At 39.7% G+C, this 247357-nt stretch overlaps 3 protein-coding genes and 281 non-coding genes across 287 annotated transcripts in view; 282 read left to right on the top strand and 2 right to left on the bottom strand.

The window, feature by feature from the left end:
* Positions 1–34721, top strand: part of med24 (mediator complex subunit 24) — a 44634-nt gene extending 9913 nt beyond the window's left edge. For both annotated transcript variants that reach the window (XM_049464841.1, XM_022669169.2), the window contains exons 12-26: positions 594–680; positions 2259–2370; positions 3605–3747; positions 11097–11134; positions 11226–11308; positions 14020–14198; positions 18667–18766; positions 20108–20283; positions 22081–22345; positions 23738–23919; positions 26184–26277; positions 28170–28269; positions 30672–30752; positions 31700–31848; positions 34099–34721. In XM_049464841.1, coding sequence (XP_049320798.1) covers positions 594–680; positions 2259–2370; positions 3605–3747; positions 11097–11134; positions 11226–11308; positions 14020–14198; positions 18667–18766; positions 20108–20283; positions 22081–22345; positions 23738–23919; positions 26184–26277; positions 28170–28269; positions 30672–30752; positions 31700–31848; positions 34099–34215 — 1906 coding nt within the window. In that variant the 3' untranslated portion in view covers positions 34216–34721. The remainder of the gene's footprint in view (positions 1–593; positions 681–2258; positions 2371–3604; positions 3748–11096; positions 11135–11225; positions 11309–14019; positions 14199–18666; positions 18767–20107; positions 20284–22080; positions 22346–23737; positions 23920–26183; positions 26278–28169; positions 28270–30671; positions 30753–31699; positions 31849–34098) is intronic.
* Positions 34722–39242: 4521 nt separating this feature from the next.
* csf3a (colony stimulating factor 3 (granulocyte) a) lies at positions 39243–42855 on the bottom strand. The gene is made up of 5 exons (XM_007255159.4): positions 42642–42855; positions 42085–42257; positions 41784–41891; positions 41355–41498; positions 39243–40385 (listed from the first exon to the last, which is right to left on the bottom strand). The coding sequence occupies exons 1-5, from the start codon at positions 42655–42657 to the stop codon at positions 40152–40154; spliced, it is 675 nt and encodes a 224-aa protein (XP_007255221.3). The 5' UTR covers positions 42658–42855; the 3' UTR covers positions 39243–40151.
* A 44126-nt stretch (positions 42856–86981) lies between these two features.
* On the bottom strand, positions 86982–110118 carry lrrc3ca (leucine rich repeat containing 3Ca). 3 transcript variants are annotated; one of them, XM_049465134.1, is made up of 3 exons: positions 109896–110118; positions 89428–89688; positions 86982–89033 (listed from the first exon to the last, which is right to left on the bottom strand). In XM_049465134.1, the coding sequence occupies exon 3, from the start codon at positions 88945–88947 to the stop codon at positions 88147–88149; it is 801 nt and encodes a 266-aa protein (XP_049321091.1). In that variant the 5' UTR covers positions 88948–89033; positions 89428–89688; positions 109896–110118; the 3' UTR covers positions 86982–88146. The 3 variants fall into 3 exon arrangements, with proteins under 3 accessions (XP_049321091.1, XP_007255222.2, XP_007255223.2); XM_007255160.4 differs by lacking the exon at positions 89428–89688; XM_007255161.4 differs by lacking the exons at positions 89428–89688; positions 109896–110118 and adding an exon at positions 109649–109874.
* Positions 110119–121639: 11521 nt separating this feature from the next.
* trnal-caa (transfer RNA leucine (anticodon CAA)) lies at positions 121640–121752 on the top strand. The gene is made up of 2 exons: positions 121640–121677; positions 121707–121752. It is a non-coding gene; the product is annotated as a tRNA-Leu (tRNA).
* An 88-nt stretch (positions 121753–121840) lies between these two features.
* On the top strand, positions 121841–121953 carry trnal-caa (transfer RNA leucine (anticodon CAA)). The gene is made up of 2 exons: positions 121841–121878; positions 121908–121953. It is a non-coding gene; the product is annotated as a tRNA-Leu (tRNA).
* A 494-nt stretch (positions 121954–122447) lies between these two features.
* trnal-caa (transfer RNA leucine (anticodon CAA)) lies at positions 122448–122560 on the top strand. The gene is made up of 2 exons: positions 122448–122485; positions 122515–122560. It is a non-coding gene; the product is annotated as a tRNA-Leu (tRNA).
* An 88-nt stretch (positions 122561–122648) lies between these two features.
* On the top strand, positions 122649–122761 carry trnal-caa (transfer RNA leucine (anticodon CAA)). Its single transcript has 2 exons — positions 122649–122686; positions 122716–122761. It is a non-coding gene; the product is annotated as a tRNA-Leu (tRNA).
* A 701-nt stretch (positions 122762–123462) lies between these two features.
* Positions 123463–123575, top strand: trnal-caa (transfer RNA leucine (anticodon CAA)). Its single transcript has 2 exons — positions 123463–123500; positions 123530–123575. It is a non-coding gene; the product is annotated as a tRNA-Leu (tRNA).
* Positions 123576–124477: 902 nt separating this feature from the next.
* Positions 124478–124590, top strand: trnal-caa (transfer RNA leucine (anticodon CAA)). Its single transcript has 2 exons — positions 124478–124515; positions 124545–124590. It is a non-coding gene; the product is annotated as a tRNA-Leu (tRNA).
* Positions 124591–125287: 697 nt separating this feature from the next.
* Positions 125288–125400, top strand: trnal-caa (transfer RNA leucine (anticodon CAA)). The gene is made up of 2 exons: positions 125288–125325; positions 125355–125400. It is a non-coding gene; the product is annotated as a tRNA-Leu (tRNA).
* Positions 125401–125491: 91 nt separating this feature from the next.
* trnal-caa (transfer RNA leucine (anticodon CAA)) lies at positions 125492–125604 on the top strand. Its single transcript has 2 exons — positions 125492–125529; positions 125559–125604. It is a non-coding gene; the product is annotated as a tRNA-Leu (tRNA).
* An 898-nt stretch (positions 125605–126502) lies between these two features.
* trnal-caa (transfer RNA leucine (anticodon CAA)) lies at positions 126503–126615 on the top strand. Its single transcript has 2 exons — positions 126503–126540; positions 126570–126615. It is a non-coding gene; the product is annotated as a tRNA-Leu (tRNA).
* A 1100-nt stretch (positions 126616–127715) lies between these two features.
* trnal-caa (transfer RNA leucine (anticodon CAA)) lies at positions 127716–127828 on the top strand. The gene is made up of 2 exons: positions 127716–127753; positions 127783–127828. It is a non-coding gene; the product is annotated as a tRNA-Leu (tRNA).
* An 88-nt stretch (positions 127829–127916) lies between these two features.
* Positions 127917–128029, top strand: trnal-caa (transfer RNA leucine (anticodon CAA)). The gene is made up of 2 exons: positions 127917–127954; positions 127984–128029. It is a non-coding gene; the product is annotated as a tRNA-Leu (tRNA).
* Positions 128030–128730: 701 nt separating this feature from the next.
* On the top strand, positions 128731–128843 carry trnal-caa (transfer RNA leucine (anticodon CAA)). The gene is made up of 2 exons: positions 128731–128768; positions 128798–128843. It is a non-coding gene; the product is annotated as a tRNA-Leu (tRNA).
* A 697-nt stretch (positions 128844–129540) lies between these two features.
* On the top strand, positions 129541–129653 carry trnal-caa (transfer RNA leucine (anticodon CAA)). The gene is made up of 2 exons: positions 129541–129578; positions 129608–129653. It is a non-coding gene; the product is annotated as a tRNA-Leu (tRNA).
* A 91-nt stretch (positions 129654–129744) lies between these two features.
* Positions 129745–129857, top strand: trnal-caa (transfer RNA leucine (anticodon CAA)). The gene is made up of 2 exons: positions 129745–129782; positions 129812–129857. It is a non-coding gene; the product is annotated as a tRNA-Leu (tRNA).
* Positions 129858–131374: 1517 nt separating this feature from the next.
* trnal-caa (transfer RNA leucine (anticodon CAA)) lies at positions 131375–131487 on the top strand. The gene is made up of 2 exons: positions 131375–131412; positions 131442–131487. It is a non-coding gene; the product is annotated as a tRNA-Leu (tRNA).
* Positions 131488–132388: 901 nt separating this feature from the next.
* Positions 132389–132501, top strand: trnal-caa (transfer RNA leucine (anticodon CAA)). Its single transcript has 2 exons — positions 132389–132426; positions 132456–132501. It is a non-coding gene; the product is annotated as a tRNA-Leu (tRNA).
* A 91-nt stretch (positions 132502–132592) lies between these two features.
* Positions 132593–132705, top strand: trnal-caa (transfer RNA leucine (anticodon CAA)). Its single transcript has 2 exons — positions 132593–132630; positions 132660–132705. It is a non-coding gene; the product is annotated as a tRNA-Leu (tRNA).
* A 292-nt stretch (positions 132706–132997) lies between these two features.
* trnal-caa (transfer RNA leucine (anticodon CAA)) lies at positions 132998–133110 on the top strand. The gene is made up of 2 exons: positions 132998–133035; positions 133065–133110. It is a non-coding gene; the product is annotated as a tRNA-Leu (tRNA).
* Positions 133111–133201: 91 nt separating this feature from the next.
* Positions 133202–133314, top strand: trnal-caa (transfer RNA leucine (anticodon CAA)). Its single transcript has 2 exons — positions 133202–133239; positions 133269–133314. It is a non-coding gene; the product is annotated as a tRNA-Leu (tRNA).
* A 91-nt stretch (positions 133315–133405) lies between these two features.
* Positions 133406–133518, top strand: trnal-uaa (transfer RNA leucine (anticodon UAA)). The gene is made up of 2 exons: positions 133406–133443; positions 133473–133518. It is a non-coding gene; the product is annotated as a tRNA-Leu (tRNA).
* Positions 133519–133609: 91 nt separating this feature from the next.
* Positions 133610–133722, top strand: trnal-caa (transfer RNA leucine (anticodon CAA)). Its single transcript has 2 exons — positions 133610–133647; positions 133677–133722. It is a non-coding gene; the product is annotated as a tRNA-Leu (tRNA).
* Positions 133723–133883: 161 nt separating this feature from the next.
* On the top strand, positions 133884–133996 carry trnal-caa (transfer RNA leucine (anticodon CAA)). Its single transcript has 2 exons — positions 133884–133921; positions 133951–133996. It is a non-coding gene; the product is annotated as a tRNA-Leu (tRNA).
* Positions 133997–134087: 91 nt separating this feature from the next.
* Positions 134088–134200, top strand: trnal-caa (transfer RNA leucine (anticodon CAA)). Its single transcript has 2 exons — positions 134088–134125; positions 134155–134200. It is a non-coding gene; the product is annotated as a tRNA-Leu (tRNA).
* Positions 134201–134291: 91 nt separating this feature from the next.
* trnal-caa (transfer RNA leucine (anticodon CAA)) lies at positions 134292–134404 on the top strand. Its single transcript has 2 exons — positions 134292–134329; positions 134359–134404. It is a non-coding gene; the product is annotated as a tRNA-Leu (tRNA).
* A 91-nt stretch (positions 134405–134495) lies between these two features.
* On the top strand, positions 134496–134608 carry trnal-caa (transfer RNA leucine (anticodon CAA)). The gene is made up of 2 exons: positions 134496–134533; positions 134563–134608. It is a non-coding gene; the product is annotated as a tRNA-Leu (tRNA).
* A 1105-nt stretch (positions 134609–135713) lies between these two features.
* On the top strand, positions 135714–135826 carry trnal-caa (transfer RNA leucine (anticodon CAA)). The gene is made up of 2 exons: positions 135714–135751; positions 135781–135826. It is a non-coding gene; the product is annotated as a tRNA-Leu (tRNA).
* A 292-nt stretch (positions 135827–136118) lies between these two features.
* Positions 136119–136231, top strand: trnal-caa (transfer RNA leucine (anticodon CAA)). The gene is made up of 2 exons: positions 136119–136156; positions 136186–136231. It is a non-coding gene; the product is annotated as a tRNA-Leu (tRNA).
* Positions 136232–136727: 496 nt separating this feature from the next.
* On the top strand, positions 136728–136840 carry trnal-caa (transfer RNA leucine (anticodon CAA)). The gene is made up of 2 exons: positions 136728–136765; positions 136795–136840. It is a non-coding gene; the product is annotated as a tRNA-Leu (tRNA).
* Positions 136841–137135: 295 nt separating this feature from the next.
* trnas-cga (transfer RNA serine (anticodon CGA)) lies at positions 137136–137248 on the top strand. The gene is made up of 2 exons: positions 137136–137173; positions 137203–137248. It is a non-coding gene; the product is annotated as a tRNA-Ser (tRNA).
* A 91-nt stretch (positions 137249–137339) lies between these two features.
* trnal-caa (transfer RNA leucine (anticodon CAA)) lies at positions 137340–137452 on the top strand. Its single transcript has 2 exons — positions 137340–137377; positions 137407–137452. It is a non-coding gene; the product is annotated as a tRNA-Leu (tRNA).
* A 1102-nt stretch (positions 137453–138554) lies between these two features.
* trnal-caa (transfer RNA leucine (anticodon CAA)) lies at positions 138555–138667 on the top strand. The gene is made up of 2 exons: positions 138555–138592; positions 138622–138667. It is a non-coding gene; the product is annotated as a tRNA-Leu (tRNA).
* Positions 138668–138758: 91 nt separating this feature from the next.
* trnal-caa (transfer RNA leucine (anticodon CAA)) lies at positions 138759–138871 on the top strand. Its single transcript has 2 exons — positions 138759–138796; positions 138826–138871. It is a non-coding gene; the product is annotated as a tRNA-Leu (tRNA).
* A 292-nt stretch (positions 138872–139163) lies between these two features.
* Positions 139164–139276, top strand: trnal-caa (transfer RNA leucine (anticodon CAA)). Its single transcript has 2 exons — positions 139164–139201; positions 139231–139276. It is a non-coding gene; the product is annotated as a tRNA-Leu (tRNA).
* Positions 139277–139367: 91 nt separating this feature from the next.
* On the top strand, positions 139368–139480 carry trnal-caa (transfer RNA leucine (anticodon CAA)). Its single transcript has 2 exons — positions 139368–139405; positions 139435–139480. It is a non-coding gene; the product is annotated as a tRNA-Leu (tRNA).
* Positions 139481–139976: 496 nt separating this feature from the next.
* trnal-caa (transfer RNA leucine (anticodon CAA)) lies at positions 139977–140089 on the top strand. Its single transcript has 2 exons — positions 139977–140014; positions 140044–140089. It is a non-coding gene; the product is annotated as a tRNA-Leu (tRNA).
* Positions 140090–140384: 295 nt separating this feature from the next.
* trnal-caa (transfer RNA leucine (anticodon CAA)) lies at positions 140385–140497 on the top strand. The gene is made up of 2 exons: positions 140385–140422; positions 140452–140497. It is a non-coding gene; the product is annotated as a tRNA-Leu (tRNA).
* Positions 140498–140588: 91 nt separating this feature from the next.
* Positions 140589–140701, top strand: trnal-caa (transfer RNA leucine (anticodon CAA)). The gene is made up of 2 exons: positions 140589–140626; positions 140656–140701. It is a non-coding gene; the product is annotated as a tRNA-Leu (tRNA).
* Positions 140702–141197: 496 nt separating this feature from the next.
* Positions 141198–141310, top strand: trnal-caa (transfer RNA leucine (anticodon CAA)). Its single transcript has 2 exons — positions 141198–141235; positions 141265–141310. It is a non-coding gene; the product is annotated as a tRNA-Leu (tRNA).
* A 496-nt stretch (positions 141311–141806) lies between these two features.
* trnal-caa (transfer RNA leucine (anticodon CAA)) lies at positions 141807–141919 on the top strand. The gene is made up of 2 exons: positions 141807–141844; positions 141874–141919. It is a non-coding gene; the product is annotated as a tRNA-Leu (tRNA).
* A 295-nt stretch (positions 141920–142214) lies between these two features.
* trnas-cga (transfer RNA serine (anticodon CGA)) lies at positions 142215–142327 on the top strand. Its single transcript has 2 exons — positions 142215–142252; positions 142282–142327. It is a non-coding gene; the product is annotated as a tRNA-Ser (tRNA).
* Positions 142328–142418: 91 nt separating this feature from the next.
* trnal-caa (transfer RNA leucine (anticodon CAA)) lies at positions 142419–142531 on the top strand. Its single transcript has 2 exons — positions 142419–142456; positions 142486–142531. It is a non-coding gene; the product is annotated as a tRNA-Leu (tRNA).
* A 292-nt stretch (positions 142532–142823) lies between these two features.
* Positions 142824–142936, top strand: trnal-caa (transfer RNA leucine (anticodon CAA)). Its single transcript has 2 exons — positions 142824–142861; positions 142891–142936. It is a non-coding gene; the product is annotated as a tRNA-Leu (tRNA).
* A 91-nt stretch (positions 142937–143027) lies between these two features.
* Positions 143028–143140, top strand: trnal-caa (transfer RNA leucine (anticodon CAA)). Its single transcript has 2 exons — positions 143028–143065; positions 143095–143140. It is a non-coding gene; the product is annotated as a tRNA-Leu (tRNA).
* Positions 143141–143435: 295 nt separating this feature from the next.
* On the top strand, positions 143436–143548 carry trnal-caa (transfer RNA leucine (anticodon CAA)). The gene is made up of 2 exons: positions 143436–143473; positions 143503–143548. It is a non-coding gene; the product is annotated as a tRNA-Leu (tRNA).
* Positions 143549–143639: 91 nt separating this feature from the next.
* Positions 143640–143752, top strand: trnal-caa (transfer RNA leucine (anticodon CAA)). Its single transcript has 2 exons — positions 143640–143677; positions 143707–143752. It is a non-coding gene; the product is annotated as a tRNA-Leu (tRNA).
* Positions 143753–143843: 91 nt separating this feature from the next.
* Positions 143844–143956, top strand: trnal-caa (transfer RNA leucine (anticodon CAA)). The gene is made up of 2 exons: positions 143844–143881; positions 143911–143956. It is a non-coding gene; the product is annotated as a tRNA-Leu (tRNA).
* A 499-nt stretch (positions 143957–144455) lies between these two features.
* Positions 144456–144568, top strand: trnal-caa (transfer RNA leucine (anticodon CAA)). Its single transcript has 2 exons — positions 144456–144493; positions 144523–144568. It is a non-coding gene; the product is annotated as a tRNA-Leu (tRNA).
* A 499-nt stretch (positions 144569–145067) lies between these two features.
* Positions 145068–145180, top strand: trnal-caa (transfer RNA leucine (anticodon CAA)). Its single transcript has 2 exons — positions 145068–145105; positions 145135–145180. It is a non-coding gene; the product is annotated as a tRNA-Leu (tRNA).
* Positions 145181–145475: 295 nt separating this feature from the next.
* Positions 145476–145588, top strand: trnal-caa (transfer RNA leucine (anticodon CAA)). Its single transcript has 2 exons — positions 145476–145513; positions 145543–145588. It is a non-coding gene; the product is annotated as a tRNA-Leu (tRNA).
* Positions 145589–145880: 292 nt separating this feature from the next.
* trnal-caa (transfer RNA leucine (anticodon CAA)) lies at positions 145881–145993 on the top strand. The gene is made up of 2 exons: positions 145881–145918; positions 145948–145993. It is a non-coding gene; the product is annotated as a tRNA-Leu (tRNA).
* Positions 145994–146288: 295 nt separating this feature from the next.
* Positions 146289–146401, top strand: trnal-caa (transfer RNA leucine (anticodon CAA)). The gene is made up of 2 exons: positions 146289–146326; positions 146356–146401. It is a non-coding gene; the product is annotated as a tRNA-Leu (tRNA).
* A 281-nt stretch (positions 146402–146682) lies between these two features.
* trnal-caa (transfer RNA leucine (anticodon CAA)) lies at positions 146683–146795 on the top strand. The gene is made up of 2 exons: positions 146683–146720; positions 146750–146795. It is a non-coding gene; the product is annotated as a tRNA-Leu (tRNA).
* A 91-nt stretch (positions 146796–146886) lies between these two features.
* On the top strand, positions 146887–146999 carry trnal-caa (transfer RNA leucine (anticodon CAA)). Its single transcript has 2 exons — positions 146887–146924; positions 146954–146999. It is a non-coding gene; the product is annotated as a tRNA-Leu (tRNA).
* A 91-nt stretch (positions 147000–147090) lies between these two features.
* Positions 147091–147203, top strand: trnal-caa (transfer RNA leucine (anticodon CAA)). The gene is made up of 2 exons: positions 147091–147128; positions 147158–147203. It is a non-coding gene; the product is annotated as a tRNA-Leu (tRNA).
* Positions 147204–147495: 292 nt separating this feature from the next.
* On the top strand, positions 147496–147608 carry trnal-caa (transfer RNA leucine (anticodon CAA)). The gene is made up of 2 exons: positions 147496–147533; positions 147563–147608. It is a non-coding gene; the product is annotated as a tRNA-Leu (tRNA).
* A 295-nt stretch (positions 147609–147903) lies between these two features.
* trnal-caa (transfer RNA leucine (anticodon CAA)) lies at positions 147904–148016 on the top strand. Its single transcript has 2 exons — positions 147904–147941; positions 147971–148016. It is a non-coding gene; the product is annotated as a tRNA-Leu (tRNA).
* A 499-nt stretch (positions 148017–148515) lies between these two features.
* Positions 148516–148628, top strand: trnal-caa (transfer RNA leucine (anticodon CAA)). The gene is made up of 2 exons: positions 148516–148553; positions 148583–148628. It is a non-coding gene; the product is annotated as a tRNA-Leu (tRNA).
* Positions 148629–149328: 700 nt separating this feature from the next.
* Positions 149329–149441, top strand: trnal-caa (transfer RNA leucine (anticodon CAA)). The gene is made up of 2 exons: positions 149329–149366; positions 149396–149441. It is a non-coding gene; the product is annotated as a tRNA-Leu (tRNA).
* Positions 149442–149736: 295 nt separating this feature from the next.
* Positions 149737–149849, top strand: trnal-caa (transfer RNA leucine (anticodon CAA)). Its single transcript has 2 exons — positions 149737–149774; positions 149804–149849. It is a non-coding gene; the product is annotated as a tRNA-Leu (tRNA).
* Positions 149850–149940: 91 nt separating this feature from the next.
* Positions 149941–150053, top strand: trnal-caa (transfer RNA leucine (anticodon CAA)). Its single transcript has 2 exons — positions 149941–149978; positions 150008–150053. It is a non-coding gene; the product is annotated as a tRNA-Leu (tRNA).
* Positions 150054–150144: 91 nt separating this feature from the next.
* trnal-caa (transfer RNA leucine (anticodon CAA)) lies at positions 150145–150257 on the top strand. Its single transcript has 2 exons — positions 150145–150182; positions 150212–150257. It is a non-coding gene; the product is annotated as a tRNA-Leu (tRNA).
* A 499-nt stretch (positions 150258–150756) lies between these two features.
* On the top strand, positions 150757–150869 carry trnal-caa (transfer RNA leucine (anticodon CAA)). Its single transcript has 2 exons — positions 150757–150794; positions 150824–150869. It is a non-coding gene; the product is annotated as a tRNA-Leu (tRNA).
* A 91-nt stretch (positions 150870–150960) lies between these two features.
* trnal-caa (transfer RNA leucine (anticodon CAA)) lies at positions 150961–151073 on the top strand. Its single transcript has 2 exons — positions 150961–150998; positions 151028–151073. It is a non-coding gene; the product is annotated as a tRNA-Leu (tRNA).
* Positions 151074–151164: 91 nt separating this feature from the next.
* On the top strand, positions 151165–151277 carry trnal-caa (transfer RNA leucine (anticodon CAA)). The gene is made up of 2 exons: positions 151165–151202; positions 151232–151277. It is a non-coding gene; the product is annotated as a tRNA-Leu (tRNA).
* A 479-nt stretch (positions 151278–151756) lies between these two features.
* On the top strand, positions 151757–151869 carry trnal-caa (transfer RNA leucine (anticodon CAA)). The gene is made up of 2 exons: positions 151757–151794; positions 151824–151869. It is a non-coding gene; the product is annotated as a tRNA-Leu (tRNA).
* A 91-nt stretch (positions 151870–151960) lies between these two features.
* Positions 151961–152073, top strand: trnal-caa (transfer RNA leucine (anticodon CAA)). Its single transcript has 2 exons — positions 151961–151998; positions 152028–152073. It is a non-coding gene; the product is annotated as a tRNA-Leu (tRNA).
* A 295-nt stretch (positions 152074–152368) lies between these two features.
* Positions 152369–152481, top strand: trnal-caa (transfer RNA leucine (anticodon CAA)). Its single transcript has 2 exons — positions 152369–152406; positions 152436–152481. It is a non-coding gene; the product is annotated as a tRNA-Leu (tRNA).
* Positions 152482–152572: 91 nt separating this feature from the next.
* On the top strand, positions 152573–152685 carry trnal-caa (transfer RNA leucine (anticodon CAA)). Its single transcript has 2 exons — positions 152573–152610; positions 152640–152685. It is a non-coding gene; the product is annotated as a tRNA-Leu (tRNA).
* A 91-nt stretch (positions 152686–152776) lies between these two features.
* On the top strand, positions 152777–152889 carry trnal-caa (transfer RNA leucine (anticodon CAA)). Its single transcript has 2 exons — positions 152777–152814; positions 152844–152889. It is a non-coding gene; the product is annotated as a tRNA-Leu (tRNA).
* A 496-nt stretch (positions 152890–153385) lies between these two features.
* On the top strand, positions 153386–153498 carry trnal-caa (transfer RNA leucine (anticodon CAA)). The gene is made up of 2 exons: positions 153386–153423; positions 153453–153498. It is a non-coding gene; the product is annotated as a tRNA-Leu (tRNA).
* Positions 153499–153589: 91 nt separating this feature from the next.
* trnal-caa (transfer RNA leucine (anticodon CAA)) lies at positions 153590–153702 on the top strand. The gene is made up of 2 exons: positions 153590–153627; positions 153657–153702. It is a non-coding gene; the product is annotated as a tRNA-Leu (tRNA).
* Positions 153703–153793: 91 nt separating this feature from the next.
* On the top strand, positions 153794–153906 carry trnal-caa (transfer RNA leucine (anticodon CAA)). Its single transcript has 2 exons — positions 153794–153831; positions 153861–153906. It is a non-coding gene; the product is annotated as a tRNA-Leu (tRNA).
* Positions 153907–154402: 496 nt separating this feature from the next.
* trnal-caa (transfer RNA leucine (anticodon CAA)) lies at positions 154403–154515 on the top strand. The gene is made up of 2 exons: positions 154403–154440; positions 154470–154515. It is a non-coding gene; the product is annotated as a tRNA-Leu (tRNA).
* A 91-nt stretch (positions 154516–154606) lies between these two features.
* trnal-caa (transfer RNA leucine (anticodon CAA)) lies at positions 154607–154719 on the top strand. The gene is made up of 2 exons: positions 154607–154644; positions 154674–154719. It is a non-coding gene; the product is annotated as a tRNA-Leu (tRNA).
* Positions 154720–154810: 91 nt separating this feature from the next.
* trnal-caa (transfer RNA leucine (anticodon CAA)) lies at positions 154811–154923 on the top strand. Its single transcript has 2 exons — positions 154811–154848; positions 154878–154923. It is a non-coding gene; the product is annotated as a tRNA-Leu (tRNA).
* A 295-nt stretch (positions 154924–155218) lies between these two features.
* trnal-caa (transfer RNA leucine (anticodon CAA)) lies at positions 155219–155331 on the top strand. Its single transcript has 2 exons — positions 155219–155256; positions 155286–155331. It is a non-coding gene; the product is annotated as a tRNA-Leu (tRNA).
* A 91-nt stretch (positions 155332–155422) lies between these two features.
* On the top strand, positions 155423–155535 carry trnal-caa (transfer RNA leucine (anticodon CAA)). Its single transcript has 2 exons — positions 155423–155460; positions 155490–155535. It is a non-coding gene; the product is annotated as a tRNA-Leu (tRNA).
* Positions 155536–156034: 499 nt separating this feature from the next.
* Positions 156035–156147, top strand: trnal-caa (transfer RNA leucine (anticodon CAA)). The gene is made up of 2 exons: positions 156035–156072; positions 156102–156147. It is a non-coding gene; the product is annotated as a tRNA-Leu (tRNA).
* A 91-nt stretch (positions 156148–156238) lies between these two features.
* Positions 156239–156351, top strand: trnal-caa (transfer RNA leucine (anticodon CAA)). The gene is made up of 2 exons: positions 156239–156276; positions 156306–156351. It is a non-coding gene; the product is annotated as a tRNA-Leu (tRNA).
* Positions 156352–156646: 295 nt separating this feature from the next.
* On the top strand, positions 156647–156759 carry trnal-caa (transfer RNA leucine (anticodon CAA)). The gene is made up of 2 exons: positions 156647–156684; positions 156714–156759. It is a non-coding gene; the product is annotated as a tRNA-Leu (tRNA).
* A 91-nt stretch (positions 156760–156850) lies between these two features.
* trnal-caa (transfer RNA leucine (anticodon CAA)) lies at positions 156851–156963 on the top strand. Its single transcript has 2 exons — positions 156851–156888; positions 156918–156963. It is a non-coding gene; the product is annotated as a tRNA-Leu (tRNA).
* A 480-nt stretch (positions 156964–157443) lies between these two features.
* trnal-caa (transfer RNA leucine (anticodon CAA)) lies at positions 157444–157556 on the top strand. The gene is made up of 2 exons: positions 157444–157481; positions 157511–157556. It is a non-coding gene; the product is annotated as a tRNA-Leu (tRNA).
* A 91-nt stretch (positions 157557–157647) lies between these two features.
* On the top strand, positions 157648–157760 carry trnal-caa (transfer RNA leucine (anticodon CAA)). The gene is made up of 2 exons: positions 157648–157685; positions 157715–157760. It is a non-coding gene; the product is annotated as a tRNA-Leu (tRNA).
* A 295-nt stretch (positions 157761–158055) lies between these two features.
* trnal-caa (transfer RNA leucine (anticodon CAA)) lies at positions 158056–158168 on the top strand. The gene is made up of 2 exons: positions 158056–158093; positions 158123–158168. It is a non-coding gene; the product is annotated as a tRNA-Leu (tRNA).
* Positions 158169–158259: 91 nt separating this feature from the next.
* trnal-caa (transfer RNA leucine (anticodon CAA)) lies at positions 158260–158372 on the top strand. Its single transcript has 2 exons — positions 158260–158297; positions 158327–158372. It is a non-coding gene; the product is annotated as a tRNA-Leu (tRNA).
* A 480-nt stretch (positions 158373–158852) lies between these two features.
* Positions 158853–158965, top strand: trnal-caa (transfer RNA leucine (anticodon CAA)). Its single transcript has 2 exons — positions 158853–158890; positions 158920–158965. It is a non-coding gene; the product is annotated as a tRNA-Leu (tRNA).
* Positions 158966–159260: 295 nt separating this feature from the next.
* On the top strand, positions 159261–159373 carry trnal-caa (transfer RNA leucine (anticodon CAA)). The gene is made up of 2 exons: positions 159261–159298; positions 159328–159373. It is a non-coding gene; the product is annotated as a tRNA-Leu (tRNA).
* Positions 159374–159464: 91 nt separating this feature from the next.
* Positions 159465–159577, top strand: trnal-caa (transfer RNA leucine (anticodon CAA)). The gene is made up of 2 exons: positions 159465–159502; positions 159532–159577. It is a non-coding gene; the product is annotated as a tRNA-Leu (tRNA).
* Positions 159578–159872: 295 nt separating this feature from the next.
* trnal-caa (transfer RNA leucine (anticodon CAA)) lies at positions 159873–159985 on the top strand. The gene is made up of 2 exons: positions 159873–159910; positions 159940–159985. It is a non-coding gene; the product is annotated as a tRNA-Leu (tRNA).
* A 91-nt stretch (positions 159986–160076) lies between these two features.
* On the top strand, positions 160077–160189 carry trnal-caa (transfer RNA leucine (anticodon CAA)). Its single transcript has 2 exons — positions 160077–160114; positions 160144–160189. It is a non-coding gene; the product is annotated as a tRNA-Leu (tRNA).
* A 480-nt stretch (positions 160190–160669) lies between these two features.
* Positions 160670–160782, top strand: trnal-caa (transfer RNA leucine (anticodon CAA)). Its single transcript has 2 exons — positions 160670–160707; positions 160737–160782. It is a non-coding gene; the product is annotated as a tRNA-Leu (tRNA).
* A 91-nt stretch (positions 160783–160873) lies between these two features.
* trnal-caa (transfer RNA leucine (anticodon CAA)) lies at positions 160874–160986 on the top strand. Its single transcript has 2 exons — positions 160874–160911; positions 160941–160986. It is a non-coding gene; the product is annotated as a tRNA-Leu (tRNA).
* A 295-nt stretch (positions 160987–161281) lies between these two features.
* On the top strand, positions 161282–161394 carry trnal-caa (transfer RNA leucine (anticodon CAA)). Its single transcript has 2 exons — positions 161282–161319; positions 161349–161394. It is a non-coding gene; the product is annotated as a tRNA-Leu (tRNA).
* A 91-nt stretch (positions 161395–161485) lies between these two features.
* trnal-caa (transfer RNA leucine (anticodon CAA)) lies at positions 161486–161598 on the top strand. Its single transcript has 2 exons — positions 161486–161523; positions 161553–161598. It is a non-coding gene; the product is annotated as a tRNA-Leu (tRNA).
* Positions 161599–162078: 480 nt separating this feature from the next.
* On the top strand, positions 162079–162191 carry trnal-caa (transfer RNA leucine (anticodon CAA)). The gene is made up of 2 exons: positions 162079–162116; positions 162146–162191. It is a non-coding gene; the product is annotated as a tRNA-Leu (tRNA).
* Positions 162192–162282: 91 nt separating this feature from the next.
* trnal-caa (transfer RNA leucine (anticodon CAA)) lies at positions 162283–162395 on the top strand. Its single transcript has 2 exons — positions 162283–162320; positions 162350–162395. It is a non-coding gene; the product is annotated as a tRNA-Leu (tRNA).
* A 684-nt stretch (positions 162396–163079) lies between these two features.
* Positions 163080–163192, top strand: trnal-caa (transfer RNA leucine (anticodon CAA)). The gene is made up of 2 exons: positions 163080–163117; positions 163147–163192. It is a non-coding gene; the product is annotated as a tRNA-Leu (tRNA).
* Positions 163193–163284: 92 nt separating this feature from the next.
* Positions 163285–163397, top strand: trnal-caa (transfer RNA leucine (anticodon CAA)). Its single transcript has 2 exons — positions 163285–163322; positions 163352–163397. It is a non-coding gene; the product is annotated as a tRNA-Leu (tRNA).
* Positions 163398–163488: 91 nt separating this feature from the next.
* On the top strand, positions 163489–163601 carry trnal-caa (transfer RNA leucine (anticodon CAA)). Its single transcript has 2 exons — positions 163489–163526; positions 163556–163601. It is a non-coding gene; the product is annotated as a tRNA-Leu (tRNA).
* A 295-nt stretch (positions 163602–163896) lies between these two features.
* On the top strand, positions 163897–164009 carry trnal-caa (transfer RNA leucine (anticodon CAA)). The gene is made up of 2 exons: positions 163897–163934; positions 163964–164009. It is a non-coding gene; the product is annotated as a tRNA-Leu (tRNA).
* Positions 164010–164100: 91 nt separating this feature from the next.
* trnal-caa (transfer RNA leucine (anticodon CAA)) lies at positions 164101–164213 on the top strand. Its single transcript has 2 exons — positions 164101–164138; positions 164168–164213. It is a non-coding gene; the product is annotated as a tRNA-Leu (tRNA).
* Positions 164214–164693: 480 nt separating this feature from the next.
* trnal-caa (transfer RNA leucine (anticodon CAA)) lies at positions 164694–164806 on the top strand. Its single transcript has 2 exons — positions 164694–164731; positions 164761–164806. It is a non-coding gene; the product is annotated as a tRNA-Leu (tRNA).
* A 91-nt stretch (positions 164807–164897) lies between these two features.
* trnal-caa (transfer RNA leucine (anticodon CAA)) lies at positions 164898–165010 on the top strand. The gene is made up of 2 exons: positions 164898–164935; positions 164965–165010. It is a non-coding gene; the product is annotated as a tRNA-Leu (tRNA).
* A 295-nt stretch (positions 165011–165305) lies between these two features.
* On the top strand, positions 165306–165418 carry trnal-caa (transfer RNA leucine (anticodon CAA)). Its single transcript has 2 exons — positions 165306–165343; positions 165373–165418. It is a non-coding gene; the product is annotated as a tRNA-Leu (tRNA).
* A 91-nt stretch (positions 165419–165509) lies between these two features.
* Positions 165510–165622, top strand: trnal-caa (transfer RNA leucine (anticodon CAA)). The gene is made up of 2 exons: positions 165510–165547; positions 165577–165622. It is a non-coding gene; the product is annotated as a tRNA-Leu (tRNA).
* Positions 165623–166102: 480 nt separating this feature from the next.
* On the top strand, positions 166103–166215 carry trnal-caa (transfer RNA leucine (anticodon CAA)). The gene is made up of 2 exons: positions 166103–166140; positions 166170–166215. It is a non-coding gene; the product is annotated as a tRNA-Leu (tRNA).
* A 91-nt stretch (positions 166216–166306) lies between these two features.
* On the top strand, positions 166307–166419 carry trnal-caa (transfer RNA leucine (anticodon CAA)). Its single transcript has 2 exons — positions 166307–166344; positions 166374–166419. It is a non-coding gene; the product is annotated as a tRNA-Leu (tRNA).
* A 684-nt stretch (positions 166420–167103) lies between these two features.
* Positions 167104–167216, top strand: trnal-caa (transfer RNA leucine (anticodon CAA)). The gene is made up of 2 exons: positions 167104–167141; positions 167171–167216. It is a non-coding gene; the product is annotated as a tRNA-Leu (tRNA).
* A 91-nt stretch (positions 167217–167307) lies between these two features.
* trnal-caa (transfer RNA leucine (anticodon CAA)) lies at positions 167308–167420 on the top strand. Its single transcript has 2 exons — positions 167308–167345; positions 167375–167420. It is a non-coding gene; the product is annotated as a tRNA-Leu (tRNA).
* A 295-nt stretch (positions 167421–167715) lies between these two features.
* trnal-caa (transfer RNA leucine (anticodon CAA)) lies at positions 167716–167828 on the top strand. Its single transcript has 2 exons — positions 167716–167753; positions 167783–167828. It is a non-coding gene; the product is annotated as a tRNA-Leu (tRNA).
* A 91-nt stretch (positions 167829–167919) lies between these two features.
* trnal-caa (transfer RNA leucine (anticodon CAA)) lies at positions 167920–168032 on the top strand. Its single transcript has 2 exons — positions 167920–167957; positions 167987–168032. It is a non-coding gene; the product is annotated as a tRNA-Leu (tRNA).
* A 480-nt stretch (positions 168033–168512) lies between these two features.
* On the top strand, positions 168513–168625 carry trnal-caa (transfer RNA leucine (anticodon CAA)). Its single transcript has 2 exons — positions 168513–168550; positions 168580–168625. It is a non-coding gene; the product is annotated as a tRNA-Leu (tRNA).
* A 90-nt stretch (positions 168626–168715) lies between these two features.
* Positions 168716–168828, top strand: trnal-caa (transfer RNA leucine (anticodon CAA)). The gene is made up of 2 exons: positions 168716–168753; positions 168783–168828. It is a non-coding gene; the product is annotated as a tRNA-Leu (tRNA).
* A 295-nt stretch (positions 168829–169123) lies between these two features.
* On the top strand, positions 169124–169236 carry trnal-caa (transfer RNA leucine (anticodon CAA)). Its single transcript has 2 exons — positions 169124–169161; positions 169191–169236. It is a non-coding gene; the product is annotated as a tRNA-Leu (tRNA).
* A 91-nt stretch (positions 169237–169327) lies between these two features.
* trnal-caa (transfer RNA leucine (anticodon CAA)) lies at positions 169328–169440 on the top strand. Its single transcript has 2 exons — positions 169328–169365; positions 169395–169440. It is a non-coding gene; the product is annotated as a tRNA-Leu (tRNA).
* A 499-nt stretch (positions 169441–169939) lies between these two features.
* Positions 169940–170052, top strand: trnal-caa (transfer RNA leucine (anticodon CAA)). The gene is made up of 2 exons: positions 169940–169977; positions 170007–170052. It is a non-coding gene; the product is annotated as a tRNA-Leu (tRNA).
* Positions 170053–170143: 91 nt separating this feature from the next.
* Positions 170144–170256, top strand: trnal-caa (transfer RNA leucine (anticodon CAA)). Its single transcript has 2 exons — positions 170144–170181; positions 170211–170256. It is a non-coding gene; the product is annotated as a tRNA-Leu (tRNA).
* A 480-nt stretch (positions 170257–170736) lies between these two features.
* On the top strand, positions 170737–170849 carry trnal-caa (transfer RNA leucine (anticodon CAA)). Its single transcript has 2 exons — positions 170737–170774; positions 170804–170849. It is a non-coding gene; the product is annotated as a tRNA-Leu (tRNA).
* A 91-nt stretch (positions 170850–170940) lies between these two features.
* On the top strand, positions 170941–171053 carry trnal-caa (transfer RNA leucine (anticodon CAA)). Its single transcript has 2 exons — positions 170941–170978; positions 171008–171053. It is a non-coding gene; the product is annotated as a tRNA-Leu (tRNA).
* Positions 171054–171348: 295 nt separating this feature from the next.
* Positions 171349–171461, top strand: trnal-caa (transfer RNA leucine (anticodon CAA)). The gene is made up of 2 exons: positions 171349–171386; positions 171416–171461. It is a non-coding gene; the product is annotated as a tRNA-Leu (tRNA).
* A 91-nt stretch (positions 171462–171552) lies between these two features.
* Positions 171553–171665, top strand: trnal-caa (transfer RNA leucine (anticodon CAA)). Its single transcript has 2 exons — positions 171553–171590; positions 171620–171665. It is a non-coding gene; the product is annotated as a tRNA-Leu (tRNA).
* Positions 171666–172164: 499 nt separating this feature from the next.
* On the top strand, positions 172165–172277 carry trnal-caa (transfer RNA leucine (anticodon CAA)). The gene is made up of 2 exons: positions 172165–172202; positions 172232–172277. It is a non-coding gene; the product is annotated as a tRNA-Leu (tRNA).
* Positions 172278–172368: 91 nt separating this feature from the next.
* On the top strand, positions 172369–172481 carry trnal-caa (transfer RNA leucine (anticodon CAA)). Its single transcript has 2 exons — positions 172369–172406; positions 172436–172481. It is a non-coding gene; the product is annotated as a tRNA-Leu (tRNA).
* A 295-nt stretch (positions 172482–172776) lies between these two features.
* On the top strand, positions 172777–172889 carry trnal-caa (transfer RNA leucine (anticodon CAA)). The gene is made up of 2 exons: positions 172777–172814; positions 172844–172889. It is a non-coding gene; the product is annotated as a tRNA-Leu (tRNA).
* Positions 172890–172980: 91 nt separating this feature from the next.
* trnal-caa (transfer RNA leucine (anticodon CAA)) lies at positions 172981–173093 on the top strand. Its single transcript has 2 exons — positions 172981–173018; positions 173048–173093. It is a non-coding gene; the product is annotated as a tRNA-Leu (tRNA).
* Positions 173094–173573: 480 nt separating this feature from the next.
* On the top strand, positions 173574–173686 carry trnal-caa (transfer RNA leucine (anticodon CAA)). The gene is made up of 2 exons: positions 173574–173611; positions 173641–173686. It is a non-coding gene; the product is annotated as a tRNA-Leu (tRNA).
* Positions 173687–173777: 91 nt separating this feature from the next.
* On the top strand, positions 173778–173890 carry trnal-caa (transfer RNA leucine (anticodon CAA)). The gene is made up of 2 exons: positions 173778–173815; positions 173845–173890. It is a non-coding gene; the product is annotated as a tRNA-Leu (tRNA).
* Positions 173891–174185: 295 nt separating this feature from the next.
* Positions 174186–174298, top strand: trnal-caa (transfer RNA leucine (anticodon CAA)). Its single transcript has 2 exons — positions 174186–174223; positions 174253–174298. It is a non-coding gene; the product is annotated as a tRNA-Leu (tRNA).
* A 91-nt stretch (positions 174299–174389) lies between these two features.
* Positions 174390–174502, top strand: trnal-caa (transfer RNA leucine (anticodon CAA)). The gene is made up of 2 exons: positions 174390–174427; positions 174457–174502. It is a non-coding gene; the product is annotated as a tRNA-Leu (tRNA).
* A 500-nt stretch (positions 174503–175002) lies between these two features.
* Positions 175003–175115, top strand: trnal-caa (transfer RNA leucine (anticodon CAA)). The gene is made up of 2 exons: positions 175003–175040; positions 175070–175115. It is a non-coding gene; the product is annotated as a tRNA-Leu (tRNA).
* Positions 175116–175206: 91 nt separating this feature from the next.
* On the top strand, positions 175207–175319 carry trnal-caa (transfer RNA leucine (anticodon CAA)). The gene is made up of 2 exons: positions 175207–175244; positions 175274–175319. It is a non-coding gene; the product is annotated as a tRNA-Leu (tRNA).
* Positions 175320–175614: 295 nt separating this feature from the next.
* On the top strand, positions 175615–175727 carry trnal-caa (transfer RNA leucine (anticodon CAA)). The gene is made up of 2 exons: positions 175615–175652; positions 175682–175727. It is a non-coding gene; the product is annotated as a tRNA-Leu (tRNA).
* Positions 175728–175818: 91 nt separating this feature from the next.
* On the top strand, positions 175819–175931 carry trnal-caa (transfer RNA leucine (anticodon CAA)). The gene is made up of 2 exons: positions 175819–175856; positions 175886–175931. It is a non-coding gene; the product is annotated as a tRNA-Leu (tRNA).
* Positions 175932–176411: 480 nt separating this feature from the next.
* Positions 176412–176524, top strand: trnal-caa (transfer RNA leucine (anticodon CAA)). The gene is made up of 2 exons: positions 176412–176449; positions 176479–176524. It is a non-coding gene; the product is annotated as a tRNA-Leu (tRNA).
* A 91-nt stretch (positions 176525–176615) lies between these two features.
* On the top strand, positions 176616–176728 carry trnal-caa (transfer RNA leucine (anticodon CAA)). Its single transcript has 2 exons — positions 176616–176653; positions 176683–176728. It is a non-coding gene; the product is annotated as a tRNA-Leu (tRNA).
* Positions 176729–177023: 295 nt separating this feature from the next.
* trnal-caa (transfer RNA leucine (anticodon CAA)) lies at positions 177024–177136 on the top strand. Its single transcript has 2 exons — positions 177024–177061; positions 177091–177136. It is a non-coding gene; the product is annotated as a tRNA-Leu (tRNA).
* A 91-nt stretch (positions 177137–177227) lies between these two features.
* Positions 177228–177340, top strand: trnal-caa (transfer RNA leucine (anticodon CAA)). The gene is made up of 2 exons: positions 177228–177265; positions 177295–177340. It is a non-coding gene; the product is annotated as a tRNA-Leu (tRNA).
* Positions 177341–177820: 480 nt separating this feature from the next.
* On the top strand, positions 177821–177933 carry trnal-caa (transfer RNA leucine (anticodon CAA)). The gene is made up of 2 exons: positions 177821–177858; positions 177888–177933. It is a non-coding gene; the product is annotated as a tRNA-Leu (tRNA).
* Positions 177934–178413: 480 nt separating this feature from the next.
* Positions 178414–178526, top strand: trnal-caa (transfer RNA leucine (anticodon CAA)). The gene is made up of 2 exons: positions 178414–178451; positions 178481–178526. It is a non-coding gene; the product is annotated as a tRNA-Leu (tRNA).
* A 91-nt stretch (positions 178527–178617) lies between these two features.
* On the top strand, positions 178618–178730 carry trnal-caa (transfer RNA leucine (anticodon CAA)). Its single transcript has 2 exons — positions 178618–178655; positions 178685–178730. It is a non-coding gene; the product is annotated as a tRNA-Leu (tRNA).
* A 295-nt stretch (positions 178731–179025) lies between these two features.
* On the top strand, positions 179026–179138 carry trnal-caa (transfer RNA leucine (anticodon CAA)). Its single transcript has 2 exons — positions 179026–179063; positions 179093–179138. It is a non-coding gene; the product is annotated as a tRNA-Leu (tRNA).
* A 91-nt stretch (positions 179139–179229) lies between these two features.
* Positions 179230–179342, top strand: trnal-caa (transfer RNA leucine (anticodon CAA)). Its single transcript has 2 exons — positions 179230–179267; positions 179297–179342. It is a non-coding gene; the product is annotated as a tRNA-Leu (tRNA).
* A 499-nt stretch (positions 179343–179841) lies between these two features.
* On the top strand, positions 179842–179954 carry trnal-caa (transfer RNA leucine (anticodon CAA)). Its single transcript has 2 exons — positions 179842–179879; positions 179909–179954. It is a non-coding gene; the product is annotated as a tRNA-Leu (tRNA).
* A 91-nt stretch (positions 179955–180045) lies between these two features.
* Positions 180046–180158, top strand: trnal-caa (transfer RNA leucine (anticodon CAA)). The gene is made up of 2 exons: positions 180046–180083; positions 180113–180158. It is a non-coding gene; the product is annotated as a tRNA-Leu (tRNA).
* A 295-nt stretch (positions 180159–180453) lies between these two features.
* On the top strand, positions 180454–180566 carry trnal-caa (transfer RNA leucine (anticodon CAA)). Its single transcript has 2 exons — positions 180454–180491; positions 180521–180566. It is a non-coding gene; the product is annotated as a tRNA-Leu (tRNA).
* Positions 180567–181046: 480 nt separating this feature from the next.
* On the top strand, positions 181047–181159 carry trnal-caa (transfer RNA leucine (anticodon CAA)). Its single transcript has 2 exons — positions 181047–181084; positions 181114–181159. It is a non-coding gene; the product is annotated as a tRNA-Leu (tRNA).
* Positions 181160–181250: 91 nt separating this feature from the next.
* On the top strand, positions 181251–181363 carry trnal-caa (transfer RNA leucine (anticodon CAA)). The gene is made up of 2 exons: positions 181251–181288; positions 181318–181363. It is a non-coding gene; the product is annotated as a tRNA-Leu (tRNA).
* Positions 181364–181658: 295 nt separating this feature from the next.
* On the top strand, positions 181659–181771 carry trnal-caa (transfer RNA leucine (anticodon CAA)). Its single transcript has 2 exons — positions 181659–181696; positions 181726–181771. It is a non-coding gene; the product is annotated as a tRNA-Leu (tRNA).
* Positions 181772–181862: 91 nt separating this feature from the next.
* On the top strand, positions 181863–181975 carry trnal-caa (transfer RNA leucine (anticodon CAA)). The gene is made up of 2 exons: positions 181863–181900; positions 181930–181975. It is a non-coding gene; the product is annotated as a tRNA-Leu (tRNA).
* Positions 181976–182474: 499 nt separating this feature from the next.
* trnal-caa (transfer RNA leucine (anticodon CAA)) lies at positions 182475–182587 on the top strand. The gene is made up of 2 exons: positions 182475–182512; positions 182542–182587. It is a non-coding gene; the product is annotated as a tRNA-Leu (tRNA).
* A 91-nt stretch (positions 182588–182678) lies between these two features.
* trnal-caa (transfer RNA leucine (anticodon CAA)) lies at positions 182679–182791 on the top strand. Its single transcript has 2 exons — positions 182679–182716; positions 182746–182791. It is a non-coding gene; the product is annotated as a tRNA-Leu (tRNA).
* A 295-nt stretch (positions 182792–183086) lies between these two features.
* On the top strand, positions 183087–183199 carry trnal-caa (transfer RNA leucine (anticodon CAA)). Its single transcript has 2 exons — positions 183087–183124; positions 183154–183199. It is a non-coding gene; the product is annotated as a tRNA-Leu (tRNA).
* Positions 183200–183290: 91 nt separating this feature from the next.
* On the top strand, positions 183291–183403 carry trnal-caa (transfer RNA leucine (anticodon CAA)). Its single transcript has 2 exons — positions 183291–183328; positions 183358–183403. It is a non-coding gene; the product is annotated as a tRNA-Leu (tRNA).
* Positions 183404–183883: 480 nt separating this feature from the next.
* On the top strand, positions 183884–183996 carry trnal-caa (transfer RNA leucine (anticodon CAA)). The gene is made up of 2 exons: positions 183884–183921; positions 183951–183996. It is a non-coding gene; the product is annotated as a tRNA-Leu (tRNA).
* Positions 183997–184087: 91 nt separating this feature from the next.
* trnal-caa (transfer RNA leucine (anticodon CAA)) lies at positions 184088–184200 on the top strand. The gene is made up of 2 exons: positions 184088–184125; positions 184155–184200. It is a non-coding gene; the product is annotated as a tRNA-Leu (tRNA).
* A 295-nt stretch (positions 184201–184495) lies between these two features.
* On the top strand, positions 184496–184608 carry trnal-caa (transfer RNA leucine (anticodon CAA)). The gene is made up of 2 exons: positions 184496–184533; positions 184563–184608. It is a non-coding gene; the product is annotated as a tRNA-Leu (tRNA).
* Positions 184609–184699: 91 nt separating this feature from the next.
* Positions 184700–184812, top strand: trnal-caa (transfer RNA leucine (anticodon CAA)). Its single transcript has 2 exons — positions 184700–184737; positions 184767–184812. It is a non-coding gene; the product is annotated as a tRNA-Leu (tRNA).
* A 500-nt stretch (positions 184813–185312) lies between these two features.
* trnal-caa (transfer RNA leucine (anticodon CAA)) lies at positions 185313–185425 on the top strand. The gene is made up of 2 exons: positions 185313–185350; positions 185380–185425. It is a non-coding gene; the product is annotated as a tRNA-Leu (tRNA).
* A 91-nt stretch (positions 185426–185516) lies between these two features.
* On the top strand, positions 185517–185629 carry trnal-caa (transfer RNA leucine (anticodon CAA)). Its single transcript has 2 exons — positions 185517–185554; positions 185584–185629. It is a non-coding gene; the product is annotated as a tRNA-Leu (tRNA).
* Positions 185630–185924: 295 nt separating this feature from the next.
* trnal-caa (transfer RNA leucine (anticodon CAA)) lies at positions 185925–186037 on the top strand. Its single transcript has 2 exons — positions 185925–185962; positions 185992–186037. It is a non-coding gene; the product is annotated as a tRNA-Leu (tRNA).
* Positions 186038–186128: 91 nt separating this feature from the next.
* On the top strand, positions 186129–186241 carry trnal-caa (transfer RNA leucine (anticodon CAA)). Its single transcript has 2 exons — positions 186129–186166; positions 186196–186241. It is a non-coding gene; the product is annotated as a tRNA-Leu (tRNA).
* A 480-nt stretch (positions 186242–186721) lies between these two features.
* Positions 186722–186834, top strand: trnal-caa (transfer RNA leucine (anticodon CAA)). The gene is made up of 2 exons: positions 186722–186759; positions 186789–186834. It is a non-coding gene; the product is annotated as a tRNA-Leu (tRNA).
* A 91-nt stretch (positions 186835–186925) lies between these two features.
* trnal-caa (transfer RNA leucine (anticodon CAA)) lies at positions 186926–187038 on the top strand. The gene is made up of 2 exons: positions 186926–186963; positions 186993–187038. It is a non-coding gene; the product is annotated as a tRNA-Leu (tRNA).
* A 295-nt stretch (positions 187039–187333) lies between these two features.
* trnal-caa (transfer RNA leucine (anticodon CAA)) lies at positions 187334–187446 on the top strand. The gene is made up of 2 exons: positions 187334–187371; positions 187401–187446. It is a non-coding gene; the product is annotated as a tRNA-Leu (tRNA).
* A 91-nt stretch (positions 187447–187537) lies between these two features.
* trnal-caa (transfer RNA leucine (anticodon CAA)) lies at positions 187538–187650 on the top strand. Its single transcript has 2 exons — positions 187538–187575; positions 187605–187650. It is a non-coding gene; the product is annotated as a tRNA-Leu (tRNA).
* A 480-nt stretch (positions 187651–188130) lies between these two features.
* trnal-caa (transfer RNA leucine (anticodon CAA)) lies at positions 188131–188243 on the top strand. The gene is made up of 2 exons: positions 188131–188168; positions 188198–188243. It is a non-coding gene; the product is annotated as a tRNA-Leu (tRNA).
* Positions 188244–188723: 480 nt separating this feature from the next.
* Positions 188724–188836, top strand: trnal-caa (transfer RNA leucine (anticodon CAA)). The gene is made up of 2 exons: positions 188724–188761; positions 188791–188836. It is a non-coding gene; the product is annotated as a tRNA-Leu (tRNA).
* Positions 188837–188927: 91 nt separating this feature from the next.
* Positions 188928–189040, top strand: trnal-caa (transfer RNA leucine (anticodon CAA)). The gene is made up of 2 exons: positions 188928–188965; positions 188995–189040. It is a non-coding gene; the product is annotated as a tRNA-Leu (tRNA).
* A 295-nt stretch (positions 189041–189335) lies between these two features.
* trnal-caa (transfer RNA leucine (anticodon CAA)) lies at positions 189336–189448 on the top strand. The gene is made up of 2 exons: positions 189336–189373; positions 189403–189448. It is a non-coding gene; the product is annotated as a tRNA-Leu (tRNA).
* Positions 189449–189539: 91 nt separating this feature from the next.
* On the top strand, positions 189540–189652 carry trnal-caa (transfer RNA leucine (anticodon CAA)). The gene is made up of 2 exons: positions 189540–189577; positions 189607–189652. It is a non-coding gene; the product is annotated as a tRNA-Leu (tRNA).
* Positions 189653–190151: 499 nt separating this feature from the next.
* Positions 190152–190264, top strand: trnal-caa (transfer RNA leucine (anticodon CAA)). The gene is made up of 2 exons: positions 190152–190189; positions 190219–190264. It is a non-coding gene; the product is annotated as a tRNA-Leu (tRNA).
* A 91-nt stretch (positions 190265–190355) lies between these two features.
* Positions 190356–190468, top strand: trnal-caa (transfer RNA leucine (anticodon CAA)). The gene is made up of 2 exons: positions 190356–190393; positions 190423–190468. It is a non-coding gene; the product is annotated as a tRNA-Leu (tRNA).
* A 295-nt stretch (positions 190469–190763) lies between these two features.
* Positions 190764–190876, top strand: trnal-caa (transfer RNA leucine (anticodon CAA)). The gene is made up of 2 exons: positions 190764–190801; positions 190831–190876. It is a non-coding gene; the product is annotated as a tRNA-Leu (tRNA).
* Positions 190877–191171: 295 nt separating this feature from the next.
* On the top strand, positions 191172–191284 carry trnal-caa (transfer RNA leucine (anticodon CAA)). Its single transcript has 2 exons — positions 191172–191209; positions 191239–191284. It is a non-coding gene; the product is annotated as a tRNA-Leu (tRNA).
* A 91-nt stretch (positions 191285–191375) lies between these two features.
* trnal-caa (transfer RNA leucine (anticodon CAA)) lies at positions 191376–191488 on the top strand. Its single transcript has 2 exons — positions 191376–191413; positions 191443–191488. It is a non-coding gene; the product is annotated as a tRNA-Leu (tRNA).
* Positions 191489–191968: 480 nt separating this feature from the next.
* Positions 191969–192081, top strand: trnal-caa (transfer RNA leucine (anticodon CAA)). The gene is made up of 2 exons: positions 191969–192006; positions 192036–192081. It is a non-coding gene; the product is annotated as a tRNA-Leu (tRNA).
* Positions 192082–192172: 91 nt separating this feature from the next.
* On the top strand, positions 192173–192285 carry trnal-caa (transfer RNA leucine (anticodon CAA)). Its single transcript has 2 exons — positions 192173–192210; positions 192240–192285. It is a non-coding gene; the product is annotated as a tRNA-Leu (tRNA).
* Positions 192286–192580: 295 nt separating this feature from the next.
* Positions 192581–192693, top strand: trnal-caa (transfer RNA leucine (anticodon CAA)). The gene is made up of 2 exons: positions 192581–192618; positions 192648–192693. It is a non-coding gene; the product is annotated as a tRNA-Leu (tRNA).
* Positions 192694–192784: 91 nt separating this feature from the next.
* trnal-caa (transfer RNA leucine (anticodon CAA)) lies at positions 192785–192897 on the top strand. Its single transcript has 2 exons — positions 192785–192822; positions 192852–192897. It is a non-coding gene; the product is annotated as a tRNA-Leu (tRNA).
* Positions 192898–193397: 500 nt separating this feature from the next.
* trnal-caa (transfer RNA leucine (anticodon CAA)) lies at positions 193398–193510 on the top strand. Its single transcript has 2 exons — positions 193398–193435; positions 193465–193510. It is a non-coding gene; the product is annotated as a tRNA-Leu (tRNA).
* Positions 193511–193601: 91 nt separating this feature from the next.
* On the top strand, positions 193602–193714 carry trnal-caa (transfer RNA leucine (anticodon CAA)). Its single transcript has 2 exons — positions 193602–193639; positions 193669–193714. It is a non-coding gene; the product is annotated as a tRNA-Leu (tRNA).
* A 295-nt stretch (positions 193715–194009) lies between these two features.
* Positions 194010–194122, top strand: trnal-caa (transfer RNA leucine (anticodon CAA)). The gene is made up of 2 exons: positions 194010–194047; positions 194077–194122. It is a non-coding gene; the product is annotated as a tRNA-Leu (tRNA).
* A 91-nt stretch (positions 194123–194213) lies between these two features.
* trnal-caa (transfer RNA leucine (anticodon CAA)) lies at positions 194214–194326 on the top strand. Its single transcript has 2 exons — positions 194214–194251; positions 194281–194326. It is a non-coding gene; the product is annotated as a tRNA-Leu (tRNA).
* A 480-nt stretch (positions 194327–194806) lies between these two features.
* trnal-caa (transfer RNA leucine (anticodon CAA)) lies at positions 194807–194919 on the top strand. Its single transcript has 2 exons — positions 194807–194844; positions 194874–194919. It is a non-coding gene; the product is annotated as a tRNA-Leu (tRNA).
* A 91-nt stretch (positions 194920–195010) lies between these two features.
* Positions 195011–195123, top strand: trnal-caa (transfer RNA leucine (anticodon CAA)). The gene is made up of 2 exons: positions 195011–195048; positions 195078–195123. It is a non-coding gene; the product is annotated as a tRNA-Leu (tRNA).
* Positions 195124–195418: 295 nt separating this feature from the next.
* trnal-caa (transfer RNA leucine (anticodon CAA)) lies at positions 195419–195531 on the top strand. The gene is made up of 2 exons: positions 195419–195456; positions 195486–195531. It is a non-coding gene; the product is annotated as a tRNA-Leu (tRNA).
* A 91-nt stretch (positions 195532–195622) lies between these two features.
* trnal-caa (transfer RNA leucine (anticodon CAA)) lies at positions 195623–195735 on the top strand. Its single transcript has 2 exons — positions 195623–195660; positions 195690–195735. It is a non-coding gene; the product is annotated as a tRNA-Leu (tRNA).
* Positions 195736–196215: 480 nt separating this feature from the next.
* trnal-caa (transfer RNA leucine (anticodon CAA)) lies at positions 196216–196328 on the top strand. The gene is made up of 2 exons: positions 196216–196253; positions 196283–196328. It is a non-coding gene; the product is annotated as a tRNA-Leu (tRNA).
* A 480-nt stretch (positions 196329–196808) lies between these two features.
* Positions 196809–196921, top strand: trnal-caa (transfer RNA leucine (anticodon CAA)). Its single transcript has 2 exons — positions 196809–196846; positions 196876–196921. It is a non-coding gene; the product is annotated as a tRNA-Leu (tRNA).
* A 91-nt stretch (positions 196922–197012) lies between these two features.
* Positions 197013–197125, top strand: trnal-caa (transfer RNA leucine (anticodon CAA)). The gene is made up of 2 exons: positions 197013–197050; positions 197080–197125. It is a non-coding gene; the product is annotated as a tRNA-Leu (tRNA).
* Positions 197126–197420: 295 nt separating this feature from the next.
* On the top strand, positions 197421–197533 carry trnal-caa (transfer RNA leucine (anticodon CAA)). The gene is made up of 2 exons: positions 197421–197458; positions 197488–197533. It is a non-coding gene; the product is annotated as a tRNA-Leu (tRNA).
* A 91-nt stretch (positions 197534–197624) lies between these two features.
* On the top strand, positions 197625–197737 carry trnal-caa (transfer RNA leucine (anticodon CAA)). Its single transcript has 2 exons — positions 197625–197662; positions 197692–197737. It is a non-coding gene; the product is annotated as a tRNA-Leu (tRNA).
* A 499-nt stretch (positions 197738–198236) lies between these two features.
* On the top strand, positions 198237–198349 carry trnal-caa (transfer RNA leucine (anticodon CAA)). The gene is made up of 2 exons: positions 198237–198274; positions 198304–198349. It is a non-coding gene; the product is annotated as a tRNA-Leu (tRNA).
* Positions 198350–198440: 91 nt separating this feature from the next.
* On the top strand, positions 198441–198553 carry trnal-caa (transfer RNA leucine (anticodon CAA)). The gene is made up of 2 exons: positions 198441–198478; positions 198508–198553. It is a non-coding gene; the product is annotated as a tRNA-Leu (tRNA).
* Positions 198554–198848: 295 nt separating this feature from the next.
* On the top strand, positions 198849–198961 carry trnal-caa (transfer RNA leucine (anticodon CAA)). The gene is made up of 2 exons: positions 198849–198886; positions 198916–198961. It is a non-coding gene; the product is annotated as a tRNA-Leu (tRNA).
* A 480-nt stretch (positions 198962–199441) lies between these two features.
* Positions 199442–199554, top strand: trnal-caa (transfer RNA leucine (anticodon CAA)). Its single transcript has 2 exons — positions 199442–199479; positions 199509–199554. It is a non-coding gene; the product is annotated as a tRNA-Leu (tRNA).
* A 91-nt stretch (positions 199555–199645) lies between these two features.
* On the top strand, positions 199646–199758 carry trnal-caa (transfer RNA leucine (anticodon CAA)). Its single transcript has 2 exons — positions 199646–199683; positions 199713–199758. It is a non-coding gene; the product is annotated as a tRNA-Leu (tRNA).
* A 295-nt stretch (positions 199759–200053) lies between these two features.
* On the top strand, positions 200054–200166 carry trnal-caa (transfer RNA leucine (anticodon CAA)). Its single transcript has 2 exons — positions 200054–200091; positions 200121–200166. It is a non-coding gene; the product is annotated as a tRNA-Leu (tRNA).
* A 91-nt stretch (positions 200167–200257) lies between these two features.
* trnal-caa (transfer RNA leucine (anticodon CAA)) lies at positions 200258–200370 on the top strand. Its single transcript has 2 exons — positions 200258–200295; positions 200325–200370. It is a non-coding gene; the product is annotated as a tRNA-Leu (tRNA).
* A 499-nt stretch (positions 200371–200869) lies between these two features.
* On the top strand, positions 200870–200982 carry trnal-caa (transfer RNA leucine (anticodon CAA)). The gene is made up of 2 exons: positions 200870–200907; positions 200937–200982. It is a non-coding gene; the product is annotated as a tRNA-Leu (tRNA).
* A 91-nt stretch (positions 200983–201073) lies between these two features.
* Positions 201074–201186, top strand: trnal-caa (transfer RNA leucine (anticodon CAA)). The gene is made up of 2 exons: positions 201074–201111; positions 201141–201186. It is a non-coding gene; the product is annotated as a tRNA-Leu (tRNA).
* Positions 201187–201481: 295 nt separating this feature from the next.
* On the top strand, positions 201482–201594 carry trnal-caa (transfer RNA leucine (anticodon CAA)). Its single transcript has 2 exons — positions 201482–201519; positions 201549–201594. It is a non-coding gene; the product is annotated as a tRNA-Leu (tRNA).
* Positions 201595–201685: 91 nt separating this feature from the next.
* Positions 201686–201798, top strand: trnal-caa (transfer RNA leucine (anticodon CAA)). Its single transcript has 2 exons — positions 201686–201723; positions 201753–201798. It is a non-coding gene; the product is annotated as a tRNA-Leu (tRNA).
* A 480-nt stretch (positions 201799–202278) lies between these two features.
* On the top strand, positions 202279–202391 carry trnal-caa (transfer RNA leucine (anticodon CAA)). Its single transcript has 2 exons — positions 202279–202316; positions 202346–202391. It is a non-coding gene; the product is annotated as a tRNA-Leu (tRNA).
* A 91-nt stretch (positions 202392–202482) lies between these two features.
* On the top strand, positions 202483–202595 carry trnal-caa (transfer RNA leucine (anticodon CAA)). The gene is made up of 2 exons: positions 202483–202520; positions 202550–202595. It is a non-coding gene; the product is annotated as a tRNA-Leu (tRNA).
* Positions 202596–202890: 295 nt separating this feature from the next.
* Positions 202891–203003, top strand: trnal-caa (transfer RNA leucine (anticodon CAA)). Its single transcript has 2 exons — positions 202891–202928; positions 202958–203003. It is a non-coding gene; the product is annotated as a tRNA-Leu (tRNA).
* A 91-nt stretch (positions 203004–203094) lies between these two features.
* trnal-caa (transfer RNA leucine (anticodon CAA)) lies at positions 203095–203207 on the top strand. The gene is made up of 2 exons: positions 203095–203132; positions 203162–203207. It is a non-coding gene; the product is annotated as a tRNA-Leu (tRNA).
* A 500-nt stretch (positions 203208–203707) lies between these two features.
* trnal-caa (transfer RNA leucine (anticodon CAA)) lies at positions 203708–203820 on the top strand. The gene is made up of 2 exons: positions 203708–203745; positions 203775–203820. It is a non-coding gene; the product is annotated as a tRNA-Leu (tRNA).
* A 91-nt stretch (positions 203821–203911) lies between these two features.
* trnal-caa (transfer RNA leucine (anticodon CAA)) lies at positions 203912–204024 on the top strand. The gene is made up of 2 exons: positions 203912–203949; positions 203979–204024. It is a non-coding gene; the product is annotated as a tRNA-Leu (tRNA).
* Positions 204025–204319: 295 nt separating this feature from the next.
* On the top strand, positions 204320–204432 carry trnal-caa (transfer RNA leucine (anticodon CAA)). The gene is made up of 2 exons: positions 204320–204357; positions 204387–204432. It is a non-coding gene; the product is annotated as a tRNA-Leu (tRNA).
* A 91-nt stretch (positions 204433–204523) lies between these two features.
* Positions 204524–204636, top strand: trnal-caa (transfer RNA leucine (anticodon CAA)). The gene is made up of 2 exons: positions 204524–204561; positions 204591–204636. It is a non-coding gene; the product is annotated as a tRNA-Leu (tRNA).
* A 480-nt stretch (positions 204637–205116) lies between these two features.
* On the top strand, positions 205117–205229 carry trnal-caa (transfer RNA leucine (anticodon CAA)). Its single transcript has 2 exons — positions 205117–205154; positions 205184–205229. It is a non-coding gene; the product is annotated as a tRNA-Leu (tRNA).
* A 91-nt stretch (positions 205230–205320) lies between these two features.
* On the top strand, positions 205321–205433 carry trnal-caa (transfer RNA leucine (anticodon CAA)). The gene is made up of 2 exons: positions 205321–205358; positions 205388–205433. It is a non-coding gene; the product is annotated as a tRNA-Leu (tRNA).
* Positions 205434–205728: 295 nt separating this feature from the next.
* Positions 205729–205841, top strand: trnal-caa (transfer RNA leucine (anticodon CAA)). The gene is made up of 2 exons: positions 205729–205766; positions 205796–205841. It is a non-coding gene; the product is annotated as a tRNA-Leu (tRNA).
* A 91-nt stretch (positions 205842–205932) lies between these two features.
* Positions 205933–206045, top strand: trnal-caa (transfer RNA leucine (anticodon CAA)). The gene is made up of 2 exons: positions 205933–205970; positions 206000–206045. It is a non-coding gene; the product is annotated as a tRNA-Leu (tRNA).
* A 480-nt stretch (positions 206046–206525) lies between these two features.
* On the top strand, positions 206526–206638 carry trnal-caa (transfer RNA leucine (anticodon CAA)). Its single transcript has 2 exons — positions 206526–206563; positions 206593–206638. It is a non-coding gene; the product is annotated as a tRNA-Leu (tRNA).
* A 91-nt stretch (positions 206639–206729) lies between these two features.
* On the top strand, positions 206730–206842 carry trnal-caa (transfer RNA leucine (anticodon CAA)). Its single transcript has 2 exons — positions 206730–206767; positions 206797–206842. It is a non-coding gene; the product is annotated as a tRNA-Leu (tRNA).
* Positions 206843–207137: 295 nt separating this feature from the next.
* trnal-caa (transfer RNA leucine (anticodon CAA)) lies at positions 207138–207250 on the top strand. Its single transcript has 2 exons — positions 207138–207175; positions 207205–207250. It is a non-coding gene; the product is annotated as a tRNA-Leu (tRNA).
* Positions 207251–207341: 91 nt separating this feature from the next.
* On the top strand, positions 207342–207454 carry trnal-caa (transfer RNA leucine (anticodon CAA)). Its single transcript has 2 exons — positions 207342–207379; positions 207409–207454. It is a non-coding gene; the product is annotated as a tRNA-Leu (tRNA).
* A 480-nt stretch (positions 207455–207934) lies between these two features.
* On the top strand, positions 207935–208047 carry trnal-caa (transfer RNA leucine (anticodon CAA)). The gene is made up of 2 exons: positions 207935–207972; positions 208002–208047. It is a non-coding gene; the product is annotated as a tRNA-Leu (tRNA).
* Positions 208048–208527: 480 nt separating this feature from the next.
* Positions 208528–208640, top strand: trnal-caa (transfer RNA leucine (anticodon CAA)). The gene is made up of 2 exons: positions 208528–208565; positions 208595–208640. It is a non-coding gene; the product is annotated as a tRNA-Leu (tRNA).
* A 91-nt stretch (positions 208641–208731) lies between these two features.
* Positions 208732–208844, top strand: trnal-caa (transfer RNA leucine (anticodon CAA)). The gene is made up of 2 exons: positions 208732–208769; positions 208799–208844. It is a non-coding gene; the product is annotated as a tRNA-Leu (tRNA).
* Positions 208845–209139: 295 nt separating this feature from the next.
* trnal-caa (transfer RNA leucine (anticodon CAA)) lies at positions 209140–209252 on the top strand. The gene is made up of 2 exons: positions 209140–209177; positions 209207–209252. It is a non-coding gene; the product is annotated as a tRNA-Leu (tRNA).
* A 91-nt stretch (positions 209253–209343) lies between these two features.
* trnal-caa (transfer RNA leucine (anticodon CAA)) lies at positions 209344–209456 on the top strand. Its single transcript has 2 exons — positions 209344–209381; positions 209411–209456. It is a non-coding gene; the product is annotated as a tRNA-Leu (tRNA).
* Positions 209457–209955: 499 nt separating this feature from the next.
* Positions 209956–210068, top strand: trnal-caa (transfer RNA leucine (anticodon CAA)). Its single transcript has 2 exons — positions 209956–209993; positions 210023–210068. It is a non-coding gene; the product is annotated as a tRNA-Leu (tRNA).
* Positions 210069–210159: 91 nt separating this feature from the next.
* trnal-caa (transfer RNA leucine (anticodon CAA)) lies at positions 210160–210272 on the top strand. Its single transcript has 2 exons — positions 210160–210197; positions 210227–210272. It is a non-coding gene; the product is annotated as a tRNA-Leu (tRNA).
* A 295-nt stretch (positions 210273–210567) lies between these two features.
* Positions 210568–210680, top strand: trnal-caa (transfer RNA leucine (anticodon CAA)). Its single transcript has 2 exons — positions 210568–210605; positions 210635–210680. It is a non-coding gene; the product is annotated as a tRNA-Leu (tRNA).
* A 480-nt stretch (positions 210681–211160) lies between these two features.
* On the top strand, positions 211161–211273 carry trnal-caa (transfer RNA leucine (anticodon CAA)). Its single transcript has 2 exons — positions 211161–211198; positions 211228–211273. It is a non-coding gene; the product is annotated as a tRNA-Leu (tRNA).
* Positions 211274–211364: 91 nt separating this feature from the next.
* trnal-caa (transfer RNA leucine (anticodon CAA)) lies at positions 211365–211477 on the top strand. Its single transcript has 2 exons — positions 211365–211402; positions 211432–211477. It is a non-coding gene; the product is annotated as a tRNA-Leu (tRNA).
* A 295-nt stretch (positions 211478–211772) lies between these two features.
* On the top strand, positions 211773–211885 carry trnal-caa (transfer RNA leucine (anticodon CAA)). Its single transcript has 2 exons — positions 211773–211810; positions 211840–211885. It is a non-coding gene; the product is annotated as a tRNA-Leu (tRNA).
* A 91-nt stretch (positions 211886–211976) lies between these two features.
* On the top strand, positions 211977–212089 carry trnal-caa (transfer RNA leucine (anticodon CAA)). The gene is made up of 2 exons: positions 211977–212014; positions 212044–212089. It is a non-coding gene; the product is annotated as a tRNA-Leu (tRNA).
* Positions 212090–212588: 499 nt separating this feature from the next.
* Positions 212589–212701, top strand: trnal-caa (transfer RNA leucine (anticodon CAA)). The gene is made up of 2 exons: positions 212589–212626; positions 212656–212701. It is a non-coding gene; the product is annotated as a tRNA-Leu (tRNA).
* A 278-nt stretch (positions 212702–212979) lies between these two features.
* Positions 212980–213092, top strand: trnal-caa (transfer RNA leucine (anticodon CAA)). The gene is made up of 2 exons: positions 212980–213017; positions 213047–213092. It is a non-coding gene; the product is annotated as a tRNA-Leu (tRNA).
* A 91-nt stretch (positions 213093–213183) lies between these two features.
* Positions 213184–213296, top strand: trnal-caa (transfer RNA leucine (anticodon CAA)). Its single transcript has 2 exons — positions 213184–213221; positions 213251–213296. It is a non-coding gene; the product is annotated as a tRNA-Leu (tRNA).
* Positions 213297–213387: 91 nt separating this feature from the next.
* trnal-caa (transfer RNA leucine (anticodon CAA)) lies at positions 213388–213500 on the top strand. Its single transcript has 2 exons — positions 213388–213425; positions 213455–213500. It is a non-coding gene; the product is annotated as a tRNA-Leu (tRNA).
* Positions 213501–213795: 295 nt separating this feature from the next.
* Positions 213796–213908, top strand: trnal-caa (transfer RNA leucine (anticodon CAA)). The gene is made up of 2 exons: positions 213796–213833; positions 213863–213908. It is a non-coding gene; the product is annotated as a tRNA-Leu (tRNA).
* A 480-nt stretch (positions 213909–214388) lies between these two features.
* On the top strand, positions 214389–214501 carry trnal-caa (transfer RNA leucine (anticodon CAA)). The gene is made up of 2 exons: positions 214389–214426; positions 214456–214501. It is a non-coding gene; the product is annotated as a tRNA-Leu (tRNA).
* A 91-nt stretch (positions 214502–214592) lies between these two features.
* On the top strand, positions 214593–214705 carry trnal-caa (transfer RNA leucine (anticodon CAA)). The gene is made up of 2 exons: positions 214593–214630; positions 214660–214705. It is a non-coding gene; the product is annotated as a tRNA-Leu (tRNA).
* Positions 214706–215000: 295 nt separating this feature from the next.
* Positions 215001–215113, top strand: trnal-caa (transfer RNA leucine (anticodon CAA)). Its single transcript has 2 exons — positions 215001–215038; positions 215068–215113. It is a non-coding gene; the product is annotated as a tRNA-Leu (tRNA).
* Positions 215114–215204: 91 nt separating this feature from the next.
* trnal-caa (transfer RNA leucine (anticodon CAA)) lies at positions 215205–215317 on the top strand. The gene is made up of 2 exons: positions 215205–215242; positions 215272–215317. It is a non-coding gene; the product is annotated as a tRNA-Leu (tRNA).
* Positions 215318–215408: 91 nt separating this feature from the next.
* On the top strand, positions 215409–215521 carry trnal-caa (transfer RNA leucine (anticodon CAA)). Its single transcript has 2 exons — positions 215409–215446; positions 215476–215521. It is a non-coding gene; the product is annotated as a tRNA-Leu (tRNA).
* A 295-nt stretch (positions 215522–215816) lies between these two features.
* On the top strand, positions 215817–215929 carry trnal-caa (transfer RNA leucine (anticodon CAA)). Its single transcript has 2 exons — positions 215817–215854; positions 215884–215929. It is a non-coding gene; the product is annotated as a tRNA-Leu (tRNA).
* Positions 215930–216207: 278 nt separating this feature from the next.
* On the top strand, positions 216208–216320 carry trnal-caa (transfer RNA leucine (anticodon CAA)). The gene is made up of 2 exons: positions 216208–216245; positions 216275–216320. It is a non-coding gene; the product is annotated as a tRNA-Leu (tRNA).
* Positions 216321–216411: 91 nt separating this feature from the next.
* Positions 216412–216524, top strand: trnal-caa (transfer RNA leucine (anticodon CAA)). Its single transcript has 2 exons — positions 216412–216449; positions 216479–216524. It is a non-coding gene; the product is annotated as a tRNA-Leu (tRNA).
* A 295-nt stretch (positions 216525–216819) lies between these two features.
* trnal-caa (transfer RNA leucine (anticodon CAA)) lies at positions 216820–216932 on the top strand. The gene is made up of 2 exons: positions 216820–216857; positions 216887–216932. It is a non-coding gene; the product is annotated as a tRNA-Leu (tRNA).
* A 499-nt stretch (positions 216933–217431) lies between these two features.
* On the top strand, positions 217432–217544 carry trnal-caa (transfer RNA leucine (anticodon CAA)). Its single transcript has 2 exons — positions 217432–217469; positions 217499–217544. It is a non-coding gene; the product is annotated as a tRNA-Leu (tRNA).
* A 295-nt stretch (positions 217545–217839) lies between these two features.
* trnal-caa (transfer RNA leucine (anticodon CAA)) lies at positions 217840–217952 on the top strand. Its single transcript has 2 exons — positions 217840–217877; positions 217907–217952. It is a non-coding gene; the product is annotated as a tRNA-Leu (tRNA).
* Positions 217953–218043: 91 nt separating this feature from the next.
* Positions 218044–218156, top strand: trnal-caa (transfer RNA leucine (anticodon CAA)). Its single transcript has 2 exons — positions 218044–218081; positions 218111–218156. It is a non-coding gene; the product is annotated as a tRNA-Leu (tRNA).
* A 480-nt stretch (positions 218157–218636) lies between these two features.
* Positions 218637–218749, top strand: trnal-caa (transfer RNA leucine (anticodon CAA)). The gene is made up of 2 exons: positions 218637–218674; positions 218704–218749. It is a non-coding gene; the product is annotated as a tRNA-Leu (tRNA).
* Positions 218750–218840: 91 nt separating this feature from the next.
* Positions 218841–218953, top strand: trnal-caa (transfer RNA leucine (anticodon CAA)). Its single transcript has 2 exons — positions 218841–218878; positions 218908–218953. It is a non-coding gene; the product is annotated as a tRNA-Leu (tRNA).
* A 295-nt stretch (positions 218954–219248) lies between these two features.
* Positions 219249–219361, top strand: trnal-caa (transfer RNA leucine (anticodon CAA)). Its single transcript has 2 exons — positions 219249–219286; positions 219316–219361. It is a non-coding gene; the product is annotated as a tRNA-Leu (tRNA).
* A 91-nt stretch (positions 219362–219452) lies between these two features.
* Positions 219453–219565, top strand: trnal-caa (transfer RNA leucine (anticodon CAA)). The gene is made up of 2 exons: positions 219453–219490; positions 219520–219565. It is a non-coding gene; the product is annotated as a tRNA-Leu (tRNA).
* A 480-nt stretch (positions 219566–220045) lies between these two features.
* trnal-caa (transfer RNA leucine (anticodon CAA)) lies at positions 220046–220158 on the top strand. Its single transcript has 2 exons — positions 220046–220083; positions 220113–220158. It is a non-coding gene; the product is annotated as a tRNA-Leu (tRNA).
* Positions 220159–220249: 91 nt separating this feature from the next.
* Positions 220250–220362, top strand: trnal-caa (transfer RNA leucine (anticodon CAA)). The gene is made up of 2 exons: positions 220250–220287; positions 220317–220362. It is a non-coding gene; the product is annotated as a tRNA-Leu (tRNA).
* Positions 220363–220657: 295 nt separating this feature from the next.
* trnal-caa (transfer RNA leucine (anticodon CAA)) lies at positions 220658–220770 on the top strand. Its single transcript has 2 exons — positions 220658–220695; positions 220725–220770. It is a non-coding gene; the product is annotated as a tRNA-Leu (tRNA).
* Positions 220771–221065: 295 nt separating this feature from the next.
* On the top strand, positions 221066–221178 carry trnal-caa (transfer RNA leucine (anticodon CAA)). The gene is made up of 2 exons: positions 221066–221103; positions 221133–221178. It is a non-coding gene; the product is annotated as a tRNA-Leu (tRNA).
* A 498-nt stretch (positions 221179–221676) lies between these two features.
* On the top strand, positions 221677–221789 carry trnal-caa (transfer RNA leucine (anticodon CAA)). Its single transcript has 2 exons — positions 221677–221714; positions 221744–221789. It is a non-coding gene; the product is annotated as a tRNA-Leu (tRNA).
* Positions 221790–221880: 91 nt separating this feature from the next.
* On the top strand, positions 221881–221993 carry trnal-caa (transfer RNA leucine (anticodon CAA)). Its single transcript has 2 exons — positions 221881–221918; positions 221948–221993. It is a non-coding gene; the product is annotated as a tRNA-Leu (tRNA).
* Positions 221994–222878: 885 nt separating this feature from the next.
* Positions 222879–222991, top strand: trnal-caa (transfer RNA leucine (anticodon CAA)). Its single transcript has 2 exons — positions 222879–222916; positions 222946–222991. It is a non-coding gene; the product is annotated as a tRNA-Leu (tRNA).
* A 91-nt stretch (positions 222992–223082) lies between these two features.
* On the top strand, positions 223083–223195 carry trnal-caa (transfer RNA leucine (anticodon CAA)). The gene is made up of 2 exons: positions 223083–223120; positions 223150–223195. It is a non-coding gene; the product is annotated as a tRNA-Leu (tRNA).
* A 295-nt stretch (positions 223196–223490) lies between these two features.
* Positions 223491–223603, top strand: trnal-caa (transfer RNA leucine (anticodon CAA)). Its single transcript has 2 exons — positions 223491–223528; positions 223558–223603. It is a non-coding gene; the product is annotated as a tRNA-Leu (tRNA).
* A 91-nt stretch (positions 223604–223694) lies between these two features.
* Positions 223695–223807, top strand: trnal-caa (transfer RNA leucine (anticodon CAA)). Its single transcript has 2 exons — positions 223695–223732; positions 223762–223807. It is a non-coding gene; the product is annotated as a tRNA-Leu (tRNA).
* A 499-nt stretch (positions 223808–224306) lies between these two features.
* Positions 224307–224419, top strand: trnal-caa (transfer RNA leucine (anticodon CAA)). Its single transcript has 2 exons — positions 224307–224344; positions 224374–224419. It is a non-coding gene; the product is annotated as a tRNA-Leu (tRNA).
* A 278-nt stretch (positions 224420–224697) lies between these two features.
* trnal-caa (transfer RNA leucine (anticodon CAA)) lies at positions 224698–224810 on the top strand. The gene is made up of 2 exons: positions 224698–224735; positions 224765–224810. It is a non-coding gene; the product is annotated as a tRNA-Leu (tRNA).
* Positions 224811–224901: 91 nt separating this feature from the next.
* On the top strand, positions 224902–225014 carry trnal-caa (transfer RNA leucine (anticodon CAA)). The gene is made up of 2 exons: positions 224902–224939; positions 224969–225014. It is a non-coding gene; the product is annotated as a tRNA-Leu (tRNA).
* Positions 225015–225309: 295 nt separating this feature from the next.
* trnal-caa (transfer RNA leucine (anticodon CAA)) lies at positions 225310–225422 on the top strand. The gene is made up of 2 exons: positions 225310–225347; positions 225377–225422. It is a non-coding gene; the product is annotated as a tRNA-Leu (tRNA).
* A 499-nt stretch (positions 225423–225921) lies between these two features.
* Positions 225922–226034, top strand: trnal-caa (transfer RNA leucine (anticodon CAA)). Its single transcript has 2 exons — positions 225922–225959; positions 225989–226034. It is a non-coding gene; the product is annotated as a tRNA-Leu (tRNA).
* Positions 226035–226329: 295 nt separating this feature from the next.
* Positions 226330–226442, top strand: trnal-caa (transfer RNA leucine (anticodon CAA)). Its single transcript has 2 exons — positions 226330–226367; positions 226397–226442. It is a non-coding gene; the product is annotated as a tRNA-Leu (tRNA).
* Positions 226443–226533: 91 nt separating this feature from the next.
* Positions 226534–226646, top strand: trnal-caa (transfer RNA leucine (anticodon CAA)). Its single transcript has 2 exons — positions 226534–226571; positions 226601–226646. It is a non-coding gene; the product is annotated as a tRNA-Leu (tRNA).
* A 480-nt stretch (positions 226647–227126) lies between these two features.
* Positions 227127–227239, top strand: trnal-caa (transfer RNA leucine (anticodon CAA)). Its single transcript has 2 exons — positions 227127–227164; positions 227194–227239. It is a non-coding gene; the product is annotated as a tRNA-Leu (tRNA).
* Positions 227240–227330: 91 nt separating this feature from the next.
* Positions 227331–227443, top strand: trnal-caa (transfer RNA leucine (anticodon CAA)). The gene is made up of 2 exons: positions 227331–227368; positions 227398–227443. It is a non-coding gene; the product is annotated as a tRNA-Leu (tRNA).
* A 295-nt stretch (positions 227444–227738) lies between these two features.
* Positions 227739–227851, top strand: trnal-caa (transfer RNA leucine (anticodon CAA)). Its single transcript has 2 exons — positions 227739–227776; positions 227806–227851. It is a non-coding gene; the product is annotated as a tRNA-Leu (tRNA).
* A 91-nt stretch (positions 227852–227942) lies between these two features.
* On the top strand, positions 227943–228055 carry trnal-caa (transfer RNA leucine (anticodon CAA)). The gene is made up of 2 exons: positions 227943–227980; positions 228010–228055. It is a non-coding gene; the product is annotated as a tRNA-Leu (tRNA).
* Positions 228056–228535: 480 nt separating this feature from the next.
* trnal-caa (transfer RNA leucine (anticodon CAA)) lies at positions 228536–228648 on the top strand. Its single transcript has 2 exons — positions 228536–228573; positions 228603–228648. It is a non-coding gene; the product is annotated as a tRNA-Leu (tRNA).
* A 91-nt stretch (positions 228649–228739) lies between these two features.
* trnal-caa (transfer RNA leucine (anticodon CAA)) lies at positions 228740–228852 on the top strand. The gene is made up of 2 exons: positions 228740–228777; positions 228807–228852. It is a non-coding gene; the product is annotated as a tRNA-Leu (tRNA).
* A 295-nt stretch (positions 228853–229147) lies between these two features.
* trnal-caa (transfer RNA leucine (anticodon CAA)) lies at positions 229148–229260 on the top strand. The gene is made up of 2 exons: positions 229148–229185; positions 229215–229260. It is a non-coding gene; the product is annotated as a tRNA-Leu (tRNA).
* A 295-nt stretch (positions 229261–229555) lies between these two features.
* On the top strand, positions 229556–229668 carry trnal-caa (transfer RNA leucine (anticodon CAA)). Its single transcript has 2 exons — positions 229556–229593; positions 229623–229668. It is a non-coding gene; the product is annotated as a tRNA-Leu (tRNA).
* Positions 229669–230166: 498 nt separating this feature from the next.
* Positions 230167–230279, top strand: trnal-caa (transfer RNA leucine (anticodon CAA)). Its single transcript has 2 exons — positions 230167–230204; positions 230234–230279. It is a non-coding gene; the product is annotated as a tRNA-Leu (tRNA).
* Positions 230280–230370: 91 nt separating this feature from the next.
* trnal-caa (transfer RNA leucine (anticodon CAA)) lies at positions 230371–230483 on the top strand. Its single transcript has 2 exons — positions 230371–230408; positions 230438–230483. It is a non-coding gene; the product is annotated as a tRNA-Leu (tRNA).
* Positions 230484–231183: 700 nt separating this feature from the next.
* Positions 231184–231296, top strand: trnal-caa (transfer RNA leucine (anticodon CAA)). The gene is made up of 2 exons: positions 231184–231221; positions 231251–231296. It is a non-coding gene; the product is annotated as a tRNA-Leu (tRNA).
* Positions 231297–231387: 91 nt separating this feature from the next.
* On the top strand, positions 231388–231500 carry trnal-caa (transfer RNA leucine (anticodon CAA)). The gene is made up of 2 exons: positions 231388–231425; positions 231455–231500. It is a non-coding gene; the product is annotated as a tRNA-Leu (tRNA).
* Positions 231501–247357: the final 15857 nt, after the last annotated feature.

Genomic DNA, 247357 nt, shown 5'->3' with positions numbered 1-247357 from the left:
TTTTCAGTTAGTGAGTAACATTAAGACTGGGTTGATCTGCCACATGGTGTCACCCCCTGTTCTATACTATTGTCACTTAAAATGTGCCTTATAATCCGGTTACAAAAAAAAAAAAAAAAAAAAAAAAAATATATATATATATATATATATATATATATATATATATATATATATATATATATATATATATATATATATACCAGAAAATAGACTTTCATTGATAGTGGCCCTTATCATGTGATGCACCTTATGGTCTGTAAAATATGGTAACCTTTGTGTATTTATTTATTCATTTTTTAATTACTGAGTAACATTACAACTGAGCTGATCTGCCTTTCCTGCTTTGGCATCTTTTTTGTAACATATTTTTTGGGAAAAAAATAAAAAATAAAATATATATATATATATATATATATATATATATATATATATATATATATATATATATATATATAGTTACTTATTTGTCATTCCTAATTCAAAACCATACTGTGGCTTAGTTTATCTTAATTGTGCTCTCAGTGTTCTATATTTTAAAATGGTCTGTTGCGTTCTTATGCATTTATCTTCTTTTTCTGTGTGTATTTGTGCAGCTGTGACTGCCTGAGTCTGCTGCTTCAGGAGTGTAATAAACTGGGCCTGCTGTCCGAGTCCAACACAGCTAACCTTACTGCCAAAAGGTACAGCCTTTTTATTCATTCAACCAAACATTTGCCAAACATATACATTTCAACTGTTCTTTTACTGCTAATTCTTGTTGTTCTTCTGTTTACTCTCATTTTCTCTCTTTGTATGTAAAATTGTGACACATAAGTAGGCCTGGACAATAATTCGATATCGGTATTTATCGCGATAAGAAATGTTTCAATAACGGTGATATCACTTTTGTGGTATATCGATATGTATTATGTACAGAATCTGTCACGGACAGGCGTTTTTTACTGGCGTCAGCTCGCCGCAGAGCCAAACACATTCAGCCCCCATAGCTGTGCTACCTCAGTGCGTGATGACGCAATCACACAGGCACGTAGCCAGATAGGCTAGGCTAGGCTAGGTTAAAATGGCTAGGCTAGGCTAGGCTAGGTTCAGGTCCGCTCCGCTACGCATCTAAAATGTCTCGAAACGGAGCCGGGACGAGCGGATCCAAGGCTAGGGTAGACTCGGTTCGGTCAGCCGCTGTTTCGCTCGCCCATTCGCGCGTCCGCTCGCTCATCCGCGGCTCCGCTGGCCCAGCCGCGGGTCCGCTCGCTCATCCGCGGCTCCGCTCGCCCAGCCGCGGGTCCGCTCGCTCATCCGCGCCTCCGCTCGCTCATCCGCGGCTCCGCTCGCCCAGCCGCGGGTCCGCTCGCCCAGCCGCGGGTCCGCTCGCTTGCCGCTTTGCTGCAAATTGTGCCGGTGAGTGGAGCCGACAAGCAGCGTAACGTTAATACATCTAATCTGTTCTACCACCTCAAGCATCTTCACTACATACAATATTTTCCTTATACTGACTGAAGCACTTTTTAGTGACTGAAGCACAGATTATGTTGAAACTAAGTTATTTAAAGTTTATGAATCCTTTAGGTTTGTTTATTTGCCGTTGATATCATGTTGAATACCTCTTGTATTCTGGCTGAAGCACTTTAGTAGATTATGTTGTCACTAAGTTATTTATAGTTGAAAAATCCTATAGGTTTGTTTATTTGACGGGAAAATCTTGTTGCTTTTATGTATATAAAGGCTTCTTGTATTATATATCCTAGTTAAAACACTTTTGTTTTAATCTGTTAAATTTGTTTACAATGAATAAGAAGCTCTGCCTCTGTTGTCATTTAAAGTTATTTTTATTTGTAATAGTTATATAGGCTTATGTTTGACAGGGATGTCATGTTATTATTTTGCTATATGCAAATAAAATTGAGCATTGATTTATTTTGACTACTTTTATTTCTAAAGTATTAAAGTTTTTGTGAAAGGAGGTTTCAAAGACTTAAAAAACATTTTCATACAGTAGTAGGTACAGATTTCCATTAGATAGATTGATACAAAAAGTGCAAATACACAGTTAAATAATAATTTAAATTTGCAGTGCAAGCTGCAGAGATTGCAGGGATTCTTTTTCTGAGGCCTTCAAAGTATTTATCGATATCGAAATTATATCGTATCGACCGAAATTTAAGGAATATATCGTGATATAAATTTTGGCCATATCGTCCAGCACTACACATAAGCATACCTTTGTATACCTTTTTTCCGTCTCTGTGTCTGTTTCTCTGCAGGTCCGAGGACAGGGAGTATGCCCCGAAGCTGAAGACAGCAGAGAATGCAAACATCCAGCCCAACCCAGGCCTCATACTGCGGGCAGAGCCCACCGTCACTAACATACTAAAGGTGTTCAGCCCTGGATTACTTTACCATAACATTGCATCACTGACTAATTACATTAACAAAACACTGTGGACTTTACATTCCTTTGCTTCCTAACCCCTGTTCTAAGATCTGAAGCCAAAATATCTATATCTCTGGTCATGACTAAAGTTATTAGTTCGATAAACTCACTGTTAATTTTTAAACAAAATTTTTACTCTTATATTGTAGGTCATATCAAGTTACAGTTATGAATGTTGCTCTTAATGCAATATGAATTATTACATTACATAGTTAAATATACACTTAAACACTTAAATATATTAATAGTACACGGTAAAGTACGTACAAATGTATATTAAAATTAAAATACATTTGTACATATTTAATTTAAATTATTATCAGCTTTTATTAAATGATATTAGACAATGCATTAATATGAAAGATCTTTTAAGATTTTTAATAATACTTTAACATATAAAGAATTGAACTGTGAAGAAATTACTATTCAAAATAACTCTACGTAATGGATTACTAATATTATACACCATATGATGTAACAATTATTAATGTTGCTTTTAATGCAATATTAAGCATTACATTACATAATAATTCAAATATATTATTAATATATGGTAAAATATGTACAAATGTGTATTAAAATAAAATAATTTTTTACATATTTATGTTAAATTATCAGCTTTCACTTAATGAAATTTAATACATTAATATGAATTTACTTTTTTTAATAATACTTGAACATATAAAGAATTGAAAGAAAAGAAAGTAATGTAAATGTAATTTTGTTTTACATAAAATACATTAAATAAAACAAAGCGATTTAGCCAGATTAGCACTAATTTTGCTAAAATCTAGAAATGTTTTAATTATTTATTTTTTTTTTTTTACCTTTTTTTTTGGCTTGTTGTATTTTATTCAGGCATTGAGTAATAAAGCCTGCAGGGTATTTATTTATGCTCCAGCGTATCTCATTCACAGTCAATTGCTTCTTGCCCAGAGAACAGCTGAAATAATGAAATTACTGAATCAGAGCCAGACTTGAGGAAGAGCGTTCTGAAACACTGGAATGTACTGATAGGATGAATAAGACTTATGAAGGATTGTGTCATTGAGTTATCTAAGGGCCTGAGGTGATGTTGCACCTCTGGACCTGCAGATATAATTATATTCTAGTTTTAGGTGATTTTGATGACTTCTGTCTCACATGTTTTTTCTGTTTTATGCTTTCTATCTATAGACCGTGGATGCGGATCACTCAAAGAGCCCAGAGGGGTTGCTGGGAGTGTTGGGGCACATGCTGTCGGGGAAGAGTCTGGACCTTCTCCTGGCGGCTGCTGCGGCCACGGGAAAGCTCAAGTCTTTTGCTCGCAAGTTTATTAAGTAAGTTTAACTTTAAGTAAATTCAGTGCTGAAAACAAATACTGTATTTTTCGCACTGCAAGGTGCACTATTAATGAACGTCTATTTTCTAGTCTATTTTAATACATAAGGCACATTTTAAGACTCACCATAAGGAACTTTTAATTCAGCAGGTGGGTGGTGGGGGCAGGGGGTGGGGGGTAGCTAACTAAGTTAAGTAAAGCTTAGCTAATTAAACAAAACTATAATAAAAAAGACAAGCAGTTGTCAAACAAGCGTTGAAGTTAATCTACAAAGATTTCTCTCCTGAAACCCGTTTATTTGGGTGAGTAAAGCGCTTCAATTTATTTACAGTAAGCTTAGATTCCAAAATGTCTCCAGCACTAAAGGCTAACCGCTTTAGCAGTGCTAGCCAGGGTTAGGAGTAGGGGTGTGCCATATTGCATCGTGCGCGATAATATCGCCAGCATTTTTAAATATCGTGAACGATATCATACCCTGAAATATCGTACCATATCACCCACCCCCCAATTATCACATCAGGGTACTATTTGCTGTTTTTAGCAAAAGAAAAATTCACATTGTTCTCTTTTCCCATTATATATCTACTAGAAACTATTATATCGATTATATCTGTCCAGTATCATTTGTTTTACTTCAATCCTGGATATATTAAGATATTTAGAGTGCATTATTAGTATCATGACATTCTGAATAATTGATTCTGGTACAAATCTAATAAAATTCTTGTATTTTTTTTTTAATATCTCAGTAAGAGGTGTGCAATATTATATTGTATACAATAATAAAATGTAAGTTTCATTTTTGTTTCAATATTGTATTTTTTTTTTTAACTTATTATTTTTTTTTTTTTTTACATAGTACAATATAATATAATACAAATACAATTCTATACATTCCTTTCTCCAGTATTTTGCATTATTCACATCAATTTTAGGCAGTATATAAAAAGTACAAGATGAATTGCAATAAAAAGAAAGATAAATAAATAAATAAAAATCCACTCCTGAATAGTTCACAGCCACATACACACTGAGCATTCAAAAAGAAATGTACAAATAAGAGATGGACCGCAAAGATCAATGGTACCGCTAATACACATAGTAAAATTCCTTATTGTATAATTAGATGCTCAACAGGGCCCCACCGCTTGGTAAAGATCCGTTTTTGAAGCCTTAGTGTATATGTTATTTGTTCCATCTGATAGACATCCCATAGTTTTTGTATCCATAGATTGTATGTTGGGGGGTCTGGGTTCATCCATTTAATTGTAATGCATTTCAAAGCTACTGTAAATAATATTCCAAGTAAATATTTTTTGGACCTCCTCGATCACACCATCGGGAATAACTCCCAGTAATGCCACTGTAGGATCTTGTGGGATATCCTGTTGGAACACTTCTTTAAGAGCATCATACACATCCTTCCAAAAAATCTGTAGTTTAGGGCAGAGCCAGAATATGTGAGTGTGATTTCCAGTTTGTGTTCCACAGTGTCTCCAGCACACACTACTATGTGTTGGGCCCATCTTTGATAAAATTGCAGGTGTTCGAAAATATCTAGTGATTACTTTCCACTTGAATTCCCTCCACGTATTTGAATTTGTCACTAAATTTGCCTCTGTACATATTTCCTTCCATGTGTCCTGTGTTATATCTATGTTTATTTCTAATTCCCATCTCTGTTTAATATTTGAAGAGCTATCTAGATTCATTGACAAGAATAACTGATATAATTTACTTATTATTCGCCCCTCCCTTCCCTTTTGTGACTCAATTAAATATTTTTCTATTAGGCTAAGTTTTAAGAGTTTTTCCCATTCTTTATGTGTAGTTAAGAAATGTCTCAATTGCAGGTATCTAAAAAAGTCTGTTTTTAAGAGATCAAATTCCATTTTTAACTGTTCAAATGTCTTAAGGTTTCCATCACTAAATATTTGTATCACTAAATATAAGTGTTTCACTTAATCCATGCTCCGACCACTTTTTAAACCCTGCATCCAGACAATTTGGTGTAAACGTCTTCATATGTCCAATATTTGTTAAAGATGATATTGTCTTGGGTAGGCCAAATAGCGTTTGTATTTTTTTCCATATCTTTAGGGTTACTGCTGTCCATTCTCCCATCTCTTTTACAGAAGTATCCATAAATGGCAGATTTTTTAGGGGTTCTGGGCACAAGCTTTTTTCAATATTAAGCCATCGTGTCCATGTGCTATTCTTAATCCACATTATTAAAGGTTTTATCTGTGCAGCCCAGAAATAATATCTCAAGTTAGGAAGTTTTAGACCACCATCTGACTTAGACAGTTGTAACATTTTAAGGCTAATTCTTGTGCGCTTTCTCTGCCATATGAATTGGGAGATCAGTTTATCCCAATAATCAAATGAGGACTTTGGAATTTCAATAGGCAGCATCTGAAATAAATAAAGTAGTCTGGGCAATATGTTCATACGTATACTTTCAATACGACCTAGCAAAGAGAGAGGAAGTATAGACCATCGATTCAGGTCATTTTTAATTCTCCGCGTTATTTTCTTATAATTGGCATCATATAAATTTTGCGTGGACATAGGGATATATATACCTAGATACTTAATACCCTCTGTAGGCCATTTAAATCCACTTTGGAGTTTTACACTTTGTGGTATTCTACCATTAATGTCCATTGCTTCTGTTTTTTCCACGTTAATTTTGTATCCTGAATAATATCCATACTGCAGAATAAGACTTTTTAAATTTGGTATTGTTGTAGTTGGTTCTGTCAAATAAAGTAGTACGTCATCCGCATATAGAAATTATTTATATAATCATATAGAGAGAGTTTATGCTCTTCTGTATTTATTGTTATTCCCTTAATATTATTGCTATCTCTGACAAGCTGTGCCAGTGGCTCAATACTAATAGCGAACAGAAGGGGCGAGAGAGGACAGCCTTGTCTGCATCCACGCTCCAGTGTAAATTTATCTGACCTGTATCCGTTAACTTTGACAGCAGCCTGTGGATCCGAGTAGAGTGTTTGTATCCAATTTGTAAAGTTAGTGCCGAAATTAAAACGCTTTAAAGTTTGGAATAGATATTGCCACGATACTCTATCAAAAGCCTTTTGGGCATCTAATGATAAAATTATTGCTTCTTCTCCTAGATTTTTTTGATGGGACATTATATTGAGTAGTCGTCTAATACTATCTCCATAGTATCTTCCAGTAATAAAACCAGTCTGATCTGGGTGGATAATTTTGGGAATTATTTTACTGACCCGTCTGGCCAAGATTCCTGTCAAGATGCGCAAATCTGCATTTAATAACGATATTGGCCTATAGGACTGGCATTCAGTAGGATCTTTGCCCTCTTCATGTATAACCACTATTGTTGCTTCCTTCCAGGAAGGGGCCATTGTCTTTAACTCTAGCGACTGATGATATGCCTTTAATAATAAGGGGGATAAGATATCTTTAAAAGTTTTATAAAACTCATTAATAAATCCATCAGGCCCAGGGCTTTTGTTATTTTTTAGAGTAGAAATTGCTTCCTTGATTTCCCATTCCTCTATTGGTTCATCCAATTCCTCAGCCATTGAGTCTGTTAATTCTGTCAGTTCTATGTCTTTTAAAAATGTTTCGATTTGCATATCATCAGAGCAAGTTTCCAAATTTTTGTAAAGAGATTCATAAAACTCTGCAAAGCACTCTGCAATCTTATCCGGCTTTGTGTGGAATCCAGAGTTACTAGATTTTATTTTTTGTACTATATTAGATGATTGCTGTTTTTTTTTATGTAAATGCCAATAATTTACTTGCTCTGTTACCATATTCATAGTATCGCTGATTAGTAAATCTTAAATTTCCCTCAATCCTCTCTGATAATAGACTATTAAGTTCTCTGCGTGCATCTTTAAGAGTTTTAATGAGATCAGGATAAGCATTTCGTTTATGATGTTTCTCCAATTCCCTTATTTTTTCCTCTAAGTCCTGCTGCTTGGCACTCATATTTCGTTTCTTAGCAGAAGTATATGAAATAATACGGCCCCTTATGTATGCCTTAGCACAGTCCCACAGTATAAGAGGTGATGTTCCTGGTGTGTTATTAGTATTTAGGTAGAAATTAAGCTCTGCAGTAATGAAAGTGGTAAACTCCTTATCATTGAGCAGAGAAGCATTAAGTCTCCACTGTTTAGAGGTTGGTCTTTGGCCTAGATCCCACTTAAGTGCCATGGGTGAATGATCAGAAATAGTAATAGGTAATATTTCTATGTCCACTACTCTATGCAATTCTACTTTTGGGGTGAAGAAATAATCAATTCTGGAATAGGATGAATGTCTACAAGAGTAGTATGTAAAGTCTCTATTTCGTGGATATTTACTTCTCCACACATCCACAAGACCTAATTCAAGAGATTGATGTCTAAGCATTTTACTCATTTTTTGAAGATGACCTTCCGATTTGGGTTGTTTATGTGACATAACACAATTTAGATCCCCTCCCATCATTAAAAGCCCAGAGCTATACTTTATCACATTGCTGAAAGTTACCTTAATAAATTCAGGATCATCCTCATTTGGTGCATATACATTCATAAGAGATATTTCGGTGCCATCAATCCATCCATTTATCAAAATATATCGCCCCTCTGTATCTTTATGTATGGATGATAGTGTAAAATTAACTTGCCTATGAATTAGAATAGATACACCCCTTTTTCTTCCTGTCTTATGTGATGAATAATATACTTTGTCTGCCCAGGATTTTTTAAGCTTATCATGTTCACTATCAGATAGGTGAGTTTCCTGTAAAAATGCTATTTGGCAGTTTGCTTGTTTTAACTGATTTAGAATTTTCTTCCTTTTTATAGGACTATGAAGACCTTTAACATTATAGGTTATAATTTTAATTGAGTTTATTAACTATTGTTTACAGTCTGTACTTGATGGGAATATATAACTGTTAGTATGGTTTTGTAGCTGAACTTATGCATGGGAGGATAAAATAAAAAGAAAGAAAAGAAAAAAGGGGAGTGAATCATACAAAATCTGCTCAACATGAATATACTGTATACTCTTGGCTTCAACTTAAGTACTTGGATAAAGGAATTATATGTTAACCTTATTGCCCTTATTATTAACGCATGATCCTGGGGGAACATTAGGATCAGCAAAACTATAACAAGAAAACAGTGTAAGCCTGAGCTCACGGTCACACTGAACAAGAGGTTGGGACCTAGTCCCGGGCCGCAAAAGTAACACGCGGCAAAGAATACAGTCTAGATATTATTTGACTGTATTGGTGTGTGCTAAGATACAAAGATTCAGCACTATTCAGGTCTCCACAGAACCTTCACATTTTTAAACAAATAGACACAATGGCATATAGCAGTAAACACTGCTCAGAAAATATATCCAGTTGTTAATGTATAAGGCTTTATGCGTCCAATTACAAGGTTAGGAAAATAATATAAGTACGATAAAATGAAAGGATGGCGCATAGTATTAAGCTTACCCACAGTTGAAAATAGCGTCCATAAATATAAACGTACGTGCACAAGATTTAAAAGTCATGCCCACAGCTGGAATACAACTGCCTTCCAGGTGGAATAATTATACGTCAGGGTTTCTGTGCATGTATGTTTATTCCTACCGAAACCGGCAAAAATAGTAAAATGTTACTTTTCCGTCTCAGGGATGATGTTCTTCTGCACATATTCCAAGGCTTCTGTAGCATCCAGGAATTCCTTTTCCTCATTTCTGTATGTAATGCGGAGTCTGGCGGGAAAGAGGAGACCGTAGCGGATCCCCTGCTTTCCCCGCAGCATCTTCCTCACGCTGGTAAATGAAGCCCTGGCTTTGGCGACGGTGGCAGTGTAGTCGGGGTATATCGCTATACGTTTCCCGTTGTAACTGAGTGGGGCTTGGTCCCTCACTCTCCTCAGGATCTCTGCAGCGTCTCCATCATAGTGTAGTTTGGCGATGATAACCCGCGGTCGGTCCCCTGGTTTCCACTGGGTTAAACTGCGATGTGACCGGTCCACTTTTACGTCTCGGTCCATCCGCAGCGCTTCTTTAAGAAGTTTGGAGACGGCCGCGGGAGAGCTTGACTCCGGTTGTTCGTCGACGCCGACTATCCGAATATTGCCCCTTCTCATCCTGCCCTCCAAATCTTCATTCTTTTCTTAGAGCTTTTCAACTTGACTCTGAAGGCAGGTTACCGCAGTTTGTAGCGAGGCTACCTCGTCCGACCATGTGGATAGCCCTCCCGCCATATCCGTAAAGTCCATTTTCATGCGATCCACTTCAGAACGGATTGCGGCCGCGCTACTGCTGATTTCCAATCTCACAGCTTGTAGCTCACTTTTCAGAGAGTTAAAATCCTCAGCAAATGCTCGCTTTAGTTCATCATTTATTATCTTAGAGATATCTTCTCTCAAAGAGGACAGGATATCAGACTTGATCGCTTCGGCCATCATACCTGTGGCTTCAGTTTCAGTCTGTGAGGGCGAGGCTGGGCTTGAACTACCTTGAGTGCTGCGCGTCGCAGGAGGTGTAGGCCTCAACGGAGTGTAGCTGTATTTCCGAAGTTTTGCCGCCATTCATGTGAATTTTTCACCCTAAATCAGGTCTTGGACGCCTTAATGTTGTTTTAACTGGATATTAGGTCAGTTTTAATGTTGGTAAAGCCATTAAAATTCAAAGTTCTGCAGGAGCACCAAAACATGCGTCTCACTCCATATCCTGCTCACTAGCACCCCCCCCCCCCCCGCCCCAATATTGTATTTTTTTTTTTTTTTTTTAATTAGTTTTTCGTATCGCCAAGAGTATCGTTATCGTGAAAATACCATGAAATATCGTGATATTATTTTAGAGCCATATCGCCCACCCCTAGTTAGGAGTATGCTACAGGCTGATAATACTCCTCTCTGAACTAGGAAATGGTGAGCGCAGATCGCAGGAAATGCTATTGCTGCTCCAGCAGTGCTAGCCAGAGTTAGGAGCAAGCTACAGGCTGATAATACTCACCTCTAAACGAGGAAATAGCGGTTAGCGGCTAATGCTAATGCTGCTATTCGCAATTTGGTAAATAGGGCGAAAAATATGGTAGGTTAGAATTCTGTGCTTTGCTCTGTTTATTATTGAGGAATGTTGACTGAAAATGGATCTATCAATATTTTTGTGGTGGATACCATGTCTAGATTAAAGGCAGGCCTGTATGCCACATTAACCATTCCAGGCAAACTTGTTAAGCATCATCGTGCCGGGCTTCTGTAATGTTAAGAAATATACTTAACTTTTTGTAGTCAAACATATATTTTTCCCCATTTAAGTGTGTTAATGTTTTTTTTATTTTTTTTTTAACAGGTTGAATGAGTTCCCCAAACAGATCCCTGGTGAAGGATGTAAGTCTCTGTCCATTCTAGCAGTTTACATTAGAAAGTACAGCATCAGACAGAAGTCTAATCTGCTCTGTGTGCTTCTGTAATGTTTTAGCCAAAGCTGCATCTGTGAGGGCGCTTCTGTTCGACATCTCCTTCCTCATGCTCTGCCATGTCGTCCAGACATACGGATCAGAGGTCAGTATATCCTCACACGCGCCCTAATGCCTTCCAGGTTGTGGGTGAAACGTAGGCACCATTTGACGTTCGACATCAGTCCAAGTTCTTTCACTTCAGTTTTTCTTGACTTTAAAAGAAAATGCTGAGTTGAGTTTTTTTTCCAGAAACGGGGCCCATTTTAATGTTTTTGTAGGAGTGAAGATGAGTTGGTAGTAGCATCATGCTTTGGGCTGTATTATTCCCAGTGGAATTGCTACATTACAGAAAGTTAATAGAATAATAAAGAAAGAGGACGACCTCAAAATTCTTTAGCGTGACTTTAAACTTGATAGTTGGTTAAAACCTGATTGCAGCTGGATCTCCCAACAGGACAATGACCCAAATCACACATCAGAGGTGATTGAGGACTGAATAAAGCAGATTAACCATGAGATTTTGGAATGGTCTTTCCAAAGTCCTGATCTCAACCTTATTACAAATGTGTGCACTGTTTATGAACATTGCAATCTAGGTACCAAATATATATAAATTGCCTACAAAATATCCACACAGTTCTGCCATAAGCTTGGTGAAGACTACCAACAGTATCTGGTTAAAGTCCTACTTGCTAACAGACTATTAACCAAATATTAGTTTTGTTATTAGTATGTATTGTTTTGACCTAGTATAAAATATCTCCACATATGCTCTCACTCCCTTCAGTGTATATGTTGCATGCATAGGTCAGTATATTACTAAAATGCCAAGAGTTCACTTGCAGTATGTTGGGGAAAAAAGTAAGTACCATTCACCTCTGACATTAGTCCAATAGCTTTCACTTCAGTTTTCCTTAACTTCATATGACAATGCAGAGTCATCAGGTTTTCATTTTAGCTTGTCGTTCAAGGAACAAGTCAAGGTCAAGTTCCATATAAAATATTTAAATTAAAATAAGCATGCACATGCTTTTGTACGCAGACAAGTCACAATATTATGACCACCACCTTGTTTCTTTACCCACTGTCCATTTTATCTATAATTTCAGATTGTAGTTCATTTGTTTCTCTGCGTGCGATAGTATCCGCCATTCATTCTGTTCTTCAACGGTCAGCAATTTAGCCTGCACTGAGAATTTTATCTCTCTGACTGGAAGCTGGGGCCCACAAGCAGAGAGCGTGTGCAGAAACGCAGGTTATTCAGACTGTCCACACATCACTGCCCGACGCCTGTCGCTTTCCAGTGTGAATGCAGGGCTCATACTATTTCTCTCTCTTTCTCTCGCTCTCTTTCTTTCACTCGCGCCGTGTGTCTGTGTCGCTCACACTCTCTCTCCTTTTCGCTCACGCCATCCGTCTGTCTCTCTTTTTCAGAACAAAATTTAGGGTCAAAACATTTAAGACCGGTTACAAGAATGAGTGAAGTCTTTTTTTAGTCGTTAGTCAGATCTGATCAACGTGATGTAAACAGGAATGCTGAATAACAGTCGTAGGAGTAGCTTAAGACCAGTAAACCAGCGGATGTCCAATCAGAGAGTGGATTTACCACAGAGTCAGCAGATTTAAAGCGTAGATCAGAGCAGCCCACGTAGAAAGGAAACAAACTCTTGCTTTCACTTTGGCCCACCATGTCAGGCAGATCAAAAGCTCATACGTTTATGCACAATTTTTTTTACAGGGTGTAAAATAACATGAGTTTATTGCTTAATTTGAAAAGGCATCAGTTTGGAAAGAACTCTTTATTTTGCTTGATTTGATTTGATGTACCCTCGCCTACTTTTAGTGCAAAGTAAAAAACCTGCCAAAAACAGCTCTGACCTGCCAGAGCATGTATTCCAAAAGAGCTCTAAATAATTTTACATAATTTTACAGAACATTTTTTAATGCAGGTGCTTCACTGTAAACAAAGTACTTTTTATTATAACCTGTGAACACTTTAGGATTAAAGTGGTGTTACCAAAATGATCTAAGTTGAAAAAAATAGATTTGCTGCAGTCAAGACAATTAAAATTTCAAATTGCAATTTTATTTATAATTATAAAATATGTCCCCCTAAATTTTTTGTACCTTTCAGTGTAATTGCAGTTCAATACATACAGTTTTTATTTGCTATTTTAGTTGTATGCTATTCATATTCTTTAAAAAACTGTAAAAAAAAATATCTGAAGTGTGATGAAAAAAAGAACAAACAAAAACGTATTTCCTCCTAAAAACAAACAAAAAGATCTGATATCATAGTACCCTTGGCTTTTAATTAGTTCCAAGCTAATTCTGATGCACAAGTACTGATACAGATATGCTAAATTTACACTTAATTTAAATGCATTCCAAAACAATTATTTAATTATTTCATTTATGATAGATTATAACTGTTCTAAAAATTCTTCAACAGCCTGCAAAATCCCATATTTTGCACTAAACATAGTGACTGGTCATCCAGTATAATCCAAATGAGCTAGCTACTTCACTTTATCCTTTGATCCATTTTCTTCTACAGTAGGTTTCTTCTAAAGCAGGGTTAAGAGTCTGCTGTCTGGTGATCTCTTGATGTTTTTTATTGGCTAGCATGAGCTCTCGCTACCCTCTTGCATTAATCCTCTGCGATGATTGATTTTTTTTTTTTGAGTGAGTTAGTGGGAATTTAACTGAAGTGCCCATGTTTTCTACAGGCATGAGATGCGTCACCGTAGGCAGCAAAATGCAACAGTATAGTAATTTTGTGTGAAAAGATTTATATATGCATCTCTCTGGCAGGTCATCCTTTCGGAACCCAGTCCATCAGGGGAGACGCCATTTTTTGAGACGTGGCTGCAGATGTGCATGCCGGAAGAAGGGAAAACTCTGAACCCGGATCACCCCTGCTTCCGGCCTGAATCGGGCAAAGTGGAGAGCCTCGTGGCCCTTCTGAACACTTCCTCTGAGATGAAGTTGGTGTAAGTGATCGTTTTTCTTTTCAGTTTAGTCATTTTCTGTGTTTGCCTAGTGTCTAGGATTCCCCAATATCATATGTATCCGCTTTGTGTAGCTGTGTGTACCCAGTGTCATAGCCTTCTTCAAAGCCTGACTCATGCATCCCCAGAAATGTGTCTTAATGGGAGAGGGAGGGCCACCCTATCAAAGCAGTGAGATTGAGACCGAGACCAGCTGGTCTCTTAGATATCACCCTTAACTTCTTTGCCAATATCAACCAGATACTAGGGGAGTATGATACAGTCAAATTAGTGACGTGCCAAGTAATTTAATATCGATATTTAGCTAAATAAAAAATATTTTAGTAATGGCGATTTGAATTTTCAAACATATTTTCTGAATTTTGACCTTAGTAATGTAAAGACGTGATATACATATATTAAAGAGCAGAACATACCCTATCTAAGTAAAGCCACACAATTTTACTATCAAAAAAAAAAAAAAAAAAAAAAAGTTCTGCTGTGTGTGAGAGAGACACACACACACATGCCTCTCACACACAGAACAGCTGCCTTTCAACCGTGGAGGAGAAGCTGAAAACAGATTTATAGAACTATAGATCACAGTGAGGTTGATTAAAAATCTTAAACTTATGATTGACTCCACCTGTTGTTTCATTTGAATAAAAAAAACGTCACATATACGCCCACACGGCGAGCCGAGTCATCAGGTGTTCTGTCAAGTTGTGCTACCCTGTCAAACCGTGCTACTCTTATGTGTATATTTAAAGATAAAAAGACAAAAGAAGCACAATATTAGAGCATGTTTCCAGTAAGAAGTTCATGTACTATATTTGTAAAGCCTAAATCAGTTTCAGGGTAAAGTTATGTTAGCAAGAGTTTATTATACTCTGTGTTTCTATATTTTTTATATATTTTTATATACATATATAAAATTATTATTATTTTTTTTTTATTTAGCTTGAAAAATAGCCTACTGCTGAATTCAGGTGTTATCTAGCATTTTGCTGCTATCTGAGCACAAAAACTAAGGACTTGAGTGAACTACATCCATAATCCATATATCATATCAAATCACAAAAACTTACTAATTTGAACAGTGATTAATTCAGCTCGAAATTCAGTTAGCATTGCCGGTTAGCAGTAAGCCAGCTTTCTTGTGACTATTCCAGTGACGGGTCCTCAGGCCAGATAGTATTAATAATAACATATATATATAAAAGCAATCAAAGAACATTTAGTTGTGTTATTTTATTTGGACTATTTAATTTATCTGGACTGTAATTTTGTTATACTTTTGATGAAAATATGTGTGCTTAAAATATGTCTTAAGTTAGTTATAGTTAGTACTCCTTAAGACATTTTCGAGTAGTCTAGGGGCAAGTGAAATTAAAATCTGGCATTCTTTGTCATTTTTATGCAAATAAATGTAAAGCAAACTATATAAAATTGGTCCAGGTTTCTAGGAGATACAGTTACAGTATTTAAAGAGCATTATCACTTTACAGGCCAACACAATAGGCTTTCATTGCCTGGCATCATCAGTGTGCATATGGATTTTGGAATTATACTGTATCGACAGAAATTAAAATATATATTGTGTTATAAATTTTGAGCATATCAACCATTACATTACATTACATCACATTACATTACATTACATTACATTTGGCAGACGCTTTTATCCAAAGCGACTTACAATAGTGAAGTACAAAAGTAATAGAAGTTAAAGGTAAAAGGTGCCTAAAAGGGGCCTAAAGGCGGTCAAAGGAAAAATAATGGCATAGAGGAGTGAAGGAGGGGAAGAAGGAAAAGAGGTTAGAAGTAGTTAGTGTGTTAGAGGTGTTAGGAGAGTAAGTGCTCTTTGAAGAGCTCTGTCTTTAGGAGTTTCTTAAAGATAGCCATAAGCTCATTAGTTTTTTGTGTGCATTTACTGTGGACCTCTACCTCTACCACTCCTTCTCTGTCTAACCCTTTTATGCTTATGTGTTAGTTCTGCTTTGTCTTCTGACTGGAAGCGTCTCTGTTTCTTTGAAAGGATTCTGAGGTCACATGAATCAGCAGAACTGCAGTTTGCAGATGTGACTTTAGTCTGACACCTCCTCTGAGGAGTGGCACATCCTACCATTCTCTGGATGTGTCTGGGTGGGCTGGTGGTTTACACTTATGCTATGATGTTAACCACAAAATGGAAAGCTGGGGGCTGTTTTTTTTTTGTTATTCCACCAATGCATGACCGTAAAGATCCAAAACACACATACAGTAAAATATGCCACAGAGCAGCGTATAACGGACGAATACAGGTTTCAGATTGATTGTAGAAAGCTGCTAACTTGGATTTCTGCCAGGCACAGCACAACAGTAATGCATGACATTATTTACTCAACATACAGATACAGTTTTTGACTTTCTTGGAATAGTTAGATCTAAGATAACATTAACAATATGTAAGAAAAAATCGTGTTTTGTGTCTGTCTATTTTTTCCTAACAGACTTTTTTTTCGAACAGTACAGTGTACAGTATTTTACGCACTATAAAGCACACAATCCTTTAATTTTCCCAAAAATTGTCAGCCTTATAATCCGGTGTATGTATGAATTTTTACCAGTCAGGATATAAGGGGCAGTAAAGCCACTGCACTGGAGTACGGAATTAAACAGGAGTTTTAGTTTAGTTTTCCAGCACTAGGGCTGAAGCGTTATTAGCATTACCCGCTAACCACACTGAGTGCTTGAGTGCTAGCTTGTTTGCCGTTCAGAGGTGAGTATATCGGCCTTTAGCCTGCTGCTAACCCCGGCTAGCACTGCTGAAGAAGTATTAGCATTATCCGCGTTAAATGCTAGCTCTTTCACCATTCAGAGATATTATCATGTTTACCTTGTTAAAACAATCTACATGGGCAGCATTAGCTGCTAACCATTGCTAGCCTTAGTGGAAATCTGTAAATCTAAGTTTACTGTAAATAAATGAAAGATTTAAGATTTAAAGTTTTGTTTACTTAACCTAGCTTATGCTGAATAAAAAGGAAAACATTACCACACCCGCTTTCTTTGTGTCGCATAATATAGCTTATAATTCATTGCGCCTTATGTATGAAAATAGGCCAGAACATAGACATTCATTAATAGTGTGCTTTATAATCCGGTGCGCCTTATAGTACGAAAAATACAGTATATCATTCTGTAATAAATCTTTTTATCTTTAACAGTAGGGGGGAAGTGCCAGTTTGTATTAAAAATCACTGTCTGCATGCATAACAACTAATATTTATAATAAATAAATAATAAACCTTACTAACTATAGCTAGGTGTACCCAAAGCCTCTTTACAAAAGGTTTAAAACAAAATAAAAGGCAAGAATCGCATGTATCACCTCTACCAGTTAAGATATCACTACACTAAGCAGCTGTTGGGAACTAGGTCAGTTTCAGTTATAATCACTCAGAGCTTAATGTAATTGCTTGTCAACTCTTTATTTTTAAATTTTAATAAAAATGTATAGTTTGTGGTTGGAAATTAATCTTGTTTATTAACTCTACTGCATTTTAAAGACAAAAAAATAGTTAGATGAACAGTCAGCAAGAACAATTGGAGTGTGATTAAAATGTAATTTATTACAAATTTATGAGTATAAATCAAATAAATCAGTGTATTTTTTTTTTATTTCTGTTAGAGCTTAATGTAAATATTAAGTGTGATTATTGCATTTACATGCAGCTGAATCATAATATATGTCAGACTATCTTTATTCGGATTCTGCTGTGGAAATACACTTAGTCAGACCTGTATTGTTGCATGATGGAAACATTGATGATAATGTACAGGAACCATAAACAGTCTAATGACTTAAAGAGCTGTGAATGATCCTCACAGTGTCTCTCAGTAAATCACTTTCTAAGGAGTGATTGCATATCCCACTATTATTAGAAACTCAGCCCTTAGGCTTTCACTCACTGGCCACTTTATTAGAAACATCAACCTTGTGTTTCCAATCACTGGCCGCTTTATTAGATACACCTTACCTTGTACTTCCACTAACTGGCCACTTTCTTAAAACCACCCCCCCCCCCCCCCTTGTACTTCCACATACTGGCCACTTTATTAGAAACCCCTCACTTTTAATTCCTTTTATTTATAATTTAATTATAAATACATACCTTGTACTTCCTCTATTTGGCCACTTTTTAGAAACACCACTCATTCTTCCACTCGCTTTCCACTTTATTGGAAACACCTACCCTTTGGCTTCCACTCACTGCCCACTTCATTAGAACCGCCTGTGATGTTACTTACTGGATATTTTATTATACCCATTTTTATTAGAGCCCTTTTTAGCAACTTTGCTAACTTTGCTTGACAAATCCTTAGCTGTTTTGTGATTAACAACCAGTGTGTTGAGCTGCTGTAGTAGAGAAAGGTGATTGATTAATAGAATATGACAGAAGTGTTTACTTGTGTCTTTTTCTGACAGTCAGATGAAATGGCATGAGATCTGCCTCACCACACCAGCCGCCATCCTGGAGGTTCTGAATGCGTGGGAGAACGGAGTTCTGTCTGTAGAGGCTGTGCAGGTACACTCATTTATTCACATGTTTTTTGAGTCCCAATCTCGTTTCTCATTTGTACCCTTACCCCTTGTTTTCAGGTGTCACTGTTCCTATTGGAACTGAGTAAGAAAGAAAAAGAATCTAAACATTAATCAGAATAATTAAATAAAAATAACAAAACTGTATTACCAGTAGTGCTAAGCGGTATGACCAAAAATGCATATCACAGCATTTTGCAAGATTCTTAAAGTTTCACGCTATATCACAGTGTTTTTTTTATTATTATTATTTATTTATTTATCATTTTTGCACGACTGGGCTTAAATATAGGTTTGAGATTTGCTGTACTGTTAGGAGTATATATACAATCAAATGTTAAGGCTTTAAACTAAGGCTGGGTTTACTTTGTCCCTCAAAATTACACAATATATGAAGAAATCAAACTTAATTTGCAGAAAAACAGCTTTAACAAACTTTAACATGGCTTCCTATACAAAACTAAATATTAGAAATAGTTCCATAAACACTATAAACAGACATAAATTATTCAAAAATAAGTATTCAAAATAGGGGTGGGCAATATTATATTGTATACAATATATTGTGACACAGAAATATCATGATATTAAAAATAGGGTGATAATAGGGCTGTTCTGTCTTAAAAGTAGTCTATTATTTACTGTGAAGCTTTAAGTGTATTTATTGTATAATTGTTTTAGTTTTCAGTTTATATGCATGCACTAAATATTCTGCAATATTATTTGCTGCATTATATTATTTTATGCTATATTATTTATTTTCCCACATTATGATTATTCTGATATACTATTACACTATATTCCTGAAATGAATGAATTATTTTAGTTTTCCTATATCGCTAAGTATATCGTTATCGCAAAAATACAGCAGCAGCAGAAGCTCCAGAAGTTCCGTTCTCATGTTTCTCCTGGCAGGACAGCGTGAGACTCCACAGAACTAAACTGAACTGCAGTGCGTTAGCTTGTTATTTAATCTGGCTAACGTTAGCTAGCGAGCTCTGCTACTTTGCTTTTTTGGCAATGCTGTTCTACACAGTGCTCCGCAGCACCTCTAGAGGAGGTATGTGAAAAATGCATAACAGTTCTAAATTTCCCTCTAGTATACCATATAAACCGGTATACCGCCCAGCACTAATTACCAGGCTAATGTTCAGCATAAATATATTTATTTATTTATTCATTTATTGGTCTTGGCCTAACTTTACCTGTTTCTTTGCTTATTTTATCTTTCTTTTAGGTCTTTCTTTTGATGTTTGACAATCATACTGGTTTCTGTTGTTGTCTAGATGAGTTGTTCTTATTCCAGTCTTTTTCCCACTCTATGCAGAAGATCACAGATAATATCAAAGGAAAGGTGTGCAGTATGGCCATCTGTGCCGTGGCCTGGTTGGTGGCTCACGTTCGGATGTTGGGATTGGACGAGAGAGAGAAGCCTCAGACTATGATTCGGCAGCTCATGACTCCTCTGTACGGAGAAAACACCCTGCAGTTTTACAACGAACGGTGTGTAACCGAGTAATAAACATTACACAGTGTCACTCTACACTTTTGCCCGAAATTCCTATACAGCCATTACTAATCAGATTGGATTGAATTGGATGAGAAATACCTACTTTGTTTTATCACACTTGCCACTAACCAGTTAAACTCTTTGGTCAGTTTATTAGAAACTGCTTTCCTAGGCTTCCACACACTTTTTTTGTTTTAGTTCCCATCTATTTAATGCTTCAATTCACTAACCACTTTATTACATCCCACATGCTTGTACTTCCTCTGACGGGCCACTTCATTAGAAAGTCCTACTTTGTTCTTCCACACACTGCCCACTTCTTTAGAACCTCCTCTCTCTTGTGCTTCCACTTACTGGTCAACTTAAAATATCGCAGATATTTCACTTTCACTTTTGCAAAGTTGTGGAAGTGATCTGTTGTAATTTAGGCACTTCAGTAGCTTTTTTTTATTGTTTAAGTCATGGAATACACTTGACATTGTTCATCTTCCAGTTAGGGGTGTGCCATATCGTATCGTTCGTGATAATATCGCCAATAATTTTGAATATTGTGAACGATATTATACCCTAAAATATCGTGCCATATCACCCACCTCTATTTATCACACCAGGGTACCACTTTTTTGACCTTTTTTCTTTAGCAAAAGAAAAAATCACACTGTTCTCATTTCCCATTATATATCTACTAGAGACATATATTACATCTGTCCAGTATCATTTATTTTATTTTAATTCTGGATATATGGAGAAATTTGGAGTGCATTACTGGTATCATGACATTCTGGATCACTGACTTCTGTTAGAAATCTAATAAAATTGTTTCTTTTTTAATATCTCAGTTAGCCATATCATATTGCATGCAATAATAAAATTCAAAATAATTTTTCTAAAGTGTCTAAAGTGTCTAAAGAGTGTTTTGTCATATCGCCAAAAATATCGTTATCGTGAAAATACCATGAAATATCGTGATTTTATTTTAGAGCCATATCGCCCACCCCTACTTCCAGTATAGTCCTGTCTAGTTTAAACACAGCTAGGTCAGGGGTTCTTAACCCTTTTCTCTCTGCAAGGGTTCAATATATTTTACAAAATATATATATATAAAAATAAAGATGAGAGCCAATACTGCTTTCTAAATATAAAATGTGATAGCCAGGCCTGTATTAAGGCACAAAGATTTTCCACATGTGACTTAAAAGGGTTTATAGGGTTTTCAGGTGTCACCCTTCCTATTGAAATTGAGTAAAAAAGGAAAATAATCTGATAATTCATCAGAATAATTACATAAAAAGAACACTACTTAATTTCCAGGCTAATTTTCAGCAAGAAATGCTTAACAAGGGCTTGCATGTGATGTGGTTTAGGAACAGTGGGAAATTTTATTATTTGGTTAAACAGCAGAAAATCATGATTAGCAGAGAAATTCTGACGTTTCTGCGCTTTACCTTGTGTATTTTTGCTTTCAGTTCTACTTTGAGGTATAAAAGTGCTTCAAACCTGCATGAATAAACCTGAGTCAAGTGGGGAATAAGTGGTTCTAATTAAGTGAGAAGGCAACTCTGGATAATGTCCAGATCTGATTCCAAACACATTTTGAAAAAAAAAAATCTTTTAATTAGCATCACTCTGATAACAGGAAGTCAGGACCCTTAGGTTAAGATCTAAATAAACAGTAAAGTCATTGAGGTCTGTTCATTTAAGTTAATCAAAGCCCTTTTAAACATCATGACTAAATTTTCTCTCCGTGTTTGTCATGTTTTCCACTCTCCTCTCCACCTTCATCCATCTAGCGTGGTCATTATGAGCTCCATCTTGGAGCACATGTGCGCAGACGTGTTCCAACAGACTGGTGTGTCGCTGCGTCCAGCCGTAGAAGGTCAGGAGCCAATCCCCTACCGGAGCCTCCTGCCTGCCCGCCAGCCCATCCGTCAGGCCCTGCAGGCTCAGTTCCGCCAGGTTCTGGATAAAGGTTGGGTGGATTCACGCACACTGCACCTGCTTGAAAGTCTGATGCACATGGGTGGAGTCTTCTGGTTCACCAACAACCTTGTAAAGGTGAGTTAGAGTGGGGATTTAAATCTGGAGATACTATTGGACACTATTTTGTATAGTAAATCATTTGTATATATGTTTGACTGAAGGCAAAAGGCAGATGTTTTGCAGGTTTTCATAAATTCATCAGTTTACCACTTATTCCACCACTGAATACATTAGCTCAAATACATTTTTATCTTGCTAATTAAAGAAAAAGCAATTGCTAAACTACAATTAAAAATATTTATTGAAGACTGAACATATTTCCCAATTGGTTGCAGTTTGCGTCATCAAGAGTGTTGTATCAATACATTTGGTTGTGGAATATTCTGTGCATTCCTAGACTAACTGAATATTTAATTACAAAACTTGTGATAATTCCCATTTAATTTAATGTAGTTAAGCAAATTTGTAGTTTCTAGTTTTTAAGATTCTGCGGCTACTGTTATATTTTTCTGCATGTCAAAATAGCGTGTTAAATATATAGTGAATAGTGAAAATATCTATATATATCTATATTATGATACAATATTATCGTTAACATGCTTTTTTTTACACTGGATTTAACCTTATTTGGCCTAATTTGTTGCAACATAACCTTAAATATTATCTTAAACATGTGTTTTAAATGCAAATTTGGTGCAACTTAAATCTACGATATTTTGAATCTATGACTTGAAGGACCATTAGGGATTTTATTTTCAGTAATAATTGTTAAAATGATCAGGATGTGTCATTAGATATTAAGGAAGCATGATGAGTTAAAGCCCTGGCAGCTCTTGTCAGCAGGGCTTCAGCCAATACGTTTATTTTATCCTCTCACTCCGCCTCCTGCTCCTTCCCCGAGGTTGCCAACATACAACAGCGAGCAAGCGAGCGGTGCTGCAGCATGGAAGCTAGCAAGCAGGGCAGGTTCAGCTGGAACCTTCGCTGCTACACAGCCTAAAAAGATAAAGTTCATTTGAGCCAGTTTATAACGTGCTAACAAAACAAACACTCCAAAAGTATTCATTAGCTGATGATTAACTTACAGAGAATGACTCGTCGTTGTTTGCCATGGTAGAAAGTACTGAACTCGTCTTACACTGGATTGTGTAGATTCAGCCTTCTTAACTTGGCAACCCGAGTGAGCTTTGCGTCAGGGGATGAGTGGGCGGGGCAGACAACTCTCTGTGGTGTTTTGAAATTGGACTGCTGTAGCTATTTCATGCACTCGCTCTCATTTCCTACTGATTGCTCCTTTAAACCTTAAATTTGGTTCAAGTCTAATCTCAGGTATGGATCCAGGCATATCTGAAACAGCTGTTGGTCAAATACAGTTTTAGACAGGTGTTCAAGCCCAATAATTTCTCTACCAATTTGCTAAAAGACTAATTGTGTGTGTGTGTGTCTGTCTGTGTGTTTGTGTTCTAGGAGCTACTAAAAGAGACTCGTAAGGAGTGGGCGATTCGTGTGGTGGAACTCCTCTACAGTATATTCTGTCTGGACCTGCAGCAGGTCACTCTCACATTGCTTGGTCACATTCTGCCAAACTTGCTAACCGACCCCGCGCACTGGCACAGCCTGGCAGACCCACCGGGGAGGGCCCTCGCCAAGTAAGCCCCTCCTCTTCCTCCAAAGCCCATCTGCCCCCCCTGCATGCTTCTCCTTTTCCTCCTCCTCCTTTCTTATAGTTCTTGCTCTATACCAGGGATCAGCAATTAAGTTTGGCCGCGTGCCAGATATTTTCCAAGCCGTTATGTGGTGGGCAACAAAAAAAAAAAAAAATCTGTTTTGGAAAATGAAGTGTAATAGGATGGAGCGCTACAGACTAGTAGCTCTCCAGCCCAAAGGGTTGTTGAACCCAATTGCAGAACAGTTGATCTCAAAGCAGGTAAACCCAAGAAGAAAGGAAAAAAAGAAATAAATAAACACATCGCTCCTCGCACAGGATCGAACCCGTAACGTCAGGGTTGTGGTACAATACACTACCGCTGCCCCAGTTAGTGAGTTGAGACACAGCTGGGAAATAAACGCCCTTATATGGAAATAGGGAGCCCAAGAACGGGTGGAAACTAAAGTCACGCCGAGCGCAACAAAGAGAAAGGGGAGGATGTAAACAAATCTGGCCAGAGAGGCGTTTTTTATTTATTTATTTATTTTTTATAATTTTTCGTTCATTATAGTTAAAACGACATCACGGGCCAGATGTTTTATGCTTGCGGGCCACATCATACATCTGAGAAAAAGCCAGATCGCAGATTTAAATCCAAAATTCCAGCTCCTTAAAATGGGTTCCCAGGCAAAGGTGATCTTGTGAAAGAGCAGAATTTGCGTTTGCATTTGAAACGGTCAGATTGCAGTGACCTGAAACCAGAAACTAGCTGATTCGCTGTCTTTCCTGTTCCTTTCCGCTTTATTTTCACTTTTCAGCCTTTTCCCCCTGTCATCAGAATTTTTACTATGTGTATATCCTGAAGGCCTGTTCCTCATTCTTTCATTCAGTGGCTTCGTTTCTTCTTTCTGAATGAAAGCCAAAACTAGGACATCTGCCAGGACAGAAATAGTTCAGTCTTTTCTCTTCCCAAAAAACGCTCACACTCAAACGTTTCTAGAGAAGTGAAAATTGTTGCAGATTAATTTGCTGTGCCTCGGCCTCAAATATGCTGCATCCTGAAGCTCAAATTTGGTGTGCATTTAACTAAATGACTTGTTTTGTCATTGGGAGACAGAGTATACTTTTCTCAGCATATTAATATCATTAATGCTAACACCAAACAAAGAGTGTAAGTGCTCCTGTTTTAATATGATGGTGTGCAACAAATTTTTATACATAATATAAAATTGCTGTACTAAGAATGACAAAGTTTTTTGTGTAACAGAATCTGCTGCTGCTTGTGTATTTACTACAATTTTTGGCATATCAAAATACTACAATCAATGTCACATATCATGAAAAAAATATAAAAAATAAAGGTAATATAAGGTATACAATATATTGCCTACCCCTAATTTCAATGCCAAGTTTGATGTGACATAATCTCAAAGTTTTTGTGACTAAAACCTCAAATTTGACTTTAAGCTTAAATTTGGTGCAGCTTGAATCTACAGTATGGTGCGAATTAAAAATCTAATTTAATGTGACGTCAATCTCATATTATATGTGACTTTTACCTTAAATATTGCATAACATTAACCTCAAATACTGCATAACATTCACCTCACATATGGTGCGAATTAATCCTCATATTTCATGCAACTTGAACCTGAAATTTGGTGCCTCTTTTATCATAAATTTAGTGCTTCTTTATTCATGAATGTGCTGCCTCTTTAATCATCAATTTGAGGCAACTTAAAATTAAATTTAATATTAATATCACATTTGATACAAAGTAAACCTGAGAGTTTATGCGATTTAAATATTCAATTTGCCAGGATGATCTAGACAGACATTCCAGGCTTTCAAGTAACTGAATGCCTGATTTATGCTTTTTCAGGTTTTATAGTGAAGAGGCCAAACACAGGGCAAAAAGACAGTCTCTGTTATATAACCACCCATACATATCTTATAAACACATATCATGTCTTTTACAAGTGAATGTTTAAATAGAAAATGTTTCTTTGCTGCTGCTGGATCTGAGTGATTTGTGTTTAAATCCCTGATAAACTCTGAAGAAAAGTTGGCAGAGTGTCAGGCATTGACATTCCCCAGGTTAAGCTCAAATACCATACATTTTTTCTCTCTCTTTCTCTCTCTCTCTCTCCCTTTCTCTCTCTCTCTCTCTCTCTCTCTCTCTCTCTCTCTCTCTCTCTCTCTCTCTCTCTCTCTCTCTCTCTCTCTCTCTCTCTCTCTCTCTCTCTCTTTCTCTCTCTGTGTTAGGTTGTCTGTGTGGTGTGCTCTCAGCTCCTACTCGTCTCATCATAAAGTCCACACCTTGGCTCGGCAGCGCAAAAGACAACGAGAAGATATCGAGGTTAACGGATCTCTTACTCATCTGCTTCTGATTTATCTTATTTTACTTAATTGATAAACTGCCTGAATTATTTTTGTTCATCTTGTATTATTAATTTAATGAAATTGATTAATTATTGATTAAATGGCAAACAGTATTATTTTACCCAGTGCATTTTTAGTAAATTTAGTACAGAAAGGAAAATAATACCATAGTAAATAAATCTATAATCACTGTGGCATGCTTAGACAGCCTAAAAATGCAAAGGCCTGAGACAAGTCACCAGTTATATAGAGAAGCTGCAGGCCTTTTATCCAAACCCTGCATTGAGCAACACTTAGCAACATCGCACTGCTTATTACCTGTATATAGATTTGAAAATGAAAGTTAGATTAAAGCTCATAATGCAGCATAAGGTTATAAGATACTGCTTATTGCTGGCAAAGTAAAAACCCCCATATGACTGGCAGGAATCTGCAGGATGGTTAAGCTAAGTATAGAAGGTGGTGCATTGATCAGTGTGCAGCGTAGTTGCACAAGCGTTATCTTGATGAACGATTCATTATAATTATATCCATCTGAAGTAGGGGTGTCAGAAAAAATAGATGCATCAAAGTATCCCAGTATTTTGAATTGCAATACTGTATTCATTTTCAAAATAACATTATCCATTTTATTTAGCAATTTACATGCAAAGATTGGTGTCAAACAGTGGTTCATAATGTGCTGTGTTTAACCCTGACTTCTGAATAGCAGTCTTTAGATTCCACTGTTACGCTTGCATAAAAAGTCTGATTATCCTTAATTAAAACAAAAAAAATATGACCAGATAAGTTTTGTAAACAAATGCTGTGGATTTATGATGTCAAACTGCGTGACGGGAAGAATTAAATTCCAAAAAATACCAGTAAATCATGTTTGCAAACGTTAAACCATCTGTAAATAGGCTGACCCTGAAAAGAGACTGGCTTCTATAACAGGATAATGATTCAATATGTACCCCAGAACCACAGTGATCACCTGAAGAGACACAAATTAGATCCTTTCTGTAAAGAATTGTAAAAGCTGCTAAGACATTTAGTTCCAAAAGTACAGCTCTGAAGAAAATTAGACCATGTGAGTTTCTGAATCAGTTTGTCTGATGTTGCTATTTATAGGTATGTGTTTGAGTAAAATGAACATTGTTGTTTTATTCTATAAACTACAGACAACATTTCTCCCAAATTCACAAAAAATAAATGTGTGATTTAGAGCAGAAAATGAGAAATGGCTGAAATAACAAAAAAGATGCAGAGCCTTCAGACCTCAAATAATGCAAAGAAAACAAGTTCATATTTATAAAGTTTTAAGTTCAGTTTTAAGAGTTCAGAAAACAACATTTGGTGGAATAACCCTGTTTTTTTATCACTGTTTTTATGCATCTTGGCATGTTCTCCTCCACCAGTCTTACACACTGCTTTTGGATAACTTTATGCCACAAAATTCAAGCAGTTCAGTTTGGTTTGATGGCTTGTCATCATCCATATTACTCTTGATTATATTCTAGAGGTTTTCAATTTAGTAAAATCAAAGAAACTAATCATTTTTAAGTGGTCTCTTATTTTTTTCAGAGCTGTATGTGTTAATCCCATTTAATCCAGTCCATATTTTTTAATGAATTAATAATTTTTTTGTTTGTTTTGTATGAAAGACAAATTAACTGTGTATTAGGATTTGATGAAAATTATTTGGCTTTGAGTTTTTTTTTGTTGTTATTTCTTTGCATTTTTGTTAGAAGAATTAGAAATAAAATGATCAATATTATTACAATATTATATATTTTTTCTCTCAATCTAATATCAGAAATTCTTTCTTGTTTAATTGTATTGATAAGATAAAAAACGGCCCTTACTGTGTCTTTAATTGATCAACAGGACTATAGCAGCCTGTTTCCCCTGGATGATACGCAGCCCTCCAAGCTGATGCGTCTGCTGAGCTCCAACGAGGATGAGCCAGTGGTGTTATCCAGTCCAGGTCAGTCTGTCCGATACGATGATGCAAGAAACTACCCTTCCCAGACAAATTAAACAGACCATAGTAAGCAAGGGAATTGATGATGCAGACCCAGAAACACTAAAGCCTTTTTCACATATAAATCTGGAAAGTGCCAGGAGCATCAGTTTCACACGTACAGCCAGAGGCTTTTTGTGTCTGGCGCTTTCTCACTTTACAAGATGTTCCTGGTGGTTTAGGCTAGGCACTGTATCTGTACAGCTTTCCAAATTCCAAATAAAAATATTGTCATTTAGAGCATTTATTTGCAAAAAAAAAAAAAAAGATGCAGAGCTTTCAGACCTCAAATAATGCAACAAAAGCAAGTTCATATTTATAAAAATCAATATTTGGTGGAATAACCCTGGATTTTAATCACAGTTTTCATGCATCTTGTAGTATAGACAATACTAGTATTAAACACAAGCTCACCTATTTATGACCAAAAGAGAAATAGCGATATACAATATTACGTATTATTTAAAAAAAAACACATTATTTGCAGAAGTCTCTTTAAGACAGTTGAGAGTCATACCCCAAGGGGGAAAAAATGTTTAATGGTAACCTGTACAGAAAGTTTTAAATACAGTATGGCCATGTTTTTTTTTTTATCTTTATCTTAATATAAAACTGGTTTGAAAATACAGTATCTATATTAGCGATATTTTGCCAAGCCCTATTTTGTAGCTGAATCTCCTGGATGGTTTCCTGTTGCAAACTGGATCTGAAATTCAGCTCCGCTCCAATGGTGTATATGTTGTTGTTTAGGTTGTTTAAACTATAATGAACGATAATGAAAAAAAAATGAAATGCTTCTCTGGCGAGCTTTAGTTTACATCCCTCCCCTGTCTCTCTGTCGCGCTCAGCGTGACTTTAGTTTCCGCCCTTTCTCGTTTTTCCGCATGTTCTTGGGCTCCATATCTCCTTATAAGGGTGTTTTTTTTTCCCGGCTGTGTCCCAATTTACTAGCCAGGGCACCGATAGTGTAGTGTTGGATTCCGTGTGAGGAGCAGTGTGTTTATTTATTTATTTTTTGCTTTTTTCTTGGGTTTACCTGCTTTGAAATCAACTGTTCTGCAATTGGGTTCAACAACCCTCTGAGCTGGAGAGCTACTAGTCTGTAGCACTTCATCCCATTACACTTCATTTTCCGAAACAGATTTTTTTTGGGCCCGCTGCTAGTGGCTTGGAAAATATCTGGCCCTGCCATGAGGAATCGTAGTAAATTTAAAAGTGTTAAACAAACCAAAATACTCTGAAGCATTTAGGTGCTCTTGTCTGGGGTGCTGTTAACCTGCGGTGTCGAGGTGTATCCAGACTTTTGACTGTTGCTGTACTTCTATGCATCCTTTACATTATGCAAAACATCCACTAGAGAACAGTTTAGAGTTTCTGACACCAGACATTGACAGTGGAGGAGCTAGACATGTGATAACATCTATTTTTATCCACTGTTGCAGAAATAATTGTAATAATTAATGTGTTTGGGATTCTATGGTCATTGTATGCAACTGGTGAAATAACATAATAAAGCAATCATGTAATTATTGTAAAATTTAAATTATAAATACTGAGATAAATAAATAAAATAAACAAATCAGAAATATCGGCTTTTTCACCTCAATTGCCTATTTTTCTAAGAAATATTACTTTTAATATTAATACTATAATCAGCAAAAAATACTAAGGTGGTGGGGTGGGGGGTTGAGTAGCATTTGATGCAGGGTTCGTACGGTCATGAAATTTTGGAAAAGTCATGGAATTTTGAAAATAGCAATTTTTAGGCCTGGATAAGTTTTTAAAAATAAAAATACCCTGAAAGTTTTGAAAAAGTCATGGAAGTTTGTGTGTCTCTATTTTGAGCTAAGAAAATACATCAGCTCAGAGTTAATTCAGTAAATTATCCCTACTCAATGGAGCTCTCAGGATCTGACACACATTTTATTATAATAAATTGTGTCAGATTAATTTTATGCCTACTATAACCAATTTTGATTATAGTTTTAATAGATTTGTGGTTTTATTGTCCATGTCTGCACTGTTTTAAAAATTGTATGGTCATGAAAATGTTCCTTGAAGGCATGGAAAAGTCATGAAAAAAATCATAGAAATTAATTGTTTAAAAAGTGTATGAACCTTGTTGATGGAAATAACTCATTGCTTACAGTTAAACATAAGAATGGATGTTTTAATGCTCTGTTTTTTTGTGGAAGTTGGTGGCACAGCAAACACACCATAAATGCACTAAAGAATGGATTCCACTAAATCTCATGAAATTTGTAAGCAAATGTAAAAAGAAACTAAAGCCGAAAAGAGTGCAGTGTCTATGATGTTTCTTTGGATGTGATGATTTGCTCAAAACCATTTGTTTAAACCTTTTGTAGGTGACCGGACGATGAGTAGCTCACTTTCAGCCTCGCAGCTTCACACTGTCAACATGAGAGATCCCCTCAACCGTGTTCTAGGTCAGTTCTGTATGTGTGTGTGTGTGTGTGTTGTGCTGTGTTTGTGTAAAATTGTGTGCGTCTGTTTGTATATTTTGCTTAGTACTAAAGTGGGGAAAAAAACTGGACACGTTATTGTTTAAGAACTCCAGCAGCACCGCTGTGTTAGATTCACGTAGTACCAAACACACGCTTACTGTCCTCTCTATTAAACTGTCCTCTAGTCTCATCCTCTAGTCCTTTATCAGTGGTCACAGGACACTTCTCACAGGATGCTGCTGGCTGGATGTTTATTGTTTATGGATTATCTGATTATTTCTAGTCCAGCAGTGACACTGAGATGTTTATTTGTAGTAGTTAATGCTAATACTGCTCCAGCAGTGCTAGCCGGGGTTAGCAGCAGGCTACAGGCCGATAATACTCGCCTCTGAAGGGCGAAAGAGCTAGTGCCTAGCGCGGTTAGCGGCTAATGCTAATAATGCTGGAGAACTAGACTGAATCTCCTGCATAACGCTACACTTCAGCAGAGTGGCTTTACTGCTCCTTACAACCTGACTGGTAAAATTAATACATAAGGAGCACTGATTATAAGGCGCACTGTCGATTTTTCAGAAAATTAAAGGATTTTAAGTGCACCTAATAGTGTGAAAAATACGTTATGCAGAGAAACTGAACTGAAAGTCTACAGTCATAACCCTCCTTGTGTAAAAACTGTTTGGAGTTGTTGGGTAATCTCTAATACACTTGGCTGTGTGATTCTGACACTATGCCCCAGTTTCCCAGACCAAGTTTAAGCCAAATCTCAGACTATAAAGGCTTTCCAGTGGTCAGTCACTACAAACATAACATAGCCCTGAACTAGGATTAATCCACGTCTAAAACAGTCTTAGCTGTAACTTGGAACCTTCATTTTCTCTGAAGCATCTGTTTCTCATTCCTGCTCTCTCTCTCTCTCTTTTTGCCTGTAGCTAATCTGTTCCTGCTGATCTCCTCCATCCTGGGGTCCAAGTCTGCGGGTCCTCACACTCAGTTCGTGCAGAGCTTCGTGGAAGAGTGTGTGGAGTGTTCTGAGCAGGGCAGCCGCGGCAGCATTCTGCAGTTCATGCCTTTCACTATGGTGAGAAGTTAACCTGCGCATCACAAACCAGTTTCACACATGCAGTATTGAGTCAGCTGTGGCGAATAGTCCCTCTGTGCTCTGGTTATGTTTCCAGTTTTGAGTTTTTTGTGGCTGATTTTCTTTTACATTTATTTTTTTTGTATTTTTTGAGTAGTACCTCACAATTAAAATGATTAAAATGAAGGTGATACAAATGGTTATTTGAGCAGTGCTATGAGAAAAACCACTCACTAACTGTTAAAAGTGGGGGTGGATTTTTTAATGTTTTTTTTGTATATGCTGCCTTCAAATATATTGAAGAGATATAGTTTTTTTTTTTTTAAAAGGTTCATTATAAGGTTCATATATATATATATATATATATATATATATATATATATATATATATATATATACATATATATTGCTGCACTAAAAGGTAGTAATTCTCATTTGTGAAAGTTGGGTTTAATGTCACTTTGAAATAAAGTTGGAAAAAAGTAAGCAATGATATTATTTTGTCATATTTTTCTAAGAATAACTGAAAAAAATACTTAAATGTGGTATATCATGATATGTATCATTATCGTGATTTAAAACATATCATATCGTGATATATGATTTTTCCCATATCGCCCAGCACTAATTAACAGTACTTTTTTTTTTTTTTTTAACCATTTTGTTGTTTCATGGTAAATCTAATGTTTTTGCATAGGTCATAATTTATTTTATTTTTAAGAGAACATAAAAATAAAAATGTTTAAAGTGACGGTCCATATGCATGCTAAAAAATACTTCTAAAACATGCATTGTGATTCAGGTTCTTTTTCGAGTTAATGAATCTGAGGATTTGTGTGAGAATTCCGTTGTACTCTCTTTTATCTTGCCAACTATTTTCAGTTAAAATTCTGCGTTTATTGGGTTAAACAATGTGTGATTGAGCAGATGAAGTCCGAGTTTGCCGTTCTGATATCTCCATGTTAGCGGTAGCTTTTTTCCAAATAGCCGTTTATAGCATTTTTATATAATAAATGTATTTATTTTTGTGAGTGCAGAGGCTCTTACTAAATATAGTAGTTTAAAATTTCTTAATTTCTTTTAATTTTTCTTAACTTTCTTAATTTTCATGCTTTTTGGAAGTGGTTAACCACTTTTACCAAATAATAATAATAATAATAATAATAATAATAATAATCCTTACACTTAGAGTAAAAAGGCAAAAATTTACAAAGGTAATGCACTGTATATTTACAGTAGTCTGTAGGTGTTACATTACATTCAGTAACACACGTTACATGGTGTGCACTATTCATAGTTAAATGCAAAAATGATTGAGACATAACTGGTCTGGTTTTTTCAAGTAAAAATAAGTGAAACAAATTTATTCATCTTACCTCAACTTATTTAAGCAATAATACACGAGTGGGAGTCCTATAACGTGCCAATATTAAATGTTATAGCACGAACCTTGAGTGTATTATTGAGATTATACCACAGTTCCATGATCTCTGTTTATTAAATTAAGATTTTGAGTTAAAGAGGATGAGAAAATACGATCTGTTTGGTTATAAACACTCTGCATCGTTGCTAGGTGACCTGTATGTGGAGGAGTATTTACAGGGAGAGCTTCGATTACAGTGCCTTACCAGCTGATAACGGCACTCATAGAAAGCCTTTCAGCCAATCACATTGCAGGGTCAGAACTAACTGTGGTATAATTATTAATAGGTCTATTTATCTGTTCATCTGCTTAATTTAACCTATTGGAAAAATCTAGCTACAACATGCATTTTTACCCAAATATGCTAAATTCAACAAATAAACTGGGCAAATAATTGTGTATTAAAGTGTGAAGGAGCTGTAGTATTGCTGTAGTATTTATTTAAAGTTTTTTTTTAAATATAAATCTTCTGGCCTTTTCTAATGATAACTGTAAAGTGAAAAAGCCATAGACCTACAAAGCTAATTTAGGGAAAGTTATTTTGTAGCTTAGATCTGTTGAGTTTGGCAAAATAAATTTTCAGTCAGTAATTGTATGGGGAAAAAAAACAATAATTTAGCCAAATATACAGCATAAAAAAAGCATCATCTATAACTTTCATCATTTATAGCCCCGGCAATACTAGTATAGATTTTAAATGAGAGAGAGAATGCTGATTAAGTGTGTAAAGAACAAGATTGAGCAATTTTCTAATTAGCAAAGATGTCAGATGTTTGCGGTGAAGCAGATTATCATCTTTACGCTTTTTCTCTCTGTGTTTTCTGTAGGTTTCTGAGCTGATGAAGCTGCACGCTTTGGCTAAACCTAAAGTCGTCCTGTCCATCACGGATCTGACTCTTCCTCTGGGCAGGAGAGTGGCAGCCAAAGCTATTGCTGCTTTGTAGTATGGATACACACACACACACACACACACACATACTAGCCTTCTTCATTTCTTCAGTGAGCGCAACCTTCCTGTTTAATCCCAGACAGGCATCTCTATACACCCATTTAACATGCACTCAGCTGCGTCCAGCATTTGGTGGAACGGCCTGTAAATCAGATCAGATAAAACAGAGATAAAGACACACATGTTCAGTGGGAGTGGATCTTACCTGCACTTGCCTTAAAGCAATTTTTTTTGGCTTATATCCAGCGTTCCTATGAAATGCAAGAGGGGTTTCCAGTAAAGCGTTTTTTTTTTTTCCATCCCCAATGACGGTGCATAAAATGTTAATTCTCAGTTGGTTCTGATTTGAAGGATGTGGTCGCACTTGTGAAATGAGCTGCGTTTCATGTATTTTTGGCAACAGTAGCAGGTGTTTACAGTCAACCAGAAGAAGAAACTGCAAACTGTTTGATTTTTGTATATAATATTTCTGTTTTTGTACTCAATAAATCATAAGAAATATTTTTTTTTGTTTTTATTCTTTCTTTCTTTTGATATTTGATTAATGCAGTCATATTAGTTATTATATTGCGTAAAATGTATTATTATGTCTTTTCATCACCAGCAGCTTGTCAATATTTTTATTGATATCTGCAAAGTATTACTTTTACAAGAATTACATGAGCTTAAGCGTTTTTTCCTCATTTTAAGTACACGTTTTTTTTTTTCACCTACACTTAAAATATTCACAATTTTTTTTACTTTCACAGTCATTCTGGAACCAAAAGAAGTTTTTTTTTTTTTGTGCGTCACTTAAAAAAAAATTAAAAACATTAAGATTTAAGATTAAAAGGCAAGAAATTTGGTTATACATATGAAATATCAGTATGAGTCATCAGCTATTTATCTGAATGACCAGCCCAAAAAAAGAACATAGAATAAGGAAAAAGATAAAACGTGTATCAAGTCGAATGTTAGACTGAGAATAACATTTTAAAATAAACTTGTAGACCCTTTATAATAATATTTAATAAAAATAAAATTATTAAATTAAATTAACTCATAATAAAATTTATACTGCAACCAGAAACAACCTTTGACATTTCTGTAAAATAAATATTTTTACAATATTTTGAGTATTTAAGTGTTTATTTAAGTTTCAAACTGATAATCATAGTAATCATTAAATCAGTGTTTGTCTGATACATGTAAAGTAACATTAACTCATAATGTATCAGTTCATTTTGTTAATCTGTTGTTTAATCAGTACTAAAAGTAGATAAAGTTTTGAGTTATATCGAAACATATTCAGCACAGATCTTGAAGAAAATTTATTTGCAGTTTTGTAATCGTTGTTTTTGGGAAAATACTAAAAAAATAATCTAGTTCCTTACCAAAAAATTAGACACATTCTAATTTGTGTTCATTTTTATCATTATTATAACCTATGAATCAGAAAAAAAGACTTAATGGAAAGAAAAATGTGCTTCCTGTTGACCATATATTGCTTTCCATGGAAGATAAACTGTGTAAATGTGAAACCGCTGAGATTAGATTGCATCAACACTGACACTGACTTTGCCCCTCACTGATTTTTCTTTTTAATGAAATCATTTATTGGTTGATTCAACATTTTCTTGGAAAATATCGTGTAGGATCTTGTGCTACATTGGGAAGAACCATTAAGCAAGAAAGTCTATTAGTTGTTCAGACAGTGAATGAATAATTCACTTTCAGTTCCTCACTAATGATCAAAGAGTTTACTTGTGAAACCAGGACTCTGCATAAGCTGTGTAGTTTTCTGTATTAGCTAGATTAACTAGATCAGGGGTCACTAATATGCGGACCCAAACCGATAAACTACTGATTAGGATTTAATTCGGACTGTTTTTATTTAAAGCGGCGGAACTTTTCTTGTCTTTATGGTTTACGTGCTTTCAGCGCAGTAAACTTACAGACTAATCACTTGTGTTGTAAGATCATCAAACGCTCCTCTCTGCCAATCAAATCTGTGTAGATGCGGGAGGGCGGAGCTCACAGTGAGAGGCTGCAGTCGGAGAATAAAGTGAGAAAGGCTAATTCAGATGGTGCGCACCAGAAAAAGAAATTAAAATACTACATTTATAAAACATACTAACAGTAAAAATGTTAAATAAAAAAATAAAACTCCTGTTTTTTTTTTTACTTTTTAACAAAGCTGATATCTGATATATCATGAGAGGCAGGCTAATCTAATATAAATAAAATAAAATAATTATCATTTTGAAACAATTATTAAGAGTGTTACTATTTTTTGTATGATAAATCTATTATGTAATTATTGTGACAGGCCTATTTAAAACAATACATATTGTTGAAATATACTGAATAGTATTTGTAATTTGATTTGTCTTTCAGTTGTTGATGACATAAAACACTGACAAAACTACTAGACCGTACTAAATTTTAATTAAATACCCCTGCAATAGACTCTCAGAGTCCAGTAAAGAAGTACAAATACTTCATTATCTTAAGTAGAAATTTTGGTCATCTATACTTTACTGGAGTAATAATTTTTCAGATGACTTTTTTTTTTTTTACTTTTACTTCTTCTTACACTTTCACCCAATTATTTGTACTTTCTACTCCTTACATTTTAAAAATAGCCTCATAACTCATAAAATTTTATTTAATCTGGCTTCTTAACATAAAAAAAAATAACCCTATCCAGATAAATATCTCCATCCAGATAGAATGAATTTCATTGTGGTTGGATGAGAAATATAAACATACCATTCCGATACCCTATTGGTTCATACATGATCCATCTTACCTGCACATCACTCAGCCCCTTGTCACACTCCAGCAAGAATGTAGCAGATATATTTAGCCTAGTAAGAAGATGATCCGTGTAGAAATACAAGGAAACTCCAGAAAAACGTCCAACTAAGCTTCTTTAATATATTTGAATTGTACTAAAAAGCATACATTTTTATGGGCATATGTGAAGCTGAAACATTAACAGTTTATTACATTATAATTATAATAGCTTTTAGAATAATGTGTTTTGGGCAGGATGTTTTACTTTTTTTTTTTACACTTTTAATTGAGTAAAAAGCTAAGGTTCAACTTTTGAAGAAGTATTTTAAACTCTAGAAAACCTGCTGAAGGCAACAAAAGACTTGAGACTGGGAAGGAGATTCACCTTCCAGCAAGACAATGACCCTAAACATACAGCCAGAGCTACAGTGGAATGGTTTAGATTAAAGAATATTCATGTGAATGGTCCAGTCTTAAATGGCGAGTATCTGTGGCAAGACATGAAAATTTATAAAGAAGAATCAGCAAAAATCTCATTCTCTAGATGCGCAAAGCTGGTAGAGACAAACCCCAAATCACTTACAGTTGTAATTGCAGCAAATGATTGATCTACTAAGTATTGATCTACTTTTGCACGTCACACTTTTCAGATTTTTATTTGATATTCATTTTGTAAACCATGTGTCATTTTTGTTCCACTTCATACAATACTTTGTGTTTGTCTATCACTTAAAATCTCAATAAAATACTTTTAAGTTTGTGATTGGAAGGTGACAAAATGTGGAAAAGTTTAAGGGGTACTAATACTTTTGCAAGCCACTGTATGCATGACTACATTTTTATTGCAGTGCTGATGCCAAAGCGTCCCTGACCGTAAAGCACCGCCCACATTTGCCACGTCATTAATGTCGTCAAAGCATACATACATAACAGTGAAATCTGATTGCTGTTGGAATCAGAATATCGTCGCTGTCCTATAAAAAACACTTATCTCCATTTTTGTCTATTTTTAGTTTACTTCATAATTTGAACAGACACTGTGCCAACATTTCTTGATGAACGGAGCAATAGAAACTCTTCAAAAAGACCTGAAATAAACTCTTTTTACATTGACTTCCATTTAAAATTTACAAGGTTTTTTTCTCTCTCCTGTAAAGTTGCTGTTTTGGAGATCTGGTGTTTTTCATTGGACAGCGACGATATGCAAATTCACTGGTTGGGTACTGATGTTTCGCTGTAGTGAGCTGCTGCAAAAACGGATATCTTTTTTTCTGCTGAAAACTAACTAAAATGCCTCCTAATCAAATGTCTCAAATATATTCACTTTCATTTAAAGTACTTCTATAGAAGTTGAAGTTTCAACTCAAGCGTTTTACTTAAGGAAAACTGTAAAAGTACTGGTTTCAAAACTACTTAAAGTATAAAAGTAAAAGTAATGTATGGGGGGAAAAAAATAATTAAGGACAAAAACTCATGAAGTACTTGGAGAAAAGAGACACTTGTGGGGTTTTCCCCAAAGAAGAGAGTGAGTGGCATCCGAAAAACCACATGACTGGAAAATGACCCGAATGGAAACGGGTGAAAGAAAGGAAGAAGTACAAACACCACATCTGCGGCCAAAAACTGTGACGAAACTCTACTCCTGACGGACGTCGATGAGAATACCCCCGTACGTCAGTCTGTCATGAGGATGTGGATGTGTAGTACGCAGGGGATCCCGTCTAGCTTCCACATTTTCCGCAGAATACGAAACTACACTTTTCCCTTTAGCTTTTTATTTACTAATAATTTACCAATTTCATGATAACTAAATATCAACAAAATGAGTACCCTTGAAATCCTTACTTTTCATGATTATACAAGTATGAGGGTACCACTTAAAAAAAAGACTACCTTTATAAATGGTTTATAAATGGTTTACAATTAGTAATTATTAATGGTTACTAATTAGGTTGTAAATGCCTTAAAAATCATTAATAATCAGTTATAACACATACGTAGGAAGGGCAACAATGACCTGTTGTTTGCCAAATAGTGAACCCACAGCCATCTATTTTCTTGCCCTTCCTACATATGTTTTATAACTGATTATTAATGATTTTTAAGGCATTTACAACCTAATTAGTAACCATTAATAAACTGATTGTAAACCATTTATAAACCCTTTATAAAGGTAGTCTTATTTTAAAGTGGTACCAGTATGAGAATGTGAAAATCAACAGAAAAGCACTTGAAACAAAGTAATTGGGTTTTTAAAAAGTGTTTGGCATTTATTTGTTTTTGTTATAAAAATAAAACATACAATATGATGCACTACGATACAGCGCTACAATTGTTTTTCAATAAACATATAACATTAAAAAAAATGTTATATATATATGATCAATAAAACCGCTGTGTGCATTTCCTCAGAAACTAAACTTCCTAACATAAGATAATGTTGCGCAAGGAGTGTTCTCATAAATAGAACGTTTAGGAAGTGACACAGCAGCAACTCACGAAATGACTCAGAAGTCAAACGGTGATAATAAAAATAAAACATGATAAATAGTCATGGCATTAACATTAATTGTAACATCATCATCTTCATAATAATAATACAATAAATAAAAAAATAAATACAAATAAATAACTTAATAATAAATACAATGTACCAAAATTTCATTGCATCAATAAATACGTAGTGCGCCTGATTCAGATGATCAAGAAGGGGCAGGAACTTGTGGGTATGAGAAGAAAAAAAGGGAAGAAAAAAATAGAAAGGCTGGCCTGGAAAACACTCATCATCATCATCATCCTTACATTCATCACACTTTCATCACATGATAAGACACAACACACAGTGGGTTTCTTCACTTGGAGAGATCAGAATGGTGTTCAAATGACTGTGAGGAATTTGTGTTTGTTTCTACTGCTCACAGTTGCGTAACGGGTCATGCATTTTTTCTCAGTTTGAGTAAACATCAAAAGAAAAAAAAAGTGTTTCTTCTAACGTGGTTCTCGGTTTGTATGTGAAAAAAATGTTACGTATAAAAGTAAACAAGACACAAGATGCGGTGTTGTACCGATGTTGCTAACGGTGAATAAGGCGGCGTCCCCTTTACATCCCTTTACAACTGTCCTTTTCCTGCAGCCCCTAATAAGCTCGACCAATCAGTTCAGTGCCACCGTCGTCTGGCTGTCCGAGTCAGGAAATAAGATCGAGTGCATGCTCCGGAAGCTTCGGCTGACGTCCTGGCTGAAATCCCGCAGGTGGAGCAGGACCAGGTGTGCTGCTACCTGTGACGTATATTCATCTTCTAGTTGAGGAGCGAGGTTCTTCTGCAACTGACTCTTCAGGTCTTCCTGGGTTTCTGGGGCGCTTGTCACTCCTGTCTGGCTCTGCATCTGTAAGATACGAGGGGAAAGATGAGGAGAATACTATAAATATTTACATTCACACATTCATATTTGCAATGCTGGGGGTATTTGGGGAGGTTTTGAAGCTTCATGAACCCATAAATCTGAGTATCAAGAGATCAGAAATAAAAAAAATCAGGCAGGTACTTGTGTTTTTCTGTTGCATTGAATTTGTAAGACATGATTAGAAGGTCTTAAAGAACTGCCATTTCAGATCTGTAGAAGTGCCTAAAGCAGAAGTCATGTTCTACATGGAGAGAAACATTACTCTACTGTAGTCCTTACTACCTGACTACTGGAATATTGCAGATATGGAACTATAAAAATCAGAGCTTATGGCGCTATTCTTGTGAATGGGCTCTACTCAACTCTATTCGCTTTTTAGGACAAGACAAGATAAGACAAGACATTAACTATACAGGTGATGGAATTTGACCCCTGCCATTAACCTGTCCTTGCTGTGGAGACACACAGGGACATACACACTAGTGTATTAGAACATATGCCCAAGAGCTGCAGTACCTGTAAAGCATTGTGGGTTTTAAGGGGCCTTTGCTCAAAGGACCAACATTTGCACCTTGCCAAACCTGGGTATCGAACCCACTTCGATAATACAGTGCTCTAACCCCTGAGCCACTACTGTCCGATGATAAACTGCAATGGCAGACAACATATGACACTGTTACTATATCATCTCTTAAAGGATGACCCAGTAAAAATGAGACAACTTTTACTTTTACCAGATTGTCCTTTGTTGGTTTTTGTGACAAGTCATTGCTCACCAAGGTCTGCAAATATCATGTTTTAAACTGTACTGAAAAAAGGTGCAAGGTTCAATTTGCCAAATGGAAAAGCAAGAAAAATCAAGTCAAGAGTCGAGTCTGGTAGTGCTCAATGGTTCCATGCTCAAGGTTCATCCCAAGCAAGCAAGTAATCCTTTAAAAAAATTCGTCGTACCTTTTTGACCTGTATTAGAAGATCTCGGATGTCGTACAGAAGTCCATCCACCTCCTCAGGCTTGACGAGCGCCAGGTTGCTGACCACTGTCAGCAAAGTTTGGTGTAACCTGAGACCTTCAGCTATCTGACCCAAGCAATCGCCCTGCAGGAAGAGAGAGGGGGGGGGGGGGGGGGTTGCAAGAGGTTAGGGATTGGGCAAGTAAAGGTCACAGACTCGCACTCACTTTGAAGTCGCTTGAGCTTTTGTCGCTTTTGGAGTGATTAATTTTGAAGTAATGAATTACACAATTTTTTGCGTTAAAACATTTAGACTAAATGACAGATAATCTGCTCAGAGAGATAAACCCCTCAGAATATCTTTACAAGACCCTTTTTCCTTCACTACCTTCAATTACTTCATTAAACGAAGATAATCAATCGTACATACCAGGTTTAAGCTGTCCGAGATGGGTTTGAGAGCTGGTGCTGTGGTTAAATTGAGGACCTCCTTCAGGTACTGGAGTTTGCCTGAGTCATTGCCGTCCAGAGACAGACTCTAAAAAAAAAAAAACACAAATTGAGAGGAAAAAAAAAATGTGTTCAGACAGGACTAGGATAAGCATAGTTTTTCAGATAACCATCAAAAACGAAGACCAAAGCCCTGTCTGGTCAGAGAGGCAAGGGACAGTTCTTCCTCAGGCTGAAATTCTCCATAGTCTTAGATCAGAAAGGACATCTGTGTTTCTTACCTCAGTATGGATCCAAGCCTTGTGCGCTGCAGGAGTGTCGTTGAGGATCTTGCTGATAAGGCTGTGCCCGTTTTCCAGAGCGTTCTCGAAGGCAGGATTCTGCATGTCTCTCCACATTGCCGGCATGGGTGCAGGGCTCACAAGGCTCAAGGCACATAGAGTCAGGGGGAGTCCTGGGAAATGTAGGACAGAGACACAATGACTATTGGTTCAGCCGCAGGAGGAGTCCTGCCCACTCCAGGCCGTGCAGGATTCCAGCAGGATTTTTCCAGCAGGGGGCACGCTGCACTGCACTTGATCGTTATCTCCCAGTCTCCAGATAGAAATGATACAGTGAGGTGCTTGCTTTCTTTTGCTTTTATTAGCAAAGAAATCCCCAGAGTATCTATATCTGTATCTCCTTTTCTTTAGTAAGTGTTTCTTAAAGATCTCAACTATTTTCAACTTTTTTTTTTTTTTTTACAGAACAGTGTAGAACAGAACTTTCCCTATAAGAGTTTGTGAAAGTAATGGTAAAGTAACTTCAAATAACTTCAAATATGAAATCAAATACTCACCGAGAAAGAGGTGCATATTAGCTTGGCTGCCTTGTGACAGTTTCAGTGAACAGAGGAGATACTGGCTGCCGACTTTGAGGAGTAGTGCTTTTTAAGTAACCATGCTGTGAAGCGGAAACTCCCTGATGTCATTCACGATGATGAAACTCACTATTTCCCCTCTTCCGTCTGATAATCAATTGTGTTAATTTATGTTCAGTATGTCAGAATGTTTCATTAATGTGACGGAAAAAAAAGAAGAGAAAAGAGAAGAAAGCAGTTCAGTTCATTTATTTAGTTTATTTATTTATTATTTATTTGCTATTACTTATTTATTTTTAAGTTTTCAAAATTTGATCTTCTTTAACATGTCCTATTTATTTTAAATTTACACTCTACTTTTTTTTAATGATTTCCTGTAATCTTCCTTGTAAGAGTTTTGAAATTCGATTGCCATGTTGACTAGACATGTCCTAGACTTGTTTTTTTAGTACAGGAACATTTTTAGGCTCATACTCACAAGTTGGAATATGACAGGAAGTAATGAAAGCAGCCAAAAAAAAAAACATCAAGACCATCTGAAACATAAAAAAAAAGAAAAAACTGTTCTTCCACTAATATGCAGTATGATAAACTGCATAGTATTTGATCTAAAGCACTTTTATTTACCATTAGACATTTATTATTTTATTTATTATTTAATAATTAAGTTCTGACAGGTAGACATCCCAAAGGAAGCGATTAATAAGTGACTCACGTGAGTTACGACTCACATCCTACGTCACATCCCACACCGCGTTTCCCAGCTCCGAGGTGTTACGGGATTGCTGAGAGTCGGTAAGACCACAGGTAGTATTAATAATACGGTAACATTACTACATTTTTATATAAATATTGATTCAAAACAATTCATATGAACTTCCTTCCTCCTGATTTGCAGCCAACCACGTACTGGAAGACGTACAAGAAAACTCACACCCTAAGTGAAGAAGATGAATAAAACGTCTTGTGTGTCCAGTCGGTGCGAGGCACTGTTAAAGCTCCAGTCCTGCTAGAAGGAAGCTGTCAGGACACGCTGGTTTGGTATGCGCTGCACAGAAATGTATTGCTCTTGGCGGCATCTAAAAACTGCCAACCTCAGCAAACTGAAAATGAACCGATGTGTCAAAATGAACTGAACGAGACCTAATTCAAATTCCATCCTGGATAAAATCCAAAAAACAAATTATAATAATTTCATGACCCAGCATGGAATCTGGCTTGCATGTGCTACAGCAGAAATACCAGGGCCAGTGAGCCAAAACCTGTTTGTTAGATCCAGTAAAGAGACAAATCAAGACTAGCAGAGAGGGAGAGAGGGAGAGAGAGAGAGCAGTACATAGCCTCCAAGGAAGGGAGTGAGCTTGACAGCTTTTGGACTGTCTGCAGAGTAAGCAACTTCATGGAGATAACAAGGAAAGCCTGTTTAGTTTATGCCTTAATCACTCCAAGCCATTTTTCAGCAGGTTAAAGCTCTGGATTCTGGAAATCCTGTCAGTGCAATAGCGGTAAGTTGGCTCAGTTTTTCAGGAGGGAGTAGTGAGGGGCAATGTTCAGCACTGTTTGCTGATTTTGCTAATAAATCCAGTAATTAACAGGTGTACACTGAAAAAAAATGATGAGTAAAATTTACTTAAAAAAAAGTTTCGCAACTTTCTGCAATCGCTTTTTTTTTTAGTAAATATAATTTTAGATAAATTTAAGTAACTTCAACTCGGTTTCAAGACTTAAATGTAACATAGAGTAAAAAAGTGAACTGAACTTCAGTCAAACTTTACTTCATTTATTTTTGCTGACTCAATCCTTTCTTTTAGTAACCTTTACTTAATTTCTGCATAGAATATTACCTAATAACGATTGCTTAAGTTCTACAATATTACTCAAATATTTATGATACATAATACATTATAATTAGTTAAAACGCACATATTACACTGTCTCAACACACGGGTAGCACGTAATACATTCTTTTTATTGACTGAAGTTTAGTTCACTTATTTTCTCTATGTAACATTTAAGTCTTGGAACCGAGTTGAAGTTACTTAAATTGATCTGAAATTAAATTTACTTAAAAAAAAGCAAATGCAGAAAGTTGCGAAACCTTTTGCGAAAGTATATTTTACTCATCATTTTTGTTTAATGTATTTAGGCAGGAACAGTGCAGGAATCTGGCAAGACCAGACCAGAATTGCCCACCAACCCAGATAGCATGAAGAATCAGCCCAAGCTCAGCTGATATTTGGCAGATTAAGCAGATTAAACAATGAATCAAGTTTGTCAACAGATGCAGCAAAGACGCAACAGCAAGGAAACTCCCTAAAAGGTAATGGTCCTGCAGGTGGTGGCCACAAACAGGTGCTCTCTCCTTGTCTTTCCTTACTGATTCTTCACTAGTTTTTGTGTTTTGCTGGTGTTCTTGTCACTACTAATAGCATAAGGCAGCACCTGCAGCCCTTTCAGGTTGCACAGGTAGTCCAGCTCCTCCAGTTGACACCACTGCCAGATCCCTACAAAGTGACCTTCAGTAGGGTAATAGTGCTTAGTACATGTTTTTCCGAAAAAAAAAAAAAAAAAGACAATAAGGGTGGCATGAGAGTTTACTATCCTCTACTAGGACCTGATGAACCCCTAAATAAGTCCCTGAAATCTTGCCAAATTATATGAAATGTGTTTTTTAAATATTTTATCTGCACAGATTGTTGTTGTGTTTTGTTGAGTTGTTGTTCTATGTCCATTCGCTCTCTCTAAACATCAGGAACTTGAGTTCTTAAGTAGTTTTTGTCACCTGAAATGACCACTGACAAATAACAGTTTTCTTGAGACACTGGACCCAAAGGCTGTCCTCAGTCCTTCTCCTGTAAGAGTGTCAAGTTTCTAGAAAGCTTTACACTTACAGTACAGTAAAGCTAGAACCTGATTTGAAGTGATGAAGCAGAAGAGAGACTGGTGGTCCACTGTATGCTAGATTGAAAACTGAAAGCTGCTTGGATCAGTAGCTGTAGAGGTCTTAGTGCTGATTTTTGGAAACTCTGCATGATTTTGTGAATTTTATTTCCATCCAAGATTCAAACTGTTGTTTATTCTGTTAATATTTTTTTTATAGTAAAGAGCCAGTATACCAACTTTGGTTGAAAACTTTACTTTCATTTAGTGACTTACTACAAAGTCAGTGCAGTGTTTTCCTGAGAAAAATCTAATAGCTGACAATGCCGATTTCATTTTCTAGCAGGACTTGGCACATTGCAAAAAGTACCAATTGGTCTTATATTTCTGAGACACTGATTTATTTGGTTTTCATTGGCTGTAAGCCATAATCATTTACAATAAAAAATCTCTATATATATTCACATTTTCATATTTTTGTCAGGTCTTAGCCCTGTCTCGTGTCTCTGTGTGTCTTTTCCACGTGACCTGTGCCCCTGTGTTCTGTTCCAGTACTTTTCCACCTGTGTCAATTTGTAGCTCCGCCCCCTAGCCCCAGGTGTTTCCACTTCCCTTGTGTGTTAAATAGCCCTCCTCTGCCACCTTGTCCTCCGTCGGTCTTTGCACCTTCCCCTGTTGTTTTGTCTCTCTGTTGTTTCACTGCGTTTCATAGCCCTAGTCCTTGCTCTGTGTTTACCTCTGTTTATCTCTCGTATATATTTCTAGTTTCCTTTATTTCCATTGTTTTCTCCCTTGCCCTGCTTAGTTTAGTTCCCCTTGTCTAGTTTAGTTTCTTGTTTAGCTCTATGTTCCCTGTATTTAACCTTAGTCATTTGTTTCTTGTTTATTTCTTGTTTTCTCGTTTATAGTTTATTTCCTTGTTTATTTCTAGTTTCTTGTTTTATTTCTTGTTCCCTAGCTCCCTGTATATACCCTGCTTGTGTTGATTCCTAGTTTAGTCCTTGTATATATTCCCTGTTTGTTTATTTATTATCTCTAGTTGGTTTAGTTTAGGTTCTTTGATTTGTTATTGGTTATTTGTGTTTCATGTTACTTGTTCCTTGTTTTCTTGTTATTGATTTATTAAATTATTATTTATTTTCACCCTACCTGCACTTGTGTCCGCCTCCTCGTCTCCCTGCCTGGGTAATCCGTGACAATTTTAAACTGAATGACTAAAATATTGTAACTTTTCATTAATATTCTATTTTTTGAGATGTACTAGTATGTATATATACACATTTTATTTTAAATCATTGCTCTTTAAAAGGTTGTGATTTCATTAATATTATTTTTATTATTATATTATTTAAAAAAATATCAGTGGCATAAATTGTCTTAAAATCACAATCACATCATGTAGTGCCCAAATTCCTTGAAAAATCCACAGCTCTGGAAAAAAATTAAGAGACCACTTCAGTTCCTGAATCAGTTTCCCTGATTTTGCTATTTATAGGTACATGTTTAAGTAAAATGGACAATATTTCTCCCAAATTCCAAATAAAAATATTTCATTTAGAGCATCATATTCATAAAATGTTAAGAGTTCAGAAATCTCTATTTGGTGGTTTTTATGCATCTTGTCATGTTCTCCTCTACCAGTCTTACACACTGCTTTTGGATAACTTTATGCCACTCCTGGTAAAAAAAAATGATGTTTGATGGCTTGTGGTCATCCATCATTCTCATTTTGGTAAAACCAAAGAAACTCATCATTTTTAAGTGATCTCTTATTTTTTCCAGAGCTGTATACCCCAACAACAATGATTATAATTTGTGACAGGCCTAACCAGGCTATTAGTGCAGGCTTTGTTTTTTATCAATGCTAATAGTAATTAAAATATGACTTTCAGAATTTGTTTCCAAATGAGTCAGACATGGTATAAGTCTCTCCACAAAAGTCTTACACACAGTTGACTTTCGTTTTCGGAGCAGTGACGTACTTCAGGGTTGAAAATAGCTCAGAAATGCCTACACTGAGGAAGGCATTTGTGGTCTAATAGTTTTTCCCTCAGTGATGACATCAGCATTTTAGATGTCTTACAGAGTATCTCAAGTTGTTCTGAACAACAAGAAATGTAAATACCTTTATAGGTCCATAAGCATTTGAACAATGTAAGACAATCTGGACATTGTTTTTTTAAAGTTTGCTTATTTACACCACCTTATTTCAATTAAAGCAACATTAACCTTAAATTAAGTGGTTAAGCAATTACAACCATGTTTTTCTCCACATTCACTTGGTTAAAGGTAATTGTATAATTGACTGATAAGCAGTTTCTTGGCCAACTTTCGTATGTTTTTGCTGGCTAAATTAAAGAAACAATCATTAATAAATGGGAGCGAGTGAGTGAAATGGCTTCAGGAGTCCAATTTCCAAACACTGGATAGAGTTTTCTGCCTCACTTGCTCCTCTCCAGATGCGAAGATCATGCAACAAAGAATCTTTAGCTTTAGCTGATCAGTGGAAATATACATTTCAATGTCTAAAATGCCTGTCTTTACTATAAATAAAGGTGGTGCTAAATTACCCAGCTATTATTAGCAACCTTACTGAAACTCAGTGATTACCGGTTCATCAGAAAAATAGCCTGATTGCCTCTTACCATGTGTTTATTTATTTTCTCCTTTCTTCTTGGGTTCACCTGCTTTGAGATCAGCTGTTTTGCAATTGAGTTCAACAACCGTCTGGGCTGGAGAGCTACTAGTCTGTAGCACTCCATCCCTTTACACTTCATTTTCCTTTTTTTCACGAAATGGCTTGAAAAATATCTCTTAATGTTGAGATATCTGACATATTGCATCACACACGTCTTACACGTTACTTCTGTGTGTGTGGCTTAATAAATATTTCAGAGATTCAGAGGTTCAAGATTCAAATCTTTTGAATCCTATTGAATCTCTTGAATCTCTTACACATTACTTCTGTATGTGTGGCTTAATATAGATGACCACTTAGTTGCTGATATCAGTCTAAATTTCAACTATTTCTTTGACGATAGGTGGAAATATAATGTGAAAAATATGATATAAAGTGAAAAGGACGTTTTCAGTGTTGTTCATTCTCGCTGTCTGAAACACCAAAGCTCCCATAGAGGAGCTTTGAATTTTTAATTCCATAACAAAAAGCCCTTCTATAAACAACCCCCACCCTCCAGCCCCACTGACCTGGAATTTCTCTCTGACTGGAAGAACTTCTTAACTCTGGAATTCTGATTTACTCAAGCTAAACTAATCATATTACATTGTATTTCAGAGGATTAAGTTACTGGAAATCAGAACTGCTTGAGTAATCCAGTTCTAGGGTTTTAATTTCTCACACATTTTTTCTTGCTTTTATGAGAGCTTTAGTGTGAACCTGCACAAAAGGTCTGCCCATATACGGACTTCACTTGCTGCTGATGTGTTTTGTAATTCTGCTGAAATAATGCAACTAAGGATGACTGTTTAAAAACAGATGCTCTGATCAGTGTCAGATCAGTGTCACAGAGTAACCCATCACATTCTTTATAATATTTTACACATCTGTTTTCACTTGCATTATATGGCATATTACGCATCACTGCCTCCTGTTGGTGATAGAAAAAAAAAACAAATAGCAAAAGAGTGAACCAAATTCACCATGTGCAGCACAATCTGTTCACAATTCTGTTCACCGGTTATCACTACATTTGCATAAAATTTCTCCACTGTGGAATTATTTACTTTATTTTTAATACTTTTTACCATCATCCAGTGTTTGCAGGTGTATTGGCATCATGTAATGGAATAAGAAGCTGTAATAAACATCATTGTAGGTGTCATGACTCAATTATAAACAGTAACACAGTTTCCAAATAAAACGTCAGAAAATATCACTCTGTGTTGTTGAGCAATTTCTCTCATTAATTATAATAATTATTTAAAATAACTATTTATATAGTAATTATATTATTATTCATTATTTGCTCTTACTATTATACTTTTTTTTACTGTTTAAGTTTCACATTCATTTAGTTTTATTTTATTCATCTCTGTTTCACGTTTTAAAGATTAATTTATTTTTTAATTATAATATTTTACATTCCTGAATATTGAATGTATATTAGCAGTACTTTTCTCTGTGTAATGTAATGTCCAGCTACATCTACAGTCTACAGTCTAAATCCACCCACTGGCCACTTTATCAGAACCCCCCATATTCTAAATCCACCCTCTGGCCACTTTATCAGAAACCCCTATAGTCTAAATCCACCCACTGGCCACTTTATTAGAAACCCATTTAGTCTAAATATACCCACTGGCCACTTCATCAGAAACCACTATAGTCTAAATCCACCCACTGGCCACTTTAAAATAAACCCCTATAGTCTAAATCCACCCTCTGGCCACTTTATCAGAAACCCCTATAGTCTAAATCCACCCTCTGGCCACTTTATTAGAAACCCCTATAGTCTAAATCCACCCACTGGCCACTTTATCAGAAACCCCTATAGTCTAAATACACCCACTGGTCTCTTTAATAGAAACCCCTATAGTCTAAATACACCCACTGGCCACTTTATTAGAAACCCCTATAGTCTAAATACACCCACTGGCCACTTTATTAGAAACCCCTATAGTCTAATAACACTCACTGGCCACTTTATCAGAAACCCCTATAGTCTAAATACACCCACTGGTCTCTTTAATAGAAACCCCTATAGTCTAAATACACCCACTGGCCACTTTATTAGAAACCCCTATAGTCTAAAAACACTCACTGGCCACTTTATCAGAAACCCCTATAGTCTAAATCTACCCACTGGCCACTTTATCAGAAACCCCTATAGTCTAAATCCACCCACTGGCCACTATATTAGAAACTTCTATAGTCTAAATCCACCCACTGGCCACTTTATCAGAAACCCCTATAGTCTAAATCCACCCTCTGGCCACTTTATTAGAAACCCCTATAGTCTAAATACACACACTGGAAACTTTATTAGAAACATCATAATTGCCCATCCACCCACTGGCCACTTTATTAGAAACACCTACATTATCTTTCCACACACTGGAAACTTTATTACAAACAACATAATTGCCATTCCACCCACTGGCCACTACATTAGAAACCCCTATAGCCAAATCCACCCACTGGCCACTTCATTAGAAACATCTATATTATCTTTCCACACATTGGAAACTTTATTACAAACACTGTATTTGTCCATCCACCCACTGGCCACTATATTAGAAAAGTGACCAGTGAGGTGAAGCTTACAAGTGTAGGGGTTTCTAATAAAGTGGACAGTGAATTCAATGAATCTCATTTCACTAAAGAAAAAGAGAGAAGTTCTGTATGAACTGCTTGGTCATTGTCGAGGTTAAGGGTGAGCTGTATCTGCGACATCGTTGGTTCTGAAGGTTTTCATCATTAATCATTACATGTGACCCAACACAACCCATGTCATCCCGTCAAATTTCCAGGATGTTACCCAGTTACACAATCTGTACGAGTCTATGGGATTTTAGCTATAACTCTGAGTCTCATCACAAGTGTAGTCATGTAGCTGCAGGGGCGTATCGGATATTTTTAGTCTGAGCTGGGAACCAAGATGATCACATTTGTCTTTAATTGGGTCATTAGGTCAGAAGTGTCATAGTACTGACGGGTTACGAGGACCAAATACGTCTAAAAAGATCCTAATAAAGTTCCATCACAATCTGCAGTGTCATTACAGGGGTTTTATTGAGAAGAACTGACGCTATAACATATTCTAGTCCAGGATGAGTGTTTCTCTGTGAAGTCTGTTTTTGTATTTAATAATAATTATTAATTACATTATTAATAAAAAATAATGTAATTAAATACACTTGTTTTCCCAACACTGAACAACGTAAATAGTTTCAACATCATTGTCAACGTTAGTCATAAGACTTTCTAATGGCATTCAGCGTGACTTCTTTACTTAGCCAGTCAGTTGTCTACTACACATATTTATATATTACATACTGTATGTACAGGCATAAAGATATCCAAAAACATTGTGTAATACTGGTGGAGGAGAACATGCCAAGATTCATGAAAACCAGGGTTATTCCACCAAATATTGGGATTTGGGAGAAATGTTGTCCAAAGTTTATAGAATAAAACAACAATGTTAATTTTACTCAAACATATACCTATAAATAGCAAAATCAGTTGTTTAAATTCCATATCAACACAGTGTAACAATAAAGTTTTCAGGATTTTCACTAAATTAACACATAATTACAAATATAGAAGAATGTAACACCTTTTATAACCTTTTGTGGGTTGAGGTTGTTGGGTTGCCAGGTCTGCAGTGCTACCTGGCTTAGTTAAATATCTTTTTAATGTGTTTTTTACATAATGTAGGCGTTTCAGTTATTCATTTAAATATTTTCATTAAATTTCAATGTATTTTTCTTTTTCTTTTAATGTATATAATAATTGTAAAGTATTTTATGTGCCCAGTAGAAATGCTAGTGGCTTACTGAACCAAACCTGCTGTAGAAAAGACTGTTAAAAAGTATTAGCTTTACTTTTATGTAACACCTGTTTTACTTCAGGGTTTCAGTCAACTGGAATACCTTAAATTATACTTATTTACAAACAAATGGTATCTGAGACAGGCCTGATGCTGCTATTCCACCATAAACTAGAGCAAAACCCCAAAGTTCCAGTCTTCTCTCTTAATTATAGAACAACTTTAGTTTCACTTATCTTTTTTTTATTGTTGTTCCTGTTTAATCCTGCCCCTTGTGTTGAACATGCAACATAAATTAAGCCTGTTCTGGCTTTGTGATCCATAACTACATGAATACACTGATAATATCACTTTTATTATTTTGTTAATAACTAATATCATTATTGTTTAATATAATGTAATCTCCTTAGGCTTTTTGAGGGTTGTCATGTGACCCCCTACTTCCCAACTTGGCTAAGCCCCTGTACTTACCCAGAGAGAAAGGAATTTCCTGCATGAAAGACTGGACTAAATATTTCAGTTAATTAACTTTTTAGTGAGCTCTATTCTTTTAGTGTTGCCAAGCTTTGAATTTAATAATTTGTCATTTTCATTTATCTTTTTTTTGCTGTTGTGGTGAGGTCCAAGCCTTCATTGTGTCCCCAAAAATACCGCCTGTACAGGGTGCCAATTAATACGCATTCTCATGGACAACTAGAGGAAATTTTGCAGAGCCATTTCACCCCACATGTTTTTGAAAACCAGAATGAGAATAGAACCCACAACCCTATGTTTCTCTAACTGTGAAAACCTATTTTTACTTCTGACTCCTGATGCAACTGTCTAATCTTTGACAGTGTCAGAAGGTAATAAGTTCTATCCCCTGCGATGATACAGTCATGGAATCGGTCCACTACATATAATCATTAAACCCTGGTTAAGAATACTTCTTAAAAAAATAAGCCCCAGTTCATCATAGGTTTATGACACAAAACCATTTACACCTAAAGGTGATGTAGCTTTGCTAGTGCACCTAATGGGAAAGGGTGTAATGCTGACCTTACACGTAAAGATTTTCAAGCGATTTCTCAGTCGCAGACAAATTTCCAGAGTCTGGATAAAATCACGAGAGTCTGGCTAGAGTCGAGCTGCAGTCGAGTCGCGGTTGTGTCACCTCTATAGTTTAGTGTAAGGTGGTTACGACTGAAAGTTTTAGTCAGTCGGGTTCGCGTCTTGGAGCTCCAATAAAATCAACCGTGTTTAATATTATTGCAAGTCTTGAGACTCGGCTCACGCAAATAGTGACGAGAATAATAACAACCAGTAGGAGAGCTACAGGAAGCCACAAGGCAAGACTATATTTCATGTGACTGTTCATGTACAAACGATTTGAAAAAGAACACATTGTTCTTACTTTAACAGGTACAGCATTTTAAACACAGATAGCACTTTAAAGTCATTATATTTATAGTTATTTTCTTTGGCACTACTTTGTCTTATTGTGGAGTGTTATTTATAGTACACATTTTGCAAGAATAATCTTCTTTATTGCATTAATTCAATCTAAAACAAAGGCAAATGTTTAGCAGCATAGCTGTGATTCTTTGCTATACAAGAGTCACCGTATTTAATTATAATTTAATTATTTGTAATTTAATATGTAATATGTACTGTATGTAAACTCCACCAGAAGCATGATGGGAAACAATCTCAAAAAGAATCTAGTTGCAGTCTTGCAGTTAGTGACCCCCTGTCTTTGCAAAATCTTAGTCTGTTACTAAAAAGTCTGTGACGAGTCTTTAGATGTGAGAGAGTGTAAGACTTCAGTCTGTTAAAAGTCTTTCTAAAATTGTGTAGTGTATGGTAGATGGCGACTTCGGATAGAATGGAAGGCGGGAGAAGATCCTGATTAGTGGCTGCACCTGGATGACTTTTACTGGGAGAGGTAATGAGACTCAACCCTTGATTGTTGGGAGGGTTGGGGGGGTGAGGTAGGGTTCTTGGGCAAGCTTGGAATGTGTTGCTCATCTGACTTACTAATTCTAACCTCTCTTTCCTCATTTGTTTTTTTTAGATCCAGTAGCCCCTAGCCAATTGTGCATCAGCATGAATGATCCCTCTTCACTTTAGACATCTAATACCTCTTTTTTAAACAGCTTTTTTATATCTTAAATAAAGCCTATCTCATCTATACCTGAACATGTGTTGCCTTTATGGTATTTATGGTGTGTATCTTTAATCTGTGCAACATGATTTATACAGTATATAAGTTGGGTATCTAGATGAGCACACTGGCCATAAATATAACCTATTATTGTTATTATTATAATGTTATATTGAGTGAATAATATGAGCCGTTTGTCCTCGGTCAGGACAAAGTGAAACAGGACTGAATTTAATAACAGAAAGCAGACGGTAAACACAGCTCCCAATAAAACTGTGCACGCTGTGTGTGGTTGTGTGTGTGTGTGTGTGTGCTTCAGAGTGTTTTATTGCTGTGGTTGAGTGCTGCCTGATGATGGATTTACTGCAGATCAATTCAGCTCAGACCAGAGTAGAGAGAAACACACACACACACAGAGAATGAGATTTGTGTGTGTGTGTGTGTTTGTGTGTGTGTGGCAACAGAAGTTCAGTCCAACTGATGCTACAATCACCATCTTCTGCTCTGTCATTATGACACTGTGCATAAGTGTAAAAGTGTGTGTGTGTGTGTGTGTGTAAAGTGTGCATTCTTACATAACACTTCAGACACGGTTTCCCTTCAAAGGAAGCAGCGATGGCGTGATGATAGCAAGGAGAGGAAGAGGACCAAAGGTTGCCATGGCAACCTCCATCCACATGTGCAGTAGATAAGAGCATGAGGGGGGAACGTCCAGTCCGATCTGACCACCACTGCTCTGAGATTAATGAGTGTCTCTGGGTCTAAGTCAATGTCCAGTCTCTGTCCACTCCCACCCAGCCAGAGCCACAGGGAGCCTCTAATTGACCCGTGCATGCTCTGCAGACAGACAGGTTCTTCCATAGCTACCGTTGCTAGGAAGGACAAGCAAGAATTAGAGTTGTATTGAGTTGTAACGATATTTGTTCTTTATATGCATGAGAAATGTGGAGCTGTTAAGATGACTCTCGACGAGCTGTGTGCCCCAGTTTCTCATTAAGCTCCTGGAAAGATTTGTCTATGTTACTCTGCTTTAGTGGTCTTTGCTCTGCTTAACAATCAGAAGGTTGTAAATTCTATCTTAAAGTGAGACTTGAGCCCACAAACTCAGGCCCCGGGAGCTGTGCAGCACATGTAGACTCTCTGTTGCACTGCTGTGCTGCCCAATGATGAGGATGATGATGATGATGATGATGATGAGAGGCTCTTGAGTGGTGCAACTTTCTAAACTTTAGCAGGATCAGAAGGTTGTGAGTTCTATCCCGGAGTGTGAATGGAGTCCAGTCCAAAACCTAAGGCCACTGAAGCTGTGCATCATTTAGACCGCTTGCTGCACAATTATGATGCCCAGTGATAATGACAATGTTGATGATCTTGGGTGGTGCACTTGTCTAAATGTTGCCAGGATCAGAAGGTTATGAGTTCTATTCCAGGGTGTAAATTGAATCAAAAACATAGGCCACTAAAGCTGTGCATCACACACAGTAGATTGCTTGTTGCACCACCGGGTTGTTGGTGATGATGAGAGGCTCCTGGATGGTGAAATAGTCTTATTTTGGGAAGGATCAGAAGGTTATGAGTTCTATTCCAGAGTGTAAATTTAATACAAAACAGGTAGAATGCTTGCTGCACAATCATGATGACCAATGATAATGACGATGTTGAAGTTTCTGGGTGGTGCAGTTGTCTAAACATTGGCAGGATCAGAAGGTTGTAAGTTCTATTCCAGGATGTGAATTAAACCAAAAACAATGGCCACTAAAGCTGTGCATCACATAGATTGCTTGCTGCTCCACAGGGTTCCCGATGATGATGAGAGGCTCCTGGGTGGTGCAATAGTCTAACTTTTGTCAGAATCAGAAGGTTGTAAGTTCTATCCCAGAGTGTGAATTGATTTCACAACAGTTAGAATGCTTGCTGCATCATCATGCTGCCCACTGATGATGATGGTGTTGATGATAAAAGGGCTCCTGGGTGGTGCAACTGAGAGAAGGTTGTGAGTTTTATCTAAGAGTGAGAACTGAACCAACAAACCCAGGCTTCTAAAGCTGTGCAGCACATTGAGTATGCTGTCAGATCATGATATTGATATTGACGATCATAATGAGTGAGTTCTAGAGTGTGAATTAAATTTACAACCCAAAGCCACTTAAGCTCTGCAGCAAATAGCTTACCTGTTGCATCACCAATCTGCCCAATGATGATCACAATAGAAATCATAATAATGGATTCCTCTTATCTTTTCCAATGTCAAAAGGTTGCAGGTTCTGTCCCGGTGTAACAAAGTAGTAGGTTGCAGCGCAGTCCTTTCTGTAGCAGACTGGGGTTTGATTCCTCTCTCTGCTCTACCGTTGCTCTGAAGGACAAGCGAGTCTTATTTACTTGTAATGATATTTGTTTTTTTATATGCATGTGAAATATGGAGCTGTTAAAATGACTCTCGCTGAGCTGTGTGCTGCAGGTTCTCATTAGGCTTTTGAAAAGCTTGCTCTACCTGATGCCGCTTTAGTGGTCTGTTTGCTGTTAGAACACCAGGCACTCGTCTATCATTTGTGTGGTCAAAATAAATTGGCTCATAAAAGAAGGCGGCCTCATAAATCCAAAGACTTCAAGAGACCTTTGGAGGCTGTAATTGCAATGGCCATGCTGTGGGTGGAAGGTTGTGTGTGTGTGTGCGTGTGTTTATACATGTTGATGACCAGAGAAAAATATGTTGCATAATATTATATATATATAAATTTCCTGCATACACAATAGGGCCTATACATATTCAATGTTTCTTCTGAATTCAAGGTTATTTTAAAGGATGTATCTATGCTTTGCTGTCATCAGAAGGCTTTGATCCTAAGTCTATAGTCAATGTTCTATCTATGGAATTTTAGACTATGGTCTATATACTATATATGGTCTATTAATGTATAGTTTATTGTCTATCTATCATATATTAGTCCATAGTCTTTTTATGGTCTATTAGTCTATAATCTAAGGCTTATCTATGGTATATTATTCTATAATCCATTGTCCATCTATGGTCTATTAGTCTATAGTCCGTGGTCTATCTATGGTATATTACTATAGTTTATGGTTTATGGTCTCTCTAGGGTATATTAGTCTAAAGTCCATTGTCTATCTATGGAATATTAGTCTATAGTCCATGGTCTATCTATGGTATATTACTATATAGTTTATGGTCTCTAGGGTGTATTAGTCTATAGTTCATGGTCTCTCTAGAGCAGGGGTCACCAACATGGTGCCCGCGGGCACCAGGTAGCCCGCAAGGACCTTATGAGTAGCCCGCAGGCCTGGTCTAAAAATAGCATTTTTGTTGCTATTCACAGTTGCATTGATGTAATTTTAGATTATATTACATTAATATTAGCTTAGAGATAGCCTATATATTATATTATTATACAATAATAATATATTATATTATTATACAATATAATGTAATATAATATGTAATATTATATTAAAATATAATATAAAATGTAAACACTTGCAGAGATTTATAATAATAGTGTTGCCTATTGATATCTGTGTCTTCACATAGATGAATGTCATTAATTATTAATAATAACATATAATTAAAGGTAAATTGAGAAAATTTGTAATTTCACGAGTGTGTATCAAACTGGTAGCCCTTCGCATTAATTGGTACCCAAGAAGTAGCTCTCAGGTTCAAAAAGGTTGGTGACCCCTGCTCTAGAGTATATTAGTCTATAGTCCATGGCCTATCTATGGTATATAAGTCTATATTCTATGGTTTATCTAAGTTATATTATTCTATAGTCTATGGTTTATTTATGGTATATTAGTCTATAGTCCATGGTCTATCTATGGTATAGAAGTCTATATTCTATGGTTTATCTAAGTTATATTATTCTATAGTCTATGGTTTATTTATGATATATTAGTCTATAGTCCATGGTCTGTCTATGGTATATTAGTCTATAGTCTATCTATGGTATATTAGTCTATAGTCTATGGTCTATCTATGGTATATTAGTCTATAGTCCATGGTTTACCTATGGTCTATTAGTCTATAGTCTATGGTTTACCTATGGTCTATTAGTCTATAGTCTATGGTTTACCTATGGTCTATTAGTCTGTAGTCCATGGTTTACCTATGGTCTATTAGTCTATAAGCCATGGTTTACCTATGGTCTATTAGTCTGTAGTCCATGGTTTATCTATGGTCTATTAGTCTATAGTCTATGGTTTACCTATGGTCTATTAGTCTATAGTCTATGGTTTACCTATGGTCTATTAGTCTGTAGTCCATGGTTTACCTATGGTCTATAAAGCAGCGTTTTATGAAAATCTCACTGCAAAAAGTCCATCTGCATTGTGGAAAGCCATCTCATGGTAGAGTCATAGCCAGCAACATGCATCCGGAGGCTCCAAATGCCAACTTCTGATGCTTTCCAACTCTCTGTTGTCACTGGAAGGAATTACCACCCACAGTGGGCAGTGCAGTGGATAGTAATGTGTAGTGACTGGCAGTGTCTGGCTAGAATTGTCTGTGCAAACAGACAAGCAACTCAAAAATCACATCTTCATGCAATGCAGGAGGCCTTACACACATAATGCACAGCATTCTTTAGCTTGCATAGTACATGGCACATATAAAGCATATGGGACACAACATTGAAGAGGACAGGATTGAAACTTGACACATATATATATATATACATATATATATATATATATATATATATATATATATATATATATATATATATATATATATATATATATATATATATATGTATATATATATATATATGTATATATATATACATATATATATATATATATATATATATATATGTATATACACACACATATAGGTTACTTATAGGTTATTAGATATGGTTCCACATTTTGAAAAGACAGGACATGGGAACATGAAGATAGAGAACTCTGAAGGCTGCACATGAGGTGCTTATTTAAGGTCAGTGCAGTAGGGGGTGCTGTTGGTTCTGAAAACACAGGCAGAAAGCGTGAGAAAGCGAATGAGTGGTGAGGGAAAGGTTGAATGAAGCTTCAGAGGAGAGAAAATGAAGAAATGCAATTGTATCTGTTTACTACTGCGATTGTGTTGAAACACACAATACTGAGCAAACATCTGACCACATTTTCTGGTCATACTTTAATACCCATTAAGTTAAAGATTCATACTATACTCAGAAATATACCCCATCAACCCCCTGTAAGACCATGTAGACCACCAACACTGCATCCATCTGGTAAACAGCCATTAAAGCATGTATTATTGAAAGAGAGTAGAAGAGAACTAAAAGATGATAGAAAATAAATAAAGAAAGAAATATAATATGAAGTAAAACATATGAAAATATTTGTGCACAATTTTGTGCAAAATATATGAAACCTAGGAACCGTAAATCTCACAAATATTGGAATGTAAGCCTAACACATTATGCAAAAAATTGTTTTTTGTTCTATTTGGTCTATATTTAATATAAACATAAAAATATATACCTAAGATTTAAAAAAATACGTTGTACACATAATTTAATTATACTGCTTCTGCGCACATGTAAGCGTACCTGTAGTATACATGTAGCAAGTAGTATTGCATATGAATTGCAGACTATATTTGGATTGATGTAGAACATAAATGACACAAATAACCTAAACTATAAGGCGCACCTGAAATCCTTTAAGTTTCCCAAAAGTAATCAGTGCATCTAATGTATTAATTTTACCAGTCAGGTTGTAAGGAGCAGTAAAGTTACTCTGTTGAAGTTCAGCGTTATACAGGAGTTTCAGTTTAGTTCTCCAGCACTGAGACAAGAAACTGGAGAAGTATTAGCATTAGCCGCTAACCGAGGTTAGCGCTAGCCCTTTTGCCGTTTAGAGGTGAGTATATCGATCTGTAGTCTGTGTGTTTACCATGTTAAAACAAGCTACATGGGGCGAACTGCTAGCTAATATTGCCCTGGCTTACAGGAACATGCAGGGTTCCTCAGTGTAGCACCGGTGGGCGACATTTAGCTGCTAATTATAAAGTCGCTGCACTCAGCCTTAGTGGAAATTAGCAAATCTAAGCTTACTGTAAATAAACAGAAGCGCTTTACTTACCCAAATAAATATTTTTCAGGAGAGAAATATGTGTGGATTAACATGCAGTGCTTGTTTGATTTACTTTGAAGAATTAGTTTTGTTACTTAGCTCATCTTTACTGAACTTAGTTACCCACTCACCACCACCGCGATGAGACCTGCTGAATTAGATGTGCTTCTATTGTGTTTCATTTCATGTAAGTTTTCATGCTGTAAACTCACATATACATATATCCAGATCATGCATGTATGTGTATGTTATATATTGGTGGGATCTTACTGAGAAAAAATGAAGAAGAAAAAGAAGCTGCTGCTGCTGCTCTATAAAAAATGTCCAGATTTCAGCATTATTGAATGTGTTAGGGAGGACTTCTTCTTAGGAATGATAAGAAATGGAAAACACTCAGACTCAGACTGGTCTTTGAAGGTGAGGACAAATCTACCTGCAAATTCTTGCCGAGACTGTGAAAGACAGTCTTCTGTAAAGAATGGAAGCTTTAATAAATGGAAAGGTCACTTCCATCACCATGAAGGAGGTTGGCTGACTGCCTTGACCCAGGGTTTCCCAGCAGCACAGAGAATCGCACTCCTTCCACTGGCTTGCTTTCCCATAGTGCATCCTGATGCCATTTCTTCCAGGAGATAAATGGTGCCGATTAATGTCAAAGAAAATAAGACCATCAGACCAGGCCACCTTCTTCTGGGCATTTCTGCCTAGCCCACTTTGACCAGTTTGCAAGAGAAAGAAGAAAATGGTCCTTCCTTTTCCTCCATCACTGAATGTTGAACTCTCCTGGAGCTTACAAACTGAAGTGATTTTATTCATTTTGCCCTCTAACAGCATTGGAAACCACAGAATATCTCCTGTCAGTTCAGTCCAGACAGGATAGCCTCATGTATTGATGAACCTTGGGTCATCCTTTTGGCAGCATATATTATTGAAAGAGAGGAGAAGATCAAGCTCCTTCCACTGTGAGAAGAGTCCGGAAAGGTGTGGAACTTATCAAGAAGCTATTCATTATCTGTTAGCAGTATGTTTAATTCTTCTGACTACTATTGATAGGTACTCACCAGAGCTTATTTGTTCCATTTCTTTCGAGAACCAACTGTTCAGTTGCAAAATTTGACAAAGACAGTGGTTTTGAACCCTGATGCTAGAGAACTACTCAGTCCTGCAAGTTTTAGTGGGTTCCTATATTGACAGAACGCCCTCAATATTCAGTAAGATATTCAAGATCAGCTCATTTCCAGCATCAGGTGTGTTGGGAGCAAGGTAAGCACTAAAATGTGCTGGAAAGAGGGTCCTCCAAGACAAGGGTTGGGAAACACTGTGTTAGACAGCAGTTGAACAGTCATTAGCGAAAAAGAAAAAATCAACATGAGGACATGAGGGTCAAGATTTGGCTAGAAAACTGTGTTGGAGCATTTGCCAGTTGGTTAGCCTTGCAGGAGGCTCCCTATTCAACAGTGGTGAGTACTTACCAATGGTGGTACAAAAAATGAAACAGACCACCAAATGGTAACCCAAGGCTCATTAGTGCGTGAGGCTATACAATTTGTGACATTTTTGGTGTGACTACCAATGTTGAAAAGGGTAAGACATGAAACCTCTGTTGCAATATTGTATTTTACGGACTATAAGGCGCACCATGTTATAAGTTGTACTATTGATGAACGTCTATTTTTTGGTCTAGATTTATACATAAGGCGGACTGGAGTATAAGGTGCATTTTAAGCATCACTAGTGAGAAACAAGGGTGTCGCCATGTTTTGCTTTTAATTCAGCAGATCTCACCGCTGGGGGCACCTAAGTAAACAAAATGGTAATTCTTAAAAAAACACTTTTCTTTAAAAGTCAAAGTCAAAACTTATTCTGTTACATCAAACTGCAAACTTGGGCAAAACAACTGCATTGGAGTATTTCCCTAATTGCTTGCAGGAGGTTCCCCAGTCAGCAGGGGTCAGTACCTTCTAATGGTGGTCCAAGGAGGATTACACAAACAACTGGAAACCCAAGGTATTCAGACATTCTCAGACCTTCCAGGCTGTCACTATTACGAGTTTTATTCTTCACCATATTATAATGTCCAGAAGTTTGTGAACACCCCTACTAATGAATAAATACAGCTACTTTAAGTTTCACATTGTCTAGTCCCTATAGAGAAGTAATGCCAATAAAATAGGACTCTCTGGAGCAGATGAACTTGAACCTATTGGCACCATGTCACTAAAGGCCAGGGTTGGGCTAGAGGAGTATAAACCCCTGAGGGTGGTTGCAGTTGATCATCCAACATTCTTCACAAATGCTCTTGTTGCTGAATGCAATCAAATCTTCACAGCAATGCTAAAAAAATCTAGTAGAAAGCCTTTATTTTATGATTAGTAGAGAGACTTGTTACTTCAACTTTTTTAATACATTTGATTTCAGAAGAAACAATAAATAACTAAGTGTCCCGTTACTTTTGTCCATAAAGTGTATGTGGACAGACATTCTAATGGCCACTCACTGTCATACAAACCCTCAGCCAACAGACAGACACACTCATACACACACACACACACACACACACACACACACACACACAACTGCATACACACATAGCTTCTCAACACTAACCCCTCCACCCCCCCACCCCTTCTGTGCAAGGTGAGCTGCCCTAAAATGTAAATGAAACTGATGCAACAGGTGTGTGTTTGGTAGAGGGGTGTAACATTACCTGTCCCAACGTTCCCCTCCCCCATACACGTACACACACACACACACACACACTCATGCACACACTCTTAGGCCTGTAACACAGGGCCTCTTAGCTTACTCTTTCATTCAGCTGTCTGGATCAGAGACTAATGTTTCTTGGCCACAACTACAAGATGTACATGTTGAGATTGTTTGTGTGTGTGTGAGCGTGTGCTGGTGTTAAGATCTTTGTGGGGACCAAGGTCATCCCAGACTCATACGAATATGGAAATTGTTGTCATGGATACATTCTTTCTTTTATTAGAAACCATAATAGAGAACAAAACTGATCTTTTGTTTGCTGAAGTACAGGTTAAGGTGGGTTAGATCTGTGTCTCTTCCAAAACCACACAGTTTTGTCCATGGTTTCCATGTTGACCCCAAACATGGATGTGCAATGATGGGCCCCACTAAGGAACCAGGAAGGGTTAAACCTGGGCTTTTTGTGGATGCAACACTGGAAATGAGGCAACAGCAAATGGAAGAACCCACTTAGATGCTCATCTGGAACCCAAACCCTAAGTCCATGTTTCACCCATGTAAAATCCAACCAAATCAAATACATTAATATGCTGCTTAAGACTTTCATGCTGATTATAACTGTCTGACTAAAAGCAGAGAGCCAGGAGGTAACATAGACATGTGGGCCCTATGCAAAAACGACTGGGTTAGGGGTGTTTAGATGTGGGTGTTTTCAGGCCAGAGTGGTTCATATCTGTGTCTATTCAGGTCAAAGTGGGTTAGATGTGTGTGTCTTCAGGTCAAGGTGGGTTAGATGTGTGTGCCTTCAGACTACGTGGTTGGAAGTAGGTTAGAATGTTTCCAAAATAGCAGCTCACTTGAGCGTGTCTCCCTGTGCTCCTGGCTGACTCGCCATATGTGTTCCAGTGTGTGTGTGAGAGAGAGTGAGATGTCAGCAAGGGAAGGCTTACCATCTATATTTCAGCAGCACTGAACCTCTCGCTTGTCACATGCGGGCGGCTCTGTTTGTTTTAGCTTCCTTTGCTGCACTCTGTTGCGACAGACCGCCGGTACAGCAGTGCCGTTTAAGTTCAGCAGCCCTGGCGGCCAAACTCTCTGACAGCAGCAATGCGACTCGTTCTTTCACTGCAGAGCAATTCATAGGTTTTGAAGCAATTGTTTGCATGCTGGGAATGTGAGTACAGCTTGATTCAGATGGGATTAAAATGTACATGAAGTTCTGAGGTCAGTGCGTCTTTTACCGATGTTACTTTATTAAAATGTAACGCTTTTGTTTTAATCTGGATTGGCCCTGTCGCACTCCTCCTCTGAGAAAATTCCAGCATGTATTATCTGCACACCACAAATACAGACCCCTTTAGGAACTTACCAGCCTATGTACCTCCACAGAAATAAGGTGAAAATGGTGGAAAACAAAGCCTATGAAGCAGAGTTCATTTTTAATTCATTTTTATATTAATAAATGAACAAGCATAAGAATTTTGCACTGCATTTGCAAGAGGCAATACTTTTTTTGGTGACGTCACAACAAAGCCTTGTTAATTTTTTTGCTCACATGCAAGAAATAGGTTACTAAGAAGAAGTATTTATAGTATAGTAATACTGAGGACCCTCCCTACCTTTGCTGCAGCCTGTAAAAATATATTAGTGAACCAACATAAATATAAATGGTTAGAATTGTTCATTTTACTAGGTTAAAAGGTTAAGGTTAGATTATGATTAGGTTCAAATGTAGTCTTTTTCCACCGCATTTGACCATGAAAGATCAGAAGGCTGTGTTTGAGCCTGGAATTATTTTTTAGATGAGGAGTGAGACATGGCCAATCCAGATTAACACAAAAACACAGAATAGCACCTGGTAAAAGACATATTGTCCCCGGGAGTTTCTGTTCAATTTATTGTGGAAAACCAAGGAGCATGAAGGATACAAAAATGCTCCAAACACCAGCACCATTTTCTTGGCTTGTTCTTTTTGGAGCAGTCTCTATTGATATAGTGGCCAAGAAACGCAGTCCATCATGGCTGCAGTCTAGGCTTTGGGTCACAGCGCATATCTCCCAGCTCTTTTTCTATCAAATTTTCTTTGAGTACATAACAGCAGGTGTTGTGTTTGTGGATATAGCTTCATAGTGAATGGGTAATAAAATGAATTCTTCAAAAATCAATATTTGGTGGAATAACCCTGTTTTTAATCACAGTTAGCATGTTGTCCTCCATCAGTCTTACACACTGCTTTTGGATAACTTTATGCCACCCCTGGTGAAAAGATTTAAGCAGTTCAGCTTAGTTTGATGGCTTGTGAACATCCATCTTCCTCTTGATTATATTATAGAGGTTTTTCATTTGGTAAAATCAAAGAAACTCATAATTTTCTCTTATTTTTTCCAGAGCTGTATTTGAATTGGTAGAATCAACGCATATGATTGATTCTGCTGTATTTCAATTCCACTACAAGCAGTCTAGTTTAGTCATTTGTAATTGAAACTGTAAATTAACAGCTTTTGTCAGTTCTAAAATATGGACAAAACATTTAGACACTTGCGTATTTATGGTTTACTTCAAAAATTGCCACTATTACCTCTACTCTTCTGCACGGATTTCATCCCAGGCTTTCTGTTCTTTTGGGAATAATTTAGAACATTGCTATATTGAGAATTTGATTGCATTCTGCCCCACAAGAGCTTCAGTGAGGTCAGGTACTGTTGCTGGATGATCAGTTCTGCCGATGCAAAGTTTTACCATAATTATTAGTATAGATTCAAGATCCTATCAAGAAGCCATCAGTGCTTGAAACTAAAGGTGAAGACTGTGAAGACATGTGTATCCTTTTTTGCTAAATCACCATTAATCTTGCTAGCATCAGCTAGCAGACACCTGGACTGGCTAGCACCATGCTAAGCGATGGGGGAGGCCTGGGGAAGGCCTGTTATGCTTTCTAGGATTTCCAGCCATGGATGGCATCACTGCAGGGGATTGAACAAACAACACCCATAAGGCAGAAAGAAAAAAGTTAGTTTCTATATAATACGCAACTTATGATAATGAAATATCTGAATCATACTGAATCACTCTGCAATGTTCCATTTGAGCTGTAAATGAGAAACAATAATGAATGTGAGTTATAACATTCTTTTATTAATGCCTGCAATAACTGACTTCCAGTGACAACCAACAACGAAATCTTTATTCTAAGTGATTAGTTTCCCTTCATTTTAGCAACTGAGCCTCGAGACATTTCCACTCCAAACTAAGTAAATACCTTCCCTGGATAATAATTGCAGTTATGAAAGCCATTTGTTATTTCTGCCATTGCCTCGTTCCCAATCAACTGAGGTTATTGGCCCCCACCATCATCACTTTGTGATTTGTTTGCACATTACACTCTTTTAAATGCTTATCGGCAGAGGCTAAGTGTAACAGTTTTTATCTCCTGCGCTCAACGCTGTCATCTCGTAAATGGTCTGATATTGCGGCGAGGCATTAAAGTGTAATTTTAGGTGCGCTTGACTCCACCGAGGCAGCTCAGATCTGAGGGCCAACCGCTTGTGTAATTAGTGATTCCGGGGCTGTGAGACACTTCAGGGAGTGTCTAACAAAATGAGAGTAACAACAGCGTTTGAAGGATAAGAAAAAAAGGAAAGCGGCGGAGGGGAAATTAGTGTATTTGAAGTGCTAAAGAGCAAATGCAGAATGATTAGGCAGCTGATGTGGTTCCTACTTTCTGTTATGTTGTTGCTAGGTGGTTGCAAAGGTTTTACTAGTTGATTGCTATAGTGTTGCAGTTAGGCTGCTCTGTGTTATGGTGTTGCTAGGTGGTTACAGTGGTGTCGCATAGCGAGTGCTAGGGGTGTCCAATATGGACTAAATATCATAAAATGCAATATCAATGTAAAACATGATCATTTAAGATCATAAATTCCTAAGTTTAAGCTCCTCAAAGGTTTTTCGGCATTTGGCTTGGCTGCGCTCATTTTTCCAAGACAAGGGCCCAATCCCATTTCTCTTTTTGTATCTCTACCCCTTGTTTTTTGAGTGTAACCCTTTCCCTTGGAACAGAGTTAAGAATTGGGACAACCCTTGAAGCACCTCATACAGATATAGCTAAGCTATAGCAGTGGAGCGCTAAGGGTCAGCAACCTAGCTGCTGGTTAATAAATTGAATTTAGGGCATTGTATATCTTCAGAAAGGAGGCAGGTGGTTCAGCAATTAATTATTATTGTCCATTTCTTAATTCCTCTGTGATGGGCAGCTGAAATAAGCTTTGTTAGCTCTTATTTTCTTTTAATTTCCTGTTCCACCTTAAATTGTGCAGCATCTACAGTCTGGTGCACCATTTATGATGGAAAGGGAAAGTTAGATAGCTAGCTAGCTATTGAGATTAACAACTAGTGATTTTTTAAATGCTTGTTATGACAAAAATGGCAATTAAACATTGAAACTACACAAGCACTATGTACTATGGTAATATAATGGAATATAGTGGTTATATAGGTAATATAGTGGTCATCATTATTTGTAACAAGGAAAATACTTTTTAATTTTGTCCACTTGTGCCACTATCTTGCTAGTGATTCTCATTACCCTCTGTTTTGATTGTGCCTCTAAAATCTCTGTTTGAAAGGTCATGTTGCCCTAACACATTTCCCTGACCCTCCAGCCTAACAAGAATTAGGACATCCTACCCCAAGGCATGCAAAGTGGTAGGGAAAAAGGGTGAAACGAGATGGGGTCTTATAGAAGTAGTTTGTTGTATGTTTTATATGAACCTCTACACTGTAGTGTGTGTTGTTCTGGTATTAGTGGATCAGATACAGCAGTGCTGCTGGAGTTTTTAAACCTCTTAGTGTCATGAGCCGGAAAAATCCAGCCAACAGCATCCTGTAGAGGATACCCGACACAAACTGTGCAGCAACAGATTTAGAGCTTCTTTTTCTGACTTAATATCTACAAGGTGGAGCAGCTACAGTAGGTAGGAGTGTCTAATAGTGTGGAGGACAGTAAGTGAACACAGTGTTTAAAAACTCCAGCAGCACTGCTGTATCTGATCCACTCATGCCACCAACAACACCACTATGTATTACACTTTTGTCTCTTTGTCCTCCACTGTGGCACTTGCTAACTTTCTTTTTCATGACCCCCAACAAGTACTGTAGGTCTGTGATTGTGTAAAAGCTCCTGATCTTTCTGGCAGCAGTCGGAACCTCCCTACTGAAAGGGCTGCTGCTTCATCATAATTTCACGACGGCTCAGTCTAGTGTTTTAACTCGGTTGCGCTCCACTGAATATTCACGCCCATGCAGACATGGATAAACACTGTCTGCCCTAGCACCCTGAGCCTTACTCAAGGTTCATTCTTTCCCCCCAATTATGTCCTGTTGCTTCCATTTAGCGTCTCCTAAGTCATCTCTAATTGATACATGAGCACTTAGCTGCTTTACTCGCACAGCCCGGTGGATGGAACTGGTTCTATTTTGAGCGCTGTAACTAGACTAGGTCATGTTTCTTTCCTCTGCCGCTTGAGTTTCCAGTTCCCATGGGAATGGCCTTGCCAGAAGGCCGTAGCCAACAGGGTGACCCCAAAGGTTTGCTGGGAGAAGATCCATCCCCGGGCTGAGGGAATCTCTCGGTCGGGGAGACCCGGGAGGGCAGAATCCTGGGCAGACGGCTGGTCTTGGCTCGTTGGCTCTGGGCCTGTAGTCTGGGCAACAGAATTGGTGGCTGCCAGCCAAAGGAACGCTCTATACAAGGTTTCCTGTGTCCCACAGAACGGTGCCTGGCGGTTGTTCCACTCCTGAAGAAGTGCCGAGGATAGACCAGCATTATAATCGCAAGAGACTGTTTTCACGGGGGCGAGTAGAGATGATCTGTAATTGATATTTAATTAGCTTCCCCAGAAAAGCCACATCAACCTCTGCTAATCTCAGGTACCTGGTGCTACCACGCTTGAGGGGTTATAAACCCCTCGGGATCTACGATCTACGCCACGTTATTTCCAGCTTCATGCTAACACCAAAACGTCAGTCCTCAACACACCCGAGACAAGTGTAATTAGGGGAAGTTAGCAATGGTAAAAAGGGCTGCCAGCTCAAAGGCGAGGGCTGCTTTCTCCTCGGAAGGAGAAGCGAGGCTGTCAGAGCCAGATGCCGTGACCCAGATTAACATCCGCCAATGCCTGTCAGCTCCAGGGGTTGCTATGGAGAGCAGCGGGAGGGTCAAAGGGAAGAAAAGTAGTCGAGGTAAAGGGCTCCATCCCTGGTGACTGCATAAAAAACGCATTAGTGTGCAACACCTAACAGGCAGCTCTTCCCTGGTGTTGGTTAGAGGAGGACACCTTAGGCAAGATGTTAGAATTGAAGCAAAGGTTGTGTGCTTTAACCCACAGGAATATGTTGTTATAATACATTAATATATCAATTAAAATTGGCATGTTAATAATTTTTGTTCTTTTATTTATTTACACAGTAATTCAAATCACTGTTCTCAGAGATCAACAGGGATTCTTAGATGATCGAACCATCCAGAATTTTATATTTTATTCATGGTTTAATAAATAAGATTAATAAGATATAAATATGGTTAAAATATGCTTTGTTTTTTTAAAGCTGAACCAACTTTGATATTCTGACATGTTTTCTAGTGTTGTAGAAAATCTTGTAGAAAATCAGGACCAAGACATGTCAAGTCTAAGACAAGACCAAGACGTTTAGTAGTTGAGTCTAATTCAAAATTGAGACCAGACTTTTTCATTATATAAAAATCATTACCATTATTTTACATAATATATTAGTAAGTACATTTCATCTCCTATTTTTAAAAATATAATACAGTAAATAACATATAGATCAAATATTCATCTAATTAATTAACCAGACCAGATCCACCTCATGAGAATGAAATCGAGAACTACAATACTAGTTGTTTCAGCATCTTACTTTTCAACATTTAAGGATTATAGACTGTGTTGCCATGTTATGGACTGAAGCCATGTTCAAATTTCTATGTTGATTTATAAGTAAGTAATGTGTCAGCTGGGCAGATATTTGCTTCAAACCTATGTGTTGCTAGTTAAGTTGGAGCAAAAATCTGAATTATCTGGAGGTTTGTAAAGAATGAATAAATTAAGTTCAACTTAAACTTATATAGTACCTTTTTTAGAAACACATATACACACAGCCATTGAATTCAGCACTCATCCACACTGGTAAGAAGCGGCCACTAGCGCACAGCGTACTCTCAACTGGAAACGTAAATGCAAATCCAATAGCCAATAGCAAATCCATATCTGGGCACACACTCATACATACATTTACACCCACACAAACTTACATACGCACCAGATCAATTTAGAGTATTCAATTTACCAGATCTCCATGTTTTTGGACTGTGAGAGGAAACCCGGAGTTCCCGGAAGGGGGAGGAACATGGACACGGGACCACATGGAAACTCGGCCCAGATAGGGACTTGAACCCAAGGCCCCAGTGCTAGGAGGCGAACATGCTAACCACTAAGCCACCATGCCACCACAAAAAATGGATTGAAGTACAATGAAACTTCTAACTTCTAAACTATTTATTGTAATTATCCACTAGGACAGTTTTCGAGTCTTTTCGAGAGTTGATAAACTTGAAAAGTTATTCTTGAAGTTTTACAGTGTCCTTATTGATTTTACAATCATATATGCTGTTCTCCGAGTTACTGACTTATACCGATGGATTTTGGACCCTTAGGCTCTTCTGTCTCCTGTCTGGCCACACAGAGTTTCTCAGTTTCTGGAAGTCATCTTTCCCCATCACCAACCACAGATCAGCTGCTCGGACTAGTTGCTCACTCTCCACTACTGATTACATCCAAATCTACATGAACTGTAACTGCTTTCATTGCTGGTGATGCTATATGCCTGAATACAGTCATATGAAAAAGTTTGGGCACCTCTATTAATCTTAATCATTTTCAGTTCTAAATATTTGGGTGTTTGCAACAGCCATTTCAGTTTAATACATCTAATAACTGATGGACACAGTAATATTTCAGCATTGAAATGAGGTTTATTGACGAGCCCATGATGCCACTCTTCAGAGGAGACTCAAATAGGAGAACAACTTGCAATTGGCCACCTTAAATACCTTTTCTCTTGATTGGATACACCTGGCTATGAAGTTCAATGAGGTTACCAAACCAATTTTGTGCTTCGGTAAGTCAGTAAAAAGTAGTTAGGAGTATTCAAATCAATAAAATGATAAGGGTGCTCATACTTTTGCACCGGTCGAATTTTGGTTTAATGCATATTGCACATTTTGTCATTTCAATCCTGAAATATTACTGTGTGCATCAGTTATTAGATATATCAAACTGAAATGGCTGTTGCAAACACCCAAAAATTTAGAACTAAAATGATTAAGATTAATAGGGGTGCCCAAACTTTTTCATATGACTGTATATTAGACCTGTGTGGATGTATAATGATGTTTTAACATTCATTTAAAAGCTGTCTGACCAGTGGTAGGATGCCTCCCCTTACATGTGAGATTTGGTCCTCCCAAGGTTCTGTATTGTACGTTCAATGTTTTGTCTGATTCTCTGTCCTGTAAAGTTGCTTTGTGACATCATCAGTTGTAAAAAGCACTACAAAAATAAATGTGATTTGATTTGATATGCAGGTCTGTTCACTATTCTGGGCACAGCTTGTAAATTCATATCCCTGGTCTTGCTGGTAATTATTGACATTTTTTCAACCACATTTCAAGGTTGAGGGTGGGTTATGTGCAAACTGGGCTGATATTTTTTTAAACCATATGTGTTACGAATTGAAGCAAAAATCTGGTTTGTGAAGAATGGTTGATGAAAAACATTGATTTATTATTCTATAAATAAATATTATAAATAATGGTTCACACAATATTTATATTAAAAAAGTTGTTTTAAGAAAACGTTTCATTATTTATTGTAACAGTCCATCTAGAATTTCTAGTTTTCTATCGATTTTACTTTAAAAATTGATCAAATTAAGAACATTCTACTTTTCATTTTTGACAGTTTGCAGTCTGAAGATCTGTTCACCATTCTGGGCTTAGCTTGGAGTAAGCTGGTAGGCTATGCAGTTGTAAGTTTAAATTCAAGGTCTTACTGGGTACTAGACATGCCCTGGAGCAAAGTACTCAGACCCTTTGGTGGTGCTGCTTTACTGATTTGGCAGCAACATTATTTGAATTTTGCTTGGACATTTTGGTCACACTTTTTATCAATATCATATCTTTGAGGTTCAATAAACACATTCAAATGTGTTGATAATGTATTAAATACATGGCTATAAATATTTATTAAAAAAAATAACATTATATCAATGTTCATGGTGCACTGTAATTGTGCTCATAATGCACTATAATGCAGACGTTTATCAAATTATATTATGAAATTTTCATGTTAATTTTAAAAGAAACAAAGCAGACTGCTTATAAACACACACTAAGTCGATCAGTTTTAGTATTATTTTTGTAGTAGGCTGATTAATATTTATTCTCCATATTCTGAAAAAATAAATATACAGCTCTGGAAAAATATATAGATTGCTATTTATAGATATATGTTTGGCCAAAATGAACATTGTTGTTATTCTATAAACCACAGACGAAATTTCTCCCAAATTACAAATAAAAATAGTCATTTACAGCATTTATTTGCAGAAAATGAGAAATGGCTGTAATAACAATAAAGATGCAGAGCTTTCAGACCTCAAATAATGCAAAGAAAACAAGTTCATATTAAGAAAGTTTTAAGAATTCAGAAATCAATATTTGGTGGAATAACCCTGTTTTTTAATCACAGTTTTCATGCATCTTGGCATGTTCTCCTCCACCAGTTTTACATACTGCTTTTGGATAACTTTATGCCACTCCTGGTGCAAAAATTCAAGCAGTTCAGTCTGGTTTGATGGTTAGTGATCATCCATCTTCCTTTTGATTATATTCCAGAGGTTTTCAATTTGGTAAAATCAAAGAAACTATAATAATTTTTAAGTGGTCTCTTATTTTTTTCCAGAGCTGTATTAGAAGCACTTTGCTGCACTTTATTTTAACCTCATAAGTATAGCTTATAGCATATCAAATATCATAAGCATCATAAGTATCAGCATCTGTCATTTATAATCTATTCCCATGATGAAATCTGTCATTTTGTGGAGTCTATAAAGGCATGTTATAATACATCTCTACATGGAGGAAGAGAGCAGACTGTACTTCCTGAGGAGACTCTGGTCCTCCAGGATCTGCCAGAATCTCCTGCTGATGTTCTACAGTCTGTGAAAATCAGCGTCTTCCTTTGTGCTGTAATGTGTTGGTGAAGCATCATTAAGAAGAGGGGCGCCCGGCGACTCGACAGCTGGTTCTGTGCTTTAACATCTGAGAGATGTTAGAGAGATGGGCATCATAGTGAAAAATGTTCACCACCCTCTGCACAGCTCCTCCCCATTGTGACTCCTGAATTTGAATAGACACTCCCCCTATGTCATGTATATCATTGTATTGTAATCATATTATATTTATAGATTTATTAATATTTTTGTATTATTGTCATTATCTCATTTTTATACAGTTCATGCAGATACAGTCTTTACATTGTCATTGACACATTACTGTCCAATACACATTTGCATATCTGCACAGCTAATTACATGTCTGCGTACTGCACTATTTTTATGGTTGACACAAGTCTACTTTTTTCAGTTTGCACTGAGAAAACTACACTACCTCAGTAACTCATAGATACTGACAGATAGATAGATGGATAGTCTTCTATTTTTATGTTATATTGTATTTAATTATTTCAACTTATATTTTACCTTTATTAGGTCTTTTAGGTCTTTTGTGGGTATTTTATGTTGACTTTACCCTTGTAATATAAACATGTCTTCTGTGCCAGTCCAGTGCAATGTGGGTCTGTCTGTCAGTCTGCCCATCCATCCATCCATCCATCCATCCATCCATCCATCCATCTATTATAATATTAAAGATATGTGGAATTAATGAGTGGTCAGAAGTAATTATAGCATGGCTCAGTGTTTGTATATAACCCTGTTTTTTTGTATTGCTTTTTGACATAAACACAGCTTATGATGTCTGATAAGCAATAAACATGGGTTTATTATGTTTTGCATTTTTGTATTTATGTATTTGCATATATAATGCCTTATGAATACATTTATAATGTGATATGAATGTGTATATAGAATAGTATAGACATGACATTCAGAGAAAGTATTCTTATTATGAGTTATTTCTTATTTGTTCCTGTATATATGATACTATATACGACACTTCTGGCTTTTGTCTTCATTACTGGGTATATCAAAAGGTCATTATCAGGTCTATAAACGTGACACCAGTGAGCAGAAAAAGAGCTAACCAGTTAGAGAACAGTGCAAAAACAATGCAAAGCTTTCTGAATACAAATTCCAACCACGTTTTGACCTCAAAGGTGTGAGTTAAACCTTCTTTTTAAGAAAGCTTGTTATTCTGTAGTCAGGGTTCTTTGATGTTAAGACTCCAGGAATTATAATATCAGGCTGGACCAGGTGCCACGGTGGCCTTCATGAGTAATTCATGAGTAAGAGTGACTGGTGTGAGCAGAAGCGCTACATTGTAATGGGCAGTCTCGTATGTTATGGTTCAGCTGGGGACTCAGGAATATTTGGTACCACTTCCCATCAGACAGTCATTTGTCATTATGGCAGGATTCCTATTTCGGGTTCAGTTATGAATTCTATGATTTTTTATGTTTTTTCCTTGACTGTCTCTTTGAGTGTGTGCCTTCAAGTTTTGGCTTTGGTGGTGTTGAGGGGGCTGCACCCCTAAATTACACCAATTAAATCAGATTAGATTAAATCGGTTTAAAAAATAATAACTTGAGCACAGTTTTGGTGTGCATGTGCTTGTTTATATTTAGTTGTAATTTTTTATTTGTTGCTATAACCATTCTTTGCATATCCCAGTGCAGACACCAGGGTCAAAGAGGGTAAAGGACCTTGTTAAAGGATCCAGCTGTGACACCTTTGAAGACACAGGTTTTGAACCCACAACCCTCTGAGCCTCAGTCTGGGACCCAGACTAAAAGTTTACTTAGAACTATAGACTAGGTTTTAACCCTAGTGTGGCATAATACATTTGAAAATTAGCTCAGTGTGGAACCTCTCATGCTTAGCATAATTACCGTATTTTTCCCTCTTTAAGGCACACTAAAAAACCTTTAATCTTCCCAAAAAACAACTATATAATAATCTAGTGAGCCTTATGTATGAATTTCACTAGTCAGGTTGTAAGGAGCAGAAAAGCCTCTCCGCTAAAGTACAGAGTTATACAGGAGTTTCAGTTTAGTTCTCCAGCACCGAGACTCAAGACTGAAGCAGTATTAGCATTAGCCTCGCTAAGTGGCGCTAGCTCTTTCACTGTTTAAAGGTGGGTATTATCGGCCTGTAGTCTGCACGTTGACCATTAACCATTAACAAGCTATGTGGGATGAACCACTAGCTAATATTACCCTGCCTTACTGGAACACTCAGGGTTCCTCAATGTAGCACTGTCGGTTGGCATTAGCTGTTAACTGGGGCTAGCCTTAGTGGAAATCTAAGCTTACTGTAAATAAACAAAAAATGCTTTACTCACCCAAATAAACAGTTTTTAGGAGAGAAACCTGTGTAGATTAGCATCCAGCGCTCGTTTGTCTTTAAAATAATATAAATATTGTTTAACTTATAGTTTTGTTTACCTAGCTTAGCTTTACTTAACATACTTACCTTCGCACCACCCAGCGGCGAGACCTGCTGAAAGAAAAAATGGTGACACCCCTGTTCCTTACTAGTGTTGCATAATGTGTGTTATAATCTGGTGCACTTTATAGTGCAAAAATACAATAAAAGTGATTACCTTATCATTTGTGGTGGACAGTAATGTACTGTAGCTTTACACTTTACTTCAGTAGTTTTATTTATTGTATCTGAAATTTACGGAAGTTTTTATCTTTGTTGGAATAGGCCTTTATAAATGGACAGGTTTACACTATATAGGTGAAGTATAGCCTTATTAAAGCTGCCCTTTTTAAATTCCTCGATTTATACCACTGGATTATCCAGTGAAGAGAGCATGTCAATATTAATACATTTTTTTTTATTCACCACACTTACCAGTCAATTTTCAGTCTGTCAGCCTGAGCAAAATGAAGATGTGATCAGGACACTTTATCTATAATGTCATTAATGTCATTGGAAATGGATTCACTGATATCTTGTATATTATCAGCCCCCAAACAATTATTGACATAGACAGTTTTCTGATAGTAACACTAATATTAACTATGTGGCCATATTTTAAAACCTTCCTTATGTTATTCTATTACAATAAAACACACATTTACTATTAGCTCATTTGACCCCAGGAATTTTAACCTATAGAAGATTATTATTATTTAATGTTAGCAGAGTTTATGCGTCAGGTTTTTAATTTAGTCTTTGTTGAACTATCAGTGTTTCTGAAATTACAACAATCCATATTTGTTCATTGATTTGGATTTTGAATTAAATTTTCTAAGCATAATTTTTACCATATTACAGTTTTTAGAGTTTTTGATTAATTAACCTATGAAATAGAACTTAACACAAACTGGGGTCTTTTAAACAACAAATAAACAAATGTAACAGAGGTTGCATTTTGTATTTTGGCTGGAGTGCCACTTAAAGGAAAAAGGAATTTTATATGATATTAATTTGTTAAAAATGTGCTGTTGATAAAAACACTGATTCTGTTCATTTAAAAATGAAACACATTCTCCTAATTTAAAGGTTTCAACCTCGATAAAGAAGCCATCCAAGAAGGAGCCATGCTGTCTCTACCACAGTTCATATTAGATGGCCATATTCGATGTTTGCTGTGTCTGTGTTTGCACCAAGTTAACAAGTCTTGGGGTTGACTTTCACAGCTTTCTGCTCAGCTCCAGGCCCCGGCGCATGTGTGCATGTGTCTGTGTGCAAGCGTGTGCACTCGCCTTGGGTGTGAAAATCTCCGTGCCAGCACAGAAGGAGTTTCCTCAGCAGGAACTCTCTGGCTGGGAACATGTTCTTTGGAACAGAAGCACAGAAACTGTGTTTTTTTTGTTTCTTTTGTGTTGAGCTGCAGAATCTTTCTGTGTTAGCTTTTGTCAATAAAGTGCATGATGAATACTGCACTGAGAAGAACACAATGCCTTCAGGAAGTCTTCAGACCCTTTCACGTTTTTCACATTTTGTTATGCTGCGGCCTTTTGTTGAAATAAAAAAAAAAATCAAGCTTTCCCCACCATTCTGCACTCAATACTGTGAAAACTGTATTCATTAGTCAGACCTTTGCTGTGGACACCTGAAAAGTAGCCTATGGTTTCTTCTGATCTTCTTTGAGATGGATCTTCTTTGATTGGAGTCCACCTGTGGCACATGTTCCTTAGAGCTGACATGAATATCTCAGCAAAAACCACCAAGCTATATGTGGGGAAAGAGCTGCCTGTAGATCTCAGAGGCAGGACTGTGTGAAACCACAGATCTAAAAGAAAAGGCTACAAAGACTGCTCTGCTACTCCAAAAGTTCCCAAGAGCACAGTGACCTCTCTAGTTCTTAAAGGTCTCATTCTGTTAAAATCTACTTTTTCTTGTTCTTTGTGTAATACTATAGGTCTCTCTGAGTTGTATATGCATGCTGCATATGAAATTGCTTCTCAGCATCTCTTGTCTGCAATAGCTAGTAAAAGAAAATCCTCAGAAAAACGAGTTGATTAGAGAGACATTAGGGTGTCTACGTCAACCAGTGACTTCATGGCCTCGCCCACCTCGGCTCAGGACTGGCCACAGGTGGAGCTAAACCCGGGCTACAGCATTAGGAGCTATAGCTAAGCAGTAGCTAACAGCTCTGTTTACACTGTTTACAGCTTCTGTTCACAGAGCTAGTTAGCGTTAGCTACCTTGTGTAAGTAACTCTAGGTTTTCACTAGGGAAACACGTAGAAGCTATAGCTAAGGAGGAGCTAACAGCTCTGTTTCTGTTTACTCTGTTTACAGAGCTAGACAGTGTTAGCTATCTTGTGTAAGTAACTCAGCTCTGTTTCTGTGTACAGCTTCTGTTTACAGAGCTAGTTAGCACTAGCTACCATGTGTTAGTAACTCTAGGTTTACACTAGGGAAGCACGGTTTGACAAGGCAGCTCAACTCGACAGAACACCGGTCAGAGCGGGCGCCATTCACATCGGATTTTATAACATAGAGTGGACTCTGGGGCTTCGACGTGGTGAAACTGCCAAAGCTCCGAATCACCAAGTCTGAGGTAAAGGTTTTGGAGCCTTTGTTAAGCTAAAAGAAACTTTATCAATGCCGCTCAAGTCTGATGTTAAGTGTGGTTTAAGGGATAACTTTACCTAGCACTCAGTGCAAAATTTTTACAACTAAGGCTGTATCTCTGAAAACATTTATTTATTTGAGTTATAGAGCTGTAAAATTGACTGTGGGTGAAGGCAGCAAGGTGTTCTCTGCTGCAGTCCTCTTAGCCAATCAGAGGGGACATATTTGCATGTGTAAGCAAGAGCCAAAACCTCTCTTTCTTCAGAGACCTGTAATTCAGTGATCTAAAGCAGGACTAAATAGAAACACGACTTAAATGGCATTCATTTATACTAGAGACCACAAATAGAATTTTAAAATGAATTGAATAAAAACCATGGAATGAGACCTTTAAATGCAATAAGTTTGGAGCAACCAGGACTCTTATTAGAGCTGGCCTGGCCATCCCACCAAACTAAGTAATCATGGGGAGAAAGGGCCAAAGATCATGTGTACAGATGGTTGAAACTTCCTCAATGCCAACTATCACTGCAGCACTCCACACCAATCTGGACTTCATGGCAGACAGTGGCCAGAGAGAAGCCAAACTGGCACCTAAAGGACTTTCAGAACGAGAGAAACAAGATCTGGTCTGATTAAACCAAGACTGACCTCAACTTTTTGGCCTCAATTCTAAACATCATTATTCTGCTTGGCATCAGCAGCCAGAGTCTGAGAAAGCCCAATTGGCCATGCTCTCTTTGGGTGAGTAGATGGCGATTTTCCCCCAAATCATTCCCAGGGTGATGTTGATCAGCACAGGAATATGTTAGCTGTTAGTTTTCCAGTAGATCGGACTAGTGGGTGACTAGTGGTTGGGGTTGAAAAAAAGCTGAATGGAGCAAAAAAAGGTATTCTTAATGCTGCGCTAAAGATACGCTTTCCAACAATGCAGCATAGAAGTGACTTGAGGACAAAACTCTGTGAATGTCCTTGAGTGTCTCAGCCAGAGCCCTGACCTGAACCCAGCCGAACATCTCTAGAGAAACCTGAGAGACCTGTCAGTTCCCATCCAACCTGCCAGAGCTTGAGATGAGCTGCAGAAAAGACTGGAGGCTGTATTTTCTGCCAACGGTACTTCAGCTACACAAGTACTGACTAAAGTGTCTGAATACTTACAGTCCCCTCCAAAAGTATAAGGACTGGTACTGGTGCTGGTAAGGTACTGTCAATATTTCACTATGATCTGATGATCAGCAGTTTAAATCCTGGATTATTCTGCTTGGCATCAGCAGTCCGAGACAGCACAATTTGCCATGCTCGTAAGTAGATGGTCTCTCTCTCTAGGTGAGTCGCTGTGCTTTTCTTAGAGTGCACTGGCTAGCTACCTAGTGATGCTGCATCAGCAGCAGTTCAGAAAGAGGAGGTGGCTCACTACAGATATATTGGAGAATACATATACTAGTCTTCAATCTCCTAGTGTTTGGGAATTACCATTGATGAGGGGGGGGAGTCCAACTGAGTGGGTTGGGTAATTGGCCTTCCAAATTGGGGAGAAAATGGGATAGAATTAGAAATGTAATTCTGAAAAATCTAATGGTTAATAATATAGTTTAACTTCTAAAATAAATAGAAAGGGCAAATAGTTCCACATTCACTTATACTGTCAATTATCAAATATTTCATAATTCTTACCTTAGCTTGTAACTGTAAACGGACTTTCTACACAGTTTTTTTTTTTATATATATATTAATGCTGACTAATGGAAAAGACAAAGCGAGATCTGTGGTTTGACAATATAAATGAATGTGCAATCATTCTTTGTCAAACACTCATGTATATGTCATTACGGCTTTAGGTTTAACTTAATCAATAACCATTAATACTGACACTTTATATTCAAAATACACAATAAAAAAGAACAATATAATAATATATGATAAAACACAAAAATAAAAAATATAGTTCTTAGGGTTCTGGAATATTTATGAATCTCTTTTAGAACCTTGCTTTCTTCTTGGGGATCCTAAAACAATGTTATTTAGTCTGCTGACAAGCTTTCAGCTAATGGAAAACAGGCAGCACATGTGTGTTGGTCTGCTGTAACATGCTGCAGTAACTGTACTGTTCCAGTGCTGCTGGATTATTCCTTTAAATTGAGTTTTTTCAGAGTAAAGGTCTCGGTCAGTCAGGCGCAGAGAGCCACAGCACGAGCGCAAGAGCTGTCATGCAAAATTCAATTAATTCCTTTCATAAGCCACTGCTCTCCAGTCCTGAGTCAAATTTATTCTCAACACTGTCTCTGATTTGAGACAAGTGCATGTAGGTGGTATTAAGGTGCAAATCCTCCACCACGGTCTAAAGAGGATTAGCATGAGGGCCAGGCTGATGTATGCAGAGTGCATATACTGCACTAGATTAGTGTCAGTGATGCTCATCAGAGGAAGTTTATATCGCTAATAGAGTGCTGGATTACGCTTCACATGGTGAACTGCTGGGGCCTTAAGCAAGATGGTTTACCTGCTCTGCACGAGGCAGGGCTGGACTTGGAACCAAATTCAGCCCTGGACTTTTCTAGACCAGCTCACACTGATCACAGCACCTCCAACGTGCAAACACATAGCCAGCCCCCACATCAGCCCCTCCTATATGCATATTTCAAAAACTTAAATCACAATTCTAGAACAAGTAGAAGTTTCAAGCAACGTAATGGGCAGGAGTGACCAGGGACAGGTGTAACATGTGTAGCATGGGACAGTTAAACACTTTGAATTCCTCCAATTAGAAACAAATTAGACTGATTACACTCCCTGTGCACATGCTTAGTTACAACTGTCTTCATGCTAACAAAAAAGAAGAAACCTCCAGAGAAGATTTTCTCCATAAGTGTGTTTTTGAGGTAAAAATTTAGCTTTTCTATCCATATAAATTTTTGGGATTTTCTTCTGAGAGAAGCTGTCTAGGAATCCAAACAGGTATGGAATATTTTATTATATTCTGGTTATAACAGAGGAGTAACTGTAACGCTGTGTGAAGGACTGGACGAGGAGAGCGGACGCTAACGCAAGTATCATTTATTAAAGAACAGAAAACAAAACATAAATCAAACAGAAACAGGAGACTAACAGACAGACGGGATTTAACACAGCCGTGACAGACGTATAAACGCACAAGAACCGACAGAAACACTAATGACTGAGATGCTTAAATATACACACAAGGCGGGAAGGAGAACAGGTAACACCTGGGGACAGACTAATGAGGGGCGGAGCTACAAATGGACACAGGTGAGTGGAAAAACACTGACAGAACACGGGTCACGTGGGACAACACAGGCACGAGAACAGACAGGAAACAGGGCCAGGCGTGACAGAAGCCTCCCCCTAAACGCGCAGCTCCCGAGGCGCGTAAAAACGAACCCCGGGGGCTGGCGGCGGGGAGAGGCCGGGGAAAACACGAGACGAAACCGGGGACTGAAACGGAGACAGGACAGAGGACAGAGACTGGACGAAAGACTGAGACTGGACGGGAGCCTGAGACTGGACGGGGAACTGGACGGGTGACGGAGACTGGACGGGGAACTGGACGGGTGACGGAGACTGGACGGGGAACTGGACAGGAGACTGAGACTGGACGGGGAACTGGACAGGAGACTGAGACTGGACGGGGAACTGGACAGGAGACTGAGACTGGACGGGGAACTGGACAGGAGACTGAGACTGGACGGGGAACTGGACAGGAGACTGAGACTGGACGGGGAACTGGACGGGTGACGGAGACTGGACGGGGAACTGGACGGGTGACGGAGACTGGACGGGGAACTGGACAGGAGACTGAGACTGGACGGGGAACTGGACAGGAGACTGAGACTGGACGGGGAACTGGACAGGAGACTGAGACTGGACGGGGAACTGGACAGGAGACTGAGACTGGACGGGGAACTGGACAGGAGACTGAGACTGGACGGGGAACTGGACAGGAGACTGAGACTGGACAGGGAACTGGACACTAGACAGGGATGCAGACAGGACAGGACTGGACAGGGGAACAGGGACAAAAACATTAACTGGGACAGAAACTAGCACAGTGACGGGGACAGGAACTGAGACACTACTGGAAACGAGTACTGGGACGCAGACAGAAACTGGAACTAAAACAGGAACAGACACAGGTACAAATACAAACATAGACGGAAGCCCAGGGCTGGGAAAAGTCAATGTCTGAGGGGCCAGCCTGGGCAGAGTTCGAGGGGCTGGAGCAGGAGACCTCGCTGGCTTAGGGACACAGGGCCTAGGGCCAAACTTTGGTCTCGGAGCAGGTACAGAGTCAGAGGCGGACGGAGCCGCGGGTACAGGGTCAGGGACAGTGGGTACCACATTGGTGGCAGGCACTGGTGCTGGAGCAGACACGGAGGCTTGAACAGCTGGAGCAGACACGGAGGCTTGAACAGCTGGAGCAGACACGGAGACTGGAGCAGCTTCAGCAGACACGGAGACTGGAGCAGCTTCAGCAGACACGGAGACTGGAGCAGCTTCAGCAGACACGGAGACTGGAGCAGCTTCAGCAGACACGGAGACTGGAGCAGCTTCAGCAGACACGGAGACTGGAGCAGCTTCAGCAGACACGGAGACTGGAGCAGCTTCAGCAGACACGGAGACTGGAGCAGCTTCAGCAGACACGGAGACTGGAGCAGCTTCAGCAGACACGGAGACTGGAGCAGCTTCAGCAGACACGGAGACTGGAGCAGCTTCAGCAGACACGGAGACTGGAGCAGCTTCAGCAGACACGGAGACTGGAGCAGCTTCAGCAGACACGGAGACTGGAGCAGCTTCAGCAGACACGGAGACTGGAGCAGCTTCAGCAGACACGGAGGCGGGTGCAACTTGAGCAGGCGCGGCGGGTGCAGCTTGAGCAGGCGCGGCGGGTGCAGCTTGAGCAGGCGCGGCGGGTGCAGCTTGAGCAGGCGCGGCGGGTGCAGCTTGAGCAGGCGCGGCGGGTGCAGCTTGAGCAGGCGCGGCGGGTGCAGCTTGGGCAGGCGCGGCGGGTGCAGCTTGGGCAGGCGCGGCGGCCGCTAACAACAGGACTGGAGCAGTAGGCAAGGCTGTAAAGACCGGACCGGAGCTTGCTTCTGGATCAGGATTCGCAGAGCTGGAATCCGGCCGGGCTGGAGAGCTGGAAGTAGGTGGAGCTTGAGAGCGCGGTGGAGCTAGCAGGCTAGCTAGCTTAGCCGGAGCTTCAGAGAGCGGCTTCTCGGAGCGCGGATGAGCCACGGGAATCACACAGCGTAGCGTCCCATCCGCTGGCTTCACGGAGTACGCCGTCTCAGCCGGGAGAGTCGAGGAGCGCGGATGAGCCACGGGAGTCACGGAGCGTGGCGTCCCATCCACGGGCCTCACGGAGCGCGGCGTCCCATCCACGGGCCTCACGGAGCGCGGCGTGGAAACAGGAGGCGGCCAGTAAACAGGTGCGGGATCAGGCAGCGGAAGGCGGGTTGGTGCGGGGAAAGGCTCCTCGTCCTCGGAGCTGCTGGGAGCACAGCCAAGAAAGTCCCACGGCTCCCGGGTAGCCTGGCCTCCTCTGTAAAGAGTACCGAGGCTAACCGCACCAACCCGTATCGCCCCCCCAAAATTTTCTCCGCTCCGGAAATCTTCCACCGGAGAAAGGGAGCGCTGAGAGCGCCGCCGCCCACCTCTTCTCCTCCGGCGCCGGGAAGTGGAGGAGTTTTCAGCCGCATACTCCTCCTGAACGCCGCGAGAGAAGGGAGTGGGTCGGATAGCCAGCCTGGATCCAAAAAAAGGATTACTTGCAGCGTCCATATTTTAGGTCGGTTCTTCTGTAACGCTGTGTGAAGGACTGGACGAGGAGAGCGGACGCTAACGCAAGTATCATTTATTAAAGAACAGAAAACAAAACATAAATCAAACAGAAACAGGAGACTAACAGACAGACGGGATTTAACACAGCCGTGACAGACGTATAAACGCACAAGAACCGACAGAAACACTAATGACTGAGATGCTTAAATATACACACAAGGCGGGAAGGAGAACAGGTAACACCTGGGGACAGACTAATGAGGGGCGGAGCTACAAATGGACACAGGTGAGTGGAAAAACACTGACAGAACACGGGTCACGTGGGACAACACAGGCACGAGAACAGACAGGAAACAGGGCCAGGCGTGACAGTAACTGTATTCAAATATTTACATATATAAAAAAAAACAATTAAACACATTGTTTCAGTAGTTGACACATCAAAGTTTATAATATAGCAAATTTGAAAAATTTCAGTTTAAATGGTTTTTGGTTTATTTGAAAAATTGCAAAAGTGTCACAACTGTCACTGGTCTCCCCTATTATTAGATATATCTAATTAATGTTAATCAGAATAACCAGACACCATGGCCCAATCCCATTTCACCCTTTGGCCCTACCTCTTACCTCCTACCCCTCTGTTTTGTGCGTGCACACCATGGAGTAGGGGTGTCTCGATTTTTAATAGGCTGGAGGGGTAGAGGGAAGGAATAGGGCTTGTTAGCCCTTCAAATGGAGAGTTTTCTGAGGCACACTTTAAACCAAGAGGTTGTAATTCTGTTTCAAGGGGTAAGTGGTAGGGCCAAGAGGATATATGGGATTGGGCCCATATTTCATATTATTGCAATTAGGAATCAGCTGTAGATATCAGTTTAACACATTTAAAATGGGATTCCCTATTACTATATTCATTAATAATGAATTTTCTAAAATGGTTCAATCAGGGTTTCCCCATCCTCACTCTCAAAATACTTCATCTGCCCTATGAAGTGCGCTTTAAGGTGCACTATGTTGAACATAGCAGATCCAGTGCATAGTATGTCTGTGTTAAGCCAATTGTATTCAGGAATAGTTTCAATAATTTCTTATTTGACATTCAATGAGTCTCTCCCCATGTGTCTCTCTCTATGACTTAATTAACTAGGAAAAATAGCAAGCAAGCAGATACTCTCTGCACACTGGATTACCTGAATTGTATATTTTGCTCTTCCTCACTCCCACATCAGAATAAACAGGGTCTGGTTTCCCAAAAGCATCTTAGCAATAAAAATCATCTTTGTGCTAAGAAGCTTTTGGAAAACCCACCCAGTGCAGTTTCTTTTTTTGTTGAACCTTTTCTTTTTTCTTTTGTTTGCCTTTTCACCCACATTCATGCTTTATAGAAGATTTTCCACATTTAGATTTTCTATTTTGCACTCATTAATAAACAAATGTATTCGCTTTTTTGTGTGTATGTGTGTACGTGCTTATAGTGATTACATTGTATGATTGGGGGGCATGAATTTCTTTCCCTCTTAATGTGTTAAAGAGCATCTGTTGTGAAGTTGTGAAGAGGTAGAGTAGATTTACAGTGAATTTTCTAATCCATATTATAGGAGCTACTCAACTAAATAAAGGAGAAAATATACTTTAAGAAATGAAGGTTAGTCAATAAAAAAAAAAAAGAACTTTAAAAGGATCCTCAAGTGCAACTACAAAGACCATTAAAGACGTTATGATAAAACTGGCTCTCATCAGGACCGCCCCAGGAAAGGGAGAGCCAGAGTTATCTCTGTTGCACAGGTTAAATTCATCAGAGTTACCAGGTTCAGAAGCTGTAAGTTAACAGCTCCCCAGATAAGAGCCACCTAAATGCTTCACATTTGCTTTGTTTAACACTTTTAACAAGTTCACTATTTTTTTTCATATTCTCTATTTACAGCACTAAGCGAAAATTAATAAATGTTCTAATAAACAGTCATTGAATGTTAAATAAGAAATTATTGAAACTATTCTAGAATACAATTGGCTTTAAAACAGACATACTGTGCACTGGTTCTGCCATTTCATATTCAACATAGTGCACTTCATAAATAAAGTATTTTGAGACAGTGTCTGAGAGGATGGGGAAAACTTAATTAACGAACCATTCCGAAAAATCCATTATTAATGAATATTGTGATAATGTATCACATTTTCCAAATAGGAAAAATATTAATTATGGTGTCTGTTACTCATTACCTTACTTAAAACTTGTTGTACTTGTTGTAGAATTGTGGCAATGTGTAAAACATGCATATTGAGGGGGGGGGGGGGGGTTGGTAATCATAGTGAGCTGGACTAGTGAGCCCTTTCTGAAACCTGGAACTGCTAGGACCTTGCTTCACCACATAAACAGTAATCCATCTATTAACGATATTACAATGAATTTAACTTACATTAGCTGAATGCATTTTGATTGCACCTTTTTGTTGTTTTGTCAGAATGCTGTAAATGTTGGACAGCAGCCAGACGTTCAGAAAGGAAACTTACTATTTATTAGTAAGATTTTGTCTGTTTTTTTTTTTTTTCAAAATCATCAGAAGCAGTGGATGACATACATTGCAATTGACTGACAGGTTCTGGATGAACGAAAAAAACAAAAAAACAAAAAAAAAACTAAAATTAAACTGCTTGGCAAACAGGTCAATGCTATATCAGGGGTGGAATGCTTGTTTTCTATTAAAAATATATATCGCTAAAAATATTCTTACATTTGGGAACCAGTGTCACTTTATTCCATCATCATTCTCTATGGGTTTAGACGACATTACATCAGCCAACATTACACCAGAAAAGGAATCCAGAATGCAGACGTACATTGAGTTTGAATGAGAAGGTCGACATTTTTTTAATTTCTTGACTTGATTGAATTGAGAAACGATAAAATGATGCAGTGTTGGTTAATTTACATGAGACTAAGTTGCCAAGCTGTCCTCTACAGTGCAAAAGTCACCATCACAAAACCTGCAAGCATCTTTAACACTGTATTATTTTCTGAATGTCATCAACCTACCACCCATGGTCCTTTCTTTCAGAAAAGGCTTTAATGAGGAAAGGCTTTAATAATGAACCAGTGGGTCTCTCTCTCTCTCTCTCTTTCTCTTTCACTCTTGTTTCAACATCATTAGTTCAGTTGCGTTTGAGACTCAGGACAAATAAAAGCACTTACACGTTCTCTCGTTCTCTTAAAAAGCATTACAATACATACAGAACAAAATACTGTAAAATAAAAGAGAACATTTTGGACTTTTGCACAGAAGGGTGCTATGCATTATAGAGAACACCTTTTAGAGGACTGAAGTGGGAGTGTATGTATGGCTCTGGTGTGAGCTCTGATGTAGTAGTCTGCAGAGATATACACCAGGACACGTCTTGTTAAAACCCAGAAGGAAGGAAGAGAGTGCTTTACGCTACATGCTCCTGCAACTTAATGGGGACCCTTCCGAAAAAAGACTGCTGGAATGATGGGGAAGGGAACAACAACTCCTTTAAAAGCGTCCAGTGCAGACAGACCACTCAGCTGCCGCGGGCTCAGAGCCTGGCTGCTTCTGGATCAATTATTTATCCAGATGAGATAAGATGGCCTCTGCAGTTCTCGTGGAGGATATCCCGAACGTTGGCCTGCAGATCCCCCAGGAATGCTCGGGAGGACTTGCTGTTACCCCTGAGCCTGAGATGAATAACGAAGGACTTGCAGTAGGAGTTGTTCATTGGCTGCTAGGTCTCCTTTTCTTGTTCAGCAGTCGCTGAGCCTGGTTACTCTGGCTGATTTGCAAAGCTGAACTGAACCTGGGAGGGTGTGTTGTTGAGCATCAGCAGGCCACCAGACATGCCCTTTCCACAGACATTAATCTGCTTTCTGGTTGGAGGCCCTACCAGGCCAGACTCTGCTGCTGCCTAGTGACCCTATTTGCTGAGTGTGCCCATTGCCCTTTGGGTGCCTGAGGAGCTTCCGCCATTAGTGTTCAGCATGTGGTCTGCTGTCAAACCACTGTGCTAATGGTGGAAGACTCCTCAGACTTGCCCTGCCTGCTGGGCAGAGACTTGAGATACTCCAGGTGGCGCCTGGCATCCTCCTGGTTGTGTCTCACATAGTACACCAGGTAGGAGATGACCATTGTGAACCAGCCAAACATGGTCACTAGCATGGCCACGTCGGTGGTCTTTTTAAGCACCACACACAGGTCCAGGTCTTTGGCCAGCAGGAAGGGCACACCTTGGGCACCGGAGTCCTCAGGTTCTGAAGTCTGACAAACAATGCCTGTCAGAGACACAGGCTCCAAGTCAAGGCGTGGAAGGGCTGTCTGTAGTCGGCAGTCACAGTGCCAGGGGTTGCCCGTCAGATTAGATCGAGCCTTCAAACCTTCGAAAGCTTCAGGGTCCAGTGTAGTCAGCTGGTTGGAGGATAGGTCCAGGAATTGCAGGGATGCGCCCAGGCCTCGGAAAGCTCCAGACTCGAGGAGAGCCAGCTCGTTGTGGGACAGATCGAGCTCGGCCAGCAGAGGGAGGTCCTGGAAGGCATTGGCAGGGATGCTGGTCAGCAGGTTGTAGTCCAGGTAGAGGCGCCGTGTGTCGTTGGGGATGTCTTGCGGGATTTCGGTGAGGCGCAAGTTGCTGCAGCGCATGGTCTTGCCCCCGAAGGGACCCTCGCTTTCGGAGCAGTAGCAACGCTTCGAGCAGGACGTGGCCGCATGGTGGAAGCACAGTGTCATCAGCACCAAGCTGTGGAGCAACAAGCACATGACCACGGAGTGCCGGAGCAACCAGTAGGACGACAGCGGCATGGTGAGATGATGGAGAGCATACTCCCTTTAGAGCGCCACCTTGGGGGGAGGATGAGGATGGGGATGCCAACCTATGACCACCAAGCCTGGAGAGAGAAGGAAGAAGAATATGACAGGTTAAAGTGATATACAGCAGTTCAATGAGAAGACTAAAGGGCCAAAACATCAATTGCTCAAAAGGTCACAGTATTTGATTAACCTGGTTGGTATTTCCATCTGTTTAGCCCCTACTCCAACCATCTTCAATGTCTATTCATGCAGTCAGTGATCAGTGCTTGTCCACGTTTGTATGCCGGTCGTGATGCCCTTCTATTGCTAGTTATTCCACCAGGCAGTCTTGCATCTCTTTTGGTGTGCGTCTATGTGTGTGTGTGTGTGTGTGGGGAATTGTGTATGTGTGTGTGTGTGTACATAACCTACTTCGATTGCCCTCCAATTAACACAGAATAAATTACATCCCTTATACCTACTAGCACACACGCGCACACACGCGGAATAACAAGCTGCTGATTGATGGCTGAAATGTCCTGCGAGCTGGAGTGTGTTATTTCATGCACAGATGGAGGTTAGCTGCTCTAATTGCTGTAAGCAATAGGGATTTCTCTCTGCCCGTCTCTATCTCAGCCTTTTTTCTCCGTCTTCTCCTGTCTGCTTCTGTGCCTTCCCTTTCTGTTTTCTCTGCTCTCTGCCTTTCTGAGGTACCAAACATCTGCCAGACAGGAAGTCGGGTTTTGCACAGCTCTGTAAAAGGAATATGAAAATGATAAAAGCATGAGAAGAACATCCACTTTTGCAGATAACAGGGTGTGAATTAACACTTTTCTCTCTGCGAGTTCGCGGACTGATTGAAATCCCTGCCGTGCTGGCCTAATTTATAACTCTGCTACAGGCATTAGCATAATCCAGGTCTGACGAGAATTGGCAGAAGCTGCAAACATGTTTTATTTGGTGCTTTATTTGAAACAAAACAACAACTATATTGTGACTCTTCACCCTATATTTAAAGCTCAAACTTAGGAAAAAAGGAAGTCCGGAAATCGTCATTTCAGTTCATTTCAAGTTTGTTTCTGGTCTGGTTTTGTAAGAACTGGTAGGTATGGTGCGGGGTAGCTAATGATTTACAATAATCAGTTCAGTTACATATCAGCGATTACCAAATTTAGGCCCAAAAATTATATTTAAGGTCTGAAGAAGAACACTCCTGGTCCAGATTTTGAGAGCAAAAGCCAAATTCACACAAAATTGTTTTGTAGTTTCGTTTTACGGGTTTGGATCAGTTGCTGAGTTTGCGACTTGGACTGACTTCACTTTTGCTTTGGTTTGTTTTTGTACTGTGCACTAAAATGTGCACCAATTAACTACGCAAAAACATTGTCTCCTCTAATTGGTAGCTAATGATTTACAATAATCAGTTCAGTTTACTATCAGTAATTACAAAATTCAGACCCAAAAAAGTATATTTAAGGTCTGGAGGAGAACATTTCCGGTCCAGATTTTGAGAGCAGAAGCCAAATCCACACAAAATTGTTTTGTAGTTTCGTTTTACGGGTTTGGATCAGTTGCTGAGTTTGTGTATTCGGACTGTCTTCACCTTTGCTTTGGTTTGTTTTTGTACAAAAATGTGCACCAATAAACTACGCAAGAATGTTGTCTCCTCTGATTGGTCAGAGCAGTCTGGCGCAAGAGCAATACAGTAAATATAGCTTTAAAGTTCTGTATTCCAAACAGCATGTATATCTGAGAAGTGTAAGCTGCCTAAGCACTGAACACAGAAGAAAATTCAATGGGATGTCTGCACAGTAAATGGAGTTGCATGGACATTGGCGACATCCTGTGCAGCACTAATAGCGATTAGGGTGAAAAAAGTTTGGCATGGAGCAGCAGCAGAGGCAGCGTTTAGTCTTTGCTCTGGTAATTCTCTGAGTAATTAATCAGATTAAACTGCACCTGAAAAGTGTTTAGCTCAACTAGGAGGAGTATATTTGATAGTTGGGTCGGATCAAGACCATATCACATTCTCATCACAAATAAACCACTTAAGAGTTCAATTGGAACTGGACTAAAAACTAGCCTCCTCTCATCCGCACCATTTTTTTCCGTACCTTTTTAACACCTGCTCAAACAAAGTGCACCAAAAGTACAAATACCAGAGTCTGTTTTAACTGTACCAAGTAGTACACAATATTTATGATACACAATATTTATTGCAAAATGTTGCTATGCAGACAAAAAGCATCCATATTCCTAAAAACTGTATATCAACTATTCACCAAAATTTAACATACACTCATCACTGTACTGATCATGACATTACTTTAAGATGGCAGTTCCCGGAGATGGGATTTAAACAGTGGCTATTAATAAACTTCTTCTGCACTTTTTAAACATTTCTTAATGCCTCCTTTTAAATGTCAGGGCTCTCTGGATTTGTGGAGCTACTTTGAGCCTGAATAACTGTGTAAAAAGCGATTTATCTGCAGGGGAAAATATGCCTCATTAAAACCTATTCTAGCCTGTTTCGACAAACTGCACAAAATTGCTGGATGTCAGAAAGCTGCGGGAGAATGGAGGTGTGCTATTCAACAAAAGTTAGTACACTTTATCATGTTTTACTACACCCAAAGTCAATTTCACACCATAGTTCTCCTTTAAAGGTGCAATGCTTATAATACAATATGCTTTTCTGTCATAAAAACTAAAATCCAAATGACAGAAACTAAATCATTCCAGAGAAAAGATTCTTCCTGAATATCCTCATAAAAGTTATGAGGTAAATTGTTGATTTAGTCTTTCTTTGCTTTTAACTTGCTTTTACTGTGGACTACTGTGCATTCAGACAGTGGACTAAATCTCGACCTAGCTGTTACACTGACATGTGTAAGAACAGCACCACTGTACACCTATAAAAAATTCAGATCAGGACACGGTACCAACTGTTAAACATGGTGGTGGTAACATCCTTAAACTGTCCATAATGTCCAGTTAATTATGTGATGCTTATAATACAATCCCAATATGCCTTTCTGTCATAAAAACTAAAAACCCAAAGACAGAAACTAAATCATTCCAGATATAAAAATCTTCCTGAATATCTTCCTGAAGTATCAGGATAATTTTAGCTTGAGTCTTTATTTGCTTTTGACAGGATTTTACAGTGGGAGCACCCGACAGTGGACTTGATCTCAACCTAGTTTTTACACTGATATGTGTAAGAACAGCACCACTGTACACTTGACGAACTTGGATCAGGACACTGTACCACTGTTAAGCATGGTGGTGGTAACATCCTAGCCATAACACTGTCCTTAATTTGCTGCCAGGTAAACTGGTATATTAAACAAAGTGTATAGAATAATGAAGGAGAAGAATAATGACTCCAAAACACAAAAAAGTGGATGTGGAATAGATGAAGCAGGCACCTATTTTTGCTTTTGAAATGGTCTGACTTTAACCCTATTAAAAATATGTGAACTGTGGTTAAAATACTGCATGTGAACTGGCTGAAATAACAAAAAAGATGCAGAGCTTTCAGACATCAAATATGGCTAAGAAAACAAGTTCATATTCATAAAGTTTTAAGAGTTCAGGAATCAATATTTGGTGGAATAACCCTGGTTTTTATTCAGTTTTCAGGCATCTTGGCATGTTGTCCTCCACCAGTCTTACACACTGCTTTTGGTCTGCTTTAACCCTATTAAAAATATGTGAACTGTGTTGAGTTCTTGACAGGAAACCACAATTTTTTTTATTATTGTGCCCCAAGCATTTTTTATGTATATTAAAAATGTATGTTTCAACTTTCTGCCCCAGAAAAGGAAAGTTGTAAGAAATAATAATAAAAATTAATTATGATATAATATGTATGTCTATGATGAGTGCTTAACCACAGCCATATGTGGTAAGTGAATTAATAAGCGGCCAATGCGTACTGCTTTGAGCCGTTTAAGGCTTTTATGTAAATAAGCTGTAGCCGGCCATGCTGCATATACACTTAGTATTAGCTTGTGCTAAATTTCAAAACACAACCAAGCTGTTTCATTCGTAACTGTGATAGAAGCACAAAACACATTATTTAAAAGTACTTACATCTCCCTAATCTGCTGACTTGTTACAGACAGTAGATACAGATCCCTCTGTCAGAAGAAGTCCGCTGGCTAATCCTGCTGTATACTGTCTGAGGTTTTTAACCAAAGTGACCAAAATGACGTTTCTTAAACTGATCTAGTGGGTGGGGCTCTGGTGGGGTTTAATGCGTGAGTGGTGGTGTCAGGGTGGTTCTATGCATGTGTTCTTACTGTGACGTCACAATAAGAGCGCCATCCAAACAAACGTCTCCTAAAAACAAATTATTCTTGACACCATCGCTTGGTGTGGGCAGTTGAGGCCCAGGTGGACATAAAAAAGCATGCAAAAAGTGGGTTTTGCATAATATGTCCCCTTTAAAACTGTTAGTGGCTGGCTTTTTTTGGCTGTTTTTTTTTACCCAGATTCTGTACTTATATAAATATCCAACAATTTCACTGCTTTTTGAATATCAGCATCAGCCTTTTAAAAATCTGTATTGGATAAACACTGGTGTATATTTTACATGCCATGATATAATTTTTTTGCAGTCCATCCTGTAGTATTGAAACTGTAATCTCTGATAATCATTTCACGTCAGACACATCTGTAAATAACATCGAGGGACAACCTGCTCGCCTGTTCTGTAATTTACACTTTTTTTGTTTTCTCCCAACAGCCTTTAAAGACAGCTGCTTCCACCTGATCTCATTAATACTCAAGCAGATTATAACAAGTATCCTTTTACTAATCCCAGGAACACTCCCTGATGTACCCCTTGTACTTCCTAATGTAACCTTTGAGTACAAAATAAGGCTTAAGTAAAACTTAATCTAGCATCTGTTATGTTATTTGCCTTGTATTATTCTGTAGAGAAGTGTTTAATCCCTTTGCCCTGTGAGAATGTGTGTCCTAATTTTTTGTTTGTTTTTATCCATCAGCATTCTATGACTATAATATCCAGCATGCAATATACAAATACATTATGTATCTTCTGGAAGCTACCTCAGAGCAATGATCAACAGAGAAGAATGCACCAAAATTTTAATTGTTGGCATAAACTATGTCTGAATAAAATGGTCTTCTTGAACCATCAACACCTGGTTCTAGAAAATAACAAAATAAATCATCAGATTTCACAGAGAAAAGGAACTGGTAGAAATATACAGCTCTGGAAAACAATTAAGAGACCACTTCAGTTTCCGGATCAGTTTCTCTGATTTTGCTATTTATAGGTATATGTATGAGTAAAATGAACATTGTGATTTTATCCTATAAACTACGGACATTTCTTCCAAATTCCAAATAAAAATATTGTGATTTAGAGCATTTGTTTGCAGAAAATGAAAAATGGCTGAAATAACAAAAAAGATGCAGAGCTTTCAGACCTCAAATAATGCAAAGAAAACAAGTTCAATAATCAATATTTGGTGGAATAACCCTAGTTTTTATTCACAGTTTTCATGCATGTTGCCATGTTTTCCTCCACCAGTCTTACACACTGCTTTTGGATAACTTTTGGTGCAAAAATTCAAGCAGTTCAGCTTGGTTTGATGGCTTGTGATCATCCGTCTTCCAGAGGTTTTCAATTCTCATCATTTTTAAATGGTCTCTTATTTTTTTCCAGAGCTGTATGTGTTGGTGCTTTAAGCCCATATATGTATGTGTATGTGAACTCTTTGGAATTTCATGTTTTTCTGCATAAATTTGTCATCAAATGTGATCTGATCTTTATCCAAGTCAAGTTTATTGACAAATTGAATGTACATTTGTACTGTGGACATTTGGAATCAATAGCTGATTGGCAGCAATAACCTTAACCACACACTTATTGTATCAGACCTGCAATTTATTAAGAAGGAATTGTAGCCCACACTTCCTGGTAGAGATGCTATAGCTCTGTTGTGTTCCTTGGATGCCAATCAATAGCATCTGAGATCTGGGCTTTGACTTGGCTACTTCAAAAAAAGGCAGATTAAGTTTTTTTAAGCCATTCTTGCTCAGGTTCTGTGGGTCATTGTCCTGTTGCATCACCCAACTTCTACAGAGTTTTAGCTCATGTACAGAAATTGTAAGCCAGCCAGGTCCTGATGCAGCAAAGCAGATCTTAATCGTGATGTTCCCTGTACCATACTTTACGGTTGGGATGATGTTTTTATGGTGATGTACTGTACCTTTTTTTATACCAGATGTAGTGCAGCAATAGTTCAAGCTTAATGTCTTCGGTCCACAAAACATTTTAGGCATGCAGCAATGTACTTTTAGTAAGCAGAGGCTTTCTTCGTGGTGTCCTGGTATAGACATCATGCTTGTTTTAGGTTTACAGATGTTACCAGCCTGTACCATTAATGCCTTTAAAATCTTTGTCTGTTGGTTGTTTCTTTACTACACTGATGAGTCTCCTTTGTGCTCTTGGGTCATTTGGACTGGTTGCCCACTTCTTGGCAGAGAAGCCCCAGTCATAAATTGTCTCTTTTTAAGATTGTTTGCCTTATTGTAGACCAGCTTTATATAAATCAACATGTTTTTGGTGCGACATGGCTCGCATACGTGTATCTTCTTGTGCTTAGCAAACTCAAAAGGTTACAGTGTTTTTTTTTTATCAGTCATACTAGCTTTAGTCCACTTCTCTAAACTAGCAAGACTCCAGGTATGCTAACAATTGACTTTAATTTGATTTCTTGAGGTTATTTACACAAGGATTCACAATTTTTTTTCCAATAGCAATATTAAGCTTTTTTTAATTTAATTTAATTTAAATTTTTTTCCATTTTCTCCTCAATGTACACGGCCAAGTACCCAACTCACTCATTATGACTCCTCCTTTTTACTAGTGATGCCTCAACATCAGGAGGGTGAAGACTAGCACATGCCTCCTCCAATACACATGAAGTCAGCCACCACCTCTTTTTAAACTGCTCCCGATGAAGCATTAACAAGTAGCATCACTGCGCACTCGGAGGAAAGCGCAGAGACTCTGTTCTGATACATCAGCTCACAGACGCCTTGTGCTAAGCGACATCACCCGTTGGATTCATGTGTGGAGAGAGTGCCATCTACTCACCCAGAGAGAGCAAGGCCCTAGAGAGTAATAGCTAATGGTAATGGACCACTCTGAGGCCCCTTACTATGAGGATTTTATAGTAGTTCACAATGAAGACATGAATGATCATAACTTGTTTGGCTGTTATTACTTTAAGCACATTATATTTGTCACGTTTAATGACCAATTACTGCAGAAAACCATGAAATTCCAAAGGGTTCACACAATTTTTCTTGCCACTGTGTTTAGTCTAATTACTGCCATAAAACCTAATTAGCTCCCACATAATTTAAAGTCCTATTACATCTTATAAAAGCAAAAATGAAAGTAAAAAAAAGAACAAAAAAAACTCAAAATAGCCACAGACTCGACAAGATCCACTTACACAGATTAAAAATGAAATCGATCTCTAAGTACCTCTTAGTATCACATAACGAGTGGGAGTTGTCTAAAGCGGGGCATTGTGCGCGGAGGAGGGGGAGCTAATAAGACGCATTGTGCTAGAGCGACTGATGGAATGCCAGGGAAATGGGCCCTGTAATGAAGTCTAAAGAAAAAGTGAGAGAGAGAGAGAAACAGAAGGATAGAGGAGAGAGAGAGAAAGAGAGATAAAGAGAGAGAGAGAGGGAGAGAGAGAAAAAAGCAGGGGCCCGACCTTATAGCTCCTAACGGACTAGTGTATCAGCTGCTGCCAAAGGTCCGCCAGGAAATGAGCCAAGATGTTTATCACTTCTCGTTTTTCATTAAGACATAAACAAAAGACGCCGTTCCAGAAGCCCCGAACCAGCCGAAGGCCGACGCCAAGCCACGGCGGCTAGGTGGGGACGGGTGGCCGAAGGGAAAGGAGCGAGGTGGGGGGCGGAAGGCCTGATAAATGGAAAGGGTAACATCATCCCGCTCTGCAAAGAAGTGACACTCATGAATACACAACAGGGTGCTGTCATGACATTTTTGCAAGTGATAGTGTGGGCTGGCCACATAAGGAGATGGAGAGAGAGAGAGAGAGAGAGAGAGAGAAAGAGAGAAAAGAGTGAGAGAGCGCCAGAGAGAGAGATAGCAGGAAAGGTGGGGAGGTGCTGAAAAGCACATGAGCCAGAGGGGAAACAAGGCCTCTGTGCAAGAAAGAAAGGTGCGAAGAAAATAAAAGAAAATATCTTGTTAACTTTTAATGGAAGTCTATGTCATTCTGGAGCATTTCTATTGCTCTATTCGTCATGAAATTGTGACACAATGTAAATAAGGCATATTCCCAAATTGCACAAATAAATGAAAAAATAAAAACTAATCAAAACAATACATTTCAAAAGTTCTCATAAGTAACTAATATATGTTTGCAGTACATAATTGAAGCTGTAAGTCATTCCTCCTTATATTACTAATTTTCATAATACACTTCAGTATATTTGCACTTCTGTAATTACATTCAGTTAATATCCCTTAAGTTAAACATTTGTATTGGATTGTGGCAGGCTCTGTGCTGAGCATTACATTACATTACATTTGGCAGACGCTTTTGTCCAAAGCGACTTACAATAGTCAAGTACAATGTAAAATAAGTTTAAAGGTAAAACATATTTGGATAGGGATAAAAGGAGGTCAAAGGGGAATAATAGGATAGAGGAGTGAAGGAGGGGAAGAAGGAAATGAGGTTAGAAGTAGTTAGTGTGTTAGAGGTGTTAAGAGAGTAAGTGCTCTTTGAAGAGCTCTGTCTTCAGGAGTTTCTTAAAGATAGCGAGAGATTCTCCTGATCTGGTAGTGGAAGGTAGTTTGTTCCACCATTGGGGAACTCTGTATGAGAACAGTCTGGATTGCTTTGTGTGAATGTTTGGCAAAGCGAGGCGACGTTCATTGGAGGAGCGCAGCGGCCGGGAGGTAGCGTAAGCCTTCAGGAGCGAGTGCAGGTAGGAAGGAGCCTGTTCTGTCATCACCTTGTAGGCGATTGTAAGAGCTTTGAATTTGATGCGAGCATCAACTGGTAGACAATGGAGCTCAATGAGCAGCGGGGTGACATGTGCCCGTTTTGGCTGGTTGAAGACCAGACGTGTTGCTGCGTTCTGGATCATCTGGAGTGGTTTTACTACACAGGCCGGGAGGCCAGTTAGTAGGGCATTGCAGTAGTCGAGGCGTGAGATGACGACCGCTTGCACCAGGAGTTGGGTGGCCTGTTGCGTCAAGAACGGTCTAATTTTTCGGATGTTATAGAGCGCAAAGCGGCAGGACCGAGCAACTGAGGCCACATGGTGCGTGAAGGAGAGTTGGTCATCAACCAGAACACCCAGGTTCCTAGCAACCTTTGTTGGTGAGAGAGAGAGAGAGAGTCGATACTTATAGAGAAGTTGTGTTGAAAAGATGGTTTTATATTCTCTCTCTATTAATAAAGTAAATTAACAAAACCAATAAACAGCAATCTCAATTTTCCTATTCACATTTTGCAGGGCTATAGAACGGAGTGTGACTGATTTACTCGTATTTGCAATTAGATGTACTCTAGCTGATGCATTAGAAGTTCTGTATTTGATATTAGCTAGATTTTAAAGATTTCTGTTTAACAGTATTAGGTGGTGTTATGAAATAACAAAAAATTAGGAGAAGGAACATGCATGCCCCAAGCCCCTCATCTTGATCTAATATTCTATAAATAAAATCTCTATATTGTTCACATGTCCATGACAAGCCTTCCCATCCTTTCTCCAGTCTTTCTTTTCCCTTATATTACCAATTAAGAGCTACCTGCCATACTACAAAAATAGTACAAGTAAACCTGAATAAGTTAAATTTACTCAACTTATGTGAGGGAACCGGTTGCCTTAAGATTTTAAAGTTACGTTTACTGAAAACTTTAAGTGAAGTGAAATTCAGATTTGAAATACTCTAGATTAAAAAAAAGAAAATGCTTTAGACAGAACAGTATAGAGCATACAGCCAAAAGAGAGTTAGCAGCATAGGAAATGGTGCTTGTTCTTACAGCCTACAACATAGAGGTCAGGCAGTTAATCATAATACATGAGTTACATGTTTACCTCAGATAGCCTGGGGAAAATCACTACACACTGATGGTGAGTGTCAAAAACTGAGGGATACACCCAATATGCAAATCAATTTTCTGAAGCAAATAGAAGGAAAGCTGCCAATGGCAACAGAATCCACTCAGTTATTATAAGTTGATTCAATTCAAAGATCTCAGTTTGAATGTTCACCTAATTTAAAATAATTAGATTCAGTTCAAACCTATTGTGGGTTTACAGTGTAGATGAAAATCCAGCAGAACAGACTTTGCTGGGAGCTGGTTTTAGATAGTCTAACACCTTGTGTAGAAGAGGAGCCCTCATTAGAATCCAACACCGTACCGATTAGCACTGTTATCTCATTAGGAGGGAACCTTTGCATTGATTGTTACTAATCTGATTTCCCTCAGCTATTTTTAATGGCATGTGTATTCATCTGTCTGTTTTAACACTAACGTTTTAACACTAAACACTTTGTACTATCACCCTAAAACCTAAGCACACAGTCTTAAGTTTTAAGAAGTTAATTGCTAATTGCTAATAGTGTTTTTTTTTCTATCGATATACATCTCTATCTCTGCTGTCCTGCTCTGTTCACACTAGAATGAGAAGATACAAAAGCTGCAGGGCAGACAATGATGAAGGGAATACAAAAGGAGATGAACTCAAGGGTCAAGCGGGAGGCCGAGAGAGGAGACGGGAGAATCGGAGGAGAGAAGCTTACATTACAGTGAAAGAAGAGGCTGATGAAAACGAGGTTAAGAGTTTCAGAGAAAACTTTTTGGGGGTAGGAGAACAAGGTGCTATCCCCGAAACGAGCTGCCAGCGTAACCAGTAACAACATACCTTCAGCACAGTTTAAAAGTGGAATCAGAGATGGCACGATATCACTTTCTCTTTTCCGACAGTGATCTTGAGAATCTGCCAATAATGATAGGAGATATCGGGCCCTATCGTACACTCTGCACAGGGCAAGTTGCGGGGCTCGTTGCTAACTTACATCCTGTTTAGAAAAAGATTTACACCAATTGGCTGATTGGTGATGTGCGTTTAGGTAAATATTTGGTGTGTTTCTATCTTGCCCGCAGCAGATACCCCCGCCGGTTACACACACACTCGGACACACCGCAGTGTGCAAATCCAGCTTTTACATCAACATAAACGGAATAAAGAATAAAATAACATTGCTGTTTCCCTAAATGAGCTGCTGGAGGACCTGCTTTTAAACTAACAATGCGCCAAAGTCAGAGCACAGCTGGACAGATGTTTATAACTGGTACACTGATTGGTTTAATTTAATGTTACACCCAAAACACACCTCACAATACCAAAGACACACTGACACATCTTAAATCAAGCTGCACGATCTGCAAATGACCTCTAGGCTATAAATCGCTAAAAATAGGGCCCATCTTCTTAAAAGATAACCCTTTTTAAATAAAGCAATCTAAACATAGACTTTCATGATTAGTCAAGTAGAGGCATTATAATTCTCAAAACTGTCATAAGATTATTTTTGTGGATGTCATACTGTTAATTTTTTAATGATTTTATTTTATAAATAAATAGTTGGGTCAGCAATTTCAGTTCATTTCAGTCAATTATTGCACTCTTTCTGTAAATCCAATAAACTTAATTTCACTTCACAAATATCACTCTGTTCAACTGCTATATGATATATTTAGCTGAAATTGCTGAAACCGACAACCAATGATTTACAAAGAAAAATATTATCAAGAGCGCACAAACTTTTTCGTACCTTTGTATAACCTGTGCTTTTCAAGTTGGTCAACTGGCTTATACTGCATTACCAGCTCGAGTTGACCAGGCTGTTTTTTCAACAGTGGTGTCTCACTCTGACACAGATTTCAATAAAGCACAAATGAGGAGTGACTGACGTCCTACATTAACATACATTACATTAAATTTGTATATTCCAGTGGAATATCTGAAACAAAGGCCAGGCTTCATAATGTCAGTGTCAATACAATACAATACCCTGAAGTTTAGTTTAATATAATATAACGTGCCTCTTAAACACTTTTCTAGCTAACATTAATAAACAAATGGCTAACAACTTCACACCAGGACGGGTTCCTCTGCTTAAAAAAGACAGTCTGTATAGTACAGATGGGATTAAAAAAATCAGTTCTTTGTTTTAAATCAATTTTCAACTAAAAGATCAGATTCTGAATCATTTAAACCCAAAATCGATCTTCAACCCAGTCGACGGATTAACTGATTAACAATAATCCTGAGACTGCATGTGACTCACAGCAGGAACTGTTGGAATGCTCGATTACGAGTGTAAAACTGGTTCTGCCTCCTGACTTGTCTGCCTGATGGATCTGTGTGTTTTTGGACAAAATTGTTGTACATTTCTGCTTAATAAACATTTATAAATTTATTTTTGGACATTTTTACACATTATGTACTATTTTATTCATACATTTAATTTATTTTTTTAAGTTTAGGGCCAGATTATCTTTTCACACTTGCTCTAGGTCATGTGAAATATCCTTATTGAGAGATGTGTGAGATTCTCCTGCAAATTTTTATATAAAAGTATGGGTATTCTAGTATAGGTAAGTGTCTATTTAACTTTAAGGCAAATGTAATATATGCAGGTGGAAAAATTAGCCTATTTTCTCTCAATTTCTAATATTTTTAATAAAGGTAGGTTGAATGTTCATTGTACAATTACAACAATAGTTCTGTGAAAATCTCTTTTCATATCCAAAAAAACCCTGTAATTGTAAATGAAAAATCTTTAAATGAATCAATATTGACGGGATCAATTAATTGATGGGAAACAAATTGAATCAGCACCTTCTAAATCAGAACTGAATCAATTTAGAAAATCAGTGAAGATACCCAGCCCTACTGTATTGTTGACTAGACTAAACTTAAGATTAGTTCATTTGCTCTGGTACAAATCAGTTAACAAGTCCAAGTGCACTTGTCCAAGTGGAGTGTTTTCTGTTTGGTTTGGTTTGTTTTCACACTGGTGAAAATTCAATGCACCATAATACTGTGCCAAAACAGGCTGTGAGCAAGAAACTAAATCCAGGAAGTATGTAATGTAATCAGAACTGGTTAAACTTTCTGTGTTATTTAATACAGAGCAAAGGCAAATACGACATTTGTAGTAATTATCCGGGAAACATACCAGGCTAAACTACACCTGCAGGGAAATTAAATCATCACCTGCACAGCACAGCTGGTAATTGGGTCACAATGAGATCAAATCATATTGTCACCACAAACCAACCGCTCCAGGGTTCACTTAGAACAAGACCGAGACCACTTCCTCTCAAAAGACTTGTGTGGTTGTTTGGGTGCGCATCCAAGTGAGACACATTAACTGCATTCACACCTTTCTAAACAAATCACACTAAGGGTGAAAATGAACCAGAATCCGATTTAACCAGTCTAAAAATGCATGTGTGAAAGCACCCTAACATCACACTTTACATCAGTCTTTGCACAACAACACAACAGAATTTAGCCTCTGCATTTAACCTGGTCATGGCAGTGAACACATACTCAAACATACACACACTCACTCTCATGTTAGTGAAAAAAGGGCGATTCAGCAATAAATACTACGGTACTAAGGAAAGTGAAAGCCATGTTCCTTCATCTCCCACTCCTCTACACCTGTCACAATAAGTAGATATGTTAGGATGATATATTGTCTCAGAAATAATTGTAATACACAATATTGGCGTTTTCAAAGCATTTCATTCATCTACTACAATTATAAGCTAATAGTATAGGCTTGCCATGATAATTACATCGATAATTTATAGACGTATCATTTAATAAATGGACATGACCTCAATCATTTTTACTAAACATGATATTGTCTGTTGTGTTTATTTGTGTTTGTTCACATATATAACAGTGAACAGTATTTTAGCCAGGCATGCAATACGAGACCAGTGCTTCAATAACTGTGACTCCATACAAACAGTGTGAACTGCAGAAGGTAAAGAAAAAAGTATGTATTTCCCAAACTGATAATGATTAATTACAGAGGGTTATGAATGCTTTGTTACGGTATTCTATTATCATTATATCAGTGGCATTTAAATGGTCTTAACAATACATGACAATAATATTGTTTATCGCAATAATTTCTGGGATGATAGTTCAATAAATTATTATTGTAACAGGCCTACATAATAGTATAATATTGCAATAGCACCTTTTGTTAAAGAGTAAGAAATTCATACAGCTTGACAAAAGTTTGTGACAAGAGACCTGGTGAAACAACACACCAGCACAACTAGCTCAAATATGGGTGACGAATATATGCAATTAGTCCTTCCCAATTGAAAGACAGAAGGAAAAATGAACAACAGAAATGAGTAAGGGTTTCAGTGACAGCATGACGAGGGATAGACCTCATAAACGTTTGGGAAAATTTACAAATAAAGAAAAAGTTTTAGTTCTTGCCTTTTTCTCAATCAAATGTCTGAATGTCTGATGGGAACATGGCTGCAGCATTAAAGAAAATACAACGCTTAAAAACAAAGTTTTTTTAAAGAAACTAACAACACAAACCAAAGAAATGTCCATGACTTTTTACAGTGAGCTCAAACCATTTCTTGGGGATATGCCCAGCCATACGTCTTGATAGCTCTTGTGATTTATGAGAAGATTAAGCCAAAAATCACATTAAGCATTGCTCTTTTAGGTTTAAAGCCAGTACAGATAAATATTAGATATGTATCATGTTAAAAAATATATAGTGTGAGCAGTCTAAAATATCAGATATGGGCAAAACTCTGGAAAACACATTGCATTGCTAGCTTTACCTTTGTTGTTGTATGCTCAATTAAGCTGCCACAAATCAGATATTAACTTATTTGTGAGCCTCTTACTCTTACATCTAAAGATAAAGATGCTGCAGAAGCTTTTGGGGGTAAAATTGATACATTCTGTAAGAGAAAGAGTCATCTAAGTGGTCAACTTCAGCCTTAATAAGCCTTTAAAAACAAATGGAAGAAACTGGCTTTTTGACCATACCAGGCATTTCTTTTCCTAATCAGTAATTCAGAATGACAGAATGATACAGCAATTTTTTGCATGCTGTCTTTAGCCACACACAGACTGGAGACATTCTCTGCTGAACCTTAAGTCTTATAGCTGGAGCAGTGCAATGATAGAATCGACCCCTGGTGATGTCACAACCACCCTCCATCAAAGTGCACTCTCCTCTGGTGATGTCATGACTAACCTCCATCAAAAACGCACACTAGTCGCATGATGTCAGGAGTAGCCTCCATCAAAACACACACTAATCTGCTGATGTCACTAAGCTTTTACTGTCCTGAGATCTGTAAGCATGGCTTTCGACAGTTTGCAAGAATAAGAGGTTTTCCCAAAGTGGAAATCAGATACAAGGAGAATCATTTGCAATGCCTTAAGGCCTAGCTGAACTCAAGCAAGTGAAAAGTAAGCAGATACTTTGATTCAATGAACACTCAATTCAATATGGGCCATGTATTTATCCATATCTTGCAGCCATGAGGATAATATTTAACTCCTTCCTTAATCCCCCAGCTAAACACCCTATTTCCATTAGTTTAATTAGAAAATAACATATATGTATGACTGTCATTACATTACATACAACTCTATTTCATTCTTTAATGACTTTGTAATTAAGAAAATTTAGAACTCTATTATGGTGGGTCACAAATTTCCAGGCTATTTAGGTTACCATCAGCGATGTTTCATGTAAGGTAAGCTTGAGTTGAGTCTTGAGTCTATGTACAAGTCTAATCTTAAGTCTCTGCTCAACTGCCGTCTTGAGTAATTGGGGATGTGAGTCAGTGTCAAATCTGCAGTCTCTGCAGTGCAAGATGAAGTGTAATCTTGAGTTGTTGGGATGTGAGTAAAGAGTCAAATCTGGAGTTTCTGCAGCGCAAGATCAACTGTCGTCTTGAGTAGTAAGGATGTGATTTAAGAGTCAAATCTGGAGTCTCTACAGTGCAAGATCAAGTGTAGTCTTGAGTTATTTGGATTTGAGTCAAAAGTTGCAAGTTCAAGTGTAGTCAAAAGACTTCGGGATGCAAATTTGAGATAAATCTAAAATCTCTTCAGTGCAAGCTCAAGTGTAGCCCTGAATGTATAGGATGCAAGTCAGAGTCAAATCCGGAGTCACTGTGGTACCAAATTAAGTGTAGCCTTAAATATTTGAGGTGTGAGTCCAAGTTGACAGGTGTCTGTAGAATGCGAGTCAGAGTCAAATCTTGATTCTCTGTACTGCAAGATCAAGTGTAGTCTGAAGTCTTTGGCGCATAAGTCTAAAGTGATCTTTAAATCTGTGGAACTACATTGGGTGCAAGATCAAATGTAAGCTTTTGGGATCTGGGCTCAAGTGTAACCTTTAGTCTCTGGGTTTTGAGTCAGGGCTAAACTTTGAGCTTCTGGGATTTGAGTCAGAGTCAAATCTTGAGTCTCTGGAGTGCAAGATCAATTGTAAGTTTCTGGGATGTGAGCTCAAGTTGAACCTTTAGTCTCTGGGGTTTAAGCCAGGGTTAAAACTTGAGCCACTGGGATTCGAGTCAGAGTCAAATCTTGAGAGTAAGTGTAAAACTGAGTATAGTCTCACGTATCAAATTCTGTTTGAGAGTTTCTTGGATGAAAGTTGCAAGAGTGTCACCTTGAAGGATGTGAAAATTAAAGGTTTGAATCTAATCAAAGTTGTTAGTGCTTCTTTCACAAGTTTCACAAGGCCTCAAACCTGTTCTTCAGGTTTAGAACTTTCTGTACTGTAGAACAGCAATTATTCTGACCACAAAGTCCAGCAAAGAGCGCAGTGCATTAACTAATTATATTCCTTTAGAAGTGACTGACATTTATTGGACGGATTGTAAACAACCTTTAAGTAATAGTCAATGAATATGTGTACTTTTCATTGGGCTGAGATCCATGGCGCAAAACTGGCTTTCTCTTCCTTCACCTACTTTCCCTCCATCATGTATTGATCTGCTGTCTTTAGTAATGTCCACTGCCTGGTTAAAGAGAGGTCAATGGTTCATTCGATGGGACTGAAGCCAGTTAAAGCAGCATGCATGCCGTGTACAATTTAACCTGCTTTAGTGACAATATATCCACAATTCAGAATCAACAAGAGTGTTTTTTCTGCTAAATAAAACACGGAAAACAAATCGATTTATATCCCACAAAGTGAGCAGCATCTTCTATTTTTAGATGCATCTCTTTGAAATAAAACATAAATCCAGAAGGCTATTGACATCTTTGGCGAAACAAGCTTTGTTTAGTATGGATCATGAGCCTACATATGATGCTTTATAAATGGAGGTAATGTGCAAAAAAAGCTTAGTCACGACAGAAGTTAATTTAAACCAGATCCATAAACATTATTTAGCATTCTGCCATCTTTATTACTGACAGTAGTTAGTCAATACAGCATGGGATCAATAGCGCAGCACTGCAGTCAAAATTTCTGCCAAGCTTAATTAAATCCATTTTTACAATCCAGTCCGCAATAGTAAATCTTACCTGCCGATAACTAAACAGCAGATAATACATCAACAGGAATATGAGCTCAATCCTCACATCCATAGGCTCCAAGAAATTGAAATGCAATTAATGCCTTGGATAAAAAAAATACATCTACAATAAAGTACATACAGTAAAACAACTGTTCCCTTTTCTCTGCTTGTTGTATGTTAAACTTTAATACACACTAATCTAATCATATGACCACTACATAGCCACATATCCACTGTATACACAATGCCATAATCCTAAAGTCCTAAATATGCACTTTATCCACTTCCTTCATGCACTGTAATGTATTGTAAATAATGATGTTTAAATAAAACGTATATAAAACAATGTAACTTCTGGTGAAAACCAATGACTGTACATAAGCATGGATGGTGCAACACATATTAAAACTATTTAAAAAAAATATTAAAAGCCACCACAGGTTAAAGTAAGACACAAAGCTTATCTATCTATACTCTTTTGTTTCAATGGCATAACAGCCAATTTACCATCTCATTTTCTCATCTAAACTTTTCTTTCCATATCCAGTCTCTGAATCCAACAGTTCTATGATTGCCACGTTTTTATTGTCCCACAAAAAAAACAAAGTTTTTAAAACATTATTCTGCCATATACTGTACCATAATAAGCTGGGGTTACACTTAAAGGAATTAAGGGCATGACAGGAGGGATGCACAATAATGTAGGAGTTCCACTGATTATTTTGCCAATATTTCAAGACGATATTTGCTGATATTTACTGTATTATTGTATACCAGGAAAAAACAAGTGATTCAGCACAATTGTGCTACTTTACTATCCATTGATTTAAGGTAATTTCAAATGGTAATTCATTGATTTAAGGTCAAGTTGTTTTTATTAGTTTTAAAGTGAAATTAAAGTTATACCAGGGTGTCTTGTTTCTCTGCAAGTGATAAATATATACAGCTCTGGATAAAAAAGAGGCCACTTAAAAAGTATAAGTTTCTTTGATTTTACCAAATTTAAAACTTCTGAAATATAATCAAGAGGAAGATGGACGATCACAACCCATCAAACCAAGCTTAACTGCTTAAATTCTTGCACCAGGAGTGGCATAAAGTTATCCAAAAGCAGTGTGTAAGACTGGTGGAGGAGAACATGCCAAGATGCATAAAAACTGTGATTAAAAAACAGGGTTATCCCACCAAATATATTGATTTCTGAACTATAAATATGAACTTGTTTTCTTTGCATTATTTGAGGTCTGAAAGCTCTGCATCTTGTTTTGTTATTTCAGCCAAATCTCATTTTCTGCAAATAATTGCGCTAAATTACAATATTTTTATTTGGAATTTGGGATCAATTTTGTCTGTAGTTTATAGCATAAAACAACTATGTTCATTTTACTTAAGCATATACCTATAAACAGCGAAATCAGAGAAACTGATTCAGAAACTGATGTGGTCTCTTCATTTTTTTCAAGAACTGTATATTAGCATAGAAACTTTGACACAGTTCAGCTTGGTTTGATGGCTTGTGATCATCCATCTTCCTCTTGATTATATTCCAGAGGTTTTCAGTTTGGTAAAATCAAAGAAAGTCATCTCTTATTTTTGTCCAGATCTGTACTTATTATAAAGAGTACAGTTGCTCTTTGCAGTAGTAGTTGCTCTTTGCACTACTATTGTCCCACCATAAGCAGCTGATCTCCCAGCATCCATCTGTGTTAATCGAGAACCGGAGGGCAACTCCAACTGCACATCATATTTATTACTCACTGAATTTGTTTACTATTCACACCACAGACAGAAACTTATTCATAACTCATATTTTGCTAATACAAATCCTGATCCTTTACTGTAAGGGGCAATTATTTCACTCCATCAGTCAAGGTGGACAAGTTCATACTGTTAGAAAGAAAACAGCAGCTCTACAGAACATGCAGGCAACTAAAGTGAAGACCTGCTAGACCTGCTAGACTTCAGCTGCTCCAGTCTGCACTGACCTTCACCACAGCCACAATTCACACTTGAAATTAGAGTCTGACACTGCTGGAAATACACTGAGGTCTAGGCTTCTGGGCTTGACAGAATACTTTCGTGTCCACAGGGTTTGATATCAGTGTCAACATCATTATCAACAAACAGTAACAGTTTAATAATAATAATAATAATAATAATAATAATAATAATAATAATAATAATAATAATAATAATAATGTCCAGAAAATGCTTAGTTATTATAATTGTGATAATTAATAAAACAGCCAATCACACTACTACCAATTATTAGTGTACTTTAAATGATATTTATCGTATTCCCTATTAGTTGTAGCTAGCAACAATTGCAATAATAGCAACAGAAATGCAGCAAAACAGGTTTTATTATCATTATTACTATTATTATTATTATTATTATTATTACTATTATTATTATTAGTAGTAGTAGTAGAAGTAGTAGTAGTAGTAGCAGTAGTAGTATTTTAAGGCAGAAAAACAAAACATGTTGCTACCAATTAATGTTGTTATGATGCTAATCCTTATTTTTACTAGCATTACTAGTAATATTAATAATAATAATAATAATAAATAGAATAATATTTGCTGTTAGTTATATCAGTAAATTAACCTTGACAGCCACAATAAAAGAATATAATTTATAATAATAATAAAACAACATTATATCGGCAATGTTTTCTGTTGTTTCATTTATTTCATTTAACTGTTATTAGTTGTTGTAACAATTGTTAATTTGCTGTTAGTTATAGCAGTAAATTTACAATCGTTACAACAGCAACATCATTGACAGCCACTATAATAATAATAATAATAATAATAATAATAATAATAATAATAATAATTTTCATTAAAGCAGCAAAACAACCACAATACTGACAATGTTTGCTGTTGTTTAAATTAAAATAAAAATATTAGCAGTTAGTACAACAGCAAAAGCCTTGACAGCCAAATAATAAATAAATAAATAAATAAATAATAATAATAATAATAATAATAATAATAATAATAATAATAATAATAATAATAATAATAATAATAATAATGTCATTAATTGTACAGACCTCTCGTCTCTCTGGGTTTAGTGATTCTGACAGCAGAGCGATTTTAGAGACCCTCTAAACCCCCAGTTTTTAGTGATAAAGCCCTGAGGGTAGTCCTCCTGACAGCGCGAGCCCCCAGGCAGTAATGAGGCGCGCGCGGCTGTAAAGTTGCTCGCGCTGCGGAGGAAACAGAAGAAGGCAGCGGCAGCAGCAGCGCGGGTAAGTTTCCAGGAGCTCGAGCTGTAGAACCTCAGAGAGGAGCACTCACGTTTCCTGCGCGGCTCCTCATGGCTTCTGGAGGAAAGTTGGGGCTGTTCTGCTGCCCCTGCCCCCCGCTGTGCTCCCCCCGGGCTGTGGTCCCTCAGAGCCGCTCCAGCGTCTCGCCTCGCCTCGCCCTGCCCTCACCTCCGCTCCTCCGGACCGACCGCTCAGTTTCCACGCAACCACAACGCACAAACTGCCGCTGCGAGCCAGAGCCTGTCACCTCCAGCCAATCAGGGAGGGGCTCCCGCTGCAGCTCCGCCAATCAGGTGGGATATCACGTTTCGGTTCCGCCTATCAGACGCTTCTTCTTAACACGGTTTGACCAATCATACTCCTGCATTACGTTTATTGTTGGAAGTTTGTATACACTGATTATAGTAAAACAGTTTGAATTTTCAGGTTCTGAAAAAACATTTATTTCTGTCCAGAGTTGTATTAACTTTCCCGAAGGTTTTTACTGATAAAGGGACATTTGGACCACTGGGTAAAGTATTCTCCAGAGATTTTCAATGCTCCTTAAACCCTGCACTCTTTCACAGTCTGAGCCCTTTAAATCCTGCCATTGTCATCTTGGAATATATGCCTGTGCCATCAAGGGAAAAAATTATTTATGAAATAACCTAATCGTTCAGTATATTCAGGTAGTCAGCTGAGCTCATTCTTTAAGAACATAACGTTGCTGAACCTAGACCTGACCAACTGCAGCAACCCCAGATCATAGCACTGCAACCACAGGTGCAGCATTAGTCATGATGGGTGCATGACTTCAACTGCCTCTCTTTCTCCCCTGATGTGCCCATCATTATGGAACAAGGTAAATCTAGACTTATCAGACCACATGACCTTCTTCCATTGCTCCAATATTTATACTCCCTTGCAAATTGAAGCCATTTTTTGGATATCGTCACTGATACTGAGTGTTTTTCTGAAGTGGTCAAAGTGGACTAAGGTGCTGCCACCATGATCAAGGAGATCACAGATTCGAATCCTGTTCATGTAGCTTGCTATTGGCTACCAGAGCCCTAAGAGAGTGGCCTTACTCTCTCTGGGTGGGTAGATGGCACTCTCTCCCCACATCACTCCAAAGGGTGATGTCGCTCAGCACCAGGCCTCTGTGAGCTGATGTATCAGATCCTGATGTGATGCTACTCGGCAATGCTTCATCAACAGCAGTTCGAAAAGAGGTGGCGCTGACTTCACATGTGTTGGAGGAGGCATGTGCTATTCTTCACCCTCCTGGTGTTCGATCATCACTAGAGATAGGGGGAGTCCTAATGAGTGGGTTGGGTAATTGGGTAATTTACATTTTATTTTTTTTTAAACCACATTCCTTCCTTGAACATGATGTTTTCCAATGTCCTTACACTTTTTAATACTGCATTGGAAAGTTCTTTACATTTAATTCTTTTAGCAATTAAGTAATTTCCTTATATGTTTTCTTTGCTTGATGCATGTCTATAATGTGACCCTTCTGAAACCGATGATTCAGGATGTGTGTTTTGTCATGGTTGTTCAACAAATGAGAAGTTAGGGTTACATCAGTTAGGATTAAATAACTTGATGCCAGCTGAAACATAATCACCCATGCAGTAATTATCCAATGAGAGCCTCTTACCTTTTTTGCTTAGTTAAATCCAGGTGGTGACCAGGGGTTAAAGAGGGTGTATATAACTAGAAGAGGTTAAAATGGGCCCAATCAAGGCTATACACTGCAAAAGGGGTCTATGGGCCCCATGCGGAAACACCTTCAATATTTACTAAAGTTTGCAGCTTAACAACATGGACAAAAAGAAAAAAATATTCTATAGTATTTAGTTAAGATTGAAAGCTCTGGCATGTTTGGAGGTGTAGAGGTGAAGCATTCAATTAGAAGAACGTTATATCCACTGTTAAGCATGGCGGTGGTAGCTTCATGCTCTGGGTCTTTATTTTCAGTGAATAAATTACATTTAAAACCATTAGCTTACCTTTAGACAAAACTGGGGGTTTTAACAGGACAGTGTGATACCAAACACACATCAAAGTGGAGGGTGAGTGTTGAATGAATAATGCAGGCTAACATTAAGCTGACCTCAAAATTGTAAAAATATTTGGACTGTGTTTAATAATTCAGGGAAGCCTAAAAATGTGATTAAGTGATAATGTCTACCAACTCTGATAAGACTTATGGTCAAATATCCAACTAGAATTCTACCTAAAGCCTGTTGGTGGCTAACAAAAGCATCTGTAACACAAACTCTCCAAACTAATAAATATATATTTTTTCATATGTAACGGAATAATCTATAACTGTTCTACTGAAATAATCATTTCTAGATTAAAAGCTTTTACATGGCATTTCTGCAAATCCATTCCCTTGTCTTATAATAAATTTGTGTTCTTATCCAAAATGCGTTTTGTAATATCACATTTGATTATTGAACTGCCTGCAATTTCTACCTGCACTTCCAACCTTTTGTAAACGTGATTTATGTTGGGACTGCACTCGCCTCATTTGTAAGTCACTCTGGTTAAAAGCATCTGCCAAGTGAATAAATGTAAATTTAAATGCAAGCACTGAGTTGCAGCCCAGCCCTGCAGTCAAGCAGAGGACTGTGGCATTTAAAAATGTCACAAAATATGTTTTCTGTGACGGTTTATTTACTTAATTCGGCATTTCCGCAACAGACCCAGCTAGTGTTATGTCTTAGGGTATCTACACACACTCATTTCTGGCCCACACTAGTTTTATATTCCCAAATGATGTTGAAAAATGTACAAGAGAAACACACACAGCAGCATATTCTGTCTGTTTAGTCATCATAGCATGAAGAAGATTTAGCCAGAAAAACAGTCATCCAGATCAACTACCATCTGTAATACAGCTAATAACATCAAGTAGCATCTGAAGATTAAGTTGTTTAAGTTTTTAGTTTGATTAATTTGCTGTTCATGTTCATGTTCAAGTTTATCCAAAAGCAGTGTGTAAGACTGGTGGAGGAGAACATGCTAAGATGCATAAAAACTGTGATTAAAAACCAGGGTTATTCCACCAAATATATTGATTTATTTGGAATTTGGGAAAAAATGTTGTTATAGAATAAATGTATAATGGTTATAGAACAAAACAACAGTTTTCATTTCACTCAAATATATACTTTTAAGTAGCAAAATCAGAGAAACTGATTCATAAATGTAAGTGATCTTTTAATTTTATATTTAATACTGTAGCAACAAAGAACAGCTTACAAGAATCTGTCACCTCAATGTTTTTTTGGTCCAGATGATAATACTGTGTCTGTGGTCGCCGTCTGCTCTTATTTGAAGGTCAGTCTGTGAAAAGATCACGGAGACGTCCCTGTGAGCTCGAGCAAAGCCGTTCCGCTGCTCTTCACCTTGCATTAGACACCAGCGCGGACCTGACAGCCATATTGTGAGTTCGTTTCGCATCAACACAACATAGTCTTTTAACAGGTTGTGCTGACAGCTCGGCTTGTAGGCCTTTTATTCACTAACTATTACAGGCCATTGGCTCCCATGCATTTATGTCTTAACTGAGTGACAAAAGGCAACAAATTCCTTTCTTACCAATTCAAACCAATTTATATAGCTGTACATTTGTATAGTATATTTTATTTCTAGTATGCACCTTATTCTTAACATTCACATTTCATTGTACTGTATCGGTACTGCACGGTTCTCTCTGATAAATTGTGTCTTGCTTGCTGTATTTATTGTACTTATTGTAGTGTTATAGTTCTATGTTGCACATTCGTTACACAGCTGCACTTTATGATTGTCTATTGTATTGTTGTTCCATGTTGCGCCATGATTATGGAAGCACGAAATTTCATACACTGTGTACCTGACAATAATAATAATTTTATGATCAGGAGATTGCCAGTTCGAATCCTGTTCATGTAGCTTGCCATCCGCTACTGAAGCACATAGAGAGCACAATGAAACTTGCTCTCTCTGGGTGGGTAGATGGCACTCTCTCCCCACATCACTCCAAAGAGTGATATTGCTCAGCAAGGTGTCTGTAAGCTGATGTATCGGAATCGAGTCGCAGCGTGCTGTAATGCTACTCGGCAATGCTGCATCAGCAGCAGTTCAAAAAGAGGTGGAGTGTGACTTCAGATGTATCGAAGGAGGCATGTGCTAGTCTTCACCTTCCTGGTGTTCGGGCATCACTAGTGATAGGAGGAGTCCTAATGAGTGTGTTGGGTATTTGGCAGTGTAAATTGAGGAGACAATGGGGACAAAAAAATTATAAAATTATAAAAAAAAGCCTCTTGACAATTACAAGTTACTATATTTAAATTAAATATCAAAATTGCACAAAATGAATTAGACCTCAGAATCAGATATTTCACTTCTCTCCATATGTCTGTATTCAGATAACATTAGTGAGAAACTCTCTCTGTCTCTTTTTTTTCCTAATATAAAAAAGAACAAAAAAAGTACAAAATCAGATAAGCATTATTAATTTAAATTTTTATTAATCTTTTCAAATGTATTTATTTTTTACAAGCTGTCCGTGACCCACCCAGAACGTGTTTGCGACCCACTTTTGGTTCCCGACCCATCAGTTCTAGGAGACCAGCTTTCAGTTAACATCATTTTATATGATGTGATTGTATGAGACTAATTACAGTCCTTTTATTCAGGGTTTAATTTCTCCAAACGCACAAAACCTTTCCTTGAGAGCCTCTTAATGTGATGACTTGAGTGTGGCAGAAGGTAAAGTCTGATTAGTGACCTGATTTTGCACTTTGGGACTTGGTGATACAGACACAACCAGAAAATAAGGAAAGAGTGGATGTGTATGTATGTGTTTTCCCTTTAACTCCAAATGTATTTGGTCTCAGAACTCAGTACTCAGTACTTCAAATGCTTCCTGCTGATGTATTCTTGTATTTACAGCTGCAAGGAACTCATGGATTCATGGAGAATAACAAAAAATGACCTCAAAAAACTGAATTAGGATCAGAGTATGTCTGTAAAGGACTTACCTGAACAAACATCAATCCATCTGATGCATTTGTCAATATTTGAGTCAGACATTTTGGCCACAAACCTTAATCCACTGGTTAAAGTATTTGCACTGACCCGTCACCCTCTCTGGTCTGTGCCTCTGTGATAAGCTCAAACTATCAGCATGAAGGCCTCCCATCCTTCTCTGTAACACACACACACTCACATATTCAGGCACCTGATAAATTGTGTAAAGCAGCACAGCTGTGAGCTGTGTGTGCTCTTTGGGTCTGCTCTGAACAGATTGCATGTTTTCTCTTTCCCAGATGGTTGAACGTGGAGAGGAAGCATTCACTGGGGCTGTGCTGAAGTTCCAGATAGGATCTCGTGGACTGGAAGGAAAACTCCTTCCCACCAGGTATAACAAACCACAGAGACACAGTGCAAAGATGGCAAATATATGATATATTTGATTTTAACTACAGACCTGGCCACTATATAGGTGGAACACCCCCTTATTAAACAGATGTTACTCCAGCAGGATACACTATAGTGCATCAACCAAAGCAATCAACAACTTTATAATGCACTCCTGTCCACTATATAGGTGGTGCGCCCCCTGCTGCAACCAACCGAAACAGTCCTCCAGACAGAGGTCCTATAGCAAAACAAACAAGACAAGAAAAATCAAGGCAAATACAGACCCTAAGCCTCACAATATTTTAAACTGATACTGATTACAATAGCTGAGCTGTGATGCATCATTATTACAATACTTGACCCACCTGCTTGAGCCAAGGTATGACCTTATAATATTCGAGACATGATACATTATCAAGTTGCTACAATCATGCTACAACATTATCACACAATTTGAACCATGAAACTTTATCACAATACTTGACACACCTACTTGAGCCACAATATGACATCAATATTTGAGCCATGATACATTTTCAACATAGTCACAACATTTGAACTGTGATTCATCACAATACTTGGGCCAATGATCCAATAACATTACAATAATTGGTTGACAACTCGAGCCACAACTATTATAACGAACATGACAAAAAAATATCACATTCCAACTATGTAACACACACAAAATATATATATAGTGATCACAAAACATTAATCAAATGATCTTTTAAATGTCGTTTTGAATGTTTTACAGATAAACATTTTTTTGCCAAATGGTTAAAATCATTCCACAGTTTTGTCCCCCTATATCTTATTGAAAATTGACCTCTACAAGAGAGACATTATCACACAGTACTGTTCAAAATCCATAGATTCTGCACAACTTTTAAGTACTTTCACTGTGGTTAAAGCAGAGGCATGTGGGGCGTCATCATGTGTCACATATAAATAAGTGACTTTCAATGCACTGTGTCTGTCGTCTAAAGCATATTTTCAATTAAAGGACCAATATGTAACTTATTTTCAGTAGTAAATGATAAAATGATCAGAATGTATCATCAGATATTGAGAAAAGTTAGAGAGTTAAAGAACTGTCAGCTCTTGTCAGCAGAGCTGCAGCCAGTATGTTCCTGTTTGAATTGTGCAGTCCGTCCCTGGTATCTGTGTTTGTTTTGTCCTCTGTCTCCGCCTGCTGCTCATTCCTCAAGGCTTACTCCACCCCGAGGTGGCCAGCACGTACACGACTGCGAACGATCGGTGTTAATTAAACCTTAACTGCTACAAAGCTTTAAAAGCCTCAGCATTTCCCAAAAAAGCTCAGTGACCAAAGAAGTAATATAACAAGAGTGAATAGTGGCAGTGAGTTGAAAGGTGGAGACTTAGAGCTTAGAAAGACTACATGACCGAACCAGAGCTGCTACTTTTTTTCCTCAACAGGTATGCTAACTAGCTAGCTAATTCAGCCAGGTAATTAATTTATCACCACCATCAGGTTAGATTACTGGGGACTGGTGTTTAAAGTCGTTTAAAAATTAAGTGTTCACATTCAGACTACTCTCTGTGGAGTTTTTTTTCCTAAAGAGCTCTTATTTCCTAAAGAATGTACCTTTAAATCTATTTTTAATCAATGTAAATCTCATCCAGCTATTGCAAACTGAGCATTGTGTTGTTTGGATGATATGGAAAAAATATTTCTGAGCGATAATTGTTGAACTGAAACACTGAAATAAACCTACAACCTCATCTGCTCTGCCCAAAGAGACGCTAAATCATGTCTGGCAATGGATATCTATGCTAGTGTAATTAAAAAATCATGTTGCACTGTTAAAATATATATATATATATATTTTTTTTTTTGCGTGTTTTGAAATCTTAGGGTTTTTCTTATCATGATGTTACATTTAGTATCAAATCGCCCACCCTTTAGTGCCTTATCTACTACAATGCATAGTACATGGGATCTTAAGACACAGCAGCATAATTCTGCATTTTCTAAACGAGCCTTTGCTGTCCAGCACCACCCTTCTACACTGGTTTAAAGAACAGGCAGTGCTCGACCTGGAAGCAGATCAAAGAGCCATTTCACGTTGACCTGGAAGTTAGATCAAAGTGGAGCGTCTCCTCAACATTCGAATTCAATCATCTTCCACCACAGAGAGAGAGAGAGAGAGAGAGAGGGGGGGGGTGTGGGGGGAGGGAGATGGAGAGACGAGCCTACTCCTGTGAAATCAAACACAGCGGCGTGAGCTACCTCCAGATTTTTAATGTCAAGCATGAGAGAGAATATTCCGCAGACAGTAACCTCTCCACGATAGGCCGCCACTGCTCCAAAGCCAAAGTGACGTTGCAGGATTGTTCTCGTCTCTTCTCCCAAAGGCATCCCAGCAAACGCAGCCTGCTTAACAAGATCAAGGGCTTGCTTTCTTTATCTCCATCTCTCTCTCTCTCTCTACTTCTCCCCCTCTTCATCTTCTCCCTTTCCTGAAGAACGTCAAAAGCCTGCCTAGCCCATTTTGAGCACGGCATTACTGCAACTCATTCATTTAGATTTCCCGCTCCCTCAACATTTCTTAATCAAAAGCTGAAGAAAAAAGGTTTTTCTTGTGGGGGTGGCAGATAAAAATGAAAGAGAAAAATGGATTTTGATGTGTCCTCAGGGTTTTGTTCTCTCTCTTTCTCTCTCTCAGTTCCTTTTCTGAAATCTCGACACAGCAGGAGGCTTAACATTTTGCTGCTTTGTCATCAAAAATTTTAAGCAAGTCAGACCTTAATGTTCCAGAGGCGCCTCTAGTGAATATGAAACAGAACAGAATCTTTATGTATTTAAATAATGTTATTGGGTTTTTGTATTGAATGTAAATAAACATCATACATTCAACAAGACATTCTCAACAAAAATAATAACAGTAAATAATAAGAAAACAAAATGGAAAAGTACTTCTTAAAATCATCAGCAATCGTCCTGTCATTACTTGCCCATCACGCTCCGCAAAACCAGCAAGCTGCAGCGCCCCTATGCGTCGCATAGGCTTCATACCCCCTTTTTGCGCCACTGCATTTATGTATGTGTTTAGTTTAGTTGTGGCAGTTTAACTGGTGATGCATAATTTATCCTCCTAATGTTAGGAAGGAGGGTGAATAAGGGTCTCCATCGATGGAGCCACCAAATGTAATGAGAATTTTAATGAGGCTTTCGCACTCTCTTCTGCTCTATGTCAAGTTTGCTCAATACTACTATGGCCTGGCCTCATTACTCTGACTCCAGTTATGCAATAATTGGATTGACAATCACGTACAGCGCCTTTAATAGTCACCTTAATTTTTTACTACTATGTTCGTTTTCTTATTTAGATGCACTCAGTGTGCATACTGCCGTGGCAACAAGGCACATTTTTCACCGCAAACACACTGTATTTGGCAACTTCCAGATCCACCCACTTCATTTATTTCCATTCCTACATTATAAGGAACTGCGCTGCTAAGCAAACATCAAGAATAAATAATCTCTCTCTGTAGACTAATGGGAAATGTGTAGTGCCATTGTAAGACCACCACTACACAAACACAAGCATGACCTTCACTGGTCAGGGGGAAACCAAGGCCTGCTTCGCTCTTCCTGTTGACCTTTCAGCACAGGCAAAGGCAGCCCTTTCCCATGGTGCTCTAAATAATGCACGCACAGGTTAGAAGGTGGGGCAATGGACACTTAAGGTAACAAAAGTTGACCTTTATTTTTATATGACTAATCATTATTTTGTTATGATTAAGATCTTGAGCAACATGACCTTGACCAATTACATAATATTACACACATGCTCATAGTAATTACAATCTGAGCGTCTGATTTTTTTTAGGTAATATGAGCTTTATTATGGAGAGCAAACTGTGCAGCTGTTGTACAATATGTACACTGATTAGCCTTTAAATTATAACCTACCACATAATATTGTGGGCATCCCACCAAAATGACTCTGACTTTTTGAGATCTTATTAGCATTGATATTCTTGCCAATGAGCTTTGCACTCATTAAGAGAAGAAATTAAGAGACTACTTCAGTTTCTGAATCAGTTTCTCTGATTTTGATTTTGATGTTTGAGAAAAATGAACACAGTTGTTTTAATCTATTAACTGCGGACAACATTTCTCCCAAATTTCAAAAACAAATATTGTTATTTAGAGCATTTATTTTCAGAAAATGAGAAATGTCTAACATAACAAGAAAGATGCAGTGCTTTCAGACCTGTAATAGTGCAAAGAAAACAAGTTCATATTCATGAAGTTTTAAAAGTTCAGAAATCAATATTTGGTGGAATAACCCTGGTTAAATCACAGTTTTCATGCATCTTGGTATGTTCTCCTCTACCAGTCTTACACAATGCTTTTAAATAACTTTATGCCACTTTTTGTACAAAAATTCAAGTATGTAATTGGTTTGATGGCTTGTCTATGTATCTTCCTCTTGATTATATTCCAGAGGGTTTCGGTTTGGTTAAATAAAAAAAAACATAATTTTTAAGTGGTCTCTTATTTTTCCCAGAGCTGTATATAGGTTATACAACGTGTAATAGTCACAACTATATCTACAGTACTTTTTTTATAGATTGACAGCTCAAGACAGCAGATTTGTATTAGTAAAGCTGGTCAGCTGTTATACATGTGGGTTGACCAGATTGTTAGTGTTAATAGTAGTTTTGCCTGTGACTAAAAAAAGACTGCTTCACTGATCGCAGGAATTTAGGAATCAAGAGTCCAACACCAGCTTTGGATTCACATGGTAACACTGTTGTTAACCCACACTCCATTCATCGGTATTCTATTCTACAGACTTTGCTTATTATGGTCTAGAAACAAAATCATTAAGTGTTGGGGATGACTTGAAGGACCAAGACTTAATGATCTCATTCCCTTGCTTTTATTCGTATTAAGGACCTCGTTCACATGCCTTAATATGCAACGGTGATACATTAGGATCTTGTTCCCATGCTTTAATAAAACGAGGCCACACTTAACACATTTTTTACACATGGACTTTTAAAAAGCGTGCCAAAATCTGCACCCCATTATGAGCGAGTTTCTAAGTAAAGTTAGTTAAAGCAATTATGTCTGCTTTTATCAAGAATACTGCGTTGGAACTGCCAAAAGGGGGTGCTTTTCATGGAGGGGGTGCACTACTATGGTGCCAGGAAAAGCACCCTCTCTCAGGAGATAATAATAATAATAATAATAATAATAATAATAATAATAATAATAATAACCAAATCTATTATTATTTTTAAAATATTAGATGATAACTGATCAGATTTTGTCATATGTGTATTCTCAAATAAAAAGAGATTTCTGGTCTCAGACTGGAAGCGTGGGTTCAAATCCCACTTCTGACAAGTGTTTAGATTTTGCTGCATCAAAACATAATATTCTTAGATTGAGAAGCAATTTAACAACTCTACTGGAAAAAGTTCGACTCACGCTTGTGTCACAATGGCCGAGCGGATTAATGCACCAGACTCAAGGTTGTGCATCATCTGCAAAACAGAGAGATTTCTGGTCTCTGACTAGAGGTGTGGCTTCAAATCCCACTTCTGACAAAAGCTTTATATTTCTGCATCAAAACATAATATGCTTAGATTGAGAAGCAATTTAGGCGTGGGTACAAATCCCACTTCTGACAAGAGTTTCGATGTTTCTGCATCAAAACATAATATTCTTAGATTGAGAAGCAATTTAACAACTCTACTGGAAAATGTTCGCATCACTCAAGTGTCAGAATGGCAGAGCGGTCTAAGGCGCCAGACTCAAGGTTGTGCACCTTCTCCAAAACACAGAGATTTCTGGTCTCCGAATGGAGGCAGGGGTTCAAATCCCACTTCTGACAAGTGTTTTGATTTTTCTGCATCAAAACATAGTATTCTTAGATTGAGCAGCAATTTAACAACTCTACTGTAAAAAAGTCAACTCTCTGTTGTGTCAGAATGGCCGAGCGGTCTAAGGCGCTACACTCAAGGTTGTGCACCTTCTCCAAAACAGAGAGATTTCTGGTCACCGAATGGAGGCGTGGGTTCAAATCCCACTTCTGACAAAAGTTTTGATATTTCTGCATCAAAACATATTCTTAGATTGAGAAGCAATTTAACAACTCTACTGGAAAAAGTTCGACTTACTCTTGTGTCAGAATGGCCGAGCGGTCCAAGGCGCCAGACTCAAGGTTGTGCACCTTCTCCAAAACAGAGAGATTTCTGGTTTCCGAATGAAGGCGTGGGTTCAAATCCCTCTTCTGACAAGTGTTTTAATTTTTCTGTATCAAAACAAAATATGCTTAGACTGAGTAGCAATTTAACAACTCTACTGGAAAAAATTCACTTCACTCTTGTGTCAGAATGGCCGAGCGGTCTAAGGCGCCAGACTCAAGGTTGTGCACCTTCCCCAAAACAGAGAGGTTTCTGGTCTCCGAATGGAGGCGTGGGGTCAAATCCCACTTCTGACAAGAGTTTTGATTTTTCTGCATCAAAATATATTCTTAGATTGAGAAGCAATTTAACAACCCTACTGGTAAAAGTTCAACCTACTATTGTGTCAGAATGGCCGAGCGGTCCAAGGCGCCAGACTCAAGGTTGTGCACCTTCTCCAAAACAGAGAGATTTCTGGTCTCCGAATGGAGGCGTGGGTTCAAATCCCACTTCTGACAAGAGTTTTAATTTTTCTGTATCAAAACAAAATATGCTTAGATTGAGAAGCAACTTAACAACTCTACTGGAAAAAGATCAACTCCCTTTTGTGTCAGAATGGCCGAGCGGTCTAAGGCGCCAGACTCAAGGTTGTGCACCTTCTCCAAAACAGAGAGATTTCTGGTCTCCGAATGGAGGCCAGGGTTCAAATCCCACTTCTGACAAGAGTTTTAATTTTTCTGCATCAAAACATAATATGCTTAGATGTGGAAAAAATATGCTCTACTGGAAAAAGTTCAACTTACTCTTTTGTCAGAATGGCTGAGCGGTCCAAGGCGCCAGACTCAAGGTTGTGCACCTTCTCCAAAACAGAGAGATTTCTGGTCTCCGAATGGATGCGTGGGTTCAGATCCCACTTCTGACAAGAGTTTAAATTTTTCTGTATCAAAACATAATATGCTTAGATTTGAAGCAATTTAACAACTCTACTGTAAAAAGTTCACCACAGTCTTGTGTCAGAATGGCCGAGCGGTCTAAGGCGCCAGACTCAAGGTTGTGCACGTTCTCCAAAACAGAGAGATTTCTGGTCTCCGAATGGAGGCGTGGGTTCAAATCCCACTTCTGACAAGAGTTCTGATTTTTCTGCATCAAAACATGTTCTTAGATTGAGAAGCAATTTAACAACCCTACTGGTAAAAGTTCAACATACTATTGTGTCAGAATGGCCGAGCGGTCCAAGGCGCCAGACTCAAGGTTGTGCACCTTCTCCAAAACAGAGAGATATCTGGTCTCCGAATGGAGGCGTGGGTTCAAATCCCACTTCTGACAAGAGTTTTAATTTTTCTGTATCAAAACAAAATATGCTTAGATTGAGAAGTAACTTAACAACTCTACTGGAAAAAGATCAACTCCCTCTTGTGTCAGAATGGCTGAGCGGTCTAAGGCGCCAGGCTCAAGGTTGTGCACCTTCTCCAAAACAGAGAGATTTCTGGTCTCCGAATGGAGGCGAGGGTTCAAATCCCACTTCTGACAAGAGTTTTAATTTTTCTGCATCAAAACATAATATGCTTAGATTGAGAAGCAATTTAACAACTCTACTGGAAAAAGTTCAACTGACTCTTATGTCAGAATGGCTGAGCAGTCTAAGGCGCCAGACGTAAAGTTGTGCACCTTCTCCAAAACAGAGAGATTTCTGGTCTCCGAGTGGAGGCGTGGGTTCAAATCCCACTTCTGACGAGAGTTTGAATTTTTCTGTATCAAAGCATAATATGCTTAGATTGAGAAGCAATTGAACAACTCTACTGGAAAAAGCTCAACTCCCTCGTGTCAGAATGGCCGAGCGGTCTAAGGCGCCAGGCTCAAGGTTGTGCACCTTCTCCAAAACAGAGAGATTTCTGGTCTCCGAATGGAGGCGTGGATTCAAATCCCTCTTCTGACAAGTGTTTTAATTTTTCTGTATCAAAACAAAATATGCTTAGACTGAGTAGCAATTTAACAACTCTACTGGAAAAAATTCACCTCACTGTTGTGTCAGAATGGCCGAGCGGTCTAAGGCGCCAGACTCAAGGTTGTGCACTTTCTCCAAAACAGAGAGATTTCTGGTCTCCAAATGCAGGCGTGGGTTCAAATCCCACTTCTGACAAGAGTTTTGATTTTTCTGCATCAAAACATATTCTTAGATTGAGAAGCAATTTAACAACCCTACTGGTAAAAGTTCAACATACTATTGTGTCAGAATGGCCGAGCGGTCTAAGGCGCCAGACTCAAGGTTGTGTACCTTCTCCAAAACAGAGAGATTTCTGGTCTCCGAATGGAGGCGAGGGTTCAAATCCCACTTCTGACAAGAGTCTTAATTTTTCTGTATCAAAACAAAATATGCTTAGATTGAGAAGTAACTTAACAACTCTACTGGAAAAAGATCAACTCCCTCTTGTGTCAGAATGGCTGAGCGGTCTAAGGCGCCAGGCTCAAGGTTGTGCACCTTCTCCAAAACAGAGAGATTTCTGGTCTCCGAATGGAGGCGAGGGTTCAAATCCCACTTCTGACAAGAGTTTTAATTTTTCTGCATCAAAACATAATATGCTTAGATTGAGAAGCAATTTAACAACTCTACTGGAAAAAGTTCAACTGACTCTTATGTCAGAATGGCTGAGCAGTCTAAGGCGCCAGACGTAAAGTTGTGCACCTTCTCCAAAACAGAGAGATTTCTGGTCTCCGAGTGGAGGCGTGGGTTCAAATCCCACTTCTGACGAGAGTTTGAATTTTTCTGTATCAAAGCATAATATGCTTAGATTGAGAAGCAATTGAACAACTCTACTGGAAAAAGCTCAACTCCCTCGTGTCAGAATGGCCGAGCGGTCTAAGGCGCCAGGCTCAAGGTTGTGCACCTTCTCCAAAACAGAGAGATTTCTGGTCTCCGAATGGAGGCGTGGATTCAAATCCCTCTTCTGACAAGTGTTTTAATTTTTCTGTATCAAAACAAAATATGCTTAGACTGAGTAGCAATTTAACAACTCTACTGGAAAAAATTCACCTCACTGTTGTGTCAGAATGGCCGAGCGGTCTAAGGCGCCAGACTCAAGGTTGTGCACTTTCTCCAAAACAGAGAGATTTCTGGTCTCCAAATGCAGGCGTGGGTTCAAATCCCACTTCTGACAAGAGTTTTGATTTTTCTGCATCAAAACATATTCTTAGATTGAGAAGCAATTTAACAACCCTACTGGTAAAAGTTCAACATACTATTGTGTCAGAATGGCCGAGCGGTCTAAGGCGCCAGACTCAAGGTTGTGTACCTTCTCCAAAACAGAGAGATTTCTGGTCTCCGAATGGAGGCGAGGGTTCAAATCCCACTTCTGACAAGAGTCTTAATTTTTCTGCATCAAAACATAATATGCTTAGATTGAGAAGTAATTTAACAACTCTACTGGAAAAAGATCAACTAGCTCTTATGTCAGAATGGCTGAGCGGTCTAAGGCGCCAGACGTAAGGTTGTGCACCTTCTCCAAAACAGAGAGATTTCTGGTCTCAGAATGGAGGTGTGGGTTCAAATCCCTCTTCTGATAAGTGTTTTAATTTTTCTGTATCAAAACATATTCTTAGATTGAGAAGCAATTTAACAACTCTACTGGAAAAAGTTCGACTTACTCTTGTGTCAGAATGGCCGAGCGGTCCAAGGCGCCAGACTCAAGGTTGTGCACCTTTTCCAAAACAGAGAGATTTCTGGTCTCCGAATGGAGGCGTGGGTTCAAATTCCTCTTCTGACAAGTGTTTTAATCTTTCTGTATCAAAACAAAATATGCTTAGACTGAGTAGCAATTTAACAACTCTACTGGAAAAAATTCTCCTCAATCTTGTGTCAGAATGGCCGAGCGGTCTAAGGCGTCAGACTCAAGGTTGTGCACTTTCTCCAAAACAGAGAGATTTCTGGTCTCCGAATGCAGGCGTGGGTTCAAATCCCACTTCTGACAAGAGTTTTGATTTTTCTGCATCAAAACATAGTATTCTTAGGTTGAGAAGCAATTTCACAACTCTACTGGAAAAAGTTCAACTTCCTCTTGTGTCAGAATGGCCGAGCGGTCTAAGGCGCCAGACTCAAGGTTGTGCACCTTCTCCAAAACAGAGAGATTTCTGGTCTCCGAATGGAGGTGTGGGTTCAAATCCCACTTCTGACAAGAGTTTTGATTTTTCTGCATCAAAACATATTCTTAGATTGTGAAGCAATTTAACAACCCTACTGGTAAAAGTTCATCATACTATTGTGTCAGAATGGCCGAGCGGTCTAAGGCGCAAGACTCAAGGTTGTGCACCTTCTCCAAAACAGAGAGATTTCTGGTCTCCGAATGGAGGCGAGGGTTCAAATCCCACTTCTGACAAGAGTCTTAATTTTTCTGCATCAAAACATAATATGCTTAGATTGAGAAGTAATTTAACAACTCTACTGGAAAAAGTTCAACTAGCTCTTATGTTAGAATGGTTGAGCGGTCTAAGGCGCCGGACGTAAGGTTGTGCACCTTCTCCAAAACAGAGAGATTTCTGGTCTCAGAATGGAGGCGTGGGTTCAAATCCCTCTTCTGACAAGTGTTTTAATTATTCTGTATCAAAACATATTCTTAGATTGAGAAGCAATTTAACAACTCTACTGGAAAAAGTTCGACTTACTCTTGTGTCAGAATGGCCGAGCGGTCCAAGGCGCCAGACTCAAGGTTGTGCACCTTCTCCAAAACAGAGAGATTTCTGGTCTCCGAATGGAGGCGTGGGTTCAAATCCCTTTTCTGACAAGTGTTTTAATTTTTCTTTATCAAAACATATTCTTAGATTGAGAAGCAATTTAACAACTCTACTGGAAAAAGTTCGACTTACTCTTGTGTCAGAATGGCCGAGCGGTCCAAGGCGCCAGACTCAAGGTTGTGCACCTTCTCCAAAACAGAGAGATTTCTGGTCTCCGAATGGAGGCGTGGGTTCAAATTCCTCTTCTGACAAGTGTTTTAATCTTTCTGTATCAAAACAAAATATGCTTAGACTGAGTAGCAATTTAACAACTCTACTGGAAAAAATTCTCCTCAATCTTGTGTCAGAATGGCCGAGCGGTCTAAGGCGCCAGACTCAAGGTTGTGCACTTTCTCCAAAACAGAGAGATTTCTGGTCTCCGAATGCAGGCGTGGGTTCAAATCCCACTTCTGACAAGAGTTTTGATTTTTCTGCATCAAAACATAGTATTCTTAGATTGAGCAGCAATTTAACAACTCTACTGTAAAAAAGTCAACTCTCTGTTGTGTCAGAATGGCCGAGCGGTCTAAGGCGCTACACTCAAGGTTGTGCACCTTCTCCAAAACAGAGAGATTTCTGGTCACCGAATGGAGGCGTGGGTTCAAATCCCACTTCTGACAAAAGTTTTGATATTTCTGCATCAAAACATATTCTTAGATTGAGAAGCAATTTAACAACTCTACTGGAAAAAGTTCGACTTACTCTTGTGTCAGAATGGCCGAGCGGTCCAAGGCGCCAGACTCAAGGTTGTGCACCTTCTCCAAAACAGAGAGATTTCTGGTTTCCGAATGAAGGCGTGGGTTCAAATCCCTCTTCTGACAAGTGTTTTAATTTTTCTGTATCAAAACAAAATATGCTTAGACTGAGTAGCAATTTAACAACTCTACTGGAAAAAATTCACTTCACTCTTGTGTCAGAATGGCCGAGCGGTCTAAGGCGCCAGACTCAAGGTTGTGCACCTTCCCCAAAACAGAGAGGTTTCTGGTCTTCGAATGGAGGCGTGGGGTCAAATCCCACTTCTGACAAGAGTTTTGATTTTTCTGCATCAAAATATATTCTTAGATTGAGAAGCAATTTAACAACCCTACTGGTAAAAGTTCAACCTACTATTGTGTCAGAATGGCCGAGCGGTCCAAGGCGCCAGACTCAAGGTTGTGCACCTTCTCCAAAACAGAGAGATTTCTGGTCTCCGAATGGAGGCCAGGGTTCAAATCCCACTTCTGACAAGAGTTTTAATTTTTCTGCATCAAAACATAATATGCTTAGATGTGGAAAAAATATGCTCTACTGGAAAAAGTTCAACTTACTCTTTTGTCAGAATGGCTGAGCGGTCCAAGGCGCCAGACTCAAGGTTGTGCACCTTCTCCAAAACAGAGAGATTTCTGGTCTCCGAATGGATGCGTGGGTTCAGATCCCACTTCTGACAAGAGTTTAAATTTTTCTGTATCAAAACATAATATGCTTAGATTTGAAGCAATTTAACAACTCTACTGTAAAAAGTTCACCACAGTCTTGTGTCAGAATGGCCGAGCGGTCTAAGGCGCCAGACTCAAGGTTGTGCACGTTCTCCAAAACAGAGAGATTTCTGGTCTCCGAATGGAGGCGTGGGTTCAAATCCCACTTCTGACAAGAGTTTTGATTTTTCTGCATCAAAACATGTTCTTAGATTGAGAAGCAATTTAACAACCCTACTGGTAAAAGTTCAACATACTATTGTGTCAGAATGGCCGAGCGGTCCAAGGCGCCAGACTCAAGGTTGTGCACCTTCTCCAAAACAGAGAGATATCTGGTCTCCGAATGGAGGCGTGGGTTCAAATCCCACTTCTGACAAGAGTTTTAATTTTTCTGTATCAAAACAAAATATGCTTAGATTGAGAAGTAACTTAACAACTCTACTGGAAAAAGATCAACTCCCTCTTGTGTCAGAATGGCTGAGCGGTCTAAGGCGCCAGGCTCAAGGTTGTGCACCTTCTCCAAAACAGAGAGATTTCTGGTCTCCGAATGGAGGCGAGGGTTCAAATCCCACTTCTGACAAGAGTTTTAATTTTTCTGCATCAAAACATAATATGCTTAGATTGAGAAGCAATTTAACAACTCTACTGGAAAAAGTTCAACTGACTCTTATGTCAGAATGGCTGAGCAGTCTAAGGGGCCAGACGTAAAGTTGTGCACCTTCTCCAAAACAGAGAGATTTCTGGTCTCCGAGTGGAGGCGTGGGTTCAAATCCCACTTCTGACGAGAGTTTGAATTTTTCTGTATCAAAGCATAATATGCTTAGATTGAGAAGCAATTGAACAACTCTACTGGAAAAAGCTCAACTCCCTCGTGTCAGAATGGCCGAGCGGTCTAAGGCGCCAGGCTCAAGGTTGTGCACCTTCTCCAAAACAGAGAGATTTCTGGTCTCCGAATGGAGGCGTGGATTCAAATCCCTCTTCTGACAAGTGTTTTAATTTTTCTGTATCAAAACAAAATATGCTTAGACTGAGTAGCAATTTAACAACTCTACTGGAAAAAATTCACCTCACTGTTGTGTCAGAATGGCCGAGCGGTCTAAGGCGCCAGACTCAAGGTTGTGCACATTCTCCAAAACAGAGAGATTTCTGGTCTCCAAATGCAGGCGTGGGTTCAAATCCCACTTCTGACAAGAGTTTTGATTTTTCTGCATCAAAACATATTCTTAGATTGAGAAGCAATTTAACAACCCTACTGGTAAAAGTTCAACATACTATTGTGTCAGAATGGCCGAGCGGTCTAAGGCGCCAGACTCAAGGTTGTGTACCTTCTCCAAAACAGAGAGATTTCTGGTCTCCGAATGGAGGCGAGGGTTCAAATCCCACTTCTGACAAGAGTCTTAATTTTTCTGCATCAAAACATAATATGCTTAGATTGAGAAGTAATTTAACAACTCTACTGGAAAAAGATCAACTAGCTCTTATGTCAGAATGGCTGAGCGGTCTAAGGCGCCAGACGTAAGGTTGTGCACCTTCTCCAAAACAGAGAGATTTCTGGTCTCAGAATGGAGGTGTGGGTTCAAATCCCTCTTCTGATAAGTGTTTTAATTTTTCTGTATCAAAACATATTCTTAGATTGAGAAGCAATTTAACAACTCTACTGGAAAAAGTTCGACTTACTCTTGTGTCAGAATGGCCGAGCGGTCCAAGGCGCCAGACTCAAGGTTGTGCACCTTTTCCAAAACAGAGAGATTTCTGGTCTCCGAATGGAGGCGTGGGTTCAAATTCCTCTTCTGACAAGTGTTTTAATCTTTCTGTATCAAAACAAAATATGCTTAGACTGAGTAGCAATTTAACAACTCTACTGGAAAAAATTCTCCTCAATCTTGTGTCAGAATGGCCGAGCGGTCTAAGGCGCCAGACTCAAGGTTGTGCACTTTCTCCAAAACAGAGAGATTTCTGGTCTCCGAATGCAGGCGTGGGTTCAAATCCCACTTCTGACAAGAGTTTTGATTTTTCTGCATCAAAACATAGTATTCTTAGGTTGAGAAGCAATTTCACAACTCTACTGGAAAAAGTTCAACTTCCTCTTGTGTCAGAATGGCCGAGCGGTCTAAGGCGCCAGACTCAAGGTTGTGCACCTTCTCCAAAACAGAGAGATTTCTGGTCTCCGAATGGAGGTGTGGGTTCAAATCCCACTTCTGACAAGAGTTTTGATTTTTCTGCATCAAAACATATTCTTAGATTGAGAAGCAATTTAACAACCCTACTGGTAAAAGTTCAACATAATATTGTGTCAGAATGGCCGAGCGGTCTAAGGCGCTAGACTCAAGGTTGTGCACCTTCTCCGAAACAGAGAGATTTCTGGTCTCCGAATGGAGGCGAGGGTTCAAATCCCACTTCTGACAAGAGTCTTAATTTTTCTGCATCAAAACATAATATGCTTAGATTGAGAAGTAATTTAACAACTCTACTGGAAAAAAGTTCAACTAGCTCTTATGTCAGAATGGCCGAGCGGTCTAAGGCGCCAGACTCAAGGTTGTGCACCTTCTCCAGAACAGAGAGATTTCTGGTCTCTGAATGGAGGCATGGGTTTAAATCCCACTTCTGACAAAGGTTTTGATTTTTCTGCATCAAAACATAGTATTTTTAGATTGAGAAGCAATTTAACAACTCTACTAGAAATAGTTCAACTCTCTCTTGTGTCAGAATGGCCGAGCGGTCTAAGGCGCCAGACTCAAGGTTGTGCACTTTCTCCAAAACAGAGAGATTTCTGGTGTCCGGATGGAGGCGTGGGTTCAAATCTCACTTCTGATAAGAGTTTCAATTTTTCTGCATCAAAACTTAATATGCTTAGATTGAGAAGCAACTTAACAACTCTACTGGAAAAAGTTCAACTCACTCTTGTGGCAGAATGGCCGAGTGGTCAAAGGCGCCAGACTCAAGGTTGTGCACTTTCTCCAAAACAGAGAGATTTCTGGTGACCGGATGGAGGCGTGGGTTCAAATCTCACTTCTGATAAGAGTTTCAATTTTTCTGCATCAAAACTTAATATGCTTAGATTGAGAAGCAATTTAATAACTCTACTGGAAAAAGTTCAGCTTGCTCTTGTGTTAAAATGGCCGAGCGGTCCAAGGCGTCAGACTCAAGGTTGTGCACCTTCTCCAAAACAGAGAGATTTCTGGTCTCCGAATGGAGGCGTGGGTTCAAATCCCACTTCTGACTAGAGTTCTAATTCTTCTGTATTAAAACATAATATGCTTAGATTGAGAAGCAATTTAACAACTCTACTGGAAAAAGTTAAGCTCATTCCTGTGTCGGAATGGCTGAGTGGTCTAAGGCGCCAGATGGAAAGTTGTGCACCTTCTCCACAACTGAGAGATTTCTGTTCTCTGAATGGAGGCGTCGGTTCAAATCCCACTTTTGACAAGAGTTTTGATTTTTCTGCATCAAAACATAGTATTCTTAGATTGAGAAGCAATTTAACAACTCTACTGGAAAAAGTTCACCTCACTCTTATGTCAGAATGGCCGAGCGGTCTAAGGCGCCAGACTCAAGGTTGTGCACCTTCTCCAGAACAGAGAGATTTCTGGTCTCTGAATGGAGGCATGGGTTCAAATCCCACTTCTGACAAAGGTTTTGATTTTTTTGCATCAAAACATAGTATTCTTAGATTGAGAAGCAATTTAACAACTCTACTAGAAATAGTTCAACTCTCTCTTCTGTCAGAATGGCCGAGCGGTCTAAGGCGCCAGACTCAAGGTTGTGCACCTTCTCCAAAACAGAGAGATTTCTGGTGTCCGAATGGAGGCGTGGGTTCAAATCCCACTTCTAACAAGAGTTTTGATTTTTCTACATCAAAACATATTCTTAGATTGAGAAGCAATTTAACAACTCTACTGGAAAAAGTTCAACTTACTCTTGTGTCGGAACGGCCGAGCGGTCGAAGGCGCTAGGCTCAAGATTGTGCACTTTCTCCAAAACAGAGAGATTACTGGTCTACGAATGGAGGTGTGGGTTCAAATCCCACTTCTGACAAGAGTTTAAATTTTTCTGCATCAAAACATAGTATTCTTAAATTGAGAAGCAATTTAACAACTCTACTGGAAAAAGTTCACCTCACTCTTATGTCAGAATGGCCGAGCGGTCTAAGGCACCAGACTCAAGGTTGTGCACCTTCTCCAGAACAGAGAGATTTCTGGTCTCTGAATGGAGGCGTGGGTTCAAATCCCACATCTGACAAGAGTTTGAACTTTTCTGTATCAAAACATATTCTTAGATTGAGAAGCAATTTAACAACTCTACTGGAAAAAGTTCAACTTCCTCCTGTGTCAGAATGGCCGAGCGGTCTAAGGGGCCAGACGGAAGGTTGCGCACTTTCTCCAAAACAGAGAGATTACTGGTCTACGAATGGAGGTGTGGGTTCAAATCCCCCTTCTGACAAGAGTTTAAATTTTTCTGCATCAAAACATAATATTCTTAGATTGAGAAGAAATTTAACAACTCTACTGGAAAAAGTTCACCTCACTCTTGTGTCAGAATGGCCGAGCGGTCTAAGGCACCAGACTCAAGGTTGTGCACCTTCTCCAAAACAGAGACATTTCTGGTCTCCGAATGAAGGTGTGGGTTCAAATCCCTCTTCCGACAAGAGTTTTAATTTTTCTGCATCAAAACATAATATGCTTAGATTGAGAAGCAATTTAACAACTCTACTGGAAAAAGTTTAACTTACTTTTGTGTCAGAATGGCCGAGCGGTCTAAGGCGCCAGACTCAAGGTTATGCCCCTTCTCCAAAACAGAGAGATTTCTGGTCTCCGAATGGAGGCGTGGGTTCAAATCCCACTTCTGACAAAAGTTTTGATTTTTCAGCATCAAAACATAATATTCTTAGATTGAGAAGAAATTTAACAACTCTACTGGAAAAAGTTCACCTCGCTCTTGTGTCAGAATGGCCGAGCGGTCTAAGGCGCCAGACTCAAGGTTGTGCACCTTCTCCAAAACAGAAAGATTTCTGGTCGCCGAATGGAGGCGTGGGTTCAAATCCCACTTCTGACAAGAGTTCTGGTTTTTCTGCATCAAAACATAATATGCTTAGATTGAGAAGCAATTTAACAACTCTACTGGAAAAAGTTTAAATTACTTTTGTGTCAGAATGGCCGAGCGGTCTAAGGCCCCAGATGCAAGGTTTTGCACCTTCTACAAAACAGAGAGATTTCTGGTCTCCGAATGGAGGCGTGGGTTCAAACCCCACTTCTGACAAGAGTTTTGATTTTTCTGCATCAAAACATATTCTAAGATTGAGAAGCAATTTAACAACTCTACTGGAAAAAGATCAACTGACTGTTGTGTCAGAATGGCCGAGCGGTCTAAGGCGCCAGACTCAAGGTTATGCCCCTTCTCCAAAACAGAGAGATTTCTGGTCTCCGAATGGAGGCGTGGGTTCAAATCCCACTTCTGACAAGAGTTTTGATTTTTCTGCATCAAAACGTAATATTCTTAGATTGAGAAGAAATTTAACAACTCTACTGGAAAAAGTACAGCCCTCTCTTGTGTCAGAATGGCCGAGCGGTCTAAGGCGCCAGACTCAAGGTTGTGCACCTTCTCCAAAACAGAGAGATTTCTGGTCTCCGAATGGAGGCGTGGGTTCAAATCCCACTTCTGACAAGAGTTTTAATTTTTCTGCATCAAAACATAATATGCTTAGATTGAGAAGCAATTTAACAACTCTACTGGAAAATGTTTAACTTACTTGTGTGTCAGAATGGCCGAGCGGTCTAAGGCGCCAGACGTAAGTTTTTGCCCCTTCTCCAAAACAAAGAGATTTCTGGTCTCCGAATGGAGGCGTGGGTTCAAACCCCACTTCTGACAAGAGATTTGATTTTTCTGCATCAAAACATAATATGCTTAGATTGAGAAGCAATTTAACAACTCTACTGGAAAAAGTTTAACTTACTTTTGTGTCAGAATGGCCGAGCGGTCTAAGGCGCCAGACGCAAGGTTGTACACCTTCTCCAAAACAGAGAGATTTCTGGTCTCCGAATGGAGGCGTGGGTTCAAACCCCACTTCTGACAAGATTTTTGATTTTTCTGCATCAAAACATATTCTAAGACTGAGAAGCAATTTAACAACTCTACTGGAAAAAGATCAACTGACTGTCTGCATCAAAATATAATATGCTTAGTTTGAGAAGCAATTTAACAACTCTACTGGAAAAAGTTTAACTTACTTTTGTGTCAGAATGGCCGAGCGGTCTAAGGCGCCAGACTCAAGGTTGTGCACCTTCTCCAAAACAAAGAGATTTCTGGTATCCGAATGGAGGCGTGGGTTCAAATCCCACTTCTGACAAGAGTTTTAATTTTTCTGCATCAAAACATAATATGCTTAGATTGAGAAGCAATTTAACAACTCTACTGGAAAAAGTTTAACTTACTTTTCTGTCAGAATGGCCGAGCAGTCTAAGGCGCCAGACTCAAGGTTGTGCACCTTCTCCAAAACAGAGAGATTTCTGGTCTCCGAATGGAGGCGTGGGTTCAAATCCCACTTCTGACAAGAGTTTTGATTTTTCTGCATCAAAACGTAATATTCTTAGATTGAGAAGAAATTTAACAACTCTACTGGAAAAAGTACACCTCACTCTTGTGTCAGAATAGCCGAGCGGTCTAAGGCGCCAGACTCAAGGTTGTGCACCTTCTCCAAAACAGAGAGATTTCTGGTCTCCGAATGGAGGCGTGGGTTCAAATCCCACTTCTGACAAGAGTTTTAATTTTTCTGCATCAAAACGTAATATTCTTAGATTGAGAAGAAATTTAACAACTCTACTGGAAAAAGTACACCCCACTCTTGTGTCAGAATGGCCGAGCGGTCTAAGGCGCCAGACTCAAGGTTGTGCACCTTCTCCAAAACAGAGAGATTTCTGGTCTCCGAATGGAGGCGTGGGTTCAAATCCCACTTCTGACAAGAGTTTTATTTTTTCTGCATCAAAACGTAATATGCTTAGATTGAGAAGCAATTTAACAACTCTACTGGAAAATGTTTAACTTACTTGTGTGTCAGAAAGGCCGAGCGGTCTAAGGCGCCAGACGCAAGTTTTTGCACCTTCTCCAAAACAAAGAGATTTCTGGTCTCCGAATGGAGGCGTGGGTTCAAACCCCACTTCTGACAAGAGATTTGATTTTTCTGCATCAAAACATATTCTAAGATTGAGAAGCAATTTAACAACTCTACTGGAAAAAGATCAACTGACTCTTGTGTCAGAATGGCCAAGCGGTCTAAGGCGCCAGACGCAAGGTTATGCCCCTTCTCCAAAACAGAGAGATTTCTGGTCTCCGAATGGAGGCGTGGGTTCAAATCCCACTTCTGACAAGAGTTTTAATTTTTCTGCATCAAAACATAACATGCTTAGATTGAGAAGCAATTTAACAACTCTACTGGAAAAAGTTTAACTTACTTTTGTGTCAGAATGGCCGAGCGGTCTAAGGCGCCAAACTCAAGGTTGTGCACCTTCTCCAAAACAGAGAGATTTCTGGTCTCCGAATGGAGGCGTGGGTTCAAATTCCCCTTCTGACAAGAGCTTTGATTTTTCTGCATCAAAACATAGTATTCTCAGAATGAGAAGCAATTTAACAACTCTTCTGCAAAAAGTTTAGCTCCCTCTTGTGTCAGAATGGCCGAGCGGTCTAAGGCGCCAGAATCAAGGTTATGCCCCTTCTCCATAACAGAGAGATTTCTGGTCTCCGAATGGAGGCGTGGGTTCAAATTCCCCTTCTGACAAGAGTTTTGATTTTTCTGCATCAAAACATATTCTAAGATTGAGAAGCAATTTAACAACTCTACTGGAAAAAGTTCAACTCCCTCTTGTGTCAGAATGGACGAGCGGTCTAAGGCGCCAGACTCAAGGTTGTGCACCTTCTCCAAAACAGAGAGATTTCTGGTCTCCGAATGGAGGCGTGGGTTCAAATCCCACTTCTGACAAGAGTTTTGATTTTTCTGCATCAAAACATAGTATTCTTAGATTGAGAAGCAATTTCACAACTCTACTGGAAAAAGTTCAACTCACTTTTGTGTCAGAATGGCCGAGCGGTCTAAGGCGCCAGACTCAAAGTTGTGCACCTTCTCCAAAACAGAGAGATTTTTGGTCTCCGAATGGAGGCGTGGGTTCAAATCCCACTTCTGACAAGAGTTTTGATTTTTCTGCATCAAAACATAGTATTCTTAGATTGAGAAGCAAATTCACAACTCTACTGGAAAAAGTTCAACTCACTTTTGTGTCAGAATGGCCGAGCGCTCTAAGGCGCCAAACTCAAGGTTGTGCATCTTCTCCAAAACAGAGAGGTTTCTCGTCTCCGAATGGAGGCTTGGGTTCAAATCCCACTTCTGACAAGAGTTTTGATTTTTCTGCATCAAAATATATTCTAAGATTGAGAAGCAATTTAACAACTCTGCTGGAAAAAGTACACCCCACTCTTGTGTCAGAATGGCCGAGCGGTCTAAGGCGCCAGACTCAAGGTTGTGCACCTTCTCCAAAACAGAGAGATTTCTGGTCTCCGAATGGAGTCGTGGGTTCAAATCCCACTTCTGACAAGAGTTTAAATTTTTCTGCATCAAAACATAATATGCTTAGATTGAGAAGCAATTTAACAACTCTACTGGAAAAAGTTTAACTTAATTTTGTGTCAGAATGGCCGAGCGGTCTAAGGCCCCAGACGCAAGGTTTTGCACCTTCTCCAAAACAGAGAGATTTCTGGTCTCCGAATGGAGGCGTGGGTTCAAACCCCACTTCTGACAAGAGTTTTGATTTTTCTGCATCAAAACATATTCTAAGATTGAGAAGCAATTTAACAACTCTACTGGAAAAAGATCAACTGACTGTTGTGTCAGAATGGCCGAGTGGTCTATGGCGCCAGACACAAGGTTATGCCCCTTCTCCAAAACAGAGAGATTTCTGGTCTCTGAATAGAGGCGTGGATGCAAGTCCCACTTCTGACAAGAGTTTTAATTTTTCTGCATCAAAACATAGTATTCTTAGATTGAGAAGCAATTTGACAACTCTACTGGAAAAAGTTCAATTCCCTATTGTGTCAGAATGGCCGAGCGGTCTAAGGCGCCAGACTCAAGGTTGTGCACCTTCTCCAAAACAGAGAGATTTCTGGTCTCCGAATGGAGGCGTGGGTTCAAATCCCACTTCTGACAAGAGTTTTAATTTTTCTGCATCAAAACATAATATGCTTAGATTGAGAAGCAATTTAACAACTCTACTGGAAAAAGTTTAACTTACTTTTGTGTCAGAATGGCCGAGCGGTCTAAGGCGCCAGACTCAAGGTTGTGCACCTTCTCCAAAACAGAGAGATTTCTGGTCTCCGAATGGAGGCGTGGGTTCAAATTCCCCTTTTGACAAGAGTTTTGATTTTTCTGCATCAAAACATAGTATTCTCAGATTGAGAAGCAATTTAACAACTCTTCTGGAAAAAGTTCAGCTCCATCTTGTGTCAGAATGGCCGAGCGGTCTGAGGCGCCAAACTCGAGGTTATGCCCCCTCTCCAAAACAGAGAGATTTCTGGTCTCCAAATGGAGGCGTGGGTTCAAATCCCACTTCTGACGAGAGTTTTGATTTTTCTGCATCAAAACGTAATATTCTTAGATTGAGAAGAAATTTAACAACTCTACTGGAAAAAGTACACCCCACTCTTGTGTCAGAATGGCCGAGCGGACTAAGGTGCCAGACTCAAGGTTGTGCACCTTCTCCAAAACAGAGAGATTTCTGGTCTCCGAATGGAGGCGTGGGTTCAAATCCCACTTCTGACAAAAGTTTTAATTTTTCTGCATCAAAACATAATATGCTTAGATTGAGAAGCAATTTAACAACTCTAATGGAAAAAGTTTAAATTACTTTTGTGTCAGAATGTCCGAGCGGTCTAAGGCCCCAGACGCAAGGTTTTGCACCTTCTCCAAAACAGAGAGATTTCTGGTCTCCGAATGGAGGCGTGGGTTCAAACCCCACTTCTGACAAGAGTTTTGATTTTTCTGCATCAAAACGTAATATTCTTAGATTGAGAAGAAATTTAACAACTCTACTGGAAAAAGTACACCCCACTCTTGTGTCAGAATGGCCGAGCGGTCTAAGGCGCCAGACTCAAGGTTGTGCACCTTCTCCAAAACAGAGAGATTTCTGGTCTCCAAATGGAGGCGTGGGTTCAAATTCCCCTTCTGACAAGAGCTTTGATTTTTCTGCATCAAAACATAGTATTCTCAGAATGAGAAGCAATTTAACAACTCTTCTGCAAAAAGTTTAGCTCCCTCTTGTGTCAGAATGGCCGAGCGGTCTAAGGCGCCAGAATCAAGGTTATGCCCCTTCTCCATAACAGAGAGATTTCTGGTCTCCGAATGGAGGCGTGGGATCAAATCCCACTTCTGACAATAGTTTTGATTTTTCTGCATCAAAACATATTCTAAGATTGAGAAGCAATTTAACAACTCTACTTGAAAAAGATCAACTGACTGTTGTGTCAGAATGGCCGAGCGGTCTAAGGCGCCAGACTCAAGGTTATGCCCCTTCTCCAAAACAGAGAGATTTCTGGTCTCCGAATGGAGGCGTGGGTACAAATCCCACTTCTGACTAGAGTTTTGATTTTTCTGCATCAAAACATATTCTAAGATTGAGAAGCAATTTAACAACCCTACTGGAAAAAGTTCAACTTACTCTTGTGTCAGAATGGCCGAGCAGTCCAAGGCGCCAGACTCAAGGTTATGCCCCTTCTCCAAAACAGAGAGATTTCTGGTCTCCGAATGGAGGCGTGGGTTCAAATTCCCCTTCTGACAAGAGTTTTGATTTTTCTGCATCAAAACATTTTCTAAGATTGAGAAGCAATTTAACAACTCTACTGGAAAAAGTTCAACTCCCTCTTGTGTCAGAATGGACGAGCGGTCTAAGGCGCCAGACTCAAGGTTGTGCACCTTCTCCAAAACAGAGAGATTTCTGGTCTCCGAATGGAGGCGTGGGTTCAAATCCCACTTCTGACAAGAGTTTTGATTTTTCTGCATCAAAACATAGTATTCTTAGATTGAGAAGCAATTTCACAACTCTACTGGAAAAAGTTCAACTCACTTTTGTGTCAGAATGGCCGAGCGGTCTAAGGCGCCATACTCAAAGTTGTGCACGTTCTCCAAAACAGAGAGATTTTTGGTCTCCGAATGGAGGCGTGGGTTCAAATCCCACTTCTGACAAGAGTTTTGATTTTTCTGCATCAAAACATAGTATTCTTAGATTGAGAAGCAAATTCACAACTCTACTGGAAAAAGTTCAACTCACTTTTGTGTCAGAATGGCCGAGCGCTCTAAGGCGCCAAACTCAAGGTTGTGCATCTTCTCCAAAACAGAGAGGTTTCTCGTCTCCGAATGGAGGCTTGGGTTCAAATCCCACTTCTGACAAGAGTTTTGATTTTTCTGCATCAAAATATATTCTAAGATTGAGAAGCAATTTAACAACTCTACTGGAAAAAGTTTAACTTAATTTTGTGTCAGAATGGCCGAGCGGTCTAAGGCGCCAGAATCAAGGTTGTGCCCCTTCTCCAAAACAGAGAGATTTCTGGTCTCCGAATGGAGGCGTGGGTTCAAATCCCACTTCTGACAAGAGTTTTGATTTTTCTGCATCAAAACGTAATATTCTTAGATTGAGAAGAAATTTAACAACTCTGCTGGAAAAAGTACACCCTACTCTTGTGTCAGAATGGCCGAGCGGTCTAAGGCGCCAGACTCAAGGTTGTGCACCTTCTCCAAAACAGAGAGATTTCTGGTCTCCGAATGGAGTCGTGGGTTCAAATCCCACTTCTGACAAGAGTTTAAATTTTTCTGCATCAAAACATAATATGCTTAGATTGAGAAGCAATTTAACAACTCTACTGGAAAAAGTTTAACTTAATTTTGTGTCAGAATGGCCGAGCGGTCTAAGGCCCCAGACGCAAGGTTTTGCACCTTCTCCAAAACAGAGAGATTTCTGGTCTCCGAATGGAGGCGTGGGTTCAAACCCCACTTCTGACAAGAGTTTTGATTTTTCTGCATCAAAACATATTCTAAGATTGAGAAGCAATTTAACAACTCTACTGGAAAAAGATCAACTGACTGTTGTGTCAGAATGGCCGAGTGGTCTATGGCGCCAGACACAAGGTTATGCCCCTTCTCCAAAACAGAGAGATTTCTGGTCTCTGAATAGAGGCGTGGATGCAAGTCCCACTTCTGACAAATGTTTTAATTTTTCTGCATCAAAACATAGTATTCTTAGATTGAGAAGCAATTTAACAACTCTACTGGAAAAAGTTCAATTCCCTATTGTGTCAGAATGGCCGAGCGGTCTAAGGCGCCAGACTCAAGGTTGTGCACCTTCTCCAAAACAGAGAGATTTCTGGTCTCCGAATGGAGGCGTGGGTTCAAATCCCACTTCTGACAAGAGTTTTAATTTTTCTGCATCAAAACATAATATGCTTAGATTGAGAAGCAATTTAACAACTCTACTGGAAAAAGTTTAACTTACTTTTGTGTCAGAATGGCCGAGCGGTCTAAGGCGCCAGACTCAAGGTTGTGCACCTTCTCCAAAATAGAGAGATTTCTGGTCTCCGAATGGAGGCGTGGGTTCAAATTCCCCTTCTGACAAGAGTTTTGATTTTTCTGCATCAAAACATAGTATTCTCAGATTGAGAAGCAATTTAACAACTCTACTGGAAAAAGTTCAACTCCCTCTTGTGTCAGAATGGACGAGCGGTCTAAGGCGCCAGACTCAAGGTTGTGCACCTTCTCCAAAACAGAGAGATTTCTGGTCTCCGAATGGAGGCGTGGGTTCAAATCCCACTTCTGACAAGAGTTTTGATTTTTCTGCATCAAAACATAGTATTCTTAGATTGAGAAGCAATTTCACAACTCTACTGGAAAAAGTTCAACTCACTTTTGTGTCAGAATGGCCGAGCGGTCTAAGGCGCCAGACTCAAAGTTGTGCACGTTCTCCAAAACAGAGAGATTTTTGGTCTCCGAATGGAGGCGTGGGTTCAAATCCCACTTCTGACAAGAGTTTTTATTTTTCTGCATCAAAACATAGTATTCTTAGATTGAGAAGCAAATTCACAACTCTACTGGAAAAAGTTCAACTCACTTTTGTGTCAGAATGGCCGAGCGCTCTAAGGCGCCAAACTCAAGGTTGTGCATCTTCTCCAAAACAGAGAGGTTTCTCGTCTCCGAATGGAGGCTTGGGTTCAAATCCCACTTCTGACAAGAGTTTTGATTTTTCTGCATCAAAATATATTCTAAGATTGAGAAGCAATTTAACAACTCTACTGGAAAAAGTTTAACTTAATTTTGTGTCAGAATGGCCGAGCGGTCTAAGGCGCCAGAATCAAGGTTGTGCCCCTTCTCCAAAACAGAGAGATTTCTGGTCTCTGAATGGAGGCGTGGGTTCAAATCCCACTTCTGACAAGAGTTTTGATTTTTCTGCATCAAAACGTAATATTCTTAGATTGAGAAGAAATTTAACAACTCTGCTGGAAAAAGTACACCCCACTCTTGTGTCAGAATGGCCGAGCGGTCTAAGGCGCCAGACTCAAAGTTGTGCACCTTCTCCAAAACAGAGAGATTTCTGGTCTCCGAATGGAGTCGTGGGTTCAAAGCCCACTTCTGACAAGAGTTTAAATTTTTCTGCATCAAAACATAATATGCTTAGATTGAGAAGCAATTTAACAACTCTACTGGAAAAAGTTTAACTTAATTTTGTGTCAGAATGGCCGAGCGGTCTAAGGCCCCAGACGCAAGGTTTTGCACCTTCTCCAAAACAGAGAGATTTCTGGTCTCCGAATGGAGGCGTGGGTTCAAACCCCACTTCTGACAAGAGTTTTGATTTTTCTGCATCAAAACATATTCTAAGATTGAGAAGCAATTTAACAACTCTACTGGAAAAAGATCAACTGACTGTTGTGTCAGAATGGCCGAGTGGTCTATGGCGCCAGACACAAGGTTATGCCCCTTCTCCAAAACAGAGAGATTTCTGGTCTCTGAATAGAGGCGTGGATGCAAGTCCCACTTCTGACAAATGTTTTAATTTTTCTGCATCAAAACATAGTATTCTTAGATTGAGAAGCAATTTAACAACTCTACTGGAAAAAGTTCAATTCCCTATTGTGTCAGAATGGCCGAGCGGTCTAAGGCGCCAGACTCAAGGTTGTGCACCTTCTCCAAAACAGAGAGATTTCTGGTCTCCGAATGGAGGCGTGGGTTCAAATCCCACTTCTGACAAGAGTTTTAATTTTTCTGCATCAAAACATAATATGCTTAGATTGAGAAGCAATTTAACAACTCTACTGGAAAAAGTTTAACTTACTTTTGTGTCAGAATGGCCGAGCGGTCTAAGGCGCCAGACTCAAGGTTGTGCACCTTCTCCAAAATAGAGAGATTTCTGGTCTCCGAATGGAGGCGTGGGTTCAAATTCCCCTTCTGACAAGAGTTTTGATTTTTCTGCATCAAAACATAGTATTCTCAGATTGAGAAGCAATTTAACAACTCTTCTGGAAAAAGTTCAGCTCCATCTTGTGTCAGAATGGCCGAGCGGTCTGAGGCGCCAAACTCGAGGTTATGCCCCCTCTCCAAAACAGAGAGATTTCTGGTCTCCAAATGGAGGCGTGGGTTCAAATCCCACTTCTGACGAGAGTTTTGATTTTTCTGCATCAAAACGTAATATTCTTAGATTGAGAAGAAATTTAACAACTCTACTGGAAAAAGTACACCCCACTCTTGTGTCAGAATGGCCGAGCGGACTAAGGTGCCAGACTCAAGGTTGTGCACCTTCTCCAAAACAGAGAGATTTCTGGTCTCCGAATGGAGGCGTGGGTTCAAATCCCACTTCTGACAAAAGTTTTAATTTTTCTGCATCAAAACATAATATGCTTAGATTGAGAAGCAATTTAACAACTCTAATGGAAAAAGTTTAAATTACTTTTGTGTCAGAATGGCCGAGCGGTCTAAGGCCCCAGACGCAAGGTTTTGCACCTTCTCCAAAACAGAGAGATTTCTGGTCTCCGAATGGAGGCGTGGGTTCAAACCCCACTTCTGACAAGAGTTTTGATTTTTCTGCATCAAAACATATTCTAAGATTGAGAAGCAATTTAACAACTCTACTGGAAAAAGGTCAAATGACTGTTGTGTCAGAATGGCCGAGCGGTCTAAGGCGCCAGACTCAAGGTTATGCCCCTTCTCCAAAACAGAGAGATTTCTGGTCTCCAAATGGAGGCGTGGGTTCAAATCCCACTTCTGACAAAATTTTTAATTTTTCTGCATCAAAACATAGTATTCTTAGATTGAGAAGCAATTTAACAACTCTACTGGAAAAAGTTCAACTCCCTCTTGTGTCAGAATGGCCGAGCGGTCTAAGGCGCCAGACTCAAGGTTGTGCACCTTCTCCAAAACAGAGAGATTTCTGGTCTCCGAATGGAGGCGTGGGTTCAAATCCCATTTCTGACAAGAGTTTTGATTTTTCTGCATCAAAACATAGTTTTCTTAGATTGAGAAGCAATTTCACAACTCTACTGGAAAAAGTTCAGCTCACTTTTGTTTCAGAATGGCCGAGCGGTCTAAGGCGCCAGACTCAAGGTTGTGCACCTTCTCCAAAACAGAGAGATTTTTGGTCTCCGAATGGAGGCGTGGGTTCAAATCCCACTTCTGACAAGAGTTTTGATTTTTCTGCATCAAAACATAATATTCTTAGATTGAGAAGAAATTTAACAACTCTACTGGAAAAAGTTCCCGTCACTCTTGTGTCAGAATGGACGAGCGGTCTAAGGCGCCAGACTCAAGGTTGTGCCCCTTCTCCAAAACAGAGAGATTTCTGGTCTCCGAATGGAGGCGTGGGTTCAAATCCCACTTCTGACAAGAGTTTTGATTTTTCTGCATCAAAACATAATATGCTTAGATTGAGAAGCAATTTAACAACTCTACTGGAAAAAGTTTAACTTACTTTTGTGTCAGAATGGCCGAGCGGTCTAAGGCGCCAGACTCAAGGTTGTGCACCTTCTCCAAAACAGAGAGATTTCTGGTCTCCGAATGGAGGCGTGGGTTCAAATCCCACTTCTGACAAGAGTTTTGATTTTTCTGCATCAAAACGTAATATTCTTAGATTGAGAAGAAATTTAACAACTCTACTGGAAAAAGTACACCCCACTCTTGTGTCAGAATGGCCGAGCGGTCTAAGGCGCCAGACTCAAGGTTGTGCACCTTCTCCAAAACAGAGAGATTTCTGGTCTCCAAATGGAGGCGTGGGTTCAAATCCCACTTCTGACAAGAGTTTTGATTTTTCTGCATCAAAACATAATATTCTTAGATTGAGAAGAAATTTAACAACTCTACTGGAAAAAGTTCGCTTCACTCTTGTGTCAGAATGGACGAGCGGTCTAAGGCGCCAGCCTCAAGGTTATGCACCTTCTCCAAAACAGAGAGATTTCTGGTCTCCGAATGGAGCCGTGGGTTCAAATCCCACTTCTGACAAGAGTTTTAATTTTTCTGCATCAAAATATAATATGCTTAGATTGAGAAGAAATTTAACAACTCTACTGGAAAAAGATCAACTGACTGTTGTGTCAGAGTGGCCGAGCGGTCTAAGGCGCCAGACTCAAGGTTGTGCACCTTCTCCAAAACAGAGAGATTTCTGCTTTCCAAATGGAGGCGTGGGTTCAAATTCCACTTCTGACAAGAGATTTGATTTTTCTGCATCAAAACGTAATATTCTTAGATTGAGAAGAAATTTAACAACTCTACTGGAAAAAGTACACCCCACTCTTGTGTCAGAGTGGCCGAGCGGTCTAAGGCGCCAGACTCAAGGTTGTGCACCTTCTCCAAAACAGAGAGATTTCTGGTCTCCGAATGGAGGCGTGGGTTCAAATCCCACTTCTGACAAAAGTTTTAATATTTCTGCATCAAAACATTATATGCTTAGATTGAGAAGCAATGTAACAACTCTACTGGAAAAAGTTTAACTTACTTTTGTGTCAGAATGGCCGAGCGGTCTAAGGCCCCAGACGCAAGGTTTTGCACCTTCTCCAAAACAGAGAGATTTCTGGTCTCCGAATGGAGGCGTGGGTTCAAATCCCACTTCTGACAAGAGTTTTGATTTTTCTGCATCAAAACATAGTATTCTCAGATTGAGAAGCAATTTAACAACTCTTCTGGAAAAAGTTCACGTCCCTCTTGTGTCAGAATGGCCGAGCGGTCTAAGGCGCCAGACTCAAGGTTATGCCCCTTCTCCAAAACAGAGAGATTTCTGGTTTCCAAATGGAGGCGTGGGTTCAAATTCCACTTCTGACAAGAGTTTTGATTTTTCTGCATCAAAACGTAATATTCTTAGATTGAGAAGAAATTTAACAACTCTACTGGAAAAAGTACACCCCACTCTTGTGTCAGAGTGGCCGAGCGGTCTAAGGCGCCAGACTCAAGGTTGTGCACCTTCTCCAAAACAGAGAGATTTCTGGTCTCCGAATGGAGGCGTGGGTTCAAATCCCATTTCTGACAAAAGTTTTAATATTTCTGCATCAAAACATAATATGCTTAGATTGAGAAGCAATGTAACAACTCTACTGGAAAAAGTTTAACTTACTTTTGTGTCAGAATGGCCGAGCGGTCTAAGGCCCCAGACGCAAGGTTTTGCACCTTCTCCAAAACAGAGAGATTTCTGGTCTCCGAATGGAGGCGTGGGTTCAAACCCCACTTCTGACAAGAGTTTTGATTTTTCTGCATCAAAACATAGTATTCTTAGATTGAGAAGCAATTTAACAACTCTACTGGAAAAAGTTCGTCTCCCTCTTGTGTCAGAATGGCCGAGCGGTCTAAGGCGCCAGACTCAAGGTTGTGCACCTTCTCCAAAACAGAGAGATTTCTGGTCTCCGAATGGAGGCGTGGGTTCAAATCCCACTTCTGACAAGAGTTTTGATTTTTCTGCATCAAAACATAGTATTCTTAGATTGAGAAGCAATTTCACAACTCTACTGGAAAAAGTTCAACTCACTTTTGTGTCAGAATGGCCGAGCGCTCTAAGGCGCCAGACTCAAGGTTGTGCACCTTCTCCAAAACAGAGAGGTTTCTCGTCTCCGAATGGAGGCTTGGGTTCAAATCCCACTTCTGACAAGAGTTTTGATTTTTCTGCATCAAAATATATTCTAAGATTGAGAAGCAATTTAACAACTCTACTGGAAAAAGATCAACTGACTGTTCTGTCAGAATGGCCGAGCGGTCTAAGGCGCCAGACTCAAGGTTATGCCCATTCTCCAAATCAGAGAGATTTCTGGTCTCCGAATGGAGGCGTGGGTTCAAATCCCACTTCTGACAAGAGTTTTGATTTTTCTGCATCAAAACATAATATTCTTAGATTGAGAATAAATTTAACAACTCTACTGGAAAAAGTTCACTTCACTCTTGTGTCAGAATGGACGAGCGGTCTAAGGCGCCAGACTCAAGGTTGTGCCCCTTCTCCAAAACAGAGAGATTTCTGGTCTCTGAATGGAGGCGTGGGTTCAAATCCCACTTCTGACAAGAGTTTTAATTTTTCTGCATCAAAACATAATATGCTTAGATTGAGAAGCAATTTAACAACTGTACTGGAAAAAGTTTAACTTACTTTTGTGTCAGAATGGCCGAGCGGTCTAAGGCGCCAGACTCAAGGTTGTGCACCTTCTCCAAAACAGAGAGATTTCTGGTCTCCGAGCGGAGGCGTGGGTTCAAATCCCACTTCTGACAAGAGTTTTGATTTTTCTGCATCCAAACATAATATTCTTAGATTGAGAAGAAATTTAACAACTCTACTGGAAAAAGTTCACTTCACTCTTGTGTCAGAATGGACGAGCGGTCTAAGGTTGTGCACCTTCTCCAAAACAGAGAGATTTCTGGTCTCCGAATGGAGCCGTGGGTTCAAATCCCACTTCTGACCAGAGTTTTAATTTTTCTGCATCAAAACATAATATGCTTAGATTGAGAAGCAATTTAACAACTCTACTGGAAAAAGATCAACTGACTGTTGTGTCAGAATGGCCCAGCGGTCTAAGGCGCCAGACTCAAGGTTATGCCCTTTCTCCAAAACAGAGAGATTTCTGGTCTCCGAATGGAGGCGTGGGTTCAAATCCCACTTCTGACAAGTGTTTTGATTTTTCTGCATCAAAATATAATATGCTTAGTTTGAGAAGCAATTTAACAACTCTACTGGAAAAAGTTTAACTTACTTTTGTGTCAGAATGGCTGAGCGGTCTAAGGCGCCAGACTCAAGGTTGTGCACCTTCTCCAAAACAGAGAGATTTCTGGTCTCCGAATGGAGGCGTGGGTTCAAATCCCACTTCTGACAAGAGTTTTAATTTTTCTGCATCAAAACATAATATGCTTAGATTGAGAAGCAATTTAACAACTCTACTGGAAAAAGTTTAACTTACTTTTGTGTCAGAATGGCCGAGCGGTCTAAGGCGCCAGACTCAAGGTTGTGCACCTTCTCCAAAACAGAGAGATTTCTGGTCTCCGAATGGAGGCGTGGGTTCAAATCCCACTTCTGACAAGTGTTTTGATTTTTCTGCATCAAAACGTAATATTCTTAGATTGAGAAGCAATTTAACAACTCTACTGGAAAAAGTTTAACTTACTTTTGTGTCAGAATGGCTGAGCGGTCTAAGGCCCCAGACGCAAGTTTTTGCACCTTCTCCAAAACAGAGAGATTTCTGGTCTCCGAATGGAGGCGTGGGTTCAAACCCCACTTCTGACAAGAGTTTTGATTTTTCTGCATCAAAACATATTCTAAGATTGAGAAGCAATTTAACAACTATACTGGAAAAAGATCACCGGACTGTTGTGTCAGAATGGCCGAGCGGTCTAAGGCGCCAGACTCAAGGTTATGCCCCTTCTCCAAAACAGAGAGATTTCTGGTCTCCGAATGGAGGCGTGGGTTCAAATCCCACTTCTGACAAAATTTGTAATTTTTCTGCATCAAAACATAGTATTCTTAGATTGAGAAACAATTTAACAACTCTACTGGAAAAAGTTCAACTCCCTCTTGTGTCAGAATGGCCGAGCGGTCTAAGGCCCCAGACGCAAGGTTTTGCACCTTCTCCAAAACAGAGAGATTTCTGCTCTCCGAATGGAGGCGTGGGTTCAAATCCCACTTCTGACAAGAGTTTTGATTTTTCTGCATCAAAACATAATATTCTTAGATTGAGAAGAAATTTAACAACTCTACTGGAAAAAGTACACCCCACTCTTGTGTCAGAATGGCCGAGCGGTCTAAGGCGCCAGACTCAAGGTTATGCACCTTCTCCAAAACAGAGAGATTTCTGGTCTCCGAATGGAGGCGTGGGTTCAAATCCCACTTCTGACAAGAGTTTTAATTTTTCTGCATCAAAACATAATATGCTTAGATTGAGAAGCAATTTAACAACTCTACTGGAAAAAGTTTAACTTACTTTTGTGTCAGAATGGCCGAGCGGTCTAAGGCCCCAGACGCAAGGTTTTGCACCTTCTCCAAAACAGAGAGATTTCTGGTCTCCGAATGGAGGCGTGGGTTCAAATCCCACTTCTGACAAGAGTTTTAATTTTTCTGCATCAAAACATAATATGCTTAGATTGAGAAGCAATTTAACAACTCTAATGGAAAAAGTTTAACTTACTTTTGTGTCAGAATGGCCGAGCGGTCTAAGGCGCCAGACTCAAGGATGTGCACCTTCTCCAAAACAGAGAGATTTCTGGTCTCCGAATGGAGGCGTGGGTTCAAATTCCCCTTCTGACAAGAGTTTTGATTTTTCTGCATCAAAACATAGTATTCTCAGATTGAGAAGCAATTTAACAACTCTTCTGGAAAAAGTTCAGCTCCCTCTTGTGTCAGAATGGCCGAGCGGTCTAAGGCGCCAAATTCAAGGTTATGCCCCTTCTCCAAAACAGAGAGATTTCTGGTCTCCAAATGGAGGCGTGGGTTCAAATCCCACTTCTGACGAGAGTTTTGATTTTTCTGCATCAAAACGTAATATTCTTAGATTGAGAAGAAATTTAACAACTCTACTGGAAAAAGTACACCCCACTCTTGTGTCAGAATGGCCGAGCGGACTAAGGCGCCAGACGCAAGGTTGTGCACCTTCTCCAAAACAGAGAGATTTCTGGTCTCCGAATGGAGGCGTGGGTTCAAATCCCACTTCTGACAAAAGTTTTAATTTTTCTGCATCAAAACATAATATGCTTAGATTGAGAAGCAATTTAACAACTCTAATGGAAAAAGTTTAAATTACTTTTGTGTCAGAATGGCCGAGCGGTCTAAGGCCCCAGACGCAAGGTTTTGCACCTTCTCCAAAACAGAGAGATTTCTGGTCTCCGAATGGAGGCGTGGGTTCAAACCCCACTTCTGACAAGAGTTTTGATTTTTCTGCATCAAAACATATTCTAAGATTGAGAAGCAATTTAACAACTATACTGGAAAAAGATCAAATGACTGTTGTGTCAGAATGGCCGAGCGGTCTAAGGAGCCAGACTCAAGGTTATGCCCCTTCTCCAAAACAGAGAGATTTCTGGTCTCCGAATGGAGGCGAGGGTTCAAATCCCACTTCTGACAAAATTTGTAATTTTTCTGCATCAAAACATAGTATTCTTAGATTGAGAAACAATTTAACAACTCTACTGGAAAAAGTTCAACTCCCTCTTGTGTCAGAATGGCCGAGCGGTCTAAGGCGCCAGACTCAAGGTTATGCCCTTTCTCCAAAACAGAGAGATTTCTGGTCTCCGAATGGAGGCGTGGGTTCAAATCCCACTTCTGACAAGTGTTTTGATTTTTCTGCATCAAAATATAATATGCTTAGTTTGATAAGCAATTTAACAACTCTACTGCAAAAAGTTTAACTTACTTTTGTGTCAGAATGGCCGAGCGGTCTAAGGCGCCAGACTCAAGGTTGTGCACCTTCTCCAAAACAGAGAGATTTCTGGTCTCCGAATGGAGGCGTCGGTTCAAATCCCACTTCTGACAAGAGTTTTGATTTTTCTGCATCAAAACGTAATATTCTTAGATTGAGAAGAAATTTAACAACTCTACTGGAAAAAGTACACCCCACTCTTGTGTCAGAATGGCCGAGCGGTCTAAGGCGCCAGACTCAAGGTTGTGCACCTTCTCCAAAACAGAGAGATTTCTGGTCTCCGAATGGAGGCGTGGGTTCAAATCCCACTTCTGACAAGAGTTTTAATTTTTCTGCATCAAAACATAATATGCTTAGATTGAGAAGCAATTTAACAACTCTACTGGAAAAAGTTTAACTTACTTTTGTGTCAGAATGGCCGAGCGGTCTAAGGCGCCAGACTCAAGGTTGTGCACCTTCTCCAAAACAGAGAGATGTCTGGTCTCCGAATGGAGGCGTGGGTTCAAATCCCACTTCTGACAAGAGTTTAGATTTTTCTGCATCAAAACATAGTATTCTTAGATTGAGAAGCAATTTCACAACTCTACTGGAAAAAGTTCAACTCACTTTTGTGTCAGAATGGCCGAGCGGTCTAAGGCGCCAGACTCAAGGTTGTGCACCTTCTCCAAAACGGAGAGATTTTTGGTCTCCGAATGGAGGCGTGGGTTCAAATCCCACTTCTGACAAGAGTTTTGATTTTTCTGCATCAAAACATAGTATTCTTAGATTGTGAAGCAATTTCACCACTCTACTGGAAAAAGTTCAACTCACTTTTGTGTCAGAATGGCCGAGCGCTCTAAGGCGCCAGACTCAAGGTTGTGCACCTTCTCCAAAACTGAGAGGTTCCTCGTCTCAGAATGGAGGCTTGGGTTCAAATCCCACTTCTGACAAGAGTTTTGATTTTTCTGCATCAAAAAATAATATTCTTAGATTGAGAAGAAATTTAACAACTCTACTGGAAAAAGTTCACTTCACTCTTGTGTCAGAATGGACGAGCGGTCTAAGGCGCCAGACTCAAGGTTGTGCCCCTTCTCCAAAACAGAGAGATTTCAGGTCTCCGAATGGAGGCGTGGGTTCAAATCCCACTTCTGACAAGAGTTTTAATTTTTCTGCATCAAAACATAATATGCTTAGATTGAGAGGCAATTTAACAACTCTACTGGAAAAAGTTTAACTTACTTTTGTGTCAGAATGGCCGAGCGGTCTAATGCGCCAGACTCAAGGTTGTGCACCTTCTCCAAAACAGAGAGATTTCTGGTCTCCGAATGGAGGCGTGGGTTCAAATCCCACTTCTGACAAGAGTTTTGATTTTTCTGCATCAAAACGTAATATTCTTAGATTGAGAAGAAATTTAACAACTCTACTGGAAAAAGTACACCTCACTCTTGTGTCAGAGTGGCCGAGCGGTCTAAGGCGCCAGACTCAAGGTTGTGCACTTTCTCCAAAACAGAGAGATTTCTGGTCTCCGAATGGAGGCGTGGGTTCAAATCCCACTTCTGACAAGTGTTTTGATTTTTCTGCATCAAAATATAATATGCTTAGTTTGAGAAGCAATTTAACAACTCTACTGGAAAAAGTTCACTTCACTCTTGTGTCAGAATGGCCGAGCGGTCTAAGGTGCCAGACTCAAGGTTGTGCACCTTCTCCAAAACAGAGAGATTTCTGGTCTCCGAATGGAGGCGTGGGTTCAAATCCCACTTCTGACAAGAGTTTTAATTTTTCTGCATCAAAACATAATATGCTTAGATTGAGAAGCAATTTAACAACTCTATTGGAAAAAGTTTAACTTACTTTTGTGTCAGAATGGCCGAGCGGTCTAAGGCCCCAGAAGCAAGGTTTTGCACCTTCTCCAAAACAGAGAGATTTCTGGTCTCCGAATGGAGGCGTGGGTTCAAACCCCACTTCTAACAAGAGTTTTGATTTTTCTGCATCAAAACATATTCTAAGATTGAGAAGCAATTTAACAACTCTACTGGAAAAAGATCAACTGACTGAGCGGTCTAAGGCGCTAGACTCAAGGTTATGCCCCTTCTCCAAAACAGAGAGATTTCTGGTCTCCGAATGGAGGCGTGGTTTCAAATCCCACTTCTGACAAGAGTTTTGATTTTTCTGCATCAAAACGTAATATTCTTAGATTGAGAAGAAATTTAACAACTCTACTGGAAAAAGTACACCCCACTCTTGTGTCAGAATGGCCGAGCGGTCGAAGGCGCCAGACTCAAGGTTGTGCACCTTCTCCAAAACAGAGAGATTTCTGGTCTCCGAATGGAGGCGTGGGTTCAAATCCCGCTTCTGACAAGAGTTTTAATTTTTCTGCATCAAAACATAATATGCTTAGATTGAGAAGCAATTTAACAACTCTACTGGAAAAAGTTTAACTTACTTTTGAGTCAGAATGGCCGAGCGGTCTAAGGCGCCAGACTCAAGGTTGTGCACCTTTTCCAAAACAGAGAGATTTCTGGTCTCCGAATGGAGGCGTGGGTTCAAATCCCACTTCTGACAAGAGTTTTGATTTTTCTGCATCAAAACGTAATATTCTTAGATTGAGAAGAAATTTAACAACTCTACTGGAAAAAGTACACCCCACTCTTGTGTCAGAATGGCCGAGCGGTCTAAGGCTCCAGACTCAAGGTTGTGCACCTTCTCCAAAACAGAGAGATTTCTGGTCTCCGAATGGAGGCAAGGGTTCAAATCCCACTTCTGACAAAAGTTTTGATTTTTCTGCATCAAAACATAATATGCCTAGATTGAGAAGCAATTTAACAACTCTACTGGAAAAAGATCAACTGACTGTTGTGTCAGAATGGCCGAGCGGTCTAAGGCGCCAGACTCAAGGTTATGCCCTTTCTCCAAAACAGAGAGATTTCTAGTCTCCGAATGGAGGCGTGGGTTCAAATCCCACTTCTGACAAGTGTTTTGATTTTTCTGCATCAAAATATAATATGCTTAGTTTGAGAAGCAATTTAACAACTCTACTGGAAAAAGTTTAGCTTACTTTTGTGTCAGAATGGCCGAGCGGGCTAAGGCGCCAGACTCAAGGTTGTGCACCTTCTCCAAAACAGAGAGATTTCTGGTCTCCGAATGGAGGCGTGGGTTCAAATCCCACTTCTGACAAAAGTTTTAATTTTTCTGCATCAAAACATAATATGCTTAGATTGAGAAGCAATTTAACAACTCTACTGGAAAAAGTTTAACTTACTTTTGAGTCAGAATGGCCGAGCGGTCTAAGGCGCTAGACTCAAGGTTGTGCACCTTCTCCAAAACAGAGAGATTTCTGGTCTCCGAATGGAGGCGTGGGTTCAAATCCCACTTCTGACAAGTGTTTTGATTTTTCTGCATCAAAACGTAATTTTCTTAGATTGAGAAGAAATTTAACAACTCTACTGGAAAAAGTTTAACTTACTTTTGTGTCAGAATGGCTGAGCGGTCTAAGGCCCCAGACGCAAGGTTTTGCACCTTCTCCAAAACAGAGAGATTTCTGGTCTCCGAATGGAGGCGTGGGTTCAAACCCCACTTCTGACAAGAGATTTGATTTTTCTGCATCAAAACATATTCTAAGATTGAGAAGCAATTTAACAACTCTACTGGAAAAAGATCAACTGACTGTTGTGTCAGAATGGCCGAGCGGTCTAAGGCGCTAGACTCAAGGTTATGCCCCTTCTCCAAAACAGAGAGATTTCTGGTCTCCGAATGGAGGCGTGGTTTCAAATCCCACTTCTGACAAGAGTTTTGATTTTTCTGCATCAAAACGTAATATTCTTAGATTGAGAAGAAATTTAACAACTCTACTGGAAAAAGTACACCCCACTCTTGTGTCACAATGGCCGAGTGGTCGAAGGCGCCAGACTCAAGGTTGTGCACCTTCTCCAAAACAGAGAGATTTCTGGTCTCCGAATGGAGGCGTGGGTTCAAATCCCACTTCTGACAAGTGTTTTGATTTTTCTGCATCAAAATATAATATGCTTAGTTTGAGAAGCAATTTAACAACTCTACTGGAAAAAGTTTAGCTTACTTTTGTGTCAGAATGGCCGAGCGGTCTAAGGCGCCAGACTCAAGGTTGTGCACCTTCTCCAAAACAGAGAGATTTCTGGTCTCCGAATGGAGGTGTGGGTTCAAATCCCACTTCTGACAAAAGTTTTAATTTTTCTGCATCAAAACATAATATGCTTAGATTGAGAAGCAATTTAACAACTCTACTGGAAAAAGTTTAACTTACTTTTGTGTCAGAATGGCCGAGCGGTCTAAGGCGCTAGACTCAAGGTTGTGCACCTTCTCCAAAACAGAGAGATTTCTGGTCTCCGAATGGAGGCGTGGGTTCAAATCCCACTTCTGACAAGTGTTTTGATTTTTCTGCATCAAAACGTAATTTTCTTAGATTGAGAAGAAATTTAACAACTCTACTGGAAAAAGTTTAACTTACTTTTGTGTCAGAATTGCTGAGCGGTCTAAGGCCCCAGACGCAAGGTTTTGCACCTTCTCCAAAACAGAGAGATTTCTGGTCTCCGAATGGAGGCGTGGGTTCAAACCCCACTTCTGACAAGAGTTTTGATTTTTCTGCATCAAAACATATTCTAAGATTGAGAAGCAATTTAACAACTCTACTGGAAAAAGATCAGCTGACTGTTGTGTCAGAATGGCCGAGAGGTCTAAGGTGCTAGACTCAAGGTTATGCCCCTTCTCCAAAACAGAGAGATTTCTGGTCTCCGAATGGAGGCGTGGTTTCAAATCCCACTTCTGACAAGAGTTTTGATTTTTCTGCATCAAAACGTAATATTCTTAGATTGAGAAGAAATTTAACAACTCTACTGGAAAAAGTACACCCCACTCTTGTGTCACAATGGCCGAGCGGTCGAAGGCGCCAGACTCAAGGTTGTGCACCTTCTCCAAAACAGAGAGATTTCTGGTCTCCGAATGGAGGCGTGGGTTCAAATCCCACTTCTGACAAGAGTTTTAATTTTTCTGCATCAAAACATAATATGCTTAGATTGAGAAGCAATTTAACAACTCTACTGGAAAAAGTTTAACTTACTTTTGAGTCAGAATGGCCGAGCGGTCTAAGGCGCCAGACTCAAGGTTGTGCAACTTCTCCAAAACAGAGAGATTTCTGGTCTCCGAATGGAGGCGTGGGTTCAAATCCCACTTCTGACAAGAGTTTTGATTTTTCTGCATCAAAACTCAATATTCTTAGATTGAGAAGAAATTTAACAACTCTACTGGAAAAAGTACACCCCACTCTTGTGTCAGAATGGCCGAGCGGTCTAAGGCGCCAGACTCAAGGTTGTGCACCTTCTCCAAAACAGAGAGATTTCTGGTCTCCGAATGGAGGCGTGGGTTCAAATCCCACTTCTGACAAGAGTTTTGATTTTTCTGCATCAAAACATAATATTCTTAGATTGAGAAGAAATTTAACAACTCTACTGGAAAAAGTTCACTTCACTCTTGTATCAGAATGGACGAGCGGTCTAAGGCGCCAGCCTCAAGGTTGTGCACCTTCTCCAAAACAGAGAGATTTCTGGTCTCCTAATGGAGGCGTGGGTTCAAATCCCACTTCTGACAAGAGTTTAAATTTTTCTGCATCAAAACATAATATGCTTAGATTGAGAAGCAATTTAACAACTCTACTGGAAAAAGATCAACACACTGTTGTGTCAGAATGGCCGAGCGGTCTAAGGCGCCAGACTCAAGGTTATGCCCTTTCTCCAAAACAGAGAGATTTCTGGTCTCCGAATGGAGGCGTGGGTTCAAATCCCACTTCTGACAAGTGTTTTGATTTTTCTGCATCAAAATATAATATGCTTAGTTTGAGAAGCAATTTAACAACTCTACTGCAAAAAGTTTAACTTACTTTTGTGTCAGAATGGCCGAGCGGTCTAAGGCGCCAGACTCAAGGTTGTGCACCTTCTCCAAAACAGAGACATTTCTGGTCTCCGAATGGAGGCGTGGGTTCAAATCCCACTTCTGAAAAGAGTTTTAATTTTTCTGCATCAAAACATAATATGCTTAGATTGAGAAGCAATTTAACAACTCTACTGGAAAAAGATCAACTGACTGTTGTGTCAGAATGGCCGAGCGGTCTAAGGCGCTAGACTCAAGGTTATGCCCCTTCTCCAAAACAGAGAGATTTCTGGTCTCCGAATGGAGGCGTGGTTTCAAATCCCACTTCTGACAAGAGTTTTGATTTTTCTGCATCAAAACGTAATATTCTTAGATTGAGAAGAAATTTAACAACTCTACTGGAGAAAGTACACCCCACTCTTGTGTCACAATGGCCGAGCGGTCGAAGGCGCCAGACTCAAGGTTGTGCACCTTCTCCAAAACAGAGAGATTTCTGGTCTCCGAATGGAGGCGTGGGTTCAAATCCCGCTTCTGACAAGAGGTTTAATTTTTCTGCATCAAAACATAATATGCTTAGATTGAGAAGCAATTTAACAACTCTACTGGAAAAAGTTTAAGTTACTTTTGAGTCAGAATGGCCGAGTGGTCTAAGGCGCCAGACTCAAGGTTGTGCACCTTCTCCAAAACAGAGAGATTTCTGGTCTCCGAATGGAGGCGTGGGTTCAAATCCCACTTCTGACAAGAGTTTTGATTTTTCTGCATCAAAACTCAATATTCTTAGATTGAGAAGAAATTTAACAACTCTACTGGAAAAAGTACACCCCTCTCTTGTGTCAGAATGGCCGAGCGGTCTAAGGCGCCAGACTCAAGATTGTGCACCTTCTCCAAAACAGAGAGATTTCTGGTCTCCGAATGGAGGCGTGGGTTCAAATCCCACTTCTGACAAGAGTTTTGATTTTTCTGCATCAAAACATAATATTCTTAGATTGAGAAGAAATTTAACAACTCTACTGGAAAAAGTTCACTTCACTCTTGTGTCAGAATGGACGAGCGGTCTAAGGCGCCAGCCTCAAGGTTGTGCACCTTCTCCAAAACAGAGAGATTTCTGGTCTCCTAATGGAGGCGTCGGTTCAAATCCCACTTCTGACAAGAGTTTTAATTTTTCTGCATCAAAACATAATATGCTTAGATTGAGAAGCAATTTAACAACTCTACTGGAAAAAGATCAACACACTGTTGTGTCAGAATGGCCGAGCGGTCTAAGGCGCCAGACTCAAGGTTATGCCCTTTTTCCAAAACAGAGAGATTTCTGGTCTCCGAATGGAGGCGTGGGTTCAAATCCCACTTCTGACAAGTGTTTTGATTTTTCTGCATCAAAATATAATATGCTTAGTTTGAGAAGCAATTTAACAACTCTACTGCAAAAAGTTTAACTTACTTTTGTGTCAGAATGGCCGAGCGGTCTAAGGCGCCAGACTCAAGGTTGTGCACCTTCTCCAAAACAGAGAGATTTCTGGTCTCCGAATGGAGGCGTGGGTTCAAATCCCACTTCTGACAATAGTTTTAATTTTTCTGCATCAAAACATAATATGCTTAGATTGAGAAGCAATTTAACAACTCTACTGGAAAAAAGTTTAACTTACTTTTGTGTCAGAATGGCCGAGCGGTCTAAGGCCCCAGACGCAAGGTTTTGCACCTTCTCCAAAACAGAGAGATTTCTGGTCTCCGAATGGAGGAGTGGGTTCAAACCCCACTTCTGACAAGAGTTTTGATTTTTCTGCATCAAAACATATTCTAAGATTGAGAAGCAATTTAACAACTCTACTGGAAAAAGATCAACTGACTGAGCGGTCTAAGGCGCTAGACTCAAGGTTATGCCCCTTCTCCAAAACAGAGAGATTTCTGGTCTCCGAATGGAGGCGTGGTTTCAAATCCCACTTCTGACAAGAGTTTTGATTTTTCTGCATCAAAACATAGTATTCTTAGATTGAGAAGCAATTTAACAACTCTACTGGAAAAAGTTCAACTCCCTCTTGTGTCAGAATGGCCGAGCGGTCTAAGGTGCCAGACTCAAGGTTGTGCACCTTCTCCAAAACAGAGAGATTTCTGGTCTCCGAATGGAGGCGTGGGTTCAAATCCCACTTCTGACAAGAGTTTTGATTTTTCTGCATCAAAACTCAATATTCTTAGATTGAAAAGAAATTTGACAACTCTACTGGAAAAAGTACACCTCTCTCTTGTGTCAGAATGGCCGAGCGGTCTAAGGCGCCAGACTCAAGGTTGTGCACCTTCTCCAAAACAGAGAGATTTCTGGTCTCCGAATGGAGGCGTGGGTTCAAATCCCACTTCTGACAAGAGTTTTGATTTTTCTGCATCAAAACATAATATTCTTAGATTGAGAAGAAATTTAACAACTCTACAGGAAAAAGTTCACTTCACTCTTGTGTCAGAATGGACGAGCGGTCTAAGGCGCCAGCCTCAAGGTTGTGCACCTTCTCCAAAACAGAGAGATTTCTGGTCTCCGAATGGAGGCGTGGGTTCAAATCCCACTTCTGACAAGTGTTTTGATTTTTCTGCATCAAAACGTAATATGCTTAGATTGAGAAGCAATTTAACAACTCTACTGGAAAAAGATCAACACACTGTTGTGTCAGAATGGCCGAGCGGTCTAAGGCGCCAGACTCAAGGTTATGCCCTTTTTCCAAAACAGAGAGATTTCTGGTCTCCGAATGGAGGCGTGGGTTCAAATCCCACTTCTGACAAGTGTTTTGATTTTTCTGCATCAAAATATAATATGCTTAGTTTGAGAAGCAATTTAACAACTCTACTGCAAAAAGTTTAACTTACTTTTGTGTCAGAATGGCCGAGCGGTCTAAGGCGCCAGACTCAAGGTTGTGCACCTTCTCCAAAACAGAGAGATTTCTGGTCTCCGAATGGAGGCGTGGGTTCAAATCCCACTTCTGACAAGAGTTTTAATTTTTCTGCATCAAAACATAATATGCTTAGATTGAGAAGCAATTTAACAACTCTACTGGAAAAAAGTTTAACTTACTTTTGTGTCAGAATGGCCGAGCGGTCTAAGGCCCCAGACGCAAGGTTTTGCACCTTCTCCAAAACAGAGAGATTTCTGGTCTCCGAATGGAGGCGTGGGTTCAAACCCCACTTCTGACAAGAGTTTTGATTTTTCTGCATAAAAACATATTCTAAGATTGAGAAGCAATTTAACAACCCTACTGGTAAAAGATCAACTGACTGAGCGGTCTAAGGCGCCAGACTCAAGGTTGTGCACCTTCTCCAAAACAGAGAGATTTCTGGTCTCCGAATGGAGGCGTGGGTTCAAATCCCACTTCTGACAAGAGTTTTAATTTTTCTGCATCAAAACATAATATGCTTAGATTGAGAAGCAATTTAACAACTCTACTGGAAAAAGTTCAACTCCCTCTTGTGTCAGAATGGCCGAGCGGTCTAAGGTGCCAGACTCAAGGTTGTGCACCTTCTCCAAAACAGAGAGATTTCTGGTCTCCGAATGGAGGCGTGGGTTCAAATCCCACTTCTGACAAGAGTTTTGATTTTTCTGCATCAAAACGTAATATTCTTAGATTGAGAAGAAATTTAACAACTCTACTGGAGAAAGTACACCCCACTCTTGTGTCACAATGGCCGAGCGGTCGAAGGCGCCAGACTCAAGGTTGTGCACCTTCTCCAAAACAGAGAGATTTCTGGTCTCCGAATGGAGGCGTGGGTTCAAATCCCGCTTCTGACAAGAGGTTTAATTTTTCTGCATCAAAACATAATATGCTTAGATTGAGAAGCAATTTAACAACTCTACTGGAAAAAGTTTAAGTTACTTTTGAGTCAGAATGGCCGATTGGTCTAAGGCGCCAGACTCAAGGTTGTGCACCTTCTCCAAAACAGAGAGATTTCTGGTCTCCGAATGGAGGCGTGGGTTCAAATCCCACTTCTGACAAGAGTTTTGATTTTTCTGCATCAAAACTCAATATTCTTAGATTGAGAAGAAATTTAACAACTCTACTGGAAAAAGTACACCCCTCTCTTGTGTCAGAATGGCCGAGCGGTCTAAGGCGCCAGACTCAAGATTGTGCACCTTCTCCAAAACAGAGAGATTTCTGGTCTCCGAATGGAGGCGTGGGTTCAAATCCCACTTCTGACAAGAGTTTTGATTTTTCTGCATCAAAACATAATATTCTTAGATTGAGAAGAAATTTAACAACTCTACTGGAAAAAGTTCACTTCACTCTTGTGTCAGAATGGACGAGCGGTCTAAGGCGCCAGCCTCAAGGTTGTGCACCTTCTCCAAAACAGAGAGATTTCTGGTCTCCTAATGGAGGCGTCGGTTCAAATCCCACTTCTGACAAGAGTTTTAATTTTTCTGCATCAAAACATAATATGCTTAGATTGAGAAGCAATTTAACAACTCTACTGGAAAAAGATCGACACACTGTTGTGTCAGAATGGCCGAGCGGTCTAAGGCGCCAGACTCAAGGTTATGCCCTTTTTCCAAAACAGAGAGATTTCTGGTCTCCGAATGGAGGCGTGGGTTCAAATCCCACTTCTGACAAGTGTTTTGATTTTTCTGCATCAAAATATAATATGCTTAGTTTGAGAAGCAATTTAACAACTCTACTGCAAAAAGTTTAACTTACTTTTGTGTCAGAATGGCCGAGCGGTCTAAGGCGCCAGACTCAAGGTTGTGCACCTTCTCCAAAACAGAGAGATTTCTGGTCTCCGAATGGAGGCGTGGGTTCAAATCCCACTTCTGACAATAGTTTTAATTTTTCTGCATCAAAACATAATATGCTTAGATTGAGAAGCAATTTAACAACTCTACTGGAAAAAAGTTTAACTTACTTTTGTGTCAGAATGGCCGAGCGGTCTAAGGCCCCAGACGCAAGGTTTTGCACCTTCTCCAAAACAGAGAGATTTCTGGTCTCCGAATGGAGGAGTGGGTTCAAACCCCACTTCTGACAAGAGTTTTGATTTTTCTGCATCAAAACATATTCTAAGATTGAGAAGCAATTTAACAACTCTACTGGAAAAAGATCAACTGACTGAGCGGTCTAAGGCGCTAGACTCAAGGTTATGCCCCTTCTCCAAAACAGAGAGATTTCTGGTCTCCGAATGGAGGCGTGGTTTCAAATCCCACTTCTGACAAGAGTTTTGATTTTTCTGCATCAAAACATAGTATTCTTAGATTGAGAAGCAATTTAACAACTCTACTGGAAAAAGTTCAACTCCCTCTTGTGTCAGAATGGCCGAGCGGTCTAAGGTGCCAGACTCAAGGTTGTGCACCTTCTCCAAAACAGAGAGATTTCTGGTCTCCGAATGGAGGCGTGGGTTCAAATCCCACTTCTGACAAGAGTTTTGATTTTTCTGCATCAAAACTCAATATTCTTAGATTGAAAAGAAATTTGACAACTCTACTGGAAAAAGTACACCTCTCTCTTGTGTCAGAATGGCCGAGCGGTCTAAGGCGCCAGACTCAAGGTTGTGCACCTTCTCCAAAACAGAGAGATTTCTGGTCTCCGAATGGAGGCGTGGGTTCAAATCCCACTTCTGACAAGAGTTTTGATTTTTCTGCATCAAAACATAATATTCTTAGATTGAGAAGAAATTTAACAACTCTACTGGAAAAAGTTCACTTCACTCTTGTGTCAGAATGGACGAGCGGTCTAAGGCGCCAGCCTCAAGGTTGTGCACCTTCTCCAAAACAGAGAGATTTCTGGTCTCCTAATGGAGGCGTGGGTTCAAATCTCACTTCTGACAAGAGTTTTAATTTTTCTGCATCAAAACATAATATGCTTAGATTGAGAAGCAATTTAACAACTCTACTGGAAAAAGATCAACACACTGTTGTGTCAGAATGGCCGAGCGGTCTAAGGCGCCAGACTCAAGGTTATGCCCTTTTTCCAAAACAGAGAGATTTCTGGTCTCCGAATGGAGGCGTGGGTTCAAATCCCACTTCTGACAAGTGTTTTGATTTTTCTGCATCAAAATATAATATGCTTAGTTTGAGAAGCAATTTAACAACTCTACTGCAAAAAGTTTAACTTACTCTTGTGTCAGAATGGCCGAGCGGTCTAAGGCGCCAGACTCAAGGTTGTGCACCTTCTCCAAAACAGAGAGATTTCTGGTCTCCGAATGGAGGCGTGGGTTCAAATCCCACTTCTGACAAGAGTTTTAATTTTTCTGCATCAAAACATAATATGCTTAGATTGAGAAGCAATTTAACAACTCTACTGGAAAAAAGTTTAACTTACTTTTGTGTCAGAATGGCCGAGCGGTCTAAGGCCCCAGACGCAAGGTTTTGCACCTTCTCCAAAACAGAGAGATTTCTGGTCTCCGAATGGAGGCGTGGGTTCAAACCCCACTTCTGACAAGAGTTTTGATTTTTCTGCATAAAAACATATTCTAAGATTGAGAAGCAATTTAACAACCCTACTGGTAAAAGATCAACTGACTGAGCGGTCTAAGGCGCCAGACTCAAGGTTGTGCACCTTCTCCAAAACAGAGAGATTTCTGGTCTCCGAATGGAGGCGTGGGTTCAAATCCCACTTCTGACAAGAGTTTTAATTTTTCTGCATCAAAACATAATATGCTTAGATTGAGAAGCAATTTAACAACTCTACTGGAAAAAGTTCAACTCCCTCTTGTGTCAGAATGGCCGAGCGGTCTAAGGTGCCAGACTCAAGGTTGTGCACCTTCTCCAAAACAGAGAGATTTCTGGTCTCCGAATGGAGGCGTGGGTTCAAATCCCACTTCTGACAAGAGTTTTGATTTTTCTGCATCAAAACTCAATAGTCTTAGATTGAGAAGAAATTTAACAACTCTACTGGAAAAAGTACACCCCACTCTTGTGTCAGAATGGCCGAGCGGTCTAAGGCGCCAGACTCAAGGTTGTGCACCTTCTCCAAAACAGAGAGATTTCTGGTCTCAGAATGGAGGCGTGGGTTCAAATCCCACTTCTGACAAGAGTTTTGATTTTTCTGCATCAAAACATAATATTCTTAGATTGAGAAGAAATTTAACAACTCTACTGGAAAAAGTTCACTTCACTCTTGTGTCAGAATGGACGAGCGGTCTAAGGCGCCAGCCTCAAGGTTGTGCACCTTCTCCAAAACAGAGAGATTTCTGGTCTCCGAATGGAGGCGTGGGTTCAAATCCCACTTCTGACAATAGTTTTAATTTTTCTGCATCAAAACATAATATGCTTAGATTGAGAAGCAATTTAACAACTCTACTGGAAAAAAGTTTAACTTACTTTTGTGTCAGAATGGCCGAGCGGTCTAAGGCCCCAGACGCAAGGTTTTGCACCTTCTCCAAAACAGAGAGATTTCTGGTCTCCGAATGGAGGAGTGGGTTCAAACCCCACTTCTGACAAGAGTTTTGATTTTTCTGCATCAAAACATATTCTAAGATTGAGAAGCAATTTAACAACTCTACTGGAAAAAGATCAACTGACTGAGCGGTCTAAGGCGCTAGACTCAAGGTTATGCCCCTTCTCCAAAACAGAGAGATTTCTGGTCTCCGAATGGAGGCGTGGTTTCAAATCCCACTTCTGACAAGAGTTTAGATTTTTCTGCATCAAAACGTAATATTCTTAGATTGAGAAGAAATTTAACAACTCTACTGGAGAAAGTACACCCCACTCTTGTGTCACAATGGCCGAGCGGTCGAAGGCGCCAGACTCAAGGTTGTGCACCTTCTCCAAAACAGAGAGATTTCTGGTCTCCGAATGGAGGCGTGGGTTCAAATCCCACTTCTGACAAGAGTTTTAATTTTTCTGCATCAAAACATAATATGCTTAGATTGAGAAGCAATTTAACAACTCTACTGGAAAAAAGTTTAACTTACTTTTGTGTCAGAATGGCCGAGCGGTCTAAGGCGCCAGACTCAAGGTTGTGCACCTTCTCCAAAACAGAGAGATTTCTGGTCTCCGAATGGAGGCGTGGGTTCAAATCCCACTTCTGACAAGAGTTTTGATTTTTCTGCATCAAAACTCAATATTCTTAGATTGAGAAGAAATTTAACAACTCTACTGGAAAAAGTACACCCCTCTCTTGTGTCAGAATGGCCGAGCGGTCTAAGGCGCCAGACTCAAGATTGTGCACCTTCTCCAAAACAGAGAGATTTCTGGTCTCCGAATGGAGGCGTGGGTTCAAATCCCACTTCTGACAAGAGTTTTGATTTTTCTGCATCAAAACATAATATTCTTAGATTGAGAAGAAATTTAACAACTCTACTGGAAAAAGTTCACTTCACTCTTGTGTCAGAATGGACGAGCGGTCTAAGGCGCCAGCCTCAAGGTTGTGCACCTTCTCCAAAACAGAGAGATTTCTGGTCTCCTAATGGAGGCGTCGGTTCAAATCCCACTTCTGACAAGAGTTTTAATTTTTCTGCATCAAAACATAATATGCTTAGATTGAGAAGCAATTTAACAACTCTACTGGAAAAAGATTAACACACTGTTGTGTCAGAATGGCCGAGCGGTCTAAGGCGCCAGACTCAAGGTTATGCCCTTTTTCCAAAACAGAGAGATTTCTGGTCTCCGAATGGAGGCGTGGGTTCAAATCCCACTTCTGACAAGTGTTTTGATTTTTCTGCATCAAAATATAATATGCTTAGTTTGAGAAGCAATTTAACAACTCTACTGCAAAAAGTTTAACTTACTTTTGTGTCAGAATGGCCGAGCGGTCTAAGGCGCCAGACTCAAGGTTGTGCACCTTCTCCAAAACAGAGAGATTTCTGGTCTCCGAATGGAGGCGTGGGTTCAAATCCCACTTCTGACAATAGTTTTAATTTTTCTGCATCAAAACATAATATGCTTAGATTGAGAAGCAATTTAACAACTCTACTGGAAAAAAGTTTAACTTACTTTTGTGTCAGAATGGCCGAGCGGTCTAAGGCCCCAGACGCAAGGTTTTGCACCTTCTCCAAAACAGAGAGATTTCTGGTCTCCGAATGGAGGAGTGGGTTCAAACCCCACTTCTGACAAGAGTTTTGATTTTTCTGCATCAAAACATATTCTAAGATTGAGAAGCAATTTAACAACTCTACTGGAAAAAGATCAACTGACTGAGCGGTCTAAGGCGCTAGACTCAAGGTTATGCCCCTTCTCCAAAACAGAGAGATTTCTGGTCTCCGAATGGAGGCGTGGTTTCAAATCCCACTTCTGACAAGAGTTTTGATTTTTCTGCATCAAAACATAGTATTCTTAGATTGAGAAGCAATTTAACAACTCTACTGGAAAAAGTTCAACTCCCTCTTGTGTCAGAATGGCCGAGCGGTCTAAGGTGCCAGACTCAAGGTTGTGCACCTTCTCCAAAACAGAGAGATTTCTGGTCTCCGAATGGAGGCGTGGGTTCAAATCCCACTTCTGACAAGTGTTTTGATTTTTCTGCATCAAAACTCAATATTCTTAGATTGAAAAGAAATTTGACAACTCTACTGGAAAAAGTACACCCCTCTCTTGTGTCAGAATGGCCGAGCGGTCTAAGGCGCCAGACTCAAGGTTGTGCACCTTCTCCAAAACAGAGAGATTTCTGGTCTCCGAATGGAGGCGTGGGTTCAAATCCCACTTCTGACAAGAGTTTTGATTTTTCTGCATCAAAACATAATATTCTTAGATTGAGAAGAAATTTAACAACTCTACTGGAAAAAGTTCACTTCACTCTTGTGTCAGAATGGACGAGCGGTCTAAGGCGCCAGCCTCAAGGTTGTGCACCTTCTCCAAAACAGAGAGATTTCTGGTCTCCTAATGGAGGCGTGGGTTCAAATCTCACTTCTGACAAGAGTTTTAATTTTTCTGCATCAAAACATAATATGCTTAGATTGAGAAGCAATTTAACAACTCTACTGGAAAAAGATCAACACACTGTTGTGTCAGAATGGCCGAGCGGTCTAAGGCGCCAGACTCAAGGTTATGCCCTTTTTCCAAAACAGAGAGATTTCTGGTCTCCGAATGGAGGCGTGGGTTCAAATCCCACTTCTGACAAGTGTTTTGATTTTTCTGCATCAAAATATAATATGCTTAGTTTGAGAAGCAATTTAACAACTCTACTGCAAAAAGTTTAACTTACTTTTGTGTCAGAATGGCCGAGCGGTCTAAGGCGCCAGACTCAAGGTTGTGCACCTTCTCCAAAACAGAGAGATTTCTGGTCTCCGAATGGAGGCGTGGGTTCAAATCCCACTTCTGACAAGAGTTTTAATTTTTCTGCATCAAAACATAATATGCTTAGATTGAGAAGCAATTTAACAACTCTACTGGAAAAAAGTTTAACTTACTTTTGTGTCAGAATGGCCGAGCGGTCTAAGGCCCCAGACGCAAGGTTTTGCACCTTCTCCAAAACAGAGAGATTTCTGGTCTCCGAATGGAGGCGTGGGTTCAAACCCCACTTCTGACAAGAGTTTTGATTTTTCTGCATCAAAACATATTCTAAGATTGAGAAGCAATTTAACAACCCTACTGGTAAAAGATCAACTGACTGAGCGGTCTAAGGCGCCAGACTCAAGGTTGTGCACCTTCTCCAAAACAGAGAGATTTCTGGTCTCCGAATGGAGGCGTGGGTTCAAATCCCACTTCTGACAAGAGTTTTAATTTTTCTGCATCAAAACATAATATGCTTAGATTGAGAAGCAATTTAACAACTCTACTGGAAAAAGTTCAACTCCCTCTTGTGTCAGAATGGCCGAGCGGTCTAAGGTGCCAGACTCAAGGTTGTGCACCTTCTCCAAAACAGAGAGATTTCTGGTCTCCGAATGGAGGCGTGGGTTCAAATCCCACTTCTGACAAGAGTTTTGATTTTTCTGCATCAAAACTCAATATTCTTAGATTGAGAAGAAATTTAACAACTCTACTGGAAAAAGTACACCCCACTCTTGTGTCAGAATGGCCGAGCGGTCTAAGGCGCCAGACTCAAGGTTGTGCACCTTCTCCAAAACAGAGAGATTTCTGGTCTCCGAATGGAGGCGTGGGTTCAAATCCCACTTCTGACAAGAGTTTTGATTTTTCTGCATCAAAACATAATATTCTTAGATTGAGAAGAAATTTAACAACTCTACTGGAAAAAGTTCACTTCACTCTTGTGTCAGAATGGACGAGCGGTCTAAGGCGCCAGCCTCAAGGTTGTGCACCTTCTCCAAAACAGAGAGATTTCTGGTCTCCGAATGGAGGCGTGGGTTCAAATCCCACTTCTGACAATAGTTTTAATTTTTCTGCATCAAAACATAATATGCTTAGATTGAGAAGCAACTTAACAACTCTACTGGAAAAAAGTTTAACTTACTTTTGTGTCAGAATGGCCGAGCGGTCTAAGGCCCCAGACGCAAGGTTTTGCACCTTCTCCAAAACAGAGAGATTTCTGGTCTCCGAATGGAGGAGTGGGTTCAAACCCCACTTCTGACAAGAGTTTTGATTTTTCTGCATCAAAACATATTCTAAGATTGAGAAGCAATTTAACAACTCTACTGGAAAAAGATCAACTGACTGAGCGGTCTAAGGCGCTAGACTCAAGGTTATGCCCCTTCTCCAAAACAGAGAGATTTCTGGTCTCCGAATGGAGGCGTGGTTTCAAATCCCACTTCTGACAAGAGTTTTGATTTTTCTGCATCAAAACATAGTATTCTTAGATTGAGAAGCAATTTAACAACTCTACTGGAAAAAGTTCGACTCCCTCTTGTGTCAGAATGGCCGAGCGGTCTAAGGTGCCAGACTCAAGGTTGTGCACCTTCTCCAAAACAGAGAGATTTCTGGTCTCCGAATGGAGGCGTGGGTTCAAATCCCACTTCTGACAAGAGTTTTGATTTTTCTGCATCAAAACTCAATATTCTTAGATTGAAAAGAAATTTAACAACTCTACTGGAAAAAGTACACCCCTCTCTTGTGTCAGAATGGCCGTGCGGTCTAAGGCGCCAGACTCAAGGTTGTGCACCTTCTCCAAAACAGAGAGATTTCTGGTCTCCGAATGGAGGCGTGGGTTCAAATCCCACTTCTGACAAGAGTTTTGATTTTTCTGCATCAAAACATAATATTCTTAGATTGAGAAGAAATTTAACAACTCTACTGGAAAAAGTTCACTTCACTCTTGTGTCAGAATGGACGAGCGGTCTAAGGCGCCAGCCTCAAGGTTGTGCACCTTCTCCAAAACAGAGAGATTTCTGGTCTCCTAATGGAGGCGTGGGTTCAAATCTCACTTCTGACAAGAGTTTTAATTTTTCTGCATCAAAACATAATATGCTTAGATTGAGAAGCAATTTAACAACTCTACTGGAAAAAGATCAACACACTGTTGTGTCAGAATGGCCGAGCGGTCTAAGGCGCCAGACTCAAGGTTATGCCCTTTTTCCAAAACAGAGAGATTTCTGGTCTCCGAATGGAGGCGTGGGTTCAAATCCCACTTCTGACAAGTGTTTTGATTTTTCTGCATCAAAATATAATATGCTTAGTTTGAGAAGCAATTTAACAAATCTACTGCAAAAAGTTTAACTTACTTTTGTGTCAGAATGGCCGAGCGGTCTAAGGCGCCAGACTCAAGGTTGTGCACCTTCTCCAAAACAGAGAGATTTCTGGTCTCCGAATGGAGGCGTGGGTTCAAATCCCACTTCTGACAAGAGTTTTAATTTTTCTGCATCAAAACATAATATGCTTAGATTGAGAAGCAATTTAACAACTCTACTGGAAAAAAGTTTAACTTACTTTTGTGTCAGAATGGCCGAGCGGTCTAAGGCCCCAGACGCAAGGTTTTGCACCTTCTCCAAAACAGAGAGATTTCTGGTCTCCGAATGGAGGCGTGGGTTCAAACCCCACTTCTGACAAGAGTTTTGATTTTTCTGCATCAAAACATATTCTAAGATTGAGAAGCAATTTAACAACCCTACTGGTAAAAGATCAACTGACTGAGCGGTCTAAGGCGCTAGATTCAAGGTTATGCCCCTTCTCCAAAACAGAGAGATTTCTGGTCTCCGAATGGAGGCGTGGTTTCAAATCCCACTTCTGACAGTAGTTTTGATTTTTCTGCATCAAAACATAGTATTCTTAGATTGAGAAGCAATTTAACAACTCTACTGGAAAAAGTTCAACTCCCTCTTGTGTCAGAATGGCCGAGCGGTCTAAGGTGCCAGACTCAAGGTTGTGCACCTTCTCCAAAACAGAGAGATTTCTGGTCTCCGAATGGAGGCGTGGGTTCAAATCCCACTTCTGACAAGAGTTTGATTTTTCTGCATCAAAACTCAATATTCTTAGATTGAGAAGAAATTTAACAACTCTACTGGAAAAAGTACACCCCACTCTTGTGTCAGAATGGCCGAGCGGTCTAAGGCGCCAGACTCAAGGTTGTGCACCTTCTCCAAAACAGAGAGATTTCTGGTCTCCGAATGGAGGCGTGGGTTCAAATCCCACTTCTGACAAGAGTTTTGATTTTTCTGCATCAAAACATAATATTCTTAGATTGAGAAGAAATTTAACAACTCTACTGGAAAAAGTTCACTTCACTCTTGTGTCAGAATGGACGAGCGGTCTAAGGCGCCAGCCTCAAGGTTGTGCACCTTCTCCAAAACAGAGAGATTTCTGGTCTCCTAATGGAGGCGTGGGTTCAAATCCCACTTCTGACAAGAGTTTTAATTTTTCTGCATCAAAACATAATATGCTTAGATTGAGAAGCAATTTAACAACTCTACTGGAAAAAGATCAACACACTGTTGTGTCAGAATGGCCGAGCGGTCTAAGGCGCCAGACTCAAGGTTATGCCCTTTCTCCAAAACAGAGAGATTTCTGGTCTCCGAATGGAGGCGTGGGTTCAAATCCCACTTCTGACAAGTGTTTTGATTTTTCTGCATCAAAATATAATATGCTTAGTTTGAGAAGCAATTTAACAACTCTACTGCAAAAAGTTTAACTTACTTTTGTGTCAGAATGGCCGAGCGGTCTAAGGCGCCAGACTCAAGGTTGTGCACCTTCTCCAAAACAGAGAGATTTCAGGTCTCCGAATGGAGGCGTGGGTTCAAATCCCACTTCTGACAACAGTTTTGATTTTTCTGCATCAAAACTCAATATTCTTAGATTGAGAAGAAATTTAACAACTCTACTGGAAAAAGATCAACTGACTGTTGTGTCAGAATGGCCGAGCGGTCTAAGGCGCTAGACTCAAGGTTATGCCCCTTCTCCAAAACAGAGAGATTTCTGGTCTCCGAATGGAGGCGTGGTTTCAAATCCCACTTCTGACAAGAGTTTTGATTTTTCTGCATCAAAACGTAATATTCTTAGATTGAGAAGAAATTTAACAACTCTACTGGAAAAAGTACACCCCACTCTTGTGTCACAATGGCCGAGCGGTCGAAGGCGCCAGACTCAAGGTTGTGCACCTTCTCCAAAACAGAGAGATTTCTGGTCTCCGAATGGAGGCGTGGGTTCAAATCCCGCTTCTGACAAGAGTTTTAATTTTTCTGCATCAAAACATAATATGCTTAGATTGAGAAGCAATTTAACAACTCTACTGGAAAAAGTTTAAGTTACTTTTGAGTCAGAATGGCCGAGCGGTCTAAGGCGCCAGACTCAAGGTTGTGCACCTTCTCCAAAACAGAGAGATTTCTGGTCTCCGAATGGAGGCGTGGGTTCAAATCCCACTTCTGACAAGAGTTTTGATTTTTCTGCATCAAAACTCAATATTCTTAGATTGAGAAGAAATTTAACAACTCTACTGGAAAAAGTACACCCCTCTCTTGTGTCAGAATGGCCGAGCGGTCTAAGGCGCCAGACTCAAGGTTGTGCACCTTCTCCAAAACAGAGAGATTTCTGGTCTCCGAATGGAGGCGTGGGTTCAAATCCCACTTCTGACAAGAGTTTTAATTTTTCTGCATCAAAACATAATATGCTTAGATTGAGAAGCAATTTAACAACTCTACTGGAAAAAAGTTTAACTTACTTTTGTGTCAGAATGGCCGAGCGGTCTAAGGCCCCAGACGCAAGGTTTTGCACCTTCTCCAAAACAGAGAGATTTCTGGTCTCCGAATGGAGGCGTGGGTTCAAACCCCACTTCTGACAAGAGTTTTGATTTTTCTGCATCAAAACATATTCTAAGATTGAAAAGCAATTTAACAACCCTACTGGTAAAAGATCAACTGACTGAGCGGTCTAAGGCGCTAGATTCAAGGTTATGCCCCTTCTCCAAAACAGAGAGATTTCTGGTCTCCGAATGGAGGCGTGGTTTCAAATCCCACTTCTGACAAGAGTTTTGATTTTTCTGCATCAAAACATAGTATTCTTAGATTGAGAAGCAATTTAACAACTCTACTGGAAAAAGTTCAACTCCCTCTTGTGTCAGAATGGCCGAGCGGTCTAAGGTGCCAGACTCAAGGTTGTGCACCTTCTCCAAAACAGAGAGATTTCTGGTCTCCGAATGGAGGCGTGGGTTCAAATCCCACTTCTGACAAGAGTTTTGATTTTTCTGCATCAAAACTCAATAGTCTTAGATTGAGAAGAAATTTAACAACTCTACTGGAAAAAGTACACCCCACTCTTGTGTCAGAATGGCCGAGCGGTCTAAGGCGCCAGACTCAAGGTTGTGCACCTTCTCCAAAACAGAGAGATTTCTGGCCTCCGAATGGAGGCGTGGGTTCAAATCCCACTTCTGACAAGAGTTTTGATTTTTCTGCATCAAAACATAATATTCTTAGATTGAGAAGAAATTTAACAACTCTACTGGAAAAAGTTCACTTCACTCTTGTGTCAGAATGAACGAGCGGTCTAAGGCGCCAGCCTCAAGGTTGTGCACCTTCTCCAAAACAGAGAGATTTCTGGTCTCCTAATGGAGGCGTGGGTTCAAATCCCACTTCTGACAAGAGTTTTAATTTTTCTGCATCAAAACATAATATGCTTAGATTGAGAAGCAATTTAACAACTCTACTGGAAAAAGATCAACACACTGTTGTGTCAGAATGGCCGAGCGGTCTAAGGCGCCAGACTCAAGGTTATGCCCTTTCTCCAAAACAGAGAGATTTCTGGTCTCCGAATGGAGGCGTGGGTTCAAATCCCACTTCTGACAAGTGTTTTGATTTTTCTGCATCAAAATATAATATGCTTAGTTTGAGAAGCAATTTAACAACTCTACTGCAAAAAGTTTAACTTACTTTTGTGTCAGAATGGCCGAGCGGTCTAAGGCGCCAGACTCAAGGTTGTGCACCTTCTCCAAAACAGAGAGATTTCTGGTCTCCGAATGGAGGCGTGGGTTCAAATCCCACTTCTGACAAGAGTTTTGATTTTTCTGCATCAAAACTCAATATTCTTAGATTGAGAAGAAATTTAACAACTCTACTGGAAAAAGATCAACTGACTGTTGTGTCAGAATGGCCGAGCGGTCTAAGGCGCTAGACTCAAGGTTATGCCCCTTCTCCAAAACAGAGAGATTTCTGGTCTCCGAATGGAGGCGTGGTTTCAAATCCCACTTCTGACAAGAGTTTTGATTTTTCTGCATCAAAACGTAATATTCTTAGATTGAGAAGAAATTTAACAACTCTACTGGAAAAAGTACACCCCACTCTTGTGTCACAATGGCCGAGCGGTCGAAGGCGCCAGACTCAAGGTTGTGCACCTTCTCCAAAACAGAGAGATTTCTGGTCTCCGAATGGAGGCGTGGGTTCAAATCCCGCTTCTGACAAGAGTTTTAATTTTTCTGCATCAAAACATAATATGCTTAGATTGAGAAGCAATTTAACAACTCTACTGGAAAAAGTTTAAGTTACTTTTGAGTCAGAATGGCCGAGCGGTCTAAGGCGCCAAACTCAAGGTTGTGCACCTTCTCCAAAACAGAGAGATTTCTGGTCTCCGAATGGAGGCGTGGGTTCAAATCCCACTTCTGACAAGAGTTTTGATTTTTCTGCATCAAAACTCAATATTCTTAGATTGAGAAGAAATTTAACAACTCTACTGGAAAAAGTACACCCCTCTCTTGTGTCAGAATGGCCGAGCGGTCTAAGGCGCCAGACTCAAGGTTGTGCACCTTCTCCAAAACAGAGAGATTTCTGGTCTCCGAATGGAGGCGTGGGTTCAAATCCCACTTCTGACAAGAGTTTTGATTTTTCTGCATCAAAACATAATATTCTTAGATTGAGAAGAAATTTAACAACTCTACTGGAAAAAGTTCACTTCACTCTTGTGTCAAAATGGACGAGCGGTCTAAGGCGCCAGCCTCAAGGTTGTGCACCTTCTCCAAAACAGAGAGATTTTTGGTCTCCTAATGGAGGCGTGGTTTCAAATCCCACTTCTGAAAGGAGTTTTAATTTTTCTGCATCAAAACATAATATGCTTAGATTGAGAAGCAATTTAACAACTCTACTGGAAAAAGATCAACACACTGTTGTGTCAGAATGGCCGAGCGGTCTAAGGCGCCAGACTCAAGGTTATGCCCTTTTTCCAAAACAGAGAGATTTCTGGTCTCCGAATGGAGGCGTGGGTTCAAATCCCACTTCTGACAAGTGTTTTGATTTTTCTGCATCAAAATATAATATGCTTAGTTTGAGAAGCAATTTAACAACTCTACTGCAAAAAGTTTAACTTACTTTTGTGTCAGAATGGCCGAGCGGTCTAAGGCGCCAGACTCAAGGTTGTGCACCTTCTCCAAAACAGAGAGATTTCTGGTCTCCGAATGGAGGCGTGGGTTCAAATCCCACTTCTGACAAGAGTTTTAATTTTTCTGCATCAAAACATAATATGCTTAGATTGAGAAGCAATTTAACAACTCTACTGGAAAAAAGTTTAACTTACTTTTGTGTCAGAATGGCCGAGCGGTCTAAGGCCCCAGACGCAAGGTTTTGCACCTTCTCCAAAACAGAGAGATTTCTGGTCTCCGAATGGAGGCGTGGGTTCAAACCCCACTTCTGACAAGAGTTTTGATTTTTCTGCATCAAAACATATTCTAAGATTGAGAAGCAATTTAACAACCCTACTGGTAAAAGATCAACTGACTGAGCGGTCTAAGGCGCTAGACTCAAGGTTATGCCCCTTCTCCAAAACAGAGAGATTTCTGGTCTCCGAATGGAGGCGTGGTTTCAAATCCCACTTCTGACAAGAGTTTTGATTTTTCTGCATCAAAACATAGTATTCTTAGATTGAGAAGCAATTTAACAACTCTACTGGAAAAAGTTCAACTCCCTCTTGTGTCAGAATGGCCGAGCGGTCTAAGGTGCCAGACTCAAGGTTGTGCACCTTCTCCAAAACAGAGAGATTTCTGGTCTCCGAATGGAGGCGTGGGTTCAAATCCCACTTCTGACAAGAGTTTTGATTTTTCTGCATCAAAACTCAATATTCTTAGATTGAGAAGAAATTTAACAACTCTACTGGAAAAAGTACACCCCACTCTTGTGTCAGAATGGCCGAGCGGTCTAAGGCGCCAGACTCAAGGTTGTGCACCTTCTCCAAAACAGAGAGATTTCTGGTCTCCGAATGGAGGCGTGGGTTCAAATCCCACTTCTGACAAGAGTTTTGATTTTTCTGCATCAAAACATAATATTCTTAGATTGAGAAGAAATTTAACAACTCTACTGGAAAAAGTTCACTTCACTCTTGTGTCAGAATGGACGAGCGGTCTAAGGCGCCAGCCTCAAGGTTGTGCACCTTCTCCAAAACAGAGAGATTTCTGGTCTCCTAATGGAGGCGTGGGTTCAAATCTCACTTCTGACAAGAGTTTTAATTTTTCTGCATCAAAACATAATATGCTTAGATTGAGAAGCAATTTAACAACTCTACTGGAAAAAGATCAACACACTGTTGTGTCAGAATGGCCGAGCGGTCTAAGGCGCCAGACTCAAGGTTATGCCCTTTCTCCAAAACAGAGAGATTTCTGGTCTCCGAATGGAGGCGTGGGTTCAAATCCCACTTCTGACAAGTGTTTTGATTTTTCTGCATCAAAATATAATATGCTTAGTTTGAGAAGCAATTTAACAACTCTACTGCAAAAAGTTTAACTTACTTTTGTGTCAGAATGGCCGAGCGGTCTAAGGCGCCAGACTCAAGGTTGTGCACCTTCTCCAAAACAGAGAGATTTCTGGTCTCCGAATGGAGGCGTGGGTTCAAATCCCACTTCTGACAAGAGTTTTGATTTTTCTGCATCAAAACTCAATATTCTTAGATTGAGAAGAAATTTAACAACTCTACTGGAAAAAGATCAACTGACTGTTGTGTCAGAATGGCCGAGCGGTCTAAGGCGCTAGACTCAAGGTTATGCCCCTTCTCCAAAACAGAGAGATTTCTGGTCTCCGAATGGAGGCGTGGTTTCAAATCCCACTTCTGACAAGAGTTTTGATTTTTCTGCATCAAAACGTAATATTCTTAGATTGAGAAGAAATTTAACAACTCTACTGGAAAAAGTACACCCCACTCTTGTGTCACAATGGCCGAGCGGTCGAAGGCGCCAGACTCAAGGTTGTGCACCTTCTCCAAAACAGAGAGATTTCTGGTCTCCGAATGGAGGCGTGGGTTCAAATCCCGCTTCTGACAAGAGTTTTAATTTTTCTGCATCAAAACATAATATGCTTAGATTGAGAAGCAATTTAACAACTCTACTGGAAAAAAGTTTAACTTACTTTTGTGTCAGAATGGCCGAGCGGTCTAAGGCCCCAGACTCAAGGTTGTGCACCTTCTCCAAAACAGAGAGATTTCTGGTCTCCGAATGGAGGCGTGGGTTCAAATCCCACTTCTGACAAGAGTTTTGATTTTTCTGCATCAAAACATAGTATTCTTAGATTGAGAAGCAATTTAACAACTCTACTGGAAAAAGTTCAACTCCCTCTTGTGTCAGAATGGCCGAGCGGTCTAAGGTGCCAGACTCAAGGTTGTGCACCTTCTCCAAAACAGAGAGATTTCTGGTCTCCGAATGGAGGCGTGGGTTCAAATCCCACTTCTGACAAGAGTTTTGATTTTTCTGCATCAAAACATAATATTCTTAGATTGAGAAGAAATTTAACAACTCTACTGGAAAAAGTTCACTTCACTCTTGTGTCAGAATGGACGAGCGGTCTAAGGCGCCAGCCTCAAGGTTGTGCACCTTCTCCAAAACAGAGAGATTTTTGGTCTCCTAATGGAGGCGTGGGTTCAAATCCCACTTCTGACAAGAGTTTTAATTTTTCTGCATCAAAACGTAATATGCTTAGATTGAGAAGCAATTTAACAACTCTACTGGAAAAAGATCAACACACTGTTGTGTCAGAATGGCCGAGCGGTCTAAGGCGCCAGACTCAAGGTTATGCCCTTTTTCCAAAACAGAGAGATTTCTGGTCTCCGAATGGAGGCGTGGGTTCAAATCCCACTTCTGACAAGTGTTTTGATTTTTCTGCATCAAAATATAATATGCTTAGTTTGAGAAGCAATTTAACAACTCTACTGCAAAAAGTTTAACTTACTTTTGTGTCAGAATGGCCGAGCGGTCTAAGGCGCCAGACTCAAGGTTGTGCACCTTCTCCAAAACAGAGAGATTTCTGGTCTCCGAATGGAGGCGTGGGTTCAAATCCCACTTCTGACAAGAGTTTTAATTTTTCTGCATCAAAACATAATATGCTTAGATTGAGAAGCAATTTAACAACTCTACTGGAAAAAAGTTTAACTTACTTTTGTGTCAGAATGGCCGAGCGGTCTAAGGCCCCAGACGCAAGGTTTTGCACCTTCTCCAAAACAGAGAGATTTCTGGTCTCCGAATGGAGGCGTGGGTTCAAACCCCACTTCTGACAAGAGTTTTGATTTTTCTGCATCAAAACATATTCTAAGATTGAGAAGCAATTTAACAACCCTACTGGTAAAAGATCAACTGACTGAGCGGTCTAAGGCGCTAGACTCAAGGTTATGCCCCTTCTCCAAAACAGAGAGATTTCTGGTCTCCGAATGGAGGCGTGGTTTCAAATCCCACTTCTGACAAGAGTTTTGATTTTTCTGCATCAAAACATAGTATTCTTAGATTGAGAAGCAATTTAACAACTCTACTGGAAAAAGTTCAACTCCCTCTTGTGTCAGAATGGCCGAGCGGTCTAAGGTGCCAGACTCAAGGTTGTGCACCTTCTCCAAAACAGAGAGATTTCTGGTCTCCGAATGGGGGCGTGGGTTCAAATCCCACTTCTGACAAGAGTTTTGATTTTTCTGCATCAAAACTGAATATTCTTAGATTGAGAAGAAATTTAACAACTCTACTGGAAAAAGTACACCCCACTCTTGTGTCAGAATGGCCGAGCGGTCTAAGGCGCCAGACTCAAGGTTGTGCACCTTCTCCAAAACAGAGAGATTTCTGGTCTCCGAATGGAGGCGTGGGTTCAAATCCCACTTCTGACAAGAGTTTTGATTTTTCTGCATCAAAACATAATATTCTTAGATTGAGAAGAAATTTAACAACTCTACTGGAAAAAGTTCACTTCACTCTTGTGTCAGAATGGACGAGCGGTCTAAGGCGCCAGCCTCAAGGTTGTGCACCTTCTCCAAAACAGAGAGATTTCTGGTCTCCTAATGGAGGCGTGGGTTCAAATCCCACTTCTGACAAGAGTTTTAATTTTTCTGCATCAAAACATAATATGCTTAGATTGAGAAGCAATTTAACAACTCTACTGGAAAAAGATCAACACACTGTTGTGTCAGAATGGCCGAGCGGTCTAAGGCGCCAGACTCAAGGTTATGCCCTTTTTCCAAAACAGAGAGATTTCTGGTCTCCGAATGGAGGCGTGGGTTCAAATCCCACTTCTGACAAGTGTTTTGATTTTTCTGCATCAAAATATAATATGCTTAGTTTGAGAAGCAATTTAACAACTCTACTGCAAAAAGTTTAACTTACTTTTGTGTCAGAATGGCCGAGCGGTCTAAGGCGCCAGACTCAAGGTTGTGCACCTTCTCCAAAACAGAGAGATTTCTGGTCTCCGAATGGAGGCGTGGGTTCAAATCCCACTTCTGACAAGAGTTTTAATTTTTCTGCATCAAAACATAATATGCTTAGATTGAGAAGCAATTTAACAACTCTACTGGAAAAAAGTTTAGCTTACTTTTGTGTCAGAATGGCCGAGCGGTCTAAGGCCCCAGACGCAAGGTTTTGCACCTTCTCCAAAACAGAGAGATTTCTGGTCTCCGAATGGAGGCGTGGGTTCAAACCCCACTTCTGACAAGAGTTTTGATTTTTCTGCATCAAAACATATTCTAAGATTGAGAAGCAATTTAACCACCCTACTGGTAAAAGATCAACTGACTGAGCGGTCTAAGGCGCTAGACTCAAGGTTATGCCCCTTCTCCAAAACAGAGAGATTTCTGGTCTCCGAATGGAGGCGTGGTTTCAAATCCCACTTCTGACAAGAGTTTTGATTTTTCTGCATCAAAACATAGTATTCTTAGATTGAGAAGCAATTTAACAACTCTACTGCAAAAAGTTTAACTTACTTTTGTGTCAGAATGGCCGAGCGGTCTAAGGCGCCAGACTCAAGGTTGTGCACCTTCTCCAAAACAGAGAGATTTCTGGTCTCCGAATGGAGGCGTGGGTTCAAATCCCACTTCTGACAAGAGTTTTAATTTTTCTGCATCAAAACATAATATGCTTAGATTGAGAAGCAATTTAACAACTCTACTGGAAAAAAGTTTAGCTTACTTTTGTGTCAGAATGGCCGAGCGGTCTAAGGCCCCAGACGCAAGGTTTTGCACCTTCTCCAAAACAGAGAGATTTCTGGTCTCCGAATGGAGGCGTGGGTTCAAACCCCACTTCTGACAAGAGTTTTGATTTTTCTGCATCAAAACATATTCTAAGATTGAGAAGCAATTTAACCACCCTACTGGTAAAAGATCAACTGACTGAGCGGTCTAAGGCGCTAGACTCAAGGTTATGCCCCTTCTCCAAAACAGAGAGATTTCTGGTCTCCGAATGGAGGCGTGGTTTCAAATCCCACTTCTGACAAGAGTTTTGATTTTTCTGCATCAAAACATAGTATTCTTAGATTGAGAAGCAATTTAACAACTCTACTGGAAAAAGTTCAACTCCCTCTTGTGTCAGAATGGCCGAGCGGTCTAAGGTGCCAGACTCAAGGTTGTGCACCTTCTCCAAAACAGAGAGATTTCTGGTCTCCGAATGGAGGCGTGGGTTCAAATCCCGCTTCTGATAAGAGTTTTGATTTTTCTGCATCAAAACTCAATATTCTTAGATTGAGAAGAAATTTAACAACTCTACTGGAAAAAGTACACCCCACTCTTGTGTCAGAATGGCCGAGCGGTCTAAGGCGCCAGACTCAAGGTTGTGCACCTTCTCCAAAACAGAGAGATTTCTGGTCTCCGAATGGAGGCGTGGGTTCAAATCCCACTTCTGACAAGAGTTTTGATTTTTCTGCATCAAAACATAATATTCTTAGATTGAGAAGAAATTTAACAACTCTACTGGAAAAAGTTCACTTCACTCTTGTGTCAGAATGGACGAGCGGTCTAAGGCGCCAGCCTCAAGGTTGTGCACCTTCTCCAAAACAGAGAGATTTCTGGTCTCCTAATGGAGGCGTGGGTTCAAATCCCACTTCTGACAAGAGTTTTAATTTTTCTGCATCAAAACATAATATGCTTAGATTGAGAAGCAATTTAACAACTCTACTGGAAAAAGATCAACACACTGTTGTGTCAGAATGGCCGAGCGGTCTAAGGCGCCAGACTCAAGGTTATGCCCTTTCTCCAAAACAGAGAGATTTCTGGTCTCCGAATGGAGGCGTGGGTTCAAATCCCACTTCTGACAAGTGTTTTGATTTTTCTGCATCAAAATATAATATGCTTAGTTTGAGAAGCAATTTAACAACTCTACTGCAAAAAGTTTAACTTACTTTTGTGTCAGAATGGCCGAGCGGTCTAAGGCGCCAGACTCAAGGTTGTGCACCTTCTCCAAAACAGAGAGATTTCTGGTCTCCGAATGGAGGCGTGGGTTCAAATCCCACTTCTGACAAGAGTTTTGATTTTTCTGCATCAAAACTCAATATTCTTAGATTGAGAAGAAATTTAACAACTCTACTGGAAAAAGATCAACTGACTGTTGTGTCAGAATGGCCGAGCGGTCTAAGGCGCTAGACTCAAGGTTATGCCCCTTCTCCAAAACAGAGAGATTTCTGGTCTCCGAATGGAGGCGTGGTTTCAAATCCCACTTCTGACAAGAGTTTTGATTTTTCTGCATCAAAACGTAATATTCTTAGATTGAGAAGAAATTTAACAACTCTACTGGAAAAAGTACACCCCACTCTTGTGTCACAATGGCCGAGCGGTCGAAGGCGCCAGACTCAAGGTTGTGCACCTTCTCCAAAACAGAGAGATTTCTGGTCTCCGAATGGAGGCGTGGGTTCAAATCCCGCTTCTGACAAGAGTTTTAATTTTTCTGCATCAAAACATAATATGCTTAGATTGAGAAGCAATTTAACAACTCTACTGGAAAAAGTTTAAGTTACTTTTGAGTCAGAATGGCCGAGCGGTCTAAGGCGCCAGACTCAAGGTTGTGCACCTTCTCCAAAACAGAGAGATTTCTGGTCTCCGAATGGAGGCGTGGGTTCAAATCCCACTTCTGACAAGAGTTTTGATTTTTCTGCATCAAAACATAGTATTCTTAGATTGAGAAGCAATTTAACAACTCTACTGGAAAAAGTTCAACTCCCTCTTGTGTCAGAATGGCCGAGCGGTCTAAGGTGCCAGACTCAAGGTTGTGCACCTTCTCCAAAACAGAGAGATTTCTGGTCTCCGAATGGAGGCGTGGGTTCAAATCCCACTTCTGACAAGAGTTTTGATTTTTCTGCATCAAAACATAATATTCTTAGATTGAGAAGAAATTTCACAACTCTACTGGAAAAAGTTCACTTCACTCTTGTGTCAGAATGGACGAGCGGTCTAAGGCGCCAGCCTTAAGGTTGTGCACCTTCTCCAAAACAGAGAGATTTTTGGTCTCCTAATGGAGGCGTGGGTTCAAATCCCACTTCTGACAAGAGTTTTAATTTTTCTGCATCAAAACATAATATGCTTAGATTGAGAAGCAATTTAACAACTCTACTGGAAAAAGATCAACACACTGTTGTGTCAGAATGGCCGAGCGGTCTAAGGCGCCAGACTCAAGGTTATGCCCTTTTTCCAAAACAGAGAGATTTCTGGTCTCCGAATGGAGGCGTGGGTTCAAATCCCACTTCTGACAAGTGTTTTGATTTTTCTGCATCAAAATATAATATGCTTAGATTGAGAAGCAATTTAACAACTCTACTGGAAAAAAGTTTAACTTACTTTTGTGTCAGAATGGCCGAGCGGTCTAAGGCCCCAGACGCAAGGTTTTGCACCTTCTCCAAAACAGAGAGATTTCTGGTCTCCGAATGGAGGCGTGGGTTCAAACCCCACTTCTGACAAGAGTTTTGATTTTTCTGCATCAAAAAATATTCTAAGATTGAGAAGCAATTTAACAACCCTACTGGTAAAAGACCAACTGACTGAGCGGTCTAAGGCGCTAGACTCAAGGTTATGCCCCTTCTCCAAAACAGAGAGATTTCTGGTCTCCGAATGGAGGCGTGGTTTCAAATCCCACTTCTGACAAGAGTTTTGATTTTTCTGCATCAAAACATAGTATTCTTAGATTGAGAAGCAATTTAACAACTCTACTGGAAAAAGTTCAACTCCCTCTTGTGTCAGAATGGCCGAGCGGTCTAAGGTGCCAGACTCAAGGTTGTGCACCTTCTCCAAAACAGAGAGATTTCTGGTCTCCGAATGGAGGCGTGGGTTCAAATCCCACTTCTGACAAGAGTTTTGATTTTTCTGCATCAAAACTCAATATTCTTAGATTGAGAAGAAATTTAACAACTCTACTGGAAAAAGTACACCCCACTCTTGTGTCAGAATGGCCGAGCGGTCTAAGGCGCCAGACTCAAGGTTGTGCTCCTTCTCCAAAACAGAGAGATTTCTGGTCTCCGAATGGAGGCGTGGGTTCAAATCCCACTTCTGACAAGAGTTTTGATTTTTCTGCATCAAAACATAATATTCTTAGATTGAGAAGAAATTTAACAACTCTACTGGAAAAAGTTCACTTCACTCTTGTGTCAGAATGGACGAGCGGTCTAAGGCGCCAGCCTCAAGGTTGTGCACCTTCTCCAAAACAGAGAGATTTCTGGTCTCCTAATGGAGGCGTGGGTTCAAATCCCACTTCTGACAAGAGTTTTAATTTTTCTGCATCAAAACATAATATGCTTAGATTGAGAAGCAATTTAACAACTCTACTGGAAAAAGATCAACACACTGTTGTGTCAGAATGGCCGAGCGGTCTAAGGCGCCAGACTCAAGGTTATGCCCTTTCTCCAAAACAGAGAGATTTCTGGTCTCCGAATGGAGGCGTGGGTTCAAATCCCACTTCTGACAAGTGTTTTGATTTTTCTGCATCAAAATATAATATGCTTAGTTTGAGAAGCAATTTAACAACTCTACTGCAAAAAGTTTAACTTACTTTTGTGTCAGAATGGCCGAGCGGTCTAAGGCGCCAGACTCAAGGTTGTGCACCTTCTCCAAAACAGAGAGATTTCTGGTCTCCGAATGGAGGCGTGGGTTCAAATCCCACTTCTGACAAGAGTTTTGATTTTTCTGCATCAAAACTCAATATTCTTAGATTGAGAAGAAATTTAACAACTCTACTGGAAAAAGATCAACTGACTGTTGTGTCAGAATGGCCGAGCGGTCTAAGGCGCTAGACTCAAGGTTATGCCCCTTCTCCAAAACAGAGAGATTTCTGGTCTCCGAATGGAGGCGTGGTTTCAAATCCCACTTCTGACAAGAGTTTTGATTTTTCTGCATCAAAACGTAATATTCTTAGATTGAGAAGAAATTTAACAACTCTACTGGAAAAAGTACACCCCACTCTTGTGTCACAATGGCCGAGCGGTCGAAGGCGCCAGACTCAAGGTTGTGCACCTTCTCCAAAACAGAGAGATTTCTGGTCTCCGAATGGAGGCGTGGGTTCAAATCCCGCTTCTGACAAGAGTTTTAATTTTTCTGCATCAAAACATAATATGCTTAGATTGAGAAGCAATTTAACAACTCTACTGGAAAAAGTTTAAGTTACTTTTGAGTCAGAATGGCCGAGCGGTCTAAGGCGCCAAACTCAAGGTTGTGCACCTTCTCCAAAACAGAGAGATTTCTGGTCTCCGAATGGAGGCGTGGGTTCAAATCCCACTTCTGACAAGAGTTTTGATTTTTCTGCATCAAAACTCAATATTCTTAGATTGAGAAGAAATTTAACAACTCTACTGGAAAAAGTACACCCCTCTCTTGTGTCAGAATGGCCGAGCGGTCTAAGGCGCCAGACTCAAGGTTGTGCACCTTCTCCAAAACAGAGAGATTTCTGGTCTCCGAATGGAGGCGTGGGTTCAAATCCCACTTCTGACAAGAGTTTTGATTTTTCTGCATCAAAACATAATATTCTTAGATTGAGAAGAAATTTAACAACTCTACTGGAAAAAGTTCACTTCACTCTTGTGTCAAAATGGACGAGCGGTCTAAGGCGCCAGCCTCAAGGTTGTGCACCTTCTCCAAAACAGAGAGATTTTTGGTCTCCTAATGGAGGCGTGGTTTCAAATCCCACTTCTGAAAGGAGTTTTAATTTTTCTGCATCAAAACATAATATGCTTAGATTGAGAAGCAATTTAACAACTCTACTGGAAAAAGATCAACACACTGTTGTGTCAGAATGGCCGAGCGGTCTAAGGCGCCAGACTCAAGGTTATGCCCTTTTTCCAAAACAGAGAGATTTCTGGTCTCCGAATGGAGGCGTGGGTTCAAATCCCACTTCTGACAAGTGTTTTGATTTTTCTGCATCAAAATATAATATGCTTAGTTTGAGAAGCAATTTAACAACTCTACTGCAAAAAGTTTAACTTACTTTTGTGTCAGAATGGCCGAGCGGTCTAAGGCGCCAGACTCAAGGTTGTGCACCTTCTCCAAAACAGAGAGATTTCTGGTCTCCGAATGGAGGCGTGGGTTCAAATCCCACTTCTGACAAGAGTTTTAATTTTTCTGCATCAAAACATAATATGCTTAGATTGAGAAGCAATTTAACAACTCTACTGGAAAAAAGTTTAACTTACTTTTGTGTCAGAATGGCCGAGCGGTCTAAGGCCCCAGACGCAAGGTTTTGCACCTTCTCCAAAACAGAGAGATTTCTGGTCTCCGAATGGAGGCGTGGGTTCAAACCCCACTTCTGACAAGAGTTTTGATTTTTCTGCATCAAAACATATTCTAAGATTGAGAAGCAATTTAACAACCCTACTGGTAAAAGATCAACTGACTGAGCGGTCTAAGGCGCTAGACTCAAGGTTATGCCCCTTCTCCAAAACAGAGAGATTTCTGGTCTCCGAATGGAGGCGTGGTTTCAAATCGCACTTCTGACAAGAGTTTTGATTTTTCTGCATCAAAACATAGTATTCTTAGATTGAGAAGCAATTTAACAACTCTACTGGAAAAAGTTCAACTCCCTCTTGTGTCAGAATGGCCGAGCGGTCTAAGGTGCCAGACTCAAGGTTGTGCACCTTCTCCAAAACAGAGAGATTTCTGGTCTCCGAATGGAGGCGTGGGTTCAAATCCCACTTCTGACAAGAGTTTTGATTTTTCTGCATCAAAACTCAATATTCTTAGATTGAGAAGAAATTTAACAACTCTACTGGAAAAAGTACACCCCACTCTTGTGTCAGAATGGCCGAGCGGTCTAAGGCGCCAGACTCAAGGTTGTGCACCTTCTCCAAAACAGAGAGATTTCTGGTCTCCGAATGGAGGCGTGGGTTCAAATCCCACTTCTGACAAGAGTTTTGATTTTTCTGCATCAAAACATAATATTCTTAGATTGAGAAGAAATTTAACAACTCTACTGGAAAAAGTTCACTTCACTCTTGTGTCAGAATGGACGAGCGGTCTAAGGCGCCAGCCTCAAGGTTGTGCACCTTCTCCAAAACAGAGAGATTTCTGGTCTCCTAATGGAGGCGTGGGTTCAAATCTCACTTCTGACAAGAGTTTTAATTTTTCTGCATCAAAACATAATATGCTTAGATTGAGAAGCAATTTAACAACTCTACTGGAAAAAGATCAACACACTGTTGTGTCAGAATGGCCGAGCGGTCTAAGGCGCCAGACTCAAGGTTATGCCCTTTCTCCAAAACAGAGAGATTTCTGGTCTCCGAATGGAGGCGTGGGTTCAAATCCCACTTCTGACAAGTGTTTTGATTTTTCTGCATCAAAATATAATATGCTTAGTTTGAGAAGCAATTTAACAACTCTACTGCAAAAAGTTTAACTTACTTTTGTGTCAGAATGGCCGAGCGGTCTAAGGCGCCAGACTCAAGGTTGTGCACCTTCTCCAAAACAGAGAGATTTCTGGTCTCCGAATGGAGGCGTGGGTTCAAATCCCACTTCTGACAAGAGTTTTGATTTTTCTGCATCAAAACTCAATATTCTTAGATTGAGAAGAAATTTAACAACTCTACTGGAAAAAGATCAACTGACTGTTGTGTCAGAATGGCCGAGCGGTCTAAGGCGCTAGACTCAAGGTTATGCCCCTTCTCCAAAACAGAGAGATTTCTGGTCTCCGAATGGAGGCGTGGTTTCAAATCCCACTTCTGACAAGAGTTTTGATTTTTCTGCATCAAAACGTAATATTCTTAGATTGAGAAGAAATTTAACAACTCTACTGGAAAAAGTACACCCCACTCTTGTGTCACAATGGCCGAGCGGTCGAAGGCGCCAGACTCAAGGTTGTGCACCTTCTCCAAAACAGAGAGATTTCTGGTCTCCGAATGGAGGCGTGGGTTCAAATCCCGCTTCTGACAAGAGTTTTAATTTTTCTGCATCAAAACATAATATGCTTAGATTGAGAAGCAATTTAACAACTCTACTGGAAAAAAGTTTAACTTACTTTTGTGTCAGAATGGCCGAGCGGTCTAAGGCCCCAGACTCAAGGTTGTGCACCTTCTCCAAAACAGAGAGATTTCTGGTCTCCGAATGGAGGCGTGGGTTCAAATCCCACTTCTGACAAGAGTTTTGATTTTTCTGCATCAAAACATAGTATTCTTAGATTGAGAAGCAATTTAACAACTCTACTGGAAAAAGTTCAACTCCCTCTTGTGTCAGAATGGCCGAGCGGTCTAAGGTGCCAGACTCAAGGTTGTGCACCTTCTCCAAAACAGAGAGATTTCTGGTCTCCGAATGGAGGCGTGGGTTCAAATCCCACTTCTGACAAGAGTTTTGATTTTTCTGCATCAAAACATAATATTCTTAGATTGAGAAGAAATTTAACAACTCTACTGGAAAAAGTTCACTTCACTCTTGTGTCAGAATGGACGAGCGGTCTAAGGCGCCAGCCTCAAGGTTGTGCACCTTCTCCAAAACAGAGAGATTTTTGGTCTCCTAATGGAGGCGTGGGTTCAAATCCCACTTCTGACAAGAGTTTTAATTTTTCTGCATCAAAACGTAATATGCTTAGATTGAGAAGCAATTTAACAACTCTACTGGAAAAAGATCAACACACTGTTGTGTCAGAATGGCCGAGCGGTCTAAGGCGCCAGACTCAAGGTTATGCCCTTTTTCCAAAACAGAGAGATTTCTGGTCTCCGAATGGAGGCGTGGGTTCAAATCCCACTTCTGACAAGTGTTTTGATTTTTCTGCATCAAAATATAATATGCTTAGTTTGAGAAGCAATTTAACAACTCTACTGCAAAAACTTTAACTTACTTTTGTGTCAGAATGGCCGAGCGGTCTAAGGCGCCAGACTCAAGGTTGTGCACCTTCTCCAAAACAGAGAGATTTCTGGTCTCCGAATGGAGGCGTGGGTTCAAATCCCACTTCTGACAAGAGTTTTAATTTTTCTGCATCAAAACATAATATGCTTAGATTGAGAAGCAATTTAACAACTCTACTGGAAAAAAGTTTAACTTACTTTTGTGTCAGAATGGCCGAGCGGTCTAAGGCCCCAGACGCAAGGTTTTGCACCTTCTCCAAAACAGAGAGATTTCTGGTCTCCGAATGGAGGCGTGGGTTCAAACCCCACTTCTGACAAGAGTTTTGATTTTTCTGCATCAAAACATATTCTAAGATTGAGAAGCAATTTAACAACCCTACTGGTAAAAGATCAACTGACTGAGCGGTCTAAGGCGCTAGACTCAAGGTTATGCCCCTTCTCCAAAACAGAGAGATTTCTGGTCTCCGAATGGAGGCGTGGTTTCAAATCCCACTTCTGACAAGAGTTTTGATTTTTCTGCATCAAAACATAGTATTCTTAGATTGAGAAGCAATTTAACAACTCTACTGGAAAAAGTTCAACTCCCTCTTGTGTCAGAATGGCCGAGCGGTCTAAGGTGCCAGACTCAAGGTTGTGCACCTTCTCCAAAACAGAGAGATTTCTGGTCTCCGAATGGGGGCGTGGGTTCAAATCCCACTTCTGACAAGAGTTTTGATTTTTCTGCATCAAAACTGAATATTCTTAGATTGAGAAGAAATTTAACAACTCTACTGGAAAAAGTACACCCCACTCTTGTGTCAGAATGGCCGAGCGGTCTAAGGCGCCAGACTCAAGGTTGTGCACCTTCTCCAAAACAGAGAGATTTCTGGTCTCCGAATGGAGGCGTGGGTTCAAATCCCACTTCTGACAAGAGTTTTGATTTTTCTGCATCAAAACATAATATTCTTAGATTGAGAAGAAATTTAACAACTCTACTGGAAAAAGTTCACTTCACTCTTGTGTCAGAATGGACGAGCGGTCTAAGGCGCCAGCCTCAAGGTTGTGCACCTTCTCCAAAACAGAGAGATTTCTGGTCTCCTAATGGAGGCGTGGGTTCAAATCCCACTTCTGACAAGAGTTTTAATTTTTCTGCATCAAAACATAATATGCTTAGATTGAGAAGCAATTTAACAACTCTACTGGAAAAAGATCAACACACTGTTGTGTCAGAATGGCCGAGCGGTCTAAGGCGCCAGACTCAAGGTTATGCCCTTTTTCCAAAACAGAGAGATTTCTGGTCTCCGAATGGAGGCGTGGGTTCAAATCCCACTTCTGACAAGTGTTTTGATTTTTCTGCATCAAAATATAATATGCTTAGTTTGAGAAGCAATTTAACAACTCTACTGCAAAAAGTTTAACTTACTTTTGTGTCAGAATGGCCGAGCGGTCTAAGGCGCCAGACTCAAGGTTGTGCACCTTCTCCAAAACAGAGAGATTTCTGGTCTCCGAATGGAGGCGTGGGTTCAAATCCCACTTCTGACAAGAGTTTTAATTTTTCTGCATCAAAACATAATATGCTTAGATTGAGAAGCAATTTAACAACTCTACTGGAAAAAAGTTTAGCTTACTTTTGTGTCAGAATGGCCGAGCGGTCTAAGGCCCCAGACGCAAGGTTTTGCACCTTCTCCAAAACAGAGAGATTTCTGGTCTCCGAATGGAGGCGTGGGTTCAAACCCCACTTCTGACAAGAGTTTTGATTTTTCTGCATCAAAACATATTCTAAGATTGAGAAGCAATTTAACCACCCTACTGGTAAAAGATCAACTGACTGAGCGGTCTAAGGCGCTAGACTCAAGGTTATGCCCCTTCTCCAAAACAGAGAGATTTCTGGTCTCCGAATGGAGGCGTGGTTTCAAATCCCACTTCTGACAAGAGTTTTGATTTTTCTGCATCAAAACATAGTATTCTTAGATTGAGAAGCAATTTAACAACTCTACTGCAAAAAGTTTAACTTACTTTTGTGTCAGAATGGCCGAGCGGTCTAAGGCGCCAGACTCAAGGTTGTGCACCTTCTCCAAAACAGAGAGATTTCTGGTCTCCGAATGGAGGCGTGGGTTCAAATCCCACTTCTGACAAGAGTTTTAATTTTTCTGCATCAAAACATAATATGCTTAGATTGAGAAGCAATTTAACAACTCTACTGGAAAAAAGTTTAGCTTACTTTTGTGTCAGAATGGCCGAGCGGTCTAAGGCCCCAGACGCAAGGTTTTGCACCTTCTCCAAAACAGAGAGATTTCTGGTCTCCGAATGGAGGCGTGGGTTCAAACCCCACTTCTGACAAGAGTTTTGATTTTTCTGCATCAAAACATATTCTAAGATTGAGAAGCAATTTAACCACCCTACTGGTAAAAGATCAACTGACTGAGCGGTCTAAGGCGCTAGACTCAAGGTTATGCCCCTTCTCCAAAACAGAGAGATTTCTGGTCTCCGAATGGAGGCGTGGTTTCAAATCCCACTTCTGACAAGAGTTTTGATTTTTCTGCATCAAAACATAGTATTCTTAGATTGAGAAGCAATTTAACAACTCTACTGGAAAAAGTTCAACTCCCTCTTGTGTCAGAATGGCCGAGCGGTCTAAGGTGCCAGACTCAAGGTTGTGCACCTTCTCCAAAACAGAGAGATTTCTGGTCTCCGAATGGAGGCGTGGGTTCAAATCCCGCTTCTGATAAGAGTTTTGATTTTTCTGCATCAAAACTCAATATTCTTAGATTGAGAAGAAATTTAACAACTCTACTGGAAAAAGTACACCCCACTCTTGTGTCAGAATGGCCGAGCGGTCTAAGGCGCCAGACTCAAGGTTGTGCACCTTCTCCAAAACAGAGAGATTTCTGGTCTCCGAATGGAGGCGTGGGTTCAAATCCCACTTCTGACAAGAGTTTTGATTTTTCTGCATCAAAACATAATATTCTTAGATTGAGAAGAAATTTAACAACTCTACTGGAAAAAGTTCACTTCACTCTTGTGTCAGAATGGACGAGCGGTCTAAGGCGCCAGCCTCAAGGTTGTGCACCTTCTCCAAAACAGAGAGATTTCTGGTCTCCTAATGGAGGCGTGGGTTCAAATCCCACTTCTGACAAGAGTTTTAATTTTTCTGCATCAAAACATAATATGCTTAGATTGAGAAGCAATTTAACAACTCTACTGGAAAAAGATCAACACACTGTTGTGTCAGAATGGCCGAGCGGTCTAAGGCGCCAGACTCAAGGTTATGCCCTTTCTCCAAAACAGAGAGATTTCTGGTCTCCGAATGGAGGCGTGGGTTCAAATCCCACTTCTGACAAGTGTTTTGATTTTTCTGCATCAAAATATAATATGCTTAGTTTGAGAAGCAATTTAACAACTCTACTGCAAAAAGTTTAACTTACTTTTGTGTCAGAATGGCCGAGCGGTCTAAGGCGCCAGACTCAAGGTTGTGCACCTTCTCCAAAACAGAGAGATTTCTGGTCTCCGAATGGAGGCGTGGGTTCAAATCCCACTTCTGACAAGAGTTTTGATTTTTCTGCATCAAAACTCAATATTCTTAGATTGAGAAGAAATTTAACAACTCTACTGGAAAAAGATCAACTGACTGTTGTGTCAGAATGGCCGAGCGGTCTAAGGCGCTAGACTCAAGGTTATGCCCCTTCTCCAAAACAGAGAGATTTCTGGTCTCCGAATGGAGGCGTGGTTTCAAATCCCACTTCTGACAAGAGTTTTGATTTTTCTGCATCAAAACGTAATATTCTTAGATTGAGAAGAAATTTAACAACTCTACTGGAAAAAGTACACCCCACTCTTGTGTCACAATGGCCGAGCGGTCGAAGGCGCCAGACTCAAGGTTGTGCACCTTCTCCAAAACAGAGAGATTTCTGGTCTCCGAATGGAGGCATGGGTTCAAATCCCGCTTCTGACAAGAGTTTTAATTTTTCTGCATCAAAACATAATATGCTTAGATTGAGAAGCAATTTAACAACTCTACTGGAAAAAGTTTAAGTTACTTTTGAGTCAGAATGGCCGAGCGGTCTAAGGCGCCAGACTCAAGGTTGTGCACCTTCTCCAAAACAGAGAGATTTCTGGTCTCCGAATGGAGGCGTGGGTTCAAATCCCACTTCTGACAAGAGTTTTGATTTTTCTGCATCAAAACATAGTATTCTTAGATTGAGAAGCAATTTAACAACTCTACTGGAAAAAGTTCAACTCCCTCTTGTGTCAGAATGGCCGAGCGGTCTAAGGTGCCAGACTCAAGGTTGTGCACCTTCTCCAAAACAGAGAGATTTCTGGTCTCCGAATGGAGGCGTGGGTTCAAATCCCACTTCTGACAAGAGTTTTGATTTTTCTGCATCAAAACATAATATTCTTAGATTGAGAAGAAATTTCACAACTCTACTGGAAAAAGTTCACTTCACTCTTGTGTCAGAATGGACGAGCGGTCTAAGGCGCCAGCCTTAAGGTTGTGCACCTTCTCCAAAACAGAGAGATTTTTGGTCTCCGAATGGAGGCGTGGGTTCAAATCCCACTTCTGACAAGAGTTTTGATTTTTCTGCATCAAAACTCAATATTCTTAGATTGAGAAGAAATTTAACAACTCTACTGGAAAAAGTACACCCCTCTCTTGTGTCAGAATGGCCGAGCGGTCTAAGGCGCCAGACTCAAGGTTGTGCACCTTCTCCAAAACAGAGAGATTTCTGGTCTCCGAATGGAGGCGTGGGTTCAAATCCCACTTCTGACAAGAGTTTTGATTTTTCTGCATCAAAACATAATATTCTTAGATTGAGAAGAAATTTAACAACTCTACTGGAAAAAGTTCACTTCACTCTTGTGTCAAAATGGACGAGCGGTCTAAGGCGCCAGCCTCAAGGTTGTGCACCTTCTCCAAAACAGAGAGATTTTTGGTCTCCTAATGGAGGCGTGGTTTCAAATCCCACTTCTGAAAGGAGTTTTAATTTTTCTGCATCAAAACATAATATGCTTAGATTGAGAAGCAATTTAACAACTCTACTGGAAAAAGATCAACACACTGTTGTGTCAGAATGGCCGAGCGGTCTAAGGCGCCAGACTCAAGGTTATGCCCTTTTTCCAAAACAGAGAGATTTCTGGTCTCCGAATGGAGGCGTGGGTTCAAATCCCACTTCTGACAAGTGTTTTGATTTTTCTGCATCAAAATATAATATGCTTAGTTTGAGAAGCAATTTAACAACTCTACTGCAAAAAGTTTAACTTACTTTTGTGTCAGAATGGCCGAGCGGTCTAAGGCGCCAGACTCAAGGTTGTGCACCTTCTCCAAAACAGAGAGATTTCTGGTCTCCGAATGGAGGCGTGGGTTCAAATCCCACTTCTGACAAGAGTTTTAATTTTTCTGCATCAAAACATAATATGCTTAGATTGAGAAGCAATTTAACAACTCTACTGGAAAAAAGTTTAACTTACTTTTGTGTCAGAATGGCCGAGCGGTCTAAGGCCCCAGACGCAAGGTTTTGCACCTTCTCCAAAACAGAGAGATTTCTGGTCTCCGAATGGAGGCGTGGGTTCAAACCCCACTTCTGACAAGAGTTTTGATTTTTCTGCATCAAAACATATTCTAAGATTGAGAAGCAATTTAACAACCCTACTGGTAAAAGATCAACTGACTGAGCGGTCTAAGGCGCTAGACTCAAGGTTATGCCCCTTCTCCAAAACAGAGAGATTTCTGGTCTCCGAATGGAGGCGTGGTTTCAAATCCCACTTCTGACAAGAGTTTTGATTTTTCTGCATCAAAACATAGTATTCTTAGATTGAGAAGCAATTTAACAACTCTACTGGAAAAAGTTCAACTCCCTCTTGTGTCAGAATGGCCGAGCGGTCTAAGGTGCCAGACTCAAGGTTGTGCACCTTCTCCAAAACAGAGAGATTTCTGGTCTCCGAATGGAGGCGTGGGTTCAAATCCCACTTCTGACAAGAGTTTTGATTTTTCTGCATCAAAACTCAATATTCTTAGATTGAGAAGAAATTTAACAACTCTACTGGAAAAAGTACACCCCACTCTTGTGTCAGAATGGCCGAGCGGTCTAAGGCGCCAGACTCAAGGTTGTGCACCTTCTCCAAAACAGAGAGATTTCTGGTCTCCGAATGGAGGCGTGGGTTCAAATCCCACTTCTGACAAGAGTTTTGATTTTTCTGCATCAAAACATAATATTCTTAGATTGAGAAGAAATTTAACAACTCTACTTGAAAAAGTTCACTTCACTCTTGTGTCAGAATGGACGAGCGGTCTAAGGCGCCAGCCTCAAGGTTGTGCACCTTCTCCAAAACAGAGAGATTTCTGGTCTCCTAATGGAGGCGTGGGTTCAAATCTCACTTCTGACAAGAGTTTTAATTTTTCTGCATCAAAACATAATATGCTTAGATTGAGAAGCAATTTAACAACTCTACTGGAAAAAGATCAACACACTGTTGTGTCAGAATGGCCGAGCGGTCTAAGGCGCCAGACTCAAGGTTATGCCCTTTCTCCAAAACAGAGAGATTTCTGGTCTCCGAATGGAGGCGTGGGTTCAAATCCCACTTCTGACAAGTGTTTTGATTTTTCTGCATCAAAATATAATATGCTTAGTTTGAGAAGCAATTTAACAACTCTACTGCAAAAAGTTTAACTTACTTTTGTGTCAGAATGGCCGAGCGGTCTAAGGCGCCAGACTCAAGGTTGTGCACCTTCTCCAAAACAGAGAGATTTCTGGTCTCCGAATGGAGGCGTGGGTTCAAATCCCACTTCTGACAAGAGTTTTGATTTTTCTGCATCAAAACTCAATATTCTTAGATTGAGAAGAAATTTAACAACTCTACTGGAAAAAGATCAACTGACTGTTGTGTCAGAATGGCCGAGCGGTCTAAGGCGCTAGACTCAAGGTTATGCCCCTTCTCCAAAACAGAGAGATTTCTGGTCTCCGAATGGAGGCGTGGTTTCAAATCCCACTTCTGACAAGAGTTTTGATTTTTCTGCATCAAAACGTAATATTCTTAGATTGAGAAGAAATTTAACAACTCTACTGGAAAAAGTACACCCCACTCTTGTGTCACAATGGCCGAGCGGTCGAAGGCGCCAGACTCAAGGTTGTGCACCTTCTCCAAAACAGAGAGATTTCTGGTCTCCGAATGGAGGCGTGGGTTCAAATCCCGCTTCTGACAAGAGTTTTAATTTTTCTGCATCAAAACATAATATGCTTAGATTGAGAAGCAATTTAACAACTCTACTGGAAAAAAGTTTAACTTACTTTTGTGTCAGAATGGCCGAGCGGTCTAAGGCCCCAGACTCAAGGTTGTGCACCTTCTCCAAAACAGAGAGATTTCTGGTCTCCGAATGGAGGCGTGGGTTCAAATCCCACTTCTGACAAGAGTTTTGATTTTTCTGCATCAAAACATAGTATTCTTAGATTGAGAAGCAATTTAACAACTCTACTGGAAAAAGTTCAACTCCCTCTTGTGTCAGAATGGCCGAGCGGTCTAAGGTGCCAGACTCAAGGTTGTGCACCTTCTCCAAAACAGAGAGATTTCTGGTCTCCGAATGGAGGCGTGGGTTCAAATCCCACTTCTGACAAGAGTTTTGATTTTTCTGCATCAAAACATAATATTCTTAGATTGAGAAGAAATTTAACAACTCTACTGGAAAAAGTTCACTTCACTCTTGTGTCAGAATGGACGAGCGGTCTAAGGCGCCAGCCTCAAGGTTGTGCACCTTCTCCAAAACAGAGAGATTTTTGGTCTCCTAATGGAGGCGTGGGTTCAAATCCCACTTCTGACAAGAGTTTTAATTTTTCTGCATCAAAACGTAATATGCTTAGATTGAGAAGCAATTTAACAACTCTACTGGAAAAAGATCAACACACTGTTGTGTCAGAATGGCCGAGCGGTCTAAGGCGCCAGACTCAAGGTTATGCCCTTTTTCCAAAACAGAGAGATTTCTGGTCTCCGAATGGAGGCGTGGGTTCAAATCCCACTTCTGACAAGTGTTTTGATTTTTCTGCATCAAAATATAATATGCTTAGTTTGAGAAGCAATTTAACAACTCTACTGCAAAAAGTTTAACTTACTTTTGTGTCAGAATGGCCGAGCGGTCTAAGGCGCCAGACTCAAGGTTGTGCACCTTCTCCAAAACAGAGAGATTTCTGGTCTCCGAATGGAGGCGTGGGTTCAAATCCCACTTCTGACAAGAGTTTTAATTTTTCTGCATCAAAACATAATATGCTTAGATTGAGAAGCAATTTAACAACTCTACTGGAAAAAAGTTTAACTTACTTTTGTGTCAGAATGGCCGAGCGGTCTAAGGCCCCAGACGCAAGGTTTTGCACCTTCTCCAAAACAGAGAGATTTCTGGTCTCCGAATGGAGGCGTGGGTTCAAACCCCACTTCTGACAAGAGTTTTGATTTTTCTGCATCAAAACATATTCTAAGATTGAGAAGCAATTTAACAACCCTACTGGTAAAAGATCAACTGACTGAGCGGTCTAAGGCGCTAGACTCAAGGTTATGCCCCTTCTCCAAAACAGAGAGATTTCTGGTCTCCGAATGGAGGCGTGGTTTCAAATCCCACTTCTGACAAGAGTTTTGATTTTTCTGCATCAAAACATAGTATTCTTAGATTGAGAAGCAATTTAACAACTCTACTGGAAAAAGTTCAACTCCCTCTTGTGTCAGAATGGCCGAGCGGTCTAAGGTGCCAGACTCAAGGTTGTGCACCTTCTCCAAAACAGAGAGATTTCTGGTCTCCGAATGGGGGCGTGGGTTCAAATCCCACTTCTGACAAGAGTTTTGATTTTTCTGCATCAAAACTGAATATTCTTAGATTGAGAAGAAATTTAACAACTCTACTGGAAAAAGTACACCCCACTCTTGTGTCAGAATGGCCGAGCGGTCTAAGGCGCCAGACTCAAGGTTGTGCACCTTCTCCAAAACAGAGAGATTTCTGGTCTCCGAATGGAGGCGTGGGTTCAAATCCCACTTCTGACAAGAGTTTTGATTTTTCTGCATCAAAACATAATATTCTTAGATTGAGAAGAAATTTAACAACTCTACTGGAAAAAGTTCACTTCACTCTTGTGTCAGAATGGACGAGCGGTCTAAGGCGCCAGCCTCAAGGTTGTGCACCTTCTCCAAAACAGAGAGATTTCTGGTCTCCTAATGGAGGCGTGGGTTCAAATCCCACTTCTGACAAGAGTTTTAATTTTTCTGCATCAAAACATAATATGCTTAGATTGAGAAGCAATTTAACAACTCTACTGGAAAAAGATCAACACACTGTTGTGTCAGAATGGCCGAGCGGTCTAAGGCGCCAGACTCAAGGTTATGCCCTTTTTCCAAAACAGAGAGATTTCTGGTCTCCGAATGGAGGCGTGGGTTCAAATCCCACTTCTGACAAGTGTTTTGATTTTTCTGCATCAAAATATAATATGCTTAGTTTGAGAAGCAATTTAACAACTCTACTGCAAAAAGTTTAACTTACTTTTGTGTCAGAATGGCCGAGCGGTCTAAGGCGCCAGACTCAAGGTTGTGCACCTTCTCCAAAACAGAGAGATTTCTGGTCTCCGAATGGAGGCGTGGGTTCAAATCCCACTTCTGACAAGAGTTTTAATTTTTCTGCATCAAAACATAATATGCTTAGATTGAGAAGCAATTTAACAACTCTACTGGAAAAAAGTTTAGCTTACTTTTGTGTCAGAATGGCCGAGCGGTCTAAGGCCCCAGACGCAAGGTTTTGCACCTTCTCCAAAACAGAGAGATTTCTGGTCTCCGAATGGAGGCGTGGGTTCAAACCCCACTTCTGACAAGAGTTTTGATTTTTCTGCATCAAAACATATTCTAAGATTGAGAAGCAATTTAACCACCCTACTGGTAAAAGATCAACTGACTGAGCGGTCTAAGGCGCTAGACTCAAGGTTATGCCCCTTCTCCAAAACAGAGAGATTTCTGGTCTCCGAATGGAGGCGTGGTTTCAAATCCCACTTCTGACAAGAGTTTTGATTTTTCTGCATCAAAACATAGTATTCTTAGATTGAGAAGCAATTTAACAACTCTACTGCAAAAAGTTTAACTTACTTTTGTGTCAGAATGGCCGAGCGGTCTAAGGCGCCAGACTCAAGGTTGTGCACCTTCTCCAAAACAGAGAGATTTCTGGTCTCCGAATGGAGGCGTGGGTTCAAATCCCACTTCTGACAAGAGTTTTAATTTTTCTGCATCAAAACATAATATGCTTAGATTGAGAAGCAATTTAACAACTCTACTGGAAAAAAGTTTAGCTTACTTTTGTGTCAGAATGGCCGAGCGGTCTAAGGCCCCAGACGCAAGGTTTTGCACCTTCTCCAAAACAGAGAGATTTCTGGTCTCCGAATGGAGGCGTGGGTTCAAACCCCACTTCTGACAAGAGTTTTGATTTTTCTGCATCAAAACATATTCTAAGATTGAGAAGCAATTTAACCACCCTACTGGTAAAAGATCAACTGACTGAGCGGTCTAAGGCGCTAGACTCAAGGTTATGCCCCTTCTCCAAAACAGAGAGATTTCTGGTCTCCGAATGGAGGCGTGGTTTCAAATCCCACTTCTGACAAGAGTTTTGATTTTTCTGCATCAAAACATAGTATTCTTAGATTGAGAAGCAATTTAACAACTCTACTGGAAAAAGTTCAACTCCCTCTTGTGTCAGAATGGCCGAGCGGTCTAAGGTGCCAGACTCAAGGTTGTGCACCTTCTCCAAAACAGAGAGATTTCTGGTCTCCGAATGGAGGCGTGGGTTCAAATCCCGCTTCTGATAAGAGTTTTGATTTTTCTGCATCAAAACTCAATATTCTTAGATTGAGAAGAAATTTAACAACTCTACTGGAAAAAGTACACCCCACTCTTGTGTCAGAATGGCCGAGCGGTCTAAGGCGCCAGACTCAAGGTTGTGCACCTTCTCCAAAACAGAGAGATTTCTGGTCTCCGAATGGAGGCGTGGGTTCAAATCCCACTTCTGACAAGAGTTTTGATTTTTCTGCATCAAAACATAATATTCTTAGATTGAGAAGAAATTTAACAACTCTACTGGAAAAAGTTCACTTCACTCTTGTGTCAGAATGGACGAGCGGTCTAAGGCGCCAGCCTCAAGGTTGTGCACCTTCTCCAAAACAGAGAGATTTCTGGTCTCCTAATGGAGGCGTGGGTTCAAATCCCACTTCTGACAAGAGTTTTAATTTTTCTGCATCAAAACATAATATGCTTAGATTGAGAAGCAATTTAACAACTCTACTGGAAAAAGATCAACACACTGTTGTGTCAGAATGGCCGAGCGGTCTAAGGCGCCAGACTCAAGGTTATGCCCTTTCTCCAAAACAGAGAGATTTCTGGTCTCCGAATGGAGGCGTGGGTTCAAATCCCACTTCTGACAAGTGTTTTGATTTTTCTGCATCAAAATATAATATGCTTAGTTTGAGAAGCAATTTAACAACTCTACTGCAAAAAGTTTAACTTACTTTTGTGTCAGAATGGCCGAGCGGTCTAAGGCGCCAGACTCAAGGTTGTGCACCTTCTCCAAAACAGAGAGATTTCTGGTCTCCGAATGGAGGCGTGGGTTCAAATCCCACTTCTGACAAGAGTTTTGATTTTTCTGCATCAAAACTCAATATTCTTAGATTGAGAAGAAATTTAACAACTCTACTGGAAAAAGATCAACTGACTGTTGTGTCAGAATGGCCGAGCGGTCTAAGGCGCTAGACTCAAGGTTATGCCCCTTCTCCAAAACAGAGAGATTTCTGGTCTCCGAATGGAGGCGTGGTTTCAAATCCCACTTCTGACAAGAGTTTTGATTTTTCTGCATCAAAACGTAATATTCTTAGATTGAGAAGAAATTTAACAACTCTACTGGAAAAAGTACACCCCACTCTTGTGTCACAATGGCCGAGCGGTCGAAGGCGCCAGACTCAAGGTTGTGCACCTTCTCCAAAACAGAGAGATTTCTGGTCTCCGAATGGAGGCGTGGGTTCAAATCCCGCTTCTGACAAGAGTTTTAATTTTTCTGCATCAAAACATAATATGCTTAGATTGAGAAGCAATTTAACAACTCTACTGGAAAAAGTTTAAGTTACTTTTGAGTCAGAATGGCCGAGCGGTCTAAGGCGCCAGACTCAAGGTTGTGCACCTTCTCCAAAACAGAGAGATTTCTGGTCTCCGAATGGAGGCGTGGGTTCAAATCCCACTTCTGACAAGAGTTTTGATTTTTCTGCATCAAAACATAGTATTCTTAGATTGAGAAGCAATTTAACAACTCTACTGGAAAAAGTTCAACTCCCTCTTGTGTCAGAATGGCCGAGCGGTCTAAGGTGCCAGACTCAAGGTTGTGCACCTTCTCCAAAACAGAGAGATTTCTGGTCTCCGAATGGAGGCGTGGGTTCAAATCCCACTTCTGACAAGAGTTTTGATTTTTCTGCATCAAAACATAATATTCTTAGATTGAGAAGAAATTTCACAACTCTACTGGAAAAAGTTCACTTCACTCTTGTGTCAGAATGGACGAGCGGTCTAAGGCGCCAGCCTTAAGGTTGTGCACCTTCTCCAAAACAGAGAGATTTTTGGTCTCCTAATGGAGGCGTGGGTTCAAATCCCACTTCTGACAAGAGTTTTAATTTTTCTGCATCAAAACATAATATGCTTAGATTGAGAAGCAATTTAACAACTCTACTGGAAAAAGATCAACACACTGTTGTGTCAGAATGGCCGAGCGGTCTAAGGCGCCAGACTCAAGGTTATGCCCTTTTTCCAAAACAGAGAGATTTCTGGTCTCCGAATGGAGGCGTGGGTTCAAATCCCACTTCTGACAAGTGTTTTGATTTTTCTGCATCAAAATATAATATGCTTAGATTGAGAAGCAATTTAACAACTCTACTGGAAAAAAGTTTAACTTACTTTTGTGTCAGAATGGCCGAGCGGTCTAAGGCCCCAGACGCAAGGTTTTGCACCTTCTCCAAAACAGAGAGATTTCTGGTCTCCGAATGGAGGCGTGGGTTCAAACCCCACTTCTGACAAGAGTTTTGATTTTTCTGCATCAAAACATATTCTAAGATTGAGAAGCAATTTAACAACCCTACTGGTAAAAGACCAACTGACTGAGCGGTCTAAGGCGCTAGACTCAAGGTTATGCCCCTTCTCCAAAACAGAGAGATTTCTGGTCTCCGAATGGAGGCGTGGTTTCAAATCCCACTTCTGACAAGAGTTTTGATTTTTCTGCATCAAAACATAGTATTCTTAGATTGAGAAGCAATTTAACAACTCTACTGGAAAAAGTTCAACTCCCTCTTGTGTCAGAATGGCCGAGCGGTCTAAGGTGCCAGACTCAAGGTTGTGCACCTTCTCCAAAACAGAGAGATTTCTGGTCTCCGAATGGAGGCGTGGGTTCAAATCCCACTTCTGACAAGAGTTTTGATTTTTCTGCATCAAAACTCAATATTCTTAGATTGAGAAGAAATTTAACAACTCTACTGGAAAAAGTACACAGCAACCTTGTGTCAGAATGGCCGAGCGGTCTAAGGCGCCAGACTCAAGGTTGTGCTCCTTCTCCAAAACAGAGAGATTTCTGGTCTCCGAATGGAGGCGTGGGTTCAAATCCCACTTCTGACAAGAGTTTTGATTTTTCTGCATCAAAACATAATATTCTTAGATTGAGAAGAAATTTAACAACTCTACTGGAAAAAGTTCACTTCACTCTTGTGTCAGAATGGACGAGCGGTCTAAGGCGCCAGCCTCAAGGTTGTGCACCTTCTCCAAAACAGAGAGATTTCTGGTCTCCTAATGGAGGCGTGGGTTCAAATCCCACTTCTGACAAGAGTTTTAATTTTTCTGCATCAAAACATAATATGCTTAGATTGAGAAGCAATTTAACAACTCTACTGGAAAAAGATCAACACACTGTTGTGTCAGAATGGCCGAGCGGTCTAAGGCGCCAGACTCAAGGTTATGCCCTTTCTCCAAAACAGAGAGATTTCTGGTCTCCGAATGGAGGCGTGGGTTCAAATCCCACTTCTGACAAGTGTTTTGATTTTTCTGCATCAAAATATAATATGCTTAGTTTGAGAAGCAATTTAACAACTCTACTGCAAAAAGTTTAACTTACTTTTGTGTCAGAATGGCCGAGCGGTCTAAGGCGCCAGACTCAAGGTTGTGCACCTTCTCCAAAACAGAGAGATTTCTGGTCTCCGAATGGAGGCGTGGGTTCAAATCCCACTTCTGACAAGAGTTTTGATTTTTCTGCATCAAAACTCAATATTCTTAGATTGAGAAGAAATTTAACAACTCTACTGGAAAAAGATCAACTGACTGTTGTGTCAGAATGGCCGAGCGGTCTAAGGCGCTAGACTCAAGGTTATGCCCCTTCTCCAAAACAGAGAGATTTCTGGTCTCCGAATGGAGGCGTGGTTTCAAATCCCACTTCTGACAAGAGTTTTGATTTTTCTGCATCAAAACGTAATATTCTTAGATTGAGAAGAAATTTAACAACTCTACTGGAAAAAGTACACCCCACTCTTGTGTCACAATGGCCGAGCGGTCGAAGGCGCCAGACTCAAGGTTGTGCACCTTCTCCAAAACAGAGAGATTTCTGGTCTCCGAATGGAGGCGTGGGTTCAAATCCCGCTTCTGACAAGAGTTTTAATTTTTCTGCATCAAAACATAATATGCTTAGATTGAGAAGCAATTTAACAACTCTACTGGAAAAAGTTTAAGTTACTTTTGAGTCAGAATGGCCGAGCGGTCTAAGGCGCCAAACTCAAGGTTGTGCACCTTCTCCAAAACAGAGAGATTTCTGGTCTCCGAATGGAGGCGTGGGTTCAAATCCCACTTCTGACAAGAGTTTTGATTTTTCTGCATCAAAACTCAATATTCTTAGATTGAGAAGAAATTTAACAACTCTACTGGAAAAAGTACACCCCTCTCTTGTGTCAGAATGGCCGAGCGGTCTAAGGCGCCAGACTCAAGGTTGTGCACCTTCTCCAAAACAGAGAGATTTCTGGTCTCCGAATGGAGGCGTGGGTTCAAATCCCACTTCTGACAAGAGTTTTGATTTTTCTGCATCAAAACATAATATTCTTAGATTGAGAAGAAATTTAACAACTCTACTGGAAAAAGTTCACTTCACTCTTGTGTCAAAATGGACGAGCGGTCTAAGGCGCCAGCCTCAAGGTTGTGCACCTTCTCCAAAACAGAGAGATTTTTGGTCTCCTAATGGAGGCGTGGTTTCAAATCCCACTTCTGAAAGGAGTTTTAATTTTTCTGCATCAAAACATAATATGCTTAGATTGAGAAGCAATTTAACAACTCTACTGGAAAAAGATCAACACACTGTTGTGTCAGAATGGCCGAGCGGTCTAAGGCGCCAGACTCAAGGTTATGCCCTTTTTCCAAAACAGAGAGATTTCTGGTCTCCGAATGGAGGCGTGGGTTCAAATCCCACTTCTGACAAGTGTTTTGATTTTTCTGCATCAAAATATAATATGCTTAGTTTGAGAAGCAATTTAACAACTCTACTGCAAAAAGTTTAACTTACTTTTGTGTCAGAATGGCCGAGCGGTCTAAGGCGCCAGACTCAAGGTTGTGCACCTTCTCCAAAACAGAGAGATTTCTGGTCTCCGAATGGAGGCGTGGGTTCAAATCCCACTTCTGACAAGAGTTTTAATTTTTCTGCATCAAAACATAATATGCTTAGATTGAGAAGCAATTTAACAACTCTACTGGAAAAAAGTTTAACTTACTTTTGTGTCAGAATGGCCGAGCGGTCTAAGGCCCCAGACGCAAGGTTTTGCACCTTCTCCAAAACAGAGAGATTTCTGGTCTCCGAATGGAGGCGTGGGTTCAAACCCCACTTCTGACAAGAGTTTTGATTTTTCTGCATCAAAACATATTCTAAGATTGAGAAGCAATTTAACAACCCTACTGGTAAAAGATCAACTGACTGAGCGGTCTAAGGCGCTAGACTCAAGGTTATGCCCCTTCTCCAAAACAGAGAGATTTCTGGTCTCCGAATGGAGGCGTGGTTTCAAATCCCACTTCTGACAAGAGTTTTGATTTTTCTGCATCAAAACATAGTATTCTTAGATTGAGAAGCAATTTAACAACTCTACTGGAAAAAGTTCAACTCCCTCTTGTGTCAGAATGGCCGAGCGGTCTAAGGTGCCAGACTCAAGGTTGTGCACCTTCTCCAAAACAGAGAGATTTCTGGTCTCCGAATGGAGGCGTGGGTTCAAATCCCACTTCTGACAAGAGTTTTGATTTTTCTGCATCAAAACTCAATATTCTTAGATTGAGAAGAAATTTAACAACTCTACTGGAAAAAGTACACCCCACTCTTGTGTCAGAATGGCCGAGCGGTCTAAGGCGCCAGACTCAAGGTTGTGCACCTTCTCCAAAACAGAGAGATTTCTGGTCTCCGAATGGAGGCGTGGGTTCAAATCCCACTTCTGACAAGAGTTTTGATTTTTCTGCATCAAAACATAATATTCTTAGATTGAGAAGAAATTTAACAACTCTACTGGAAAAAGTTCACTTCACTCTTGTGTCAGAATGGACGAGCGGTCTAAGGCGCCAGCCTCAAGGTTGTGCACCTTCTCCAAAACAGAGAGATTTCTGGTCTCCTAATGGAGGCGTGGGTTCAAATCTCACTTCTGACAAGAGTTTTAATTTTTCTGCATCAAAACATAATATGCTTAGATTGAGAAGCAATTTAACAACTCTACTGGAAAAAGATCAACACACTGTTGTGTCAGAATGGCCGAGCGGTCTAAGGCGCCAGACTCAAGGTTATGCCCTTTCTCCAAAACAGAGAGATTTCTGGTCTCCGAATGGAGGCGTGGGTTCAAATCCCACTTCTGACAAGTGTTTTGATTTTTCTGCATCAAAATATAATATGCTTAGTTTGAGAAGCAATTTAACAACTCTACTGCAAAAAGTTTAACTTACTTTTGTGTCAGAATGGCCGAGCGGTCTAAGGCGCCAGACTCAAGGTTGTGCACCTTCTCCAAAACAGAGAGATTTCTGGTCTCCGAATGGAGGCGTGGGTTCAAATCCCACTTCTGACAAGAGTTTTGATTTTTCTGCATCAAAACTCAATATTCTTAGATTGAGAAGAAATTTAACAACTCTACTGGAAAAAGATCAACTGACTGTTGTGTCAGAATGGCCGAGCGGTCTAAGGCGCTAGACTCAAGGTTATGCCCCTTCTCCAAAACAGAGAGATTTCTGGTCTCCGAATGGAGGCGTGGTTTCAAATCCCACTTCTGACAAGAGTTTTGATTTTTCTGCATCAAAACGTAATATTCTTAGATTGAGAAGAAATTTAACAACTCTACTGGAAAAAGTACACCCCACTCTTGTGTCACAATGGCCGAGCGGTCGAAGGCGCCAGACTCAAGGTTGTGCACCTTCTCCAAAACAGAGAGATTTCTGGTCTCCGAATGGGGGCGTGGGTTCAAATCCCGCTTCTGACAAGAGTTTTAATTTTTCTGCATCAAAACATAATATGCTTAGATTGAGAAGCAATTTAACAACTCTACTGGAAAAAAGTTTAACTTACTTTTGTGTCAGAATGGCCGAGCGGTCTAAGGCCCCAGACTCAAGGTTGTGCACCTTCTCCAAAACAGAGAGATTTCTGGTCTCCGAATGGAGGCGTGGGTTCAAATCCCACTTCTGACAAGAGTTTTGATTTTTCTGCATCAAAACATAGTATTCTTAGATTGAGAAGCAATTTAACAACTCTACTGGAAAAAGTTCAACTCCCTCTTGTGTCAGAATGGCCGAGCGGTCTAAGGTGCCAGACTCAAGGTTGTGCACCTTCTCCAAAACAGAGAGATTTCTGGTCTCCGAATGGAGGCGTGGGTTCAAATCCCACTTCTGACAAGAGTTTTGATTTTTCTGCATCAAAACATAATATTCTTAGATTGAGAAGAAATTTAACAACTCTACTGGAAAAAGTTCACTTCACTCTTGTGTCAGAATGGACGAGCGGTCTAAGGCGCCAGCCTCAAGGTTGTGCACCTTCTCCAAAACAGAGAGATTTTTGGTCTCCTAATGGAGGCGTGGGTTCAAATCCCACTTCTGACAAGAGTTTTAATTTTTCTGCATCAAAACGTAATATGCTTAGATTGAGAAGCAATTTAACAACTCTACTGGAAAAAGATCAACACACTGTTGTGTCAGAATGGCCGAGCGGTCTAAGGCGCCAGACTCAAGGTTATGCCCTTTTTCCAAAACAGAGAGATTTCTGGTCTCCGAATGGAGGCGTGGGTTCAAATCCCACTTCTGACAAGTGTTTTGATTTTTCTGCATCAAAATATAATATGCTTAGTTTGAGAAGCAATTTAACAACTCTACTGCAAAAAGTTTAACTTACTTTTGTGTCAGAATGGCCGAGCGGTCTAAGGCGCCAGACTCAAGGTTGTGCACCTTCTCCAAAACAGAGAGATTTCTGGTCTCCGAATGGAGGCGTGGGTTCAAATCCCACTTCTGACAAGAGTTTTAATTTTTCTGCATCAAAACATAATATGCTTAGATTGAGAAGCAATTTAACAACTCTACTGGAAAAAAGTTTAACTTACTTTTGTGTCAGAATGGCCGAGCGGTCTAAGGCCCCAGACGCAAGGTTTTGCACCTTCTCCAAAACAGAGAGATTTCTGGTCTCCGAATGGAGGCGTGGGTTCAAACCCCACTTCTGACAAGAGTTTTGATTTTTCTGCATCAAAACATATTCTAAGATTGAGAAGCAATTTAACAACCCTACTGGTAAAAGATCAACTGACTGAGCGGTCTAAGGCGCTAGACTCAAGGTTATGCCCCTTCTCCAAAACAGAGAGATTTCTGGTCTCCGAATGGAGGCGTGGTTTCAAATCCCACTTCTGACAAGAGTTTTGATTTTTCTGCATCAAAACATAGTATTCTTAGATTGAGAAGCAATTTAACAACTCTACTGGAAAAAGTTCAACTCCCTCTTGTGTCAGAATGGCCGAGCGGTCTAAGGTGCCAGACTCAAGGTTGTGCACCTTCTCCAAAACAGAGAGATTTCTGGTCTCCGAATGGGGGCGTGGGTTCAAATCCCACTTCTGACAAGAGTTTTGATTTTTCTGCATCAAAACTGAATATTCTTAGATTGAGAAGAAATTTAACAACTCTACTGGAAAAAGTACACCCCACTCTTGTGTCAGAATGGCCGAGCGGTCTAAGGCGCCAGACTCAAGGTTGTGCACCTTCTCCAAAACAGAGAGATTTCTGGTCTCCGAATGGAGGCGTGGGTTCAAATCCCACTTCTGACAAGAGTTTTGATTTTTCTGCATCAAAACATAATATTCTTAGATTGAGAAGAAATTTAACAACTCTACTGGAAAAAGTTCACTTCACTCTTGTGTCAGAATGGACGAGCGGTCTAAGGCGCCAGCCTCAAGGTTGTGCACCTTCTCCAAAACAGAGAGATTTCTGGTCTCCTAATGGAGGCGTGGGTTCAAATCCCACTTCTGACAAGAGTTTTAATTTTTCTGCATCAAAACATAATATGCTTAGATTGAGAAGCAATTTAACAACTCTACTGGAAAAAGATCAACACACTGTTGTGTCAGAATGGCCGAGCGGTCTAAGGCGCCAGACTCAAGGTTATGCCCTTTTTCCAAAACAGAGAGATTTCTGGTCTCCGAATGGAGGCGTGGGTTCAAATCCCACTTCTGACAAGTGTTTTGATTTTTCTGCATCAAAATATAATATGCTTAGTTTGAGAAGCAATTTAACAACTCTACTGCAAAAAGTTTAACTTACTTTTGTGTCAGAATGGCCGAGCGGTCTAAGGCGCCAGACTCAAGGTTGTGCACCTTCTCCAAAACAGAGAGATTTCTGGTCTCCGAATGGAGGCGTGGGTTCAAATCCCACTTCTGACAAGAGTTTTAATTTTTCTGCATCAAAACATAATATGCTTAGATTGAGAAGCAATTTAACAACTCTACTGGAAAAAAGTTTAACTTACTTTTGTGTCAGAATGGCCGAGCGGTCTAAGGCCCCAGACGCAAGGTTTTGCACCTTCTCCAAAACAGAGAGATTTCTGGTCTCCGAATGGAGGCGTGGGTTCAAACCCCACTTCTGACAAGAGTTTTGATTTTTCTGCATCAAAACATATTCTAAGATTGAGAAGCAATTTAACAACCCTACTGGTAAAAGATCAACTGACTGAGCGGTCTAAGGCGCTAGACTCAAGGTTATGCCCCTTCTCCAAAACAGAGAGATTTCTGGTCTCCGAATGGAGGCGTGGTTTCAAATCCCACTTCTGACAAGAGTTTTGATTTTTCTGCATCAAAACATAATATTCTTAGATTGAGAAGCAATTTAACAACTCTACTGGAAAAAGTTCAACTCCCTCTTGTGTCAGAATGGCCGAGCGGTCTAAGGTGCCAGACTCAAGGTTGTGCACCTTCTCCAAAACAGAGAGATTTCTGGTCTCCGAATGGGGGCGTGGGTTCAAATCCCACTTCTGACAAGAGTTTTGATTTTTCTGCATCAAAACTGAATATTCTTAGATTGAGAAGAAATTTAACAACTCTACTGGAAAAAGTACACCCCACTCTTGTGTCAGAATGGCCGAGCGGTCTAAGGCGCCAGACTCAAGGTTGTGCACCTTCTCCAAAACAGAGAGATTTCTGGTCTCCGAATGGAGGCGTGGGTTCAAATCCCACTTCTGACAAGAGTTTTGATTTTTCTGCATCAAAACATAATATTCTTAGATTGAGAAGAAATTTAACAACTCTACTGGAAAAAGTTCACTTCACTCTTGTGTCAGAATGGACGAGCGGTCTAAGGCGCCAGCCTCAAGGTTGTGCACCTTCTCCAAAACAGAGAGATTTCTGGTCTCCTAATGGAGGCGTGGGTTCAAATCCCACTTCTGACAAGAGTTTTAATTTTTCTGCATCAAAACATAATATGCTTAGATTGAGAAGCAATTTAACAACTCTACTGGAAAAAGATCAACACACTGTTGTGTCAGAATGGCCGAGCGGTCTAAGGCGCCAGACTCAAGGTTATGCCCTTTTTCCAAAACAGAGAGATTTCTGGTCTCCGAATGGAGGCGTGGGTTCAAATCCCACTTCTGACAAGTGTTTTGATTTTTCTGCATCAAAATATAATATGCTTAGTTTGAGAAGCAATTTAACAACTCTACTGCAAAAAGTTTAACTTACTTTTGTGTCAGAATGGCCGAGCGGTCTAAGGCGCCAGACTCAAGGTTGTGCACCTTCTCCAAAACAGAGAGATTTCTGGTCTCCGAATGGAGGCGTGGGTTCAAATCCCACTTCTGACAAGAGTTTTAATTTTTCTGCATCAAAACATAATATGCTTAGATTGAGAAGCAATTTAACAACTCTACTGGAAAAAAGTTTAGCTTACTTTTGTGTCAGAATGGCCGAGCGGTCTAAGGCCCCAGACGCAAGGTTTTGCACCTTCTCCAAAACAGAGAGATTTCTGGTCTCCGAATGGAGGCGTGGGTTCAAACCCCACTTCTGACAAGAGTTTTGATTTTTCTGCATCAAAACATATTCTAAGATTGAGAAGCAATTTAACCACCCTACTGGTAAAAGATCAACTGACTGAGCGGTCTAAGGCGCTAGACTCAAGGTTATGCCCCTTCTCCAAAACAGAGAGATTTCTGGTCTCCGAATGGAGGCGTGGTTTCAAATCCCACTTCTGACAAGAGTTTTGATTTTTCTGCATCAAAACATAGTATTCTTAGATTGAGAAGCAATTTAACAACTCTACTGCAAAAAGTTTAACTTACTTTTGTGTCAGAATGGCCGAGCGGTCTAAGGCGCCAGACTCAAGGTTGTGCACCTTCTCCAAAACAGAGAGATTTCTGGTCTCCGAATGGAGGCGTGGGTTCAAATCCCACTTCTGACAAGAGTTTTAATTTTTCTGCATCAAAACATAATATGCTTAGATTGAGAAGCAATTTAACAACTCTACTGGAAAAAAGTTTAGCTTACTTTTGTGTCAGAATGGCCGAGCGGTCTAAGGCCCCAGACGCAAGGTTTTGCACCTTCTCCAAAACAGAGAGATTTCTGGTCTCCGAATGGAGGCGTGGGTTCAAACCCCACTTCTGACAAGAGTTTTGATTTTTCTGCATCAAAACATATTCTAAGATTGAGAAGCAATTTAACCACCCTACTGGTAAAAGATCAACTGACTGAGCGGTCTAAGGCGCTAGACTCAAGGTTATGCCCCTTCTCCAAAACAGAGAGATTTCTGGTCTCCGAATGGAGGCGTGGTTTCAAATCCCACTTCTGACAAGAGTTTTGATTTTTCTGCATCAAAACATAGTATTCTTAGATTGAGAAGCAATTTAACAACTCTACTGGAAAAAGTTCAACTCCCTCTTGTGTCAGAATGGCCGAGCGGTCTAAGGTGCCAGACTCAAGGTTGTGCACCTTCTCCAAAACAGAGAGATTTCTGGTCTCCGAATGGAGGCGTGGGTTCAAATCCCGCTTCTGATAAGAGTTTTGATTTTTCTGCATCAAAACTCAATATTCTTAGATTGAGAAGAAATTTAACAACTCTACTGGAAAAAGTACACCCCACTCTTGTGTCAGAATGGCCGAGCGGTCTAAGGCGCCAGACTCAAGGTTGTGCACCTTCTCCAAAACAGAGAGATTTCTGGTCTCCGAATGGAGGCGTGGGTTCAAATCCCACTTCTGACAAGAGTTTTGATTTTTCTGCATCAAAACATAATATTCTTAGATTGAGAAGAAATTTAACAACTCTACTGGAAAAAGTTCACTTCACTCTTGTGTCAGAATGGACGAGCGGTCTAAGGCGCCAGCCTCAAGGTTGTGCACCTTCTCCAAAACAGAGAGATTTCTGGTCTCCTAATGGAGGCGTGGGTTCAAATCCCACTTCTGACAAGAGTTTTAATTTTTCTGCATCAAAACATAATATGCTTAGATTGAGAAGCAATTTAACAACTCTACTGGAAAAAGATCAACACACTGTTGTGTCAGAATGGCCGAGCGGTCTAAGGCGCCAGACTCAAGGTTATGCCCTTTCTCCAAAACAGAGAGATTTCTGGTCTCCGAATGGAGGCGTGGGTTCAAATCCCACTTCTGACAAGTGTTTTGATTTTTCTGCATCAAAATATAATATGCTTAGTTTGAGAAGCAATTTAACAACTCTACTGCAAAAAGTTTAACTTACTTTTGTGTCAGAATGGCCGAGCGGTCTAAGGCGCCAGACTCAAGGTTGTGCACCTTCTCCAAAACAGAGAGATTTCTGGTCTCCGAATGGAGGCGTGGGTTCAAATCCCACTTCTGACAAGAGTTTTGATTTTTCTGCATCAAAACTCAATATTCTTAGATTGAGAAGAAATTTAACAACTCTACTGGAAAAAGATCAACTGACTGTTGTGTCAGAATGGCCGAGCGGTCTAAGGCGCTAGACTCAAGGTTATGCCCCTTCTCCAAAACAGAGAGATTTCTGGTCTCCGAATGGAGGCGTGGTTTCAAATCCCACTTCTGACAAGAGTTTTGATTTTTCTGCATCAAAACGTAATATTCTTAGATTGAGAAGAAATTTAACAACTCTACTGGAAAAAGTACACCCCACTCTTGTGTCACAATGGCCGAGCGGTCGAAGGCGCCAGACTCAAGGTTGTGCACCTTCTCCAAAACAGAGAGATTTCTGGTCTCCGAATGGAGGCGTGGGTTCAAATCCCGCTTCTGACAAGAGTTTTAATTTTTCTGCATCAAAACATAATATGCTTAGATTGAGAAGCAATTTAACAACTCTACTGGAAAAAGTTTAAGTTACTTTTGAGTCAGAATGGCCGAGCGGTCTAAGGCGCCAGACTCAAGGTTGTGCACCTTCTCCAAAACAGAGAGATTTCTGGTCTCCGAATGGAGGCGTGGGTTCAAATCCCACTTCTGACAAGAGTTTTGATTTTTCTGCATCAAAACATAGTATTCTTAGATTGAGAAGCAATTTAACAACTCTACTGGAAAAAGTTCAACTCCCTCTTGTGTCAGAATGGCCGAGCGGTCTAAGGTGCCAGACTCAAGGTTGTGCACCTTCTCCAAAACAGAGAGATTTCTGGTCTCCGAATGGAGGCGTGGGTTCAAATCCCACTTCTGACAAGAGTTTTGATTTTTCTGCATCAAAACATAATATTCTTAGATTGAGAAGAAATTTCACAACTCTACTGGAAAAAGTTCACTTCACTCTTGTGTCAGAATGGACGAGCGGTCTAAGGCGCCAGCCTTAAGGTTGTGCACCTTCTCCAAAACAGAGAGATTTTTGGTCTCCTAATGGAGGCGTGGGTTCAAATCCCACTTCTGACAAGAGTTTTAATTTTTCTGCATCAAAACATAATATGCTTAGATTGAGAAGCAATTTAACAACTCTACTGGAAAAAGATCAACACACTGTTGTGTCAGAATGGCCGAGCGGTCTAAGGCGCCAGACTCAAGGTTATGCCCTTTTTCCAAAACAGAGAGATTTCTGGTCTCCGAATGGAGGCGTGGGTTCAAATCCCACTTCTGACAAGTGTTTTGATTTTTCTGCATCAAAATATAATATGCTTAGATTGAGAAGCAATTTAACAACTCTACTGGAAAAAAGTTTAACTTACTTTTGTGTCAGAATGGCCGAGCGGTCTAAGGCCCCAGACGCAAGGTTTTGCACCTTCTCCAAAACAGAGAGATTTCTGGTCTCCGAATGGAGGCGTGGGTTCAAACCCCACTTCTGACAAGAGTTTTGATTTTTCTGCATCAAAACATATTCTAAGATTGAGAAGCAATTTAACAACCCTACTGGTAAAAGACCAACTGACTGAGCGGTCTAAGGCGCTAGACTCAAGGTTATGCCCCTTCTCCAAAACAGAGAGATTTCTGGTCTCCGAATGGAGGCGTGGTTTCAAATCCCACTTCTGACAAGAGTTTTGATTTTTCTGCATCAAAACATAGTATTCTTAGATTGAGAAGCAATTTAACAACTCTACTGGAAAAAGTTCAACTCCCTCTTGTGTCAGAATGGCCGAGCGGTCTAAGGTGCCAGACTCAAGGTTGTGCACCTTCTCCAAAACAGAGAGATTTCTGGTCTCCGAATGGAGGCGTGGGTTCAAATCCCACTTCTGACAAGAGTTTTGATTTTTCTGCATCAAAACTCAATATTCTTAGATTGAGAAGAAATTTAACAACTCTACTGGAAAAAGTACACCCCACTCTTGTGTCAGAATGGCCGAGCGGTCTAAGGCGCCAGACTCAAGGTTGTGCTCCTTCTCCAAAACAGAGAGATTTCTGGTCTCCGAATGGAGGCGTGGGTTCAAATCCCACTTCTGACAAGAGTTTTGATTTTTCTGCATCAAAACATAATATTCTTAGATTGAGAAGAAATTTAACAACTCTACTGGAAAAAGTTCACTTCACTCTTGTGTCAGAATGGACGAGCGGTCTAAGGCGCCAGCCTCAAGGTTGTGCACCTTCTCCAAAACAGAGAGATTTCTGGTCTCCTAATGGAGGCGTGGGTTCAAATCCCACTTCTGACAAGAGTTTTAATTTTTCTGCATCAAAACATAATATGCTTAGATTGAGAAGCAATTTAACAACTCTACTGGAAAAAGATCAACACACTGTTGTGTCAGAATGGCCGAGCGGTCTAAGGCGCCAGACTCAAGGTTATGCCCTTTCTCCAAAACAGAGAGATTTCTGGTCTCCGAATGGAGGCGTGGGTTCAAATCCCACTTCTGACAAGTGTTTTGATTTTTCTGCATCAAAATATAATATGCTTAGTTTGAGAAGCAATTTAACAACTCTACTGCAAAAAGTTTAACTTACTTTTGTGTCAGAATGGCCGAGCGGTCTAAGGCGCCAGACTCAAGGTTGTGCACCTTCTCCAAAACAGAGAGATTTCTGGTCTCCGAATGGAGGCGTGGGTTCAAATCCCACTTCTGACAAGAGTTTTGATTTTTCTGCATCAAAACTCAATATTCTTAGATTGAGAAGAAATTTAACAACTCTACTGGAAAAAGATCACCTGACTGTTGTGTCAGAATGGCCGAGCGGTCTAAGGCGCTAGACTCAAGGTTATGCCCCTTCTCCAAAACAGAGAGATTTCTGGTCTCCGAATGGAGGCGTGGTTTCAAATCCCACTTCTGACAAGAGTTTTGATTTTTCTGCATCAAAACGTAATATTCTTAGATTGAGAAGAAATTTAACAACTCTACTGGAAAAAGTACACCCCACTCTTGTGTCACAATGGCCGAGCGGTCGAAGGCGCCAGACTCAAGGTTGTGCACCTTCTCCAAAACAGAGAGATTTCTGGTCTCCGAATGGAGGCGTGGGTTCAAATCCCGCTTCTGACAAGAGTTTTAATTTTTCTGCATCAAAACATAATATGCTTAGATTGAGAAGCAATTTAACAACTCTACTGGAAAAAGTTTAAGTTACTTTTGAGTCAGAATGGCCGAGCGGTCTAAGGCGCCAGACTCAAGGTTGTGCACCTTCTCCAAAACAGAGAGATTTCTGGTCTCCGAATGGAGGCGTGGGTTCAAATCCCACTTCTGACAAGAGTTTTGATTTTTCTGCATCAAAACTCAATATTCTTAGATTGAGAAGCAATTTAACAACCCTACTGGTAAAAGATCAACTGACTGAGCGGTCTAAGGCGCTAGACTCAAGGTTATGCCCCTTCTCCAAAACAGAGAGATTTCTGGTCTCCGAATGGAGGCGTGGTTTCAAATCCCACTTCTGACAAGAGTTTTGATTTTTCTGCATCAAAACATAGTATTCTTAGATTGAGAAGCAATTTAACAACTCTACTGGAAAAAGTTCAACTCCCTCTTGTGTCAGAATGGCCGAGCGGTCTAAGGTGCCAGACTCAAGGTTGTGCACCTTCTCCAAAACAGAGAGATTTCTGGTCTCCGAATGGAGGCGTGGGTTCAAATCCCACTTCTGACAAGAGTTTTGATTTTTCTGCATCAAAACTCAATATTCTTAGATTGAGAAGAAATTTAACAACTCTACTGGAAAAAGTACACCCCACTCTTGTGTCAGAATGGCCGAGCGGTCTAAGGCGCCAGACTCAAGGTTGTGCACCTTCTCCAAAACAGAGAGATTTCTGGTCTCCGAATGGAGGCGTGGGTTCAAATCCCACTTCTGACAAGAGTTTTGATTTTTCTGCATCAAAACATAGTATTCTTAGATTGAGAAGCAATTTAACAACTCTACTGGAAAAAGTTCAACTCCCTCTTGTGTCAGAATGGCCGAGCGGTCTAAGGTGCCAGACTCAAGGTTGTGCACCTTCTCCAAAACAGAGAGATTTCTGGTCTCCGAATGGAGGCGTGGGTTCAAATCCCACTTCTGACAAGAGTTTTGATTTTTCTGCATCAAAACATAATATTCTTAGATTGAGAAGAAATTTCACAACTCTACTGGAAAAAGTTCACTTCACTCTTGTGTCAGAATGGACGAGCGGTCTAAGGCGCCAGCCTTAAGGTTGTGCACCTTCTCCAAAACAGAGAGATTTTTGGTCTCCTAATGGAGGCGTGGGTTCAAATCCCACTTCTGACAAGAGTTTTAATTTTTCTGCATCAAAACATAATATGCTTAGATTGAGAAGCAATTTAACAACTCTACTGGAAAAAGATCAACACACTGTTGTGTCAGAATGGCCGAGCGGTCTAAGGCGCCAGACTCAAGGTTATGCCCTTTTTCCAAAACAGAGAGATTTCTGGTCTCCGAATGGAGGCGTGGGTTCAAATCCCACTTCTGACAAGTGTTTTGATTTTTCTGCATCAAAATATAATATGCTTAGATTGAGAAGCAATTTAACAACTCTACTGGAAAAAAGTTTAACTTACTTTTGTGTCAGAATGGCCGAGCGGTCTAAGGCCCCAGACGCAAGGTTTTGCACCTTCTCCAAAACAGAGAGATTTCTGGTCTCCGAATGGAGGCGTGGGTTCAAACCCCACTTCTGACAAGAGTTTTGATTTTTCTGCATCAAAACATATTCTAAGATTGAGAAGCAATTTAACAACCCTACTGGTAAAAGACCAACTGACTGAGCGGTCTAAGGCGCTAGACTCAAGGTTATGCCCCTTCTCCAAAACAGAGAGATTTCTGGTCTCCGAATGGAGGCGTGGTTTCAAATCCCACTTCTGACAAGAGTTTTGATTTTTCTGCATCAAAACATAGTATTCTTAGATTGAGAAGCAATTTAACAACTCTACTGGAAAAAGTTCAACTCCCTCTTGTGTCAGAATGGCCGAGCGGTCTAAGGTGCCAGACTCAAGGTTGTGCACCTTCTCCAAAACAGAGAGATTTCTGGTCTCCGAATGGAGGCGTGGGTTCAAATCCCACTTCTGACAAGAGTTTTGATTTTTCTGCATCAAAACTCAATATTCTTAGATTGAGAAGAAATTTAACAACTCTACTGGAAAAAGTACACCCCACTCTTGTGTCAGAATGGCCGAGCGGTCTAAGGCGCCAGACTCAAGGTTGTGCTCCTTCTCCAAAACAGAGAGATTTCTGGTCTCCGAATGGAGGCGTGGGTTCAAATCCCACTTCTGACAAGAGTTTTGATTTTTCTGCATCAAAACATAATATTCTTAGATTGAGAAGAAATTTAACAACTCTACTGGAAAAAGTTCACTTCACTCTTGTGTCAGAATGGACGAGCGGTCTAAGGCGCCAGCCTCAAGGTTGTGCACCTTCTCCAAAACAGAGAGATTTCTGGTCTCCTAATGGAGGCGTGGGTTCAAATCCCACTTCTGACAAGAGTTTTAATTTTTCTGCATCAAAACATAATATGCTTAGATTGAGAAGCAATTTAACAACTCTACTGGAAAAAGATCAACACACTGTTGTGTCAGAATGGCCGAGCGGTCTAAGGCGCCAGACTCAAGGTTATGCCCTTTCTCCAAAACAGAGAGATTTCTGGTCTCCGAATGGAGGCGTGGGTTCAAATCCCACTTCTGACAAGTGTTTTGATTTTTCTGCATCAAAATATAATATGCTTAGTTTGAGAAGCAATTTAACAACTCTACTGCAAAAAGTTTAACTTACTTTTGTGTCAGAATGGCCGAGCGGTCTAAGGCGCCAGACTCAAGGTTGTGCACCTTCTCCAAAACAGAGAGATTTCTGGTCTCCGAATGGAGGCGTGGGTTCAAATCCCACTTCTGACAAGAGTTTTGATTTTTCTGCATCAAAACTCAATATTCTTAGATTGAGAAGAAATTTAACAACTCTACTGGAAAAAGATCAACTGACTGTTGTGTCAGAATGGCCGAGCGGTCTAAGGCGCTAGACTCAAGGTTATGCCCCTTCTCCAAAACAGAGAGATTTCTGGTCTCCGTATGGAGGCGTGGTTTCAAATCCCACTTCTGACAAGAGTTTTGATTTTTCTGCATCAAAACGTAATATTCTTAGATTGAGAAGAAATTTAACAACTCTACTGGAAAAAGTACACCCCACTCTTGTGTCACAATGGCCGAGCGGTCGAAGGCGCCAGACTCAAGGTTGTGCACCTTCTCCAAAACAGAGAGATTTCTGGTCTCCGAATGGAGGCGTGGGTTCAAATCCCGCTTCTGACAAGAGTTTTAATTTTTCTGCATCAAAACATAATATGCTTAGATTGAGAAGCAATTTAACAACTCTACTGGAAAAAGTTTAAGTTACTTTTGAGTCAGAATGGCCGAGCGGTCTAAGGCGCCAGACTCAAGGTTGTGCACCTTCTCCAAAACAGAGAGATTTCTGGTCTCCGAATGGAGGCGTGGGTTCAAATCCCACTTCTGACAAGAGTTTTGATTTTTCTGCATCAAAACTCAATATTCTTAGATTGAGAAGCAATTTAACAACCCTACTGGTAAAAGATCAACTGACTGAGCGGTCTAAGGCGCTAGACTCAAGGTTATGCCCCTTCTCCAAAACAGAGAGATTTCTGGTCTCCGAATGGAGGCGTGGTTTCAAATCCCACTTCTGACAAGAGTTTTGATTTTTCTGCATCAAAACATAGTATTCTTAGATTGAGAAGCAATTTAACAACTCTACTGGAAAAAGTTCAACTCCCTCTTGTGTCAGAATGGCCGAGCGGTCTAAGGTGCCAGACTCAAGGTTGTGCACCTTCTCCAAAACAGAGAGATTTCTGGTCTCCGAATGGAGGCGTGGGTTCAAATCCCACTTCTGACAAGAGTTTTGATTTTTCTGCATCAAAACTCAATATTCTTAGATTGAGAAGAAATTTAACAACTCTACTGGAAAAAGTACACCCCACTCTTGTGTCAGAATGGCCGAGCGGTCTAAGGCGCCAGACTCAAGGTTGTGCACCTTCTCCAAAACAGAGAGATTTCTGGTCTCCGAATGGAGGCGTGGGTTCAAATCCCACTTCTGACAAGAGTTTTGATTTTTCTGCATCAAAACATAATATTCTTAGATTGAGAAGAAATTTAACAACTCTACTGGAAAAAGTTCACTTCACTCTTGTGTCAGAATGGACGAGCGGTCTAAGGCGCCAGCCTCAAGGTTGTGCACCTTCTCCAAAACAGAGAGATTTCTGGTCTCCTAATGGAGGCGTGGGTTCAAATCCCACTTCTGACAAGAGTTTTAATTTTTCTGCATCAAAACATAATATGCTTAGATTGAGAAGCAATTTAACAACTCTACTGGAAAAAGATCAACACACTGTTGTGTCAGAATGGCCGAGCGGTCTAAGGCGCCAGACTCAAGGTTATGCCCTTTCTCCAAAACAGAGAGATTTCTGGTCTCCGAATGGAGGCGTGGGTTCAAATCCCACTTCTGACAAGAGTTTTGATTTTTCTGCATCAAAACTCAATATTCTTAGATTGAGAAGAAATTTAACAACTCTACTGGAAAAAGATCAACTGACTGTTGTGTCAGAATGGCCGAGCGGTCTAAGGCGCTAGACTCAAGGTTATGCCCCTTCTCCAAAACAGAGAGATTTCTGGTCTCCGAATGGAGGCGTGGTTTCAAATCCCACTTCTGACAAGAGTTTTGATTTTTCTGCATCAAAACGTAATATTCTTAGATTGAGAAGAAATTTAACAACTCTACTGGAAAAAGTACACCCCACTCTTGTGTCACAATGGCCGAGCGGTCGAAGGCGCCAGACTCAAGGTTGTGCACCTTCTCCAAAACAGAGAGATTTCTGGTCTCCGAATGGAGGCGTGGGTTCAAATCCCGCTTCTGACAAGAGTTTTAATTTTTCTGCATCAAAACATAATATGCTTAGATTGAGAAGCAATTTAACAACTCTACTGGAAAAAGTTTAAGTTACTTTTGAGTCAGAATGGCCGAGCGGTCTAAGGCGCCAGACTCAAGGTTGTGCACCTTCTCCAAAACAGAGAGATTTCTGGTCTCCGAATGGAGGCGTGGGTTCAAATCCCACTTCTGACAAGAGTTTTGATTTTTCTGCATCAAAACATAATATTCTTAGATTGAGAAGAAATTTAACAACTCTACTGGAAAAAGTTCACTTCACTCTTGTGTCAGAATGGACGAGCGGTCTAAGGCGCCAGCCTCAAGGTTGTGCACCTTCTCCAAAACAGAGAGATTTCTGGTCTCCTAATGGAGGCGTGGGTTCAAATCCCACTTCTGACAAGAGTTTTAATTTTTCTGCATCAAAACATAATATGCTTAGATTGAGAAGCAATTTAACAACTCTACTGGAAAAAGATCAACACACTGTTGTGTCAGAATGGCCGAGCGGTCTAAGGCGCCAGACTCAAGGTTATGCCCTTTTTCCAAAACAGAGAGATTTCTGGTCTCCGAATGGAGGCGTGGGTTCAAATCCCACTTCTGACAAGTGTTTTGATTTTTCTGCATCAAAATATAATATGCTTAGTTTGAGAAGCAATTTAACAACTCTACTGCAAAAAGTTTAACTTACTTTTGTGTCAGAATGGCCGAGCGGTCTAAGGCGCCAGACTCAAGGTTGTGCACCTTCTCCAAAACAGAGAGATTTCTGGTCTCCGAATGGAGGCGTGGGTTCAAATCCCACTTCTGACAAGAGTTTTAATTTTTCTGCATCAAAACATAATATGCTTAGATTGAGAAGCAATTTAACAACTCTACTGGAAAAAAGTTTAACTTACCTTTGTGTCAGAGTGGCCGAGCGGTCTAAGGCCCCAGACGCAAGGTTTTGCACCTTCTCCAAAACAGAGAGATTTCTGGTCTCCGAATGGAGGCGTGGGTTCAAACCCCACTTCTGACAAGAGTTTTGATTTTTCTGCATCAAAACATATTCTAAGATTGAGAAGCAATTTAACAACCCTACGGGTAAAAGATCAACTGACTGAGCGGTCTAAGGCGCTAGACTCAAGGTTATGCCCCTTCTCCAAAACAGAGAGATTTCTGGTCTCCGAATGGAGGCGTGGTTTCAAATCCCACTTCTGACAAGAGTTTTGATTTTTCTGCATCAAAACATAGTATTCTTAGATTGAGAAGCAATTTAACAACTCTACTGGAAAAAGTTCAACTCTCTCTTGTGTCAGAATGGCCGAGCGGTCTAAGGTGCCAGACTCAAGGTTGTGCACCTTCTCCAAAACAGAGAGATTTCTGGTCTCCGAATGGAGGCGTGGGTTCAAATCCCACTTCTGACAAGAGTTTTGATTTTTCTGCATCAAAACTCAATATTCTTAGATTGAGAAGAAATTTAACAACTCTACTGGAAAAAGTACACCCCACTCTTGTGTCAGAATGGCCGAGCGGTCTAAGGTGCCAGACTCAAGGTTGTGCACCTTCTCCAAAACAGAGAGATTTCTGGTCTCCGAATGGAGGCGTGGGTTCAAATCCCACTTCTGACAAGAGTTTTGATTTTTCTGCATCAAAACATAATATTCTTAGATTGAGAAGAAATTTAACAACTCTACTGGAAAAAGTTCACTTCACTCTTGTGTCAGAATGGACGAGCGGTCTAAGGCGCCAGCCTCAAGGTTGTGCACCTTCTCCAAAACAGAGAGATTTCTGGTCTCCTAATGGAGGCGTGGGTTCAAATCCCACTTCTGACAAGAGTTTTAATTTTTCTGCATCAAAACATAATATGCTTAGATTGAGAAGCAATTTAACAACTCTACTGGAAAAAGATCAACACACTGTTGTGTCAGAATGGCCGAGCGGTCTAAGGCGCCAGACTCAAGGTTATGCCCTTTTTCCAAAACAGAGAGATTTCTGGTCTCCGAATGGAGGCGTGGGTTCAAATCCCACTTCTGACAAGTGTTTTGATTTTTCTGCATCAAAATATAATATGCTTAGTTTGAGAAGCAATTTAACAACTCTACTGCAAAAAGTTTAACTTACTTTTGTGTCAGAATGGCCGAGCGGTCTAAGGCGCCAGACTCAAGGTTGTGCACCTTCTCCAAAACAGAGAGATTTCTGGTCTCCGAATGGAGGCGTGGGTTCAAATCCCACTTCTGACAAGAGTTTTAATTTTTCTGCATCAAAACATAATATGCTTAGATTGAGAAGCAATTTAACAACTCTACTGGAAAAAAGTTTAACTTACCTTTGTGTCAGAGTGGCCGAGCGGTCTAAGGCCCCAGACGCAAGGTTTTGCACCTTCTCCAAAACAGAGAGATTTCTGGTCTCCGAATGGAGGCGTGGGTTCAAACCCCACTTCTGACAAGAGTTTTGATTTTTCTGCATCAAAACATATTCTAAGATTGAGAAGCAATTTAACAACCCTACGGGTAAAAGATCAACTGACTGAGCGGTCTAAGGCGCTAGACTCAAGGTTATGCCCCTTCTCCAAAACAGAGAGATTTCTGGTCTCCGAATGGAGGCGTGGTTTCAAATCCCACTTCTGACAAGAGTTTTGATTTTTCTGCATCAAAACATAGTATTCTTAGATTGAGAAGCAATTTAACAACTCTACTGGAAAAAGTTCAACTCTCTCTTGTGTCAGAATGGCCGAGCGGTCTAAGGTGCCAGACTCAAGGTTGTGCACCTTCTCCAAAACAGAGAGATTTCTGGTCTCCGAATGGAGGCGTGGGTTCAAATCCCACTTCTGACAAGAGTTTTGATTTTTCTGCATCAAAACTCAATATTCTTAGATTGAGAAGAAATTTAACAACTCTACTGGAAAAAGTACACCCCACTCTTGTGTCAGAATGGCCGAGCGGTCTAAGGTGCCAGACTCAAGGTTGTGCACCTTCTCCAAAACAGAGAGATTTCTGGTCTCCGAATGGAGGCGTGGGTTCAAATCCCACTTCTGACAAGAGTTTTGATTTTTCTGCATCAAAACATAATATTCTTAGATTGAGAAGAAATTTAACAACTCTACTGGAAAAAGTTCACTTCACTCTTGTGTCAGAATGGACGAGCGGTCTAAGGCGCCAGCCTCAAGGTTGTGCACCTTCTCCAAAACAGAGAGATTTCTGGTCTCCTAATGGAGGCGTGGGTTCAAATCCCACTTCTGACAAGAGTTTTAATTTTTCTGCATCAAAACATAATATGCTTAGATTGAGAAGCAATTTAACAACTCTACTGGAAAAAGATCAACACACTGTTGTGTCAGAATGGCCGAGCGGTCTAAGGCGCCAGACTCAAGGTTATGCCCTTTCTCCAAAACAGAGAGATTTCTGGTCTCCGAATGGAGGCGTGGGTTCAAATCCCGCTTCTGACAAGTGTTTTGATTTTTCTGCATCAAAATATAATATGCTTAGTTTGAGAAGCAATTTAACAACTCTACTGCAAAAAGTTTAACTTACTTTTGTGTCAGAATGGCCGAGCGGTCTAAGTCGCCAGACTCAAGGTTGTGCACCTTCTCCAAAACAGAGAGATTTCTGGTCTCCGAATGGAGGCGTGGGTTCAAATCCCGCTTCTGACAAGAGTTTTAATTTTTCTGCATCAAAACATAATATGCTTAGATTGAGAAGCAATTTAACAACTCTACTGGAAAAAGATCAACTGACTGTTGTGTCAGAATGGCCGAGCGGTCTAAGGCGCCAGACTCAAGGTTGTGCCCCTTCTCCAAAACAGAGAGATTTCTGGTCTCCGAATGGAGGCGTGGGTTCAAATCCCGCTTCTGACAAGAGTTTTAATTTTTCTGCATCAAAACATAATATTCTTAGATTGAGAAGAAATTTAACAACTCTACTGGAAAAAGTTCACTTCACTCTTGTGTCAGAATGGACGAGCGGTCTAAGGCGCCAGCCTCAAGGTTGTGCACCTTCTCCAAAACAGAGAGATTTCTGGTCTCCTAATGGAGGCGTGGGTTCAAATCCCACTTCTGACAAGAGTTTTAATTTTTCTGCATCAAAACATAATATGCTTACATTGAGAAGCAATTTAACAACTCTACTGGAAAAAGCTCAACTTACTTTTGTGTCAGAATGGCTGAGCGGTCCAAGGCGCCAGACTCAAGGTTGTACACTTTCTCCAAAACTGAGAGATTTCGGTCTCCGAATGCAGGCGTGGGTTCAAATCCCACTTCTGACAAGAGTTTTAATTTTTCTGCATCAAAACATAATATGCTTAGATTGAGAAGCAATTTAACAACTCTACTGGAAAAAGTTTAACTTACTCTTGTGGCAGAATGGCCGAGCGGTCTAAGGCGCCAGACTCAAGGTTGTGCACCTTCTTCAAAACAGAGAGATTTCTGGTCTCCGAATGGAGGCGTGGGTTCAAATCCCACTTCTGACAAGAGTTTTAATTTTTCTGCATCAAAACATAATATGCTTAGATTGAGAAGCAATTTAACAACTCTACTGGAAAAAGTTTAACTTACTTTTGTGTCAGAATGGCCGAGCGGTCTAAGGCGCCAGACTCAAGGTTGTACAGCTTCTCCAAAACTGAGAGATTTCTGGTCTCCGAATGGAGGCGTGGGTTCAAATCCCAATTCTGACAAGAGTTTTGATTTTTCTGCATCAAAACATAGTATTCTCAGATTGAGAAGCAATTTAACAACTCTTCTGGAAAAAGTTCAGCTCCCTCTTGTGTCAGAATGGGCGAGCGGTCTAAGGCGCCAGACTCAAGGTTATGCCCCTTCTCCAAAACAGAGAGATTTCTGGTCTCTAAATGGAGGGATGGGTTCAAATCCCACTTCTGACAAGAGTTTTGATTTTTCTGCATCAAAACATATTCTAAGATTGAGAAGCAATTTAACAACTCTACTGGAAAAAGATCAACTGACTGCTGTGTCAGAATGGCCGAGCGGTCTAATGTGCCAGACTCAAGGTTATGCCCCTTCTCCAAAACAGTGAGATTTCTGGTCTCCGAATGGAGGCGTGGGTTCAAATCCCACTTCTGACAGAAGTTTTCATTTTTCTGCATCAAAACATAGTATTCTTAGATTGAGAAGCAATTTAACAACTCTACTGGAAAAAAGTTTAACTTACCTTTGTGTCAGAGTGGCCGAGCGGTCTAAGGCCCCAGACGCAAGGTTTTGCACCTTCTCCAAAACAGAGAGATTTCTGGTCTCCGAATGGAGGCGTGGGTTCAAACCCCACTTCTGACAAGAGTTTTGATTTTTCTGCATCAAAACATATTCTAAGATTGAGAAGCAATTTAACAACCCTACGGGTAAAAGATCAACTGACTGAGCGGTCTAAGGCGCTAGACTCAAGGTTATGCCCCTTCTCCAAAACAGAGAGATTTCTGGTCTCCGAATGGAGGCGTGGTTTCAAATCCCACTTCTGACAAGAGTTTTGATTTTTCTGCATCAAAACATAGTATTCTTAGATTGAGAAGCAATTTAACAACTCTACTGGAAAAAGTTCAACTCTCTCTTGTGTCAGAATGGCCGAGCGGTCTAAGGTGCCAGACTCAAGGTTGTGCACCTTCTCCAAAACAGAGAGATTTCTGGTCTCCGAATGGAGGCGTGGGTTCAAATCCCACTTCTGACAAGAGTTTTGATTTTTCTGCATCAAAACTCAATATTCTTAGATTGAGAAGAAATTTAACAACTCTACTGGAAAAAGTACACCCCACTCTTGTGTCAGAATGGCCGAGCGGTCTAAGGTGCCAGACTCAAGGTTGTGCACCTTCTCCAAAACAGAGAGATTTCTGGTCTCCGAATGGAGGCGTGGGTTCAAATCCCACTTCTGACAAGAGTTTTGATTTTTCTGCATCAAAACATAATATTCTTAGATTGAGAAGAAATTTAACAACTCTACTGGAAAAAGTTCACTTCACTCTTGTGTCAGAATGGACGAGCGGTCTAAGGCGCCAGCCTCAAGGTTGTGCACCTTCTCCAAAACAGAGAGATTTCTGGTCTCCTAATGGAGGCGTGGGTTCAAATCCCACTTCTGACAAGAGTTTTAATTTTTCTGCATCAAAACATAATATGCTTAGATTGAGAAGCAATTTAACAACTCTACTGGAAAAAGATCAACACACTGTTGTGTCAGAATGGCCGAGCGGTCTAAGGCGCCAGACTCAAGGTTATGCCCTTTCTCCAAAACAGAGAGATTTCTGGTCTCCGAATGGAGGCGTGGGTTCAAATCCCACTTCTGACAAGTGTTTTGATTTTTCTGCATCAAAATATAATATGCTTAGTTTGAGAAGCAATTTAACAACTCTACTGCAAAAAGTTTAACTTACTTTTGTGTCAGAATGGCCGAGCGGTCTAAGGCGCCAGACTCAAGGTTGTGCACCTTCTCCAAAACAGAGAGATTTCTGGTCTCCGAATGGAGGCGTGGGTTCAAATCCCACTTCTGACAAGAGTTTTGATTTTTCTGCATCAAAACTCAATATTCTTAGATTGAGAAGAAATTTAACAACTCTACTGGAAAAAGATCAACTGACTGTTGTGTCAGAATGGCCGAGCGGTCTAAGGCGCTAGACTCAAGGTTATGCCCCTTCTCCAAAACAGAGAGATTTCTGGTCTCCGAATGGAGGCGTGGTTTCAAATCCCACTTCTGACAAGAGTTTTGATTTTTCTGCATCAAAACGTAATATTCTTAGATTGAGAAGAAATTTAACAACTCTACTGGAAAAAGTACACCCCACTCTTGTGTCACAATGGCCGAGCGGTCGAAGGCGCCAGACTCAAGGTTGTGCACCTTCTCCAAAACAGAGAGATTTCTGGTCTCCGAATGGAGGCGTGGGTTCAAATCCCGCTTCTGACAAGAGTTTTAATTTTTCTGCATCAAAACATAATATGCTTAGATTGAGAAGCAATTTAACAACTCTACTGGAAAAAGTTTAAGTTACTTTTGAGTCAGAATGGCCGAGCGGTCTAAGGCGCCAGACTCAAGGTTGTGCACCTTCTCCAAAACAGAGAGATTTCTGGTCTCCGAATGGAGGCGTGGGTTCAAATCCCACTTCTGACAAGAGTTTTGATTTTTCTGCATCAAAACTCAATATTCTTAGATTGAGAAGCAATTTAACAACCCTACTGGTAAAAGATCAACTGACTGAGCGGTCTAAGGCGCTAGACTCAAGGTTATGCCCCTTCTCCAAAACAGAGAGATTTCTGGTCTCCGAATGGAGGCGTGGTTTCAAATCCCACTTCTGACAAGAGTTTTGATTTTTCTGCATCAAAACATAGTATTCTTAGATTGAGAAGCAATTTAACAACTCTACTGGAAAAAGTTCAACTCCCTCTTGTGTCAGAATGGCCGAGCGGTCTAAGGTGCCAGACTCAAGGTTGTGCACCTTCTCCAAAACAGAGAGATTTCTGGTCTCCGAATGGAGGCGTGGGTTCAAATCCCACTTCTGACAAGAGTTTTGATTTTTCTGCATCAAAACTCAATATTCTTAGATTGAGAAGAAATTTAACAACTCTACTGGAAAAAGTACACCCCACTCTTGTGTCAGAATGGCCGAGCGGTCTAAGGCGCCAGACTCAAGGTTGTGCACCTTCTCCAAAACAGAGAGATTTCTGGTCTCCGAATGGAGGCGTGGGTTCAAATCCCACTTCTGACAAGAGTTTTGATTTTTCTGCATCAAAACATAATATTCTTAGATTGAGAAGAAATTTAACAACTCTACTGGAAAAAGTTCACTTCACTCTTGTGTCAGAATGGACGAGCGGTCTAAGGCGCCAGCCTCAAGGTTGTGCACCTTCTCCAAAACAGAGAGATTTCTGGTCTCCTAATGGAGGCGTGGGTTCAAATCCCACTTCTGACAAGAGTTTTAATTTTTCTGCATCAAAACATAATATGCTTAGATTGAGAAGCAATTTAACAACTCTACTGGAAAAAGATCAACACACTGTTGTGTCAGAATGGCCGAGCGGTCTAAGGCGCCAGACTCAAGGTTATGCCCTTTCTCCAAAACAGAGAGATTTCTGGTCTCCGAATGGAGGCGTGGGTTCAAATCCCACTTCTGACAAGAGTTTTGATTTTTCTGCATCAAAACTCAATATTCTTAGATTGAGAAGAAATTTAACAACTCTACTGGAAAAAGATCAACTGACTGTTGTGTCAGAATGGCCGAGCGGTCTAAGGCGCTAGACTCAAGGTTATGCCCCTTCTCCAAAACAGAGAGATTTCTGGTCTCCGAATGGAGGCGTGGTTTCAAATCCCACTTCTGACAAGAGTTTTGATTTTTCTGCATCAAAACGTAATATTCTTAGATTGAGAAGAAATTTAACAACTCTACTGGAAAAAGTACACCCCACTCTTGTGTCACAATGGCCGAGCGGTCGAAGGCGCCAGACTCAAGGTTGTGCACCTTCTCCAAAACAGAGAGATTTCTGGTCTCCGAATGGAGGCGTGGGTTCAAATCCCGCTTCTGACAAGAGTTTTAATTTTTCTGCATCAAAACATAATATGCTTAGATTGAGAAGCAATTTAACAACTCTACTGGAAAAAGTTTAAGTTACTTTTGAGTCAGAATGGCCGAGCGGTCTAAGGCGCCAGACTCAAGGTTGTGCACCTTCTCCAAAACAGAGAGATTTCTGGTCTCCGAATGGAGGCGTGGGTTCAAATCCCACTTCTGACAAGAGTTTTGATTTTTCTGCATCAAAACATAATATTCTTAGATTGAGAAGAAATTTAACAACTCTACTGGAAAAAGTTCACTTCACTCTTGTGTCAGAATGGACGAGCGGTCTAAGGCGCCAGCCTCAAGGTTGTGCACCTTCTCCAAAACAGAGAGATTTCTGGTCTCCTAATGGAGGCGTGGGTTCAAATCCCACTTCTGACAAGAGTTTTAATTTTTCTGCATCAAAACATAATATGCTTAGATTGAGAAGCAATTTAACAACTCTACTGGAAAAAGATCAACACACTGTTGTGTCAGAATGGCCGAGCGGTCTAAGGCGCCAGACTCAAGGTTATGCCCTTTTTCCAAAACAGAGAGATTTCTGGTCTCCGAATGGAGGCGTGGGTTCAAATCCCACTTCTGACAAGTGTTTTGATTTTTCTGCATCAAAATATAATATGCTTAGTTTGAGAAGCAATTTAACAACTCTACTGCAAAAAGTTTAACTTACTTTTGTGTCAGAATGGCCGAGCGGTCTAAGGCGCCAGACTCAAGGTTGTGCACCTTCTCCAAAACAGAGAGATTTCTGGTCTCCGAATGGAGGCGTGGGTTCAAATCCCACTTCTGACAAGAGTTTTAATTTTTCTGCATCAAAACATAATATGCTTAGATTGAGAAGCAATTTAACAACTCTACTGGAAAAAAGTTTAACTTACCTTTGTGTCAGAGTGGCCGAGCGGTCTAAGGCCCCAGACGCAAGGTTTTGCACCTTCTCCAAAACAGAGAGATTTCTGGTCTCCGAATGGAGGCGTGGGTTCAAACCCCACTTCTGACAAGAGTTTTGATTTTTCTGCATCAAAACATATTCTAAGATTGAGAAGCAATTTAACAACCCTACGGGTAAAAGATCAACTGACTGAGCGGTCTAAGGCGCTAGACTCAAGGTTATGCCCCTTCTCCAAAACAGAGAGATTTCTGGTCTCCGAATGGAGGCGTGGTTTCAAATCCCACTTCTGACAAGAGTTTTGATTTTTCTGCATCAAAACATAGTATTCTTAGATTGAGAAGCAATTTAACAACTCTACTGGAAAAAGTTCAACTCTCTCTTGTGTCAGAATGGCCGAGCGGTCTAAGGTGCCAGACTCAAGGTTGTGCACCTTCTCCAAAACAGAGAGATTTCTGGTCTCCGAATGGAGGCGTGGGTTCAAATCCCACTTCTGACAAGAGTTTTGATTTTTCTGCATCAAAACTCAATATTCTTAGATTGAGAAGAAATTTAACAACTCTACTGGAAAAAGTACACCCCACTCTTGTGTCAGAATGGCCGAGCGGTCTAAGGTGCCAGACTCAAGGTTGTGCACCTTCTCCAAAACAGAGAGATTTCTGGTCTCCGAATGGAGGCGTGGGTTCAAATCCCACTTCTGACAAGAGTTTTGATTTTTCTGCATCAAAACATAATATTCTTAGATTGAGAAGAAATTTAACAACTCTACTGGAAAAAGTTCACTTCACTCTTGTGTCAGAATGGACGAGCGGTCTAAGGCGCCAGCCTCAAGGTTGTGCACCTTCTCCAAAACAGAGAGATTTCTGGTCTCCTAATGGAGGCGTGGGTTCAAATCCCACTTCTGACAAGAGTTTTAATTTTTCTGCATCAAAACATAATATGCTTAGATTGAGAAGCAATTTAACAACTCTACTGGAAAAAGATCAACACACTGTTGTGTCAGAATGGCCGAGCGGTCTAAGGCGCCAGACTCAAGGTTATGCCCTTTTTCCAAAACAGAGAGATTTCTGGTCTCCGAATGGAGGCGTGGGTTCAAATCCCACTTCTGACAAGTGTTTTGATTTTTCTGCATCAAAATATAATATGCTTAGTTTGAGAAGCAATTTAACAACTCTACTGCAAAAAGTTTAACTTACTTTTGTGTCAGAATGGCCGAGCGGTCTAAGGCGCCAGACTCAAGGTTGTGCACCTTCTCCAAAACAGAGAGATTTCTGGTCTCCGAATGGAGGCGTGGGTTCAAATCCCACTTCTGACAAGAGTTTTAATTTTTCTGCATCAAAACATAATATGCTTAGATTGAGAAGCAATTTAACAACTCTACTGGAAAAAAGTTTAACTTACCTTTGTGTCAGAGTGGCCGAGCGGTCTAAGGCCCCAGACGCAAGGTTTTGCACCTTCTCCAAAACAGAGAGATTTCTGGTCTCCGAATGGAGGCGTGGGTTCAAACCCCACTTCTGACAAGAGTTTTGATTTTTCTGCATCAAAACATATTCTAAGATTGAGAAGCAATTTAACAACCCTACGGGTAAAAGATCAACTGACTGAGCGGTCTAAGGCGCTAGACTCAAGGTTATGCCCCTTCTCCAAAACAGAGAGATTTCTGGTCTCCGAATGGAGGCGTGGTTTCAAATCCCACTTCTGACAAGAGTTTTGATTTTTCTGCATCAAAACATAGTATTCTTAGATTGAGAAGCAATTTAACAACTCTACTGGAAAAAGTTCAACTCTCTCTTGTGTCAGAATGGCCGAGCGGTCTAAGGTGCCAGACTCAAGGTTGTGCACCTTCTCCAAAACAGAGAGATTTCTGGTCTCCGAATGGAGGCGTGGGTTCAAATCCCACTTCTGACAAGAGTTTTGATTTTTCTGCATCAAAACTCAATATTCTTAGATTGAGAAGAAATTTAACAACTCTACTGGAAAAAGTACACCCCACTCTTGTGTCAGAATGGCCGAGCGGTCTAAGGTGCCAGACTCAAGGTTGTGCACCTTCTCCAAAACAGAGAGATTTCTGGTCTCCGAATGGAGGCGTGGGTTCAAATCCCACTTCTGACAAGAGTTTTGATTTTTCTGCATCAAAACATAATATTCTTAGATTGAGAAGAAATTTAACAACTCTACTGGAAAAAGTTCACTTCACTCTTGTGTCAGAATGGACGAGCGGTCTAAGGCGCCAGCCTCAAGGTTGTGCACCTTCTCCAAAACAGAGAGATTTCTGGTCTCCTAATGGAGGCGTGGGTTCAAATCCCACTTCTGACAAGAGTTTTAATTTTTCTGCATCAAAACATAATATGCTTAGATTGAGAAGCAATTTAACAACTCTACTGGAAAAAGATCAACACACTGTTGTGTCAGAATGGCCGAGCGGTCTAAGGCGCCAGACTCAAGGTTATGCCCTTTCTCCAAAACAGAGAGATTTCTGGTCTCCGAATGGAGGCGTGGGTTCAAATCCCGCTTCTGACAAGTGTTTTGATTTTTCTGCATCAAAATATAATATGCTTAGTTTGAGAAGCAATTTAACAACTCTACTGCAAAAAGTTTAACTTACTTTTGTGTCAGAATGGCCGAGCGGTCTAAGTCGCCAGACTCAAGGTTGTGCACCTTCTCCAAAACAGAGAGATTTCTGGTCTCCGAATGGAGGCGTGGGTTCAAATCCCGCTTCTGACAAGAGTTTTAATTTTTCTGCATCAAAACATAATATGCTTAGATTGAGAAGCAATTTAACAACTCTACTGGAAAAAGATCAACTGACTGTTGTGTCAGAATGGCCGAGCGGTCTAAGGCGCCAGACTCAAGGTTGTGCCCCTTCTCCAAAACAGAGAGATTTCTGGTCTCCGAATGGAGGCGTGGGTTCAAATCCCGCTTCTGACAAGAGTTTTAATTTTTCTGCATCAAAACATAATATTCTTAGATTGAGAAGAAATTTAACAACTCTACTGGAAAAAGTTCACTTCACTCTTGTGTCAGAATGGACGAGCGGTCTAAGGCGCCAGCCTCAAGGTTGTGCACCTTCTCCAAAACAGAGAGATTTCTGGTCTCCTAATGGAGGCGTGGGTTCAAATCCCACTTCTGACAAGAGTTTTAATTTTTCTGCATCAAAACATAATATGCTTACATTGAGAAGCAATTTAACAACTCTACTGGAAAAAGCTCAACTTACTTTTGTGTCAGAATGGCTGAGCGGTCCAAGGCGCCAGACTCAAGGTTGTACACTTTCTCCAAAACTGAGAGATTTCGGTCTCCGAATGCAGGCGTGGGTTCAAATCCCACTTCTGACAAGAGTTTTAATTTTTCTGCATCAAAACATAATATGCTTAGATTGAGAAGCAATTTAACAACTCTACTGGAAAAAGTTTAACTTACTCTTGTGGCAGAATGGCCGAGCGGTCTAAGGCGCCAGACTCAAGGTTGTGCACCTTCTTCAAAACAGAGAGATTTCTGGTCTCCGAATGGAGGCGTGGGTTCAAATCCCACTTCTGACAAGAGTTTTAATTTTTCTGCATCAAAACATAATATGCTTAGATTGAGAAGCAATTTAACAACTCTACTGGAAAAAGTTTAACTTACTTTTGTGTCAGAATGGCCGAGCGGTCTAAGGCGCCAGACTCAAGGTTGTACAGCTTCTCCAAAACTGAGAGATTTCTGGTCTCCGAATGGAGGCGTGGGTTCAAATCCCAATTCTGACAAGAGTTTTGATTTTTCTGCATCAAAACATAGTATTCTCAGATTGAGAAGCAATTTAACAACTCTTCTGGAAAAAGTTCAGCTCCCTCTTGTGTCAGAATGGGCGAGCGGTCTAAGGCGCCAGACTCAAGGTTATGCCCCTTCTCCAAAACAGAGAGATTTCTGGTCTCTAAATGGAGGGATGGGTTCAAATCCCACTTCTGACAAGAGTTTTGATTTTTCTGCATCAAAACATATTCTAAGATTGAGAAGCAATTTAACAACTCTACTGGAAAAAGATCAACTGACTGCTGTGTCAGAATGGCCGAGCGGTCTAATGTGCCAGACTCAAGGTTATGCCCCTTCTCCAAAACAGTGAGATTTCTGGTCTCCGAATGGAGGCGTGGGTTCAAATCCCACTTCTGACAGAAGTTTTCATTTTTCTGCATCAAAACATAGTATTCTTAGATTGAGAAGCAATTTAACAACTCTACTGGAAAAAGTTCAACTCCCGCTTGTGTCAGAATGGCCGAGCGGTCTAAGGCGCCAGACTCAAGGTTGTGCACCTTCTCCAAAACAGAGAGATTTTTGGTCTCCGAATGGAGGCGTAGGTTCAAATCCCACTTCTGACAAGAGTTTTGATTTTTCTGCATCAAAACATAGAATTCTTAGATTGAGAAGCAATTTCACAACTCTACTGGAAAAAGTTCAACTCACTTTTGTGTCAGAATGGCCGAGCGCTCTAAGGCGCCAGACTCAAGGTTGTGCACCTTCTCCAAAACAGAGAGATTTCTGGTCTCCGAATGGAGGCGTGGGTTCAAATCCCACTTCTGACAAGAGTTTTAATTTTTCTGCATCAAAACATAATATGCTTACATTTAGAAGCAATTTAACAACTCTACTGGAAAAAGTCCAACTTGCTCTTGTGTCAGAATGGCCGAGTGGTCCAAGGCGCCAGACTCAAGGTTGTGCACCTTCTCCAAAACAGAGAGGTTTCTGGTCTCCGAGTGGAGGCGTGGGTTCAAATCCCACTTCTGACAAGAGTTTGTATTTTTCTGTATCAAATCATAATATGCTTAGATTGAGAAGCAATTTAACAACACTACTGGAAAAAGTTCACCTCACTGCTGTGTCAGAATGGCCGAGCGGTCTGAGGCGCCAGACGTCAGGTTGTGCACCTTCTCCAAAACAGAGAGATTTCTGGTCTCCGAATGGAGGCGTGGGTTCAAATCCCACTTCTGACAAGAGTTTTGATTTTTCTGCATCAAAACATAATATTCTTAGATTGAGAAGCAATTTAACAACTCTACTGGAAAAAGTTCAACTCACTGTTGTGTCAGAATGGCCGAGTGGTCTAAGGCGCCAAACTCAAGGTTGTGCACCTTTTCCAAAACAGAGAGATTTTTGGTCTCTGGCTGGAGGTGCGGTTTCAAATCCCACTTCTGACAAGAGTTTTAATTTTTCTGCATCAAAACATATGCTTAGATTGAGAAGCAATTTAACAACTCTACTGGAAAAAGTTCAACTCAGTTTTGTGTCAGAATGGCCGAGCGGCCCAAGGCACCAGACTGAAGGTTGTGCACTTTCTCCAAAACAGAGAGATTTCTGGTCTCCGAATGGAGGCGTGGGTTCAAATCCCACTTCTGGCAAGAGTTTGGATTTCTCTAAATCAAAACATAATATTCTTAGACTGAGAAGCAATTAAACAACTGTACTGGAAAAAGTTCAACTCATTTGTGTGTGAGAATGGCCGGGCGGTCTAAGGCGCTAGACTCAAGGTTGTGCACCTTCTCCAAAACAGAGAGACTTCTGGTCTCCGACTGGAGGCGTGGGTTCCAAATCCCACTTCTGACGAGAGTTTGGATTTTTCTGCATCAAAACATAATATTCTTAGTTTAATAAATCATTGATAAAAAATAATATAAAACTTTTACAAACCAACACATCATAAAATTAAAATTTCAATAAAAAAATAAAAATTTCCAAACCCCAAGACTTCTTTAACAAAATTCAACATTCAAAAAAATATAAATAAAATACAATTTATAAAAATCAACTCCCTTATATATCAAACTGTAAATAAAAATCTATAAAAAACATCCCAAAAACAGCAAAAAAAAAACATTATAAAAACATTAACCACACAACACCCAAAAACATTATGAACAAAAAGTAAATAGAAAATATAAAATAACACTCCAAAAACAGCAAAAATATAAATATATAGAACTTAAATAAAACCAAAAAGAAAAAATAAATAAAAATCTTCAAACTCTCAACACCCAAACAAACTGCAAAAATAGAAATAAAATACAAATTATGAAAATCACCTCCCGAAAACAGCAAAATATAACCGAAAATCTATAAAACAACTGGCATCCCAAAAACAGCAAAAAAAAAAAAAAACAAACATAAAAATACAACACCCAAAAACATCAAGATCAAAAATTAAATAATAAATAAAAAATAACAGCCCAAAAGTAGCTCAAATTTAAATAAAATAAAATGTATACAAGTCTAACACCATAAAAAATGCTAATAAATAAATAAATAAAATACAAAGTATTCAAATAACATCCCAAAACAACAAAAATATAAATAGAAATTTATAAAAAATAATAACATTCAAAAAACATAAAGAGAAAAAAATAAAAATATAATAAGAAATAAAAAAACAACACCTCAAAAACAGGAAAAATAAAATCTAAAAAAAATCATTACTTTATTCAACTTTATTATGACACAAGCACTTGAATTTGTGGATCCTAAATGTAAACTAAATACATAAACGATCAAATCTGAAAAAAATAAATCCACAACCTAAAACGTATTATTGTTAATAGGCTTTTCTTGGTATGGGGAACATATGTTTGTCAAAAGATTAAAATCTGCAAAAGATTAAAAAACTGTGACATCATGCTCCAAACTCAGATTGAACTGAATGGATTCATTTGGAAAGCAGCGTCTTATTTCACTGCTGTCTCTCCACTTTTATTTTCCAAAGAAACAGCCGTTACCATAGTTACCTTGATTGCTGTAGCTTAAACTGACAGGAAGCACAGAATGCGGCAGAACACCGGTGATGAGAAGCCTCTCACTGCAGCCTGTAGGAAGGGTTGGACATCCAACCCCGCCCTCTCCTGTGCTCTCGTACGTCAACCCCCTACTTAATTGTTAATGAATCTATAATTTGAAATACGCATATAACACCGACGTTTTCAAGAAGCACGTTGAGTTTAATTTATGCATACCTTGTGAATAGTTCCGCGTTTGTTATTCATTATTCATCTTTGTGTTTTTATTGAAGTGGTTGGCACAGTCAGTTTATTAGCACTATATCTATGGGTGGTTGACATATTTGGCTGAAAAAATGTTTTAAAAAAATAATAAAAAATTAAGGCACGGAAATCACTGGGTTATAGTCTACCAACTCTTATCTTTATATATATATATATATATATATATATATATATATATATATATATATATATATATATATATATATATATATATATGGTTTTGTATATTTCTTCTTGAAATGTATCAATTTATCCTGATTCTTTATCATTACTATATAAAAGTATAGCATTGTTCACATGCAAATGTTACTTTTTTGCATTATTTTTCATTATCTACACATATAGGAAGATGCTTAATCAAATTATTTCAATATACTTTAAATTAATTTGGGAATGTCTTTTTATAAAAGTACCAAAGTTCTTGAAACCTTTGCTGGCACTATTCCTCATATGTCACATTGAAGAGTTTATGATAAATAACCAATATTCTTAATTTTTCTCAAAATTCTGAACGTCACACCATATGACATGGTGTCGCACCATATGACGAATCACACCACACAAAAATCTGTATGCAAAAATCTGTATAAACAAACAACTTGGTTTGGCAAGTGACTGAAATCATTTTCACATACAGCAGAATCACAAAATTGTTGAAGAAAAAGTGAAATCTACTCAACGTATTGAATAATGTTTAAAATACATTAACTAATTCACTTACTGTATTCATTAGATGTTGCACTTTTTATTTTAACCTGTCGAATGTTAGCTACAGGAATTCTAATAATCTTTAGTGAATCATTGAACTTTTTTATATTTAATTAATCATTTATTTTTAAAATGATATATATATACACACACACACATACACACACATCGGAATCTGTATTTTTTTCTCTGTTGGTTGGTTAATAGTATAGTGCTAATTGGTGTGCTAATACAGCCATTAACTGTAATTAATTAGTTAGGTTAGTTATTTACTGTTCAATGTGCAGTGCTCAGCAGTCTTCTGTAAAAAAAACAATATATATATATATATATATATATATATATATATATATATATATTTTCTTTTTTTTTTTACTAATTTACAGGATATTTATTCATAATCACTACATAAATTACCAGAAATCTCTCTGTTTTGGAGAAGGTGCACAACCTTGAGTCTGGCGCCTTAGACATACCATAACATACCATAAATTAAAACACAATTACAATGGTAATATTTACTCTGAAGGTCTGTACATGTCTGCAACACACATGCTGTATATAATGTAACATAGCAAATGAAGCAATTAGCAGGTAAAATAGGTTATATATACACAATACCAGTCAAAAGCTTGGACTCACTTTTTTTGTCCTAAAATATCAATGAAGAAAAACATAATGAACCATGTAGTAAACTTAAAAGTGTAAAACAAACTAAAATAATATTCGATTTTTTTTAGCTCTTAACTGGGGAGCTACTAACTTGTGGTTTCTCAGGCTGGTAACTCTAATTTTCCTCTGCAACAGAGGTAATTCTTGCTCTTCCTGATGAGGGTCAGTTTCATCATAATGTTTTTGAGGATATTTGCGACCGCACTTCAGAATACTTTCAAAATGCTTGAAATTTACCAGACTGATTGACCTGCATTTCTTAAAATAGTGATGGACTGTCATTTTTCTTTACTTAGTTGAGTAGTTCTTGCCATAATAGGTCAATTCACTGTATATCCATTACCTCTTCACAACTTTTCAACTGATGCTCTCAACACACATTTAGAGGCAAGAAATTCAAGTAATGAACTCTTGACGAGACACAGCTGTTAACTGAAAGCCATTCCAGGTGACTCTAACTCATAAAGCTGACTAAGAAAATGCCAAGAAATGCAAAGCTGTCATCTAAACAAGAGGTGCTACCTTGAAAATTTTTAAATTGAAAAAATATATTTTGGTTTGTTTAACACCTTCTGTTGTTTAGTCTGCACATCATCTAGTCACTTGTGCACATCACAGAAGCCATTTCTTATTTATTTTATACAATAAATGATTTCATACAACTCTGCTGTTTTCAATATTGCTTCTGTCCTGCCACAATACATTATACATTACTTTATCCTTACTTTTAAATTAGTTAAACTAGTTGTCAGTCTGGTAAATATCTCCTGAATTAATGATTAGCTATCAGGTGATTCATGACTTTTATTAATGATGGAAAGTGTGTATTTTGCAGATGAAATAAAGGTCACGGTATTAATCATGGCCTTACACTGGCAGAGGCTGGTCAAAGTATGCATCTGATTGTTCAAACGTTTGATAGCTAGAACAGGTTTACATCTAAATAAGTTCTCTGTACTATAATACTGCATATTACAGACAGAGTGTCCCTTTTCACCCCACAGCAGGGGCAGCCTATCTGTGACATGGTCATAGCTAGTATCTTTTTTTTTTTTTTTTTAGGTGTTCACATCAGCGAGGATCTGATGTGGACAGAACACACCACACGGGTGGTGAAGAAGGCACAACAATGCCTCTACTTCCTCAGATGGCTGAGGAGGTTTGGTCTGAATCCCAGCATCCTCAGGACTTTCTACACCTGCACTGTGGAAAGCATTCTGACGGGCAGCATCACCACCTGGTACGGAAACTGTACTGCTCTGGAGCGGAAATCCCTGCAAAGGGTAGTGCGTACAGCGCAGTACATCACAGGGGCTCAGCTCCCAAACCTTTTGGATTTATACACCAACTGCTGCCTGAGGAAATCCAGAAGGATCATGAAGGACCCCTCCCATTCAAGCCACTCCCTGTTCTCACAGCTGCCGAGTGAAAGGAGGCTCAGAAGCTTGAAGACCAGAACCAGCCGGTTCCGAGACAGCTTCTTCCCCCAGGCAGCCAGGCTGTGGAACAGCCAGTAGAACAGTGTTCTGCTATATATATATATATATATATATATATATATAGCATCTGCCCCTTGTACTTCCCACTCAACTCATTTTTTACCTGCACTTACTCATAGTTATGCTTTCACCGACTGGATTATTTCCTCACTTCCACACACACACTCTAGATATCTGCATATCTACATAGCATCATATATTTACTTATTCAGTCTTACTAAACATATTTCTTTGCAATATTTGTCTTAGTGTAAGTTATTACATGTATTGTTATCAGTGTTGGGCGTTACTAACGCCGTTACTTTTTTTCAGTAACGAGTAATCTAACTAATTACTATGACTGTAACTATAACGCCGTTACCATTTCCGACACCCTGTTACTGCTCGTTACTTTAGCCTCTATGAACTTTTTTTTTTTACTTCGCTTTGCCCTGGTTAACCCCTCCTCTTTCCGGTGAACTTGAGCTTCTGGCCGCTGTGCCTGTGGTTTGGCGTGGTGAAGTGAGGCACAATTGTGACGATTTGCGTGCTTTAATTAATTCAGTGATTGCCGTGGACAGCCAAAGTTCCGAATCAAGGACGTTAATCTTTTTTTAGCTGCTCCGGTTTTTGTGGTGCTGCTGCTTTCTCTTTTAGAGCTTAGATTCTCTGCCCGAACCCGACCTGACCCGAGGACCGACCCAAAATCGGGCTCCTATTTTTATTTTATATAAAGCTCTGGTGTGATAATCACACATGTTGCTAAGTAACCAATTATTACTGTTCACTAAAGCGAACGAAATAGCGAAAACTGAAAGTGAAAAAAACATTTGTGTTAACTGAATCTAATAAAAACGGAAATTAAAAGGAAAAAAACATAACTATCTCAAACTGTATTTTGTGTTTATAAAACGAACTAAAACGAACTGAAATTACTGATAGAATACCCTAATTTTCGTGTTTAATTTATTTATAAGCGCTGTTGTACAGCGGAGTTGTACAGCGGGCGGTGTTGTGCCGAGCGCGCGGCACCTCGTAGTCCGTTAGTTCTTGTGTAAAGCGCTCGCGCTAGCCGCAAAATACGACAGAAAACACTGAGAAACTGCAGAACTATGTATGGGATTACAATATGCGTGCGAGGCAGATGAAAGAGAAACAGGAGATACAGTGTGTGAGAACATTTACCTGTGAGTAGCTTATACCAGAACAGGCAAATCTCTCTCTCTCTCTCTTTCTCTCTCTTTCTCTCTCACGTTTCTTAGATTGATCTCTCAGATGAGATGTGTGAAAACTAATAAAAACTAGCAAGCCCACCCTAAAAACTTACTGAACAGAAAAAAAATAATAATAAAATTAAACTATAATAAAAATGAAAAATGTAATCACGTAGCTCTGGAGGCACGTGAACGCCTCCGCGTTTGACTTGCAGCACTGTGTGTAGCTGTTCTTAAAAATCAATTAAATTAAATAATAGTTCTATGCTTTTATGTTATAGTGTTAATTAACATAATTCTGATTATATTTCGCTCATTCAATCAGCCCAAAAACAGACAGTTTATGGGACGGATCGGGTCGGGCTCAGGCTCATAATGACAGTTCATGGTTCGGGCTTGGGCAGAACGTGCACGGGCCCCGGCTGGGTCGGGTCGGATTTTTTGGGCCGATCTAAGCTCTATTCTCTTTTGGTGAAGCTGTTATATTATTACCATTTTAACGGTCATTAGATTGTTGTTTTTGTCCATTATTTTGTTTAGTTTATATATACATATTTCCTTTGAGTGTGGCTTGGTTTGTTTAATTTCATCCCCAGATGCGTTTTTCAGTTTTTTCCGTTTTTTTCCGTATTACAAGTTTTAGTAATTTTCTTTGGTTCTGTGGAGAATTTCGTTTTGTTTTTTTGAAATTCGTTAGATTATATTTTTGTCAACATTTTGGGTTCATTTTCGTTTGTTATTTTTCTAATAATAGTAGTAAATGCATAATTGATTTCCTTTTTTTGACGGGCGAATAATAAAAAGTAACGCATAGTTACTTTTACTGGTAACTAATTACTTTTATAGTGGAGTAACTCTGTTAGTAACTCAGTTACTTTTTTGGAGAAGTAACGAGTAACTATAACTAATTACTTTTTCAAAGTAACGTGCCCAACACTGATTGTTATTGAGTGTGTTTTGTATAGTGTTTATACTGTAAAGTATTTCTATTTCTGTATGTCTTATTTTATATTATATTTTATTTTATTATTCTTCTTGTAAATATTGTTCTCTGCACATTGGTGGGAATCTGCACCCAAGTTTTTCACTCACATGTACACCTGTACTTTGTGACGTGACAGTAAAAATCTTGAATCTTGAATATCTAATATCGCTTTTAGACTAAGAGAGAAACAAAGTGTGATTATAGAAGACAACAGCGTTATCATTCAGCATCTCAACCGCTGACAATATTCCAGATGAGAGTGACACAGCGCTACTGTAGAACATTGGAGGACCACCATAGAGCAGTTATTATGTGCGTGGTGGGTCATTCTCAACACTACAGTGACACTGACATGGTGGTGTTTTGAGATGTGCTGGTAAAAGTGGATAATGCACAGCAGTGCCTCTTTAGTTTTTAAACACATCAGTGTCGCTGCTGGACAGGTCCTGTGATCAGCATCCTGTTTTCAGCATCCTGTGGGCAGCAACCTGTGGTCTTTGTGTTGTGGGCAGCATTTTGGGGGCACTTAGGAAGGTCTAGAGAATGAGCAACAAAAACTGTGCAGCAACAGATTCAGAACTTCTGTCTCTGACTTTACTTGAGCCATAAGGGGGAGCAGCTGTAGGTAAGAGTGTCTATTAGAATGAAAACCCTACTGCATGTTATACAACAATAAACTACTATATAACTAAAGTGTCCTATATGCTCACCGGAGCTGAAAATGGATAATGGAAGTAGAACCAGGCAGGTCAAAATGTTATCCTTGATCAGTGTATAATAATAACAATAATAATAATAATAATAATAATAATAATAATAATAATAATAATAATAATAATAATAATAATAATAACCAGGGGTGCGTTTCCCGTACAACGACGGAGCCTAGCATTGAACTAACGTGGTACGATGCATCGTTAAACTAACTAACATCTGAAGTACGACCGTTTCCCGAAACCATCGTACTTTGTTGGTACCACAGAAGTCTGAACTATGTTGGTTTAAACCACCGTGGTCTTAACTAAGGTGTTTCCAGATGTGTTCGGCCAGACTTTCCCAGCAGAAAACTCACAATCTTTAAAATATTATGCCAAAAATATGTTTCTAATGTATAATTTAGGCTATTTATATTGTAATTATCACCAGAACATAACGGACAACAATACTATTAATAAAATAACAATGAACTGCAAGTAAAATGTACACAATAATTGCTACCCACTGTGCAAAAGGACACTGGGCCAGATCCGTTTTGAATTGTGCCGGATCTGGGCCAGATCCTTTTTGCTATCTGGGTATATATTAATTATTATTTGTAACAGACAGTGTTACTTATAAAAAGCATACACATATTTGCTATTGCAATATTTTTTTTAAAGAAATGTGTTTTACTCAGTGGTTCAGCAGAGCGCCTACGACGGTGCAGCGCGCGGTGTTCTGTCGAATTGTGCAACCCAAATGCGTAAATGACAGCTGATGATAATGAAAGTAATAATAAGTTAGCAATAATAAAAAAAATAAGGTTTATAATCACCCCTAATAACCCTAAACTGTTTCCTGATATTTTGATTCAGGCTTTCCAAATATTCTACCGAAAGCATGTTTAAATATTTAAATGTTTGACAGGGTAGCAAAACTCGACAGAACACCGGATGGAAGCCTAGTTCAAATCCCAGTCGTGGTTTAATTCTCTTAATGTTTTTTTTCATAATGGCAATTAATGTTATTGTTTTTTACATATATATTAATGTAGCCTACATATTTCTACGTATTTCCTGTAATACATTATTTAACAAATACTAATTGATAACATTTGTATAGGCCTAGAAACACACGTTTGGCAGTGTTAAATCAACACTGTTAGTGTAAAATTAACACTTATTAGTGTTAAACTTTACACTCTCAGTGTTAATATAACACTAACAGTGTTGATTTAACACTGCCAAATTTCCTGTGTATTGGCTAAATAATACATTTTCTTTATTCACACTCTGTCTGGCCCTGTTACCTCCGGAGGATAATTAGGTAATTCAAAACACCTGCTTATTGCATATCTTATTCACAGAGTGCATATAGCACAGTGGGTTTAAAAAAAAGTATTATTACCTATTTCATAAATGTTCACAGCACAAGTTATCTTTACTCAAGAGATGCCTGCTTGAATAATTGACATACATCTTTCCAAGACTCTAAAATACATTTTAGCTAAAGAGCACTCTTAAGACTACACTGAATTCATGTTTGCCAAATAAAGCTAAATGTTAAAGACAGACTGAATTTTATTATCTTACCTGGGCGCACATGGGTAAAAGTGAAGTGGCTCAATTAATGTAATTAACACAAACATAAAAAAATAGGTACACTTGACAGCTTAAATCCTCGTGCAGCAATATTAATGGGATTTTTCAGCTTTCTGAATCCTACCGTCCATCGTCTGCACTAATCACCAGGAACTAAGCTCTTAACGACAGGTCTAGAGCTGTAGTTGGAACGACGCAGCTGAACCACGGTAGTTGCGAACATTCGCTGGAACTACGGTTTTGGGAAACACCTGAGTAGCTTAACTAAGGTTCGCACTATGCAAGTTACTAACGTGGTTACCTCCATAGTTCCAACCACGCTTTTGGGAAACACCTGCGTCGCAGCTGCATCGTCCAGACTATCTAAGTTTTTTACGCTTTTGGGAAACGTACCCCAGTACAGTAGGTGATCTGTGCAAAAATACTGTGGTTTCAGAAACAAACATCTCATATGTATACATAACTGTATTTTGTCCAAAATAAAAATAATTTATAAAGATCATGTTGTTTATTCTGGAATGTAAAATAATGGAACCGGAATGAAGTAAAACATACACCTAGACCATACTGGCTTTAACCTGATGAAACACAATGTACTTACAGTCTTGTCTCTTTGTTCTGTGGTACAACATGGTAGGTCAATAAACCTATAAATAGAAAAATTGTAAAAATGAATTATGTCCAATTTCTTGCAATCAGGCTCTCATAAACAGCACTGTGTACTGTGAAAAACTGAATTACGATTCACAGGGAAAAACTGCAAAATTTATACATAATTTTCAATCTGTCATCAAAATATTAGCATTGAAAAAATCCTAATAGATTAAACTGACATCGGTAAACATGTCAGGTGACGGATAAATACATACCTTTGGGGCAAAACTAAGGATTTTGAGTAAAGTGCATGCATGAGCTGGTCATCTATTATGTGTTGTTGCTTGTACAAACTGTTTTATCTGTATTGGCATTTAGAACACTAAACTTTAAAATGTTGTTTGGTTACACTTTTGGGTTTGCATCAAACACAAGGGAACACAGACACAGTAGTTTTTAGTTACAAATGTAACATATCCATGCACTTACAGCTCATCCAACCATCCACTCATTCACACACACAGATCCTCATAATGCTGGCTGCAGAAATGACTGCAGAATCCAGGATGCATGTTCTCACTGTAAAATGTCACAAGCTCCCCTCATTACTCACCCCAACATATCCTGTAATAATTTCTGCTGATATTGATTGCCATCACCAACTTCTCACCTTTGGAAAAATTATACACATTTCTATACAACAAACATACCTGTATGCAGTCTTTATACATATCTTGACAGTTCTTGCAGCGCTGCAGTTGCATTCTGGGAAACTCTTTTTCGTATGCAGCACTGTGATTTTTCCAAGGCACTACACCTGTAGGTTTCAAAGATTCCAGATTTTTTAAAATTGTTATAATCAGCGAGTATAATCCCTTTGCTTAGGGAACACAAACATCCTAACTGTGCCAAAATATCATGCTTCTTATACTTACAGTCGAGCCACTGGAAATGTCCCCGGGCCCGGAATGAATTGTTTCCAACAAAGTCCCGGAAAAGAGGAAGCTTGGCCATCCTTTTCCAGAACTGCCTCTAGGAGTCTTCAATGACAGTGAGGAGCATATGTAAAAAAGACATCATAAAAGCATATAGATATTGATTCATAGATTTGATTAAAAATGACCAAATAAGATTCTAGGGCTGTAAATAAGTACTTTTTTGGTATTTAACTAATCTGAATAGTCACTGATTATTTCTGTCATGCCCCCAATCTCTGCTTCCTGTGGGCATGGCTGCTGTTTTATTTATTTATTTTTTTTGCCTGAAGTCTGTACACCTGTCAGTGTCATTCTGATGACCAGCCTCTGCCTTAATGCAACATAACAGCTCTCTGCTTTCACTATCGCTTCAAAATCATAGCTCTCCAGCTAATCATTTGAGGGATTTAAATGCCCTTTTAATGGCTAGACAACACTGAAAAAGTGGAGTTGAAATTTCGATTATGTCTACTAATCTTTATTGCCCAATTCAGACTTTCAATTTATTATTACATTTAACTAATAAACTAATAAAATTACTATCGCTTTCTGTTTTTAAGAAATACTTGCACCTTACCGCCATGCTCTACTGCTTGTTTGATGTGGTTTTGTAGATGAGATTGCTGCTCAGGGTCATAACTGCAGCAGGGCATTTAAAGACATGGTGGCCTGGACCTATGTTGGATGCTGTAAAACATAAAGCAACAAAACAGACAATGAGCTCACAATTACTGGGTGCTCGTTAATCCTAACTACATGAAATACAAAAGTATTACATGTGCAGCTACTTTTAAAGACTCAAACATCAATACTTTTTCTGGCTGCATCCAGAAACCCCAAAAGTGTCTCCTTTTTCCTACCGATCCTCCTTCTCTCCTCCGTGACCCGTAAACTGATTTCGTGACGCCATCTTGCCGCCTGTCTGAATACCGTAGGAGACGAAAGAAGCCGCTTAAAATCCGCCTCGAATAGGCTTCCAACGGAGGGTACATGAGAGCATCCTACTCCGGCAGACTTTTAGGGATTTTCGAATTACATCACTGCATCCACGCCCACAGAGTGTGCGGGAATGGAGAAAGCAACGCCCAAATATACGCCATATGCATATTAATTAACTAGGTTCCTTATCTAATTAAATCAAATCAAATCAAATCAAATTTATTTGTATAGCGCTTTTTACAACAGGTGTTGGCACAAAGCAGCTTTACAGAAACATGATTACAGGACAAAGAATCAGGCAAAACATTAAACATTAAACAGCCAGCAAAGCAGTAACATAATGTTTAGTTTAGGTAAGCTGTATGTTCAGTTCACTACATTAATGACCCTATATGTAACATGTTGTTGTACATGTACACATCACTTCAACATGTATGCAAAATATAATATTTATTATTATATTTATTATTTATTAATATTTGTTTTTTGTTTTATTACATTCAATGAAATCATATTTCACTATTAAAATAATTTAATATTTACATATGTAACCTTCATCAACAGCAAATCAGGCTGTACTTTAAAGCTTAATATGCTTGTCAAAGTTATGATCTCTAGAATTTGGAATTGTGTTTATTGATTTCTCGTTTTTATTTTTGTATGCTGAGCTTTACCCAGAGGCTGTGATTGGCTGCGCAGTATCCAGCATGTGCTGAAAGTGAGCGTTGTGATTGGCTCAGTTAATCGGTAATCAACATCCTATCTAAAAGGGATCAGCTGTCCCATTTCCCCAATTACAGCTCCTTCCCTCCATTCCTCCTCCTCCTCTCTTTTTTCGATTCCTCCACCTTCTTCCGGGGTAGGAGAGGAGGAGTAGCAAAGGAGGAGTAGGACAGGAGGAGTAGCAAAAGTTTCTGGACGCAGCCTCTGATTTATTTTTAGGACTAAGACTTTTAACCCAGTTTTAGTAGCTTGGTACCTTGGTCATGTAGTTAGCTAATTAACTTTCTGGGTGGACAGTTAACTGGTTACTAGGTTAGCTGCCTATAACCCCTAGCTACCCCCAGTCTGAAACACTGAATTGATGCCTAACTCAAAGCTAAAGCAGCGTATTAACTGGTAGGATTTTAGCCCAATAAAACTATATTAGTATTATTACTAAAAAATAAATTAGACATTCCTGCCATAGAAGCCACCTAAAAAAAATATGACAGTAAAAAGATTAGCTAGACGCAAACCAACCACATGGAACAAATGCCAATGTAGAACCTTCACGTATATATCTAGGACTCACCCCGTATTTATTAAAATATAATACTGAAAAACATGGAGTACAATATAAAAATAGCGTAGTTTACTGACAAACAAACGCAGTAATTGTACCTAGATTAGCTGCTTTTTCTTTTTTTTTGGCTTGAAAATACAGTTTCTACAGTTTCCAGGAAGTAAATATAGTCTCGGCCGTAAAGTGGGCGTGGCTTCAGGCGCAAATAGAGGCTGCAGCCTGTAGGAAGGCGGAGTTGGACAGTCATCCCCGCCCACATCCAACTCGGCCTTCCTACAGGCTGCAGCAAGACAGGGACCGTCACTGATTGGTCTTTCGGCGAGTGACGTCATCACGATCAATTTATAAGTATAGAGCGGTTCGATTTTTGTACCATTTTTGACGCTGCTGCGCACTGAACGCATTTAGAAAATGAGAGGATCACGTGACACAAAACCCGGCAAGTACCTCATCAGTAAATTCCAAAGGGTGACTACTGTGGGAAAGGCTTATGCCGGCAGCTCACAACAAGCCCTGTTCAGCGACTTCCCTAGCCGAGTCTATATAGACTTGTGGAATAGTCTGCAGAAGGAAAGCAAGACTCTGCAGCAGGATCCGACCATAGATGAGAGAATAAAGTTAGCTAAAAAGTGGCTCAGCTCTTCTAAAGACAAGGATTTACAAAGATGGCGGGACTATGAGCAGAGCATTATTGAGCAAACTGAGTATTAAAACAAACAGGATTGAAGACTAGAGCACCAACTTTTCTGTAAAAAAAAAAAAAGTTTTTTGTTTTCTGCCTCTCCTTTGTCTTTGGCATCTTCCCATCGCGCGGCGGTGACGTCATCGCCATCTCACGCTCTCCCTCGCGCGGCTGCGGCTATGACGTCATTGCCCTCTCTCGCAAACGCACGGGCAAGCACGTCCGCAGCAGGTGGAGGGGTTTGGGGGGTTTGGGGTTGGTGGCGGGGGGTGTTGGCAGGGGTGAACCTACATACTTTTTGAGGTGTATGCAAACATACTACCAGCGCCCCCCCCCCCCCCCCCCTTCAAAAATGATTTCTAGATGCAGAATATCAGTTATGTAATATAAAATACAGTGTTGACCCCTGTTCTATAACATATTAGTTTTATGATTCACCATCTACTTACTTACTTGTTATGATCGGTTATATTGTAAATACAGCACCTGTCCTGCAGGTGGAGAAGGAGTGTATGGGCGCCTGATGAGTGCATGTTTTTGTTTTTTGATGTGTATTATCAGGGGCGTTGCCTGGGTATGTAAATATCCGGGGCTTAGCCCAGTTGATTATATAAGTTTATTAGCTGATCAGTTGGATCGGGTGAAAAACATACAATTTTAGAGCAGAGAACATGGTTAAAAAAATAATTTAAACTAAGTATAACACTAAATTCTGGCTTTCGACAACATCCAGTTTATAGCTAACTGGTTAGCTAAATACATTTTCGTTAATTATAGCTTACAGTAATCCTGCAATCCTAATAAAAACAATTTGAAAATGAAATAGTTATTGGCTGATCAGGTACATTTTCAAACCTTGGTCTGTGTGTTTTGATTCAGAGACGAGTCTTTTTAACTAGCTATCAGAAACATATCACAGTTTACATGGTTAGTTCATTTACCTTTCTTTTAGAAAAATCTCCATATATCCAGATATGTTTTAACATCAGTGCTGAAACCCGGTGCAAGAACTTAAAAACCCCTTAAAAAATCCTCCCCAGCGAGGCAGTGGGAGGGCTGGGGCGGGGGCTTCCCTACTAGTTCAAACGGCAAAGGATGGTAAAAACATGCCAAACCTGTAAAAACATGGTAAAATAGTAAAAACATGGTAAAACAGTTAAAACATGGTAAAACAGTAAAAACCCAAACTATAATTACGGTGCCTCTTAATGCACGTGGTGTATTTTTTTTAATGTAAAAAGCAGTGAGCACCACTTACTAAGTGGTGAGCACCAGATATTAAGTGGTGAGCACCACTTACTAAAAACATTTAAAAACTGTATAAGCATGCTTAAACTAAAAAAGCATGGTAAATTAGTAAAAGTACCTTATAACATGGTAAAAAAGAAAAAATATGGTAAAAAAAGCATGGTAAAATAGTAAAAGTATGGTAAAAGCATGGTAAAATAATAAAAACATGGTAAAACAGTAAAAGTATGGTAAAAGAATGATAAAACAGTAAAAGTATGGTAAAAGAATGGTAAAACAGTAAAAGTGGGTAGTTTATATTATAATTTGGATCAATTTGATCATTTAATATGTTTCCTAAAAATGTGCTTTATATGTGATCATTGTAACATCGTAATAGTACACTAAAAACAACGATCCTGTTCATACAACTCATTTGTATGCCTATAATGAATTACACTTGTTTGCAAATTATATAAAAAAATAAAATTATTTACACATACTATTTTTTGATATATCAATAAAATACAAATTACA

This window comes from Astyanax mexicanus, chromosome 15 (assembly GCF_023375975.1).
Source record: "Astyanax mexicanus isolate ESR-SI-001 chromosome 15, AstMex3_surface, whole genome shotgun sequence".
Classification (NCBI taxonomy): Eukaryota; Metazoa; Chordata; class Actinopteri; order Characiformes; family Acestrorhamphidae; genus Astyanax; species Astyanax mexicanus.
Note: the sequence above shows the minus strand (reverse complement) of the source record. Positions and strands in the feature narration are given on the sequence as shown.

Coding starts and splice junctions, on each gene's coding strand:
- csf3a (XM_007255159.4), bottom strand. Junction 41,892..42,084: donor AGGCTTGGATCCATACTGAG/GTAAGAAACACA, acceptor TTTTTTTTTTAG/AGTCTGTCTCTGGACGGCAA. Junction 41,499..41,783: donor TCTCGGACAGCTTAAACCTG/GTATGTACGATT, acceptor CTCTTCCTGCAG/GGCGATTGCTTGGGTCAGAT.
- lrrc3ca (XM_049465134.1), bottom strand. CDS start 88,947: ATGCCGCTGTCGTCCTACTGGTTGCTCCGGCACTCCGTGGTCATGTGC.